Source organism: the organism of the source record quoted next, unplaced genomic scaffold, assembly GCF_019419815.1.
Source record: "Pyrus x bretschneideri cultivar Hongxiangsu unplaced genomic scaffold, Pyrus_bretschneideri_v1 Contig1, whole genome shotgun sequence".
In the NCBI taxonomy this organism is placed as follows: Eukaryota; Viridiplantae; Streptophyta; class Magnoliopsida; order Rosales; family Rosaceae; genus Pyrus; species Pyrus x bretschneideri.
The window spans coordinates 1,144,270-1,419,282 of record NW_025999390.1 but is presented as its reverse complement, the minus strand read 5'-3'; the positions used below and the strand labels follow the sequence as shown (position 1 = coordinate 1,419,282).

Here is a 275,013-nt window from a genome sequence, read left to right as displayed (position 1 = left end):
ATATCTTTTTTATTACTCTGGAGAACTTGATTATTTATGACATTGTTGGTTTGGACCCTTTACTTATCTGTTGGATGCAACTTGCAAATAAGATGGGATTGTCTTTTGTGTGATTTGTGCATAATTTTAGTACCATTGCCCCCACGAAAATAACCTTACAAAAAATACTCTACACTGGAATTGGGCTAGCACTTGTGAATTTTATATATTGAATAACGGTCATCTTATAACCGTTACGGGATGATCCATTGAAAACGAATTTTAAGCTCATATTTTATTCACAGTACGTTTTGGATTATATTTTTAAAGCATGTAAATCTCATAATACTGGTTAAGGAGAGACTGAAATGCATCTGTAATCTTTTGTTCCCCAAAAAGGTAAATTGTTGTGGCTAAACCACCAAGTGATTTTTTTTTGGTTATCACACATTGATGGCATACTAATTATTAATCCCTTTTGTGATGATTAAGTTTTAGCCTAAGCTTGCTTATATTTGAGTTCTCTATCAATTATTTTTTTGTCCTTTTTCAATCCAAATTTTCTCTCAAAATCTTCCGTCTGTGGTTGTTTTGGGTAGTGTGGGTTTGGCAAGAGATGAAGTTGAGTTTTAATGATGTGGGTTTTCTAGATTATAGTGCTGCTTTCGTCCATGTTAGATCTGCTTGTTTGAGCTTGAGTCGTTCTTTCATGTCTCATGATGGCGTTGGTACGATTTATCGTAATGTAATCAATGATTTCATTTGTGGTTTTGAATGTAGAGTCATTCTTGTAAACATCACTAATTGTTTCTTTTGCAGTTTCTTTTTGAGTTGGCGTTGCTTGTATGTAGATAGTGTTCCTTTAATAGTTTTGCTAGTAATTTTGCACGCAGAGTCTCTTATGAGGCAGGTTATGATATGATTGAATTTCTAATTGCGAGATTGAAGTACTTTTGGCTTTGGAATGCTGGATGTGTTATCAATTCACACCCAAAGATCTGCCGATATGGTGAGATTGGCCAAGTTGGCCTTGTTTTTTTGTTTTGAAATCCATTTTGTTTGAGGATCATTCGGATTTAACTCAAGATACTCAATTTGAAGTTTATACCTTTTCTATAAGGAAAACTAATGAAAATAGCTTGAAAACTTTAAGTTTTAATAATAAGAACAAAATAAAGGATAAAGTGAATAGTACTAGGATTTACTTTTTAATGTAAAAATATGGTTTTTCGTTAAAGTGAACAGTACTATGAGTTTTTCGTTAAAACTCCCTTTCTTATAATGCTAATAAAACTGTTACTGTGTTGCCTGAAAAAGATCATTTTCTCCGTAGTCTTGATACCACATGAGGCGTTGTTAATCTCACTCACACACACCGTCATTAGCTAGAGACTCCAACTTAATCAACACCTTTGTTTCAATTTCCATTGGATCACCCTGAAAGAGCCCCTCAAATAATTAACAAATAAACCTGCATATTCCACGTTGTCTGACAATATAATTTGGTATTTTTATTATTATAAACTCATTTGTATAAAACAATAACAAAAAAAGTCATTAGTCAAATGTTGAATTAAGGTGCATCAAGCTGATTAGTGAAATGTGTGATTTTCCTTCCAGGACTTGCTACGTGGCTTTAACTTTATTATTTAAACTTATCCAATAGTACTTTATTGTTTGTGTACGAGAAATGTTAAGGATATTTTCGTAAAAGTGTGATTCTATGTGAACTTTCTAATCTCTTATTTTTACACAATGTTCTATAATATTTGGTTAGAAATTAACGTTAAATTATAAGACAACAGATATATCAAATATCATGTTAAAAGAATCTCCTTAACATTTATTATATAATATGGAGCATAATTCTCTCCCTTCCTTAACATTTCTCATATATCATGTCTCTTGATGTGTGATGAATTTTTAAAATTAACACGTAGACAAGATAAATCGTGTGATGTAAATCACATGTGGCCGTAAAACTTCACATACTAAACAATCTGTTTTAATATTATAAAAAAAATTAAGATGCAACCTTAAAATCCAACTTAAAAGTTCAAAAACAAAATCATAAAAGTCTTCGACCGATCTTATCACCTGCACCTATCAGCTTTTCCATATTTCAAATGTTACATCGTCACGTCAGTCATCAAATTCCACAGATCTTACCTCTAAATAGTATTAGTCGCAAATCAAGCGTCATCAAATTCCACAGATCTTACCTCTAAATAGTATTAGTCGCAAATCAAGCGTCATCAAATTCCACAAATCTTACCTCTAAAGAGTATTAGTCACGAATCCTTGATTTGGTAACTATTTTCTTTGTTTGAATCAAATGTGATTCACATATTATGGTCATAAACAACTAAGGTTCCCATCAACAATATCCATATAAATTTTTGTCAATCGTTAGGAAAATACAACTAGTGATCTGATCAGAAGCCACGGGTTTTCAAACGTAAAATCCACCCCACTTTAAGTCCTTGTCAAAACTCGCTTTCCTTCAAGGACCTAGTTTCTCTGTCCATCCAATTCTCATACACTTCTATTCACTTTTATTTGTGCGATCACGGTTAAATTACATTAATATTTTATATCACTATTACTTTTTATCTTATTATCTCTATAAAAAAAATCAATATAAAATATTAACGTAACTTAATCGTGACCGTACAAAATAGCAAGAGATAAGAGTACATGAAAACTAGGAGGGCAGAGAAGTCGGATCCTTGTCAAAACACAATTTCTTCACTTTAATTGCTGCCAGCGACACACCACCACAAAAATTAATGAATAGATTCCCTACACGGCAAACAGCCCCCAATTTTGAATTATTTTTAAGTCGTTGCACTTCTTTGAATTTGCAACAAAACCCTCTATATAGTCATTAAGTTAAAATTTCGTTTTTCAACCGTTGCACTCCATTGAATTTACAATAAAATCTTAATAAAGTCATAAAGTTTGAATCAAACTAATTTCATAACTTGTAGTAAAAAAAATTTTATTTATGACTTGTTTCCCGTTAAATAATGTTTATTTCCTAAATATGATTCCTTGAACGTTGAATGTTCTATTTCTTGTACATTTATACTTTCTTTACTTGTACTCTAATGCGTTCATTACAAAAAAAGGATCTTTACAGGCGAAATGTTTTCTTCAAGCTAAATAGGATTTCATTGTCACATCCCGGCTCGGGCGGGACCACTTCCCGAGCCCGCTCCACCACCGTAGCACGATATTGTCCGTTTTGGGCCCCGACCACGCCCTCACAGTTTTGTTTCTGGGAACTCACACGAGAACTTCTCAATGGGTCACCCATCCTGGGAGTGCTCTCGTGCGCTATTCGCTTAACTTCGAAATTCCCATGGAACCCGAAGTTAATGAGCTCCCAAAAGGCCTCGTGCTAGGTAGGGATGAGAATATACATTTAAGGATCACTCCCCTGGGCGATGTGAGATGTCACAATCCACCCCCCCTTAGGGGCCTGACGTCCTCGTCGGCATACACGTGGCTAGGGTTAGGCTCTGATACCAAATTGTCACATCCCGGCCCAGGGGGACCACTTCCAGGGCCCGCTCCACCACCGTAGCACAATATTGTCCGCTTTGGGCTTACCATTCCCTCATGATTTTGTTTTTGGGAACTCACGAGCAACTTCCTAGTGGGTCACCCATCATGGGATTGCTCTAGCCCAGTGAGCTCCCAAAAAGCCTCGTTCTAGGTAGAGATGAGAATATACATATAAGGATCACACCCTTGGGCGATGTGGGATGTCACAATCCACCCCCCTTAGGGGCCTGATGTCCTTGTCAGCACACACGCGGCCAAGGTTAGGCTCTGATACCAAATTGTCACATCTCAGCCCAGGCGGGACCACTTCCCGGGCCCGCTCCACCACCGTAGCACGATATTGTCCGCTTTGGGCCCCGACCACACCGATCACGCCTAGGACCACTTCACGGGCCCGTTCCACCACCGTAACACGATATTGTCCGCTTTGAGCCCCGACCATGCCCTCACATTTTTGTTTCTGGGAACTCATACGAGAACTTCCCAATGGGTCACCCATCCTAGGAGTGCTCTCGTGCACTACTCGCTTAACTTCGGAGTTCCCATGAAACCCAAAGCCAGTGAGCTCCCAAAAGGTCTCATGCTAGATAGGGATGAGAATATACATTTAAGGACCACTCCCTGGGCGATGTGGGATGTCACAGTCATCACTTAAGATTTTGCCAACGAAAAGTTGTCAAGGAAATTTGGTCCCACAAAGGGTGTCGCTGCAAATTTTGTTCGACGACTTTTTAATATTTGTTGTGCAAATAGTGCTCGCTCGATGATAATATTTTGTTGAATAAAGTGCGTTGACCAAGTTGGCCCGACGGACCAAACTCATGACGCCATTATTTCGTTGGGTTTTCATAAATAAAATATTTATATTATTTTGCTCGACAAAAATATTTCAACAATCAGTTTATTTTATTTTATTTTTTAAAATGTATTAATCTAAAAAAAATCACTACTAAAAAATTTATTTAATTCGATTAAAAAAATATTTGTACAAATGTATACAAGAAATCCTAAACTAACTACGAATATTGCAGTGGTTCGATGGATGGCAACTGAAAGTCACTCGGAAGATCGGGGAAGCGAATGACAAAGGTTGTCATTGCCTGGGCTATACAAGAAATGTATTGCTGAAACTGGTACTATTGCTGGTACGCAGGACTTTCTTGCTGGCTCGCTAACTCCATCTCCAGATGCGCTCCTTTATAAAAAATTACAAAGAAATAAGATTTTATTTAATAAAATAGAAGAAAAATGGATGAGAACCTAATTTTATTAAAAACAAAAAATTGGAATTAAAATAAAAAAAGACTTACTAGAAATGTCGAACTTTGAATATAAATGGAAATATTTTTGCTCATCATACTAAAGTGGTGCTAATACTCACCACCATATTTATCACAACTGAATGAGTTTAAATAGACGATCACCCAAAATAAATGGCAAATTGCCCTTTTATTGCAATGCTTCCAAAATAGGCAAGCCCAAAGTTCAGGCTAGTTTGTAGGCTGACCCAAAATGGGTTGAGGTAGGAATCGGCCTATCTGGCGTCATGCTAACGCCAGCATGACGTCAGCGGGCAACACAATTTTTTTTTTTTTGTTTTTGCGTCAGGCGTGTGGGAAACACGTGCGCATGGCTACGCGTCCCCGACAAGGTGACATGTGCTGGGCCCACTCTGCAGGCGCACTAAAAGGGCACGAGACGTGGGCCACGTGGCTAAACCTCTGTTGTTGGATTTCTGACGGCTAGTTTTCTGGGCCGTTGGATTTCCAATAGTAAAAAAAAATTTGAAATTCAAACCCAACGTCTAGTGACGTGACACAATCTGGACCGTTAGATTTTCAGATCAACGGTCCAAATTTTTTGACGAAAAAAATAAAAAAATAAAAAGTCAGAAATTAATAATATTTTTTAATAAATAAAATAAATGTCAGAAATTTAAAATATTTTTTTATTTTATTATAAAAAAATAATAATATTTTAATAAAATGGACAAGGCTATTTTGTTTTAGGATAGAGATGCATTTATCCAATTACTATTCATTGCAATCAATTATTATTTATTTGAATGAATTAAATGAACTTTAGGCTAGCTTATTTTTTAGGGATGGATTAAATGAAGTCTGCGATTTCCAATGATATGAATCCATAAGCTCATTGGTTGGGGCGCCCAAACTAATTAAAGAACTTTGGGAGGTTGGTGGTTCGAATTCGACTAGATCCGATTTGTTTTGAGCCCGTACTTGAATTATTTCGTAAATTGATAAGTTAACTTTAATTATTTTGTAAATTGATAAGTTTTTTTTTTTTTTTTTTTTTTTTTAACGATGAGATAATTTACACTAAAATTTATAGATTATGGATGATTAAAGTCATTTTCCTGTAATAGATGATGTTTTACCCTAGCGACGGGAATTATGCTTTTGAACTCTGGTGGAGATTCGATCCTCATCAATCTCTCTCTCTTCTTGCATTTAACATGTTAACCCACTGATGCTATTGCTTGTGAAAATTTTCCAATAGTTGTGTTGTGTTGTTGGTTTGCGTAAAGACACCCACCACTTATCGAATACGTCCACCACAAAGTGATGCCAACTCCCTGGGTTTACATTTCCTCCTCTATATTATTCACACTATTTGGTTCTATATCCAGATGGAACATTAATCTACCGAGAAAACTTCAGTGAAGTTGTATGACTAGGTGAAATTTGTGCAAGATTGGGTGACGTGGTTTGGGCACATTGTCATTCTTCTTATCTTTTCAATATTTTATTTCATTACTTTTGAAATTTTCATTCAGCTTGAGTTTGCAATAAAAGAACCGAAATACCTATTCAATTTGTCTATGTAACTTATCTGGAGGGAAGCTCAATTTACATAATTTGTGGTTTAGGTGGCATGTCTCAAATCTAGTACAAAAAAATTACCATACAAAGGTTGACGTAAACGTCATATTTCTCTTCCTATCTCTCTTCCCTGGTTCATATTCCCTTGCCGGGATATCTAGAGACTTGGAACCGCCAAGTTTTCGTAACAATGTAAATCTGGCGGTTCATTTCTCATCAATCCGTCAAGGTATGTGATCAATCCGCTTAAATTTATCCCTACGCTGCTTGTTCTTACCTGGCTACGTTTGTTGACTGATTTTCTCATATCGTTTTATCGGTAACTGTTGCTTTCAGTCGATTACCCGGTATTGTCCACTGGATCGGATTTGGTAGTTGACCCGGTTGTGATGATTACGATGGACGGTGAAGATGAATTTCCATATAATACAAGTATATAAGTCTGATGAAATTATGGATCTAGGCTGACCGAGGGATACAAGGAAAGAATCTGTGAAAAAAAAATGTGTGCGCTCTCGTTCTTTCTGTTTTATTTTTCTTGCATTTTGGTCTATGCTTGCATATCGTGCCAATTTCAATTAGCTTACATGGAGAAGGCGGATTCCGATTTGGCTTCACGGAGAGGTACTAACTTCAATTCGTTACTTAATAATTAAAATTGCAGCTCTCAATTAACTTATACTCAATGATTACCTGCAATGCAGTTATATAATTGATTATAAGGAATTTTAACGAAAAATTCTTGGTACTATTCATTTTAACGAAAAACCACATTTTTACACTAAAAAGTCAATCTTGATACTATTCACTTTACCCTTTATTTTGTTCTTATTGTTAAAACTTAAAGTTTTCAAGCTTTTTTCATTAGTTTTTATTTGATTCTATCACTTTAAAAACTACGTGAAGAAAAATCTACAAGGGTTCGGTTCAGCTAGTGATGTATAGAAACAAATTAGGATTCAGTTGGTTGCAATTGGTTGCGCACGCTAAATCATGTTACATTTTAGTATAACGATAAACGTTGCTACATTATGTTGTAACTCTTGAAGATCTTTCATATTCCGTAAAATGTTGTTGCTCAGTATTCATTTATGCTTTAGTTCGTATACATCTATTTTCAGTATTCAAGTTTGGTGAATGATATATAGATACATACGAAGAAAACTGCTGATAGTCTCTTAAGCTCCTTTTTGTTGGATGATTCCCAGTGACATCAGAAATAAAGCATTTAGGCTTGTATTATTTGGCGCCTACTTCCGTTTGCCTTGTTTCGTACTATGACACATGCATTTTCTATACCATTACTTCACACCGCAGTAATGACTTGTAGAGACTAGTTTAATAGATCCCTTTGTAATAGTTTAGGGAATTGGATCCCATCCTGATCCACATTGTGAGAATTCTAGGAATTCTCATATCATAGTTATTCATCGTGTATCGTACGTTCAGAATGTGGGGATTCATAGGATCCTCACAAAATGGATCCGGAGAGAATCTTCTTCCATAGTTTAATAGAGAGGAAATCAGCAGTTGAGGTACAAGTTCGGGTCGGTTGGCAGAATGCTCCAGTAGTATCAAATGGGGAAAAATGGTGTAGGTGGGCATGTCTTCGATTTCCTTTGACATTGGCTAGGCACTTACTTGCAAATTGGACGATGCAGCAACCACCGCTTATCGAATACGTTCACCACTTGGACATAGTGGTGCCGACTCACTGGTTTTACTTTTCCTCCTCTATGTAAGTCACACTATTTGGCTCTATATTTGGATGGAAGATTACTGTGTCAATAAAACTTCGGTAAATTTGTTTGATTAGAAAAACTTACATCAGGTGAAATTAGTGTAATGTTGGGTGGAATTAGAATACATGGAAAGTTCATGTGCCGATGAGGTTCGGCTACCTTTTCCTTGAAGTTTATTTGTTTTGAATATGATATGTGTGTTTGGTTTGTGTGCAAGGAAATGACTTCTTAAGTGTAAAAAACCGAGTTTTGTCAAATTAATCCTCGGAAGATGATTTGTTTAATCTCCTTTTCCTCTCATGTAAGCTATGATTATTTGTTTATGTTTCTTCATTTTTGCGATTTGTTCATGCACTTCATCAACAAGGAAAATGTAGCAAACCCAATGGGCTGGTGAAAGTAACAAACCCTACGGTTTAAATGTGTTGTGACTGTAAACCCAAAAACCCATGTCATAAAGTCATTTCTTACTTTCCCTAATACTAGATAAAGCTTGCACATCTCTATATACTAAAACTTAGTGAAGTGGGCACTGTGGATGACCAGTGGGCCGACAATTTTGCCCCTCGATTTTTCCTCTGTTTTGCCTGCTATTGCCTTCTTTGTACAGTCGACTAACTCTTCTATTTACAGAAATGCCCCTGCTTTTCTCTTTTCTTACCGTTTGTCTCACCCGTTGGCCATTTTTCTGGTTGACGGATTTGCCCCATGGGTTTTTTTTATGATTTATGATTGGTTTTGGTGGTTCCTGCAGGAAGAAGGTGGGAATTGACTGTGCCACGTGTTGTGTTCTTTTTGGGGTTTATCTTGCTTCGTTTCCGTGTTCTTTCCTTGCCTCGTTCCCTCTTCTCTGTCGCTCTCGGTTTGTTTTTCCTTTTGTTCTCCATTGTTTGCTTCCCTTTCGCACGCTTTTGTGTTTTGGTCTTCTCAACCCCGCTTTTCTCGCTTCACAGCTGCTTCATTCTCTGGACAACTCTGTGGTACGTGATTTTCTTTCCATTTTTATCTTCCTTTGTAGATTTTGTGTTAGTCTGTGAAATGGGTTTTCTTCTGTTGTGTTTTGAGAGATTGATTGATGGGTTCTTATGGATTTTAGTGTTTCGAACTCTGAGAGTGTTAGACAAATAAGGAATATGGTTGGAGTCCTTGTGTAATTGTATATAATATTATTCACTAACCGTCCTACAGCCGTCCTACCTTGTCCTACCTACACACTAGCCGTCCTACAGCCGTCAAGTCGTCCTACAGCCGTCCTACCTTGTTCTACCTACACACTAGGACGGCTACCTTGTCCTACCTACACACTTGTATCGTGTATATATATCCTTGTAATCTTGTAGAGAAAGATAATGAGAAAAAAAGCATTCTCTTCCATTTTTTCACATTCACGTATCAATAACAAATATATTTTTTAGCCTACGTACCTTTTTCTACAAAGAGGAGTTGCTCCCTGTGGAGAAGTCCGGGTTTCAGTGGGTTTTCTTCTGTTGTGTTTAGAGAGATTGGGTGATGGGTTCTTATGGATTTTAGTGTTTTAAACTCTGAGAGCAGTCGGTGCCTGTTGGGAGAGAGGTATGGGTTTCAGTTTTCAAACTAGAGGAAAAAATGGAAAATTTTGACATGGGTTTGTCAAAAATTTTGAAATAAAAAAGGCTTTCATGGGTTTTAGGTTGTGCTTCTTAATCACGGTTTATGGGTGCTGTGATACATAGTTAGGGTAATCAGTAGGTTTTATGAATTGACCTAAGAAGTAAAGCTAAATAGTTAAGTTGTCCTGCAATTTTTGTTTCTGGGTTCCTTCAAATTTATTAGTATTTTTGTATGAAATCTGCTCTTTTCGACCGGAGGCCATTGTTGTTCCATGTTAAGCACCAAAGGAACGCAACTGAATTAAAGTTATCGTTTAATTCTTATAACTATGAGAGGAGAGACATTTGCTCTAATGGAATTGATCATAAAACGTTATGGGTAAAAGTGGATGTGGTGAAAACATCTGATTTTAAATAAAATTTCCCAACTATGTTCTGTGTTAGTCTTTTTTTCTGTCTTTCTCTCTCTTTATATATAAATATATATTTAAGTATTGATGAATACGTGTGCACACACACATTCTAAGGTTAAAATTTGACTTCTTATAAAAGATATGGTTTCCTCCTGAAAGTTATGACTAAGAGAAAGCAGAGTAAAAGAAATAATTATAATCTACAGTCTTGGTTATCAATTGGGTAAATGTAGGCTTCTCTGTCTCTGTAAATTTGTATTGGTTTTCTGTTTTAGGTTGATTTAATTAATGGGGTCTGTTTTTGTTTCGGATTAATTTGGTTGCTGTTAAAGTAATCAAACATTGAAAGCTTGGAACCAGTGATCTTTCAAAGAGGTTGGTTGTTTTCATTTTTGTCTTTTTAGTTGTATAAATGTGGTAATATGGTTGGTTGTCTACATTTATAATTGCAATGTTTTGTTCTGTTTCTTTTAGTTTAACTGTTTTGTTGACTGTTTTTTTTTTTTTTTCAAATATGTTTTGCAATCCGGTGGTTCATAATCAGTTGTGATTATTAATTTTTCACTATGGCTGAAAAAATTATAAATGATGGGAGAACAGATGGTATAAAACGAAAGTAAAATATTGATGACACGGATTGTAATGCGGTTTTAGATTTTGACAATCGGTCCAAAAAAATGTGTAGAATGAATTGTGTACAAGACTTTGAAAATGTTGTTCCGTATGCGGTTAATGCAACTCTTTCGCAAAATTTGTTGGTTGAGAATCGTTGTTCATCTAGCAAGGCACCTGTTAACAGTGATGAAATGTTGAATCCTCTCTTGCTTAAAAAACAAGTGTACACACGTGATCAAAAAGGCAAAAACATTGTTAATTTGTCAGATAACATTGAAAACAGAGCATCGTGTGCTCAAGGTCGTGTTCTCATAAGTAAGGGTGAAGCATTTTTCCAAAAAAATAGGACTGGTACGTTTCAAATTCGGTTATTTCATGTTTATGTTTAGGATTTGTTTGATCACGTGTTGTTGCTAATCTTTTCCTTTTGTTTTTATTTCTTTTTCTTCTTCTTCTTCTCTTTTTTTTTTTTTTTTTTTTTTTTTTCTTTGTGTGTGTGTAGGTGTTGTGAAAGATTATGTGGACTTGGGTGATCAAAATTATAGGTGTGTACATTGTGGTGCATATTTTTGGTTGAAAGAATCTCTCAAACAAAGTTGGAAAAAAATTGAACCTGTTTTCACTCTTTGTTGTCAAGAAGGAAAAATTAAATTTTGAACCTCCAAAACCAACGCTAACTTTTTTAGATTGCTTGCTTTATCCAAATGGAGGTAAAACAAGTTTATCTTTTCGAGAAAATATTAGAGCTTACAACTCTATGTTTTCATTTACTTCTATGAGAGCAAAAGTTGATAACTCAATTAATGATATGGATCAAGTCCTTACATTTTTAAAATTAATTGTCAAGTTTGTCATTTAATGGGATCTCTTTTACCTATTGGCAATGAGTCTCCAAAATTTGCTCAATTATATGTTTATGATACATATAATGAAGTTCAAAATCGTCTCAAAGCTTTTAATTTTGATGGAAAAAATGGAAGGCTTGATGAAAGAATTGTTCAAGAGTTGATTAAAATGTTTGATGAATTGAATGAGTTAGTCAAACTTTTTCGAACAGCAAGAGATAAATTTGAAACTAATGGTCTTATGAATTTAAGAATGACTTTATTAGGTAGGCAACCAAATGATGGGAAACAATATGATGAACCAACGAGTGATGAGATAGGTGGTTTAATAGTTGGTGATATAGGTTTGTCTGACTCTAATAGAGACATCATTATAGAATGTAAAAGCGAGGGATTAAAGCGTGTTACAAAATTGAATCCAAAATTTATGGCCCTTCAATATCCTATTCTTTTTTCGTATGGTGAAGACGGGTATAGGCCGGATTTAAAGTGGAATCAAAATTATAAAGGGCCGAAAACAAAAAGACAAAGGGTGCCTATGAGAGCTTATATAGCTTATCAAATTCAGGAAAGAGAACCACGTTTAACTATGCTGTTAAAAGGAGGTAGACTTTTTCAACAATATTTGGTTAATTCGTATGCAACAGTTGAGGAAGACAGGTTAGATTACATTAGACAAAATCAAAAAAATTTGAGGAGTGAAATTTACAAGGGGATTTATGATGCAATATCAAGAGGTGATAATGATGCAAACAATTTAGGACAAAAAATTGTGTTATCTGCTTCGTATACAAGAAGTCCTAGATATATGATCAATAATTATCAAGATGCTATGGCTATTTGTAGAGAGTATGGTCATCTTGATTTGTTTATAACATTTACCTGTAATGTAAAGTGGCCAGAAATTATAAGAGAGTTCGAAAAAAAATCGGGTTACAAACCTGAGGATAGACCTGATATAATTTCTAGAATATTTAAAATGAAGTTTGATGATATGCTTGATTTCATCAAATCTGGACAACCTTTTGGAGAGGTTGATGCAAGTAAGTTCCACAAGCGCTTTTTTTTTATTATCCGTCTTTTTTCCAATTTTTGGTTTTTTTTTTAATTTTTTTCTATTTGTTGTTTTTACAAATAGATGTTTGTACAATTGAATTTCAAAAAAGAGGTTTGCCTCATTCTCATATGTTAATATGGTTGAGACCAAAATTTAAATGCTACACTGCATCAGATATAGATTCTATCATTTCAGCTGAGTTACTAGACAAATTTATGAACCCTCGGCTTTATGAAATTGTTAATCAATTTATGATTCATGGTCTATGTGGTTATATCAATCGGAATTCTTCTTGCACCAAAAATTTTCCCAAGGCGTATAAAAATGAGACGGTTTTTGACCCGAGTGGCTTTCCTATTTATAGGCATCATGACAATGAGACAAAATTTGTGGTAAAAAATGGAATTAAAGTTGATAATGGTTTTGTTGTTCCTTATAATTCTGAATTACTTTTAAGATATAATGCTCATATAAATGTTGAATTTTGTTGTCAATGAACACTTATAAAATATTTGTTCAAATATGTAAATAAAGGTTCAAATAGAGCACGGTTGGTTCTTCAGCAAAATCCAAATGATGAAATATTAACATATCTAAATTGTAGATATATATCACCTTATGAAGCTGTTTGGAGATTGTTTCAATATTCTATACATCACAGGGAACCTTCTGTGGAACGATTATCAGTGCATTTACCATTAGAACAAAATATTGTTTTTAGTGGTGACCAATCACTGCAATCAATTATTAATCAAAATGCTTCTGACCATACAATGTTGACAAGTTGGTTTGAAACTAACAAAATTTATGCTGAAGCACGTTCATTAACTTATGCACAAATTCCATCAAAGTTTGTATATGATCCGCTGAAAAAAATTTGGAAGCCCAGGAAACATAAAGGTTCTATAGGCAGAATAGCGTATGTACATCTTGCATCATGTGAGTTATATTATTTAAGAATGCTTTTAAATTTGAAAAAAGGTGCATTCAGCTTTGATGATATAAAAACTGTTAATAATGTTGTGCATATTTCATATCAAGCTGCATGCCAATCATTGGGATTGTTAGGAGATGATAAATAATGGATTGAAGCTTTGTCAAATACAGTGAATACAGCATCATCTGCTCAATTAAGACAATTGTTTGTCATAATTATTTTATTTTGTGATGTAGCAAATCCTCAAATTCTTTTTGAAAATTATTGGCAAAATATGTTTGATGACATTTTATACAATTTGCGAAAAGCTTTTGCAATTCCAAATATGGTTGTACCACAAGTTGAATTAAAAAATTGTGTGCTATTTGAATTAGAATTGCTTTTCAATAATGCATCAACTTCTTTAGAAAAATATTATTTACCAATGCCTGATGCAAATAAAATGTTAGAAATAAAAAATAAACTTTTAAGAGAAGAGTTAAATTATGATTGTGAAGAATTGTTAAAAAAACATAATATTTTGAAATTACAACTCAATCAAGATCAAAAATGTATCTATGATTGTGTTATAGAAACTGTGAATAAAAAAGAAAAAGGTCTATTTTTTGTCTATGGTCATGGAGGCACTGGAAAAACTTTTTTATGGGACACTATCATATGTAGACTCAGATCTGAAGGAAAAATTGTTTTAGCAGTTGCATCATCAGGAATAGCATCGTTATTATTACCAGGTAGTCGAACAGCTCATTCTAGATTTAAAATACCTTTAGTTATTACTGATTCTTCAATTTGTGCAATAAAAAAGAAAACACATCTTGCTACATTAATTGAGAATACATATTTAATTATATGGGATGAAGCGCCTATGAATCATAAACATTGCTTTGAAGCATTGGATAAATCACTTTCTGATATTTTATCACATTTACATGGTTCAGAGAATAAGATTCCCCTTGGTGGTAAACCTCTTTTATTAGGTGGTGATTTTCGACAAATATTACCTGTTATACCTGGAGGAACCAAAGAAGATATAATAAATGCTTCTTTAAATACTTCTTATTTATGGTCCCATTTTAAAAATTTTAAGTTGAAAGAAAACATGAGATTATCAAGAAGTGGAATTAGGGCTGAAGAAAAACAGAACATTAGTGATTTTGCAGATTGGATTTTACAAATAGGTGATGGAAAAATTAGTGATATAACAGATGAAAATAATTTGAATGATAAAGACACATCTTTGATTAAAATACCAACAAATTTAATAGTTCATTCTTCTGGAAATCCAATTTCTTCCATTTTTTTGGTGACTTATCCCAATTTTGAAACTTCTTTTACCAATTTTGATTATTTAAGAGAACGTGCTATTATAACACCTCGAAACACAACTGTTACAGATTTAAACAATTATATAATTGAATTGTTACCTGGAGAACAACATGTGTTTCTAAGCTATGATTCATTGTGTTCTTCCAATGGGAATGTTGAAAATTTAGAAGCATAATATCCTATTGAATTTTTGAATAAATTAGACTTCAATGGTCTACCTGCACATAACTTGACTTTGAAAATAGGAATGCCAATTATGCTATTACGAAATCTGAATCAAACTTTGGGTTTATGTAATGGAACTAGATTAGTTATTACTCAATTATTTAATAAAATTATTGAGGCTAAAATACTTACTGGAAACAATGTTGGTTACAAAGTTTTCATACCAAAGATCACTCTTGCAACAATTGAGAATAAGTGGCCTTTTGTTTTTAAAATACGTCAATTCCCAATTAGACCATGTTTTGCAATGACTATCAACAAAAGTCAAGGACAATATTTGAGACAAGTAGGATTATATCTTCTTGAGTCAGTTTTTACCCATGGTCAGCTATACGTTGCATTATCTAGTGTAACATCAAAAGATGGTCTCAAAATTTTGATATCTCACGGAGAAAAGGATGTTAAAAATTATACTGCAAATATAGTCTTTAAAGATGTCCTTCAAAATTTACAGTCAAATTGTTAATTGTTATGCTTACCTACGCTTTGTCTATACACAATGAATTATGTGAGCAGGCCAAAGATAATGTACAAAACAAACATTAAACTTAGGTATGTTTTAATACATCTTTTATTTTTTTTTAACTTTGCCCACATTATAGATTCTAATTATTTCAGCTTTATAATGTGTTAGAGTGTTTCATATCTGCATAGAAACACTGTTTAAATTTTCTTCCATTTTGTCTCCACATTGATTTACTCTCTTTGGATTTTTCCCGTTTTCTTAAAGCATTTTTGTATTTCTTATTCAATTATTCAATAAATTTCTTTATTAATGATATTATGCAACGAAAATGTTATGTTTTTAAATTATTCAATTCTTGCTTGAACAATACATCTACATTGTCGACATTTGGTATACTTTCTCTCTGATTATGTAACCGTCTGGATTTAAATTTATAAAATATGTGTATAAAAATACTACATTTACTTAAAAACATGTGAATGCTAATCTCTTTTTTTCTCCTTACTAGGTAGTCAGCCTGTTGAATCTCGCTTACTTGCACAGTTGATCACCTACTTTGTTTCATATGGAGGTACATTCCCATAACAATCAATAGTTTATTTAAAAAATTATAATTTATTGCTTTTTTCATATATGTTTGCTGCTTAAATTAAGTTTTTGCTAACCCTTCTCTTCCGAGGAACTGGTTATTACTGATATATATCTGCAATGTCCGCTTTTCACCTGGTCTCAATACACGATTAACTACTTCCTTACTCATAAATGGATTTAGTTGGACATCCAAAGGTGTTATCAAAGATGTTGTAACCAAAATTGTTAAATCTATATATCCAACATTCTTATTATTGGTTAGATAGGTTAAACAATTGTACAATTCATATTATCTTCTTCTCCTCAATCAAGGGATATCGCGAAATATATCTATGGTTAAAACATCTAGATTCATACTTTTGGATGTCCATCTTAAATCCTTAAAATGAATAACTAGGTAGTTTATCATCTATTTACAATAGGTGAAAAGAAGAAATTGTTTGTTTATATATTGATAATAGTCAGTTCATCTGAAGAGAAAACATGGACATGATGGTGATGCCGCAAAAAATCAAAGCACAAACAACTCACTGATTCATATCTCTGTATACCACAGAGACACTAAATAAGGCATATCTGATCCATCTCTGAACATCATTTGTTACTATTTTTACAATTAAAAAAAAAACATGATTCACTTGCATCGCTTTCTACAACATGTTTCACATTTTCAGTTCATTATAAATAATGCTACTTACTTTGGTTACTTTTCTGTTACATTTATATCCCTCTACATTTTTTTCTGCGTTGAAACACCTTTAAACCAATGTTGAACAACGATGGCTCCTCTAAAACCCAACTCCTTACGTTGCCTGATCAAGATTTTGCCCTAATTTCCCATTGATAATTTTCTTTTTTTGGTTATTTCCCATTTTTAACCGATAGGTCTTTCTACGAACTTGCTGTGTACAAATTTTTTTTTCCTTCTCTCTACACACTATGGATTTCTCTCATTTAATTACAGTATCATGTGATTACAACTTTTCCTGTAGTTTTTAAAATCTCTGACAATAAATTTATGTCACTATTGACATTCTACATCTCTCTCACTTCCAAAAATTACAAGGTATGTTATCATTCCTTATTATATGCATATTTTTGATGTCGATAATTTTAACAAACATCCATTATGTCACCTGTATCCAGCTAAAAAACCTGGAGTTATATAAAAACACAAAACTACACTATAACAAATGAACATACTTTAACCAGCTCATTTCCACGTTCATTCGTGTAATTAAAATGTTGTTTCATAACAGGTTTGACCCTAATTTTTTCGTTGCGTTATAACAATGTAATTCTTGGTTGCACAAACTACGAGGTATGCTCCGACCTATTCTTTAACCAACATTATAGAATCCATGTTCTGTTGAAAAATTTCAATATTCTGTGATGGAAAAGGTTATGATAAATTGCAAGGTAGAAATTCTTTTATGAGTTCTTCAGCTGATTTGGGGCATGTTTCTTTACGAGCTTAATTTCATCTAGAAACAAATAGTGTTTAGAATCACCAAGTCGTACAAAAAGTATTTTAAATTGTTTTTTAACCAATCTATTGCCAACTTTTCCAATGGGTTTCTTATTTTATTTTCCATAATTTTGCATGAAACCAAAGCCTTTCCATGCTCAAGAGTTAATGTGTGCTTAAGAATTAATCTGTTTTGTTTGATCATTATGTTATAATACCATATGTGGTTGCAAGTTTGAAAAATGTAGGGAAACAGATCAGTTATGAACAAATTAGCATGGTTCATCCTAATGCTATATAAGTTAGGTTCCTGATTTCTTTCCTCATTTCTTCATTGGTGATTTGTGTTTTCAGTGACTTTCCATTCTTGGGTAATAAGTTTTTGTCAAGAAAATGTGTTCAGTTCTTTTTTTTCTTTTTTTTTTAAAAAAAATTTATGTTCTATCTGGTTCTGTGTCATGTGATTCCAGTGTCATATGATTAGAGGTTCCAAAAGAGAAACATTACTTCTTTTATTTGGTCAGAGGAGGGGTCATGAAGTTCTGTTCAATTTTGGTTTTTCCGATGACTTAGGAAGAAATTATGTCACTATTAATATTGCAGGTGTCCAGCTTGCAGAAATTACAAGTTATGCTACAATCTATACTTCTTAGGTTGATTTGATTCAAAATCAAAATTGGTTTTTCCAATGGCTTAGGAAGAAATTATGTCACTATTAATATTGCAGGTGTCCAGCTTGCAGAAATTACAAGTTATGCTACAATCTATACTTAGGTAGATTTGATTCAAATTGATATATTTCGGTGAGAAAAAAAAATTATCTTTTTTTTTAGTTAAGAACTCTTAGAACTTCAAATTTGTAAAAGATGTGAATATTAGAACAATGACAATAGAACCACTTTTATCTTTTCTTTCAGTTAAGAACACTTAGGATTTCAAATTTGTAAAAGATGTGAATATTAAAACAATGGCAATAAAACCGCCAATCCATATGATTGTAAACAGATTTCAACATATATCTAAATAGTATTACATATCGTATGTATTTAGAACTTTTCGCATGTTCTATACAGTTTTAAAACCCGCAGCAACACGCGGGCACCGTTGCTAGTTATATATACTAAAACCCAGTTGGGTTCCGGCACTGTTCAGAAATAATGTCCGACGGATCTGCCTCTTGCTTCTCTGCTTTCTTCTGTTTCTCTCGCTTGCTTCGTGCGTTGGAGAGACCCTTATTGTTATCCTTCTTTTCTTCGGGATTCTTTCACTCTTTTGCCACGTGTTGATCATCCTGGGTATCTTTTTTTTCCATTCTGACTTCCTCTTTTATTTTATTTTTTGTGTCGCCATCCGACTCTCTCTTCAATTCCAACGTTTTATCCTTACCTAATCCACACTAACAGTAATGGTACATGCCTTCCCACCAAAAAATAATTAAAAAACCTTACCTCATCACACTTGGCAGCAATGATGCATGCCTTGCCACCAAAATATAATTAAAAAAACAAAAATCTGGAACATGTTTGCCCCTGTTTGATGCCAACTTGCCCGTTGCTTTTCTTCCTTGGCACAGCCTTCCCATGCGTTCTCCACTGATTTGCCACGCGTCGATCATCGTGGATAAGTTCTCTTCAATTGCATCTCTCCAAATCTCCTTCAGTTTCCAGTTGCTTTCCTTTTCTCAACCTTTGGTTTCCGATCTTCTCATCTTTCTCATTTTTCTCAGCCAGATCATCTGTGCAAATTTCTTGCGTTTAAAACCCTTGGAAAAATAATAGTTGTTGCATCCTCCGTTTAAAATCCCTGGGTCAGTACTAATTTTGTTGGTTTTTGGATTTTATCAGGGTGGAATAACCTCCAAGGTCCACCTCTGTTTGGTGGTGAGTTTTTTTAACCTTTAAAGTATTGCTATTTTAATTTTAATTTTTGTAGTTTTCCATGTTCAAGTGGGATTTTTGTATGAATTTTTTTCCTTCTAATTCTGGGTGTTTTTTTTATATCGTTAGATCCGATGTCTGGGTGTATGATTTGTTTGTGTTTTTCGTTTCAGAACACGATGCTCTATGTTTTTTGGAATTTAGTTTTTTTAATTTTTGGTGTTTTGTTTATATCCTTGGAACTGTTGTTTGGTTGTATGATTTGCATCTCTTTTTTTGTTTCAGGACACTTTGCTCTTCGTTTTTCGGGGCTTCTATGTGCAACTTCGAAGCCGTTTATGCTCAAGGTAAATAATTTCAGTTTTTTCCTTTTAGCATTTTCTGCGACAAATTTTTTTTTTTTATTTTAAATATTGTGAATTTGTGTTTTCTATAGTGTGACAGTCGAATATGTGGGAATTATATATATATATATATATATATTTTTTTTTTTTTATATTTTGGTGTCTTGTAGGGTTTTATTCTGGAGCTTGCAAGCCATTTTTGGGTCAGGTATATACTTTGTCTCTTTGCTGTTAAATTTATTTTTTATTTGGGTTTTTTGATTGTTTGTGGTTCAATTTTCCCTGAAAATTTAAAAAGAGAGGAATGGTCATGATTAATTTTTCCGTATTGAATGTCAAATTATCAGTGTATAGATACAAAAAATGATTTCAGTGTATGTAGGCAAGATAAAATTTCTATGTCAAATGGTGAAGTATCACGACTTGGTTTCCAGTTTTAATGTTCTTGATACCTTATTGTTGATAAAACTAATTTGGTTTTGCAGACCATAATTTTTAAGCAACAAAATTAAGCTGGAAATTAAATTGAGGTATGAATGCTTCCACTTATTCAGGTTATTCAATTTATATTTTCCTTTATTGGATTTTATTTTTTAATGTTGTTTGATAAAACTAATTTGGTTTTGTAGATTAAGATTTTTAAGCAAGAAATTCAATTGAAATTGTAATGAATTTGCAAATTTGTCCAGTATATCTGACATTCGTGGTTCCATATTCACTTTACCTATAACTATTGAATTTTCTCTCTTGACTGGATGGATTTTTATAGTTTTCAAGATCTACAGTTGCAATGCCTTTGATGGATAAAACACAGCGGACCCAGCTACTCTTATAGAGCTTCTTTAGCATCGTAAGTTAAAATTGCATATCATTTTTTTTTGTTTCATGGAATTCATTATGTTTAATAGCATACCAATTATGTGATACCAATTATTATCTTAGCAGTTTCTAACAATTTGTAAAGTACGGATAAATGTGTAGAAGTTTGAATTATACATATGAAAGTTTCATCTATTATACTCTTTTACTAATTTTTGTTATACAATCAATCATTCACAAGTAATGCTATTCAGAGTGGTTCAAAGAATTTCAAGAGCTTCATTCATTCAATTTATGCTTTTCATGTAAAAATTCTTTCAATAAGTTCAAACATCTTTCGGTGTAGATAACATTAACATTCTGTAACAATATATTATAGCTTTGAAACATTTTTTTCATACGATTTTTAATCCCGCAGCAATGCGCGGGCAATATTTCTAGTGCATATATAAAAAGTAAAACAGAAAGTATTGTATAGAAATGTAATTTTTATTTTATTTTATATTTTTTAATTAAAGATATTACCATGGCAATGTGGGTGATGTTTGAAAAATAAAGAGAAAAAATTGATTATCTATATTAAAGGGACGAGGAAGTGAGTTAAGCCTCACAATAGATTAACATTAATGCAATTGAAATTCGTCTTTGATAAAAATCGAATTTAAAACTTCTTTTTGAAAATAAAAACTATCAGATCGTAGTACTAAAGGGTTTCATTTTATTGACAAAAGAGAATCTTGTTAATAGGAGTTCGGATTACCTTCTAGAATCCATATATTCATCTTTTTCGTTTTTCCTCTGCATCTCTTTCCGTTTTCCTATTGAATTTTCCCCGGTTGCAACTTGCAATGTTCCAAGAATATCGTCACTCAATAATCCGCCACGTTGACCGGCATCGACCCAAGGCAGTGATTCTCTCTTCAAAGGCCACACGTGCAAATATTAAGTGCGTGAAAAAAAAAACACACGTGGAAGTGGGTTTGGCCGCCCGTCATCGCTCGAAGTATCAGCAGGCAGTGGCTCTGCCGCCAGGAAAAATACAGAAAAAGGAAAGCGCAGAGCCGAGAGATTGCACTTCACACACACACACACACACACAAACTCTCTGGAGGGGAGAGGAGGGGAGACCAAAATATCTGGACGACCTGCCAAATCAGGACACGGAGGAACTCCAAAAAGCTTGTCTTTCCCCTTTTATCTTCTTTCTTCACTTGTATCTCGTGTTAGTGTTACAAAAGGTCGTCACATCTCTCTCTCTCTCTCTCTCTCTCTGGGGCAAGCAGTTGGCAAGGTTGAGGCTTTGGATTTCCTGGTAGCAATGAACACTCTCTGCTCATGCTATGCGCTTGGTTTTTATGTTTTTAATTTGTTTTTGTTTCATTTTTCCTATGAAAATTAAATTGCTAGAAAATTTCTGAGTTCTTGTAGTTCTTCTGTTTGTGGGGCCCAAGATCTGGATAGTTAACAATGTTCAATTCTTCTGGAGCATGGACTGTTTGATTGTGACTTTTAAGATTGGGTTTGGTTGGTGTAGGAGTTTTGAGACTCCTCTTGTCCTACATGGGACAACAGTGTTTTTTCATTAGCCTTTATATAGGCTTATTCCTTCTTCTTAGTAATTAGAACTTGAACCATTTGGAATGAGGATTGAGGTTTGGGTCACTAATTGTGTGGATTAGGCTTGATGATTATACGATAATATTAACTAATCAATTAGTTGTGTGGATAGTTTTAATTTCGAATTAAGTTTTTAATTAAATTAATTAAAAACGTTTGTATTAATAGACACTATTTTTTGGAAAGAGTTGTATAGCTTCAGATACATCCAAAAGGTATTTGAAGAGGTATGAAATAACCTATATAACTAGAGTCCTCAGTTCCATCAAAAATCATCTTTTCTTCCTCCTTGTCTTCCGTACAAAATTTCCAGAGAGTAAACACACAAAACAATTCGCTAGAGTTCTATAATCTAGTGCGGGTTGTATAATCTAGTGTGGGTTGTAGAATTAGGTAGTTGTATCCTGGTCGAGCAGACATTGTAGAACTACAAGCACACGAGTGGGACGGAAATATTGTTCGAAGGACATAACGTTTGCGCTAGCCTCTACCTTCAATTCATTCAAGTTAGTATCATCTTAATTTTTTGTTACTATAATATAATTGCATTCTGTATTGCAAGTATTTTTGAATAATAAAGCATAAGTATTTCGGTTCTGTATTTCTGTTATTTTATTGTTTCTAAATTGTTCTCCATCAGTTGGTTGATCTAACACCGCAGTTTGCGTGATTTTTCCTCATTTATTTATCATTTTCTACGCCTTGTGACGTTTGGCGTCGCTGTTTCATGCAAGTCCAGTAAACGAGCAGCTATTAAGTTCCAGGGTGAATGCTTGATGTTGTAGGTGAAGCTGCACTCAGTTGCGAAAGATTTTGATATCGAAAACTCTGTGGACATGTTTCGCCTCTGGAGCACTTCTCATCAGCAAGAGAACGATCCCTTGAACCATGACGCTAAGGTATTGAAAAAGTTTGAAGTTTACAAGTCTTCAAGGAAATGTGAAAAAATCTTTCTTAGTTGAGTTCATGAATTGCAATATATATGCAGATCAATGAGCTGAAGGCTGCGATTGGACCGCTATCTGGATGCAGTTTGCAGTTCTGCACTGATGCATGCTTCAGGCGGTACTTGGAGGCGCGAAATTGGAACCTTGACAAGGCGAAGAAAATGTCGGAGGAAACACTCAAATGGAGGTCAACCTATAAGCCTGAGGAAATCCGCTGGGTAAAATTGCTTTACTTTTTACAATGTATTTTCTTGGACAAGAAGACATTCCACAAGGTTAAGTTCGTTTACCCGAAGAACAAAGATAGCGTGGAGCTTATGAAACAATATTTCGACGAGGAAAATCTCCCTATTGAATTTGGAGGACCAGCCATACTAAACCATGATCACGAGGAATTCTCGAAACTAATGAATCAAGATGATGTGAAATCAGCTGCATTTTGGTGCCCCGATGACAAACTACCACATTGGGCTAATGAGCGTTCTGGAGCCGAGGTGGCTCCAGAGCCAGTGAGCCTTACACCGGCAGCCAGCTGAGTCTCCCTCCCCTACTCTCAGCGCATGATCGTGATTAAGCACCAGAATCCTCCATAGCAGGAGCTGATAACCCTAAAGTATATGAGAATAAGTGAGACGGACTAACTGGTTGAGATGGTGCTGTAAGCCTGCAAGCTACAATCCAGTGAGAGATTACCTTGCAGGCATCTGAGAGTGCCCTAGTCAGAGATTACCTTAATACTAAACATGTTTAGTGACTACATTATCATTAAGAAAACAAATTAGCATTCTGATATCTTTCAAAAAGAATTAGCAATCTGGCATTGGTTTTTTTATAAATATCTCATCAGCTGTGATGTGAGTGAGACCAATCAGACAAGGCGTAATTAAAATTCTGAAGCACTTGTTTGCAAAACCTTCATTTTTCCCCGTCTTCTTGAGCATGAGCTTGAATACGTGCACTGTTTTTCTCTCCTGATATCCGCATTTAGTCTGATAGCCCGAAATAAACTTTATTAAATCGAATTTTATTAGCTTTGGGGAAAGAGATGTTATCTACTACAACGAAATACAATATTTTACCATTTATATACTGTTGTCCAAATCAAAGACTGTTTCTCTTTCTATTACACCCTTCTTCTAAACAAACCTCTCACCAAGAGTTTATGGAGGAAACAACAGAGAATACGAAACACATAAACTGTCAGCTACACAAACAGTGCTAAGTCAAAATCTGTCGTTCGAGATGCACGTTAAATGTGGACGAGGTTAGCTGCCTTTCGAAATTGAGCACACACATTGACATCCGGATATTTAATCACACCAGGCGCCTCTTGAAAGTTCGCGTGGTCGTTTGGTAAGTACGGACCAGCAAACCGACCCCTATGCCAACTCCAAGACAAACGCCAAGTCCGATACCCACGCCAACTCTCACACCAGCATTGAACCATGAGAGTTCTCCTTCTTCACCGTCCATATATTCCGTCCTCCTCCAGTACATATTGTTGTACTCGTCCTCGTTCTCCGGCTTGTAGTTTCTGTACTCTGCTACCTGCAATTCAAGAAAGGTTAGGGGATCTCAAAACGTACAATCCCAACCGAAGAATAAATAACAGAGATATGAACTATAACAAATGAAAGATGCTATGATGACTAATTATACCCCTTGGTAAGTTAACCTTTCCTTCTTTCCGCAAGAGATAAAACCAACAGAACAAATTCATGAATGCCATCTTAACCAGGGTAAATTAAGACAACCATCGTATCAAGATCCCAAAGATAATAAAACGGTGCCAATATAACCTTCAGAATATTGTCTACAACAACCCAGCAGAAGGTGGGGCCTGCAACGACGGACCATCCCCACGTCTCGTTGGATGAGTCCAATGTAAGTTTGACTCCAACAAGGATATGAAAAAGAAGACAGAACGGGCTAATTGAATACAACCCCATCACTTGAAAACTGTGCCCTACCCATAATACCCATGTGCCATAAGATAAGATTCTGTTTGCAAGTCCTTGTTTAACAAGAAGTACGTTTCAGGGCAGGAAGCACAGGCAGGCAGCTGCAAGGCTCGTACGAAAGAGTTAACAAAGGCAACAATTTCACCATACCGCTATATAGTTTTAGATCACTGGGGACCTGCCTCCCGAAAACGACGAAATTGTTCAACACCTCATCTATCAAATGAGTCCTACAGTACACTGGTGTGCGGGAAGCACCGGTTTTATGGACCACTAGATTCGAATGTTTGGATTAAAGCACGTAAATCTAGTCATCCACGGAAGGAGACACCGATGCATTGTCCAACTTTTGATATCAAATACTGCAATGACTACAAATAAAGCTTCAAATAATTTTTCGCCTTATAACAAACGAAAACTGACCCTAGAGTGAGGCATTAGATGAACACAGGCGCCTTACAACATGCATATACCGACACAACCCTAAGATACCAGATAAATGCAACTATGGCAAAGCACTGAAGTGAACATAACAAAATTTGAGTTTCAATCTTTCAATACAAAAAAAAAGTTTCAATATGTACCTCCATATCAACTCCAGGAGAGACATCTTTCTGGCATTCGGTTGTCTCGTACTCTGGTATTGCACCCAACGTGCTCTTCCTATTGTGTTTCTTTCTAAAATGAAGCTGCAGGGTCTTGGTTAAGATGATCGGTGTGCCAGAGAAGCACCCTGTGATGTAAACTTCAATGGTTGGTGCAGTTAATTCAGCACCACCAAGATGTTTCCCCTTCAAAAATCCAGTGCAAGCACTGATATCTGATTCACAATTCATGCTCCATCGCTTGACATTGTTTTTTGATTCCCCAACGAAACCGTTGCTATTAGACATCTCTAACACCCCAGAGAGGATGAGATCATCTTTGTCATACACCTCAAATCTCGCACTCCCCGTCAACCTTATACTGTCTGTATTCACAAATGTGGCCTCTTCAGATTTCTTATCTACCCGATCCCTTCTAAGATGTGAAGAAACACCTTCAGAGTGAATGCTAGTTTTAGCACCATTGACTTCCAAAAGGGTATCCGGGCTTACAGGAATATGATGGAGAGTCAGAAACTTTGGGGTCGAATCATCAACCTTAAAGTTACTGATCCTCACATAGAAGACTCTCAAATCAAACCAAGATGAAGGTAATTTACTGCAGGGCTGGTAAGGAGAGTATCTTATAATCTGGAGGGCATGATTCTCAACTTCACCATTGCTTGAAACTTCATTTGAACCATCCATGATTTAGGAGGGCAATCCTCACTGAAATCCCTCGATATTGATCAAAACGGCAATGTCATTGCAGTAGGAACCACACAAGTTGAACTCGGACTGGCATAAGAAACCTGTGAAGAAATAACCAGAATATTTTCGGTTCAGATAATCACAAACAAAGGAGGAAAAAACCCAGAAACCCGGAAGGTCAAACTCAAATCCATTAAACCAGCACATAATCAAGAAAAGTTTGCCTTTGCCCGGCAAAACGGTATTTTTGTAAGGGGAAAAAAAGCACCCCATTGTTAAGAAACAGAAAGTTAGAAACCCATAGATTGAGGAAAAAAGAACTCAATCTCACAACTGAAAGAGCAAAAATCCAGCTCTACATGCTAATAAATAGGATTGGAAAACAAAAGGTATATGCTCACTCTTATCTTGAACAAACACAAATCTAACTTCATAGAAAGATGAAACATTTATATGGAAAGTAATTTCCGCACACACGCCTTTTCTCCGTCTGCACACCCTTGTATATTTATAGCCTTCGAATATAAATCAAAGAACATAAATAAACACAAGTGTGCAAAACGAGAATAAAACTGTGCAATCATTTCCCATTTGTATTAGCCTAAAAGTATAGCAATTCAATCAATTTGCCATCCAAATTTACAGATTAATTTTAGAGCTTTTCACTGCATGAACGTAGTCTTCAAACAAATAAAATAAAATTACACACAATTTATTTGACCAGAGGATGAAAACAGGAAGACCCACCAGCAGATCCTGGAATTAAACAAGAATTGAACAATTCAAATCTTCAATCTTCAAATCCAATTCGTAATTTCGTAAAACTTTAAAGGAAAGCAAACGAACTGAAACCAAATTGAATTCTGAAATATTTGCAAGAGAATATTGCAAAATTACGAAGAAAAACAAAATAAATATGCTGCAAAAGCTGGCCACAATCAGTCAATTCACAGAAGCAGCCAAATCGATCTCTCTCTTCCTCTCAAACGAATCAACAGCCACAACCAAATAAAGAGAAAAAAAAAATTAAAATAAAAAACTAACCAAGTAATTGATTCAATTCCATCCACAATCTTCAACTGCAGAAAGTGACTTCCCGAATCGCTTTCGAAACTCCTTCAAGGTCGAGGCTTTTGATTCTCCTCCCAGCCCAGAATTCGTGGCTGCCAATCAATCTTACGATTGACTCGAGTCCTCCAAAATAAAATAAAAATAATTGTTGGTTGCTTTTGTTGTTGTTTCCTTTTTTTGGGATGGAAAAATAAAAAGCTTGAGGCTTTTGAGTTTGTGGTGCGTGGAATCTGAGAGTTTCCGAAGAAGGGAATGAAATGGAGAGATGGGTTTTATAGGGGAGCAGGAATCTGAATGGGAAATGGGCGTTTACTTAAATTTTGTTGTTCATCTTATCCGATTGGGGAGGAGGCAGAAGAATTTGGACTTGCTTCCTGTCCCTGAAAGCCTGAAAGGGATGGGCAACGCCTAATTGCTTGGTTAGAAATTAATAATTAGTTCATTTTTAGTGGTGCAGTGTTCGCCCTGTACTCTTGGAGGCAGATTGTCTGTCCTCCTGTGTCATTGCTATTATTTCTTATTTTATACAATTACGATTAAATTATGTCAATATTTTATATTATATTTTTTTAAAGATAATAAGATAAAAAGTAATAGAAATATAAATTGTTGACGTGATTTAATCGTGACCGTATAAATAGGAAGGAATGAAAAGGGCATCCAAACAAGAAGGTAGATAATCTGCCTCCCTCTACTCTCTTTTCTTACCCATTTTTTCATTCACCGTTATAAATAGTTAGAAAATAGATATACTCTCTTCATAAAAATAAAAACAAATCAATAGTTATTTTTTCAGAGTAATGCTACACTTACAATCTATTGTATCATTACTTATATCATCTTTTTAATAAAAGTGAAGCCGCCGGCTCTCCAATACATGTGAATCTCATTTCAATAAGAATGATCGTACAAATAGATGATAAAAATAATATTTTTGTATTTCCTCTTGAGTATAACTTTGACACATTGAAAACTAAAAACATTTGAAAATTGGGGTCCATTTTTATAAATATTTAATTATTAGTTTAGATTTTTTTGGAATTAAAATTTTATTTAATAACTATTTTCAGTTATTATTTTTTTGTTTAAAAATTAACATCTTAAAACAAAATATTTAGCAAACAGTCTCTTAATCTTAATCATTTAATCATACAAAAGATGATGGTAATGATTTTTTTTTTTTAAACAAAAGATATTATCTATACCAAAACGAGAGAGGGTGGGTTTAGTCTTACAATGGGTTAGCAATAATATGGTTCAAACTCACATTTGGCGAGAATCGAACGGTTAAGACCTCTCACTTACAAGTAAAGAGGAATACTATAACATCCCACATCGTCCAGGGGAGTGGATCCTGTAAGCCTTATATGTATATTCTCATCTCTACCTATCACAAGGCCTTTTGGGAGTTCACTGGCTTTGGGTTCCATGAGAACTCTGAAGTTAAGCGAGTAGCACGCGAAAGCACTCCCATGATGGGTGACCCACTGGGAAAGTTCTTGTGTGAGTTCTCATAAACAAAACCGTGAGGCCGTGGTGGGGAAGTTATTGTGTGAGTTCCCAAAAACAAAACCGTAAGGCCGTGGTCGGGACCCAAAGCGGACAATATCGTACTACGATGGTGGAGCAGGACCGTGAGGCCGTGGTCGGGACCCAAAGCGGACAATATCGTGCTACGGTGGTAGAGCGGGGCCGGGAAGTGATCCCCCCGGGCTGGGTTGTGACAAATACCACTAGATTATAATACTAAGTTGCGATGGTAATGATTTCTTAAGAAAAGTTGATTTTCACATATTTTTTTCTGTTTCTCACATATCTATTATTTTTCATCATTAGGTTAAATAAATCAAACAAGAACAACGGAAATGATTAAATATAAATGCGTAAAAAAAAATTATCCTAATACAGCTAATTTGTTTTCAACCATAATGTCTTTAAGCAAAATAAGCCTCTTCTTATGGGCTGAAAGAACAGTTTATGAAGCCCAAACCGTTGATACAAAGTTGAACCCAAATTTTATGGGAGCAAACCTATAATGCGATCCAAAACAAAGGGCCAAGAATCTCCCAAATCCATTTCATCCAATCAGCCCAATCTGATTTCCGTCCAATCTAATCTCCGAAGGAGAAAAACTCGACTCCTTGACATTTTACATATGTACGTGTCAAACTGTCATTTGCAAACTTCTTCGATGTCCAATCAGCCAAGTAGTTTCCTTTCTAAAATTTGGTATATGCACTCAGATGGCTTTGGCAGCATATGAATTTGGTATTTTCGTTCATATTCGTTTGGTTTTATGGCATTCTTATTAGGTGGCCAACTTTATACACTGCTTAGTTTTAAGGGTAGTGCTATCACACACTTATTTTTTATTTTTCATGCACTATTCTTAATTTTCGATTGTTGAATGAAATAAATTGAAAAAGATTAATGACCAAAGCTTAATAAAAATATGTGAGAGGTAAAAATAAATATGTGGATAGTACTATCCTAATTTATTTACTCTCATCAAGTCACCAACCATCGCTCTACCCAACACTCGAACAAAAGGTTGGGTAGAGTGATACCTTTGGTTTTGAACAACAAAAGATTTAACTAGTTTAATAGGGCATGAAATGAAACCGTAATTGTATAAACTTTTGAGTTTACAACACTTATAACGTAACCTGATAAACACATTTTATTCTCTACTTTGTTTTCCTCTGTCGTTACATAACCTACTTCCTAGATTAAGTAAAGCTCTCCAATTAACGAACTCTTAGCGGGTTAAGTACGTAAGTAGAGTGTCAATAATTAACAAACTTGCATTAAGCAACCTTGAATTGAATAACGACAACGAGATCGACATCCGCACATGTGGATGCGGCAGCGTTGGAACCTCTCGTTGACCAATTCACGTTGACCACATGTGGCAGCCTCGCAATGCCGCATCACCATAATAAACAAATTATCCGAATTAGTAAAGGTTCCATTCGCAACTTCAAGTGAGAGGATCCTCGCTGGATCCTTCAATTACATATATGGTTAATTTTTATCAGATACTATGTATATTTAATTTTAAATAAAAAATTTATAATAATTTTTAATCGATATAATATACAATAAACAGATGTAACTAAAAAATTTATACAATCCTCGTAAAAAGATCCGGCAAGGTTCCTCCTGGAACCAAAACCAGCTAAGTTTGGTGTTCGGATGGAATAGCTTGAAACGACGACGTAGCCCTGTGAATGGTGGGGCATATGACGGGACCCATGGCCTTTTACGTCGGCAGATTTTCAAATGTGAGGGTGATTACGCGTCTATGCAAACTTTGTCGCGAGTCGCGGGTCGCGTAGAAGGTACGAAGGATGGAGGATTATAACAAGGTTTGACCATGTTGGTCGGTCAAACAAACCTTAAATTACTTTCGGCACCACAGTAAAATGCTTTACATTATATTTGCTAATTTGCCACTTAAATACGAAATATATTGTCACCTTGAAAGAAGCATTATGGTGATTTTTTACGCAAAAATAGTATTGAGAAGTATGAAAACTTATTTCTTAAACCGTACACTTTAAAGGGATTTTTTGATATGGGTCCAAAGTAATTGAAAATTAGACCTATTTCAAAAATAAAAAATCATTAAAAATTGAACATATTTCACAAGATAATATAAAAAATTAGACTTATTTCAAAATTTCCCAACTTTTTAAATTAACGAATCGAAAATCGTACCAAATCATTTAAAATGAATACAAATCAAGGAATAAAAGAGTAATAAATATATTACAAAAAATGAGTTCCGCACACTTTGTATATTTTTGTTAGGAAACATTTTGGTAGGGTTAGAAAATAGAAATGGTTGGAGGCTTCTTATGCTCAAATCACAAACAGGCCGTAAAACCCTGCTGATTTCCATGCCCACTGTTTAATTTCTTCTTCTTTTTTGTTCTGCACTCTCAAGCCATTTTTGTTTTTCTGTTCTCTCCTTTACCAAATCGACTATATTAATTACGGTATTTCAAAATAATCATGCAAAAGAATGATTAAATCACACATCGTGTGTGTTTTACTTAAAATATCACCGCCTTTTAACATCTCGTAAATGCCTCCAAGTAAAACAGCCAACAGGATATGTGCCTCAACGACTCCAAGATCAAACCGTAGGCGCAGCGAATGTCATGATGGTCATCTATGTATGTATGATCTGTCAAGGGCAAGAAGGGTACGCAGCGGTGGTCAATGTCTAGGAGGGAGAGTAGAGTAGGATACAGCTCAGAAGCAGCCTATCACAGCTCAAAGGGCGCGAAACCCGACACTGGTGGTCAGACTGAAACACTGAGTCCTGAACCATACAGTACAACGCATCCGTCTTATTACCCACGTCGAAATAAACCCACATGCTTACCTTTTTCGTTTTTCACATTAGTAAAAAGGTTGAGAGAGAGAAAGATAACCAATTTGGCATTGGCTACTGATTTGGTATTGAGATATTTTTATAAAAAAGGAGTTTAAATTTAAAAATATATTTGGTAAATAAAAAATAACTTATTTTCATAATTTTAGATTAAAAAAAAAATTAAAAACGTGAAACAATAAAAATGAGTTTATTCTTACAGCACAGCAGAAACAATTTTTTTTTTTCAAAACACATCAATACCAAATTAGCCTTCGTCCAACCCCGAAGCCTTCTTTTTGCAGATGTGGTCGTTGTCGAGTTGGCAAGTTGATGTCCTCGTCTCTTCACTCAATATGTGTTCCAAATCTCTTTCGAATAGTTTAAGATTTGTTGATGCACAAAATCAATTAGTTAAGTTCAAGAGCATTTATCTTTAAACCTAGTTGAAGTTTTAACGTTTGATTAATAGTCAATACTACAGTCTGGTAGTATTTATCTTCACTTGTAAGTAAGAAGTAATAAATTCAGATTTCGTAGATAAAGAATTTGATATTAAATTGTATTGCCTATTATTCGACTTAGCCGAATTCCTACTCTTCTTAGTATAAAATGTATCTTTGTGCTAAAAAACATATAGCTCCACCGTTCAATTTCTGTTCTTTTCCAATATCGCTTAAACCAAAACACTGTCACTTGAATACAAATAAAAACTATTATTAACATTGTTTTAGAGTGCCAACACGCTTGAATAAAGACCTAAATCCGTACTTATTATTAGTTTAAAAACACCCTAAAACCCTAACAAGACCCCTAACCATGGTAGCATCTAAAATATATATGGTAGGGTTATCCATCCTCAGCCACTCCATAGTTTTCCCTCACTGGCTTTCGACCTCATTTCCTCCTCCCTTGTCTTTTCTATATTCTTTTACTCAGACATGAAGGGGATAGAAAAATAGGTACTACCGAAGAAAAGGGAAATACGATTATTAGTGGCTTTTGAGCTTTTTTTTTTTTTTTTTTTTTTTTAAAATATTTTTGCTTATTTTTATCCAACAGTAATAGGAGAGTAGGAGGAGGGGGCCGGGTCGAATTTTATTGGGTCTCGTATATGACTGGAAAGAGATTATTTTAATGGTATTTTCCGAATCTAGGTGCAGGTCAAAGATTTAAGCCTTCTCTCTCTGCCGGTTCTCATCTTTAGAGAGAGAGAGTGAAAAATATTAGAGAATGTTCTTGAAGTTTTTTTGGCTTTCGGGGTTTTATTTCTACTCATCAGATTAATATAAAAGTTAATATAAAAGTTGTTGTCTTGGTGAAAATTATCATCAAAATATTTATTATTTGATAGAGAAATTTTTCTATGGGAAAGAAGCCTCAGAAAACGAAGGAGCTATCAGTGGCAATAGCGGAAGCTTCGTCAACAGGAGACGAATCTCAGCAGCAACCCCAGGCTCATACCCCAAGAAAGAGAGGAAGGCCTCGCAAGATTGTTATTGAAGAGCAATCCACAGCAGGAGTAGAAGAATCTGCTTCTGCTTCTGCAGCTGAAGATGTTAAAGAAAGTGATTCCAAAAAAGCAAAAGTAGATGAGGATGAGGATGATGAAGATCAAAAGCAGAAGCAACAGGAAGAGTTACAGCAGCCAAAGGTAAAAGAAGAAGAAGAAGGTAGTGGTAAAAAAGAAGAAGGTTTTTTACCTAGGGAGCCTTCAAGAAGTAGAGCAAGGAGGAAAAGCAAACCCAGAAAGAGTAGCCATAGCTAGTTACTCTCATGGTAATTTCTTTATTGTTCTTAGTTTCCTCTTCTGTGTTAAAAACATCTGGAAAATTAATTAAATCAATCAAAAAAAATCTGTAAAGGCAACATATTATCTCTCCTTAATTTCCTGCATATAAATTATATGCAGAAGATAGAGAGTTGGACTTCGATTTTTGCATTTGATTTCTTCCAGCCTCTGCCTTTGTATACTATAATCAGCTTTTCTGTTCGCAATCAAAATACTTTCCGATTAGTTTTTTCTATTGATTAGTAGTTGGATGAATTAGACTGAACAACTAGGGTTTTTCATTTCTCAGTTCATTGATGAAAATATATCTTTCATTAGTTTCATTTTTTGTTATTTTCACCTGTAGGAAATTAGTTTTGGTGTTTATGTTATAATACAAGAGATGTTTTAAACTAATCCATCCGGAAAAGAATTCGAACTTAGGCACAAAGTGAAGCATTATTAGCATAGCTAACTTGGATGAGACTGAAGTCTGCAACTAAAATGCAACCAAAATATTTGAAGGAAGTGAACGTCAAGGAGATTAAATTTATAGATAAAGTTTGTTTTGAAAATTAAAAATATGAAAGTTGATAATTGATTTATTAATTATACGTTAATAAATGTATTATTCTTATTGATGACACATCATTTTAAGGAAACGGAGAACACTGACATCACCAACTTAGTTACGCTCAATTATTTATGTGGAAAGGGGTAAGAAAAAAAAAAATGAAAATAGAGGGGCCACTAAAAGAAGTGGGGTTTTCTGCAAAATTTAGAAAAAAGGAAGATTGCAAAATCTGGAAAATGGAAACAGAAATCGCATGTTAGCCGAGTTAGCAGCTCTGCTACTGTCAATTGCCAAGCCGCTGCATCTGTCACGTGACACTCACGTTCTAAATTAATACACGAATAAAAGCACTCCCTTGAAGGAGCACAAGCAAGCGTGCAAAGCTAGTAGAAAGAAAGCTGCTTTCGCAGGTTAAGCTCGCCGCCTCGGTAAGCCAATAAGTGCTTTTCTAATAAGTAGGACGTGGCAGCTAGGGGTTCCACTCCACGGGCGCGTAAGGCACCTAGCTTAATTAGTACCGTCTCGTGTCTCATCCATTAAGCATTAATCATGGATAAGGTCAAAGTAACCTAGCTACGAGTTTTATGCTTACGCAACAGTATTTCAAGTCAATTATGTATACTTACATTGAATTATATAAGTTGTATGAAATTTTTATGGTGCTCTACAATGTCCTATACCTCGGGACTTTTGACAATTTAATTTAGTAATTGTATCTTGGACCAAAGCGGTTTTTAATTTTTATTTACTTTTTTGGTAGTATGCACCATCCATGCAAAGACTTGAAAGTAGGGTTCTATATTTTGTTTTTGGTAATAAAATGATCAGTTTTATTAATTAGAGAGTTATAATATAGATTTGTAAAAGTTTTGAGAAATGTTCAAGGTGCATATTAAATCAAATGCTAAGTGAACAAATAATGCGTGTGAAATAAAATTTACTGATTGGACGTTTCATTTTGTTTTATTTTTAAAAAAGATTAGTTAGTCATCATTTCGAGAGTTGGAAAAACTCACAGAGGCATTTAGTCTCTCCCTGATCACCATCGTACAATTCATCAATTCCAAAAATCGAACCAATAACGTATCGTATGACATATAACATGAAATTCCATCTCCAACCATTAGGGGATACCTTGTTTGGATAAATGACGTAATTTGCTCTGCCTAACAGTAAAAACTAAGACAAAAATAATGCACAAAGAGGTTGGCTGATGTGGAAAGCTGTGTACGACATTTATAGGTAACGACAATTTCCCCTTATGGAAGATCAAGCACCATTACAAGGGGCCATTGAAACAGATATTTCGCCAACTATTGTTACAATACAAGGTGAGAAGACTTGACCACAAAAAAAAAAAAAAACAACGTGAGAAGGATTATAGACAAATGGATATTGACCGAAAACTAAAGCGCTCGTCCCAAACCAATCATGTGACGCAATGCAAGAAGGTAAACATAGGTTTTGGGCGCCACTATCTTAGTGTCAGCTAAGAACATCTAAAGGACACAAAAGACATCAAGTAGCCACAACCTTTAGAATCTATTTGAATGAATTGGAACATAAACAGTAATTACCTCCCTGATTAAACAGTAGTTTCATCTTTATGACATTGTCCGAACATAAACATTGCAGAGTAAAACTTACCCAGAAACTCTCTTAATCTATAGACTGTTGTTATGTCGTGCAAAAACTTGCTCACATAGGTAAAACTACAATACAATACAATCAAAACTGTTCCTAGAACTCCATACTAATCAAACCCCTAACCTGGTTGTCACTGGTTTGTTCTGTGATGGCGCTCCTTCTTGTATCGAGACTGATACGGATCAAAACCGCCTTCCTCTGCCCCATAAACGGCCCATGAAGGTGTTGGAGCCATGTAATCCTTACTGTCAAAATGTTTTCCAGAAGCCACCTGCATTTTCCATAAGAATGGATGAGTGAATAAATATGATCGCCCAAATGGCACTCTAGGAGTATATAATTGTTGGAGCCAAATATACCAGATCGTGAAACTTTTCATAGTCAATCCACGTGAACCACTGGCCATCAATCTTGAACTTGCTAGTTTTTGCCAGGAGGACACAGCACGAGTGGACATGCTCACATGCGACTTCATACTCCCCGTTACTTTTCAAAGCTAAGGCCTCTGAAAATGCTTTAACATCAGCATGCCAGGGCACATTCTCCATTGTCAACTTCGATGTAGCAGACCTGTGAATTGATCACTCTGAATATAGAACTAAAGCATTTAAATGACCTGACTACATAGGAACGAAAGAAACGAAAACTTACGTTCCACAATATGTAACTCCCTTGATTTCAACAAAATCAGGACTGCCAAGGCTGAAAATGTTATAATAAGCATCGATATCTTCTGTATTCCAGCCCTTCACCAGAGTTAGGCGATAAACAGTTCGTTGCTGTTTGTCCTTGAGAGAAGTCAAGGAATCCTGGCGATAAAAATTCAAGCAAACACATGAGTAACACCAGAAGTACTGAATCATTTTCTTTTTATCAGTGGATTGAAGACAAGAAATTGGGACCTCAAAGTATCAAGTAGATCAGATGCTTACAATGAATCGCTCCCAAAAATCCCCAAAAAGTGGCCTATCAATCGCCTTCAAACTCTCTTTAGTTGCAGCATCTACACTTACATATAACTGTGTACAAAGAAGTCCAAAATCATTGCCAAAACTAAAGAATAGCATGATGTAAGATCAGACAGCAATATAACAGTAGCAAGCAAACCTGCGTGATAGGGTTCAGCATTCTGATCTTTTCAGGAAACTGAGCATTTGTTACTAGAAAAGTAGAAATCCGTCTTTGATGCAGCTCATCTATGAGTGCATTAATCTCAGGATACATGATGGGTTCACCAACAAGTGATAAGGCACAATGCCTGGGAGAGAGACCCTCTGTTAATCGCTCCAATGTAACACCTGCAGGAGAAGTTATCTCATGACATAGAATTAAGCAGATCTATACACCATTAAGTTTCCTAGGATTTAGTTGATGATAGTACAACCAACTAGTTGGGGAACGCAATATAACCATGCCTTCCTAAACAGTGTTTCAATTAATTCATCACTGGTTCGAGCAGTCTTGTACAACTAAAAATACTTAATGCATTATCCAAGGATGTATTTCTCACCAAAAGAAAAAAATCACAGGATTTACCAGGAACTCCTTTCATTTGCTTGATCATTTTCGTGTGCTGGTCTATGGCAGAATTAACAATCTCTAACGGATCATCCATCTTCCACTGCCAACTCTTTCCGACAGGATTTGTGTGATGTCTCCAACAAAAAACACATTTGTTGGCACATGCCAGACTAGGGGTTGTCTCCATGCACCTGTTTCATTCAAACGTCTCAAATTTAAACCGCTAGTTGAGGCAACGTGAAATACATAAACAACTATAAAAGTAAATGCAACTATGTAAAATATACAAATTCAAAATGTATATGTTATAAGACTGCCAATTCACCACTAATTACATAGCACTGAGGTATTACACACAGACGTGTACATGGGAAAGGACGGTGCGAAATCTGCTCCAAATTGATAATAATTTCGGTTACCTGTGACTTTCTATGCCATAAAACGAGTGTTTGTAGCAACCTCCACGGCCTCGAAGCTGCGACTTTGTCCATCTACAAATTTTGACACCGCTATGAGAACCAATAATTTTATAGCCCTGCATTTTCACTCGAGGAAAATCAAAGCCAAAGATCAGAACAAAAATCCTAAAGGCAAACACAACACTTCAAATCTTCCAGAAAGAAGACTGCTCAGAAAAGCTTACCTGCTTCGTTAAGCTAGCTCGAATCACCGGAGTGACCATCTCTTTTTTACCATTTACTGTCCCGTTCGTCTTCGTCGCCGCCACTGGGTTCCTTCTTGAAGGCCCTTTACCTGCAATATCCTCAAGATCAACAACACCTGACTCCCCACCGTCCTCCTCCTCCTCATCTTCCTCGTCTGAAACATCAAAGCTCTCAGCTTCACATTCATCACTAACCCCATTACCCAAAACCCCGCCATTTTCCGCCGCACCACCCTTCAGAAACCTCACCACCTTCCCACTCCAAGCATCAAACACCTCGTCTAAATCACCACCGTCCACGTCACCTTCCCAAATCGGAAACATCTCAGAAGCGCCCAACGCCCTCATCCTCCTCGCCAAGGCCTTCCCCACCGCATTGAACGTAGCGCCGTAGGCTCGGCTCCCAACGCCGAAGACGGCGAATTTGCAATTGGAGAGCAGCAGCGATCCCACCCTGAAGTCCTCCGCGCTCTCGGCGAGCCAATTGGAGAAGAACTTGGCGTTCGGAGGCGGCTTCCCGTCATCCCAAGTCGAAGCGACGATCAGAACTAGGGTTTCCTTCGGGAGGTCTTCCGGCTCGTAGTTGTTGGGGTCGACGAGGTCGAAAGCGACGCCTTTTAATTTCAGAAAATCGAGCAGGCGACGAGCTAGGGCTTCGGAGGTTCCGGTTTGGGAGACGAAGAAGAGCTTGCCTCTGCGAGGCGAAGAGCCAGGGTTAGGGTTTAGGGAGAGCTTGAGGCGTCGGAGGCGGCGGGATTTGTAGAAACAGTAGACAGTGGTGGCGGAGAGGAGGGCGAGGAGAGTGAGCCGCGCAGGAGCGGAGGAGAGGAACATGGCGGGAATTAAATTTGTGGGATTGCCTTTGGCGGACAATCACATGAGTGTTATGGAGGCGCGAAGAAGAATGGGGTTCGTTGCAGAACCGCGAGAGAGTGAAAGAGGAGGCGGAAGACGGCGATTGGAATTTTGGGTACGCAATGTTGGTGGGCTGAATTCAAATTGGTCTTAATCGGCCCAAAATATATGAGTGCTGGGCCTTCTCTAGTGCATATGCTCATATGCACTAATATCCCTCATCAAGTTTCGGTACTACACGAGGCAGTAACGTACTTTCGTATAATTTCAATGAGTAACATTGTGTCAAATTGAATTGACTCGTGTTATAACACGTATTAGAACCAGGGTAACAATCAAATAAACCTTACTCGAATACAAGGATACAACATTTCGCTCCTGAAAGAAAATTATTCATTTGCAAATGTAGACAGTCACATGAGCTAGAGCGAATGTTCTTCACATTATGCACCTGGGTTCAGATCCCTTTCTCTGCAATTTAGATAAATTTAAAATAAAATTCGCTCGTATAAAAAAGAATCTTAATTCTTTAATATAACATCATCATATAATACACAAACCTATACACAGAAAAATCCATCACTTGAAATGGTTAGGAAAAAAACATAATAATGTGCACTCTTAGTGAACTGAACTCATTCACCCTCACTTCCTCAGCTCATCCTCTACATCAACTGCAACTGCATCACCAATAAAATTCAAGTGGTATATCAAAAACATCGGTTATAACAACGCTCAAAATTGGATGGAGCACCCGAAGGAAGCATGGCTTCGCCGCAGGTCTTCGTGCTGTTATGGACTTGTATGAAGCTGCATTATCGTTTTAAGGCCGCCACAACATTTTCTGGGCGCATAAGATACCCTCCTTTCCCTGAGCATAAGTCATCCGGATCTCCCAATGCATACTCTTCAATATACCCTCCAGGGGTTCCAGTACCTCAACTTTCTCGCGTATAATTGCCCAACCTCCAGGCCGTAACAAGCGATCCATCTCAACAACGATTGATACAGGCTGCTTACACCTGCAAAGTAGTATTCCAGATGTAAAGGATTGGGACACTTGAAAAACCGGAGACTTCAATAACAAAATGCCACTGCAAACAGTAATGAAGCGCTAACTGGAGGAGTTGGCTCTCACCTATTCTTAAGCCGTGAAAACAGATGATCCACATGCAAAAGGTCATATGATCTGGGATAAGTACCAAAAGACTCGCACCAGTCGTGGTAGGTTCCAACAAGCCCGCGTTCAAATATGAAAGGAAGTGTATCAGGAGCATGGACAGGTACCACATTCATCACCCAAACCTTCTGTTGTGCGAGGGCTGCAGCAAATCTGCGTCAAGTACATTACAATTCAATTCACCAATCAACTTCGACGTGTTTCTATTGAAAAGAAAAGAAAACACAAGGTTCTGTTGAATTTATTTACATACCCTCCATAGATGGCTTTCATGTCCATTACATTTCGAATTTTTGACCAGTCGATACCCAGTCCAGTGAGATAAGATTTATCAACAATAGCTTTCCAGTGCTTAGTGTCTGCATCCAATTTATCTTTATCACTTAACCAGTCAGGATACCTTTCGAGCCTTTTGGGCCATTCCTCTGGCCACTCTGTGCCACGCTGTTCAATGGCAGATGGAATGGGGTGCAAGCAAGTCTTCACGGGAACATACCTGTTAAGGGACACGTAAGGCTAACTGTTCCTAAATCATCCAAAAGTGGTCTTCCGTGCGCAGATAATGAACATACTGATTCCGTTCAACAAATTAACAAGCCAGAAATGGAACATGTATGGATTCATAATGCTAAAAACCTAGAAGAGACGAATATTGTCAAGCAAGTTCATTTAAGCTTACCAGGCTGCATCTGGGTTTTCATTTTCCTTGCACAAAGGTGGATATTTCTTCCTCCTCAGATCATATATATCATTTGAGTCTGGCTTCTGGTATATTTTGACACCCACGTCACTGACTTCATCAGTTTTATGAGCCAGAATATTCCAACAGATAGATGCGGTCAATTTAGCCATGGCTGGAAGATAAGAAAAAAAATGCCACATGTTATCAAATTATTCAGCACAAGCAACTCAGGATAAAATTATATAATATCATAAAGCAAACAAATATTAGATATCCTAAGGAAGTTAGTCCTCACAAAAATAGTATTAACTGTAAGATATTCGGACCACAAGGCCTACTGTTCCAGCTTTCAAGCATCTAAAATAATTATTATTATCATAATAGTTAGCAGCATAGGGCAAACCTTCTTCTTCTTCAAAGCTGTCATGTTTAGTTGACAAGACAAAGTATCCGCCTGGCCTTAAAATCCTATTCATCTCCAGAAGATGCTTACCCCCTGCAAAAGAAAGAAATCCATGAAAGTGTGACTTAAAGTTGGATTTGAAACTTCAAGAAGAAGAAATGAAGAATGAAAGGCAGAAAGAAATCGATTCAAACCATTTGAATGCCAAGGTATGGTGCAACCGCCACAGTGAACAGCATCAAAAACACCACTGGGGAAAGGCAGCCTTCTATTTTGAAAAGGGCTAACTAAAGCAGGAAAACCACGTTCGAGGGCAACTTGAGCTAGGTCAACTAGGTCATCTTTCAAGCCCAATGCCAATGTTAATACATCCTTATCAACAAGAGAAGCCCCAAAGGCGGAATCTGTACATCCAATATCAAGCACTACACGGATATTCTTTCCCCATTCGATGTCTGGTACCATCTATCAAACAAAACAAAAATTCAAACTTCTTTTTATGGTAAGACTTACAGCAATTACTATTAGGAGATAACTAGCACATACATACACATCAGAGTACGTATATGGTGAAGTTTAATTGCCATCTGTAAATAGAGGCTGGTTTCAAACTCCACATCTCTCACAATATTAGGATGCAAAAATATAGTAGAGATAAAACAGTTAAGACTCTTTATCCTAGAAATATGAGATTTTCCAAGGTTTACCACTCATTTCATATATAAAAACACACGTTCGAAAGAGAAATCGTCTATCTACCCAAATAATCATTTACAAGCGTTATCAATTCATTTCAGGTTGTAATAAAAGAGGCATCATACAGATTCTCAAATTCAATGGACAATGAGTAAAAGTCACACCTCTTCAATGGACTCAAGATAGTGAAGAATCCCACCCTTCAATTCAGACTGGTTCTGAGGGAAAGTCAGATATTCTCCAGACTTCATCACCCAACTATGTTCCTTGATGAATACAGCCAGTTTCGGATGCTCCACATTCTTGTACAATATCTACAAAACACGAAATGTTACGAAAACAAAACATCAGTAAAATTCGTTTTCCTCACATTGTACTACACTTGAATACAAGAAAAACATATGAAACGCTAAGCATATATACCTTCTCTTTGCTCTCAGGCCAGGGGACCGGGGGGCCATATCCATCGCGGGGAAGAGGTACAAGACACATAGGTTCCACTTTCGGGCAACTCCTCTCAGTATGCCTATACTGCAGCCTTCCAGATCCAACTTCCATATCAATACAAGGAATGTAATTATGCTTGCTCCTTGTGCTACATTGTTTCCAACTATAATGTGCTTTTGGATCAAACAATGGACCCTTCATCTTATACCTCTTCTTCCCTCTTTTTTCGGATTCACCACCGTCATCTTCCAGCTTCACCTCCTCCGATTCCTTATCCATCGTCTCCATCAAATTATCCCCCTCTCCCCCTGCTTCCCCATTTCCTTCACTGTCATCACCCAAAGCTTCTTCCTTTCCATCCACCACCTCCTTTTCTTCATCCCCATCTTCCTTTTCACTCTCCGAATCTTCATTCTCGGATTCCAAGGTCACATTTTTACCCTTCACCACACTCTCTGGTAACTTTTTCTTACCCTTCCCCTTCTTCCCATTTACCTCTTCTTTCTTCTCCTTCTCGTATTTATGCTCATGGGCAGGTGAACTCACAGCAGAGCCATTAGCCCTTTTCTCCTCCCCACCATTACTAGCAACTTGGTGGGTCCCACTGGGAGTGCTCCCCCTGGTGCTCTTTGATCCAGGCGATGCCCCAATGTTGTCGAAGCTTTCGATTCGGGTGGTGACGGAGGAGGAAGGAGAAGAAAACATCGACCAGACGAATATAAAACAGAGGCCCAAGATTGCCACCGCCGTCATTTTTATGCAGAACCCACCTGGCCGTTTTGCTTGGCGGCCCAACCGAGCTAACCGAGCCACTGCCATCTCTCTTTGAAGAATGTACACTAAGGAGCCTATAAATCTGGAAACCCCCCAATGAAAAACCCCGCCAAAATTGGATAAAATATCGAAATTCAAATCCAGAAGTGAGATTTAACTAGAAAAGGAAATCTTTAACGAATCTGGAGCAGGGGACGAGACAGATCTGTGGAAATGTTTCTAAAAATGGAAATAGAAGATGAAACTGCGAGTACCCAAATGGGAAAATCACCGTCTGGATCGAAGTACAACAAAAAGAAATCGCCTTTCAAAGAATTTACAACCTTCAAGATCATGAAAAATCTAAAGAAGAGTAAAATTTTTTTCCAATGAACTGAGAAATTAAAGAAGGATTTTGAATTGGGTAAGTACCAAGTAGCACCTACCCAATATAAATTAGCTTTTAGCAGCAGAATTTTCAAATAAGTGGGAGAAACTTCTCTGTCACTCGGAAAAATTAAAACTATTATTATTATTATTATTTTTTTTTTTTTTTTTTTTTAAAGTGATTAGTTGGGGAAATGACTGACGAGCAAAGGTAGTAATCGAGTATAAAGTAATAAACTTTTGAAATTTGTGTATAAAAATTATGTTGTCTGCGAAGTGGGCAGTGCTGATAAGGTTGTCGTGTCATCTCAGAGGCTGGAACTCATGTGGAAGAACGTAGATTTTACTTGCATTTTGCGGCGAGCGCCATGGATGGAAATTGACCGCCACCAGAAAGTTTCGGGTTTATGTCCAGGTTACGGTGCGTACTGCGCACAGCGGCTAACTAGCACGTGCATAAAAATTTAGCGTATAGATAATTGAATATGGTCACTTAATATGGTATTAATCGCGTATAATATTTGAATACGGTCACTTAGTATGGTATAAATCATTTTCATGAGTGAAAGATAAGTTGATAATTTCCAAATTTTACATAAGAAATTGTTATTAGCATTTCAAAAATCTCATTCTATACTCCTCACAAGTGTATTTATCTTTTTAATTATAGAAAGTTTGGAATGCCAAATATGATTTTTGAAATGCTAATAACAATTCTTTTTACAAATTATTCATTTGTATTATGCTCGTGAAGTGAATATCTGATTATAGTGCGAGAACGTATTAATCAAGTTGGTTATAGTTTAGAAATAAAAAGATTGAAACGGAAAAATATCTTCATAGACTCATCCCCTCATATTTTTTACACAATTTTTTATAATGTTAGAACAAGAATCGACATTAAACTATGAGGTAGAAGAGAGTCCATAAAGAATTCTACTTTAAGAAAGTCGCTTTAGCGTTTCTCTTGCAATTAAACTTTAGGTTTGAATTACTGAAGAATACAAGATTATTAACACGTGATGTAGTGATAGAATTTACGTTCGAGAGAGAGATCGAGAGAGATCGAGAGAGTTGTCTTAGCAGTGGGTTCTCATCAAACATGTAGAGGATCATATCTTTCTACATAACTAGATAGTATTCGGTTAATTTTACATAATTTTAAACTCAAATATCGATTTTGTGCATCTAAATTTCATTCATGCGAAGAACATACGATCAATCTCACTGATCTCTTGACGTGTCGCCTTCAGAACCTTGATGAGTTGTGGTATGTGAGTCCGTTGGCAATGGACCTACAGCAGTCACCTTATCAGAGTCTTGATGTTGAGAAGAACCTGAATACGGTGGCACTGATGATGATGTTAGCAGTGGGGCGTGGTTGACAGGTGACCATTGTCCGGAAGGATTGGATGAGTTCGTGTAAGAAGGCTTTTCCTGAGATACATGCATATTGACCTTAATCCTGCACTATCCAAGAAATATTATCATCTTTCGGTCCAAAATACAAGTTTCAGCAATTCTGGTTGTCCTGCTCCCAAAGCAAAATGATTGACGAACCCGTACTATGGAACCGAAGATTTAAGAAGAATGTGTTGTGCTATTATGTGCAGGTGAAAATCACTTAAAATCTTACCTGTTGTGGATATCGACGTACTCATCTGTTTCATCCCATATCTCTTCCTGGTATAAGCAGAGATTTACAATTCGGATCAATACATGCAACAATTAAAATTTACAAAAATCCAGTATCCAGATAATACTCACACAAGTGTCGTAAGAAAATGCAGGAGCAGATTCAGTTACTTATTCCTACAATGCATGACCATTACCTGAAGAAGTTCTTCAATGACATCCTCCATGGTAATTACTCCTACAAACTCTTCATTGTTTGGGAAAACTGGAATGGGACCGTTCTCAACGTCCAGAATGCAATGTGAACAGCCTCTGTGTCGTTTCTTAAAAGCGGGAGTAGCTGATGGGCTTTTCTTAGATTGTTGACCTCCATCACCAATGCCATTGTCCAAAGCACTCCGAGCATTGCTTGAACCCACTTTTTCATCTGGAATTCAACAAGAACACAAACTATGTACTTCAAGGGACACACATACAAAAAAGTGGCAGTGATTGAAAAACTCAGGAAAAGCACATACACTGAGAAATCAGATAGCCAGAAACTCAGTTAATCATATCAATCATACAGGACACACAGAACAAGTTACATCCATTAACATACTCAAACGGAACTTTACATTATGAGTACAGAATGAAATATCATGAAACAATTAAATATGAAAACTGAGATTTGAATCTTGAACCTCAAAATGAAAATAAACCTAAACAGCAGCATTCTATTGTTGCTGCTACGAATATACACACCTTTCTTGAATAATGCCGCAGGTTGGCCCACTTGCTTCTTACAATCATCCTTAAACACGGGTGGTTCGCCATCTTTGCCATTCTTTAGTGCATCCTTTTTCCCGTTTGGATACTTAAAGACAACTGCAATGTGACTGTGACCTTTCTGAAATTCATTTAGAATATCATACAGAGGCATGTCTTCTGAAACCCTGTGGAGCAAATGAAAAGGCCAGCCAAGAATTATCATGCTCCAGCCCAATAAAAAATAAAACAGAGACAGTGAAACAAACTATTTTAGGATGGGGTGTGATATCCACACCCCCTTTTTACTTCTTACACACCCCTTATTAATTTATGTCCTTTGATCTTCTTCATTTTATTCGATCCGACGGTCAGAAATTAAGGTGTGTGAGAAGTAAAAAAGGGTGTGTAGAAAGCACACCCCCTTCAGGAATTCTCAAAACTACATTAGCTCATGTCTTGTATCAAATAATAAAAACCAAAATATAATGAGGTACTATCATACCGAGGAATTTTTCTGATCATCAGTTTTCTCAAAGTAACTCCACCTTCTGGATCAACCATCAAGAGATTCTTAACCTGCACTTATATGAAATCAACTGATACATTTGAAGCTAGCATCACTCTTGTCTTTTGGTCGGACATGCAGCACCACTTCAACTTTGATAAAAGTATATAATCAAAGCAAAAATGGAATTACCAGAACAAGACCAATTATATTTCCGGGCTTCCCACAATAAACTGGAACTCTACTATGACCCATTGCCATTATTGCATTCAATGTGTCCCTGGAGAGAAAATAGAGTGACGGATTTAAAAAAATGGAAGAACACATAAAATATGATGGAGAGAACAAACCGAAATCCACAAACCCACAAAGTAAGAGGTGCATCCAGATCAAGGGCAAATGCATTTGTTATGGGAGTCATAGCATCTTTTGCTGTCTTTTCAGTCAATTCAAGTGCCCCAGCAATGATGGTAGTCTCATCATGTGTTAAATCCCCGCCTTTCCCAGCCTAAATAACAAATCATATGCATATGCCATATTTAAACACAGAACATGGGAAACCGGAGGACTTTCGGAAAGTTGAAAGTTCCTAACATATGCCACTAGACTACTAGTATAGTGCCTGATGTGAACTTTCAATATGCGAGAGCTTAGTCAGGTTATATACCTCATTTCCATGAAAATTCACAAAAGTCTTTAGCTCTGCTCTTCGTAAAAGGGCAGATTGTCCCTTACCCAGCATATAATCCAGAACCTGCGGAGAGAACATATATAGAACAAATAAAATGACAGAATAGGAAAAAAAATGCAATTAATAACAGAATATATGCAGCTACGTCAAACAGTCAAGACACATCACACAATTTACAAACATCTAAAGTCGTTGTAATCATTATGTAAGTTCATGCATTAACATCACCTTACTAATGGGATACGAAATGGGGAGGAAAAGAACAAGAAGAAAGCGCACAAATGGGGCCATTGTCGCCCCAACAGTCAATCCATAGCGAGTGCAGACTGCTTGCGGCAATATCTGGAGTAGCAACGAATACAAAGAACCAAAAGTAAACATCTTTTGTACGTATGTAGATACCTTCTTAAACTAATCACTCGGCGTGAAATGCTCTTCCGAAGACAACTTACCTCCCCAAACACCAGGATGAGAGTGACTGATATCACAATGGCCGCCCAAGGAGGCACAAGACTATCCAAAAACACCGGAAGAGCCTAATAACACAGGAAACATCATCAACTACTACGAATTAATTGCCCTAGATAAAGTCACAACATCACACGATTACCTCCATTGCTAACGCGTTTCCGATTAAAAGCGTGCAAAGTAACAGGTGCTGATTCTTCACCACCGGATAAATTTTAGCTGCAAAAAACGGAGCAGTTTAATGCAATTAAACACACGCAAATCCAGTTCTTCTGTAAAGTTCAACTATTCTTTGACTTGGACTGCAATAAACTGAGTCATCTAGTAATTTAGCTTACTGTCCAGCATCTCACAAAACAATATCATAATTTCCAGTCCAGAAAACCGTTTCCAAAAACGAAATTTGAATAAGTTTCAAACCAAAAAAGTTCTTATAGCTCAGAATCCAGAGGATCGCCCAAAGAAATTCGAAATTGCTGAGCAGCTCCAAATTTCATAAACTAAAAACAAATAACAAATAAAAAAAATTAAAGAAAATGAAATTATGAGGGAAGAAAGCTCACCGGCGTGTTTGCGATCCTGAGGGCGGCCGGACTTCATGAGGACCTCGAGGTCGACGAGGCCGAGGGACATGAGGCCGAGAGTGAGTCCGGCCATCATTCCGGCGAAGCATACCAGGCCTACGATTATCAGCACGTACAAAAAGAACTTCGTCCCGCAGCAGGCCACCACCGCAGCCATCTCCGTCGCTCGGTTGCTGGAGAGTGGAGACCAAAATTTGAAGCCGTGCACGTTTCTCGGACCTTTTGGGTTGGGTGTACTGGATTTCTTTTTGGCCGGTTCGGTTCCCTCGATTTTTTTATTTGCTTCCACAAAAACACTTGCTTTTAGCGGCGCCAGTGGAGCAAGTGCCCGCGTTAACAAGAATAACTTGCGTTTAATTGAGACGATAAGATCGCGGTATTTTTTTTTAAATAAAAGATATTATTTACATTAAAGAAGAAAGATGAGAACTTTCTTTATAATAAATTAGCAATAATGTGATTCAAATTCATCTTTCTCTTCCTTAAGATAAATAATACCATTTGTTTAGAACAAAAATTAAAGTGCGACGATAATGGGTGACATGTTTATTGAGAAATAATTTTACACTCTTCACTTCATATATCTTTTTCTAGTTTTATAGTTGTAAGATTAAATAATTAAAGTAAAGTTAATAGTCATCTACTAACAATTTTCTATTTCAACCTTCCTTTCCATCTTCTTACATCTAAGTTTAAATCCGATACTCATAACCATCTGACATGACCCCTAAATTTGAATTCGCTTCTCTTCTCGTAATCCAGGTAGTTTAAAACATCATATCGTGCACACAAAATTAATCAAAACAAAATCTAACTAATACGATTTTTGTCTCAAAATTCCTATGGAAAAGACAGTTTATCTTGAGAAACGGGGTATTAACTTCTCCTAGGAAAATATTGGTCAAATATGGGCTCTGTCTGCTGATGCCAGTTGTGTGTGCGTCTGGGCCCGTCACTGCTCTCATGCAGCCTTAGTTGATTTCGGGCTTTAGGGCCCATCTCTTTCAAGTTCCAACCAACAAAAGAGAAGTTTCGCTTTTCCAGTTGGAATTACCCGGCCACCAAAGGAAACTACCCCCACAGCTAGTAAGTCTTTTGGCGCGTGGGCTAGTGTCACCATGAGACGAGACTTTCCTCCACCCCTTGGATGCTTGACGCTTCCGATCAATAATACAATGTCACGTCCAAAAATTATATGGCATGCTACTTCTCCGAGACCCCACAGTGGCATCACGGATGCAAGTATAGAGGGTGAATCACTTGAACACGACTACATACTGATAGCCAATCAATTCGGGGCCTTTTGGGAAACCGCAAACAGCTTAACGCCAATTGCCTTCCTTTGCCACAGTGCAACGCAAGCAAACATGTACCATCAAAATGGATGCCTTTGTCGTATGCACAGCCAAAACCAAACAAATGAGTACTTGTTATGAAACCATGAACTGGATTGGACTGGACTTCCCTTTATTAGGAGCCACTCGCACCAGATAATAGCACAACGGCTATAAGGCCGAAAACAGAAACGCACTAATTGGGGCAGTCGTGGACTGCATTGCAACCTTCCCTTTTTATCCATGCAAAAATTAAAAGCCGGGACGCGACTTGTAAGCCATTTTCTCCAACCCTTTTGGTTTTGTGTTGTGTGGCTCTCTTTTCTTATCCCTCTTATCACCTGCCTCAACCTAACATTTTGATCCCACCTCTATCTTCTGCTTACACATAGCATGCCATATGTTCTCCATTCCTTTCTATTAGTTTCCAAAATTACGTGCAGTTTGAAGGCGTTTCCGTGCAATTCAAAGACCATGTCGAGTCAAGACAATGGCTCGCCTGAGTTCCCAACGTGGCCGGAGTTCAAGCTTCCGGACTTGTTGTCCACAGACACCATTCGACAGGTTCATGCAACGATTGAGAATGAATGGGATCCTCTTCAGCGGTCAGCTTGCCAGACGGCAGCTGGGAGAGCCTTGTGGAATCATGTCATTCATGACCCCCTGGCAGACATACTTGCGGGAGAGTCCTACCTTAAAAGTCTCCATGAGAAGATAAAGAAAGACTGCGTCAACAAGGCGCGAGAAATCTCTGGTGTCATTCTTGCAGTTCGAACGCTCTGGTTTGATTCGAAGCTTGAAGCAGCACTTCATTCCTTCAACGACGGGGAAGCACAAGTAGTTCTTCTTGGGGCAGGTTGGTAAAATCACAATATTTGGTTAATGGTACTCTTTGAAACAATGTGGCGTGCATCAAGGTGCACTTCGTGCCTGTGATGTACGATGTTGGGACATTTTTGTGTATAACGGATTTTTAATCATAGGAGTTCTGAGTAACAGATAATCCTGACATCGTGACACTAGATGAGTTGTTCATTTACATTGCTTTATCAGAATCTACCATATGAATCCCTGTGAAGTGAAAAAAAAATCCCGTCAAAACGAACACTTTCTAGGAAAACTGATCCTCAACATGCAGTTCTGGCTTCTGATTATGCACCAAAGTAAAATACAGATCACGAATTATTGGGCATGTATATGCATATGTAAACTGTAGGAAACAATGACAAACTTTTAGACCATGCCCCACCCAAATACTAGTTGTAGTTTATACTAAATTATCAATAGCATGTATATGGACACTGAAATCTCTCAAGCTTTCACGTGTACGGAAGTAAATATACAGCCTATAATAAAAATTGCACTTCTTTTTGTAGGAATGGATGCAAGGGCTTACCGATTGAGTTGCCTGAAGGAAAGCAATGTGTTTGAAGTTGATTTTCCTGATCTCCTGCAAATAAAGGCCACTCTCCTGCAAGCAGCGATGGATTCTACAAACGGTCACCCGTGTCTAATGATGACAGCAAAATCCATTACAAGAGTGGCGGCTGATATCAGAAGCAATGACTGGCTCGAAAAACTTCAAACATCAGGGTTTGTGCCAGAGAAGAACACAGTGTGGGTGCTAGAAGGCCTCCTCTACTACCTAACCCATTCCGAGGCCACGCAGGTACTTGAAACCATAGCAGGCAAGTGCTTGCTTACTCAGACGGTACTCTTGGCAGATTTTATGAACAAACCATCAATCAGTCTTTCCAATTCCATCTTCCATTTCTACAGCGATTGGCCTGATCATCTCCTGCCATCTCTTGGCTTTTCTCATGTTAAACTATCACAAATTGGTGATCCAGATGCTCATTTTGGACTCATGCACGATCCCTCAAATCTGTTCAACAAGCTCCGCAGCTTGCCTAGGTCAGTATATACCCACCCAGATGATGGAACGCCATGCTGTCGCTTGTATTTGGTTGAGGCTTCTGGTTCACCGAATCAAACTATTCCATAGATAGCCAGCAGATATTTACTAAATATCTCCAACTAGCTGCTCAGCTTGTCTAGGTCAGTACATCACGGCCAGGTGATGGAAAACTTCGCTACCGCTTGGTTTAGCCATCTGATTCAACCTATTATACCATTCCACATGGACCAACAGGTGATAATGATCTGATCAAAAGTGTCAGCTCAAAACTAAAGCAGCATAGGAGGAGTAGGCAGCATCAATATTTGTAGTTCTGCGAAGAAAAATATATTCCATTGGAATGAGAAACTCAAACGAATTTGAGATGTCTGAAAGTTTCCAAGAAGCCAATACTTATATTCAATTGTTCAATTATGTTAGGCAAATTATCAACAACACCAACCAACAACAGGTATGCAAAGTAAGGAAAAAGAAAATAAAAAAATTAAATATTATAGCTAGTAGAGTCGGGGAATGCAAAGTGTGGATTTTGCTTCATTTCAAGTCATCAACCTAGTTAGTATCATTAAATGACTAGGATGACTTGAAATGTGACGACCTATACATTTCTAATTACAAAAAAAAATGTACATATATAAATCAAGAAAGTTGTTGTTCATTAAAGTTAGTAAGTCTTTATAGAACGACCTCCGATTCATGTCTTTCCAAAACCAAGAGCAGAGCACCTTTCTGTTAACAAAGACCAGAATAATATCGCCACAATGAGAAACTAAGACTGCAATAACTTTGCTAGATTATAAATATCTAACTTATTGAAGTAAATGGCACAAAACATGGTAAAAGCACATGAAAAGGGCAAAAATCAAGAAACAGAATAGACAAGCAACGAGAGATGATCAAATCCACAACATACATGCATCTACAGAATTTCAAGCACGATATCCACTAGATAGTTTTTTTCCTACAAATTGGTCAAGCGTCAAGGCAGTCCTTGATTCCTTGCTCAAATTTGTCTAGGGATGATAAGGTATCCATGAGAGAATCTGCAACCTTCTTTCTGCAGCCAATAGAAAATAGTGAGATGGGAAAATGTATCATTACTAACTTACAACTTGGTACCCTATTATGCGAAACAGAGTACTCAATAAATCTTTCTCAGGGATCAAGAGTGCGACAAAACTGAACGCAAATAAATTTCTACAGAAATTCTCTCTTGCCATGTTTATCTTGATAGAAGAGACATACCTTTCAGTGGCAAATTGAAAGTCAGTCTCATTTACCAGACCATTAAGAGAAGTGAATGATCTGCAACATAACAACCATAAAAAATGGAAATGAAAAAGACGATGTTGTAAATATTACAGCAATTGTATAGAGAAACATACTCCTCAACGATGTAAATATGTCAGACGTAAAATGTACCTTACAAGATCATTTAGAATAGACTCAGCTTCCAATTTTACAGGATCCTTATCACCAAGCAAGGATGATGCGTTCTTTACAACCAAACGGAATGTGCAAACCTGTGAAGTAATAAGTTTGATAATATGAGGTCAATTAGCAAAAGTTCAACAGTTTCATCAATCTACAAGATTCTTTCAATGCCATGCATGAGAGCCTTAAAAATTCCGATAAATTCACACAAGATGCTGCTTTTAGTAACTATCCAAACAGTTGATTCTATGCACTAAATAGAAATTAAGAGCTGCCGAATCACCCTGATTAAATAAAACAAGGATAAATGAGCGAAAATGTTGAACCTCAACGCCTGTATTGGCTTGAAATGCAACAAACGAGTTCCTGTCCTCTATAACACAATCCCTCGCGGCAGATCTAAACAATCTCCGAACCTCCTCCATCTCCTTGTTCGTATAATCCGAATCCGTAGCCGCTGTAAAAATAAATCACATTAATCCAGATGAAATTTTACACACACACACACACAAATATATATATATATATAGAGAGAGAGAGAGAGAGAGAGAGAGAGAGAGAGAGAGAGACTGAGTAGTCGATGAGCCGCGACGAGGCTCTCTCGGGAGGCATCAATCGGGGCCAGGAGGAACCTGGAGGCCTTCTTCTTCTGCTCGCGGAGCCAATCCTTTGGTCCTGCTGCGGAAATATGGAAAAAATGAGGGTTTCGAGATCAAATAACTAGAAACTGAAGGACTAAATCAAAATGGTGCGAGCTAGCTCACAAATGCCGAAGGAGAATCCGGATGCCGCGTCGGGTCGGAAGAGCGAAGGGATGAGAGCGACGAGGGAGAGCAAAGCGACGTCTCTACGACTGCGTTTTGGGAGTTGAAGATTGGGGGAAGCGTTCGGATTTGAAATTAGGGTTTTTGATTTTGGAGGGAAGGATGAGATGGCGGTTACTGTGGGTGAGTAGGAGCTGGAGATGAGGCGGTGCGAAGCAATTGCCATGGTTGTGTGCCTGCTTCTCTTTTGCAACGACGTGTTGTGGAGCGAGTGAGTCAGCGATATACGACTTGGCGTTTTGCTTTCCTCGTCACGTGGGACGCGATTTTGCATTTCCGACTTGGCGAGACACTATTGGTGGGATTTTATTTTGTGCTCTTAATGGACTTCAATAGGAGTTGTCGAGTTTAATGGGCCTTAGCTAATGAACATTTGGGTTTAGGTGGGCTTGGGATGGCAAAATATTCAACGATTGTTCTGGTGCATAAGAATTTTTTTTTTAATTCATTACGTTTTGAATTTAACTTTCTCTCATCGTCTCAGTAATTCTTAAAGTAGTAATATTACTTTCAATAAAAATATATGTGTACTATGATCTTTCTAATTGTTGACTTGCATTGTGTTTTATTAATGAGTATTGTTATCTACGCATCTTTTTATACTTACAACACACTTTTATCTATTAATTTTTTTTCTAATTCATTTGATTAGACGATTAGAAATTGTGAGATTTGATTTAATTTTAAACAAAGAAAATAATAATCAAAATAATTAATAAAACCTTGTCAAGTGAAGTGAGCCACAATTAATAAATGAAAATAATCACAAAACAATCGAATTATAAATATATTTTATTTTATTTTATAAACAAACGTGAAACATCTTTGATGCAACTACGTGTGCAGTATGCTTGAATTTTTGTTAGTTTCGTCGCCATTAGTGGACTGTGACTCCCTTTGCATGTTAAATACTTATCCCATCTGCCTTCTTCCTTCTCCGAGTCAGATGGCGCCAACGCCTGACGCCTTCAGTTTTTCAGTTACGGACGCATTCGGAGTGCGTTTTTAATGCGATCAAAGCCAGCCAGCCACCCGGCACTCATGCCCAGATTTCTCCCCCGAAGCCACCCGGCCTTCCTGCATGAATTTCTGATAACGCCTCTCCGCAGGTGGCAAACAGCAGTGTTGTAACGTATCAAACTTCTTTTGCCTCAAGTAACGTTCTTTTTTAAGTAAAAAAAAAAATTCCAAGTTACTTTTTATTTTCATGTCAGCAAAAGAGATTTTTGTTTTTTATTCAACAATTATAGTCCATTAGCACTATTAGTACTTAAAGCTCTCTACATTAAAGCAAATTGTATATAGAAAGTTGTTAATGACACTTCAAAAAAAAAAAAAAAATTATTATGCTCTCCAAAAACGTGGAAATAGATGACTAATACTTTCATTCCTTGTAGAGGATAAACTTTATTGTCTCACTTGCAAATAACGTATTTTCACCATTAAAAATTCATAGTTGGAACTATTCAATTTCTTAATCTTCAAGTACAGATCAAGCCTACGAAAAATCATTCAAATTGGATGTCATTTAGTCATCTAATTGTATCAAATAAATCAATGATGTAACTACCAAATAACATACTAGTGATGACCTGTCCACTTATTTGATGCATTTATATGACTAATTGATGATCTTTAAATGATAATTAAGAAACTGAATGGTTCTGGTTGCAACATTTCTACAATAAAGATACGTTATTTGCAAATAAAGAAATGAGCATAACTCCGAAGGAGGAATGCAAGTACTATCCAAAACATAATAGAGGAAATAGTACTTTGAGGAATGCATAATGACTTTTCAAATGCAAATAACATCTCACTACACATGTTATTACATTTATTTATTAATATATATCATACATTTATTATTTCCGAACTTGACGGTCATTCACCCTATAAAGCTTAAAAACACAAAATAAACTTATTTGATAGATCGACCCTTAACCCTGAACCCTTGTTGATGTCGCATGTGTTCTTTTGTGTTATCATCTTCTTCACGCAATAACCATATCAATATCGCTGGTCTATCACAATACATCTAAACGTTTCCAGTTATTATTGCCTTAATCTCTCATATTCCGACCTCTTTCTCGCCTTTTTCCGACCTTCGGTCCTCATACCTTCTATAACCTCTCATCTCATCTAGCATTTTAGTAAACAAATTGTTCAATTTTTCATATGGCTTCATTAAGATCACTTCATCTACGACCAAGATGTGTTATGTGCTTTACATTTCGGACTATATTGTACTTACTAAGTCTTTGGTCTTATCGGAAGTTGATTATTAAAGTTGTTGTGTGCTTGGTTAATTGTGGATCGTCAATTCTAATAGGTAAACTTCTACCTTATGAATAATAGATGAAATATCTCGGTGAGTTTTTCCAGCACCAACTGGTCCTTTTTTTTCCATAAAAAAAATAGTAGATGATTGTGTCTTATGTTGAAGTTTATTCTGGTGGAAAACAGGTTGGATCCCAAATTTCCATGATGTGTATATACAAGCTAAGCTGAAGATGAACTCGACTATGCTGGATCATCAAAACTGAAAGATTATAGGACACAAAGATGTCATCTTCGGCAAAAAAGGTAATGTATAATTTTTGTTTTGGAATGTTGAACGTTTGGTTACAATTTATAAATATTTGAATGGGCTAAAGTTAACTTTGTAAGGAATGAGTCACAAAATGTTAAATATGAGAGACTCAAAATGTACTATACGAGCATTACAAAACATAAAGATCTAACTTGTAAAATATCTTTTACAAATCAAATCTCTCTTATCTAATATCTTATAGTTACTATATTGTGAGTCATTCTTTACTATTATGACATCAATCCAATGAGACTTGAAAGTTCTCTACTCAATGACTCGTTTGAACATCGTTTAAGAAGGTTTAAAATTGCATTCAGGTTTAAAAGCAATTTTGACAATTTTGTGGGGAGCATTTCGTAATATGCTTTAACAATCTAAACCGTTTATCTTTTAAAACATAATTCATAAATTATCCTTACAAAAATTTAGACAAATCAAAACTATTAAGACATTATTTATAGTAAAAAAAATAAACGAATACGTTTAGTAGATCATCCTTACAAAGAAACCCCAAAACTCATAACATGACGGTCATATGATTTTTTATTTTGGTAATTTTTAGTAGACATGATATTTGAGGAAGATCTAAAGATAGCTGGTTCAAATTGTTGAAATGTATTACGGGATAGACTGTATAAAAATTAGATTAAAAAATTGTGTAAAAAAAGTGGTGTCACGAATCTGCCACAGTTTTAATAGAGTTCATATAATATATGTTGAGCTCCCCTTAATAACAACAAATTTAAAAAAAAAAAATTTGCTTAGTTTCACATGTTGAAATATGTTTCAAAGTTCAATCTTCTATTTTATAATTTTATTAGTTTAATTTATAATCATCATCAACCGACCTCATCAAATTTTAATAAGAATTAAAACATAAAAAAAATCTGAAAAATAGTATGAAATTGGAACATATGCTGAATTAAAAATTAGATTAAAAACTCAATTAAAGTTACAAATGGAAAAGTTAATATTATCTTAGTCTCTAGACTACGTGGCACAGCATCTCTCCATCTGCCATGAACAATTTCCCACCACTTTTCCACCACCACCACCACCACCACCATTCGCGTTTCCAGAAACGGAAACAACAACAAATCCGTAGTCCTCCTCTCGTCAGCTCCGTCCCCAGCGAATTTAATTCCCTCTCCCTTCCCACTGCGAGGAATAATACTCCCAACTCCCAACCAAATTAGATGTTCCCTGCCACATAATCCCATTGGCATCGGAATCCCCCGAATCCCATTCCTTCTTATCACCCCTTCCATTCCCTCCTCCTCCTCCTCCCAAATGCCTATTTAACACCACCATGCGAATTCCCAAGAAACCCGTTTCCTTCTGCCTCTTTCTGTTTTATCCCGAACTTTCCGCTTCCTCTCTCTTTCCCCGCTTCCGCTCTCCCGGTAAAAGAAAAGGCTTTCACACAATAGGTTCGTTTTTGCTTTCGTCCTCATTGTTTTTCCTTTCAAAGTTTTCAATTTTTAAACCATTTTTTGAGCTTGTGAAGCGTGAATTTTGTGAGGGTAGAGTCTGCATTTACGTTTCGCTGGTGGGTTTTTGTTGTTTTGTGATTTTACCTTGTTGTCTGGCGTGAAGCATTTTAGAAGTTAGTAGGAGGAGAAGGCTATAACTATTGGGGGGTTTGTACTGAGAGAGAGCAAAAAGCACAGAGCTTTTCTTTTAACTTTGAGAAAATTGGTAATTTTTAGGTGTCTCTTGGAGCATAGCTTGGAGGATTCTTATAGTTCGAACTTAACCTGGTGCACTGTGCGCTCACTTTTGTTTGGCACTTGAGGTAAGATTCCCCATCCAGGTTCTCTGTTTGTAGAAATGGGGTTTTCTTCTTCTTCTTCTTCATTTTCTAAGAAAATGAAGACTTGTAGTTTGGGAAGTTTTTCGAGAAGGGTCTGGTGAAGAATGAGGGGAAATGAGGATTTTCGAGCTGTTTTTCGAAAAGATTGTAACTTTAGTAATTATTTTCTGTTTGTGAAAATGGGGTTTTCTTCTTCTTCTTCACTCCATCTTTCATTTTTTACTTGTAGACTTGTCGTTTGGGTAGTTGTTTGAAAAGGGTCAGCCGAAGAATGAGTGGAAATGAGGATTTTTGAGCTGTTTTTCGGAAAGCTTTTTGATAGATTGTCACACTCCCTTTTAATTCACATTGTTTGCATGTCTATGATGTTTAATGTGATATTTCTAGATAAGTACCGTATACAGTCATCATCTGAATCTGTTAATGTATGTATAGTGCATCCTGCCTTAGTTAAGTGAAAATATCATCCTTTTCGTTCACTATTAGAAGCTCTAATTTTTGCTCCGTTGCTATAATCTAACAGGAGGTTATCAATTGCATGCCAGTTATTCGATGGAAAAGGGCCACGAAACTGCTGTAGGAGGTGACCAGTCAGCGCATTTTGCACCTATGGGCTTGACTGATGGTGTTCAAAAACCATGTGTATGGTCATCTCCCCAAGGAGGACTGTAAAATTGACATAAGAAAGCAGATCTTCTGCAACAGATCGTTGAATATGAAGAATATTGTTGCGGTAGGATTTGATATGGATTACACATTGGCACAGTACAAGCCAGAAACCTTCGAGTCTCTTGCATACGATGGAACTATCCGGAAGTTGGTGTACGATCTAGGATACCCTCGTGAGGTTTGTCTGTTCGATCATTTGTTCCTACATTTCAGGAAGAAATTGATGTTGTTAACATATCAGATATTCAATTAATTTGGTTTAATATTGCAATTAATCCAGTAGTTAGTGCATTTTAATTTCAACACTAAGCAGGCATCATTTACTACCATTTTAAATTAGGAGCAAATCATAGTAAGTTGATTAACACTCATTACCTGATGTAGTTGCTGAATTGGTCCTTCGATTGGACATATATGGTCAGAGGGTTGGTTCTGGATAAGAAGAGAGGCAACATCTTGAAGGTGATCCGTTGATTATGGTGTTTTTATGTTTTTGTGGTCATTCCAAGTTAGGTTGGATTTCTATTCTTTCTTGCGAATCTCTGTGTGATATTGCATTGGTGTGCAGATGGATCGACATAAGTATGTGAAAGTTGCTTACCATGGATTCAAAGAGTTATCTAAGGAAGATAAGGTTAACACCTATGGAAATACATTAGTGCGGGATTCCTTTGACGAGCCAGATTATATTATCATTGATACCCTCTTTGCCCTTGCTGAAGCTTACATGTTTGCCCAACTGGTTGACTTTAAAGACAAAAATTCGGGAAAATTTCCAGATAGTGTTGAGTAAGAATATGACTTGCTATGTGGTCCGTGGATGGTAAAATTCTTCTATATCAAAATTTATTTTGTATTTTCCTTTTCAGTTACGCTGTTATGTACAAGGATGTTCGAGCTGCTGTCGATTTGTGCCACCGTGATGGAACTTTAAAGCAAATGGTGGCAAATGACCCTCAGCGGTAAGGATAAGCATTGTGTATTAGTTTCACATTATTCTAATCAATCGATGATTGAATGGTAAAACAATGTTACTTGGTCTTCATGCTTATTGCTACAAGGTACATTAATGAAGATACCTCCATAGTTCCTATGCTCAAAATGCTGAGAGATTCCGGCCGTGCTACATTCCTGGTGACAAACAGGTATTTGTGCTTCTTTTATTTCTGTCTAATTTAATTTGAAAATATACATATGTTTTGCTGATAATCAATAACACATCTTACTTACAGTTTATGGGACTATACAAACATTGTAATGAATTTCCTTTGTGAGTCGCGCACAGTGGATGGTAGTAGAAAATGCAATTTCGACTGGCTTAAATACTTCGATGTTGTCATCACTGGCAGGTCTTGATTTTTCCTTTCCTCTAAGCATGCTTTATTGTTCTTCACCATATATTGCCACTCAGTTTATTAATTCATTAACTGGAGAATGCTAATCTGGATTTCACTTGCCCTACCCTTTGCCATCTTGTAGGCTTGTATGAGTTACGTTGTTTATCCTTTATGTTCATCATCTCTGAATTTACTAAGAATTTGCCATCTACCATCCATGTCATAGCTACTGTCATTATACTAACCATTAGAAGCGGTTACCTATGCAGTGCAAAGCCAAGCTTCTTTCATGATGGTAACCGTGCTAATCTGTTTGAGGTAGATCTCGAGTCGGGGATGCTACATAATACTGATAATGGTTCTCCTATGGCTCAGGTCGGTATGCTAGTGTTGATAATTCATTGTATGTTGCATTGTACACGTGTATCCCCTCATTTTATGTAGTTTTATTCATTTATGTCACAATATACACACGTATCCCCTTTATTTTATCTAGTTTTATTTATCAATTTTATATTTTAAAAGGTTGGAAGTTCTTCACCTGCACCTACATTATCATTGAACGGACTGAAGAAGGGTTGTAGAGTTTTCCAGGTACTCTTTCAAATATTTAGTGCATTATAGAATCCTATTAATAGCTTTATCCGAATACAATTACATTATTTCACAACCATCTTTATTTCTATAACCAACATTCTGTTTGCTAATTACTGTGTTAATTATTTTGACTTGAGTAATGATGCCTTTGACCTTGTTTCAGGGAGGCAGCGTTGGGCATCTTCATAAACTGCTTTCAATTGAGTCAAGTTCACAGGTGAACTATTCTATCCTCAAAGTACGTCAGTTGAAAGAAAAATTTGATGTTATTAACAAATTTGGGTCTAATATTTTGCACATTTTTCATAGGTTCTTTATGTTGGTGACCATATATACGGAGATATTTTGCGCAGCAAAAAAGTTCTTGGTACTGATCATTTTCTTTCTGATATTCGGTTATCTTATCAGTGTCACTTCTTTAAACGATGTGCATGTTTTCTTTCTTCAACATTGTTTCCTCAAATGTGATCATACTTTCCCTAATTTCTTGTCTTTATGAACAGGGTGGAGAACAATGCTTGTTGTTCCAGAGCTAGAAAGGGAGGTTGAACTCCTATGGGAATTGAGAGATACCCGCAAGGTCCTTCTAAAATTCAACAGCTGTAGTCTAGTATCATGATCAACAAGCTTATTTAGAATGTAACTCGTACACTGGTTTCATACAGCAACTTCAATTGTTGAGGAATGAGCGCGATCTGATTGAAGACAAAATACATCATCTAAAGTGGTCTCTCAAGTCGGTGTTCATCTAGGTTTCTATTTTGCTTTTATTATTTATTTTGTGAGGATAATTTACATAGAAGTGAGGTTGCTCTTCTCAGATATGACAATATCAGTGCTGAGGAGAAGCAAAAATTATCTTCTGAATACAATGCGTTGGAGGTAAGCCTGTTAAACATGCAAAGCAAAGTTTATTTCGGCTGCTTAAATATGTTGCTTAACAGTTTTGAAATTTGTATTTATCACTTCTTAATGGCTTAACTTTATAGTTCCAAAGAGACCAAGTGCGGTTCATCCATCAACAGTCTCAACGTGAATGTCACCAAATGGTAGTGATTCTCTTGTACAACATCAACTATTCTTTCTGGTTCTGAGGCTTTAGTCCAGTGGTATATGAATTTTCTTGAATTTGGTTTCAAGAATGTTGACTTGTTGGTTTGCTTACGATTTCAGTTTCACAAGATTTGGGGACAACTCATGAAGACTGGCTATCAGAACTCTCGCTTTGCCCATCAGGTGAGGTGTAAACCTCCTTTCTAGGTTCCTAGTTCGTTGTTTAGTAATCCTATGCCAAAACTGCTTGCCGTAAGGCGGTGGCTCATTGGGTATTTGGGTGAAACTTATGGTCATCTGTGATTTGCAGGTTGAAAGATTTGCCTGCCTTTATGCTAGCCAAGTTTCCAACTTGAGCCTCTATTCTCCTGACAAATACTACAGGCCGAGTGAAGACTACATGCCCCATGAATTCGATATTCTTCCCCTGTGAAGCATCTCCGCGTCGTGATAAGAAGAGGCAGCATTTCAGGAGGAGCGTAGTGAGTTCAGCTTTGAGAACCATTAAACAAAGAGCTAATGCCAAAAGCTTAGTACCCCCTTATAAATGTTTGCTCCAATAGATTACTGTAAATTAAGTGCTTATAATCCCTTTACTTTTCTTTGCCCCTGTATGTAGTACAAACTTTTCCGCATTATGAATGAAGAAATGTTTCGTTGCGTGTCATGACTATCCGATTCACTTAGATTTTTTCTCTCCAGATGATATAGCGTTGTTAAGGGCTTGTTTGGAATTGCATTCTGGAAAAGCATTTGGAAGTGCTTTTCTAGAAAGTAGTTCTATGACCTAGAAGCGCTTTCAAGTTTTTCTGCCAAAATATTTTTAAGTGCTTTTGGTTGTCAAAAAGTGACTCCAGAAACAGGATGCAAATGCTTTTGGTTCTGATGAAGTTTGAATTTTGACAACCATGACAATTCTTCATGTATAACAAAATTCATTAACAATTTCTGCTCGTGGGATCTTTCATAAAGCACGAGTTGCAGAGCTTTGCAGCTTGTTTTCTTCAATTAACAAGCTTATCATATCAATAAGAATCTCGCTCAACTTAAATACCAACTTCACTCTGCATTTCCAATCTGTCAGATAGCCCGTAATCTCTATCCGAGCATCCTCGTCGAGCCGCTTAACCCAGACGCAGAGCAATGATGCTGGTGGTCAATGTGAAGACTACGCCATCGTTCATATCTAATGTTCGTCTTGCCTCTCGAGATCTTGTATTTCATTTGGCTCAGGGAAAATTTCATTTGATAACCTTTTGTGTGATGCAGAGTACCTCCCCTCCACCTACTTGCCCCGACTGTTTTAAGCCACTGATGCTCTCTTTGCTTGTCTGGCCAGGAACAGTGGCGCTCTCTGATGATGAACTATGCTGCCAGCTAGCAAAGAAAGTAGCGCTCCAGGATTTTCTCGATGAAGATGTTTGCAGCTTTCCAGAGCTGGAACTCTCTTCTCTCACCACCTTTAGAGGGTTTTCCAATGCTTTAAGGATGTATCTCATCGGGGGGCGCTTAGACGGCTTGGGGTTGAGGCAGGACCTGGCCACGATTGCCACGGACCAAACTTCTTCCAATAGATCTTCGTCTACTATCAGAGACGGGTCAACAATCTTATTCAACAGTTCCTTGTCGTATATGCTGATGTAGCGCACTATGTGCTCCAACAACTCTCTTGTAGAGGAATCATTGGATTTGCTGATGCCAAGCTTACCCGTCACAAGCTCAAGCAATACCTTCCCGAAACAGTATACATCATATGCACAAACTGCTGACGCCGAGGCTATCCACAGAAAGAAACGAAAATTAAATAATCTATTGAACGAGAAATATAAGAGCCAATACTTGAGAGTTTTAACTGGGAAGGGAGATACGAGGAATAAAATTTCAGACAAAAGGTTTCAAGTCGATATACGTACCATAAGGGCTTTGTTCCGATGTTCTGCATAAGACAGAAAGGAACTGTTACTTTGTTTCTCATATATATATAATAACAAAACAGATCCTATTATCCACGATTGAAGTATAATTTGATGAAAAATGCTAAAGATCACATATATGCAGGGCTACTGAGAATCAACACTTACTGTTGTTTCCGCAACAATCTCGTGATGACATTTTGGTTACCATCCCCTTCTTGCACATGGACCTCACTCAAGCTTCCAAGCCGGACCTCAAATTTATCATCGAGAAGTATACTGCTTGCTTGAACATCTCTTCAACCACCAAAAATAAACTTTCAATTGCTTATACAACTTAATCAACTAATCAACTAACTGAAACTAGTAAAATACAGCACAATTAAGCATGAAGTAAAAACTATAGCGAGTCTGGGAACTACAGTCACCATATAGGCATACTTTACCTTAGGTTTAAGCAGTAGTTGTAGTTGTAACTATTAACTATCATCATAAAATCTTTATTTTTACAGACTAAACAGGTTTTATAAGACATAAATGACTTGAGCCAAAAAAATGCATTTTATCAGGACAGAGCAGAAGTTATGAGGACTCGGAATCACAATGAATATTGACGGTGGCTATAAGATGCTGCTCAGATCAATAGCTGAAAGAAAGTTCAGGAATACCTGTGAACGAGTGGTGGGCTGCACTCATGGTGTAGGTAAGCTAGGATTTCAGCCGCTCCAATTGCAATTTTTAATCTTGTAATCCAATCCAGGGACTGTAAATTACCATGTAAGTTGGTAACCCTGTGCAAGGAACTAGCCACGTCTCCATTTGGCATGTATTTGTAAACCAGAAGCTTCTCGCTCTCATGCTCCAAGCAGTGACCCAAAATTGGCACCAATCTTGTATGTGAAACCTTGCCTAATAAATCCATTTCTATCGTGTATGATTCTTTCGTTAAGGAATGCAAATTTACCCTTTTGATAACTACAGGGGTGCCGCTCGCCAAGGATCCCCGGTATATGTCTCCAGAGTGTCCATGTTTTATAAGATTTGCTTCACTGAAAGCACCAGTGAACTGGAGAATCTGCTCATACGTAAATGAATCTCCTCGACTTGATGCACAGATGAGATCTTTGGGGAGTGAAGGGTCATCTCCTGGAACAGGCCCAACATTTGCACTTCCTCGTTGATTTGTGCCTTTATTGCACATTTTCAGGAGCACTACCAGAACCAGTACCAAAATCACAACAAAGCCAAGTCCCCCAAATATCCCAGCCAATATAAATGTTAATCGGTTCTTACTCTTTGATTTGGGTTCTAGGAAAGATGGCTGAGCTGGTTGTAGGACCCCAAAATCATCGAAAGTTAAACTCCTCTCTCCATAAAACTGTCTACAATCCTGCAAACTCCTTTGATTTGGTACCATCTGTAGGCAATTTCCAGTAAGAGTACTATTGCTTTGACTATCTTCGAATACCTTGCCTTGGAAAAAATTATCAGACAAATCGACTGAGACAGATTTCCCAACAGGGAAGGTCAGATTTCCGTATAACAGATTACTAGAAAGGTTGAACACAGCACCACGAACACTAGCATTTGAACCGAGGCCCAGCAGAGTTCCTGTAAAATTGTTGCGGGATACATCAAGAAAGCGCAAACTGGGAAGTGACCACAATGCACCAGGAATAGCACCATTAAATTTATTCCGACTCAGAACCAGAACCTCCAGCCGAACAAGACTCGAAAACAAACCCTGCGGTACTGGACCTTCAAGGTTATTATCTCCAATCTCCATCCTCCTCAAACTCCTCAATCCTCTCAACTCGGCAGGCAACGACCCGGACAACGAATTCGTGGTAAGATTAAGCTCAACTAGCCGGGAAAGGTTACTAAACTGAACCGGAATCAAATCGGTGAGACTATTATCAGACAAGTCCAAGAATTTAAGCCATGAAAGGGTTCCCAAACCTGGTGGAACTGGCCCAGATAAAAAATTTGAAGAAAGGTCAAGACTTTTAAGCTTTCCAAGATTGGCAAAGCCAGAAGGTATTGACCCAGTAATCGCATTCCTCGAAAGATCAAGAATTTCCAACTGTGTTATATTTATCAATGCAGAAGGCAAAATCCCAGTAATGCCATTGCCAGATAAATACAAAGCGGTAAGATTTTTCAAATTACCGAGCGACTGAGGAATAGGACCAGTGACTGATGCAGAGCTAAGGTCGAGCACCTGGAGTGCGCCAAGTCTTTGGCCGAACCAGTCGGGTATGGACCCGGGAAGCGCAAACCCGGAGGCGTTGAAAATAGACAAGAGGGTGAAATTAGCCAGTGAATCGACGGCGAACCGGGGGTTTCTCCGGCCCAGTCGGGTTCGCCTCAAACCGGACACGGTGATCACAGTGACTCGGCCGTTCTTGCTGCATGTGACTCCGTTCCAGAACGAACAAGGGTCGGCCTTTATGGGCCAGTCTTTGCATCTGAGACCCAACGACGAGCGGAGCTCCAGTAACGCCGACCGTTCCACGGCGGAGCTCAAAGAAACCTGCTGCGCAAAACCGCTCTGAATCACGAACAAGATTAGCGCTACTGCAAAGGCGCCGACTTGGGCTCTCGCCCCCATTGCCGTTTCAGTTACAGAAAACAGCTTCATGGTCGTCAATGGAGATTCTTCTTGGTCTTCGCCATTTCTCTGAAAATTCTTCTTTTCTTCACCAAGATTGAAAATTTGAGCAACTCAAGAAAAAACCCACCAAACAAAATTGCAAACTTCAAAAACCCAACAAACAAAACTGAAAATATCTTTCTCTTTTCTGCTCAGTGGAATCGAACAGAAGAGAAGAAACTTAAGAATGCTCTGCGAAAAGAGAGCGGGCTTGAAGAAGAAGAAGGTGGAACGTTTAATGAGAGAGAGAGAGAGAGAAAGAGAGGCAGTGAGGAGTATGCCCCACCAACCGCCAAGGAAGAGTGTGTCTATGTCTAGTATTGTATTACGGAGTCGCTCTCAGAGTGACCGGAAGCCATTGATGAAGCCATGACGCGGTTCTAGCTATTTGCAATGGCAACAGTTCTGGGCCTGGCTTTGGTGGTGTGGTTGAAAATATTTGAAATAAATTATGAGATTATTCGCGGGGAGGGGTGGAGGTGGGGGGTGTTATGTTAAGTTTTTTGGGTGTGTGATTAACTGATTGCTGCTGGTTGACTTAAATATAATTACTATTTTGGTCTTGGTGCTTTTGGGATTGTGTTTGGATTGGGAAAGGGACCACATCACATTATTATTAGAGAAATATTATTAGCATTTTAAAATTTTTATTCTGTACTATTTACAAGTGTATTTTTTTATCTAATTATAGAAAGTTTAGAGTGCCAAATGAGATTTTTGAAGTGCTAATAACAATTCCTTATTATTAAACAAATCATCATACTTTTCTTGTGAGTGGTTATCAATATGCCTGAAACACGGGTGTTACATCATTATATGTCATTAGCAAGTGGAGCGACACTTGAAAAATAAATTTGTTCTCTATTTATATAACGACATATGATGTATCATCTCATATTTTAAGTACATTGAAAATGTTCTCGTACTTAAGTCTTTGGACACTTAATTTTCACTATCAAGTGAAGTTTAGATGAACTAGTTAAAGTGAAACTCAACAATCGAGAAAGTTACCAGGATGATTTTACTTAAAAAATCACTAAATTATTTGTTGCAATTTTATATACGAGTTTAACCGTATAAGAGTATGTTTCTCTTAAATAATTGTATTTTGTTTTTTGATGTCTTTGGCTTTGAATTTTCTTCTCCCCTTTTCATATGGAATTATTGACACCTTGGGGCCTTATGTCACATACTTCCATAAAATATTTGGCCAGAATGATACTGATATTATTGTTTTTTGTTATGGATAGTGATATTATTGAACGTTCTGATTAGCTTCTTTGTTCCAAATTCCAATTCTTACTAGGTCAAACAAGTGACTTTATTTTGGAAAAGTTTTAAATACTGTCATTCTCCTATGAATTTGGACTAAGAATTCGAGTACGAAACTTCTTCCAACGATATAAATAAAAGTGTCGGTATTACTAGTATGAATCTAATACATGATATTACTTATTTCATCGGAAAAAAAAAAAAACAAATACTATACAACATTGATTGTATATTTTTTTATCTTTATATTTTTAAGGATGATATTTGTGTTTTCTTATGTTTTCTTGTGCATTGTTTAAGACACAACCAACAAACAAAAAATGGTTAATAATGTAAGGCCATCTAATTAACAACTAGATAATCGACTCACGTAATTAGATAAGAATTTCAATAAATACCCCAATATTGTCCTTAAATTTATAATTAGTACTTAATTATTAGTTAATTGGTGAGAGACCAAGACTTCTCAACACCGACACTTTCAATAAATCAAAGTAGATTTAATGATTATTCTATGATTTATTTATATTCCTTTGATGATTATTCATGTATAATATCATAATAGAATTAATGAAAATAAACAAAAATAAATAATGAAAAACTGTAAATTTTCTTGGGGTCAAAGAGGGAATTAGAAAAGTTTGATGGGGCAGCCAACAATTATTTTCTTGGTCAAATATGGCTCCAAAATACAAAAGAATGAATTGTCCGCTCAAAATATGAAATGGGCAAATAATAAAGCGACGGGAGCGATGGAAATTAGAAATGGCTCAAAACCAAGTCTCCCACAAACCAAGAAAACGACAACGACTTTGTGGGCAAATAATTGCGACCGACGTGGCATTTCTATTCACGTGATCCGACGTTGACTCGACAGCCTCCGCGTCAAAGCCATCACAAAAAGAAACTTCATATTGTTTTTTTAACCACTTCCACGTATAAGATTGTGACACTACGCGCTATTAAGAATAAATAAAGTTTCCATGCATATTGTTTTCCTTCTTCTTTTATATATAGAGGGGACCACTTTTTTGGTGAGTCGGAAAGACTTTTAGCAGCATTTTAGTATTTTTCTGATCATTATAGTGTGATTTATCAGTGTTAGAAATTAACTCAGGATGTGCCGTGTGAAATATGAGCTTGAAATGATTTAACTAAAAGCGCTTTAATTATCAAAAACACTTTTAATAGTATTTGACAAAAAAATATATTTATAAACTGATAAAAAAGCTTAAAATACTTTATAAAAAAAAGTATCAGTTATGTACTTTCCGAACTTGAAATGAGTTTTTTAATTAAGGCAACCAAGAAAAAGAAAAATAGGCAGGCCAACCAAGAAAGGATAGCCCTCAATTAGGGCCCAATAAATTTTGAATCTATTCCGTCTACAAGAGTGGCCCAGGAGGGCTTTTTAGCTGGGCATTTTCAGTTGGCCCAATTCGTCAGTAATATGAAAACATACATTTGCCTCACTAAATGCATGTTTGAAACTGCATTTTTTTTTTTTTTTTTTGTCAAACAGTTAGATTAAAATCACCATGTTAGATTAGGAAGTCAACGAGATTCGAACTCACATAGTGGTGTAAAGGTAACATTCATCTTCACTACTGTGGTAGAGCGCCACTTGCATGTTTGAAACTGTTTTTAAAAAGACTAAAAGAGGGATCCAAAATAGGTGCTTATTGCAGGAAGTGTTTCTTCGAATTCACCTGCCTTTTTACTAAGTATTGAGACCAAAAATATTTTTACGAAAAACATCTTTAACAATTTTAGAAGTAGCTTACAAATAAGCTTTAAATAATTCATGCGAACATGACATTTTTATACACCCGAGCCACAAAAATTGCATGTCCCAGAGTGCTGTAGAATATTCTATACACGACAATATTTTAATGTAGAATAAGATTTCTTGGTCTATGACGTTCATGATAACATCATATACGAAAACAGGGTGCAAGAATTCATATCCTGCTGCAAATCTTAATCAAATTGCAGCTTAGATGCTGCCACAGGCATATTATGCATGTATACTAGATATTTAGTTGCAACTAATTAAAAAGAAGAATCCAGTCTACTTTTCCTAGACAATTGTTATTACCTTAATTTTTTACGATACTCTAAAGCATGAGATATTCTTAGTGTTCTAATCGTTAGATTTTTATTTTAAAATACCACAATTAAAATTTTGTGGTTGAACTTGGAACCGGATCCCCTCCGGATTCATATATAGTGAGCCTGCTAAGCAGACGATCTGGTCATTGAAATTTGATTCAACGGCTACAATTATTATAACTTTTAGAAGACCCTCGTATTTGTAGTCATTTGATCAAATTTCAACGACCTGGATCGCCTGCTCAGTAGGCTTAGTTTTATTGGATCTAAAGGGGATCCGGTTCCATTGTACTTTACTCCGGGGCACGGTAGGATTTTTCATATGCTTAATTAATATTTGAATAATTAAATGATAGGAAAGTTATGTGCATGGTTTTCCAACTTTCTATCAAATCAGTCAAATGGAGAAGAATAGTATATGTCCCTCTTCTTATACGTCAAGATATGCATATCGTATCACCTGGTTGATTCTGATGTTTTCTTTCTATATATCTCAAAATTTCAGCAACAAGATCAACCAGCTGGCTTCTCCTTTTTATCAAAAAATCTACAAAACTTCTGGTATGCAAAGCTGAATCCTTTAGGCCAGTTCCAGCTTGTGAGGAGGGGCAGATAGATGCACATGCAGGAAAGAATAAATTTAAAGGGTTTTGTAATGCAAGGCCATTGACGGACATGCAGAATCATATAAAAGGCAACTTTATATTGGAATAATGCATAAATGATCACCACCAATGATAAGGATTCTATATTTCCATTCATCGGTCCCGTTTTGGTATATTATGTCACCGTCTATATACCAAAATAGTAGGAGCCTTCGTCACAACAAAGTGAGCGTTACTATGTATGGATGGGTTTGGTACAGTTATTAAATGAAATACATTAAAAATAATTAAAAGTTAGTAATTAGTAATTAGCATTATATATGATATATTTATATAAATAATTTAAAATGATACGGTAATATTGTCGGTATTAATTTGAGATACTAATAACATACCAAATATGTTTGTTTGGTACAATTATCATACCATTACAGTTTCGCAAAAAAATCAATATGGTACGGTATGGTAGAATGGCAAAAAATTCCACCCTACTACGTATTGAAAAATTCTACCATACAACAATGTGTATCATACATCAACTTTTTAACCATTGAATTTGACAGGTTCACCTTTCTATATTAATTAGTATAGAATGATAATCACTGTTGGATAAGAAATGTATGTCGTACATTGTAATATATACCGAATTTGTATAAATCCTAATACTTATATGGATGGTTTTGCTTGTTGAGAGGTCCATAAAGATCAAGACTTTCTCTCCTCAAATAAAATGGGTGGAAGATGGATTCCCCATTGCCCTCAGCAATGTCTAATCGGACAACCTATTCGGTATCCAGTCCTTGGTCTTCGAAGAATCCATCGATCGAAACTCATCTGCCTAGCATGTGATAACCATGGAAATGTGGGGGCCAAAGGTGACGAGGATCCAACTTGGAATCAGGGCCACCAGAAAAAAGGAAAACTAGTACTGTTAAGTGTCAAAGCTTTTGAAATTGAAGGAAAGGCAGGCAGCAGGCATCCATGGATAGATAAATTAAATTCCTTCATCGATCGGATGTGGATTATGATAAGGATATATGATATATGTCCTACAAAAAATGTTGCATGAGTCTTATTCAGTGCGTGAATATGATATATGTCAAAACAGTATGTCCTGAGTTCGATTATGATGGTCGATTATGATGGTCAAAGGAAGGTTAGTAGGCTAAAAATCCCCCTCATTTGGAACAAAAGAAAATGTAAATACAATTGTATATTGGTATATCCATCACATTTTTTTTAATCATACGAATGAGATCTCTTGAACTTAATGATAGAAAGAAGACATGTTTGCTTTCTAGACAGCTGCAGTGCTGTGACAACCAGCTATCAAGAAATTGGAGGAATAGTGATTTAGGCATCGGTACTTGATCCAATTGTGCTACTAAACTGGGAATTAGAATCACAATTCACTAAGAACTATATATATATGTTCTGCACTGGACTTATAGGTTCTTCAAAAATCAAGTCATACAGAAAGCAATTGCCAACCGTCTTAATTGCTGGTTTAGTAAGAGGAGAGTACAATACATACAGCTATGCTTTTGCTCTAAAAATAGTTGAAACACACACCAAGTTCTGCAGAGTTTTATGCATTACTGTCTATAATTTTGGCGAAATTAAAAAGTTTGATGAAGTTAAATGTTGCCTTTAAAATACTAGCGTTATATCGCGATAACCGAAACTAGCTATATACGCTTAAATTACAAGGATTAAAATAGTAGTCTGTGTTCTATTTATGGGGTATATATTGACTTAATTTGGGTGTACAATAGTAGTAGGGAATGAGAGATATATATTTTTTGGCAGGTTATTTGAAAAGAGAGTAACGACCAAGCAAAGGAGTACTGGTAAATCAGATGATATTAAAATATATAAGTTTTATACTTTTGTAAAAAATGTCTTACAAATGATGCGATCAAGAATATTCTGCTTGAGTTTTTCTTCATGGGTTTAGACATGAGATTGACAATAAAATGCATGTATAAAACGCTTGGAAAAAGATAGACTTTTAAAGTGATTTTTGTGTGTTACCTCATACAGCTCGATAACGTTCTTTTCGTGAATAAGATCGATTATTTAGGTCTCATGGTGTTATCTGTTTTAGTGCACCCGTGAAAGTTAAACCAAGTATAGATTATTAACCTGGTCCCCCATGATAATTTTTGTTTAATATATTAATATATACTAGTTAAAGCAATTCAATTTGCAGGGGGTTCAATTCCATGCGCACAACTACTACTTTTGATAAATTAACTTAAGGTATAATTAAGTATTAATTATATACTTTTAAATATGGAGATTTGAAGTCACAATCTAGGTCATCTATAGATATTGAAATGCTTTTTCTTGCTAGACACTGAAGTCCTACCAATCATAAAAACTAACAAGAGGGATGTAGATCTACAAGAATGTTGATTTGATTATACTACATGGCCTATTTGAAACTGACTCCGGAAAGGCATATCCCAAAATAACTGAATATTTTACCCCAAATGGGTAAGAGGAATTTCGTCTTGCACGTAAATCATGCCTATTCACATCGGGATTAGGTACCCTCCACACACGATAGGTTTCTCAGTGCGATTGGAACATGAAACACCAATATTATTATACAGTTGGAGGTAGTTGTTCTTTTCAAGAGTTCCTCCAATTGTATAATGACATGTAATATTATACAGCCTCGTGTTCCGGACACACTAAAAATTCTCTCTCCATCACAGTCTGTTGTCAGTTAGATTGATAGACGTGAAAGTTTCATAGCACTAATTAGAAGGAATATTTTTGCTCACCACCTTCAATTGATAATGATACTCACCACTCCATTCATCACTATTACATTTATTTAAATTTCGAGATCTGTATAATGAATAAACACAAATCTCAAAATTTAAACTCATCAAATCTTACCACCGCTTGAGGGTGATAAGTCAAAATGCTCCCATAGTTAAACATTAAACTAGTTAGGCGACGGTTATTCATGCTTTCAATTTGTCATTGTATAGATAGAAATTAATATTTTACTACCTTAAAATAACCCTCAGGAAAAAAATGCAAAATAACGAACAAATTAAAAGTGTGAATAGCATTTCTCTAAATCCTAATTAATATTATTCATTTGAAGCATTACAACTAGAATGTAGTAACGGACAGTGTATATACGAAGCTTACGAGAAGAAAAGTGCAAGAACGTGAAGGAGAGTGAACTGGAATGAGGGCGATCATGTCACTTTTTTTATTGGGTAAAACAAAGTCCGCCTGTATAATTTCTTGGGGGGTTTAAAGCCCTAAAATCCGCAAACCCATGAAATATTACCTGGAAAGTAAAAAGAAAACCACGTAGGTTATTACAAAGTTCAAATTCCTCCCCATTGTTTTGCAAGTAAAGAAACAGCTGTGCAACAAAATACAACTCGACCCCACCTTACCTATCTCTCTCTCTCTACACACACACCCATCTCTCTCTCTCCTCCCTCCAGTATATAAGGAGCTAACACTGCCGTTCTCTTTGCTCAACATAATTATAAACCCTACTTCCATTTGGCATTTTCAGCCCCCTCCCAACAAGCATTCTATCAGTTGTAGCTAGCGAAGCTCGGTTTCCATCGATCAATGGAGTCGTCAGGATCGTGGACGGCAAGGCAAAACAAGCTGTTTGAGAATGCTCTGGCGGTTTACGACAAGGACACGCCTGACAGGTGGCACAATCTGGCGAGGGCTGTTGGTGGGAAATCAGTGGAGGAAGTGAAGAGGCACTATCAGATGCTTGTGGAAGATGTAAGCAAGATTGAGGCTGGTGAGGTGCCTTTGCCTAATTATAGAAAATCTGGTGGAGGAAGCACTAAGTCCTATTCCAGGGATATTGAAGAAGAAAGGTGATTCAATATAATGTTTTTAATTTCTTGAACTGCATTCATTTATACGAAGGAAAATGCTTTTAAAAATTTTCAAGATTATTTACCAGTATAACATGATTGTTTTAGCCTTTCACATATATGTGGTACATAACTGATTGCGTTGAATGGTTTATTCATATATCGTTGCATTAAGAAATGATAAAATAATTTACTCATTCTATTCTACATTCATTATTTTCAGTTTCTAAGCAAATGTATAGACATAATCACCAAATGTGACGTAACAAACTCACCTGTTATAACACAGACGAGGATTTTTAGAATAAAAGTTAATGAATAAAACATGTGATATAACATAACCCCAAGCTGGACAAGCCTTTTTATATATTCAATGGGATGAATTTTTCATGCTTTAATTCCCCCTTACCGCAAATGATGTTAATTGTTGTTCTCATGCAGGATGAAGAGTCTAAGAATTTAATGAAGGAGAGCAAGCCAGATCGATCAGTTCATAGATGGGAATAAAGATTCTTAAGTTTCAACATAAAAGAAAATTCAGAACCGTCCAAGTAGCAATATACATATATATATATATATATATATAGGACAACAAGAGTCAAATGTGATTAGCTAATATGTTGCGTTTTTCCTTTAGTTTTCCAAAAGTCATTGTATTTTCCTTTCAGCTCCTTTAAATGTACTGAGAAAAAGAAAAAAAGGCCACTTCGTTTGTCTCAATGAACGAAGGATTATGAGTCTCTACATTATTTATAGCTTTTCTGCTTTTTTTATTTATATAGTCCATTATAATAATCTAACAACTTAAAACATGCCACGTCATTTAATTAACCTTTAAAGACAGATTAGATTAAGCGAAACACATAAAAATTCAGAAAAGCTAAAATGCATAGGCTCGGATAAATGAAGAGAGTCAAGGATAAATGAAAAGAATCAAGAGACTATTTATCATTATCATAATGATTTTATAAACCTTTATTTAATAACACGGATTTGAATTAGCCAACTTTGCTAAAATAATGGACTCTTTTATCTACACCGAAACTCGAATCCCTCTTTCCGTTATATATAATTCTTTCTGAGCGAAGTTGAGATTAAATTTAGAGTGGAGTATTGTTTATATTAAAAAAAAAATTAACACAAACAATACATGTGCTAAATTGGATCGAATATGTAGAATCCTTAAGTTAATGACATGCGTAATGACATGAGTATAGAATCGTTGCTTTTCATTGAGTAGGTTCATTCAGAACCGTCCAAGGTGGAAGTATCGAATTAAACCAGTACTTTTCAAATGTCGGAAAGAAGTGACATGATCATATCGGCATCAAGTTTGAAAGGTTGGTCGTCATCACCCCCAACAAAATTATTGTTAATAATTGACTTGTATATCACACTTACGAGACTCCATGCGATCTCCTTCATTTTGTTAACCAAATAATAAAACTCGCATGGAAGTTTCTGAACTGCAAGAGTTCAAGGCCAGCAGATAATGATTGTCGTCTCTACAATTCAAGTGACGTTCTTCTCTAGGAGTCTACATAGAATCAATTTTTGCAATTTTGGGCACGTGGTTTACTAATTATTGCAATGCATATCTAAGATGTTCGCTTCTTGTAAAAAGTCGAATTCCCTCGCACATTTGTTATTCATACTGTAGATTTTATCGAAAAAAAAGTCATTATATTATTATTAATTTTTTAAATCAGCAAGATATTCTAATTTGAACTAATTGTTATGTATAATTATAATTTAGGGATGCAATTCAAACGTTACCAGTATTCCGTCATAAACATGTTAAGTTAATTACCTTTCCCAAACCAATAACTTAGCCGTCGATTTCCCCAAACATAAACCCTACTTTTTACCTTCATCAAACATAAACCCTAATCTCTACCTTCACCTTCTCTCTCCAAGACCTTGCCACTCCGTCTAGAACCTGTCTCTCCTCATCCATCCACAGTCCAAAGTTGAAACACAACCAAAGCCACAATGAGAAAACTCAAATCAAAGAAATATCGTATCAAAAAGAAACTCTCGGAGGAGCTCCAAGAAATCGAGCTTCTGAAATCGTGGATCGAATCCCAGCAACCCGAACGCGGCTCCAACCCCATGTCTCTTCCCGATTTGCCCTCAGACGCCCCTCTCGGTCGCGTCGGCAACCCCAACCGCTTTTCGCGGTACGCCGGCGCCACTAGGTTCGAGCAGCTGCCCATCTCCAAGAAGACTAAGGACGCCTTACGCCAATCCAAGTACGTTGTAATGACCGATATTCAGAGGGCCGCTTTGCCCCATGCCCTATGTGGCAGAGATGTTCGCGGTGCCTCCAAGACTGGATCCGGGAAGACCCTAGCTTTCGTTATACCGGTAAGTTTTTTTAGGGTTTAGGTTTTTTTTTTTGTGTGTTTATGCAAGTGAATTATATATAAAGTTTGATATTATAATATAAAGTTTAAACTAATCTAGCTAAATAGCTAAATATGGAGTTTGAATTCGACTGCATGTGGAAGGCTGGAAGCACATCTTCTAGTTGAAAATTGAGCACCTTAGAAACTGTGAAAAAGAAAAAAAAATATTCAAGTTGTGAGTTTGCCTTTCCCTTTTCAGCTTTTGGAAAAATTGTATAGAGAGAGATGGTGTCGTGACGATGGTGTGGGTGTTATCGTACTATCTCCAACAAGGGAATTAGCCATTCAAACTTTTCTTGTGTTGAATTCGGTTGGGAGGCACCATGATTTTAGTGCTGGTCTTCTAATCGGGGGTCGAAAAGGAGTCAAAGAAGAGAAGGAGCGTGCAAATAAGCTCAACATATTGGTTTGCACGCCTGGCCGGCTTCTTCAGCACATGAATGAGACTGAACATTTTTTCTGTTCACAGCTTCAGGTTTATTTTATCTTCTATTAGTATTATGATTTTGATTTCGGTCTCACTTAACATCTGAAATTCAATGTGTCTTACTCAACATCATCAACTTAAAATCGGTCTCACTTTGCATTAGATTGTCCACAGTCACCTTGACATTGTATCATTGGTGCGGGATGCTAGAGTAACGATGTATCCATGTCACATAAGTTGCGTTTCTATTTTTTCTGCTGATTTGGGTGGACTTTTACGGCCAGGGAACAGGTTTTGGTCCTTGATGAGGCAGATCGTATGCTCAGTGATGCAAGTTTTAAGCCGGCAGTGGAGTTAATCATTAAAGATCTACCTAAGGATAGGCAAATTTTTCTCTTTTCAGCAACTCATCCAAAAGATGTTAAGGATCTTGCAACTCTCTGTTTGAAAGATCCAGAGTTCGTCAGTGTGCATGAGAAGTCTGTGACAGCCACTCCTACTAATTTGCAGCAAACATATATCATCGTTCCTCTTCACCGAAAGCTAGACATGTTGTGGGGCTTCATAAGAAGTAACTTAAAATCTAGGATTCTAGTGTTTCTATCAACCAGAAAACAGGTGCGCCGACTTTGTTTTGACTTATTTCAATGTATCTCAGATTCCAATGTCATGCCTGATCATCGGGGTGAATATTTCACCTCCATTTTTTCACGTAATACACCTGTTGCTTGATCCATATTTTTACTAAATTTGATTGTCGAATTTTTGTTTTAATAGGTAGAATTTGTATACAAAGCATTTGCAAAACTCCAACCCGGAATACCTCTGAAGCGTATTCATGGTAAGAGGAAGCAAGAGGAAAGAATGGAAACAGTCTCACAGTTTAGTAAGAACCCTATAGTTCTTTTTTCGACTGATGTGGCTTCAAGAGGCCTTGACTTCGACCAGGCAGTTGACTGGGTTGTTCAGGTGTGGCTTAGTTGAACTCTCCCTCTCTTTGATGAAAAAACATATCGATGTATTAAAAAAAAAAAAAAAGGATTGTTGTTATTAATCATATATCCCCTGAGCTTTTCATTTTCTCTCGACCCGAATCAACCAGTTACTCATTTCGTCACAGCGTCGTTAAGTGCTGATACTTTTTCTCGTGTGTAGGTGGATTGTCCAGAAGATGTTGCATCTTACATACACCGAGTTGGTCGAACTGCTCGCTTTGATTCTGTAGGGAGATCGCTTTTATTTCTGATGCCGTCTGAAGAAAAAATGCTTGATAAACTACAAGCAGCAAAAATACCCATTCGGGAAAAAAAGGTGGTTATATTTTCTATCATTTGACATCTTTTTAATTATCGTTCCCGCCATCTCCGATTGCTTGTGAGCTACGCTAAACTAATTAGCTGTTTTACTGATTTCTCAGCCTAACAAGGACCTTGTGCAATCACTGTCTAAATTGTTGGCATCTAAGATAGTCCAGGACCCTGATCTACTACGTGGTGTGGCTAATAGGGCCGTTATCACATATGTAAAGTCTGTTAAAAAACAGAAGGACAAAGAGATTTTCGATGTTAAAGAATTACCAATTGATGAGTTTTCCAAATCGATAGGTCTACCGTTCCCACCCAGAATGCGTTTTCTATACAACGAAATCAATAATTCCTCTAAGAAAGTGTCCGAACTATCTCCCATTGTTGAACCAGAAAATTTGGACAAGGACAATGAATTGGAGCTGCTTCCTAGAGGAGCTTGATATCAGTGATTCTGGTGAAGAAGATGGGGAGAAAGATCCTTTTCATACAAATGATACAGCAAATGCCGCAGACTGGGAAGGAAGAAAAATCGAACATACTATGTGAGTTTCTTGCATTTTATGTTTTTATACTTGTTTTAACTCGGATTATAAGCTTAAAGGGGCTACCACTGTCACGAAATGGTTATTAAACGATCCCTTTAAAAATTTCATCAACCTTAGTATTTGTGGATGCATTACCATTGTCACCCAAACTTTGAGCTCATATATGATAATCCCGTTCCTCATAGGTCGCCTTCTACATTGTCAACTTGGGTTTCGAAGAAGAAGAAGAAGTTAAAAATCAATATCCACAGACCAGTGGGAACTAGAGTTGTCTTTGATGACGAAGGCAACTCACTACCGCCACTAGCAAGGCTGGCTGATATCAACAATGCCAGAGCTCCGCTTGACCAAATTCAAGGTATGCAGTAGAGATTGTGTCGATAAGTGCATCAGTTTCGTGTGCCCAAGTAACATCATCTATTGGAAAAACACGGTGTTTTACCTTGCTTCTTCTGAAAAAACTGTTGCCTGGAAATGTGTCTCCTTCTTTATGCAGGCAAGAAGACCGAATATTATAAGAAGCTCAGGGAAGGTCTGAAGAAGGAGGACAAGGATGACAAGGCTCAATACCGCAATCGCCGTCGTGAAAAACGCTTGAAGAATAAGATGAAGTGGAAGAGCGGAAACGCAGACGAGAAGGACGAGGATGTTTCTGATTCAGAAGGAGAGGCATACTTAAATCGACCCCACAAAAGGTCAAAGATATATTTTGGCAGTGATCATGATGATGGTGAGATAAAAGAAAGTAAGGATAAATTAGGGTTCATTGCTGACTCAATATCTTTGGCGGAACAAGAGGCTGTTGCTCTCAAAGTGTTGAGTGCCATGCACTCGTAGTGGTAGAAAATAGGAATTTGTTAGCTTGCTCCGAGGTATCCTACATTTTAAAGTTTTTGATCGGTAGGTCTTGGAACCTCCTTAGTCGACCCCACATTGAATTTATTTTCTATTTAAATAGTTTAAGTGGAAGAAAAACCTTTGCAAGTTAATAATTTGGGAGGTGCTAGTCACTTTCTGCTCTGCTACTAATTATGCAACGTACATGATAATTAGAATCGTTTATATTTTATTTGAACATTAAGAATTTATCCAAGATTAAAAATAAAGAGTTTGAATGATTGTGCTACATTTTAACCAAGACTAAAAAAAAAAAAAAAAAAAAGGAAAAGATAGAACAAAAAGGTTCTGCCCCCTAAATAGAACCCAACAGGATTCTTTCCGGATTCTTTTGGTGAGGATGAATCCGTAATCCGTAAATTATGTATGTTCATCGTATATCATGTAAACATAATTTCTAAATAAAAATATTTAGAATATTTAAAATGATTTCTAATTATACGATATATGATGAACGAACATGATTCACGAATCTTCAAGATGCTCACAATGAGGATCCGACGAGATTCCGAATTCAAATAGAATGACCTCATATTTCCGGAGTTACTAAAACTCCGACCGTTTGTGTAAGCCCCTTGGGTTGATATCTTTCTTTGTTTAGCGATTCTGCTTGGGCTTTGGGGTTTTGGGCCCCTTTGTATAAAAAAACGACCTGAAAAGGCTGAAATGGTAACTCCATTCGCCAAAACGACCAATACAGAATCGTCGTACTTTGGAAAGACGGAATAGTAAAAACGCGCCTAAACGAGTAAACGGCGTGAATAAAAAAGAGCCAAACGCCGCCACAACAACTGCTTCTTCCAATCTTCAAGGTCTCAGACTGACTCGCCGGCTGACTCAGCCATGGAAGCCGATTCATCTTCTTTCAAGGTACGTGACTCACTCTTCGTCTTCAACTGAGATTCTTATTTTTCCATTGCTTAGCTCGAAGTTTTGAACTAAAAGCTAGGGTTTCGATTCGATGCGTTTCTGTTGAGACGAATTCAAATACGAAACGTCGTCGTTCCCCTTGTGGTTAGTTGCAGTACAAATTGAAGCTTTAAAAATGGTTGAAAATGTTAGGAGGAGGTTGTAGTTCTGGATATTAGGGCTCTGTTTGGTTGCAGCTGGTTCTGCCAAACAGAGAATTTGTGTTGTTTTTAGCCTAATGTGAAACATTGTACTCGTTTTCCTCTGAAACTAAGCTGCTCCAGAAAGATGATGTTAATGGTTGATTTTGCAGATAATCTTGGGATCGGCTTCGATAGCACGTCGAAAAATATTGGCTGAAATGGGATATGAATTCACAGTCATGGTACTACCAATTGTTTCTCTGAAATATATAAAACCTAATTTCCCTGATGGTTTTTAGAAATTAAACTCTTGTTTTACTTTAGACTGCAGACATTGACGAAAAATCCATCCGAACGGAAAAACCAGAGGAGTTGGTTTTGGTTCTTGCCAAGGCAAAGGTTTGGTGTTCTTCTCCTTTTTGTTGTTTTCCTATTGGGAATGTAACACTAAATGCTAATCAGCTAAATTTTGGAACTTGCGTCTTTTAGTTTATGGTTGTTTTGGTTTTAAGCTCTCACATTTGCCAAATGTGAATTGTGTGTCAGGCCGATGCTATCGTATCAAAGTTGCAAAGTATCAATAATCACGAAAAGGATGCTGAGCCCACGATTGTGATTGCGGCAGACACAGTATGTCATTTCTTTATATATATTGTATGTGTTTGGTATCATCACTCTGTTTAACTACTGAAGGCATCAAAGTCTGGTATCACCTAGTGCCGTTTATGGAGGAGACATCCCCGTTTTTTTTTTATTGAGGAAAATCGTGTTTTACAGTTTTAGACTTCTAAGGCTCAATTTGGAATTTTGACTACGAAATTGTACAATAGTAGTTGCGAAGAAAAGCATTTAAAGCAAGATACTAATTAGTTTTGATGCTCAACTAAATTCATCCTCGTAACTGTAGGTGTTTCTTTCTGCATATGAGTGTCTGAAATTGTGCGTGTTAATGCTCCCTTTTGTTGCAATTGTTTGTTTACTGCATAATGTAATGACATTGTCTCAACTAGTTTCCGGTTGAAATAGAATTGCTTACCTATCTGAGCTGATGGAAACTTCTCAGGCAGAAGCCATTTCACAAAGGCTCCCAGTTGGTGACTACATAAAGGATGCCGAACCAACGCTATTAATTACTTCTGATCAAGTATATATCACATCTTATACCATATTTATAGTCTCTATACTCTTGTCATATGTGTGTTGTGTGTTGTGGATAAAACACCAAAATGTATATGGAATTTTTACCATACTCCTATCACTTCCTCAATATTCTGGACAGGGTAAGGAAGAAAGTAATAAGTATAGGTTTAAGTAATGTTTTGATGTCAGTTATATGAGATTCTATTGACTGAGAAACTTGTTCAGGAAGATAATATAGGTTGCGTCATATTACGACATTGTTAATCACAGAACTTCATTTTGGGCCCATGTTTACATATTACATGTTTTGATTTCTTATGCATGAATTGTGTGCTTTAGCTCTTTCTCCTCCTCATTCTTTATGGAGTATCTGTTATACCTTATGTCGTAGATGCTCCAGACATCAGCTTTTTCCGTACAATAACTTTTTTTACCCTCAAGGCCTTGTGTACACTTGTTTGTCCTTCAACATAAATGGCCTATGGTGATATGACTTGTTTGCAAAACTAGGAATTTAGAATTTTCCTTTCATGAGTCAGGGAACATTAAATCTGTTATTTCTAACTCTTATTGTAAAATGATCTGGAGGTGGTGGTCTATGAAGGTGTGATTCGGGAAAAACCATCCAGCAAGGAAGAAGCACGGCAATTTTTGAAAGGTTGGTTTAATGGTTATTTATTCCATGTCCCTGATGTTTTACTTTTTGACTCTGATAATTTTCCTAACGTGAATTGCAGACTATTCTGGAGGGCATGCAGCAACAGTGGGATCTGTACATGTTACAAACCTTAAAACGGGATTCAGTAAAGGAGAATGGGATCGAGCGGAGGTACCTTTTGCTTTTTCTTGTTGTAGCTTCTGAAAGATGAAATTGAATAACTTCCCAGCTCTTTAGGTGAATGCTACGAATTGACTGGTCATATCTGTGGATAATATCTATTTGGGGTTCCTTGCAGGTTTATTTCCATAAAATACCAGATGAAGTCATTGAGAAGCTGGTAAGAGTTGTTTTGTATCAAATTGGTTGTTTCACTTATTTCCTTGATTGGATGATGACAATTTAACCCCTTCCGCTGTGTCCATGTCAGATTGAGGAGGGGATAGTGCTCGAAGTAGCAGGGGGACTCATAACAGAACATCCTCTATTACTTCCTTTTGTTAAAGAAGTGGTTGGTTTTCTACTCTCTGTTCTAAAGTTGTAACATTTGGTAAATGTGGGGCAAGGGAAGCATACTGGAGTATATTTACGTTACCATGTGTCTGTTTCAACTGTTTAATTGATTGCCTTTTCATCGACGATCTTTTATTGAATGGATCCTGAAAGCTCATCGATTCTGATCCACTTATTAGGTCTTTACTCAATGACTAGTCATGTTGATACGAACATACTGTTTTGTTGAGCGGTGTCTTGATAGTCATCCTCATATTTGAAATGCTGGTGCTTCTTGCAGGTAGGGACAACCGATAGTGTGATGGGACTTCCCATAGATCTCACAAGGAGACTCCTGAAAGAGGCCGTCTAGCTGCAGTTGGAGATTTCCGCATTTTTATGTACCGGTACTTTATCTAATTGACGCCTATTGTTTCTTCTGTCGTTAAGCTTCTGATCTGGTATTGCTGAACTTTAAAACTACCTGCTATTCACATCTGTATGTGTTGTGAACTATATTGAATCAATTTGTTTTTGAAATGTTGTAGAGTAATGCCTTCATCGTTACACACACCCCATCTCTTCTTGTATTGTTGGTCTCTAACATTTTATTGATATAGAAGCAAACGCTGGCCCCGTAATATCTAAGGCCATGACTTCTCTCAGATGGTTTTGTTTATATTTCGACATAGTAGAAGCGAAGGCCTGCGCTTCTAGGCTTGCGTACGCTTCTGCCTCGGTAGTACGACCGATGCGAGGGAGAGAGAGAGAGGTGCCCAGACCTTCTCCACACGGGGACTGTGGTATACTAAGCCTGTCATCCAATGCCACGTGAAATTCGTATGCAGTGATACTGTTACAGTGACATCCAAGATAAATGTTTCTCTTTGTAAGGACCATTTACAAAGTCTCGCTTTTCAATGCCCTATCCAATTTGCGGGCAGCACACATCACGACCGGCATCGAAAGTTAAGAGGTCGGTGGATTCTTAAGTTTTGGCCGCACAAGTAGGGATGGGCAAATATCTATTGGTTATGGGTAATCGTGGTTATCCGTCCATTTAAATTTGATGATTATGGTTATGGGTAATCGTTTACCTGTGAAATTTAAATGGAAGGTTATGGGAATTACCCGCGATTATAAATGGGTACTCATTTAACCGTTTATTTTAATATAAGTAAAACTAAATAAAAAATAAAAAAAAGTTTCTAACTAGGTTTAGTATCCCAAGATATATTTGGTTATAAAGGGCCATATTATATATATATATATATATATATATATGTGTGTGTGTGTGTATGTGTGTATGTATGCCTCATTTGAGAGAAAAATATAATTAATACTAATAGAACGGGCTAATGTTTAATATATGTGATTGAATGTGCTAAAACATTAGAGTGTTCAATAGTTTTGTTTTGGAGTCTTTTAGAGTTTTGACCAATTCAAGATAATGATTACTTTGAGCATTTAGAAACATATTATTATCAGATGATGCGTATCTATATATATTATCAGAGTTGTTAGATATTGAAGTGAAACGGGAGCCATGTATTATTCTGTTTATTTTCTTCACTAGTATCAGATAAGAGAAATGAACGTAGAGAGGGACAAATGAGGAAAACATGATTATTATTTTCTGCTTTTCATCTTTTTGTATTACCCATACGATACAAGGATACGTCTCTTTTAATGCATGTAAAATGCTTACACACCAAAACAATAAAAACCAAACTTCTACTATTTAAGGAATATAATTTTGACTTCAATTCTTCCATTTTCCACCTTTAGCCATATGTGGTTGTTTTCTTTATGTGGGCATTCACACAAATTTCACAACAGAAATCATTACTTGAGTATTTATAGTCTCAACAACTACTAATGTTTCAAGAATTAATTACAAAAAACAAAAAGGCACAACTTTGTATTACTTGTAGGGCAAGTAACCCCATTATTTTTCTTAAAAAGGCACAAGGTACGGAGAAATATCATCACAGTAATTCCCAAGCCTATCTTTTCTCTTATGCAACTGCACCCCTCTCTCTCCTTCAGTTAAATTTAGGCCACAACGCATTGTTAAACACGCTCCTAACACTGAGTTAAGGAACTGAATGCTTGTTTACTACAAAGTCGTTCACAATATTCATCAAGCAATCCAAGTAATCTACAAAACATGGTTTCAATTTCGATATTTTTTTAGCAATGATTGCATGAAACATTCACCATGAAGCATGGACTCTAATTTTATGTTTTTTTTTTTTTTTCTTTCAAATTATAGATTCAGCTTAAATTTATTGTTCTTTTACTTGTGGTGAATTGAATATGCGTGAATAAGAGAAGAAAAAAATGGGATTTTTCAAACCCTACACGCATGGGAGCCGCAGCTTGAAGCCGCGCTGCCCGAGCCACCAAGTCGTTCCTGCTCCAAAACTCTAAGGTCCAAAACAAAGCCGTTTTGGATCACCTTTCTTACAAACTTGGGCTCCTACAGTCGAACCACAACCCAATTGGGCATATGCACCAAATCATCCCACTTGTTTTTTTTTTTTTTTCTTATGGCCTTGTTTTATTTTTGGCTCGCAGGAAATAACAAGCCTATGGATTAGGCTTTATTTTTCACTTTTCCTTCTTAACCCAATAATTGGGTATATAATATGTTAACCCATTTACTTCTCCTTTATTGCCCAGCAACCCAACAACCACTCTTTTGGGCCTGCAAGCCATGATAGTCTCATATTTTGGGTCGTCACTCATTCTTTTCACACATAGGTTCCGAAGCTATTCACGTTCACTACATATGTATATTGTGTTTGTTTGCAAGTATCATGAACCTAGAGTTTGTACTTAAACTCGAACTTGAAGTTTTGAAAATAAGTGTCATAGGAAATTCGAAGTTTCATAAAACAATACACCCGTAAAAATTCGGAGTTCTTGTAGGTGATTTGTTAAGATTACATGTAGATAATGCTTTTAAAAACAACTGTAAAATTTAGTTTGTACAAATTACTTTATTGTTCATAGTTTTATTTTGTGATAGAAGACAAAAATATTTTTCGACCTCTTATAGTTGACAAAAAGAGTATCATTAATATGTGATTTAAATTAACTTCTTCCTTACAAATCTGTTATGTGTAAATAAACTAACTTGAAATAGGTCCAATTTTATGAAACGAGATCCTCTCCGGATCCATTCCACCAAATCCACCCAATCAATCAATTCAAGCCCTTGAAATATAATCCAACGGCTATAAACAGGGAACCCCTTTAAAAGTTAAATAACTTTAGCCGTTAGACTAAATTTCAAGAGTCCAAATTAGGTGATTGGGTGGATTTGGTGGAAGAGATCCGGAAAGGATCATTTTCCCAATTTTATGGCCTAACAATTAGATTAGTCCAATTTTTAGTTATTTTTTTATTTAGGTCCATGAATAGGACTCCATGTGTCAGTACTTTTTGTCGTTAGGTTGATACTTTACATTGTGATTACGATTTTACTCTACTATAGTTATTCAATGAAAAAAAAAAAAATGATACGATCGGTACTTTGCTAGCTATTCTCCTTGAGGATAATCGCTAAAAATATAACGACTGGTACAGAAAAAAGTCGCTATCTTCATACCGATCCCTCCCTTTTCAATTTTTTTTTCAGTTTTTTATTTTTATTTTTATTTTGTTAATGTTTCCTTTATTTCTCTTACCATAACAACAAACTATCATATTCATGTTTTTCAAAATATATTTTCCAGTGCAAAATATATTATAATTCATTTTTAAACACTTGTAATCAATGATTTAAAACCTAAATTTAAAGATATTTTTCTATTTTCTCACTTTAAGAATCAATAAAAAATAATTTCAGGACCTAATAATCGGTAGGATCACATCCGAAGGTTTTGCAATAATTTCCTTAACTCAAACGCAAAATATTTCTTAAAGCTAAAAATTTCAATATTTTTTTTTTCACAAAAAACTGTGTGCTATAAGCCAAAGTTAGAGTCATTCTATTCGCACCACATATTTCCTAAAATTAATTTAAGACATTTCCAAAATTTCGAACACCGATAAATCTCTTGAGGGGGCATCACTATTAGTTATATTATTATTATTTTTTTTAACTAAGGTACCCTATTAGTCGGCATAAACCCAAATTTCGGCTGATCTTTTACAATCTAAACTACCTATCATATAAGTACTTTTACAGTCTAAACTACATGTCATATAAGTACTTGTACAAGCTAAACTACTTATCATATTATAATATTAGTCGACATAAGCTTAGATTTCAACTGATCTTTTATAATCTAAACTACCTATTATATAAGTGCTTTTACAGTCTAAACTACCTGCCATATAAGTACTTGTACAAGCTAAACTACCTTTCGTATTGTAACTCCCTATCATGGTGGAATAAGTAATTTTACATGATTCTAGCAGTAAGATGTAGTCCTCCATCTTGGTAATGTTAAAATCCCCCGAAGCTAACACAATCAATGTCATAAGCCTCTTGAGCAAGTACTTGCATAAGACAATTAATGTATAATGCTCGCGAATCATGTAACAAATACCAGCAAAAATGAAGCTACACTGTTGTAAACGACTCAACGAAAACATGTAAAATTACTTGTAGTTCTCATAGCTTCATGCAAATTCAAATTCAAATTTGGATACTAATCTGTAGGAATTGCGAGGAAAATTCAAAATAGAGTCGGATAGAGTTTTTGATGAAACGATGAGATTTGATGAGTAACTTTTTTTTTTCTTAATACAACGGTATATTTTATACTAAAAAAGATGAGATTTGATGTGTAACTTAAAGTTCCATATTAATTCTAGAAGAGTCATGATAAAACATTCAACGACAGTCGGTGCAATTTTGTTTTCAAATTATGGACACTTTAATTGTTCTACTTATTAGACCCTACTTATGACTGTGCAATACATTAGACCCATATCAAAACATGTAGATCAAGATCTTCTACTGAGCAAAGGGTGAGGATTCTCCTAACCAAACCCATCGTGCCGTTGAAATTTTATCTAGTGGCTACAAACATGGGGCCCCTCTAAAAGTTATAATAATTGTAGCCGTTAGATAAAATTTAAACGGTCCGATGGGCTTGATTAGGAGGATCCTCACTAGGGATGGGCAAATACCCATTAGTTATGGGTAGTCGCAGTTATCCGCCTATTTAAATTTGACGATTAAGGTTATGGGTAACCGTTTAGATAAATAAACGGTTATGGGTATAACCATGAAATTTAAATGGGCGGTTATGGGTATTACTGGCAATTATAAACGGGTACCCATTTAACCGTTTATTTTAATAGATGTAAAACTAAAAAAAAAAAAAAATTAGTTTCTAACTAGGTTTAGTATCCCGAGATATATTTGGTTATAAAGGGCCATAATATATATATATATATATTATATATTTATGCCTCACTTGAGAGAAAAATAAAGTTAATAGAACGGGCTAATGTTTAATATATGTGATTGAATGTGCTAAAGCATCAAAGTGTTCAACAATTTTGTTTTAGAGTCTTTTGGAGCTTTGACCAATTCAAAATAATGATTACCTTGAGCATTTAGAAGTATGTTATTATCAGATGATGCGTACATATACATATACATACATACATACATACATACATATTTAATTGGCCTCGAGTTTTCAATAAATATTTGACCCCAAAATTAGAAATTGATTAAATGGCTTGGATCGATGAACATATGTGTTGACCCTAAAAATAAAAAAGCCTACGTGGCGCACAGGCCGAGTAACTAATAAGTTAACTACATTATTCGGTTGAATGCAGGGCGTGCCAACTCGTCAGCCGAACTGGGCCGAGGAGTAAAATTTGTTGATGTTGCGTTGAATGTGTTGCTGACTTCTTTATCTTGCAACTGCGGCCGAGGAAGGAACAAATCTCGGCCTTTGGATTCTCTAGCCTGAAGACAAGGCTGCTAGTTCTGCGAAGTTCAATATCAAATTCGGCTCTCAGGGTGCCAAATGTAGTAACCTGGTAACACCTCACTTCGCCGAGAAGGCTAATGAGATGACCTCTTCCAATAAGGATTCGAAAATCCTTATCGACTGAGACTTGGATAGATAACCAGTTGGCCTCAACGCAATGCTGTTTATCCAAACTAAAGGTGATTCGGGAACGGCTGATTCTACGGTAACAGTGTTGTTTATCCAAACTGAAGATATTCGCTGGTTGCCTTCACAGTGCTGTTTATCCAAACTAAAGATGTGTCGGCGGAAAAAGAAAATAAAAAATCTCAAAGTGTTTGAGAGGTTTACGCATGGTAGTTGTGTGTTGAATTGGAGGTCTCAAACTAAAGATGCAGCTCTGTATTTATAGTGTTGATATTTGCTTGACACGACTAGATAATTGTGGAGTCCGACTACAACTCTAACTTGCAGAAGGAAATATGATCTGCGTAGCTGACTTTTCAAATGAAAACCCATCTAGGTTTATCCCATCATGACCAAAGAACTAGCCTACCTAGGCTTCCTATCATAACTCTATCACCATTAAATCCTAGGCTTATCACATCACCACATCATCACCAAAAACCTAGCTTTCCTTATCATCTTTTACCAAAACTGTCGCATGCATCCTGACCCCATGAATATGAAATTTATTTTTAATTATCACTATATTTAAATGGATAATAATTTGTTCAGAATCCAATCCCATTAGTAGTTCCAAGTGACCTCATAATATCATCCTGTTATGCATGCTTCATTATCTGATGTTGTGCATATCTGTTAACCAAAAATTGATCCAACCACACACCCATATGCCAAACATCCACATCAACTTGAATTATCTTGAATTGTGCCACCTATTTCCTAACTTGGAGATATATTATTTTCACATGAAGATGTCAAGATAAATCATTATTAAAAGATAATTATGATAAAAATCATAATGTTATCTTTTAATATTAATAAAATTATCTTCGCAAATTCATCGATAGTGTGGAAGTACGCTTACTCAACGGCCTCGATTACTTGGGCCGATGGTGCAATTTTGGGTCCAAACAATATGTTTCTAAATAAAAATCCAAATATTTATCAAATTAGCTTATTAGCATACTAATGCGTAAATACATACATACATACATACATATATATGTATACAAGAATATTAATTAACCTACAACCATGCATGATTCTTGTAATAGATTGACCGTCAAATAATTGGGAGACATCGCATGTATTCATAAATAATATTGTTGTTAATATAAAAATACATGTTAAATGTACTTATAACGGTATTTAATAGTTAGAAAAAAGAAAATTATGACAAATTTCTTTTTAATTTTCAAGTTGTTAAAAAAATAGGTAGACGGGGAAAAAAAAAAAGTAAATGGGTACGCGGTTATGGGTATGGTTAACCGTTTATAAACGGTTATGGGTATGGGTATACCAGTTTATGTAAATACCCAACGGATAAACGGTTATGGGTAAATAACCGCGGTTATCCGCCCGCCATAACCGTTACCCATCCCTATGCACAAGTCATGTTCGACCCCTACATTCGTTGGAAGATCGAGAGGTCCATGTGAAGCTCCTCCTATTCATACCTCACTTAGGGGGTGGGCATTAAAACCGTGAAATTGAAAAATCAAACTGCATTGTAAGAAGAAGAAAAAAAAAACGTAAAATTAAAAAACCAAACTGGAATCGACGTGAACATAATTATACAATTTGTGTAATAAATTAAGGCGGGCCAAATATAATCGAACAATTGATATATTCCGGTTCCAATACTAGTTCGAGGGTGGATCCGGATCAAAACTGGAAGAGCCCAGCACTACATACTAACCCAAATAAACAACTGTATGTAATGAATATTTCTTTTTTGTTCATGCAAAATGCGGTCTAACACAGATGTCAAAAGCATGTCGTGTTCGGTTTTGTCTATAAGTACGAATGACTCATCACAGGTAAACGTCACAGTAAAAACACGTGATCGTGTAATTCGACTTCTATAACTCTAAATCAACCAGTATAAAGAAACCAGCAATACTATCTGCTTTGTTAAGAGATTAGTTTTATTGTGTCGACCCGTTGGCCGGCTTTAGGAAACAAGGAACTTTGTTGGCACTAGGATCATTAGCTTCGCCTAATAACGCAATTAATTTTAAACACAAATTTTGGCAACGAATAGATGATGCTCACGTTTATCTAAAATAGTTCTAAAAAACGCAAAAAAAAATTCTACCATATAATTTAATTAAATTCAAATAAAAATGTTTACACGGGTCAAAGTACAAAAAAATTAACGTGCCTAATCCTTTGATTTAAAAGAAAAGAAAAAAAAACCTCGCATACTCCCTCTCATCTGACAAATATCGCAATTTTATTCAATTTAACTTTTATACATGACACTGTGTTATTTATTCAGATGACACAATGACATACTCGTGTGTACGGAAGTATCAATGATGTCTAAAAGCATCTTCAAATGAGTTGTCAAAATCCTAATTGGAATGACACTTTGTATATTTAACATCAAAAGTCTATCCAACCCAAATTTGACATCAATATCAATTTTATTTTTAATTCATGTTAACGGTGAGTCCCTTATTCAATTAACATTTCTACCAAATAAACTTTTGTTTTAACATTTTTTTAATAATTACAATTATTAAAAGCTCTATTTAAATAAGAAAATAAACAATTCGGTTGGAAAAATATAAAAATTGACACATCAACCAACCATTAATTGTAATTTAACTCTTATAACTTAACATTTCAATTAAAGATGGTCTATTAAGGCAAGGCTCATCTAAAATTGTATTAAACAAGTTTATCCAAAGAAAACGGTTTTGAAAAAAAATAAAATAAAAATTATTGATTAGTCAAGGCCCGCCGTCCTTCGAGAACCAGCTATTCGTATATTCCCAGTTTTCCCACGTAACGGTTATTTAACCGTCAAAATCATTCACTCCCCCATTTCTCAACTCCCTCTTCATGATCTCATCTCCCACACCACCACACAAGACAAAACCCTCCCCACTCCCTATCGGAGCTCGGAAACCTCCTACTACTCCGTTCTCCGCCGCACCCCACCCTCACGGCCACCATTATTGTATTAATTTCTCAAAACGCTCTCGCTCGGTCGTCTCCAAGAAAACAGAGAGCAACGACCTTTCTCACACATACCCCGGAAGCGGAGACACCGGCCATGGACCCAGGCTGCGCAACCGATGTCGCCACCGCGCCGGGAGGGGACGGTCAGGTCGGGGTCCAGATCCACCAAAACCGACGGCTTCCCGATTTCCTCCAGAGCGTTAATCTCAAGTACGTGAAATTAGGGTACCATTACTTGATCTCTAATCTCTTAACCCTCTGCTTCATCCCGTTGATTATCGTAACCCTAATCGAAGCCTCCCAAATGGACATTTACGACATTCAACAACTCTGGCTCCACCTCCAGTACAATCTTGTCTCCGTCATCATCTGCTCCGCCGTCCTCGTCTTCGGGTTGACCGTCTACATCATGACCCGACCCAGACCCGTTTACTTGGTCGATTACGCCTGCTACCGGCCGCCCGATCACCTCAAGGCCCCTTACCAGCGCTTCATGGAGCACTCCCGCCTCACCCAGGACTTCGACGACTCGTCGCTAGAGTTCCAGCGCAAGATTCTCGAGCGGTCCGGCCTCGGCGAGGAGACTTATGTCCCGGAGGCGATGCATTACATCCCTCCCCGGCCTTCGATGGCCGCCGCCAGGGATGAGGCGGAGCAGGTGATGTATGGTGCTTTGGACAATCTGTTCGCCAATACCCATGTGAAGCCGAAGGACATTGGGATTCTCGTTGTGAATTGCAGCTTGTTTAATCCGACGCCGTCGCTTTCCGCCATGATTGTTAATAAGTACAAATTGAGGGGTAATATTAGGAGTTTCAATTTGGGGGGAATGGGTTGCAGTGCTGGGGTCATAGCTGTTGATCTTGCTAAGGACTTGTTGCAAATCCATAGGAACACTTATGCGGTTGTTGTTAGCACTGAGAACATTACTCAGAATTGGTATTTTGGGAATAAGAAGTCTATGTTGATACCCAATTGCTTGTTTCGGGTTGGAGGTTCCGCAGTTTTGCTTTCCAACAAGTCCGTGGATAGGAGACGGGCTAAGTACAAGCTTGTTCATGTCGTGAGGACACATCGTGGCGCGGATGATAAAGCTTTTCGTTGTGTTTACCAGGAGCAGGATGATAAGGGGAAGACTGGTGTGTCCTTGTCCAAAGATTTGATGGCAATTGCCGGTGGGGCGCTTAAGACCAACATTACCACTTTGGGACCTATTGTGCTTCCGATAAGCGAGCAGCTTCTTTTCTTTTCTTCAATTGTGGTTAACAAGCTGTTCAAGTCGAATGTCAAGCCTTATATCCCGGATTTCAAGCTGGCGTTTGATCATTTTTGCATACATGCCGGGGGAAGGGCTGTGATTGATGAGCTGGAGAAGAACCTGCAGTTGCTGCCTATACATGTGGAGGCTTCTCGGATGACTCTACACCGGTTTGGGAATACTTCGTCGAGCTCCATTTGGTATGAACTGGCGTATATGGAGGCCAAGGGGAGGATGCGCAAGGGCAACCGTGTCTGGCAGATTGCCTTTGGAAGTGGTTTTAAATGTAACAGTGCGGTCTGGGAGGCGCTTCGGAATGTGAAGCCATCTCGTAATGGTCCTTGGGAAGACTGCATTGACAAGTATCCTGTGAAAGTAGTTTCCTAGCTCAGGAACATTTTTTGGTTAGACTCTCTCCGTTCACGTTTATCTGCCATTACTAGCCTAACCAGTCTATCTTGCATTTTTCACTTCTTGATGTTGTACTTTATTTGGTTTTTGTTGTATTAGATCCTTGATGTTAAACTGTGGTCTTTGGTGCTCGATTATCGCATACGTTTCAGTCATTTGTCCAGGGAAGTTACAATTTGTAGCATTGCGGATTTTTTGTATTGTGAATGCTTCCCATTTGCCATGTTGGATGTATCTCTAATTGTATGTCAACATATAGAGTTTAGTTTTTCGATTTTAGTTATTTCAACTTGTATCAGAATCTCCGTTTTCAATAGTCAATAAAATAAACTCATTCTGATGAACGTTTTGTGCACGGTCGAGTTCTGATTGTGTTGCCGCGTTACACAAAACTCTGCTGATCTTGATCTCTTCGCTTTCGGGCTCACGATGTGGATTGAAGAAACCTCAGCGATAACACACACACAACACATGAACATAACCACTGCTGAATTCGGCCTGCTTTGTATTGAATTACTAGAAGAAAGTAGCACTGCCTTCTGCTTATGAGTGAGGAAATTAATGATCTTCGAAATGCATGTTTCGTACATTTTAGCATTTTACGCACTTCGGACGAGCTTCATACTCACTCTCTGTGCTTATGTGACCTAATTAGGTATTATATTGATATGGTTCACAAAGTTTACTTCCAACTACTAGTGGAAGAGAGTTCATGACAAGAAATTGAGTAGGTTTATTTCAAGTGTTTGTATTATTAGCTTTAAGTATTTTAAGTTATGTCACACAGAGATCCGAAGTTGCACCCTCTCGGCATCTTGTCGATTGGAGGTTTTAAATCTCAGTAGCTAGACCGAATTTTGAAACTACTAAATTTTCATCTACAAAAATTCTAGAATGGAACAAGATTCATGACCGTCGATTCCTCAACCAAGGATTTAATATCTAAGAATCCAAAGACCATAAATTCGATTTCTATTATGAGTCGGTCCATACTAGATAGAAGAGAGTTTCGTAGAGTTAGCTTTTAACTGTTGTTTTACATGTTATGCGTGGTGCAAATCTAGGTTGGTGGCAATTATTGACTAATAGAGCTTTTTATGTCCTTTTTTATCCTGAAAAGTGGGCAATTGCCGCGCATGCTTTTACCTTTTTTTGGTTTTTTGGTCAGGCACGTGCTTTTGTCTAATTCCATCTCTTCAAATACCCTTATTAAATGAATTTCAAACCTTTTTTTTTTAGCTTTTCCAAAATTGAGATAAGGAGACACGGATGCACAGGCTGGAAGGTGTGTGCAGAGGTGGCACGTGCCCTGTCTGTAGATTCATCTCGCTATGGATACAAACATACAGATTTTAGAGTGGTACTTCAATTATTTTTCGTTAATTTTATTTGAATTATTTTGGGCCCCATTATCAATGGCATCCGCTTGTTTTTGCTAGAACTTGCCCATGTTAAGCTCAATCATGTTCGAAAGGAGGCCAATTCCCATCGACTTGCTCGATCTGGGATTACCAAGATTGATGAATTTCAATGGAGGGGGACTGCTCCTAAGCTATTGGCAGAAATTCTTACGGAAGACAATTCTTTATAATTTTGCTTGTTTTCTTCCTTGGTGTGAGGATGGGTAAAGTTAGTTGTTCGTGCGGGATGCTCTTTTTTGATTCAACCGGGTTGAAAGCTCCGGCAAAGTTTTTATCGAGGCATATTTAAGCACACTATCCCCCTCTTTGTACGTTTTATCTTATATCAATAAATATCGTACTTCTCTCAAAAAAGAAAAAAATTAATTCAATAGCTAGAAATAAAGAGGGACATGTGAGAGGTGAAGAATAGCGTGTGAGATTCACCTCCCTTATTTTATCAAGGTCTGTCATCCTCCCAAACATGCCACTGCGACGGTATTTCAAACTACTATGATATTTTCATATATGAAAGCTGAAACACATGACAATAACGTTATTGGTGTGCACTACCATCACCGTGGCATATTCGGTGCAGGTAAGCCCTTGTCATTTCTGCTTATACGTCGTTTATAGTTTAATCAACATTAATACACCTTTATGTCGTTTAACTGTCGTCTTCATATAGTAATCAAATGGAGTTCTCTTTGGACAAAGAGAAGGGATATTTAAATCGTTCTTCACTCCCAATTTCGATTCAAATAGGGAAATTTACGCAAGCTTAACAGATAAAAACCGACAGAAGGACTACATGAACTAGAAACAAGTTGAGGGGCTAAAATATAACTCGTAGATAAGTACAGGGACTTGCTCCAAATTACTCACTAGTTATTCCAAACACAAACTAACAGTAACAGTGGACCCTTGGGCCTAGGCCCATTTACGACGTTAAATGGTCCACGCCTGTTTATGGATTCTCATTCCTAGAGTAAAGCCGGAGTGGCGGTAGCCCTGGCCAATAATCGAGGTGGCGGTATTCCAGACCAATAAATTGCGCCCGCCAAAACCTACTAATGTTCAGTTTAAGACGTGAAATTGAACGATAAATAAACCCTTTACCCGTGCTAGTGAATTCAAAATCTTTACATGGTATGAATATAAAACTGGAAAGGTTTTATGACCGAAGAAAGCTGCTGGCATGGAAGTCATGGAAACCGATCGAGTTCTTACATACACAAAGGACTATACGAGGGCGATGGAAAGTCAATAAAACAGTAAGACAGTTGTGAGTTTATAACTACCTATCGAAAGATACAAACAAGCAATGAATGTGGCAAGAGAACACCAAGTGCTGGCTGAAGAAATTCACGAAAAATGCACGTTTGCACAGTTCCTGTAGGATAATCTCAAAATGGGACTGCAGCTCTGTATCTTCCAGCAGGAGAGAACAAGTAGTATGAAAGAACGGTAAAGAAAACCTTATCTGAAGGACCATTGAATCTCTTCCAGAGTTCTTCCCTTTGTCTCCGGAACCCAAATGGAAACAAATACAACGGCGAAAGCACTCACCAGCATGTAAATGGTGAAGGTTCCTGTTGAAAGTGGAACCAAAGCCATTAGCCCGAAAAATGTAACAGATCAACAAAACTACTCAACAGTACAACGAACGGTAAGAAGGCAAGTGCACAGGTCTCCACATTTCTTTGGGATGTAACCACAGCTTTTTTTAGACATGTTACCAGCTGTAGTGAGGGAGACGGAGAATAAGAGAGAGAGATAAGAGGAGGCATACCTCCACTGCTCCATTCCAGTAGCAAGTTTGCCGTCATCGTGACCACCCAGGACATGAACCAATTGGCAAGTGTTGCTATGCTTCCAGCAAGGCCTTTTATATTAATTGGCAGAATCTGCATTGCCAATTCACAATTTGTTAGATGTTCCAAAAACAATATTCAGCAACAAGTTATAAGAGCAAAACTTCGTGCTCGATGCAAGTCATGAAACACTACACCTGACGTGACTCTATTATTGGCATACCTCAGACATTATAAGCCATGGAATAGCTCCCATACCCAGAGAGAATGAAATTACCATGGCCTGCATGAATAGCGCGCGACAATGGAAATTATGTATAGGAAAAAACGAAGAAGCACTATCCTTTGACTCGTGATATTAAAAAATTTACATACCACAACTCCAACCACTGATATGATGCCCAATATGCTATGAACATTTGAATCAATGTCCACAAGATCCTGCGATCAGGTGGAATTCCTTTTTGAGAATATACACAAAAGAATAACATAGCCATAAGATATTTGTACAAACATGCAAGGTATTACCTTTATGTAGAATGCTATCGCAACAATGAGGAGGAAAATCGTCATTCCAGCAGAAGAGATCTACAATGAAAAGTATAAATTTTCTCCATCTACTCCAAACAGATAATATACAAACGGCTCAATATTGACAAAAGAAAAGAAGAAGTCAAACTCACAAGAAGCAAAAGACGACGGCCTGCTTTGTCTGCCAACCATGTAGTCACCCCAGTCGCTATGACCTAAATGCATCAAGATTCTTGTTATGTTTGCAAATTGAGAATATTGAGTGCGAGAAGAAACAAATTCTGAAGTCATCTTCATGCTTTTACCTGAACAGCACCGAGACCAACTGTGGCTACATTACCTGACGAAATCCCTGTTCAAACACTAAAACTGATAAGAGCCATTGCACATTAAATAAATCTGACTTCCAGTCAGTTTTCCACTACGACATACATGTAATACAGGTATCTATGAGTGTACTATGTACACAATAATAAGGTGGTAGATGCACACACTTCATGTTGGGTCAAAGGAAACAAGTAGCAAATGATATCAAAGTATTCATATGGTTCCGTAGAGCATCCCAACTATATTCTTTCATATAAGTGGGGAAACTTACCCGCAGATTCAAAAATGGTAGTGGAATAGAATAGAACACCATTAATTCCACTTAGTTGTTGAAGAACAAGTAAACCAATTCCAATCTGCAAGGGAACAGTGTGAAAACAGTTAGTTTTTGACATATAGATCACATTTTGGATTAGAGGATACCAAATCAGAGAATCAACTCTTTTGGACTATTACTAATACCATTAGAGGAAGCCAATATCTTCTTTGTTTAAGCTGTGCAAACCGAATTGTTGTTCTTCTGGATGTTGATGCTACAGACCTCTGCCCATTACATATCAGAGAAATTATTTACATAGGTGAATTTCCAAGAGTGATGTGGTCATAGCATAGTTCAAATGACATTATCAGGAAATTATGGCTTTGTACCTTGATTTCACTGACTTCAACCGAAATATCTGTATCAAATCCTCGGAGAACTTGCAGAGAAGCTTCAAAATCCTCTGTCATGCCCATTTTTGCCTGTTAAGGTCAAAACCAAAAAAGACGACCGTGATATCATATTTAGCATTGTAACTGTGATCAAGAGGTTTCTGTGAACTTACCAGCCATCGAGGAGATTCTGGAATGAAAAAGAGCCCAGGTATCAATATCGTACAAGGCAATATTCCTGAAATTTTACCCGGGTATAAATCTTCTGTTAGTAGTGTACTCTTGAATAATTAATTTCCTTCATTAAAGGAAGATAAGAAGTTAAAATTTCACTGAATGTAATTAAAGTTAATAGCATGACTTGTCTTTGCTTATGGCTATAGAGAAGTTGTTATAGAAAACCAAATACCACTCCATGGATGTCAAAGGTTTAACCATGACAGTGCCGAAAAAGTTAATTGGCTTGGGAATGTAAGCGAGGCAATGGAGCCAGGTTTAAAGTGTTCTCTGAAATATCAAATAAGATGTCCTTTATGCAAACGAGTTCCTAATTCTTTCAAGTAAATCGAGTTTAAGAAAATCCTACATCCATGACAGGTAAGAACAAGTGATGTGAACACCACAGTGACTTTTTAAGAAGATTACCCAGAACTGCAAGTATCCTCCATTGAACAAAAAGTCCAAGCACATAAGCCAGCATTATTCCAATCGTTACAGAGAGCTACAGAAGAAGGATTTTAAATAATCTGATTAGAGACAGATGTTAGCAACCACTAACAGCAACTCATGGTAAAAATACGCTACTAAACAAGGCCAACCTGATTGACTGAACCCAAAGCGCCTCTTAAGTTTTGAGGTGCTATCTCAGCTATATATACAGGCACCTAGCAATGATCAAACCAAATCAGTACTCTCACAGTTCCAGACTACACATTTTCGACAACAGAAACACTTGAAACAACTTGAATTTACCGTGTAGGAGATTATTCCCACGCCAAATCCTTCCAACAACCTTCCCATGTAGAGAAAAGAAGAATCCTGCAAAAAGAATGATATCAGACAGCATTTTCCCGGCTGCATTTTTCAGAAGTTATGAAAACTCACTTTGGCAAATGATATGGCAAGCCAACCGATAACATTAGGAATAGCCGCGATCATTAAAGACTGTATTTAACAAAACCCCGGATTAGAATTAATCAAAGCTGCTTAATAAGGAAAAGAACAAGTGACTGAATCCTACCCCTTTGCGTCCAATATACTCAGAAATCTGACCGCTGGCTATAGCTCCAACCATAGCTCCCACATTCGACAAAGAACCGAAAAGCGAATACTGACCCAGATGATAATAAATAGTTAGAACTCAAATTAAATAAGAAAAAAAAAAAAAACCCAATTCGCCAAAACACTGAGATTCAAACCTCTGATACTGTAAGTTTTAGATCCTTGATGATTGCTGATTGGGTCGGAGAAGAATAGCCAGTCTGCAAAACCCAAAACAATGATTCCTAATTCAGCACAAATGAGTACAAAAAAAAAAAAGTACAATTGAGCTCTCTGCAATCAGCTTGCCTAAAACCCAATAGCTCAAGGTTCTCTAATGGCGGAAAACGATTGAAGAAGAAGAGCTGTGCTTACGGTGAAGCCGAATTGGATAGGACCCAGAGCGACAATCATGACACAAGCGACCACAGAAATGGAGCTATCTCGAATCACCTGCGACGAGCCCATCATACTGGATTGCCTGGAACCCATGCGGTACCAACTTCCAGTGTGGAGGAAGGGCTTCCGCATATCGCCCCTCCCCTCTTCACTGTCTTCCCGGAAACTCATTTTTTTTCGCCTTCTCCGATCCGAGAAACAGAAAGTGACAGAGCTTTCTCGCCGCGCGCAGAAAGTGGTCGACGAAATCCCCCCAACGAAAAAAAAACCGGAAAAATAAAATAAAATAAAAAGATGGATATTCCATCATTATTGTGTCCAATCGTCTGTTTATCGCGTTGTGCGACTGCTGTGCTCTACTGTACGACTGCGGTCCTTGCCGTTACCTCCAGTCTCGTGGTATGACTGTACAACCGTGTTCTCCTTCTGCCACGTCTCCGTGTGTGAAACTCTCCCTGCATTGTAGTCTCTGCACGCTTATAACAAAACTTGCAACTTTTCCCTCTATCGCATGTGTGTCAATTTGTTCTTTATTTTATTTTATTTTTATTGAATAAATTTAAATTTGAAACATGTAATTCAAAATTTTCAAAAAAAAATTAAAAAATTAAATAAAAATTAAATAAAGTTAAAAAAAAAATCGAAAATTATTTTTGTTGAATAAATTTAAATTTGGAAGATGTAATTCAAAATTCGCATGTGTGTGAACTTGATATTTGTAGTCGTGGGCCAGTGGTACTATCATTAGACAATATCACTTATTATTGTCCGTCCTTTCAGTATCTCATCAAGTTGCTCATATTTCGCTCACCTTCTGGATTCTTCTACTTCATCAATTATCATTTAACTATTTATTGTGTACCCACCAATTCAAAAACAAACAAAAAACACGTGCTTTTCCACGCTTCTAAATTTATTTACTAATTTCGCCCTAATTCTTTTTGTTTAATCTTAAACTCACAACTTTTAACTTGTTAAAACACGTGGTTATGGACCTTTTGGCCATATATTAACTGACATACGGAGGCTTTTACAATCTGCTCAGCAGTGGAAGGCCAATTTGTGCGACGTGATGCCAATGCAGTGGCTCACAGGTTAGGTCGGCGTGGTCTCACTTTGGCACAGCTAGTTTCTTAGTTTGAAAAACCACCTGATTACAATATTGGGTTACTTACTGAGTTGGATTTGTCAGTTCTAATCATATACCTAAGAGTCCTTAGTTTTAGAGGCACCCTTCATAAGAGTCACAATCAATGTCTTGATCAAAACTTGGAGCTTACAAGTGCCAACTTTCGTATGTTGTTCGAGTAATGTGTTGTACATTTAAAATCGATGAGTCCTATGTAAAATAGATATTTTTTGTTGTTGTTATTTTCACGCCTTCAATGTCTCTTCTAAAGTTCACTATCTTTATCTATTAATTATTTTTTATTTATATAATATTAAGATCGAAAAAAATGAAGAGTATGAAAATCAGTTGTTAATAAATTTACTTGCATGCATGGTGCACGTGGATACCAAACAAAACCGTTCGTGTTGGTCCAATTATACGCAAACGGAGTCATCATGTTTTGGTTAGTGAGATTTTTTCAAATTTCATCTTATTCTTTTTTAGTACCAATATACATAGAGATCAACTTTATAATACGAAGGATCGTTACTGTGACATTTTATGTCAATAATATGATTTTATATAATTAAAAATTATATATACATAACACGACACTATCATTGTGCCAATCAAATATAATGAGTTTTTAACCCCCTTTTCTTTAGTTTTATACCAAGGAGATGATATTTGAGATTAAAACCACCCTCTTTAATTGCACCAGGTTACATGAGAATTACATGTGTAAAACTTTATCCTTTGTGTGGAAATTTTCGTATGACACTCACATCGTTACATAATATTATTAATCTTCACATGTTACGAATTGTATATTTATTTGTTAATATTTACTTATGTCTATAATGTATCAACTCTGTTATTCATTTATATTTTAAATACATCAATTAATAATAAGAAGTTTTGAATGGAAATTGTTTTTGACGTCCGCATTGTTTTTCACGAATAAGATTTGATTTAAATCTCAACCATTTTTTTTTGCCTTTTGCGTTGATATGCAGGAGAGGGGCCGGAAATTTAGTTCTGTTTATGACAAGATCTTTGGGTTTAAGCCTGTTAAATTGTGTTGTTTAAGGCCCAATACACAGTACATTTCCAAAGTTTTGTTTTGATAATGGGCCCTAATTGTCCAAAAGGCAGTCGAGTTCACTCTATAGTATTGTTGTACAACCGATCCATTAATATTTAATAGGCTTAACCGGATTAACAGTTCACTTGGTAATAACGTAGTCGGAAGGTAGTACTTGTCGTAAAAAAGACTTTATATACGAGTCGTATGTGTAAAGAATTAACAAAAATTTGACAGAACATTCACGCTGGGCCTAAACATGACAAACTTAAACTCTTTGACGAAACATTCATGCTAAGCCTAAAACATAACGAACTTCACCATAAAAATTTAAGATCTAAACTTTTATCACATGAGGTATCTCAATCCTTATAGAGCGAAAGAGTTGCCTGGTGATCCCTAAGTTGCAGCACGTCCGGTCGTTAACTCCTCGCGCCGCTGCCGCCGTTTCTAGGACCGACCGACGCCTCACCTGCACAGGTACCTACGTAGTGTAGTGTCGATCGCACATTCAACATAGCGTTCGGACTCATGTGCCTTCCAGAACCAGGGGTCTTCAAGCCTGCTGCGTACGATTAGCCAGCCTTGCGGCGGCAAAAGGATTAGACGTCCTCCCCATGCTACGGTTCCTTACAGTTCAAAAACCGGTGCCGCATTAGGTTAGGGGGCTGGGCGATAATAGCTCCTCCGCATCCCAAAGCGCGCTGCCCTCCTAGGCGCGCAACACTAAGTAATCCAAGCCAACCCACATTACTGACTAACGGTGGATAATCATATTTCTTAGAGGGAAAAAAGATGTTCTTCGGATCCCTTCCTCCTAATCCACAAAATCAGGGAATCCGTGCAATTGAACCAACAGCTGAAGTTATTATAATTTTTAATATGAATCCCTATTTGTAGTCATTAAATCAAATTTCAATGATACAAATTTATTGATTTAATGATTAAAAGGAAGGGATTCGAAGATGATCATTTCCTCTTAGAGATACTAAATACAACTCCATGAACGAGCAAGGTCACTATTAATCGAATTAGGCATGTTTAATAAAATATAATAAAAAGAACAATCAATTTGTACTGCAATTTTGCAAGAGCACAATGATTACTTACGTGCAACACGCGCTCAGAGGAGCGTCGCACACCAAAGCCCTAATTGGATTTCTTTATTTATTAACTTTTTCATTTGGTTAAATTGCAGAAATCCACCTTGTAGCATAGTTATATTTCACTTTTATCCCTGTAGGTTATTTTATTTCATATTTGTCCTCATAGTTTGGTTTCATTTCGACTATTGGTCTAATCCGTTAACTCCAGCGTCTATTTTTATTCACGTATACTTTATGTAGATCAGATTTTGGACCAAGATATCCACCAACCTCTATACGTGGTTGAATATGACTTGGATTTTAATTTGCACAAAACATAGGAAAAGACTTCGTAAATCTAATAAACATATACTATTGATTATTACATTCTATAACTGAAAAACTTATGTTCATGATGCGACCATGCCTTTTGGTTTAGAGAGGGCCTAGATCTTCAAAACACATGTCATCCCCTGAACATTCGAAATTGGGAGATTGTCTTACGCATGATCATTATAACTACGTCGGACGGGGAACACACCACTCATGATCCACCATAACCAATATGTATAAATAAGAAGACAAGATGAAGTTAATGTGTTGGGCTAATGGTGAAAACGGAACTAATCTACAAGGACAAAAGTAAAACAACATAATTATAAGGACGAAAGCAAAAGCTGAGTAAACTACAAGGTTCATTGCTGCAATTTATCCTTATTATTATAGAGATGAACTTTTTGCTTGTCGGAGGAGAAAACGGACGCCACCTGTTGCTTTCTTAAAGGACTCTCGGATTCGCGGTGACAGAGAGAGAGAGAGAGAGAGAGAGGAGAAATAAAAACATAAGAATACAAATCCGACTGAGTTAAGACTTCTGAGTTTCTCGCTTAAACTCGTTCGGAAACTCGTTACAGTCAATTCTTAAACTACATTCCCTTCTCTCTCTACACACAAACACTCCCAATTTTCGACGTCTCCAATTCAATCCTCCGACTGAACCACCGCGCACTCCGCCACCTCCGCTGACACCGACACCGACACCGACGCCGACGCAGCCACCACCCTACGTATTATCAATCAACCCATCCATTGATTTTGAAACACACTGACCACATATGGGCGAGCAAACCCAGGTCCAAACCCAAGCCCAAGACCAGCCCCAGACTCCGACTCCGGCTCAGCCGCCGCCGCAGCATGACTCCATCGACGACACCACAATCGCTCAAGTCGGCCCCACACCCACCGAACTGAGCAATGCTCCGTCCAAGACCTCTTCCCCCCCTTCCAAAATCCCGTTCCGCCCCCGAAAGATCCGGAAGCTCTCGCCCGACACCGCCAACCCCAATTCCTCCCATCAAATCGTAGCCGTATCCGAAACCCCCAAACCCGTCGCCGCCACCAAGGCCTCCAAGATCAAAACCGTCCCGCAGCGCGCCGTTGCGGCGCCCAAAATCGTAGCGCGGCCGCTCTCCTGCGAGGGAGAGATCGAGACGGCGATTCGCTATCTCCGAAACGCCGATCCGCTCCTAGCTCCGTTGATCGACCGCCACCCGCGGCCGACCTTCGACAACTTCCACACACCCTTCCTCGCCCTAACCCGCAGCATTCTCTACCAGCAACTCGCATACAAGGCGGGCACGTCGATCTACACGCGCTTCATCGCGCTGTGCGGCGGCGAGGCCTGCGTGGTACCCGAAATCGTGCTCGCCCAGACGCCACAGCAGCTCCGGCAAATCGGAATTTCGGGCCGGAAAGCGAGTTACCTCCACGACTTGGCGCGGAAGTACCAGAACGGCATTCTGTCGGACTCGGCGATTGTAAATATGGACGACAAGTCGTTGTTCACAATGCTGACGATGGTCAACGGGATCGGGTCTTGGTCTGTGCACATGTTCATGATTAACTCGCTGCACAGGCCCGACGTGCTTCCGATCAACGACCTCGGAATCCGAAAAGGCGTTCAGCTTCTGTACAATCTCGAGGAGTTGCCTCGGCCGTCGCAGATGGAGCAGCTGTGCGAAAAGTGGCGGCCTTACCGGTCGGTAGCGACGATGTATATGTGGAGATTTTCCGAGTCAAATGGGGCTCCTTCCAGTGCAGCCGCTGTGGCAGCCGGTGTTTGTCTGCGATCACAGCAGCAGCAGCCGCAACAGCAGCAGCAGCAGCACTCGCAGCATCCCCAGCAACAGCAGCTTATGGATTCCCTCAGCAGTCTTATTAACATTGGGTATAAATTTTAATCCCTTTCACTTTAATTAATCCCCAAATAAATCCATTTGCTTGATACTTGTGCATAGTGAGTGTATTTTAGGAGTGTTCACTCGAAATGCCGGGTTTTGTACCTATCGGAAGATTACCGAGTTTGCTTGAGAATATTACAATTTACAATTGTTGAAGTTGTGCTTCACTTTCTCTGAACTATGTCGTACTCTGTTGGAGCGTAACACTGCATGTTCGTTGCTGAAGCATGTTTTTTTACATCAACTTTTTATTCCTTGTAATTTTGTGTTCACTCGTAGAGTTTAGCTATTGTTGAAGTTGTGCTTCCCTACTACTTTGTTATACGTTGCCTCTTTTGTTATGTGCTTATAACATTGTCATAACGCAAAGTAAGTGGAACTTCTAAGATTCTATATACTTTCGACACTCATCTCTCATGTTCCCTCCATGGTTTTTGGACTGACAAACTACCTAGAGCTAAGGGCAATTAGTTAACGTTACAACGTGTGTCTGTTTGTTGGCGTAATGGACAAGAGAAAGGAGATTTGGCCACTTCTACCTTTGTTAAAAGAACTGTGTCAACATGTTAATGTGAAATTTACCTTTAGGTCAAATTTACCTTCTTCCACTGAAACACAAGGAGACATGTCCTAGTACATCATGCTAAATGTAAGAAGATAATAAGCACTCTTTCTTTTGGATTTAAATGGCAGACATAGGTTTTATAACATGTAGTGGTGTAAACTGACTACATTGCTTTCTTCTTCTGTTACTGAACTCCCTATGCACCCTCTCTCCTCCATGGGTTCTTGCATCATGTTAAACTAAAGAAATAAATTGGTACTCTTTCATTTGGACCACAACCAGCAACTTTTTCTTTCTACCTCTTCCATGGCAACGCTTGAATTTCACAACTTTAAGTATTTCCATTTCAACCTTTGGCATTTATCCAAACTGCGAAAGTTATTTGGAATTTTTTTGCCATAGAAATCTGTCAGTGTGTGTTCTTCAGTTTTCGTTTCTTTACACCTTAAACCTTTCTTGGTGAGACCCCAAGCATTTCATCTTCTTAGTGTATTAGATCTTTTTCTTCATTAGAACCCTCAAAGAGCATACATAGGTTGTTTCCCAATATATTCACGTCAGCTTAGTTGCTTGGTATTCTTCCCGAGCTAAGAATTATGAAACATGCTTGTACTTTTCTCAGATGTAAATGTGTATAGTAGAACAAGGTAAAGCCATCACTTTTGTCAGCAGGTCTTTTTAATTCTTCTCTGTTGTTGATGTTTTTATGATTTTGACCAAGAAATGGTATTAGTTTTGTGATTCTTCAGTTTTTGTTACTGTTGGTTTGTTGTGAAGAAATTTCTTAGAGACTGAGAACCCTTAAGAGTTTTTTGGGTCGATATAATCTTTGAGGACCATGCACGATAGTAAGAAGTATTGGTCTACCATTGCTTGTGGGTCTTGTTTTATTTATATTCTAGTCTTCCGCGAAAATCTCTTCTTGTTGGCCCTGTATCTGGTTCAGCGGGTGGTAGTGGTAGATTTTCGTGAATCAATATTACATGATGCACCATACATTTGCAGTTTTTCTTGGTTGCTTGTTATTTGATTGCGGTGACCACTGATTTCTGTAATTGTTATTTTGAGTATGAACTCTGGATTGGTTTAGATAGTTCAGTTTTCATTGTATTTAGCTATTTGATGAAAGAAGTGTATATATGTAAGAGTTTTAATTGTTCTCACTTTCTATGGAAGGAATGGTGCATGCATTCATGGTGAACTATCCTTTTCCATGCCATGTGATGCAAGGCCTGTTCCTGGGCACCTTGATCGGGAATGGAATTGAGACGTTTGTCGGTCCATCCGCCATCTTTTCTCAACTCAGCTTGGGCAGTGCAAGAATAGTTCGCATGCGGAAATTTGCTGCTAAAAGCTATGTGACATTCAAGCCCTTCCAAGGATCAGAGTGTGTTGAACCCTATTCTGTAATTATGTTTTGGGATTGAATAAAAACTCTGTGCTCAAGTTTTATTGTCTTCAATTTAGAAAACATCGACTTTAAGTGGGCGACGAGACCTCTTGTAGGACTTGATAGAATGCTATGCTTCACCGACTTTACCCCCGAAGGTTCAGTAGACATAGAAAGCACCCACCACCTGTGGATGTGGTCCGGCGCTCGGTGTGGGCGTGGTTTCAAGATCTGATACCATAATTTGGCCGATTTGGATTTTGCCCTGGTACTTAAAACAGCCCTGTGCATTTTTGTTCACAAGTAAATTTCCAAGGACAAGACTTTAGCTTCCGTAAGGTGTATTTTCTGGATTCGGCTTCTCACTTACCGGTTGATCGCCAACGCCAAGGTACCGGTGCATTCACTATGTTTCAGTTTAATTCCTGCATTCAAAACTTTGAGGATGATGCTAACGATTTTCGGTGACTAGGAGGGATTGCTTTTCTTGCCCGTTTTGACTCTCTTCATGTTTTCCGCCCAAATGAGCCGGAAATTCAAGTAGTGATGATGCCCAAAAGGCCCCAATCCCATGGTTCATTTGGGCTAATATCCCATTAGTTAAAAATTGGGCAGGGTCGCAAGGCTTTTACAAACAAGGTTCTCATCTCTCACGCTCCCTGAAAATACCTATGTTGCTCCCATGTAACCAGAAAATTACCGAATTTCGCGACCCCGACGCCGCCTTGTCATTTTTTTTCCTTTCACCGAGCGTGATGCTCCTTGTGGTGTTTCTATCTGCACTGCAGTTAATGTGTTGGAGAGAGAGAGAGAGAGAGAGAGAGAGAGAGAGAGATGAGCTTCAAAACAATGATGGGAGCTTCAAAACAAAAAGTCAGAAATGGTTGAGCTGTAAGTTAGAAGAATTTAGGAACAAGGAACAAAAGCATGTTGGAAGGTTTGGTTTCGTACCAAGTAAAGCTGTGGCTGACGTGGAAAAAAGTCTCTTGGTCGTTAACTTTGTACCCAACAAGCATCTCGCTTCGTCGACCGGTAGAGGCAAATTTTTTGTATAAATCATAGTTTGAACTCGGTTGTAAGAGGCCGATCGTGCCACTTATAACATCGTTAAAAATATAAGTGGCTCGTGGATCAAATTAAAAGTTAAGAGGGCAAAGTAGATCACGGTCCGTAATGGTCGGGCGGGCCTTGAGCCCGCTGGCAGTGGCGACAGAGTCACCCCCATGTGCGCAGCCCAGAGCCTGATGGCTCGTTTTTCCACGTGTCTCGGCCAACGGTAAAAAAATGAAAAATTTTCTGCTATGCCACGTGGCACAATCTGACTCATCTGATTTAAAAAAATTTAGAAATCAACGGTCAGGACTAATTTAGTGATAAAATTTCGAAAACATTTAAAAAAAAATTCTATAATTACCCAACCAACTTTTTCATTCCACGGAAGATCCATACACTCCAAGGGAAAATAGACTGAGCCACACTGATTTTATCCCCTAAGTTTAATTAATAATGCTTGTTGTAATGGTATGTTTTTACCTTGTATTTAAAATCATTTATTGGAATCAGACAATCATTTTATTTATAAAATAAATAAAAAATGTGAATAGTAATCGTTCTTACCATATTCACACAGATAGAAATGCATAAAAATAATTACTGCTCAAAGTGGATAATAAGGATAATTCAAATATTTTACCCTTACCTCGCCCTCCCAAAATGGATGAACTTGCTCTAAGTGGACACATCATTCCTTCCACGTACAAAGTAACATAGGATCAAAATAAAACAAACCTCCTCATTGTATTAATCGGCAAACCTTAAATAAACAAACATTATGTTTCACCATCGTCCATGCTTTTTTAATTATGTCTCCCATACTCCAAATCTAATCCTCTGGGGATTTACCTGTCACGCAAGAAATCAAAAGGGTACGTTCATACAAATATACGTATATTCTCTCCTCGTACAATCAAAAAATTTAGGACGGCAAAATATACCGCGCACACACTTCACAGACAGCAACTAGAAAACATGAAACTTCGACATCAACACAACAATGGTGATCTGCGACGCTTTCTTTTTCTAGTTGTTAGATTAGAGAGTGGGATATTCTCCTCGAATATCTCTTATTCTCTTCTTTCTTTTTCTGGTTTCATACACTATGGACAACGCCATGTCTTTTTCTCTACATCTCTATGCCAATTTTGGAGGGAGAGTTGTATTTAATCCGAAATTTCGCTTTTGTTTATGTGGTTTTTTTCTTACGTTTTCGTCGTGTTAGTTTTATTCTACTTTCACTTTGGGCCCGTGTTCTTTATGTTTGTGTTTTGCGTACATCATCTTACTCAAATGTAGGACACATCTCACACTATATCATGAAACTTCAGAATTGAAAATACAAAAAAAATATTAATGCTTAAAAGTGAAAATCCATTTAAATTGTGAGGACTATTAATGCAATTTAGCCTATTTTGAAACTATAAAATGCACTCAAGTGATTGTATAAGCCACTTGAAAACAAAAAAAACAAAAAAACACAAAACACACACACCCCACCATGATGGACTATGAGAATTATGACCCTTCCTATCCTGACCAGCCTGTGGTGGATCTCTACCTTCCGGTATGGGCTAGCCTCCCTGCCTTCCGGTCCAAGCCGGCCTTCGTTTGGGTCGATGATGGCTCAGCCAATGAGGCCACTTCAACCCTAACATTTGGCCAGCTGAATGACTCAGTGCAGTCCATTGCTTCTCAACTGCTCACCCCACTCCAAAGAGGTGACGCCGTTGTCATCCTATGCTCGCCAGGCCTTGAGCTCGTTGAGACCATTTTCGGGTGCCAACGAGCCGGCCTTTTGAGCGTGCCCGTTTCCCCGCCCGACCCTTCTTTCACTAACCAAAACTTCCATCACCTTATAAGAGCCCTCTCCCAAACAAAGCCTAAAGCTGCCCTAGCTCATTCTACTTACATCACAAGAATTCAGCATTACATATCTTTGCCATCTTCCGATAAAGATCTCGTCCAGAGATTGCAAAATCTTCGATGGATCGCCATAGACGACATCAAAACTAAAGATACAACGTTACAACATTCACCATACAAAGGCTGCAGAGCAGAGGACTTGTATTTGGTTCAATACACTTCAGGTGCAACTGGGATCCCAAAGCCGGTGCTTGTCACGGCAGGATCAGCTGCACATAACGTTAGGACAGCGAGAAAGGCCTATGATCTTCACCCAAACAGCGTGATCGTGTCCTGGCTGCCGCAGTACCACGATTGCGGCCTCATGTTTCTGTTGCTAACAATTGTGTCCGGTGCCACATGTGTCTTGACATCGCCCGGCGCATTTGTTAACAGGCCACGGCTTTGGCTTGAGCTTATTTCGAACTTCAACGCCACTTGCACTCCAGTTCCGTCGTTCACATTGCCGCTCGTTGTCAAACGCGGAGGGGTTGACAAAGGAACTTCACCTATAAATCTATGGAGTATGAAAAATCTTATCATTATCAACGAGCCTATTTACCGCGACGCCGTCGAGCAATTTGTCGATGTGTTTAAGCCTTATGGATTAAACCCGTCATCAATTTCTCCATCATATGGCTTGGCAGAGAATTGCACGTTTGTTTCGACTGCGTGGCGATCAGACACGCCATTGCCATCCCAAAACAAGCTCCTGCCGAGCGCAAGGCTCAACGAAAATGACGACCAGTTGGAGGACATGAACATTGTGGTAGTAAACGAAGAGACACACGAAGCAGTCGAGGATGGGATCGAAGGAGAGATTTGGGTTTCGTCTCCGAGCAATGCGTCTGGTTACTTAGCCCACCCAAATTTAACTCGTGAAGTTTATTACGGAAGACTTAAGAACAAGTTGAGTCGGCCATTTCTTCGAACTGGCGATAGGGGTGTCGTGAAAGGAGAAGATCGGTATCTTTTCGTGACGGGCCGATGCGCAGACGTGATCAGACTCCGAAACGACGACTTGGGGATGGAAATCCACCCTCATTACGTAGAGACGGCGGCGTATAACAGCAACCCGGGATTTCTGAGAGGTGGGTGTTTGGCGGCGTTTGAGGTTTCGAACACCGTTGTGGTGGTTGCGGAGACGCAGAGAATGGAGAAAGACATTGGAGTTTTGAGGAAAATATGTGACGGAGTGAGACACGGTGTGGTTATGGAAGAGGGAGTGGAAGTTGGAACGGTGGTTCTGGTGAGAAGTGGGTGTGTGCCTAAAACGACGTCGGGTAAAATACAGAGGTGGGCAGCTAAAGATAAGCTGGTTGGCGGGAAAATGGGAGTTTTGATGGAGGTGAGATTTGGGGATTACTGTGGCTCTGTTCCAAGTTTGGGGGCTGGAGTTGGTGAGAGTGAGGGGAGAGGTGGCGGCAGAGGAGGAGGAGGAGGAGGAGAGGAAGGGTGGGGAAAAGTGGCGGTGGGTGAAGAGAGAGAAGAGATCTTTCTTTCGTTCTCACCAAATGCTTCAATTCGTCCCCCGTTGCAATCTTTTCTGTGAGAGCATATCCTATAAATTAAACCAATAATTATATGTGATTAGAATAAGGATAATGAGTTTTCTAATAATAATTACTTCATAGTTTTAATGAAATAGTCACACATTATATTTTGATCTCGACGAATTAGAATACGATAAATTTACTATGCGGCATTGTTTAATAAAACGCAGCACATACCTTTTTATTATAAAATTATAACTAATCAAGATACAAGTATTACCGTATTTACGAAGAAATGATTCTATCATTTCTATATCATCAATTCAATATAGATCGCGTAACATATATATTATAGTATAATATATATTTATCATACTTATATATACCCCTATTTCTACCGTTTGACAAATACATTTTGGGAATCCTACCATAGCCATGTAAATATATGACATTGAGTGTAATAAAGAAAACTCAAAAAACAAATTTAGTGTTATGTGATGAAAGAAGTCCTAATATATTTATTTTTAGGATACCACTATATTTATTTTTTTGTTCAACCGTAGAGAACTTCATTAAACAAAGTTCAAATAGACAAAGTACATTTTACATATTCCTAGAAAAGTACGACATATAGAAAGAAAAAAAACTTCACATATACAAACAAAACATGAGTAATGGTTCTTCTTTGCAGCACTTACAAAAATAATAAATAAAGAAAACACAAGGGCTTCAACCCAAAAAGAAAAATCCTCAACAGTGGCCCACCCAATAGTGGCTACTAGAGAAAACCGCAGAAGTGTAGGTGATGGTGACAAGTCGCAACTGCCTATAAACCACAGGCGACCAACATCCCACACATCTAATTTCGCACCATAAAATAACAATTGTTTACCCCTAGATCTTACCATATACCAACTTTAGAAGCCGCAAATAATAAAAAAAGTTAAACCACAAACATACAACATTGTGAAAAACTACCATTCAATTGGAGCAGCCAACCCTCACAATTATATTTATCATCCAGGGACCATCAAGAACACATTTCTAACGCTGACAAATAAGACATGAATTCAAAACCAGAAAAAGAGACGGGACAACGCTCTGTGAAGAAACCAAGGTCTTGGTTTCGCACACCTTCATATTAATAAGCGATGATCTGCTCTCGAGGTGGGTAGCAAACATAAGAGCTCGGTTTGGCTGTTTGGGCATTTTGATTGCAAAAAGAAAGTCTTGAGGACTAGATTTGTAGTATGGGTTAGGGATTTGTGGTTCAATTGGAGCCTAATGGAAATTTGGTGCACATAATAACAATAAATAGGGGGAATTTGGAGAATAACCAAAAGAGGAGAAATTACTCATACTTACATCTACCGATAATCAGGGGTTGTGGCAAACCACTATCTTTGGAGAAATGGGGCATGCCATCATTTTTGGAGAGTTGGGGCAAGCTACCATCGTGGGAGAGATGGCGCAAAACAACGCTTAAGGGGATGTGGGGAAGAGACAGACGAGGAGAAAGGTAGAGGAGGAAACGGGAAGGGCCGCCACCTATCAACCAGGCTTAAAGGGAAGAGGTGGCGGCCGGAGGTTTTCTTATTAGAGGGTGAAGAGTCGATGAGGATTGAGCTCACTAGAATACATAGGCAGCATAGTGACGAAAAACAGCATTTACTAGGATACAATTGAATTTAAAACCTTCTACCTACAAATGAAAGATAAATTATTAAAACTGTAGTGCTGAGTGATTAACAAAATAGATAAGTTATCACCACAAATAAAATAAGCTTAATCAAGGGTTAATACTTTAGGACCCAAATGTCCTTTTGGAAAAATACATCTCAGTATCAATTGCATGGACCCCAAGAGGGACAATATCTGTAATTGGGCCTATCTATCACCCAGGTAGATAGTGATCGGTGGTTATATCAACAATACAGTATTATTAGAAATAGTGGGGCGTAGACCCAATAGAACCGTTGAAACTAGATCTTACAGCTTTCGTTTGAGTAGACGAGTTGGGCTTTTACGCTTTGTATGTCTTTTTGAGTCTTTCGGGCCCACATTTGTAGGACCTGTTGCCATTTTTTTTGTAGGCACAGGACCCCTCTTACCTATCGATCAGTGATTCAGTGGAGAAACATGAAACGACGTCTCATGCACTTCCCTGTTTGATCAGTGATTCAGTGGAGAAACACGAAACGGCGTCGTTGATCTCTTATGCACTTCCCCGAGCTTGGAGATTATCATCACTTACCCTCACTGTCAAGTGGTATTTCTACCGATTTGTATGTAGGTCTTAGATTCGACTTCGATACCAAATAATTATGGCTAACTCTTTCTGTAATTTAACCTAAATCTCACTTCTTGAGCGCAAGGGCAGAAGAGAAATTGACTGCAAAAATCATCGGTCAATTAATGAAGCTGACCTCTACGAGAAGGTTTGGCACCTTGGTGTTGCCTCTTTGCCACCTGAGGTTGTAGTAACTTCCAAGTATTATGTTCGCTGATTAGAACATTATGTGACTTAGATTAAAAATGTCATGAGATAGTTTGGTCCATATTTGGTGTGGGCCGTCGCTCAACTTCTTTAAACTTTAAGCGAATGAAGAACTAAGTTTTAAAATGTCATATCTGGTTTTTCACGTTCTGTTATTTATAACCTAAAATTCTGTATAATACCTTGCAGATAAATTGATATGGAGCTATAGTATATGGAGTCATGCTTGCTTGCAGTATGCTTTCATTGGATCTTCTTTTGTCAGTGTGTATTTAAATAATCACACTCCTGACATGCCTAACATAATTGAGTAACGTCCCATTAAATTTGTGAGCCATGGAGGTTAGGTATCCTCAGGTAGTGAAGTAGATGTGTCATCCAAAATGCAGAATCCCAAAAAACTCTTTGTACAATTGTCACATTCAGACGCGGTATTATATACATTTATATTATAATACGTGAATTTTGAATTTATTACATATTAATTATGTCCAACACATGTATTAATATTTGAGTCAGTAATTTATTAAAAAAAATTATCCCAAACCCGAAGGGTATTTTTGTCAAAAAGAAAAATACATTACATTAAGACATGTAAGATTTCAATTAGACCGCACAATGAGTTAGTTATTATCTTGCTCAAGACTTTATACTTATAAAAACATAAGATTTGTGGAGGTACATTCATAGTGACTTAATTTACTGTATAATAGTAAAGTTACTGTTTTTACTGCTTAGTTTGATTAAGAAGGGAACATACCACTGAGCAGAAAAAAGTAGAAGGAACAGATTCTGTGTACATTTTCTCCATTATTTCTGTTCCTTAAAACATATAAGTGCATTAAATTCAAGGTTGAAATTAATTTTTGAAATGAAAAAAAACTTGAATATAATTAGTGGGAAGCTGGATTTAAAAAAAGAAAAAAAGAAAAAACAGATGAACAGTAAAAGCAAATGGCTATTAAATGTCGATTAACGTACTTATTTTTTTTATCAGAAATATATTATTTGATTTTAAACATTTGATCCCCGATATGCTTGTTTCTAATCGGTGGATTGCATCCGAAAAAGGAAAGGCAATGCTATTTGGTTTGGTTGGGGCAAGCGTGGTTGTATCAGATCAGAGCGTTGCAGAAGCCCGCACGTTAGCTCCTTTAATTCCTCAGCTCCTTGATGCTTATGAATATGAATCAGACTCACAGAGCTAGTGAGAGACAGTCTGAAATTAAGAGAGACAGGAGAGAGAGAGGGGAAAACGACAAGACCACTACTGTGGACCATTTTAACAGTACTTTTCACTTTCACCCACTCTCTGTTTGGTTATTCTTGCATGGAATCCTATTAATTGTAACACAATTAGTTAGACATGGAGTATGGTTGCAATTTAAATTTAACTTATGTAGTAATGATCTAATTTACTATTGAATGTAAAAATTTATTCGCGTTTGAGCTGTCTTTTCGATCATTGTAATTATTTTAGGTAAGTTAATTGTCTGCTTTATAAATGAGCGTATGAAGATTTATTCACATCTAAGTTGCCTTTTTCAATTACCATGTTTGCTTGAGGTAACTAGTCAGTTATACTTGTTTGTATTGTAACGAGAGTATGAAGTACTTATTCGCATTTGAGCTACCTTCTCTCGATCACTGTGATTGCTTTAGGTAAGTTATTTGTTTGTGCAACATGCAAATAAAGATTTATATGTGTGTTAGCTGTCTTTTTCGATCACCATGATTGCTTTAAGTAAGTCAGTTGTTTGTATTATAACAGGTGAATGAAGATTTATTCACATCTAAGCAATCTTTTCAATTACCGTGTTTGCTTTAATTAAGTCAGATGTCTGTATTGAAACGAACGTAGAGGATTTATTGGCGTTTGCTTTGCCTTTTTTGATCACTATGATTTGTTGAGGTAAGTTAAATGTTCGTATTATAACATTTGTATGGAACTTAACTCACATTCGATAATTGCAATTGTTTCATGTAAGTTAATTGTATGCACCATAGTATATGTAACTAATGTCTAATTTATCCTCACATTGTTACCTGCACGTTAATTATGTCTTGGAAAAAATGGTCAAGACTAAGTCTTTATCCTTAAATTCCAACGATTAGTAAACTACAAGCTTTAGTTGTTTCAATTTAAGAAATAATGATTTAATTTCTTTACAATTTCAACAAATGTAGCACGTGAAGTGCACATCCCTGGTGTTTTTATCGTTTGAGTTATTTGTATGTTTTCAAACCTATTTTTTGTCTCATTGCTAAAACGTGAAGATCTATTCGCGTTTGAGCTACTTTATCGATCACCATAATTGTTTCAGATAAGTAAGTTGTTTGTATTATAATCTATACAATTGAAAAGGGCTAACATTTAAACATCCCAAAATTCCAATTTACCCTCGCACTACATAGACTACAAAGTATAACTTTGCTCAAGCCATGCATTCAACAACTCAAAAGTCTCAAATCATGATTTGACTAATGAATTAGTAGTATCCTAATCCTTGTGACCTACCAATGGTGTTGAACCTAATTAAGTAAAAGTTAATTAGTCTTCTTAGTATGTGTTTAATTAAGGAAACAATAAGCAAAAAGTGACGAATATCAAGCCAAGCTTACGTCCCTTCAAGGGGTTGCTGGAAATGGGCAATTTTGGGTCATTTGAGAGGTGAAGTGCGTTGAGATAAGAAATGGAAAAAAAGGGGCAATAATGGAAGAGAGGGGAAGGGGTTGAGGTGTAAGGATTAGGCCCCACTGTGGCAGGGCGTGGGGAGGTCTGAACATGACGTTGTCGGTTGTTTTGTAATCTGCAAACTTGCAAAGAGAGAGAGAGCCAGTGTGAGCAGTGTAGTACACTACGCACCCCTCCTCCCTCTCACTCCTCTCTCTCTCTCTCTCTCTCTCTCTCTCTATTTTTACTTGCTATACTAGTTGCTTTAGTTGGATTGTTATCCTTCCCGCTGGCCTCACCACAAGCAACCAACCTGTCTCTTGTTGGAAGCACAGAAGCACAAAAGCACCAACATCTCAACGGACCCAGCTCAAACCCAGCACATTCCCAGCTCCCTCTCTCTCTCTCTAAAACCATAGAGATGTTCAAGCAGTCATGCTAAAGATGCTGTTGCCGCTGTTGGTTTCTATCTCTCTTTTTCTTACAAGCTGTGAGTGTTTCATCTCTCTCTCTCTCTCTCTCTCTCTCCCATAAAGCTGTGTTTTTGACAAGAACTGTTGAAAATTACGACATGGCCAGGTTTTGGTGGGATTAGCACCCTAATATTTAGTACTAAGTTGGAGACGATAAATATACATACTAGGAACAGGATGAATATACATTTAGAGTTTTAGCTACATAGCTATATATATAGCTTCTAATTTTGTCATATATTTGAAACATTTTTCTTCCCTTTTGTGTTTTTGTTTTTGTTTATTTTAGAACAGCAGAGATTAATTAACAGAAGGACTTGGAACCCCAAGAAAGCACACAAATACTGGTTTGAGATCAATGAGACGATGATGCTTTTGTGACAGCTTTTGGTATTAAATAATTGAAGATTGTATGCTTTTGTGACAGAATATCAAAAAATCCATGGATTTTAGAGCTCAAGATAACGAAATGAGGACGTCAGGCTCGCTAAGCTATGCTCATTTAAGTACCAAAGAGTCGTCGCCGTCGTCAGCGGCAGCAGCACCAGCAGCAGATCACCAGCAAAAGAGAAGACTTGGGATTCACAATGGCACTGGAAGTTACGGTTCTGCCACTGCTCCTCATCACCAGCACCAAACCCTAGACAACCACAACCCAGCTGCTCTCCCGTTGCAGCAGTTGATCCGCGAGCCAGATCCGGATCGTGCCCTATCCGGGACCCCGGTGGCCCCACATGGAGCCGGACTCAGTGGCAGTGGTGGTGGTGGTGGTGGTGGACCCAAGTCTTTGGGAAAAGTTGTTAGGTATAGAGAGTGCCTCAAGAACCACGCGGCGAACATTGGTGGTAACGTGTTCGACGGCTGCGGAGAGTTCATGCCGAGCGGCGAAGAGGGGACGCTGGAGGCTTTGAAATGCGCGGCGTGCGACTGCCACCGCAACTTCCACCGCAAGGAGGTGGACGGGGAGACGGCTGCTTTCAGTCCCGCGTCGAGAAGGTCGAGCATAATGCTGACTCCACTTCAACTTCCGCCGCCACTGCCTTCTTCCTCGGCTCTGCACCATCATCATCACCACCACCAGAAGTACTCGATGCCCCCGATTGTCCAGCCGGTGAACGTGGCGTTCGGGAGCGGCGGAGGAGGGACGGAGAGTTCGAGCGAGGATCTGAATGCTTTTGAGGGTGGAGCGGTGCCGCCGTTTGCTTTGTCGAAGAAGCGGTTTCGAACAAAGTTTACGGTGGAGCAGAAGGAGAGGATGATGGAGTTTGCGGAGAGGGTTGAGTGGAGAATTCAGAAGCAGGATGAGGAGGAGGTGGAGAGGTTTTGTGCGGAGGTGGGAGTGAAGAGGCAGGTGCTTAGGGTTTGGATGCACAACAACAAAAACACCATTAAGAAGCAGGGTGACGTCACTGCTACTACTAATGCCATTGCTACAGGTCTGTCTTTTGACAATGTGGAGGGAGAAGGTGGGGAGGGAGCGGCAGCAGCTGAAGATTAAGTGGGGAATAAGAGTAGTGATTAAGATTATAAGAGTTAATTAAGTGAGATTTGTATAAACATGAGAGAGGCTTAGGCTCCTAGCTTTAGCTAGATCAGATATTTGCATGATTATGATTATTTGTCAGTAGTGAAGGGAGGACTTTGTTATTGCTTTTATTATTCAGCTTTAATTTCTTCTTTATGAAGGTCTTGTATTGGTTTTGCCATGCCAAGGAATTGTGATGGACCTTGATGAAAAAGTTGGATAAAGGGTGCCAGGAACTCCTCTTAAAAAATGTGATACATCTCCGTATTTTGATTCTACTCGACCTCACGTTGATTTCATTTCATGTGATTTGATCTCACTTTGGTTTTGTATAATGTGAAAGCTGCACTAGTCGGTCAACTTTACCAAAAGTTTCTCTCCTTTAGATGAAGAAATTTTGTAATATTATTCTAGAATATCTTATACTTCGGAGTTTTCAACTGTAAAGATCGTATCTAAGAGTCAAAAGCCTTAGAGCATAAGATACTCCATGACATAATAAAATTTGAGACTTTGAAGGAAGGAAAATGAAGTGCGTAAAACAGTAAAACTTGACGTGAGTATGCTACGAGTTTGTATACTTTGATTGGCCTCACACTAATTTTACATCTAATCTGATTTATCTCACGATAGTTTCATCTCATATGAAAATTGGCTTAACCCTCCATTTTTACCAAAAGATTTTCTCCATGTGATGAGGCTTTGAAGGGAAGGATATGAAGTGTGTAACTCGACATGAGTATTCTGACAAAAATTGAAGAAATAAAAACACGACATGAGTATGTTCATGTCATGTTTTTGTTTTGTGGTCGTAGTCTCGAAGACATGAGTACGCTATGAGTCTACATTTTCTTGAAACTTTAGCATGTTGACCTTGACTTGGCTTAATTGGACCTTTCCAGTCGATTTCTATAAGTCCAAGTCCAATATGAGTTTAGAGATTGATGCCCAAAATGTGTAATCCTTCAAAATATTGACATTAAAATACATTCAAAAGAGTTACATGTGAGAGATATTTTAGTGTGTGAGAAATATAGTTTAGTATACCAAGTATAATTGATTGGAAGTAAAAAAATTTCCGCACGTTCTTAGTCTTAGAGCGAATACTATTACCTCAACTGATTGTCAATGTCTTTGAAATTCCAAATCAAATTTTTAATGGAATGAGCCCCGTAGCGAAAGAATTTGTAACTAAAATGGTTAAGAGTGGTACCAATCTTATATTTGATTATGGCATGTATTATTATCGTTTACATTAAAAACAAAGCTGGGTGCAAAAATTGTATACATATGATTTAATTACAACATATTCTTGAATCTCTTATTTTACAAAGAATATACAGAAATCTAACATCTGTAGCCTCAACCCATTTCACGGCATTAGAACAAGTCTACCACACTGGCAAAAGACATCAGATATCCATTGGCCACATTTCTTATTCCAACGTCTACAAACCATCGGATATTCCACCTCGTCGATAAGATTAAACGAGGTAAATCTTGGTCCACCAAAAAAAAAAAAAAAAAAATGTAATGACAACGGTAAAATTATGACACCAGATTATCCTGATTCCGGTGTCTTTGAGCTGTGATCATGGTCGTCCGATCCCAAACCCACATCACTAGAAACTAAACATGAGTTAATACATAATCAATCTATTAAATTTGATAATGAAAATATAAACAGTAAACAAACAAAAATAATGCGATAACTTACTGGAATTTGTCCTTAAACCAATCACCCCATGTTGATGTTGTCTCCTTTGCTTCCTTAAAGGCATCCGAAGCAGATTCAGACATGCTCTCGGCCGCACCCTTGGCAGTTTCCATGAAATTGTCATCACCCAACACCGCATGGATTGAAATAAGCAACACCAATGAGAAAATCAACACGAAAGCGATCTTTGCCATTTTTTGTTTTGTTGTATTTTTTTTTTGATTTTTTTGTAGTTTCTCTAAGCAAATACGTAAGAAAACACAATTATTTATTTAGAACTTAAACTCAGGATTGAAACGGTGTTTTATTTATAGGCTAAGGGTGACGGATCATGGGGCCTATATTTGGTAAATGTTTAGGGTGAAAATCATCAGGAATGCTATATATAGAGTCTAAAATTGAATTGCCGTTACTATAGATAACAGAAAAGGTCCTTTATTAGGAGTAGCACGTAAGAAAACCGATATGTTCGAGTGTGGTATGGTTAGTTTGACGTGTGAACGAATTAAACGATTGAAAGCGAACCGTATATTCATTGCAAGTAATTTATACGTGGTGTTATTAATTTATTAAATTACAAATGTGCATTTACATTTAAATTATACCATAAACTCATAAAATATCAACAAAGTTGTTCAATCATATTAAAACGGCTTAGCTAGGGAGACCGTGTGCGGGAGAGATTTTTCACTGTGGTTGGAACATGATTCACTGCATCAAATGTCATAACACAAGTCGTTGGATACTTGAAACAAAATTTCAACCCCTTGTATTATGACACTTGTGCATTAGACCATGTTCTCGACACACTAAATCTTTGCGTGGTGATGATAGCCAGGTAAGATGATAGTGGGCCATACACAAAACATATATATTTGGGCCTAGCCCTCTCGGTCCAAACTAATGTGCTCAAATAAGTCCAACTACTTTTCACTTAGCTACCAAAAACATTTGATTCATCGCTATTCATCAACTGGGGATGTAGCTCAGATGGTAGAGCGCTCGCTTAGCATGCGAGAGGTACGGGGATCGATACCCCGCATCTCCATTTCCAATTTTTCCGCTTTTTAAACAAAGTATACGACAAAAACACCGTTGTCGTTTCTTCGATATCCTTTCTTTAAAATTTTCAAAGCCAAGACACACGGCCTCGATCGCTTTATCTATTAACTAACAATCAAATCGACGGTGCATATTTTCAGACTGGTCGTAAGGACAGCGCCAATTGTTCTTATTTCCAAAACCAAAACGATAAATTTTCCCGCCTTCTTTGAACCGATCTGATCGTCTCTCTTAAAACGAAATAAGATCGATTCGGCGATTCGGATCAAACTGCACTGTATATTGCATTTTGTCTTCGAAATTTCAAGATCGAGTCGGCGAGATGGATCAAATAGCTCCGTGATCATGATCGCCGGTTATCTGAGTTGTTTCTTACATCGTGTCAGAACAAATTTGATTTAATTTCTCGATCGCATGCGTTTCCGTCTCCAAAGTAGCAGAGGTCAGTGGACAACACTTTGATATTGTTGCCGATCATGCATTTCATTAGTGATATAATTTACGTAATCTGTCTAATTATTTAATCCATTTGTTAATTTGAGATTTGAATCACCTACAATATGATCGATGAATTGCTTCACTGGTTACATTGTTTGTGGATCTGTTAATTTTTGTTGTTTTGGTTGCCGATTATGCATTTCGTCATTGATATATTTCACTTTAATTTATTAATTTCTTAATCCACTTGTAATTTGCCTATAGTCTGATGGATGAATTGCTTGATCGATGCACTTTCTGTTGAATTGATTTGCTAATTTTTCTTAGTCGTTTTGGTTTTTTTATCTTTTTTTATTTTATTTTTATAATTGTATTTCATATGCAAGCAATGTTAGGGAGATAGATTCGAGACAAGATCTTGTGTGCTAAAATATGATTCTAATCACTTGTGCCACAAGCTTGTTGATGTTAGATTGCGGTTTTAGTTCATGAAAACAAAAATACATAACATATATTTTCAAGCAGAAAATCATTACAAAAGATAGGAGAGGAACCACATAGGGTTATTTGTCACTTGTAAAAGTAATACATTCACACTTAAGTCTTCTGGCCCCTCCCATCAGATCTTCAGATTTTTCATAAGCCTGAATAGATTAGAAGTAATTAGCATTAGCATATAAAAATTCCATCTTCCAATTATGCATAAAAAATCTTTGTAGATAATCTCAAACCTCCAAGTTGCATAATCAATTAATTAAGCATCTTTTGAGCCAAAAAATGTGATTATCCCAACACCCCAGCTGGCATTATATCTTACCAATCACACACCCACCCCCATACTTAATTAGCTTAACACTCATAATTAGCATCTTTTTTCTGGGAGCTTCGTTTTGAAGTAAGATGTATCCTATTTTTAATGCATATTCGCTGACGTAATGCATCGATTACTGCGGTGTGTATTTGTGTAGGTGTATCGATATACTTATAAACATTGCATGAACTCGAAAAGCTGCCAAGAGGTTTAGCTAGATGCAACAGTGACTGTCACTAGCAAATCCTTGGGATTAATGAGAGAATGTGATAAGTAATTAAAAAGGAAAAGAGATCATCTCCGGATCTCTTCTATTAAGATCATCAGATTATTTATCAAGATCACCGGATCAAGTGATCTTGATTTAATTTTCCAAATTTCTTTTAACGGTCTATCTGTTTTGACCCTTTAAAAGCTGTGATAATTTTTTATTGTTGGATGAAATTTAAAAGATCCGTATCACTTGATCTGGTAATTTTGATGAAAGAGATCCGGAGAAGATTTCTTTCCATTAAGTGTTTGGAGTCACACAATGTTTCTCAATTACTTTAATCATAGGACCATGTGCGTATGCCATCTAAAACAAGTATGGATTAGATTTCATGTGGGATTTCTTTTCTTTCTTAGGAATTTTAGTTGAAAATAGTATGGGATATGGAGGGATATACAAAAAAAAAAAAAAAAAATGGACAAAACATATAAAATTTCTTTGGGAGGACTCAAGTTAGTGTCGTTGGTTTGAACTGTCCCTTCCAGAAGAGGAAAACATAGCGAATGACATTATGGAAAGGGATACGTGAACAAGTTACACACCCATACTGCTCTTGAATCCCATGTCGAGAATGTGACTCTCACGTCGAAAAGTTAAAACTGTATGTAATAGTTTAGATGATCTTTTGTTTCTTTAGGTATTAACAATTAATTTTACGTTGAATGTTCAAATACTAAGATGGTATCAAAGTTGGGATATTATTGACACTGTAGACACTAGAGAATCGTCTACGGCTCTAACACATTTTCTCCACGAGGATGTCTTAGTTTCCTAAAGGAAAAACTTACTTTCATCCAATTTTACGTTGGTAGTGTGAATTGCACATTGAGGAATCAAAACCTAATCATTATCGATTTGTTTTGAGTTGGATGTTCAAATTATAATATGACATTAGAGACGAATTAGGATGGACATTGTAACAGTACAAAATTTCTAACACCCTTTGTGCACTAGGATGTTTGGCTACTTTCTAGAAGAAGAATATAGACATGGATATTATAGCTTTGAATGCTTAGAAACAATTAAGAGATTATACGAAAAATGAAAACATAGCTACTCTTACCTCTGCTCATCACCAAATCCTCTGTTGCTGCCGTTGCTGCCGCTGCTTCCGGCGGCCTTATAATTCGGTATAGGGACTTGGCCGGATTCTATGTGCATGAGATCATGCACCAGAATCTCATAGTGCCTCTTTACTTCCTCCACAGTTTTTCCGCCCACGGCCTCGGCCACATTGTGCCAGCGGTCCTGCGTGTCCTTGTCGTACACGGCCAGCGCCTTCTCGAACAACTTGTTCTGCTTCGGCGTCCACGAGGAAGAAACCGGTGCCATCAGTAATCTTAGGGGAATATATGAACACGAAAGTTGGAATGAATCGTACGGCGATTGCAGTGAGCTGGTAAGAGGAGTGATAGAGGAGAGTTAGGGTGCTAAAATTAAAAGATCGTTTACAAAAGGGACTCAAAGAGTGAAGAAGTCTAGGGAATGATAGTATGGGCAAGAGGTGGCCATGCTCCTTATAAGCAGGAGGAGGAGAGACTCGTGGGGCTGTGGCAAGTTGGGAGAACCTAAAATTATGGCATCGCTTTGTTGGTTTGAGATACTGTTATAGTGATATATTTTTCGATAAATTGGAGAATATTTAAAATTTTAAGGACAAAGAAGATAGGATTCGCTTTGTTGAACAACGCTAATAAGGACAATGAGCAAAAAGGAGGTTATGTGATTTCTTCAGGTCTATTTCTGTCTTCTCATTATATTATCTCATCAGCAAGTGGGATTTCTTGAGAATTTACAGCCTGGTGGGGATTAGATATTCCCAATTCGTAGTCTACCCTGATTGGACAACTTGTGACTCGTATAATAACGTCTAAGAAGGACTATTTGACTATTTTGTTGAGAGTATTTCTCGTCAAAGAATGAGAGTCTATCATGCTTAAAAAGTTTTCGAATCTTTATTTTTATTGTGAATTGGCTTTCGATAGACACTCATAGTTTAACATTGTATAATAATCAGGTTATTCGTGTCATAGTTTAACAATTTCACATATTCTTGCGTTACTTAATAAGAATTGATCATGTGTTAGGTTAAAAAGATGTTACATGTAGAGGCCTGTTGTAAGCATGCCACATGAGAACGTCTAGTGTTAGTGCTTCAAAAATCTTAAAATTGTCCTCTTATTCTCATTTAATTTCATATATTTTTGATAAATAATTAGTTTTCAGTTAGATGCTCACATTCTAACATATTTTTTTCGTGATATTTATAGGTTAGTAATAATAAAGAGGGTAAGAGAGTATGCAGGCATGAGATCTAGAGAAGTGTGATAGTTAAGCTTCATCACAAAATATAGAGACAACAAAAATGGTGATGATTTGATGGAAACCAAGAAGATTAAAAATGATTAGATCATGCACGTAGGAAATTGACGATAATTTTTTCCTTAATTTGTGTGTGTGTGTGTGTGTGTGTGTGTGTGTGAATTGCTTGTCTCATTCATCCACCCTTCCACATCTTTTTAACATGTCAGAGTCGAAACACAAAGTTTCAAAGGAAAAAAAAAAAGCAGAAGTACCTCAAGACCTTGAGAAATTTTTAATTGTAACGGGACACGAATGGTATACTACGTGTTTTTATGTAAGTCAGGAAATTTTTATTTTTTAAATTATTATCTTTTTAACACACATATCTTATAATTTGTATAATAACACGTAGTATACCATTTTGTGTGAAAAATCTCTTCACGATCTCACGGAGAGTGGGGCCTGCTATTAGATTAGGAGAGTGGGATTTGTACGTAATTGATAGTGGAACTTGGAAATTTGAAAACGGTGGTTCAGAAAGCAGCTTCTAATAAAGCTACATTCCGAAATGGACTTTTGCGGGATGGCCTTGCTGCTAGCTGAATCAGCAGGGGCAGTCAACAAAGTGGTGCTGTTCAGATCATGTGTCAGTTTTGGTATGCAGTTTACATGCTGCAATAGTCGATGATCAGAATCCAATCTTTTGTATTTGCTTGAGAAGATTACTTTGCCCTTAATAAAACACAGGTAATTGTGGATATCTTGGTCACAAGTAACAAACTTTTCCTTGCTAAATGATGCGTATTAGTAATAATGCAGCACATGTTTTCCAGAATTTTAAATTTTTAAAATTTTTTTACATTTTCAGAATGGACGAATAACTCAACAGTTAAGCGGTTCCAAATCGAAAAGGACATGTGTTGTAGTATTATTGTTAGTGATCGAACCATATTGGCTAATTACATTGTCTTACAATTCAAATTTTAATCAGTTACAATTAGTGATTCCTTTGACATAACTTGTTTTCATTTCTTCAACTCTTTTAACGTATCTTCTCCTAACTTCTTAGTCCTTGCATAGTAACCAAATCTAGTATTTCAATTTTTTCTTAAGATTTTAGCATGACCTAAAGATTTTGTTGTTTTTCTACACCTCCTTTTGATTTTAGCATGACCTAAAGATTTTGTTTTGGTAAAAAACACGACCTCAAGATTGTGTTTGTGGGAAAAGGTAGATCCACATACCACCGACATAAATTTGAGTAATCTTTGGTGTTTTTTCTCCGTAGCCGCACCAACACGGTGGATCCTGATGGCACGCGCAGACACACAGTCGTTTGATGCAAAGAGTCAAATCCAAGGACTTACATGCTTTTTCTGCTTACGTTGGTGGTCGCTTCTGTGTTTTGTGTTAGAATAATTTACGTTGTGCAACATGTTTTTAATGAGCAGGAGAATGTCTGATGGGGTTTGTTCCGTTCAGACAAGTTGCTTGCTGGGATTCTTGCCTTTGGAGATGCTGCAGCAATGGAGGAGCAAGGAGATAACATATATATTCAGGTAAATGTGCTTGAAATCTTTGTTTGAAAAATCCACTAAATGTCTTTGATTCTTTGAATTTTTAATATATTAAGTCCAGTTGTGGGAAAGTTGTGATAATGTTATGGATCCCTTTTAATTCTTGTGGAATCTCTGTTCTTAGTTATCCCACTAGAAGGTCTCTCCACCCCTCCAAATTGTTTGACTAGTCCCTTGCTTTTAGGATGAACTTTTCTCCGATAAGAATGATATCTCAAACTAATATGATGGTATTTTAGACCAATTACGTATTGTCATAAGAGATTGGTTTCTCTTCCATTATCAATAGAGATAAATTCTTAAGTTTGGACGATCGGACCACATGACTGTTTGACTTAAGAAACAAAACTCCGCACCTATTAATACTCCTCTTGAATTTCAGCCCCATCCAATGCGTCTGATTAGACAACCACGCGGTCAGTTCGTCTTTACCAATGAATTCCTCCTCATAATGGCCTCAAAGGAAGTATTCACAATTAGATAGCTAAGAAGATGGGGAATAAGAAGTTTCTTTCACAGTCCATGACTTTTGAGGACCCAAAACTTTTGACATCTGATGTCCTTTAGATTAGAAATAGGCTAATTGGTCTGACCAAAAGCCAATGACCAATGACTTTGGAGGAATTGGAGTCCAGCTTCCCCACCACACAAGGTCCAATCATCTGCCACAGAAAAGCTTCGAGCTTTGAAGGAGGACCACTCTAAGGAGAGATTTTGTAGTATGACCGTACACGAAGTAGTATATCACATATTCTTATATAAATAGTAGATTATGTGTGTTAAAAAATTAATAACTTAAAAGTTAAAATTTTTCAGATGTACCATCTGTGTTTATGTTACAACTAAAAATTCCTCTTAAAAGGAGAACTTTTGCATAAAATCTTGTGGGCTTCTGATTTTTGAATCTTACTAGGAGAGAGAACAATCCTGTGTTGATAGAATGTTCGAAAAGATAACAAGTTTCATTTGCCAGCCAATGGGAATTGTGCAATCTTTGTGCCGAGATATATGCCTTGTAGTATGCCGAACGTATCAAATTTAGAGGTCCTAAGAAATTGAAATTGAATCTGCAATTTCTAGATAGAGTATATATGTTGCGTTCGAAATTGGATGCAAATGGGATCGTGAATATTGTTCCTTGGCCCGACTTCTTGTCGAAAGACCATATTATCCCATTTTGTGTTTACAAAAAATGGTTGGTTGGTGTTCAAAAATGGATCAACGAGATCGACACTATGAAATCACTCACACAAGAACATTAGGATTTTGGGTGTTCGGGTGATGTTTCATTATGGTACTGTGATGCTACAGTGTACGTGAAGGGTTCAAAGATTAGAGATAATATGAGAGTGAAAATAAACGGGTCCCTAAATGAAGAGAGTGGATCCTAAAATAACGGTGAGGGAACTTTTTTTTTAAAAGATAACCCTCACTTATGCATAGATGGGGCTAAGTAAGGCTCAAAACAATTACTTGAACTACAAGTCTCTTGCCTTCTATTTCTATCAGAAGTATATGGGGCACTAAAAGCTTATCACTCAAGCACTTAATTTATGAGAACACATGACATTTTTAGTAACCTTCCCCTCTCTCAACTGTCTGAAATACGAGTCTTAGAAAGCTTTCTGTTGGGAGGCATTTCTGAAATTTGCTCTAAAGTAATTTGATTGACATCAAACTGAGACATGTTCTTCTAACAGTATTCTCCTTTAATGTACCCATTGAGTCGCTTCAGTTCCCCACTTTGCTGCTCACCCACTGCCCGGACTACATCTTTGATCGAAATCACGCCAACTAGCTTCCCGTCTATAACTTGAACATGCCTTATACGATACTCTTTTGACATAAAAAAAATCATCACGTAATTGCTTCCACGAGTTTATAAACAACCAAAGATTGTTCACTCCAATGTCTATGCTAGTTAAAGAATAGAAATTGCGGCCACAGCATACCTGTCATAAGTTGCATTGCTTGAAGAATGCTCATGTCGGATGTTACTGTTATTAATTTGTTAAATAGTTAAGTTCATAACAAAAATCGCGTGTTCAAAGTAAATTAGTATCTAAGAATGTGAACTTGAACTGACCTCATTAGTCATAATTTCCAACTCTTGTCTATAGGCGATCTTTCCTGTGCGATTACTTGAGATAGTCTGCTCGGTTTATGCCGCGGTCAATAGAATCAGAATAACTCGTTGAGACATTAATTTTTTCATGCAGTTAGTTCTGTAAATAGTTTACCTCTTTCAGTGATGATTCCTGCAATATGTTGTTGCTCTCCTGGCTTAAGCAACACTAACGACCCGATATTGTTTTTCACCATCTGCATTTTCATGCGCATATGAAACTTAAACATGAGTGTAGTATGAATATCATATTTACATATGCATGGTAAGATCGTACATTTTTTTTACTGCACAAAGTAAACTTTAGGTGGTTATATAATTAAAACACAAACAAGGAGTTGACTGACCTAATCGTGAAGCAATAGCCATTGAATACCAAGCGGAGATGATGTAGGATGCGGCAACACCAAAGTCTTCTACAAAGCACCTAACCGGATACAACTACTTTGTGGGAAGCGTTTGTTGCGTATCTAGGGTTTGCAGGGACCTTAGTAATTATACTGGCTAAGGCATTAAGGTTTCGTCCATAAAGGAATCCCAAATCCCACTTTTTAGCCTATCAGTTAGGTATCATAATCACATAAAATCAATGACTCCATCAATCTTACTTGTATTACAAGACACCTAATATAAGATTGATATCTTTAGGAAATCAAATCACAATATCTACATTATTCTCCAATATTACATTCCTATTATATGTTGTAGACCATTTAAGGTTGATTTACATTGGAATAAATCCAACACACCAATGACAGCGTCGTTCGTGTTGCACCAGAGCCAGGGTCCGTTTTCTTCATTATCCTCTATCGCCAGTACATCTGCCACTGTTGCATTCTCTAGTCCTTTTTCCTGTGCAGGTGGTAGGGCCGACTCAGGCCCAGTGCTGGCAGGGCAAAATTATTAGGGTAGTATATTTATATATGTTTTCATAAGAGTATAAATTTATAAAATTTGGTTCAATGACAAAAATTTAACTAGAACTAATGGTTTCGTTGGTTTTGTTGTTTGAAATTAATGAGGAGGTCTTGGGTTCAAAACACCATGTGTGCTTACATACTTTTCAATTTTTACAAATTTAGCCACTTTCAAGCCATTTTCCGGCCAAACCAAGGCGAGTTAGCCGTCGTGTAAGGTATCATTATCTTTGTCTCATCGTGAAGTATGATTTTTCATTTTTGAATCACTTGATTTTGTTGAGTAAAATTTAGTCACTTTCGAGCCATTTTCCAGCCAAACCAAGGCGAGTTAGCCGTCGTGTAAGGTACCATTATCTTTGTCTCATCGTGAAGTATGATTTTTCATTTTTGAATCACTTGATTTCGTTGAGTATTAAAGAAGTTATGAACGTTTAAAGATTACCCAGTTTCTAGCGAGTTTTCCAGTTTTCTCTCAAACCAATCACCTTTCAGGCTATTTTTCAGCCATCTCCGGCAACCAATAGGGCTTCCAAATAGGTATAATTTTGTTCTACACTTTCCTATCTTCATTTTGATATATTATGGGTTGAATTTGGTTAAGAATCAATTGAGTTACGAAGTTTTGAAAATTGCCCAAAGATTTTTTAACGGAATGACCAAAATCATGGATGGTGGACAATCTCAGGGATTATTTATATTGACTATGCAAATTTCAGGGACCATTTTTGGATATTTAGCCTAAAATTAATGAGAGGTCCTAAGTTCGAAATGCTAAGTGCATGTTTATTCTTTTCAATTTTTACAAATTTTTGTTTGGTTGTTAATTTATTTTTAATTAGTAGCTAGTAGCTATGTGGGTTGTTATTTTTAAACATTTGTTCCAATTCAAGTCTAATCTTCAACAAAGAGTAATGCGTTGACCAAATTTGTAAATCATATGACGTGTCATTAAAAAGTTTAATTTAGTACACATTTATTTCTTATACATATCAATTAAAGACTCAAAAACATCATTATTTTTTTAGTCCCATATTGACAAGGTTAGTAAATAAGAAAAAACACCTCACGATTTATACAAAAACACTTTAAAAGTTCAGATAGAAAACAAAACTCATATCTATCTACTTGTAAACAAAGAGTTTTTTTGTTTCCTTCTCACGATACAAAATAAATTAGTTTTTCCGTGTTTCTAAATTATTATGTTTGAAGTGCTTTTCTAAGTATAATTTTATCGATGTCTTACGTGTGAAAACAAATAATTTTCTTATATAAAACTAGTGTATGGGCACAGGCACACACAAAGTGTGTGAGAATTTTTTTTTATTTTGGTTTTGAAATAGAAGGAGAGAAGAAGAGAGTGATAGAGAATGTGAGAGTGAGAAGTTTTTATTTATTTATTATTATTTATTTTATTATTTTAATTAGAGATATGTTATATTTACATGTAGGTGAGGCTTTGAAAAAAAAACCAGCAAACTTTGGTTGTGTGAAATTACATTTATGCCCCATATTTCTTATTCATGATATGTTTTAATTAGATAGGTTAAACTGATAATTTTATAAAATTTTGGTTGACAATGAGTATTTTATTAATTAGTAGAAATGATAACACATTTTTTGACGTCGCCGAGGGCCTCAAAAATCTTTAGACCGGCCCTGGCAGGTGGAGAGGTAAGGTGACCCATTTTAAACGTGAAACTATCTTTTCTTACCCGGCAATTTCTCCACTGTTCCTGTTTAAGGAAAAATCACGAAAGCTTCCGACGAGTTGTGGGTTGAACCAACTTAGAGAAAAGAAACAGATGAAAACTATTGATACAGACCTTGGTGTGCAGATACGAAACACTACCTCAACTCGATCGGAAGCTCCGTTTGGACGGAGAAGGTGTACGCTCATGTATGGTAATTCGCTGTAGCAGCAGGAGCAAGATTCTGGTGTAAGTAATGTTTTACTTGACAATGTGCTTTCCTCTTATTCTTTTCTTACATGAAGGAAAGTTTACTCTGCTTCTACATTGTTTACTTCTTTGCCAGGTTACTTGCCCAGGTGGAAAATTTATTTGGAAAGCTAGCTCCGTTCGCGTTACCTAAATTCATCTCGAAACTTCAAAGCCACCGTGGAATCCCAGACGTTGGTAAGTTTCTCTCCCGAGAAAGCATGATTGAGCTGAATGAAAAAAATGTGAAGATATTTCAAACAGTAGCAACCCTTCTTAAACATAACGTGAACTGTGCTCTTGAGACGGCATCCCAGCAAAGTATATGTACTCAACATGCCTGTCGGGGTCCTCCGAAAGACGAAATGAGAGATTCCAGAGCTGTTAGGGAAGGTAAACCTGCCTTCGGAAATTGCCGATTTCTCATGAATCGTAAGTTTGTAAGAGAAGTGAGCATCCATACCCAGAAAAGGTATAAAAAAATTCGACAGAAATCCCAGAAAGTTTCCAAGGTATCTGATACAATTTCGATATATACACCAGACCTTTGATTAAGTGGTGTGCATCCTTCATCTTCTTCAACAAAGCCAATCCTTCTAGTTTCCAAACCATACATGGCAAGCAAAAAGCAAACACATTCACTTCGCTTTCGGCTCCCTTGGCGTAGTCGTGGTTCTAAAGTAGAACCCGACCCACGTCCAGTGGCTAAAACCCAAAACCCTGCCCAGACTTCCACCTCAGCCCCTGTTGAGCGACCACCATTTCGGCCTGCGGGGAAGCCCTGTGAAAGCCTCTCCTTCCCAAGCTCAGGCTCCATTGAAGATTGAACCTCCGCCACCATCACCATCTCGTTCTGCCACCGAGTCCCAAAAATCTTCTAGTGCAACAACTCAAACTCGGGTTGAAGTTGATTCCTCTCCATCCTCACCATCTCGTGCTGCCACTGAGTCCCAACAAACTTCTAGTGCAACAGCACAGACTGGGGTTGAATCCTTTCGATCCTCACCATCTCACACAGCCTCTCAACTCCAAGGAGCATCACAAGAATCCCCTCACGCGCAATTGCAGCCCCACACTCAAGAGAACTCTCCGCTTCCTTCCTTGTCTGCTGAATCTCCATCACCTGCCACTCAACCAGAACCAAAGGAACCATATGCAGAAATCAGCACATCCGAAACTATTCCCAAAGCTCAGAATAAGACTCCAACCGCAGAGCAAACTCATGCAGCTTCCACAGAAGCTGTAGAAACAGTTGCTTCACCCGAGAAGGCAGATCCTGATACCGTTGGCGGAGATCAAAAGCACCATGCCGAATCAGAGACGGAGTCGAAAGAGCATGAAGAAAGGGAGAAAGTACTGCGAGCACTGATAAAAGAAGAAAGGAAACGACACAAAAAGCAAGAAACTTTTGACAGAAACGAGACATTAGGCAGCACCACCTCCAGTTCGAAACCAACCCAAACTCCAAAAGACAGAAGCACCTCAAGGGTGTCTAATCAGAAGATGGTTTCATTGACCGCGGAACAAGCTCCCCTGCATAAAGAAATCAAGGAAGCTGCTTTGGAAATGAATAAGTTGGCCACTGAGGACCAAATGCTTGAAAAACCAGTTAGCATCGTAACCCTATCTGGTGAAAACAGAGGAGCAACAATGCACAATAGCTCAGAACCAGAAAACGGAGAAGAATTCATGCCCATACACCGCAGTTATAAGACCAATCCAGATGACAGCCTGGAAGCTACTACTGATGAAGAGGAAAGCAGCGAGGGGGAAAATTTCGACCAGACGAGTCAAGATCATCAGAGGATAGCATATACCAACAGCAATGTACAGAGTATCAATAATTCTATCGTGTTCAATACTTCTGTCGCAGAAAGGAATCCGGGTGTTCAGTCGGTTTTTTCTCAAAAGCCAGCAGAACCATCAAGCCAAACGGTAAATCAAAGCCCCTCGAAACACACAAGGCTGAAATAACACAAACACCTGAGAAGCTTAGTCCACTGTGAGACGGAGGTGCCCTTGAGGGCTCTTCATGGAACCAAGTGACTCGGACTCAGGTAATCCTGATAAGCCTCGGCATCATGGCTGTTGCTACGGTTACGGTATTGGGATTTTCTACTAAGATCTGCCAGCAGATATGTAAGAAAAATATACGGCGTGTATAACTGTAACCATACTTGTATAATACGAGAATCAGAAGTTAATATGAAATATGTACAAAATTGCATTTGAATATCAAGATTCAATACAAGAGACCCTTATGAGAAAAGACGGACTTTCGTACATCCTCCAGTTGCATACAACTGCGTTCACGCAAATAAATAAATTGGCAACTTACAGCATGCTTTATACGGGTTACTGCCATTACACAGACTACGGCAACTTCAGCAAAGGCACTTGCTGATGACCAAAAGCCATAACTTAAAGTGCTCTGTTTCAAAAGTATATTTACAGTTCATTCTAAGGGAAGACGAGCATGATGGTCATGTGATGCGAATAGACAGTAATCATTCGCAGACTGGTTTCGTGTCAAAGCTGCTCAAGCAAATTGCGAAGGCTTGGAAAGCAGAGAGAGGGTAGCGATAGTCCATTGTGAAAATGTCTTTACCAATCTTCCCGAATTGCAGTATTACTTTCTCTTCTTCAGCCAATGGAGCATTATGGCAAGGCTCTGCAGCGGCCACCAGCTGGAAATTCTTCACAGAGGCCACTGTAACGCGTCCCTTAAAATTCAGACACCAACACTGCAGCTGCTCGTGCCATCTAGGAGCTTTGTTTTTCAAAATGACCGGATCTTTTGTGCCTTGTTCCAAATCCGTTGTGGGGTCACTAGAGCAAAAGTTGGCAAGCTGCTTCGATCCCTTTGAAACTTGCAATGCACAGCAATTTGGAGGAAGGCAGGTCGCTAACTCTGTTGGAGTAGGAGCAACGCCCCCTTCCTGAACTGCTGACATGGGTATTGATTGCATGATGCATTGCATTCTCCTTGGTCCCCTTGTTCGGAGGATATTGAGCTCGTACGATACAGTAGCAACACTATAGCTACCAGCAGTCATCCTTGGAGATACCTTCTTTGGATTGATTTTTCGATGTGACTGATAATTTGTTTGGATTGCTGAGTCTTGTGGAGGCTGACTGTCATAAACGGTAAACTTGGATCCCAGAAAATTAGACCTGTTCATTTGCCAATGAATTGCACACAAAAAAGAATGAGTGGTGGTTGCAGTGAGCACAAATTGAAAAAAATCGTGGCAACGATAAAGATACATTGTAAAGCTTGCCTCAATTTTCCAACATAAGTAATGCTTGCTCGAGAGAATTCATCTGCAACCAAGGACACAACAAAATGTGTACTTGTTGCCCGTCTGACCTTCCTTGCTGCCAGCAATAACTTACTCACGTCCCCACACAGAGCTACAGATTTATAAGAAAGAATTAGTCACTGGCTTACAAATCCACTCCAAAAGAATTTGAACACCGATATCTAACACGCACCCAAGTCATGATTCGTGAATAACAACGGGAGAAGCATCCTTACCAGGGCTAAGACCAAGATACAGTAGGTATGTTGAAGTTTCTCTTTCCCTCTTAATAAAGCACTGGATCGGATCATCTCTTGGTCCCGGCTAGTAAATATATGCAAGTAATGAGGAAAGTAAAAATCTTCAGCAGGCAAGTGAAAGTCACATTCAGTAAGAATAACCTAAAGAAACCTCGTTTTATCGAAAAATACCTGCTTGAGTGAGACAGGGAAGGTAAGCCAGCCACATTGCTCTGGAGTCTTGACTATCCCTTTCGTAATCTCCCTCCACGACTTGCAAACCGAAGCGCAAGCAATCACATCCCTCCGAGCAGGCCAGGAAGTCTCACTCGCTTCAACGCGTTGGATTATGTCGAGAAGCAACTCCGGGGGCAAGTTTGCCCACTTGGTTTGCTCAACTGCTGCGGGTGATGACAATGTATGTTCCGGGGCAATGTGAGATTTCGCACGGCGGCGCGTGTGCTTCCTCTCTTCCCCTCCTCTTCTTGATTTCTTCCCCTTGTCACCTCTCATCTCGAATAGCTCGTGAAACACGTTTCCGAATTGCATCGCTCACTGGACTAGTATTTCCACCACAACTATGATCACAGTTCAAATGTTGTAGATGATCTTTTTCGTGATTTCGCAGATCTACTTATACGAAAAGTTTCCATAAGAATCTATACGATCAAGTTCTAAGAACATAAACAATCAAATTAAATACTCAAAATTTACACTAAATATCAAAACTTTCACATTCCGAACCTGAAATCGCAAGAACAATGCCACAAAAAATGCAAAAAGTTGAGATCCTATAAAAACACCGAAAATCTGGATCGCTTGAAGAAGCTCCAAAATGCACTCCACAGAAAGAGAGTGTGCGCGTGCGAGAGAGAGAGAGAGAGAGAGAGAGAGATTGTACCATATGCGTGTGGGGATTTCAGGAGGCTTCTAGGAAATCACCAATGTCGGGACAAATACAAAGGCTTTAGAGAGAGAATGTGAGAGAGGAGAGAGAGAGAGAGAGGGTATATACTTATGCTATTGGCCAGATGGGCGAGGCAAAAAACGAACAACGCCAAAGAAGCTGATATTTCAATTTCTGAATAAAATATCCAAATGAAAATTGAAATTTAATTTAAGTTGAATTGCTGTGGAGATTGCGGTTGTTTACAGTTGGTTGCAGCACTGCGCCGCCACTAACACCTGACCCTCTCTCTCTCTCTCCCCCAACCGAAAAGCTATCTCTTTTGGGAGAGGAGGTTGGAATCCTCCTCCTATTGTTTGCCGGTTAAACTACTGGGGCCCCACTTCCACGTGTGCGACCGCTTGCTTCAGTGCGTTCTCCGTTGCGATGGGCCCCGCTTTGTTGGAAGATATGTTTGTGGCCGCTCTTTTAACCGGGTACCCATCCTACGGTCGCGTCTGTCTGATTTTCTTATGAGAACACGGTGTTGCATATGGGAACCGGATTCCGTCCGGATCTTTCAACATTGAGTCCACTAATTAATGAATTCGGATCATTAAAATTTGATCAAACGGTTATAATTATTATAACTTTTAAAGAAGCTCCCTATTTGCAGTCATTGGATTAAATTTCAATAATCCGGATTCATTGATTAGTGAGCTTAATTTTGAAGGATCCGGAGGGATCCGGTTCCTTCCTTGCATATGCGTACGAGTCGGTTAGTGACCAATAGGATTCTTGAAAAATAGAAAAATACTGCAGTTTACAAATATACATAGTTGGTTAGTAGTTGCAAAAAGCGAAGAACATACAGCCCTGTGACAAGATTTTCCACTATGGAAATCAGTCTTTTTTAGAAGATTAATTAAGGCAATATGTGGTAATTAAGTTTATTCATTGGCATTTCGTAGACCACATGGTGAGCTTGTTGTTGTCAATCAAACTATGTTGTACACATATCAACAGATATCGATATATGCTCAAGCAATCTTATGAGGATACAGAGAGAATTTGTCGACGTAACCTATCGAGATATTCTTAACAAACATTACATCAAACACTTGGTAAGTATAAAAAAGACTCGTATAAAACATTATGCGGGTTCTGAAAAGATCTTCACATATATGTTTTCTCGAACTCCGAGTGGCCCTAATGTCCATCCGTCCCTACAACCACCAAATAGAGACGTGAGCTAGTCGTACTATAGTTGAAACATCTTTCTTTTACGTATTTTCAATCCACGCGAAGTGTGCGACAAGTAGCCGAAAGTACACCAACTCTCAACACGTGCGAGTAGGAATCCTTCACACTTGGTGAGGCAAGGCCCATTGGGACGTCCTCGTTAATTAATAATCAGAATAATAAGATAATTATTATTAACAATCTAAAAATTTTAAAAATTTAAAGCGCACAATTAAATTTCTGCATTGCCAATAACAATTTCTTATAAGAAAAAATAAAGCTATAAATTAGATCTTAAATAATAAATTTTCATTGTACATTAAGTATAGTTTTCTTTTTAAATATAAAATGTTTGAACTTATTATTTAAGTCGTACCCAAAAAGGCCTACTTATTATTTAAAGCCTTTTAGGTTCGACTTATTATATTATTTTGATATATCGTCCCGAAAAAGATCCACAAAGTCCGAGACTCCGAAGCATGCAATGCATGCATGGGAAGTATAATTATATATTGATTCTTCGCTCGAATCCACCAAAAGTTTTGCCTGGTGGCATCGGAGAAATATATAAATATAGGAATATTCTCGAAAATTAGTACGAGTGAGTTTTAGTGTTTGGAGTTGAAGCCCCGGGCGGGATACCCAGAAATTATTTGACGGACGAGTCGGTCTCAGCAAGGTCACCAGCAGCAGCCACACTTGCACGTGCTATTGCCCTTATCTACGTGCTTTTGTTCTTAATTATTCTAGGCTTTCGTTTTCATGCATCAGTTTTCTAAATACAGGGAATGGGCTGAAAGACGAATGCGTACGTGTTTGGCAAACAATTTAATTGATCACTTAACATCAGGGCAATCATTGGATCGGATTGGTTTGGATTGGATTAGCTTTGTTGGGTGTTTTGGAGGAAATGGAAAGTAGAAAGACAGGTCTTGTCTTTCAATCTCAGATGAGATTGTTCACCGGAAATATTAGAGCTACGTTTGGGAGGAAGATTGTTATGAGACGGAATGTTATTGTATTAGTATCTCTAGTTAATCACGAACTGAAAAAAATTAGTTAAAACATATCGAGCACATGGTTAAGATTTTGCCACTTCACCATTCTAGTTGTAAAAAAGTTTCTATCTTATGATACGAGAAAAAACAATTTCACGGACTTAAGTGATTATCAACTAGATTTTTCTTCATTAAGATGCATGTAAAACAGTTAAATCGTATGAAATATGTAAGTGAAAGTCTCTCATTAATGTTAAGGATAATCGTGCATGTGTGCGTCTTTCGTTTGCAAATGAAATAATTATAGACAAATCCACGTGTGAGTGATTCTCAGTACCATTTCACAAATATTATTAAAGTATTGACAAAGATAGTTATCCTCATAGCCATGTATTCATAGAATGTTAATGAGATCTAACCTCTTGTTTTGTTGGTGGAAGACATGATTAGCCATGGTCCACTCAACCACCAATTTAATTATTTTAGTTCAAGTACTCAGATCATAACAAGCATAATTCATATATCATATTAAACACAAACAAATAAGTCCTTCCAACTGGCAAGGTGGGAACAAGTAGGCGTGACCAAAACATTTAGCAAAAATTATTAAGCAGTGGCAGCCATGACTACTGCTGGACCTGGAGGCGTACTGCCAACGAGGATACACCAAAGCTTGTTTCCTCCAAATTTAATTGATTGGTAACTTTCGCAAGAGAACCACTTTATATAATAATATAATGTTATGTGAATAAAAATTTACACATAGCATTATATCTTTGTATAATTAAATCAAAATGCAAGATGATGGTGAATCTATTCATATAAATCGTTATTGAATATGGAAAAGGTTTGGCTAATTAAGAAAGTTGAGGTTCTACCATTAAATCAAATGACAATATAATTAAAGAATAGCTCAATTACTAATAAGCATATACAACGTCCTGCATGAGATTGATACTCTCAACATACCTACTTTTGTGTGGCGAATTTTCAAGCTTAGCACATGGACAACACAAATTGAGTGACGTGGAGCACGCCGGGGCATTCACACGAAGGACATCCTGCTTTGATATAATGAAAAAAATTGAAGTTTCACTATAAAATCAATTGACAATATGATTAGTATCTCAATTATATTGATACTCCCACCAGGTAGCCATGCCCCATCCTCCTTGTTTTTATAAAATACACTGCCACAGTTGAAATATCAGGAGAAATGCCAGCTATTTTTGTGTAACATACTATGTGGATTTTTCTGCTAATTGTATTATTTTTGGGATAAATCTTAGTTTACTATCCTCAAATTTTGTGGTTTTTAATATTTAGTAAATGAAGTTTTTTTTCATTCCAGAGTCATACCTAAAATGTTAATTTTAGGACAATCTCATACATCTGTTAGTCTGACTGTTAAGTTTCATATTAATTGATGACATGGTACCTATGTGGACAATGACTGAACGCCATGTGTAATTAAAAATATTAAAATAATTAATTAAATAAAAATATTAAGAAAATTAAATAAAAAATTTAAAAAAATCCATAACCCCCTTCGTCTACCCCACCCTCCACCCCCTTCGTCTTCTCCACCCGAGCACCTCCTTCTCTCATCCCCCATCACCCATCCCTTGCCCACCCGAGCCACCATTCTCCCATCCCCTTACTCCTACACTCTCACGGGGCCTCCATAACCTCCTTATCCTTCTCATCCACTCTACAAACCGTCAAGATCGCAACTTTAGTCGACTCTGCCACCTCCCCAAACTTCAACCTCACAACCGGAACCTGAACCCCCACTGCAACATTGTCCTCCCCCCTCCTTCTCCTCACTTTCTCCCTCCAACTCTTTCAAAATTACCTTTCTAGCCTTATCAGTCTGTGCAACCTTCAATGCCTGCTCTAAAGCAGCAATTCTAGGTTCAGATGGATTCTTGTGCTCCATCGCCTGCCTAAAATACATAAACCTTAAACAATCACCAACGCTGACATAGTCAAAGCTCGCCCAACCTTTTTCGGTTCGCCGACGAGGGAAGTCCTTTATCGAACGGGCCAAATCCTAAGTTCCTTTGGCATCAAGCTTGTTCTCAATTATGAAATAGGCAGCAGCAGCTCGCTGCTGGACACTCAGGAGCCGAATTTCGTACAGCAATTCAAAACCCCCCAAGTCAAATTCAGAAACGATTTCTAGGTCGGTGTTGGATTGGACTAAAGAGTCATTCACCTTCGCCGCCACCACCAGGCGGTTTTGCTCGACGCTGGAAATGCTGGTGATTTCTTCGATGGTAGGGGGAGTGAAGCCTTCTTGGGTTAGGGAAGGGATTAGGGGGGCGTATTCGAACCAGAGGCCGAGGCTGTTGGCGAGGATCTCAAGGCGGCCATTGGCGTCTAGGGAGCGGAATTTGGAGGGGATTGGAGATGGGAGCGGCCGGAATGGCTGGTAGACTTGTTGTTGCTGCTGTTGAGAGCTGGATGAGGGAGTGATAGTGGCGGAGATGGTTTCATGGGAGCTGGAGGAGGGAGTAGAAGTGTAGGAGTGGATCGGAGAAAGGGTGGCTCGGGTGGGCAAGGAGTGGATGATGAGGGATGGGAGAAGGGGGTGGAGGGGATGGTGGGGTGTAGGGAAGACGAAGGAGATTCTGGGTTTTTTTTATTATTTTTTAAATACTTTTATTTAATTCATTATTTTAATATATATATATATTTTTTTAATGACACGTGTGCCTTGTTATTGTACATATGATGTCACGTTATCAGTTAACGAGAGACTTAACAGTCAGACTAACGGATGTATGAGACTGTTCTAAAATTAACACTTTATGTATGATTCTGGAACGAAAAAAATTTCATGTACTAAATTTTGAAAATCACGAAACTTGAAAGTAGTAAATTGAGATTTATCCTATTTATTTATTAAGCTAGTGATTTCATGCAAGATCGGGGTTTTATGGACTAGGCCGGTTTTTCAAAGGAGTTGCCTCTTCTTTTTAGGTCTCGTATCGACATGTTTATTTTCGTGCATGACATACTGGACGAGAGGAATAGACAACAATGTGAGCCACAAGATGGAATTAGAGCCCGCACGATATAAAGAACTACACGAAATCTTTGCCATTCAAAAAAGAAAAATGTTTTGTACTACAGTCTAATAGTATTATTCTTCACTCGTAAATGAGAAGTTTTAGGTTCGATTCTCATCAAAGGTGAATTTGAACTAAATTGTTGCTAGCCAAGACTGTAGATGGTATTGTTTGTTAAAAAAAAAGAAAAAAAGAAATGATTTTGTTCAAAAAAAAAAGGAAGTGATTTCCTGTTTCGATTTACTAGTTTATTAGTGTATGTACATGAGATTAATTTGCATTAGAGATTTGTGACCAAAATATCATTTTTGTGTCTAAATAACATTACTAATTACAATAATATGTCACAACGTGATGGTTACACACACTACTGTATAGTTTTAAATTCACTTAAATAAAAAATAATAACACTAGTAATTATTAATAATCAAGAACTCAAATGTCTATGACATATCAACCTTATCGTTCATTTATTATTTAAAACAAAATCAATACCGCTAGAAGACATATCAAAACTAAACACATATCAACTTTATCGTTCATCTGCTTGTCCGCTACAATAATACATACCACTTAATTAGTGATACAGGTTTTGTATAAAATTTAACTGTTGCAAAAATCTATTAAATTTTTATATACAAAATCTAACTGTTGATTTTACAGACTGCTTAGTGGTACGTAAAATAGAAGAAAACTTATCTTGTTGACATGTTTATTTTCGTGAATGAAATGTGGACTGGACTGGAGGTATAGACTATTATGAGCCATGCATAAGATAGAAGTACAGTCCACATGACAGAAAGAACTAGAAGAACTATTTGGCATTCAGAAAGGGAATGTAATTTCAGCACTCAAAAATCTTTCCCCAAAAATAAAGGAGTCCAAAGGCAAGGGCGGAATCCCAATTAAATTGGTAAAAACGTTTATTGTTATATATTAAAATCAAATTCAAATCGAGAAGAACAGAGTTGAAACGGGTAACTTCCAGAGCTTTTGCTGCCGATCGACTGCTTGAACTCCTACCTGAACATGGAGATATTACCATATACCAGTATTCCTACATGTACATAGCATGTATATGGGAGCAAACCACTATATATTTACAAACATCTACATATCTCACAGAACATCTCTCTTTGTTTCTCTCTACGGATCCCAAGCCCCTGCATTTACGAGTATAATGGCTAAATTTGTGAGCCGTATGATCAGGTGCTTCTTCTCCATGGCCTTATTACTTCCAACTTTTAGGCATGCGCTATCCCAAGCAGCTCAAGTGAACATAGCCCTGGCGCCCCCAACGGTTTTTATAACCGTCGACCAGTCAGGCAGCAACGATTACACTAAAATACAAGACGCCATCGATGCTGTGCCGTCCAACAATGCCCTGCCCGTGTATATTTGGGTTAAACCTGGCATCTACTACGAAAAGATTAATGTACCTTCAGACAAACCGTTTATAACAATAAGTGGATCGACAAGTTATGCAAGCGACACTGTGATAACGTGGAAGGAATCCGGCGAGATAAATGAAACCGCGGTCTTCACTTTATGGGCATCTGATTTCGTAGGGCGCAACTTCAAAGTTCAGAATACGTATGGGACGGGTGGCAAAGCAGTTGCACTGAGAGTTTCGGGAGATAGAGTAGCATTCTATGGTTGCAGCATTATGTCTCATCAAGATGCCTTATTTGCCGATATAGGCAAGCAATACTACAAAGACTGCTACATTGAAGGAGACACTGATTTTATATTTGGAAGAGCTTCTTCTTTATTTGAGGTACGTATGTGACAGCTATATATATTTACGATAAAATTATTTGGACATGCCAAACTAATACACTCACACTAGCAGAATTGTCACATGCATTCGCTTTCGGAACAAAACGGAGCTATAACAGCCCAAAAAAGGGATTCACCATCACAAGATGCAGGGTTTGTGTTCTTGGGAGGCGAAATCACTGGCGTCGGAAGGGCAGTACTAGGAAGGCCATGGGGTCCCTATTCGACAGTCATCTTTGCCTATACTAAGATGTCGGATGCGATTCTCCCACAAGGTTGGGACAGTTGGGGCCGATCAACTGACTACTTAAGGTTTACATTTTCTCACGTTAATTTTTAGTAATTAGGTTAATTATTTTATTTAATTACTCTATTTATTTATTTGTTTTAAGGTCTTTCTAATTTGGTTTCAACTTGATGGGTATGTAGTAAGGTTTACTATGGTGAGTACAAATGTACTGGAGCTGGAGCCGTGACAGCAGAAAGAGTTGCGTGGGAACACAAAGTTACGCCAAAAGAATTTACATCCTTCATGAACAAGGTTAGGGGCTTTGGAATTGGAAGCTGGCAAGGTTCCGATGGAGGAGGATGGAAATATGGAGCTCCCCCTCGTGTCAGAAGAGATGGAGAAGGAAACAATGGAGGACGGCAACAAGGACCTCCTACATCTATTGGAGATGGAGGGAAACAAGGATCTCCTACTCCCATTGGAGGTGGAGGGCAACATGGACCTCCTCCTCCCGCAACTAGAGAAGGAGGACAATATGGAGCTCCCGCTTCCTTTGCAGGAGGATGGCAACATGGACCTCCTCCTTCCATTTCAGGAGGAGGACAATATGGAGCTCCCCCTCCCTTTGCAGGAGGATGGCAAAAAGGACCTCCTACTCCGGTTGGGGGAGGAGGGCAACATAGAGCACCTCCTCCTGCTGCCGGAGGAGAACGAGAAAGAAACAATGGAGGAGGATGGAAACATGCAGCACCCATTCCCATTGGAGGAGGAGGAGGAAGAAACAATGCAGGATTAGGGCAACATGGAGTTCCAACTGTAGGAGGAGCCTCCATCGAGGGGTGGGGTGATGTGCAATGGAGTGGTTGTGAAAAAGGTGCTGCCCGTCCAGGACTTTTGGGATTGTTTCTTGTTTTGCTTCCTTTAATCCACTTGTCATAATTTTATGAGGGGTAAAATTTTAGGGCAAAACTTGGATGGGGGCGAGTATAGGAGAGATTTTTCAATGTGACCGTTACACGAGGTAGTACATCACTTGTCTTTATATAAATGGTTGGTTATGTGTGTTAAAAGGTTAATAACTTAAAAATTAAAATTTTCCACCACTTGCATAAAAACATGTGTTCCCATCACAACTAAAATTTTTTTTGAGTATAGTAGAAAACTTTGTAAATCTATTAGTTTACTTTCCTTCAGTAATCAAGTTGTAGACTCTTATAGTTGAGACTTAAATTTAGTGACAAATGTAACTTTTTAGATGCATGCATAGGACATGTATGAATCCAAACAATTACTCCTTACAGTGTTTATGTTTCCACAAGTGCCACGAGAAAAGCTGACAATAATCAATATTAGTTGCACGCAATGCACAAAATAAAGAGCGTAAAGGCCTTTTAGTAGCTAATAACTTCATTAGTTATTGATACGCCTCCCAAATTTTTGCTCATTTTATTTTATGTGATTAATATCAATGATTTTTGTCGGTTTTTCTTTTAGTAGTGCAATGGCCTTAGACCTATGGCGATCGCCTTTTTTAATTCATTGTGAGAATATATAATTTGGACCAGTTCCAGGCTTCCAGCTTTATTTTACACCGGTGGCAGCCAATGTCAAAACTCCAAATCCAAGCAACCGAGCTGCCTGCTCAAATAACGTAATGGGTGATAAACCCTAATATCACACAAACGACAAACTAATTCTACTTCTTAAGCAACCTCAAGACTTGTGTAACATCAACAATCCAATTAGGCCGCCATTACAACATTTCATATCAATATAATCTGATCTTAACCACCTCATATCACTCATTTTAATTTCAAACATTTGTTTCTTCAGTCTCAAGGTACAAATATCCTGCCGCCGGCTACCCTGGAAATTCCTTACAATTATCCTCCACACGTTTACGTGAAAAGTGATTAATTCTAATAATTCTTCAAACACTTTATTGTCAAGAAAACGGCCCCACCTCCCTCGGCATCCACCTGTAACTACTATATAACAATCAACATCCATCCATCTTCTTCAACATTCAAATTCCAATCCACGTTCTTCAATATTCATTTCAACGTACGCATATATTCATTGATTTTTTAAGAGTATTTGAGCCAAAAACCTCTAATTTCGACCATGGTGGCTGTTTGTGGTACTTCTATGACGACCAAGTGCTTCTTTGTCATGGCTTCATTGTATGTTCTTCTGGCGCTTTCTCAAGCAGAAGCAGAAACAACTCAGGGGTCCACGGCAATTCTAATAACCGTGGATCAGTCCGGGAAAGGTGATTACGAGAAAATACAAGATGCCATCGACGCGGTGCCATCGAATAACGTCGATCTTGTGTTCATTAGGGTTAAGCCTGGAGTGTACAAAGAAAAAATTACTGTCCCCGCGGACAAACCCTTTGTTACAATAAGTGGCACAAAGGCAGTTAACACTATAATTACGTGGAACGACAGCGGAGATATATTTGAATCTGCAACTTTCTCTGTGTTGGCGTCGGATTTTATAGGGCGCTACCTCACAATTCAGGTACATATATTTATATGTGTGTGTGTGTGTGTGTGTACGTATAGTACGTTTCACATGCATGTCCATGCATATATACGCTTGAATCTAATAATTTTAATTGCTGAATTCATTGCAGAACACTTATGGAAGCGGTGGTAAAGCAGTGGCGCTAAGGGTCTCAGGAGATAGAGCAGCATTTTATGTGTGCAGAATTTTGTCTTACCAAGATACCCTACTTGACGATACCGGCAGGCACTACTACAACAACTGCTATATTGAAGGAGCCACTGATTTTATATGTGGAAATGGTGCTTCTTTTTTTGAGGTAACTTATATAAGAAAACAATATTGTTAGCGTTTTGTTTTTTGAAAATTATTGATTTTATTGTTTCGGTCTAAACCGTCACACTATCACGTGTTGTTATCAATATGTTCATGATACACTTCATCTATCTATATATTATAATATGCAGATTAGTAGCTAGTAACATGCATGTGATGTTAGGACCATCAGCTCAATGATTTCTCAAGGATTAATTAGTATGGTGCTAATTCATATGTTTGGCCTTCAATTGATGAATAAATTAATTAAATTTTGCAGAAGTGCCATTTGCATTCGATTTCGAATGGAGGAGGAGCCATAACAGCCCAACGGAGGATGTCACCTTCAGAGGACACTGGGTTCTTTTTCTTTGGGTGCAAGATCACTGGCGTCAAAACGGCAGTGTTAGGAAGACCATGGGGTGTCTATTCCAGAGTCATTTTTGCCTTCACTTACATGCCTAATATCATACTCCCTCAGGGTTGGAACGACTGGGGTGACTCAGCCGACCAATTAAGGTAACTCTGACGAGAATTTTTATTAGTATTCCAAATTATGACCAGGTGCTCCTTTGTTTTTTATATGATGACTATTTTCGATTGCTAATAACGGCTTTTTTTATCCTTAATTTTGTAATCTTTTTTTTAATTTTTTTTAATTTACATTGGCTCAATTTCTAATTTTGTTTAAATTGATGTATATGCAGTTCTGTTTACTATGGACAATACAAATGTTCTGGACCTGGAGCAGTGACAGCAAAAAGAGTTGACTGGTCACGAGTCCTAACGAGTGAAGAAGCTGCACCTTTCATAACTAAGGACTCCATTGACGGCAAAGCTTGGATTAGGGCAGCGCCAACCAGTTTCAAGAAGAAGGCGTTTTCCCCCTAGAATTGATTAGTTAATCTTCTTGTGTGGAAATATATGTATAAATTTATAAATATTTGATTGCAAAGTTGTTGATCTCATGTATTAATTTAAACATTCTTTCATTGAGTGTACAAATATATATACATCAATTCAATTTCTTTCTCTTGATCTGGCCATGTTTCAAAGCAATCGATCACCACCTTTTATATAAATGTTTGTACAATATATTACAAATTGTCCGAGTTCGTTGCCCCAAATTAATCTCCAAAAACGTCTAGACTAATCAAGGAATGACAATCATGCCGTAAATTTCAAGAGTATCATGAACGGGTCCCTTTAAGATTTAAGATGGAAATAAATAAACTAAATGTTTTCAAATAATTTTTTGAGATAAAACAAAAGGGATTTTATTCAAATAAATGCAATTTCTAGGGAGAGCTCCCTAGATTATATATAAAGGCTCCTCAAACTAACCATAAAAGAAATTAAAAAATAAAACCAACTTGGCCAATTTATGAGCCACAACATTGAACAATCGACGAAGATGACAAACTCGAGATGCGGAGAATCTTTGGAGCCCTAGTTTGATATCATCAGAAATCAGACCCAATGCATAAGAAAAGAAATAGCAATTAATGTAAAATCCTGTAAAGAAAAAAAAAAATTAAAATGAACTACAGCATGCATGATGCATGCACGTACTACGTTGAGACCTTCCAAAAGAAATAAAAGAAAGAAAAACTAATAAAAATGATTTAAAAATTTTGAGTTTTAACGATAAAGACAAAATAAAATGTAAAGTGAATAGTACTATGATTGACTTTTTAGTGTAAAAATGTGGTTTTTTCGTTAAAATAAACAGTACCGGGAGCTTTTCGTTAAAATTCCTAACAAATAAAGCCCATTAATCTAGTTATGGCTTGCATCTTCCAGCTGATCAGCAGCTAGCTAATGAAGCTGATAACTTGACAGCTAATTGGCTTTCTTGGACTATAATTCTCTCCCCTCCTATTTTCCTCTCCTTCTCTTTTCTTCTCTTTCTCTTTTTATAAAAAAATGAGATAGAATCCTCTTTGTGAGGATCCAGGGAAGAGGGAAGGAAAAAAAAAAAAAAGATGAGAGAATCTTATTCCGCTGACTTTCTTGGGTACGTGGTATGGGTGATTGGACTTGTGTCACTTTCAAAAGAGAGATTATATTCACACATCTCAAATTACTTCTCTCACTCCCTTTTAATTTTTTAACATTTTCTACACACCATTAACACTTGATAGAAAAATATTAAAAAATGAAAAGGGTGTGGAAGAAGTAATTTGGGATGTGTAAATATAATCTCTCCCTTCAAAAATATAACTTGGACCAACGTCATTTAATTTTTTAATATCGTTTTATGAAAAAAAAAATATATATATATCTATAAATCCATTACCCATCTCACTTTAATCTAGTATGCAAATCCATGTCCAAAATTATAGAGTATTGTATTGCCAGCTTATATAGCTAGAACCTGTGGGCTGCCGCCAGAATTACGTACAACATTCATCCACAAAACGTTAACTTAGTGGATGATCAGTCTTATTAACGTAGCGTCTAGCTAGCTTGCAAGATATTACTTTTGCAATTGGGGGGATAAGAACGAAGGAAAATATATGTAAGGCACCCAAGTCATATATATATATATATATATATATATATATATAAGATTAACTTGTAAATAAATTTACAGAAAGTGAGGAACTGAACTGAAGATCGTATTTTTAGAGATATATGATCATCTAGTCATTTGTGTTTAGTTAAAGCAATTTGAAGAGAAGTGGGTTCACTCATGGCAGTATGGGACTCACCTGTCCTAATAAAGTTCAAGCCACGTATTTAATCCTAATCCTAATCCTGTTACTTGTATTAATTTGTAGCTTATTCTGGAATTAATCCATGTGTTTGATATTTATTTCACTTAATTGCAAATTAAGTTAACTAATTGTGGGTCGCAATAATCTTTAATTCTTCAGGAGATTACGTTTGCGCAAGAGGAAGAGGAATCAATCACTCTTCAAGGAGGAGGTTGAAGCTTACTGGAAAGCACACAAGAAGTCAAATTGCATTAGCCTGATATATATATATATATATATATATATGTATGTATGTATGCATGTATATATGTAATACTCTTTTTATGATAATATTGATGCGCATAGGTAACTGTTTCTAGCACAACTCATATGGAGAAGAAAATTACAGAAATCCTACTGAAGTCTGAAACAAGCCCTAGGGCTCAGAATATCATAAACAGAAATGGCTGGTAACTTGTTTATTAGCATAATAATTTTCTTCTCATTTTTTATTTGTAAAACATAAATAAATAATTAATAATATTATGGATGCATACATGCAGGTGGACGGTGCGCAATTGGGCATTTCTGAATTAACCTTGAATATTAGAAGCCGATTCCAACACTAGTCATGCATCACAGTTTCATGTATCCAATAGCTCGGCCCCTAAATCAAATGACCATGATCAAATCAGTCCCTGAGCTGTCCTTAAGGCCCAAGAATCCGGCCCATAAAAGTGGGTCCATATGCTTGACCCGTCAATCATGGGCTTCTGTGCAAACTAATTTGATCCGTCACCTTTTCTTTTTCTTTTTTATTTAATTTTTAAATTGTAAGGACCTTATGACTTGGGAGATCGAGTTTCTTGGTAGTCATAGTTGTGTTTCTAGATCTTAAGTACTGGTTTGGTATTGAAGTGATTTTATAAAAAGTAGGTATAAAAAGAAGTTGAGCTCAAAAAGATATTTGGTAAACACTTAAAAACAGCTTATTTTCACAGTTTTGGATGAAAAAAAGCTGAAAAAGTGAAGCAGAAAAAATGAGCTTATTCTCACAGCATAGCAGAAGCAATTTTTTTTTAAAGCACAGCAATACCAAACCGACTTATGTACATAAGTCTTATTTAAGGAAGTTTCATTTTATTTCTAATGTCTTCCACTCTGATAGTTAAGATGTTACATCACAATTTTAAATTAGAAGAGGGATTTTAAAAATAACAGATCTATTCACTGACTTTTAATAATCTTTCAAGCTGTTGCATAATTTGGTCGGCTAACCTTTCAACATTACTTTTAAGCAATCCACGTTCTTAGGATATTCTTTCACAATCGTAAGCCTTACAAACATTCATTTGAGAAGCTTCAATAAAAAAACGTAAAGAAAATATAAACACATTATTTTTATATTTTAGATTACTCGTGGAACTTGAGGATGGGTTGGGTTGGGGTAGCTTGTCCTTGCATCTTCGTGTTTTTTTTTTTTTTTTTTTTTCCATCAAATGATTCCTTTTGTAAGTAGTTGAATGCAAACAAACATGGCGTGACCACGCTTTCTTAGCCTTCACTCAAAAATCATTGTGCTTTTCTAAATTCTTGTAATTATTTTTGCTATTAATTATAATATTTAATGAGTAAAATAGTTCTCTTCAAATGGAATTAGGTCATGGGTTTTATTTATATAAATGATATATTTATATTCGAATCTAAGACCTCTCACTTATAAATGAAAAAAAAATATTATTCGATGTATTAAGTAACAGATCATGGTCTAATTTATATTGTCCTTTTTGAACTTATTTGTTGTATTTTCTTTTCAACTATACTTGTATTTATATTTTCCTTGAGCTTTTTATATTTTTTTACTAGTTTTTTACTTAGTGGTTACACAACAACAATAATGTCTTGATCACGTTAGGAGTAAAGTCTATGAATCTGGAATAACGAAAGTGTAATAATCCGGTTTCGCCCTTTACGAACCCTTTTCTTGAACAGCTTTACGAGGGTAGTTATAACTTTTCACCTAGTATTTTTTGCTTCTAAATTAAGAAAAATTATAAAGAAAATTTGATCCAACACCCTTGTAGCTGTTCCTATCCTACGGTAGGTAAGCTCTGAACAACAATCTCATAAAGTCAAACAAACAAAGAAAAATAAGGTGAACAGTCAATCCCACCATTTCAATTTGTCACCATTTTCTTTCCCATCTAAAAGCATATGATATAATATTATATAATTTCGTCCATAAATTGTTAATTGTGCTCTTGCTACTTCTATTCACTTCGCAACTTCAAAAGTACTCGCACAAAAGAAAAACTAGGAAAAAGAAGAAGAATTTAAGATTCTTTTTTTCGAAATTCCAATGGCAGAAAAGAGTAAGATTTTGATCATCGGAGGCACTGGCTACATCGGAAAGTTTGTCGTTGAAGCGAGCGCAAAAGCTGGCCATCCAACCTTTGCTCTAGTTAGAGAGAGCACGGTCAAAGACCCTGCCAAGGCTAACCTCATTGAGAAGTTTAAGAACTTGGGTGTCACTTTGCTCTACGTACGCATGTTCATATTAATCTCTCTATAATCTCGCTTCATGTTTAAGTTAATTATGTTATGGTAGTTAATTATGGTGATTAATATGCAGGGAGATCTTTATGACCATGAGAGTTTGGTGAAGGCGATCAAACAGGTGGATGTTGTGATATCGACGGTGGGTTTCATGCAAACTGCAGACCAAACCAAGATCATTGCTGCCATTAAAGAAGCTGGCAATATCAAGGTTAGTGTCTCTAATTAACCAGAGGATCTATCGGTCAGGTTGTTTGATCAAGTGACATATTTGACTATCTAATATTAATATGTTATAGTGTCGATATGCTTGTTAGTGATAATCCATGTGAAAATCATTTGACGACTTAAAATTATCAGACAGTCCGACTCAAATTTTGTTTCCTTCTAATTTAGGGGTTTTTAGGTGAAAGATCTGCAAAACTATGGGGATTAATATAAATATAACTTGTCCTGTATTTTATGCAGAGATTCTTCCCGTCGGAGTTTGGAAACGATGTGGATCGAGTGCATGCAGTTGAACCAGCCAAGTCTACGTTCGACCTCAAGGTCCAAATCCGGCGTGCTATTGAGGCCGAGGGCATCCCCTACACTTACGTCTCCAGCAACTGCTTTGCTGGCTACTTTCTGCCCTCATTGGCACAGCCAGGTGCCACTTCTCCACCCAGAGACAAAGTCACCATCTTAGGGGACGGAAATCCGAAAGGTAACAATGTCAACGAACGAACTTCTGTTCGTAAGCGATATATTCATAAGCAATTATGTTATAAGTACTTTTACTAGAAGGCACTTGGGAGGTTGTTCATGAAGAAGTACTTGCTAGGTGCCTCTCTACAAAGTACAAAAAAATGGTTTTACGACTCAGAAGCACTCTAATTTTTCTACCGAATGGTTCATAATCGCTTTTATTTGTATGCAATTGATTTGATCCATTCAGAAGCAATCTTAAATATGCTCTGTATTGTTTGTTAATGTTGCAGCTGTGTTCAACAAGGAAGATGACATTGGAACCTATACAATCTGCGCCGTTGATGACCCAAGAACATTGAACAAGATCCTCTACCTGAAGCCTCCACAGAACATCTACTCCTTCAATGAGCTTGTTGCCCTGTGGGAGAAGAAGATTGGCAAAGTTCTTGAAAAAGTCTACGTCCCAGAGGACAAACTTCTCAAGGATATTGCAGGTAAGTAATTAATCATCCATTTTTTTATACAAATGATAGTGGAAGGGAAGGAATTCACACTCAGATCTTGAGTGCATGAGCGATTGCTCTTAATCAACCGTGCTATAAGCCTACTGCAGTAATTAATCATGCATTACCTTAACCATGGTTTAATTAATTAATGTTGTTGGTTTTGCAGAGGCCCCAATTCCAATCAATGTGATATTAGCAATCAACCATTCAGTGTTTGTGAAGGGAGATCATACCAACTTCGAAATCGAGCCGTCATTCGGAGTTGAGGCTTATGAGCTCTACCCTGATGTGAAGTACACCACCGTGGATGAGTACCTTGATCAATTTGTTTGAAGAGATTAAGATCACAGGACTTCTGCTAATATGTGAGCTAAATATCTCCGAAAAAATAACTTTAAATGTCGTTAATGTTGTTTGAGCGGAAGAGTGTGTGCGACGAGAACAAAATTTACGGAGTTTTAATGTAATTTCTATGTTTCTCCTGCACATTTGTGGTTGGTTTTGATTTTTAGAGATGTCAAAACGCTTTGAGAATTGCCTAGTGTATATCACGTCATGGTGATACGAAATATAAAAATAAGATGATATATTCTTGGCTGTATGGCTGTATTTACAATTTCAAGCTAGGTTAATCGTCATGGACTCATGAGTAACATAGTATTTTGAATATAGAACATACAACTCCCACATGTGCATTGTGTGTCTCATGAGTTACAAAATCTCCTCATGTGACCCCCACATTGATCTCACTCAATAACCTAATCAAACGGACCTAGGCGAAGTTTCTCACATTTTTAATTTGCAACTATTATGAAATGCTTTGGTGCTAAACACACATCACTAAGTTACAAAATATATTGAACATAGAATCCATGCATTAACACCGTTCATGGAGCATCTCTCACAAGAATACAAGATCCTAAATATTTTATCTCACATGATCCCACACTAATCTCATTTGGTGTGAGAACTATCCTAATCAAGCAGTGTAGCGAATATCTCTCCTCCCCTTATACCTTTATAATCGTTACGAAAATGATGCTTGGTGGCCAAATGCACAACATAAGTAGAAGACGAATAGAACACGCATGACTTTGACACACAAAAGGAAGCACTTGCACAGAGCAAGCAACCACCATCACAACGGAAGAGGATTCTCTCCCCTCCTAATCTCTCTCCCTTCCCTCCCCTCCTATTTGAACGGTTACAGTTTAGCCACGTCAACATCTTATACTGATTTTTTTATAAAGACAATAAGACAAAAAGCAATATGTGAGAGGAGGGAAGAAGAAAATGAGAATATGAAGGGAGAGAATCCTACTCCCATCACAAGATCAGAACTAGTGGTGGTCACATTTCTATTATTGCACTATCGAGACTTACATTACAAGCCAATTTTACATTTGGTCCTTCAAATTGCAGCAAATTATGAAACCAACACAATTAGTTGAACTTTGTCTTGCTTGCTTAGGAGACAACCCCCGTGTCACAAAGTCTCTTAACTTTGTATGATGACAAGAAAACATCCATTATTCAATGTCCTTGCTGACACGTAATGTCTCCTCAGCTTATGCGTTTCCTTTCTTTTTGGTACAACTAACATCAGTGAAAACGACCCACTAGCTCTTAATCTAGCGTTTCATTCCCCCTCGACGTCCGGAAAACAAAATAAACATACATTTTACAGGAAACCAGTGCAGTTCTCTTCCTTTACATGCCCCACTTAAATTTTTCTTCCAAAGATAATCGGAGAGGCTCATACCGAAGAGTGCGAGCTTTGTCCCCAAAGTAGCTTTCATGCATGAAGAGCAACTAACCTAAATTGCTATAAGAATCCGACTCTGACTCCGACTTAATTTAACTTGAACTTAGTATTGTTGATCACAAATCTCAATGACTCTAAAAAGACCTTTCCAAGACTGGTTTCTCCACGCTCCAAACCTGGTTTTAGTTCCGAAACTGGAGCTTGTGCCGGTGACGGTGATGGTGATGCTGCAGGGGCTTCTGTAGTCGGCAGAACTCTTGGTCGACGCTGTGCTTCATATCCTATGATTCCAATCAGTCTTCTACCTTTGGTTCCTTCAACTTGCTCACCTGCCAAACACGAAGCAAAATAGATTACAACAATTTCAAAACACGAAGAAATCTGAGAGTACAATAACATGTTCACCATCTCAGTTCTCTTACCATTCGAGTCCGAGTAGGGTTTGGAAGTCTCCGAAAGAAAAACGAGTGTCGGGGTGATGACAGTAAGAGCAGCCCAGAAGAAGAATATCACAACATAGGTTCTCCCACTCATTTGTTGCCCGTTGGGGGTGGAACAGAGAGAAAAGCCGGTCTAATTAGCCAGACAGAATATTATGCTTCGACTCCAGGGTTTTAAGAGAAGAAACGGAATACAAAAAGAGAGACAAGAGAGAGGATGGAGAAGAGACCTTGAACACTATTAGCTGGCCGTTGCGTAAAAAATTATGTGATTATAAAAAACCAACTTAATTAGACATGAATTGTTTGTCAAATTATTAACAACTACACTTGGTGATTTCCTTGTTCAGTTGGTGGAGGGTTGTTATACCAATTAGGTGCATGATTTGGACATCTACCTGGCATCCCCAAGTACACCTGCTAATCATAACCCCGCTTGCTTAATAACTCGATTTAATTAATACCACAAAAATAATATACTCAAAACTTGGCATTCAGTAATTCAGCAGCAAGTACAGCGGAAGAAGAACGAAAGTACAGGTAGATATCGAACAGGTTAGTGACAAGTGAGAATTATCAATTTATGCAAGTTTTCACGGCTCATTAAGTACTAATAGTAAGCAAATTATCCTAATAGTGAGCAAAATTCAAACATATCTATGAACTTTGCGAGTATTAACATGAAAAAGTGTGCAGAAAAACTAAAAACATTCGAACACTGCACTTCTTTCGTTCACTGATTCGACCAAAGCTTCAGTCTGAGTTCGCTGCAGCAGGTCTCTGCCCTGTATACCTCTGTAATAATCAAGGGGAACAAGTAAAAATGTTGAGCTTAAGGAAACTCCCAACATGAACAATTGATCCTGCTTTAGGGACAAAAGGTAAATGGTGGCTGACCAACAATCTAGACCTCTCACCTGTTTTCCGATGCTGAACGGTACATATTTATACTTAATCATGTGCATTATCTGGCGCTTCATTGTAAGAGCAAAAAGAACGATCCAATAACAGAGGAGAATGGGCCAGAAAACAGGGACGTCAAACGCAGAGAAGAAGGTCATCAGAAAGGCGATACAGAAAGCCTTTGTAATGGAATACCTAAAACCACGCAAGCAAGAGCATATATTACTGAGTCTCAGTTAGCAGTCATAAAAACCTACTGAACACATACAAGCACGCATTAATTGCAATTACGTACATGTTACAGTAAACAACGTGTTGTGCAATGACTATTTCAAATCGAGAAAGAACAATCCCGACTGCTGAAGTCATTCACACAATCCTAACTTCCATTCAGTGCTATCAAGAGCTGCTTCATAAGAACCCCATTATCCTCCATATATTTTTGTACACATTTTAAAGCATACATACAATTAGCCAGAACCCCGCCTTCCTAAGCCCAGGGTTTTTTGGTATGATCTAATGTAGCATTCATATAAGTGCTACTCAAACATTTAAATCAGCCACAACACCTACTTTAGATCACACCCAAAAACCCATAGCAAGTACATATACGATGCAACTCTCACAATTCCATTAAGGAAGTTGTTCAATTACCAGAATTTGAACTCGGGGAGGCGGCGAATGAACGGCTTAAACTCATCGGAACCTCGGGTTGGCAGGGAAGCCCCGTCCGCTTCGAGCTCTGGATCAACCTTTGGTGACAGAAACCCAATCAACAGATTCAAGATATAGATTCCCAGGCCGTATGACACAATGTAGAACCCTTGAATATAGTAAACTCGGAGCACGTAAACCACTGCCACGGCAAGAGTCCCCAGCCACCTGTGAACCGGGTTCGGGGTCGACCGGTCCAAGTAGTATTGAAATGTCCTTGAAAATTCGTCTCTCCACTTCGCCAACGGCGCCACCGCCGACCCAGCATCGCCGCCCTCAACTCCTTCCATCAATATTTTCCTGAATATCCATCACAAGCAATAGCCCAAATCAAAAGATTAGATTCTGTTTGGTTCCTGAGAAAATTAATCACCCGATTCACCTCTAGAGAAGTACTAATTCTGACCTAACAATTCACATTTCTGGGTAATCAAAACCTAATAGTTTCACAAACCCAGTGTGGAATCAAACATCTTTCTAAGGAAAATAAATTTAAAAAAAAACGGAAATCTATTAATATTATAAAAAAAAAAATTAAATAAATAAAACCAATAATTTAGTTCAGGAAAAATAGAAAAATAGGAAAAAATCTTTACCTTGAAGAAAATTGAAGTGTGTTTTGGATCCGCTGAGAGAATCTAACTGTAATCCAAATTTCTAAGTGGATCTGTGTGAATTTTGTAAGCTTATTTACCAGTTAATGTCGGTGCGATTGTTCGTTTCTTATCTGTTTCCTTTTTCCAGGAAAATCGAAATTGGGAAGAACATCGCACGCTAGCCTTCAATTGCGTGCGCGCGATTAAAGGCATCGAAACGCACAGCTTCGTGTTTGACAAATTAACGGCGTCCTTTAAATGGCCGTTCGGCTTAGCGGTTAATTAAAGCCTTTCGACATGATATTATCTTATGTTCAAAAGCATCCCACCACATTTCAAAGGGACTATTTCTTAGTGGGCCTAAAAAGACTAGAGAGATTTTAACCCATCATTAATTACAGTCAAATAACACAAATCATTATAAACATTTGAATTATGGTTAATCAATTTTGTCGGTCACTTCGGAAATCACTACTTTGGCTCCAATTAAATAGAAACCGGGGATGTTTTGGTAACTTCAGTAGCCGGGAAGGGAAAATTCTGTTATACCCTCCCATGGCTTTGGGATATGAGATATAATATTCAGATGTCCAGATGTCCGGATCCTCTATGTGGAGATTTTAGGATTCTTAAATCATAACATTTTATCCGAGCATTATGCGATCAGTTTTTGTTATATACTATTTGTGTTTAATTTTAAATAAATAAATTCAAAATAATTTCTGACGGCAAGATGCACAATAAATAATAAAATGTAAGATCTCCACAACTTGCATCCGGATGGGATCCATGTACCCTACCCGGTCATTTGGGCCATTACCTTCGGTTTTCTCCGGCTGCTTCAATTCACACAACAGTGAGTCAGAGAGAGTGGCAGTGAGCGGAGGAGCTGGTGGTAGCTGGCGGAGAAAGTGAGAAAAAGATGGGGACTTTAGGACGAGCAATATACACTGTCGGATTCTGGATTCGAGAGACGGGCCAGGCCATTGATCGCCTCGGCAGCAGCCTCCAGGGCGGCTACTACTTCAAAGAGCAGCGTAAGCCTAAGCCCTTTCTGTTAGATCCCATATTTTTAGCTCAATCTCTTGATTTCGAATTTGATTTATTTTTTATGATTTTGGTAATTTAGGGGCTGTTTGGTTCGCATTTCGTATTGATTTCGACATCGCAGCTGTAGAATTAGCATGAAGTCTAGGGCTTTGCTTTTCATTTGATTTGATAGGTAATTGTGGAATTAGATGGTGTGTTCTACTAGTAGATTATTACCAACCCAACATTAATTTGATAAATTTGTTATATGGGCGTTCCTGGAAATCGTTAATATTTATCATTTATGTGAAATGAAGATTTTTGGAGCATTTCTGAGTATTGGAAGCAATTGGGTATTCGTAAAGGTGGTAAATTGGTGGCCTGTCGGCGTGCTTGTAGTCGGTCAGCCATAAGCTCAAAATTTTACGATTGAGGAGGGGGAGGAAATGAAGAAAACAAGAATGGACAAATAAATATATGTCCACCCATTGGTAGTTTGGTTCACCTAATTTTGAAAAGCTAATACATTACTCAGCAATCAGCATAGCACATTCTTAGTTTGCGTACATGCGCGATTCAGGATTTTTGGGTTTTGCTTTCTTTTTTCTGTGCACGAGGATGGTGATTATGTTCTTTTCTGTAGTGTCTCGGCATAGAACTCTAATGAACGTATTCGATAAAGCTCCTGTGGTTGACAAGGATGTATTTGTGGCGCCAAGTGCCTCCATCATTGGCGATGTTCAAGTGGGAAGAGGGTCTTCCATATGGTATGGATGTGTTTTGAGAGGTAAGAACTTCTTTTGAGACACAATAATATGCGGATGTATGAATGATTTTCTCAGTACAATGGGACCTTTTGGAAGAACGGACGCTCATTTTATGATGCTTTATTTTATTGTATTTTTTGTTGGTTAATGAGCTGATGATTTGTACTTGATGTTTTCCATATCTAGAACCTCTTTATTCTTCATCCGTTGTTAGATTTAGGGAGAACTAATAAAGAGTCCCTCAAAAAAAATTTTATCGAAAAACACTTGGACAACTTTTCTTATTATTAAGGACATTTCTTATATTACAAGGACCTTACAAAAAAAAAAAAAAAAAAAAAAGAGTCAGCCTTTTGAATTAAAAAAAAAATGTCTTTAATAAAAAAAAAAAAAAAAAAAGGTGCCCTTAATGATAAAAAAAAAAGTTGGTTAAGAGTTTTTGAATAAAAAAATGTTTTGCAAGGGGCATTTAAAAATCTATGATATTAAATGCATGCGTTTCTCATAGCATCAATCCATATTCGTTTTTATTGTTACTGATGCACTTTGCAAAACCATGGATTTCTTTTAATATCAAATGATCTTAACGCAAGTTGCGAGATAAAACTAGGAATAGTTATCACTTATCATATTTTCTTTTCCATTGTGTCCTGTTTCTCACTGTATATGGAGCTTAGGTTGATAAGAGTAGTGCCTGAGTACTTTTAGAAGATTAGTTATCTGTTGAAAATCTGGTTTATTGTCAATATAGGTGAATATGAGCTGTATTTGTTTATGGAATGGTGGATTTTGGTGATAATTTGTAAAACTGTATTTGTGCTAGGTGATGTGAACAACATCGTTGTTGGATCTGGAACTAACATACAGGACAACTCCCTTGTTCATGTGGCGAAGTCAAATTTAACTGGGAAGGTGTTACCAACCATTATTGGAGATAATGTTACTGTAGGTGAGTAAATGTGATGTCAAAGATGTGTTTAATTGGAATTTGGAGTTGGTCTGATAGTAGTTCTAATTAATTCCCCACAAATTACGCAACAAAAATTTGCTTTGAGCAGGTCACAGTGCTGTTATACATGGCTGTACTGTTGAGGATGAGGCCTTTGTTGGCATGGGAGCCACACTTCTTGATGGCGTCGTCATTGAGAAACATGCCATGGTAGCTGCTGGATCCCTGGTGAGACAGAATACAAAAATCCCCAGTGGAGAGGTATGTCTAAAAGCCCATGCGCTGACCCTCTTTATCCTTCTATTAATCTTTCTGGAAGTCAACTTTATTAATGAATTCTATGAATTATGATTGTGCTTGGAATTGCATGTTATGGTTTCGGATTCAGCTTTATCTAGGCCAGCTGAATGAATCTTTCATTTCTGTGGTCCGCGACCGTCAACTGTGGTTGAAAACTTTGTTTCATTTTAGAGTAAGCAGTAAAATACATTTGTGTTACAGGTATGGGCAGGAAACCCAGCAAAATTTCTGAGAAAGCTCACAGATGAAGAAATAGCCTTCATCTCCCAGTCAGCCACCAATTACACCAACCTTGCACAAGTCCATGCAGCTGAGAATGTGAAGTCGTTTGATGAGATTGAGTTTGAGAAGGCCCTCCGCAAGAAGTTTGCCCACAAGGATGAGGAGTATGACTCAATGCTAGGTGTCGTTCGTGAGATTCCCCCAGAACTTATTCTTCCCGATAATGTATTACCAGATAAAGCAGCAAAGGACCAAAAATGATTCCGTTAGTTGTTTTTGTTTTTCCGCGCCTTTGTAACTCAAATCTGGAGAGATTTGGGGCACCAAGAAATATTTTTTGTTAAGTACAAATACATGGAAAAGGTATCATTTCCTTTCCCAATAATAGCCGGCTTGTTTGAAGGCAGAAGTATGAATCTTCTCCGGCCATTGGATCTCCTCTTTCTCGGCTTTTCAGAAACTACATTTTCTGCTCCGGCGGTTTGTATGTTCATCTGCCTATTCATACCAAGGTATAGCATGACACATCTCTCTTCTCTATTTTGTTTTGTCATTGCACTCAATTACAAGACAGGAAACATCGTATGCATCACGCTCTGTGGTCGATGGGATGGTGATCGTTGATGTTTCCATGTGCTGGGCAGTTGAAGCTCTAATCCCAGCCTACGGGTCTATGCATTAAATCAGGCATGGTGAAATAAAGCTTTACGACAAAATACATGACATTGTTTTTTGCATGAATGGTGCACGGGCGAGATTTGAGCCGTCATATTTGCATAAACTTTGGTATCAACATGAAACGGTGACAATGTAGAGAAATTTAAGGAAGTGATTTTCGTACTTCTATCCCAATGTATTTTAATCTTTTTTTAAACAAACGATATTATCCACATTAAGAAAGTGATTTACGCAAAGGGTCGTTTCTATTTCCTTTTTAGAAACTTGGAAACGTGAAATCCAACCGTTACAGTGCAGAAGGAGAAAATGAAATATAAAACCTAGCATCGTAAAAATTTAAGTATTTTATGAACACGATAGGATCTTTTCCAAAACAATTATTGGCCAATCGGAATCTTAGAAAGCTGAAATCTCCGTGATTTCAGCAGGAAAACGTAGAAAAAGTAGTCCCACCAATCATTCAAAGAATCAAACCCTACCCTATAAATCTATCCTCTACATGCCCTACTATTTATTTTCCTCCAATTAATTTTCCCCTTTAATCATCGAAAGTGCTGTTTGTTTCTTCATATTTTTTGTTTGAAAATTTAACAAAAAAACAAAAAAAAAAAAAAAAAACAAACAAACAAACAAAGGCAATGGATGGATATAAAAAATAAAAGAAAGTTGTTTCTTTCGTTGTTGGTGCCGGCGTTGTTTGTGATAAAGTTAATCATAACATAATTATTTGATGAAGATGATGCACTCTAGAGTTCTGTTTAAGAGACATTTTGAATTGCTTAGTTCACAAGTCTGATGAGTTTTTTTCTTTCTTCTCTAACTACTAACTATTTATTTCACGTCTTCACCTAGCTTGAAGCCTAAAACTTAATTTTGGATTGATGTAACTTTTTTTTAGCTATTTATATTTTTGTCGCTATTTAATGAAGTACATTCTAATTACCAAAAAACACTCATAATGTTTAACCGACGTATAAATACATATTGTTATTGATCATTTAAAAAATTATTTTACACTTCAAATTTTAATATTTAGAAACAAAAAGACACTTATAAGTCATTTTTGTCAATAACATTGGACAAATTTTTGCAAATATCATAACATAATAAACATACAACACACAACCACGAGGCTTCCTTAAAACCAGAGATCTTAGGTTTGAAATCCATTGGTGTGGAAGTTAAACTTGTGGCACCTAACCCCGAAAAAGGTATAGTTTCCCATCAGTTGTCCCCTTAAAACTGGATCTCCAACTTGCAAGTTGGAACTGCGCCTCCTGCTCTCTTTGCAGTGTCTATAAATACACGACACAACACAAGCCGAAGCGTGCAGACAGTGAGAGATAGCAGCGTCCCAATTCCCAAATAGCCAGAGGGGCCAGGAAAATGGGTGCAGAAGCCTTAACCGCCACCGGCAACTCCACCGCGCGAGAGGTTCCTCTGGTACTGGGACTACAGGCTTCCGCCCTCGTCGACCATGTTGCCCGCGTCGACTGGTCCCTGCTTGATCAACTCCCCGGCGAGCGTGGTGGCTCCATTCCTGTAAACCTCTTTTGACTTCATAGCTTCTCCTTGCTTATTCCTGTTTTATGCTACTTGGGTTCGTAAATTTTGGTGCTTTTGATTGATTTATGCAATTTGGAATGATGGGTTTTGTTATTGTTGCTCAATTCACTCAGAATGTTGAAGACTTTAGCTTTTGGGACGTATTTTCTGGTGTAGGTTGCAATTGAAGAGCTTGAGCATATATTGAGTGAGGTGAAAACCCATGTAATTTCATATCCTGATGATTCCTTGCCAATGAAAACCATAGCCGGCGGCAGTGTGGCCAATACAATCAGAGGGCTGAGTGCCGGTTTCGGAGTCTCCTGTGGGATAATTGGTGCCTGTGGAGATGACGAGCAAGGCCAGTTATTTATCAGTAACATGAGCTCTCATGCTGTGAACCTCTCCAGATTAAGGATGAAAAAGGGACCCACAGCTCAGGTAAACTTAGCTTCATTTCCTCTTTTTTTTTTTTTTTTTTTTGGGGGTTTTCAGATTGAGTTTGTGGATGCTGAGTGCTGAAGCTTTGTTGGTAATTTGGTGTGGTGCAGTGTGTTTGCTTGGTGGATGCGTTGGGGAACCGGACAATGCGTCCTTGTCTCTTTAGTGCTGTGAAACTTGAGTCTCAGGTGCATGCCTCTGCTTAGATGCCCAATGCATACGTATCTGCGTGTCTGTGTGCATGTGTGTGTGTTGTGTGCTTGAGCTGTCAGTGTTTTGCCAACTTCTTCGAATGAGCTTACAAAGAATAGAATTATGTTATCCAGGCCGATGACTTGACGAGAGCGGACTTTAAGGGCTCTAAGGTGAGTGTCTTCTATACTTTCTCCAACAAAGTGTAGTGTCATAATGCGCTTTAGGCGGTACCATGTGTGAAACATAGACGCAGACGGTATGATTTAAATAGTTGAAAGGGTTTTGTAGATGTAAATGCTGATATCTCTTTTCTTTCAGTGGTTGTTGTTGAGGTATGGTATCATCAATTTGGAAGTGATTCAAGCAGCTATATCAATTGCGAAACAAGAGGGTCTTTTTGTGTCCTTAGACTTGGCCAGTTTTGAGGTACAAGTATTTTTCTTCAGAATCTTTCATTTGGAGGATGGGATTTGTCTTAATTTGCTGTCAAAGCAAGTTGATATCCTACCCATGACTCATTTATGGGGCGTTACGACACAAGATAATGCCGTCTCCAGAATGAGTGACAAAAATTTCATTACAGTGTAGCAACCCTATACAATTTTCAACTGAAAGCCTAATCCCTTTCCAACTCCCACTGCATTTCTCTGCATGTAACTAAAGAAAACTACTAAGTCTGCAAGTGCTTTGGTGTGGAATCTTGAGTTTTGATTTGCAAGCAAAGTGAAAATACATAGTTCTGTTTCTTATCTTTGTTTTCTTATTTCGGCTTTTAATATCGAGTTTCAGGTCTCTATATATTATCTTATATAGTCTTTAACATTACTCAGATGGTTCGCAACTTTAGATCGCCTCTTCTACAGCTGCTGGAGTCAGGGGACATAGACCTCTGCTTCGCCAATGAGGATGAAGCAACAGAGTTGCTAAGGTGACTTTCATTTGGTTGGAATTGTAACATGTTAAAACTGCTAACCCCAATTTTGATGAAATAATGTTGACTCTTCTTTTCTACCATTTCGGTAGATTTTTCTTTCTTTTTCTACCAGACTGGTAATGTGGTGTTAAATTCTCTTGTAGAGGTTCCGAGGGTGAACAGAAGGCTGATCCCGAGGTTGCACTTGAGTTTCTGGCAAAACACTGCCGCTGGGCTGTGGTGACGTTAGGCTCCAACGGATGTATAGCAAAGCATGGAAAAGAGGTCGGAACCTTAGTAAGATTCAACCCTGTGTTACTTGATCTTGATCATCGATGTATCTTCTGAATTTTTTCTTTTGATATGTCAGATTGTGCGAGTTCCAGCCATAGGGAAATCCAATGCAGTAGATGCCACAGGAGCAGGAGACTTGTTTGCAAGTGGGTTTTTGTATGGACTGGTGAAGGGATTATCTCTGGAGGAGTGCTGCAAAGTAGGATCTTGCAGTGGCGGATCTGTTATTCGATCTCTCGGGGGTGAAGTCACCCCCGAGAACTGGCAATGGATGTATAAGCAGATGCAGACTAAAGGCCTCGCTCTTCCTCATATCACCAAATGATTTTTTGTTCTACTATGTTATCAGAACAGCGATTGTTTCGAAGTCCATGGCTACTAGCCTACTATATATCTTTTCGAAAGCGAAGGGTAAGGGTATCTATGGTTGCACTTGAAGCTGACTTAACGACTGCATACGATTACGATGGAAGAACATCAGGAAGAGGAACCTGAACAGTTTTTTAGGCTTTTCTTGTAACTCTTGTTTTTGCTTTTGGTTTAAACCTGCAATCCTGAATAATTATGTGTTGATTTACTACATGTTTTTGCAAGTTTTTACTTGTTATTATGGAAGTTGTAGTGTCGTTCCCATTCTTTCAATTCGATCAATGTTGTCCTCATTCTATTACGCTGCACGTCAATGTTGTTTCCGATGAGTCTCATTTTCCATTAAAATTGAACCAACTGTTTAAGTAGAGATGGTAATTCTAACCGTTAAACAGTTTAAACAACCACATAACGACGAAACTCCCTCTACGATGTGAAGCAAGTGGTAATAAAAAACAGAGTAAATTATAACAATGGTTCCTAAACTAAAAATTCATTACCATTGTTCCCTCAACTTTAATCTAACTAGAGAAATGGTCCATCAAGTCTAACTCAATTGGAGTAATAGTCTCTTAACTGTAATCCAATGGTAGCAATAATCCTTTCAATATAACTCATTTTGACAAAATTCTGACGAATTTGACGAAAAAGGCCTTAGCTATACGTTTTGATGAGTTGAGGGATCCCAATTGTAGCAATGGTCCTTCCAACATAACTTATTTTGACAAAATTCTAACAAAGTTGATGAAAATGACCATAGCGACACATTTTGATGAGTCAAGAGATCAATAATAATAAATTTTTAGTTGATGGATTATTGCTCCAATTTGATTAAAATTAAGGGACCATTGCTACAATTTCCTCTAAAAAAAACAGAACTTCGCTCGAAAAGCTTGTGGATGCACAAAATATATAAAGTCCATCGTTTTCCACTTAAGTTGCAGAGCTTGCAAGATTTTATCCATTTTCTAACGTTAAAATATCAAACGCACAACACAGAAAGTAAACGATTCAATAAAAATGGAGTTTTCCGACAGCAATTAGGTTCAATAACTGTATCGTAACGGTAAACATTGAATGTAAAGTCGATCTAACCAGAAGCCACTTTCAAAATGTTTATAAGAGAAGAAAAAGAAACGGCAAATGTTCACCAGAAGATTGTAATCTTCTCCAATACCATCCATACTCTTAAGAACCACGTACTGCAAGAAAACCTCATTGAAGGAATGGAAAGACAACTGCTTGTATCTATCATCCTCAGATATCCATGGGAGCTACATCCGGTTCGGGAACTGCTCCCTGGTCTGCGCCAGCGCCAGAGCCCTCACCCTCTTCTGCAGCTGCAGCAGGCTCAGCACCAGCATCGGGTTCAGCAGCAGGAGCCTCATCCTGCACGATCTCAAATGCATCGATCAACTTCTGGACGGTGTCCTGATCCAATATATGGAATGGCTCCCCAACTCCAACCACAGCAATTGTGCATATGGAACTTCTCAGTTTTTCTCCCTGCAAGGTTTCCCTTGTTGCAATGAGGGCATCCTTGATCAGATCCTCCCTTGTAGAGCCTGTGAAATTCTCAAACCTGCGTTCCAAGTATGTCTTTGCAGCTTGTGAGCGAGACCCTATTGCAAAAGCCTGGTATTCGAAGTAGTTTCCACTTGGGCAGTTGTAATACAAATGAGCTCCAGACTCATCCAACCCACCTACTAATAGTCCAACTCCATACGGTCGCTTCCATGAGCGTTGGGTACAGACCTGTCATCCACAGGGTATACAATTAAAATAACAAAAAGGACTCTCCAAATGGATGTTCAAATAGACACTGGTAGTTGTATACACGGAGGAGGATAACTGATAAGAGAGACCAAATATAAATACTGAAGAGGCATCATAAGTTTGTTTGCTTTTTTGTGGCAGTTTTGCAAAGTTTAGCTTCTACTAAACGGTAGAATTCAGGAGACAGACAGATTCAGCATCTAATAATACCAAAAGCCCATCCTTAATCTAGAGTCCAACACTCCAACTCACTTCTACGGTCACTGAAATCATATTGTGATGAAACTACACATGATATGATTGGTAAGAATGAACTCCTTAATCACAATCAGAAACATCACCATTCTACTGAATCGATACACTAGTATTTGTATTTCCACAAAATTGTGAAATGAATGAATAAGAATATGCAGATATTCTCATCTTTTAGGGAAAGAGAAACCTCTGTATATCAAGTTGAAAAAAAATTAACTACGAGATTGAAAGATAAATGAATATGCACATGTGAGTGTATGCACAAAGAGAGGGGGGAGGAGGAGAAAGTTCTTATCTCAGAATTCAGTCTGCAATGCAAATAAAATACATTTGTTATAAGTTGTATTATACATAAATTCGTTCACGATACACAGAAGAATAAAACTCTGAATGTGTATGCAACTACCTACAAACAGTAGATATTTGCGTAAAACAACAAGCCAACTACTAATTACACAAGGAATGGGTTCCAGAAACAAATAAGAAAATATGAGGCCCTGTTCAATCCAATCACTTTCATACTTTCCTTTCCTACACAAGTCCTTTCTACATTATGCCAACATTTTATTGAAGCGCATAATGTAACATGTGTACCACATATATCTGAGGTCTCAATTGCAAATCCTGAATTTCTTTTTCTGTTCTCACTCATTAGTTTAGCCAGCTTGGTTATTTAGAGACAAAAACAAAAAAAGTGCATGTCAATTGTTTCAAGATGATTCTGAAATACCATGATTCATCATGACATACATTCAAGGAATAGTTTCATTCTTCACAAGTCACATTTTGCATTAAGTTCCCAAACCAAACAACACACTTTGTAATAAAAGGTCAAAGATCTTCATGGTCAAAAGAATTCCTACACTACCGGTTAGACAAAAGTCCAACCCAATCCAAACCCAAATAGCTTATCTTCTCACCCTCGAAAAATTAACCATATGCTACTCAGATAAACTTAAAAAGCAAACGAAATAATAAAATATGATCCTTGAGTTGTTTGATACGCATTGAGACCTTCGACACAAATGAACCCTAAGCAGCTAACTCTGGTTAAAACCCTAGTTGTTGAGTCTTAACAACCCAATTTCTTTCTCAGGGGATCTAATTTTGGTTTCCAGTAAGATAACAACAATCCTACCACTTAATTGAGTTGCAGGAAGTATACAACTCTACTAGAACAAGTAAAACACCGAAATCGAACACCAATTTTACATCTTTAACCCTCAATTTTCTCAGAAACCTCCAGAAAATTAAGAATTTCCAACTACCACCTCCAGCAAAACCCTAAATCCCCAATTCCCCGATCCAATAAGCACAAGTCACAAAACCCACTCACAAAAAAATAAAAATTGGCATCAATGAGCAGCACACAGATTCAAAAATAGGGGTACTGTTACGCGACGCACCTGAGCCTTATCGGCGAGCTGAACGACGAGTCGCCCGACGGGGAGCGGGGACTCATAGGTGTAATTGTAGTTAATGGCCTCCGATCGCATGTACCGGGAGAGGACACGGCCGTCGGCTGTGAGCCCAGCAATGGCGACGCCGATGTGGTCGTCCACCTTGAAGATCTTCTTCTGGTGGGAAGAGAGCTCGGAGTTGGCCTTGTTAACGCAGGCGAGGACAACGTGGGTTTTGGATCGGAGCCCAATGGCGGCGGAGCCTTGCTTGACGGCCTCCATCGCGTACTCCACCTGGAAGAGCCGCCCGGCGGGGCTCCATGTCGTCACGTCGGTGTCGTATTGGTTCCTGAACATCTTTACAGCGTCGTTTTTTCCTTCTCTCTCTAAGAAGAAATCACAGTGCCTCTCTCTCTCGGTGAAGCTGTGAGGATTTTTGTTGGGGTTTTCTTTTTGTTCAAGCAAGTGAGACTGTGACTCTCTCTCTCTGAGACGAACCGGGAGAGGGTTTTTTTTGCGCTTTCCTTTTCTCCTTGCTCGTCCTTGGTTAAAAATAAAAAATAAAAAAGATTTTTTTTAAAGAGTTTTAACAAAATATTTTTTAAAAAGTCATTTTAATACTATTCATTTACAACATATTTTTATTATTTTAATTAAAATTCAAAATTTTTAAATTATTTTCATTAGATTTTTTTTTTATATCGATAATTAAAATGTTTAGGTCTGAGTCCAGATAGCTTATTGGGTCTATAGCCCAATTTTTGGTCTATGGATTGTTGGGTTGACTATAAATCTAAGAAACAGTCTAGTCCATGAAATTGCACATGGGCTACCAGTCCATTATATAGTAACCAATGTTTGGAAAATAGCACATAGGCTCTAGGCGGTGGCTAGCAACCGCGATTTTGTCATAGGCGAGAATCAAAAAAGGACTACACGGGGCTAGTGGGAATAGCCGAGACTAGACTGGAGTAGGCAGAAATGGGCGGGCTTATGTGGAGAACTTAATTGAAAAAAAAATTTGTGGCAGAGCCAACGACATACTAACGAAGAAGAAGCTGATTTGCCTTGATATTATTTAAACTTAGATGGCGTCGTTTCTCTCCCAGACTTATTGTTTTGTATCCCTTTTTCCTCTCTAGATGAACCCCCCACCATCTACCTCTTTGTCGTCCTTTTGTTTTTATACCTTTTTAAAAAAAATATTTAACGTTTTATTATCTTCTTTTAGTTGAAAATCAGAGTACGCAATAAACTAACAGAATATAAAACTTTATACAACAAAAAAACTACAAAATTGTCAAGAATACTACACAAACCGAATAGACTACTTCTTGATTGAATAGTTCTCCACTGATTAACAAGCATCCCATTTATATAAAACCAATCCTAATCTCTAAACGAAAATCTAATTATAGCGGGATGGGTCTAGGCCTCTAGGCACTAGGCTTCTTCCTGCCACTCAACTACCGCCTAATGACTCTTAAAACATTGTGTTAACATTTTATTTCATTTTTTTCGAAAACATGAGAAAAACTTTCATGCAATAAGGGATATTTTTTAGTAAGGCTAAGTGTGCCACCCTCACGTCCGTTCAAGACAGATACACAAGAGACCACCCTTATCCGGATCCACCAATAAATGGACAAGTGTAGAACTCGAATGCATGGGAGTCATCCTTATACAGTCTTGGGCAAACACATGACAGGACACGAGGTGAGCCAGGTGGGGTGGTTAGGTTTCTTGAATATGTATTTTCATTTTATTCTGCCAAGGTATCTTTCCTCACCACACGTTCTAACTCTGTCATATTAAGTTGCATACAAATTCCTCCATCGCAAGAGAATAACTTACATTTAATTGAGTGTATATCCCAATATTTTCACATGATGCATGATAAACGAAGGTCGAAATATAGAGTCGATGATAGCCAAGTTATTATCCCAGTTAGGGTATTTGTGAAATTCCATCGACAAATTAAAGCCTGTTCAACAACGGTGTTTGTAGGCAGGCACTAGGCTATAAAGAAAAGCGAAAGAGGAAAAGGAGGAGAATCTCTCTCTATAAACTAATAAGCCTCGTGATCAGCACATTATATATGATCTTTATGCTTATATCATGTTCATCATTGAGCCTCTCTAAGATATTCCATAGATTCCCCCCAAAAGGCATGTCCCCTCAGTCACTCAGTTCAAGGCTGATTTGCATCGGCAGAAATGTTACTTGTCGTCCTCGCAGAAATGTTACTTGTAACTTTTGTTCATGGAACTGCATGTGTGAGCAATGGGCATAGATAGATGAATGATGTGCCTTTGCTCCTCGGGTAATCCTCTTTCTATTTCGAGAAGCTTGTGGTAATGTTTTTGAATTTTAACTTAATTGGAGCAATGATCATTGGTTCAGTAACCGATCAAAACGTGTAGCTATAGTTATTTTCGTCAACTTTATTAGAACTTCCGTTAAAATGAGTCATGGTGGAAGGATCATTGCTACAATTGAGTTAAAGCCGAGGGATCATAGCTCTAATGGGTTAAAGTTAAGGAGTTGTTGCTCCAATTGGGTTTAAATTGAGGGATTGTTGCTCCAATTGGATTTAAATTGAGGGATCATTGCTATAATTAAGTTAAAGTTAAGGGATCATTGCTCCAATTTGGTTAAAATTTAGGGACCACTACTCCAATTATGTGGCATGTGACTCATTTAGATGAAGTTTTGACGGAGTTGACGAAAAATATCATAGTTGTGCTTTTTTATCAGTTAAGGGACCAATGGTCACAAATTTTTAATTGAGGAATCATTACGCCAATTGGATTAAAGTTGATGGACAACTGCTACAATTTCCTCTTCAATTTCTCCTGCATTTTATTCATTTTGCCTATTTTACACACTATGTTCTTTTTCAATTTGCGCACTTGTCTGTTATAGTGTTTGTTTTGGATATCAAAAGTACGTAGATAGATCAGACTTACAGTAAATAAAAATTAGTTTTTAAAATGAAAAATTAAAAAGGCGTCGAGGGACAACTGGTGGCAAGCCACGATTATTCCTCATTCCGAGGGCCAGGAAGACTCGCAGAGGCATTTCAGCCTCCCTCTGGGCACAAGTTTGGCTTCCACACCAGCAACGGGTTTCGAACCCATGACCTCTAATTTTTAGTTTGAAAAAAGTCTCGCAATTCATTCTTTACCACTGGACCACCAGCTCGTGGTTCGTTAATATGTATTTCATGCAAGGCTTTGGAAAAAAAAAAAATAGAACCGTAAGGTTGCAGTCACATTCAAAAAAATTGCGTGTACTTCTTCAACTACAACAATAACATATGCAAGCAACCGTTGGGTTCTAGTCACATTCAAATGAATACCATCCAAAAGAACTCGTGTTGTCATTCGGCTTATGGACCCATTTTCCCATTCCTCTTGTAGTATAATCACTTTCAGAATAAGTGCTCTTTATGCTTAATTGTGGAGAACTTGTGGACCTAAAACAATATTATTTATTTCATTTAAATATTTGAATTATTGAGAGTTTTTTCTTTTCTTTTTCCACTTATATCATCGGGCGCTGTATCGAATTGTAGATAATCAAATGTGAATGATAGAATAATTATGAATTTGAATAAAAAATGGTAGTACTACTCACATACTTTGTTTTACTTTTTATATATTCTTGTTAATTTTTGTGCATTTATTTTCTTTAGTTTATTCGATTAGGTAACTGAAAATTAAGAAGGCTGTGTGCTAGATGTTAAATGAGTGTGTGGTTTAATTTATAGTTTTTATTTTTATTTTTCAAGTAATTAAATGTAGGGGTAAATACATTATTAATGAGTGGTGTGAAAGCTAATTAGAATTTCGGAGGGTTCTTGTTTTATTTATCAAATTAGAATTTGTTATTTCCTAAATTCGCCTTTATCATTGTTTTCCCATAAATTTAGGAACTAAATAAGTGTCAACGTGTTGAAGATTAACTACGTCCTTTGAAAGCATGCAATATCTAAGATTCCAGTTTAATTTTTCTCCTATATAATCTCAAGTATAATTCTCCCTCCCGTGTCTCGCTTTTGTTAGAAAAACGAATAATAGTTTATATTTATTTTTACTACATACAAGCAAATGTCACAATTTATGTTTCTGTTCTTTTCGCTGAGAACGTTTCTTCGCGTTTAATTGCTCAATTTTATGTGCACATGTTGCCACTTGCCGTTCATCAGAGCTCGTGTCACGCAGTTGTCTATCACCCCTCCAAAATCACCCTGAATTTTATCATATTCCCAATTGAAAATAGATTTTCCCCGGATATTTTTCGTCAAGATTCTATCAGATTAAATGATTTGGATTTTTAAAATTTTATTCAACGGTCTATTTGTTTTGACCTTTTAAAAATTGTGTAATTTTTGGTTGTTGGATAAAATTTAAAAGACTTAAATCACTTAATCCGATAACTTTATAAAGAAGATCCCGACTTGATCTCTTTCCCAATTTACCCCTTCCGTGTGTTGTGTCGACTGGGGCAGAGTTTGCACTGACGCGTCGGATTTGGAAGAGCTTACCACGCGACACGACAGCACAGACAGCCAATCGATAAAAAGGCAGAGTCACGCTCACTGTCCGCACTCACCGGCTACCGCCGGTCACCCTCCCCGATCTTTTGCTCCAAAAATCGGCCATTTATTCACGTTCCGTACTCTGACAGTTAGACCGCATTACAGTGTGCTCCAAACACTGAGAGTAGGTCGAGGAAGAAGAAGCAAAACGTAACGCAGCGCGTACTTCCAGTCCATCAATGGAGTACCAAGCTTCATCCGTGGCGCTTTCTCAGAAGCTCTCCAGCGGTCACTCCATATACGACGGCGTTTTCTCCTCCGCAGCTGCATCCAAGTTCAATGTCTCGACTTTCTCCTCCCGAGTCGACGATTACAGCGAGATTTTCGGCGGTTCCGTAGCTTCCCGCGGCGGCTCTTCGATTCCGGTGCTTGAGGTTCCGGAGCTCCATGAGCGGAAGGCTTCGGTGGATGTTCGGAGCTCGAAGCTGGATTACTCTAACGTCTTCGGTGGATGTGGATTTGGAGATTCGGATTTCGCAGTGCCGTATGAGGAGCTCTTTGCGGAGCGAAAGAAGAAGGAAAGAAGGTGCATTTACACTTCACTCCCTCAGAATGCACAATTTTACTTGTTTTTTGAGTATGCAAGTTCGTATTTTATAATCTGGCATGGGAAATTAGTAATTTTTGATAATTTAGATAGCTCGGTCATTGAAATTTCAGTTAGATTTTTATAATTTTGAGTAGTATCTGTTGCTGGGTAGTAAATTGCAGTTGAAATTCAACCGTTAAAAATTTCATACTTTGTTTTACGAGAAATTGTCTGGATGTTAAAATTCGAGCACGAATCGAGAGCTTTTCTTAATTCGTATTGAAATCTATGATTACATATTTACATCAACTGGAAATAACAGACATTTCACACCAAAAGGTAAAGAATCAAACTTTTACAGCTACAGGGATTGACATTGTGGTGTGTGTATTCCTTTCTTTTGAATAGGACACCGGCTGAAAAGCGGTCGCCTTCGAAAGAGGCAGATCCTTCGAGTACCGTGGAGAATCGTGTTTTGTCACAGGAAGCATCTAATCAATCATTTGATGGTGCCAAGAAGTTCAACATGTCATACCATAAAACCAACCACAGAAGCAAAAGTTTTACAGGAGAAACAATGCTTCATGCTGTTCCAACAGATACGTGTTTGATTGATGAAGTCAGTCCAATACACACAACTGAAGGTGATAAACCGGTATCTTCCAAAGAAAATGGTGCTTCTCCTGACAATAATTTATTTGAAAGAATGACGGAGGGCAACCATCTGAAGTCTGCAGGAGACCTCCCAGCTGGTGATGATAGGAAGCAAACTTCTGCGGGAGGTGCTGAGGTTCAGAATAATTATGATTGGAAAAGATCCAGTTCGCACGATGAGTTATTCAAGGCATGTGAAACTCATCCTTCAAGCAGTCCATCAATTTCAAGCCCACTGTCTGAGGGCAAGGTTGAATTTGAGAAACCAATGGCTTCTGTTTTTGGCGTTTCTAGAAGTGATAATTCAGAAGGTTCTGGCCATGTTTCTTCATCACCGTACTTTGATGAGGAAGTGGACACAAATTCTACTGCGGCTGCCTCCGCGGCTGCTTTGATAAAGGCAATAGAGGAAGCTCAAGCAAGGATAAAAATGGCAAAAGAGTCTAAGGAAAGAAAGAAGACTGGTTCGCAAAATAGTGTCAAACAGAGCTTTAACATTGGCAAGAAGTTTGAGGTGAAGAGGGAAAAATTTGCAGATAAAGTAAGCATACCAAAAGAGAGGAAGACTCGGGAGTTGCATGAAGAAGGGGCTGTTCCGGTTCATGTTTCTACTGGTAAGAAACTTGAGGTGAAGGGGGATAAACATGCAGACAAAGTAAGCATAGAGAGAAAGACTCAGGAGTTGCATGAAGAAGTGGCTGTTCGTGTTCTTGATTCTACTAGTACAAAACTTGAGGTGAAGGGGAATAAATATGCAGACAACATAAGCATACCCAAAGAGAGAAAGACCCGGGAATTACATGAAGAAGTGGCTGTTCTTGTTCATGATTCTACTGGCATGAAACTTGAGACGAAGGGGGATACATATGCAGACAACGTAAGCATACCCAAAGAGAGGAAGACTCGAGAGTTGCATGAAGAAGTGGCTGTTCTTATTCATGATTCTACCAGTACAAAACTTGAGGTGAAGGGGGATAAATATGCAGACAAAGTAAGCATACCCAAGGAGAGAAAGACTCAGGAGTTGCATGAAGAAGTGGGTGTTCCTGTTCGTTTTTCAATTTTTTCTACTGGGCCAGCACAGGTAATGGCAGCATTTGGAGATGCGAATAAACTTTTTGGTGCTAAGGAAGCTGGAGGGAAAACAGAGGAGAATGAATCTATATCAACTCACATGGGTCGTACGCAGGAACAAGCTGATGTTCCAGAAGCGCCAGAACAATTTTATGAAGTTTCTGACACAGATGAACCTGATTTCTCAGAAGCAGCAGACCAGTTCTATGAATTTCCTGACACAGACGAACCTGATCTATCAGAACCAGCAGAATTATTTTATGAGCTTTCGGACTCAAGTGAACACCAGGCTACAACGGTAGAGGATGAAGAAGCCAACCCTGGGATAATAATGGTACAAATTGTTGACAAAGATGAACAGAAAAGGAAGAAGACAGCCATGGAGGCTTTTGAATATCCAGAACTAGGTGGCGAGAGATTACAAGCAGCTAAATACGAAGAATACAGAGAGTCAGAGAAGATAGTCAATGCGGATGGAGGCCTGTCTAAACATGAAGATCATGCAAGTGAATTGGAAACAGTTAAAGATGCTTTTGAACAGGAAGAAAATGAGAATAGACTGGAAGCTTCCAGAGAGCTTGAAGAAACTTGGAAGCTTCAAGCTTCCCATGTAAAGGAAATTCTTGAAGAGAAGCAAGGGGAGCTTGAGAAGCAAAAAGGAGACAACAAAAGGCATGAAACTCAAGAGTTACAGGAAACCAGACATGTGAAAATGAAATTGATGCCTCAGGAGTGTGTTGAATATCAGAAGATAGGCGACGAGGCTTACAAACAGGAAGAACTTGAGAAGGAACAAAAAGATGTCCACAGGGAAGAAGACACTGAAAGGAGGCTCAATAAAGATAGCAGGCAAGACATCACTGAGGACTCACTTAATGACACCAACGGTGAGCAATATTTTGAGAATAGAAATGAGAGCAAGTCTGAAGGACATGAGAAGCTTGGCGACACAACAGCGAATGAGATGATACTTGAAGGGGCAGCTTGTGAGGAGATAGAATGTGAGAAGAGACAAAAAGAGAGTTTTCAGCGTGTAGATGATGGGAGAATGGAAATACTGATTGATCAGGGTACAGAAGATGAAAAAGTGACTGTGGCTCAAGAGGATCTAAAGAAACCAGACTGCAACTTTGAGGCAACTAATAACCTATATGAGGAGGGTGAAAATGAGGACCTATATGAAAAAGAGGGGCCCACTGGACATGCAGAGTATGACAACGATGTAGAAGAAACTCTGGAGGGGGATAAATATGAGGAAATAGAATGTGACAAGAGGGAAAAAGAGAGTTTTCAGTGTGTAGAAGATGGGAGAATGGAAATACGGATTGATCAGAGTACAGAAGATGAGAGGGTGACAGTGGATTGTGAGGATCAAAAGAAACCAGACTGCAACTTTGAGGCAACTAATAACCTATGTGAGGAGGGTGAAAATGAGGACCTATATGAAAAGGAGGGGCCCACTGGACATGCAGAGTATAACAAGGATGTAGAAGAAACTCTGGAGGGGGATAAATATGAGGAGATAGCATGTGAGAAGAGACAAAAAGAGAGTTTTCAGTGTGTAGAAGATGGGATAATGGAAATACAGATTGATCAGAGTACAGAAGATGAGAAGGTGACACGGGATTGTGAGGATCTAAAGAAACCAGACTGCAATGTTAAGGCAACTAATAACCTATGTGAAGAGGGTGAAATTGAGGACCCAAATGAAAAAGAGGGGCCCACTGGACATGCAGAATATGACAAGGATGTAGAAGAAACTTTGGAGGTACCTGCACATGAAGAGGATGGGGATAGAATTGAAGTTACTGAAACTTTGGATGAACTCAAAGAGAGTGTGAACCAGTCAGAATCAGTTGAAGAGGATAATGTCACAGTGGAGAAAGATATGCTCAAAACAGATGGCTTAGCTCCAGATATCAAACTTGTTGAGATACCAATAATAGATGCAACAGAGATGCATTATTCTGACACAAATGGAACAACTCTAAGGAGAAATGATATGAGATGTGGGCAAAAGCAAGAAGACCAGCTTGCCAGAGAGCCCGAAGTAGTCTGCAATTTTGGAAAACAGGTTGAAGAATTGGGAGCTATGAATAAGGACATGATGGAAGGTGAAGTTGCTGTCAAGCAGGAAGAAAACAGGAATAATTCCAGGTCTTCGCATAGGAAAAGATGGTTTGATAGACTCAACTTTTCTGAAACTCTTAATAAGCTCAAGGAGAATTGGAACCAATCAGAGTCAGTTGAAGAGGAGAATGGCAAGGAGGAGAAAGAAATATGTGAAGCCGATGGCTTGGCTTCGGGTGTCAAACTTGCTGAGATATTGAAGCAAATCGAAGATCCTATCGAGAGCCATCCTTCTGAAGAAAATGGGTTAAATGTGGATATAAATGCCTTGAACTGTGGGCAAAACCAAGATGTCACTTTAGAAACGCATGTTGAAGAAGTGGAAGAAATCAATGAGGATGTGAAAGTTGAAGTTGCCGTGAATCAGGAAGAGAATAAGAATAATTCCAAATCTTCTCATAGGAAAAGGTGGTTTGATGATGGGACCAGTGCAGAAGTAGCTCAACTTTCTCATATGTTAAGAAGAAAGGGGGGAAATGTGCTACTGGATCATGAGATGGAGACAAGTCCATGTACAGAGGAAAGTATGGAGAATGATCGAGCAACCACGTCAAAAGAGAGTGTAACCACTCATAGTTCGCTGCAAGAATTGGAACAAGAAAAAGGTGAGAATCGTCAAACAACCTTGACTGCAGAGGAGAGTGAAAAACATTGTACTTCAAATACAGTAGTGGAACAAGAAAAAATGGAAAATCAACAAGAAACCTCGACTGCAGAAGAGAGTGAAATTAGTGAGAGATTGCAAAAGGAAGTGGAGATAGAAAAGGAACTCCTGAAACAAAAACAGCATGCAAAAGGGAAGGAAAGGGAAAGAGTAAAGGAGAAAAAAGCTGTTGAAAGAGTAATTCGTGAAGCTCGTGAAAGGGCATTTGCTGAAGCTCGAGAAAGAGCTGCTGAAACTCGTCAAAAGGCAATGGCTGAGGCCCAAGAAAGGTCGGGAAAGACTTCTGTAAAGGCTAATGATATTTCCTTAGCTGAGAAGGCTTCAAGGGAAGCTAAACTAAAATCGGAACGTGCTGCTGTGGAAAGAGCAACTGAAGAGGCTTGGGAGCGTGCCTTAGAAAAATCATTATCCGGGAAGGCTTACGAGGCAGGAAAGCAGGCTAAGAGGTCTGTTTCTGAGAAATCTTCTAGTGCTTCTAGAGATGATGGAATGAAGCCGGGTGTTTCGCCCGCTGTGAGTATTTGTTTTAATGCTTTTACTCTTACCAAGTATCAAGATGCTTATCCTCTGGCAACATAAATTAATGGACATAACAACAATTCTTACAGGACCCAGAGTCTAAATCAAGATACCCAAATTCTTCAAATCACAGTGGTATGTGATATCTAACAGTACCATTATAGCATTCCATTGTATGCCTTGATTTCGTATTTTTATGGTGTCGTCATAGCATTTAATTATAGGATATTTTACTATCTTATGCTCTGCTACTTCTGAAATTTTTTTTACCCTTAATGAAGATCCTTACCCTGCTGAGAGGAGCGGTGGAAGTAATGGTGAATCAGCTCAAAGGTGCAAAGCTAAGTTGGAGAGGAATCAACAGACAGCAGAACGTGCAGTATGTTTCCTGATCTTGCTTGGTTTTTAGATCTTCTTGATCTTTGCTTGGTTCTGGATACACAGTGGTGACCTATAACAAGCTTGCTTCATGTTTTTTTTCCCCTTCCAATCTCTTTCAGTCTAAAGCTCTTGCGGAGAAGAATATGCGGGATCTTCTTGTACAGAAGGAGCAAGCCGAGCGAAACGTAATTTCTCACTCTTGTGAATAAACTTTTGCAAACACACCAAACGTTTTCTCACTCTTGTGAATATAATTTTGTGCAGAGATTAGCAGAAGGTCTTGATGCCGAGGTCAAAAGGTGGTCAAGTGGGAAAGAGAGAAATTTGCGGGCATTGCTTTCAACGCTACAATATGTATGTGCTAGCCTGATTCATGTTTCTTTTGTGATTTAGTATGATACCTCCTGCTTTGTGTCTGTTTCATCTTCAGTGTTCAATGATTGTACGCAAAGCAGATTAAATTTTCAATCAGGATTTACTTAAAGATCTATCATTAGCTGGTTTTAACTTGATGTTTGCAACTCGCAGATCCTCGGGCCAGATAGTGGTTGGCAGCCAATTCCTCTAACAGAAATAGTTACAACTGCGGCTGTAAAGAAGGCTTACCGTAAAGCTGCTCTCTTTGTTCATCCTGACAAGTTACAGCAACGGGGTGCAAGCATACAGCAGAAGTACACTTGCGAGAAGGTGTTTGATCTTCTAAAGGTGCGTTGCTGATCTTCTGTCCTCGATATATATCAAGTTTAAGAAACATGTTTACGTTGGTAAAAATGTTGAAGCCGAGAGATGCTTGTCTTCGGGTTGGAGAATATTTAGCTCACGTGTGTTGTTTCTGGTTTGTGTTCAACTATCCAGGAGGCTTGGAATAGATTCAATGTGGAAGAGCGATAGACGATTTTCTTTCGTACGTCCAGAGGGAACAGATAAAGCATATTTCATCACACTGTGTTAGTTTCCTCATGGAATATATTATATACCAGTATTAGGTAGATTGTACGCATTCTTTGTTAGAAACTGGCAGTGTAATCTTGTCATCCTCTTCTACCCAGAAATAAGAAAAATAGAAAAGGAAAAATCCGTCCTCGTTTTGGTTCGTCCTTTTATCGTTTTTCGTTGTGTAATTGGCTTTTTGTGATCCGACCTAAGGAGTTGTGATGAGAGCAGTGTCTAAAATCACCGTATTGGTAGAAATATCTATATGCAAATTTGTAAAAATATCTGATGATGTATCAAATATCAATATCAGTTGTTTTCGATCGAAATAATGGAAATTTAGAATGAATCTTAGGAATTGCCAAACATTAGTTTAGACGAAATATTAGAGTTTCTTCGATATTTAATAGATGTGTCTGAAATATCGACTATACCTGTCAATTTTAGCTTAAACTTGAGAGTTTCTTCCATATGAGATGAAATTTAGACTCCACTCTTAATTTTCATATCTTTCTCTAATTTTGTGGATGTTTCATAAAAATATCAACCATATCGAAAAATTTTAAATGCTGGATGAGAGAGTTACAAGAATATCATGACGCTTACACCTAAAATTTGGCCGAACCAAATGGTTGGGCAAATAATTCTTGGGTGTTGCTAAGGTATATACTAACCACCCTAATTAGAAAATCGCATCCCTGGTTTCCCCCATTACCCTTTTTTTTTCTTTTTTTTTTCTTTTTTTTTTTTGTAACAAACAATATGATCTATAGGGAGAGAGGGGAGGCATTAGCCTCACACTGGATTAACAATAATATGATTCAAATTCACCTTTAACGAGGATTGAACCTAAGACCTCTCACTTACAGGTAAAGAAGAGTACCACATACCGTAGTACTAAGAGGCAGTTTCTCCAAATACTTTAACTAGTTTTGACTCGAAAACTTCATGCATTAAGTTTGCATTTGAAACGGCTCCATAGATGACAACAGGCAAACAACATTACGAGTACAAATCTGAAAGCACAAAATTCTTCACCTATTTTAGGCTAAAAAGTGTCTCTAAACTTGAAACGTAAGTGACTAAACTCCGAGCAGATGAAGCATGACAGCATTCTGTGCATGCATCCGATTCTCAGCTTGTGGAAAGACGATAGAATTTGGAGCCTCAACCACCCCGTCAGTCACTTCCACCCCTCTTTCCGCTGGCAAACAATGCATGAAATAGGCTTTCGGGCCGGCTATCTTCATGAGATTTTCATCAACCTGTAGTAACAGCGCAAACTACAAGTCAAATAGATAATCAACATCGGCCACCCGATTGGACAAAGATAATAAACACCACCTATTCCATATTTTCCGCCAAATAAGGAGTAAAATGACGTCACCTAAAAAACAATGAAGAATCGAGATCTCATGACAGGTGCCAAACTCAGGCCAAAGCACTGCATGCTCTTTACATAGCGAGCTCATTAGCACAGAACTCGTAACGAAGTTTTTGTATACATCAACTAAAAGTTTCATCTAAACACATTAGAATTATCCAACTTCATTCTAACCACATTAGAATCTCTGTTATTCAATCTTGTTTTGCCACTTCAAATGTATTGACTCCCTTATGCAGATTCATGCATGTACTTGAAATAATGCCAAATTCATACAAGGGTTTACCGTGTTGAAATCGCATGCTTTTAATACAATGTCATTGAAAAGTTTTAGATAAATATAGCATATACCTGAAATCCTCGGAAAATTTTACGGCGAGAATCAGCCTCCTCCTTTTGCCCCATGCTAGCCCACACATCTGAGTACACAACATCTGCTCCCTTGACTGCTTCCTTTGGATCATTTGTAATCTCAATCTTGCTGATACCTGCTTGCTGTGCCTTCTCAACTGTTTTCTTATCTGGTTCAAAACCTTTTGGACAGGCACAAACGAAGTGGAAAGGAATAACAGCAGCCATCAGCAACCAAGAGTGGACAATGTTGTTTCCATCTCCAACATAGACAACCTGAAATTTGCGGAGAATTTAGTCAAAAACTACGTTCTGAATCTAGCAGAATAAAAACTGTATTTAGCAAGCAAAACAATGGACCAACCTTAGTTCCTTCTATCCGACCAATGTGTTCGATGATAGTGAGGACATCAGCCATAATTTGACAGGGATGGTTGTAGTCTGTCAAGCCATTGACAACAGGTACGGTTGCATATTTAGCCAAATCAAGGATATCCTGCAATAAAACAGGCGGAAAAAAATAGGCTTTTCTAAGTACATTGCTCAAGGGGGGAAAATGCACAAGTTTCCATGATAAACTCTTAACATATGGACATAACTCCTGCCATAACAATACTCTAACCAGCCCAAAACTGAATTTAATTACGCAAGCTTATCACCTTTAGTAAATTACAAACTAAGAACTCACCAGCATACCTGATGAGCAAAGACACGCGCCATAATAATGTCATTATAGCGAGACAGAACACGTGCGACATCCCGAGTTTCCTCCCGCTTACCCATTTGGATGTCATTAGGACCCAAGTATATGGCATGACCACCTAGCAAGAAAAACCCAGTCTCAAATGAAACACGTGTTCTCATGGAAGGCTTTGCAAAGATCATAGCCATTGTCTTCCCCTTAAATGGTTGAAATGACCTGTCTCCTGATTTGAGAAGTGCCTTGACCTCTGCAGCTCGATCTAACATCTTCAGAATGGTGGCTTTGTCAAAATCACTTATGTGCAAGAAATCCTTCAGTTCTGATTTTGCTGGAAAAAGAAGAAACATTACAAGGGACAAGTCAGAAGATAAATGATTTCACCGAGCCATAAGATATTGTGGCAACATTTCACCAAAATCATAAACTCTTCTCAAAATTCACCACCGTCGTCTAAGACGAAAGAATTATCCAGTTATAGTTAGGTTCTTTTTAAAGCTCCGAGATTTCAAAAATAAGTTTTCGAGAAAACCATATACAGCGAATACACTGAGACGTTTGCCTCTTTGATTAATACAATTCAACATTAGCAAAGCTCTACTCATCAACACAGTTCTAGTTGCCCTATATCTAATTTTCAATCAAAAACCCTAATTTCCGCAACAGCCAAATCTTCCAACCCGAAATGATATTCACTCACCGACACGCTCACATGCCTGCATTATTCAAGAACATCGCCATTTCATTACCTCCAAGAATTTCAGAAACCCTAGAATCTACTCAAGCACTTCACCATTGCAATTTGGAATAACACAAAAACAAATTCAACACACTCCCTAAACCCTGAATCCAAACGTATTAAGCGAAATAACAGAAATTAACTTCTAGCTAAGCTAGTAAACAATCAGATTAAGAATCAGAGGCGAGCAGTGACCTGTTACGTTGGCGACGGACGAAGGCGAAGAAGTAACGGAGGAGGTCTGGCACGAGATTCGTCGGAGTCTCGCCGGAGAAGGCAGGGAAATGCTGCTGACCACGGCGGCGGAGCATCGAGGCGATCGCGGAGACTCTGGCCGGAGAAAGAGGAAAGTGAAGAGGAGAGAGAGGGTTTGTCTGATAGGAACGCGAAGTGAGAAGAAATCGCCGCCGCCATTAATTTTGGTGGGAACAGTCGAGCTCAGCGAAGCGTATGTGTGGGTTTTCAGTGCTCAGGGGTTTTTCGTACAATCCAAACGGCGGAGGCCCGAAACAATCACGGGTTTTTATAGCAGGGGATTGTTATCCTACGTGTCAATTAGTGGAAGGTTTATATCAAATTACACTTTGCCCCATAATTTGGTCTCGTATTTTAAAAATTGACCTCAACCAAACTAAGTGGAAAAAAAATGATCAATTTAATGCTTTGGTAATAAAAATAAAGGAAAACTAATGAAAATGATTTGAAAACTTTGAGTTTTAATAATAAGAAAAAAATAAAGGGTAAAGTGAATAGTACCAGATTTGACTTTTTAGTGTAAAAATGTGATTTTTCGTTAAAATGAAGAGTACCGTGGGTTTTTCGTTAAAACTCCCTAAAAATAAAAGAAAATTAATAAAAATTACTTTAAAACTTTGAGTTTTAACGTTAAGGACAAAATAAAGGGTAAAGTGATCAACATAACTTTTTAGTGTAAAAATGTGGTTTTTCGATAAAGTGAACAGTACCAAGAGCTTTTCGTTAAAGTTCCCTGAAAATAAAGGTTGAACAATGGTCTAGAATTTGAGTCTTTACATTGGAGACGCTCTTAGATGAATTCCCAATTTTTTTTTTCCTGATGATAATTTGTTTGTCAATAGTTACGTGAGATTCTGAAGGAGAGGGAAAAAAGGGGTGGGGGAGTCTCAAACTTGGGCGAGGAGGGCCACAACGATGCTTGATTTCCGCTATGAATCCCCAATTTTTTTCCTCACTTATGGTCTTTAAGATCAATAGAAGTGGTATGTGAGTTTATCCATTATCAACTATTTTGGTTATTTCGTAAAAATCTTCATTAAATAAGGATGAATAACAAAAATACCTTCAATTTTTGTCAAAACATTTTGGATCATTATTTATTAAATTGAGAGTATTGTTGTCATTTGGTCCTTATTTGATAGAAATTTTCACGGAATAACTGAAATAATTGATGATAGACAAACTTAGGGATCACTTTTATCGAATTCAAATCTCAGGAATCGAAGTGATGAATTATGACAATCTCAGGGACCGTGTGCCTAAAAAGCCTTTTTTTAATAATAATTTGAGTCACACACTTTCTTATATTAATAGTTAATTGGAGAAACTTATTTTTGCTTGCACATAGCCACATTAACATTAACTCTCATACATAATTCGAAACAGCATTTTATTTGAAGCTTTTTAACAAAATAGATCAAATCCAAGCTGGTAAATGTAAAACAATAGAGAGGTAAGCTTCGACATAAAATGCAAACATTAATCACTCATCAATATTTTAACTGCCAACTTTGACATCAACGAGGTTGCTCTCCTCAGCAGCCTCAGTTTTCTGTGCCGGAATCGGAATCAAGCCCTTTGCCCGGCACGCATCGACAGCCCCCACAAACATGTCCTCCAAGCTGTACTTGAACTCAAACCCTATCTCCCTCAACTTCTTTGAAGAAAAATGAACAGGTTCTAAGTTGTCGTCAATGCCCTTGAACCTGCGTTGCATTAGAGTTTAGTTAGCTAACAATTATGATATGTGCAACAGTTAATTGATTAGTTAATCAATTTATCTGAAGGGTTAGGAGGCTTAATTAATAATTACTTTGTGGGTATATTGTACTCGGGGTACTTTTCTCTGAGCATTTTTACAAGTTCGTGAATTGTAGCATCGTGTGACGAACAAATGTAGCGGCCCTCGGCCTTCGGATGCTCGTACAGATAAATGTGAGAAAGGCAGAGGTCGTCCAAGTGAACATACTGACCCTGCTTGATGATGCCATAATGTGATTCATTTCCTGCAACAATTAAGCAATTTGATGTCAATTACCCGATATTAATATATAATTAACAATAAAACTGCACAATAATTATTTATTTTATTCGAGCGATATTCTAATTTACTTAAGATCGGCGAAAGTCCAGTGATGAGGCTTGGTGGCATGGATGGCATGAGAAATGGCCCAATCACAAGAGTTGGGATAATGGTGATGAAATCAATGTTGTTTTCTTTGGCATACTTCCATGCAGCTTGCTCAGCTAGAGTCTTGGAGACGAAGTACATCTGAACAATTAGTAGATTAAATGTAAAATCAGTATTGTGCGTGACCATTTTTTTAAAGCACTGATAACAATTTTTTAATAATTTGATTATGTCGACTTACCCAACCAGTCATCTTGACAGAGCGGCAAAATTCAACGTCACTCCAGTTGGACTCGTCGTAGACCGGCTTTTGGTGCTCCTCCACGTTCACAGTTCCTGCTGAGGATGTGAACACAAGCTTTCGAACTGTTTTTGCTTTCTGGCATGCCTTCAGGATGTCCAACAGTCCATTGATTGTTGGCTTGATCACTTCATTCTGTCAAACCATACACAATTTAGTTTTTTTTTTTTTTCCTTTTTTTTAAATTTTTTATTCTTGTTTTGGTGATAACTTCTCTCTTAATTTATCTTTTAATACAAGTGACATTGTGCGACGTAGAATTAAAAATTTGTAGAATAAACATTCTACATAAGTTGCACAATTTGTAAAGAGAATTGTTATTGGCACTCCAAAATTCTCATTTTACACTCCAAACTTTCTATTTTTAGAAAGAAAAATACACTTACGAGGAGTGTAGAATGAGAATTTTGAAGTGTCAATAACCTTTCTCTTTGTAAAATATACATATTAAAACAAAAGGTCTAGTGCTTCTAATATTTAATTCTCAATTATTTGCTCTAAAATGATCTCATACTTATTTAAAACAATTTTTTATTTTTTAAAATGACCTATCACATTTTATAATTTGTACGATGTGCTATTGCAAGGAAAACCACCAAGCATCTGGGTCCCATTACTATGTCGTTTTGTGTTAATAAGCACGAAATAACAAACTATGTCCATTAACTTAGACGCGAACATAACCACACTAATTATAGCGGATTTGCTCCTCTTATATATCCTCATTTAAATCTTCCTTATTGCATTTGTTCAAAATCTTCCTTACTGCAATTTTAAATTAATTTAAAATAAATTTATCACTTCTTTACAAAATTTTAAAAGTGTTTGACCACTAACTTGTTTTGTCTAAGCCAAAATAAAATTTCCAAAAGGGACTTGGTCTGCTGCCTGATTGAATTTATTTTCTAAAGCTACCAGCTACCATGGGCAATCTAACACCGCCATTGGCACCACCACCAGTATCACCGATTTATAATTGCAACTGTGACGAGGACAACGAGTTTGTCTAAGTTTAAATTTCCCTTATTCGTATACCACAATAGTTTAGAACATGTATCGTTTTTTTACCTCGGGATCCTTGGATTCAAAGTCCATAGGTGTAGCAACATGGAACACTCCGCTGCAGCCTTGTATGGCTTCATCAAAGCTTCCCTCATCCGCCAAGTCCGCCTTCCACAGCGTCAGGTGCGTCTCCGCCTTCGGCAAGTCCAACAGATGCTTCACCTTCTTCTGATTCGCTGTAATCCATTCATAATTAACCACAAATCATTAACTCCAAATTATATAATTCGAATACTTATGAAAACCGAAAAGTTAAAAGAAAAAAAAACATGGGAGGGAGGGACGTACTGGGGTCACGCACGGTGGCGCGGACGGTGTACCCGTGCTCTAGGAGTCTCATGACGAGCCAAGAGCCAATGAAACCGGACGCGCCGGTGACACAAACGGATTCGGACTCGGATCCCATATCTTGTGTGTACGTGCTTACTGAAGTATATCTCTTGAAAAATCAATGGAAAATAGGTACTTGGAATAGTTGCTGGGTGAGGGACTGGAGAAGCTTATAAAATATTTATAGTGGGGGGCTGGTGGAGTGTTGCGAACCCCAGCTAACATTGGCGGCCTAACCCGCTCACGCCCGCTTTCTCTGTTTTATCTCAGCTTCCGGGGCATCACGTGCTTTCCTAACGGTTGACGCACGAGCGTGGTGGTTGATTTCCTAGTTCTTTACTGCCTTTGTTAGCTGCTCAACTTTCTAGTTCGTGTGAAACAAATTCACGGATTTGGATTCTCCCTGATCTAATGGAGAGGATCCTCCTGATCCATCATCGTTAATCGTTGAATTTTTATTCAATGACTACAATTATTATAATTTTAAAATGATCTCCTTGTTTGTAACCGTTAGATAAAAATCCAACAGCCCACGATGATGGGTTAGGAGGATCCTCTCCAGTAGCTCAGGAGAGGATCCAAATCCCAAATTCACCCCCAAAAAAAAAGTTGTCGAACAAAAAATAACACCCAAATTCCCCCGGCACTTTAAAAATAACGCCCAAAGTCCCCGGCACATTGAGGTTCCGGAAAGGATTCTCAAATCGTGTTCGTTTATTGTATCGTGTGGTCATTTTTCGTCATATACTATTCATATTTAATTTAAAATAATTTATAATCGTACAATGTACGATGAACGAACATAATTTGAGGATTCTCAGGATCCACACAAAAATGATCCAGAAAAGATCATCATTCCTTTTCAAGTCATGTAATCAAGAATAATACTTTTGTCTAACTGCAATGAGCTTGAAAACCTAATCGTTCAAGTTCAACACTAACTTAACTAAGTTAAAATAGAAGAATTCTTGAGTGTTTTTGTCAGCAATTATCCAATTGGGTGGTACCTAACCAATTCAACACAGGTACAGTCGATGCTCCCCTACCACTTCAATTATAGTCAAGGGCCGTCCTTTTCCCTCAACAACCAGTTTGGGCATGCCGAGCAGATAAATAGTAATAGTTATAGATAATAATAATTGTGCATAATAGCAATAAATATATAATAGCAATTTATCCAGAAATGCTGTGGAGACTCTAAAAAGTGTAACTATCTATCATTTCACAGTTTAATGTTAATTTATGTGACAGCATTATAAAACATTGTGTCAAAAATATGATGTTGGGGAGAGTCAATGGGGAGTCCCAATTTTGAAAGAGTCCTTTAGCATTTCTCTAATTTAAAACACATATTTACAACCATTTAGTACTATGGTCTAGTGATATTCCTCTTCACTTGTAAGTAAGAGGTCTTAGGTTCGATTTTCGTCAAAGGCAACTTCAAATCACATTATTGCTAACACATTGTAAGGCTAAGCCCATCCCCTCCCTCTTAGTATAGAAAATATCGTTTGTTAAAAAAAAAAAAAACATACTTACAAACTGGAGGCATACTAATTATTTTTTTATTTTAGTACATTGATATTTTTACACTAAGGGGAGAGGGAGTTCGGCTAAACCACACAATAAACAATCTAATTTGGTATCGTATTCGCCATCCACGAGATTCGAACTAAAATCTCTTACTTCAAGTTCCAAGTAAAAAGAATACTACAAGACCGTAATACTGAGTGGTTCGAGTCATACTGAGTTGAACTCTAAAGATTAAGGCCTATCCACCAGTACAACTGGTTTATTTAGGGAGTTTTAGTGAAAATTTTGTTGCCCATCGGCCCATGGCCATGGACTTGGTTATTGGGCTGGACTATGTTCTCAATGAAAACATGAAAAAAAATTCATACAAATTCAACCGAAGTATTATGGGCTGGGCAATCCACATAAGCAAACAGAACAGAACCTTGTCCATGGGCCCAAAACTTGTATCCAGAGGTATGCCCACGTCTTTGTCCTTGCTCTTCAGTGCTCACGCACAAGATAGGCTTCTCAAATTCCAAAAATTATAGAGCGCATATTGCTGAACTAAACGGTTGGGTGTTTCGTTTAATAATTCAAAGAAATTTAATGACCAAATGTGAACTCGAGAATCAACACGAGTATATTTTTTAGGAAATTTTAACGAAATATTCTTGGTACTGTTCATTTTTAATGAAAAATCACATTTTTATCTTTTCCTAGTACTATTCACTACATCTTTATTTATTATTTTTCATTAAAACTAAATTTTTTTTGAACTTTTCGTTAGTTTTCCTTATTTGTTTAATATCACTGTCACAGTGATGCCATAATAAACGAACAACTGAATTTGAGTTTCAGGATCAACATACATAATCCAACAATCACAAATGGGTCCTACAAAATCTTCAGAAATAATTCATCCCACAAAAACCTACTAAAATGACCTGAGCAGGCTGAGCTCCATCGATTATCCTCTTCTTAACAATTTATCTATTAAACACAAAATTCCAGATACAAAAATAAACATTTTAAACTTTTTCCGCTGTATTTAAAATAAATAAATAAATTGTATATTTTTTTTGTGTGGCTACAGAAAAAAGAAAAAAAATGCAAAAAGAAAGAGTATTTCTTAGGTTCACATGCACTGCTAACAAAATATATGGCAGAAAAGTATAAGAAAAGGGCAGGTTTTCACATGTATATACACACTTTCTAAGCTCTAAGTTCTAACCGTGTTGTGACTTTTGTGAGTACCTATGCAATTTACTAATAAAACAAAAGAATATATATATATATATATATATATATATATTCTTTTTTCAAGATCGTTTGGTTTACTGCATGCATTACTTGTAGCATATATGTAACGTAAATTATAACCACGTAATTTGTCGGTTGAGAGGGACTTGATTTCTACAGTTTTGTATTTTTTTTTTCTCTCTATAACTCTCACCTTGTCCTATAAAGAAAGGAATATGAACTCGATGCATGTATGTTTTACGTCTTGTGACTAAGCGAAATCCGTTTTGTGACATCATTGCATAAAAAAAAACTAGAGAATGGAGAAAGAACGAAGTGGCAAACACGAAAGATCGAGTAAGATCCCGTCGAAAGGAAAAGCAACGGACCAAATTTTCAATTTTTCTTCTCCCTTTTTCCTTTATTCTTTGCTTTGCATTTGCTCATACCTGCATTCTCAATAAAAGTATGCGTTTTGAATCTACTGTTTTGTCTCTATTTACAATGCAGATATAAAGTTTAGTTAAATCCTAACACAATGCACCGTCATTTATACTCAAATTCAATTTTTTTTTTTTAGCTACAAAAATATCTAAAATTTTATGTGATTTGATCTGAATAAGAAACTTCCTCGTATCGTGTTGGACCCTCATCTTTTGAGCGGCAGTTGAATTTCCGACTTAAAAATAATTTTTGTTGCCAATGAGGAAACACACGCGTCAGAACCTCATACAATTGACGGAACAGGAAGGCACTAGCAGGTCATAGTCCTTCGTCAATAACGGTTGTAATGACGAAACGCCGCCGTGATGTCCGCTCAGTGATTTTCGCGCTTTACTGTTTTTTGGTACTGATGTTTTAGCTTTTGCTTTTGGTGGGGCACCTTTTTTTTTTTTTTTCTTCATCATCACCTTGTACGCATGAAAGGCCAAAAAGTAAGTTCACTGAAAAAATGTAACCAAATACTAATTATAAACAAGAATTATCGGGTGTTTTAACAATTTAAAGTATTGAAGAGATTTCCGATAATCATTACTTGAAACTTTAACCTATCATTTTTGAGATTGTCGATTTCTTTTTGTACAACGATATTTAGAAAATCAAACTTCTAATTTTAAATGTAAAACTGAATGTTCTTAACTAATTGAACTATAAATATTTTGCCAGACTATTGATTCAAAACAAAAATGATTTTTTGCCAGACGACTACCAAGAAGATTTTCCGCGACAAATTAATTTGAGCAGTCAATCCAAACCGATGAGTAAAAATTCGCACCAGAATGTATAGACATCACATAATTACTTTCCGACATTGCAATACAAACTCTATTCGTGAAAAAGTGGTTCAATGTACACCCACATGTATGGTTATGTTTCTTTCAGGCAAAGGGACAAGTGAAAGTGAATGCCTCTCAATTTTTTCAAGGGTTACATTGTCACTTTGCATTCATTACACATTCACACCCCATGGTAATATTTCAGCTAAATAATCATCAACCGTGGACATACGGCTTTATTTCATCTTGGAAAAACATTTAATACATTTTTTTGTACTAACTCGGCCCCTTGTAAACTTTTTTTTTATTGAGTTAATCTAATATGAACTACATAACTTGAAGCGTAAATTTCGATTTAAGGACACACCTAAATAACACGTCTTTCATTCTCATCTTATATGAATGAACATGAAAGTTTCATTTTCAATGAGTTACTTCGAAAACTAAATGACCATTTGTAACATCTTTACTTTTCAAAAACGAGACAAGCAAACTTAAAAACCAAAAGAATCAAGGAACTTAAAAATAGGAGAATAAGAAATAGGAATCGGATCAACTAGTAGTTGATAGAACCCTTGGTTCTAAGTCATTTAGTATTACGGTCTAGTGATATTCTTTTTTATTTGTAAGTGAGAGGTGGTTCGATTCTCACGGAAAAATTGAACTACAATCATTTTGAGGCTAAATCCACTCTATATCCTTAGTGTAGATAATTTCAAAAAAAAAAAAAAAAAGAAAAAAAAAAACTCTTGGTTATGAATATTAAGACGAGATACACATTACCTGTAAATAAATAATAAAGGGCATAATTGGGTTTTCACTCTTTTTCTTCCACCATTTTTTTAGGACATAGATATTTTACATTAAGGTGAGGGGGAGTTCGGTTAAACCACACAATGAGCAGCCTAATTTGGTATCGAATTTATCATCCACGAGATTTGAGCCTAAGATCTCTCACTCTCAAATGAAAATACCACACAGTACTGCGTGGCTCTTCCTCCACTTAATTTCAGGCCAAAAATACAGGTAGTGCTAAATTACCAATAAACCCAAACGGGAAACTGCACTGCCACCACACTTTACTATAAACCGCCAACAAAATTATCATAAGTTCCAAAATAGTTCCTTCCACACTGTATTTATTACAGAGAGCGAAACAGAGGAGGAGGAAAAATAAAGAAGAAAGATGAAGCATTTGGGTGTGATTTTCTTTGGGGCTCTGTTGCTCATCTTCCTGAACCATGGAGTTATAGCGGAAGATGGGTTTGTGAAGACCAGAGGAGTGCAGCTTGTTTTGAACGGAGTTCCGTACTACGGAAACGGATTCAATGCGTACTGGTTGATGTACATGGCGACTGACCCTTCTGAGAGGGAGAAAGTTTCGTCTGCCTTTCGAGAGGCTACGAAAAATGGGCTCACGATTGCAAGGACTTGGGCTTTCGCCGATGGCGGATACAGAGCTCTGCAGACCTCTCCGGGCTCCTACGACTGAGAAAACATTTCAGGTAAGCGCTTTTGATACAAGTGCTTTCATTAAAAAGCACGTCACTCCAAAGTGCTATCGGAAGCACTCCGAAGATAATCCATAAACAGTTTAATTTTTCTTCAGCCAAACATTTTCAGAAGCGTTTTTAGTTTTTAATTATCTGAAAGCGATTTTAATCAGTCTAAGAGATTTGTCTGGGACTACTTTCTCTGGGAAACACTTGTGCTCATACGTGTCACTCTGAATGTTTTAATAAACATTGAAGCGCTACTTGAAACTACACTAGAAAGTCGAAAAGAAATAGTAGACAAGTGCTTCTCCAAATAGCGCTTCTAATGATTCATAAGCATTTTTTACCGTTTTCTACAAACACACTTAGAAGCGTTTTTTATTGTCAGAGACGATTTTAGTTCTTTTCAAACTGTAATTTATGGTTATAGTTTTGGTCTGAATTTCTTTTGCTGTGTTGTTTCGGGGTTGGAAGGGGTTGGATTTTGTGATAGCTGAGGCAAAGAAGAATGGGATCAAAGTAATGCTGAGTCTGGTTAACAACTATGACAACTTTGGAGGCAAGAAACAGTATGTCGAATGGGCAAGAAGCCAAGGCCAGTCTCTATCTTCTGAAGATGATTTCTTTACCAACTCTCTTGTTAAGGGATTTTACAAAAATCATATCAAGGTGAATCAATTTGCTTAATTTGCTTTTATTTTTGGATATTTTATATGTAAGTGCTTTTAGGAAAAGTAGTAGTTGGGTTGACTATAAATAGAAGTTAAAGATAAGATCATCAATTTATTGGTATTAGTTGGTTTGTTTTCATCTTGTCTAGTGTCATTACTTTGATAGTGAGTAACATTTTATATTAACTTTTTCCATTTTGGCTAAGAGTAGAAAATAGTTTTCCGCAGACATGAGTTCGGCCAAGTTGGTCAATACAGTGCGTCCGCTCTCTCCCTTTTGTCTCTAAGGAGAGGGAGAGAGTTTAAACTTGAGACACAATGAGTAGAAAAAAATAATTAGTTCATCAGGGCAATCCACCACTTGTGTGGCGGCCCTCCCTGTAGATTATACTAGTTTAGAATAGGTCGTCTTTGTCACAAAGATGAAAATTTTCAAAAAGTGTGTAGTTGGTTGAAATTAGGTCATATGTCGCAGTTTGTTGAAATAATAACATCTTGATATAGAGGTTTTGGGATTTTGTGTAAATATAGACTGTTCTTACGAGGATTAACACTTTGACTGGAGTTGCTTACAAAGATGAACCAACCATAATGGCTTGGGAGCTGATGAATGAGCCAAGATGCACTTCAGATCCATCTGGAAAAACCATTCAGGTATACCAAACCATCTCTTCTTTCAATTTGTTTCTCTCTTTCTTAAGATTATGTTCCGAAGCAACGGGTTTTGTAGACCCCGATGTTCTGTATTCGACTCCCCCTCTTTCAAGTATCGGAAAAGATTCTCTCATCAAATCTTATATAGCTCAGTTTGTAAAGAACATGTCTCACACGTTATTTTTCAATATTGTTGTCTAAGAACTAATATCATGGTGGACCCCACTTTTATCTCTTGAGCTGGTCTCTAGAGTAAAGTGGGGCCAGCCATTGATGAGGCCAAGCTTTTGGCTAAATTGACGGCGAGCGGAGGATTGCATAAGGAGAAATGAGAGTGAAAAGCACTAGTGTAACTTGGGGGAAATGCTTGACCTTTGCGTTTGTTTGACAGGCTTGGATAACGGAGATGGCGTCTTACTTGAAATCCATAGATGGAAATCACTTGCTAGAAGTTGGCCTTGAAGGGTTTTATGGATCGTCAAATCCGAAAACGAATCCGAATTACTATCAAATCGGAACTGATTTCTTGGCGAATAATCAGATCCCGGGCATTGATTTTGCCACTGTTCACTCATATCCTGATCAATGGTAAGGATCATAACACAAGTGTCTCCGAAAACTGAACATTTGAATCCCGCAATTAGTATAGTTTAAAGTAGAATATCGCTTGACAAGTTGAGTTATATTGAATGATGTGCAGGTTAACTGGGTCAAGTTATGAAGATCAAGTCTCTTTCTTGAACAGTTGGGTCAATGATCACATCCATGATGCACAAAACATCCTTAAGAAGCCAGTCCTCTTTGCTGAGTTTGGAAGGTCTTTGAAAGAGTCAGGTTATACCATTAACCAGCGTGACCGGATTTTCACTACAGTTTACTCGGGCATCTACTCTTCGGCTAGGGGTGGAGGTCCTGCTGTTGGTGGCTTGTTCTGGCAACTTCTGGCCCAAGGAATGGACTCTTTCCAAGACGGGTACGGGGTAGTGTTGAGTGAAGGCTCCTCGACAGTTGGTTTGATCGCTGAGGAATCTCGGAAGCTTATTAAGATTCGGAAGATGTATGCCAGGCTTAGAAACATCGAGAAGTGGAAGCGAGCTAGGGAAATTCGAAGGGATCAGTTCTGGTCCGGGAATAAGATGAATGGTACAGGAAACTAAGAAAAGGGTTTATGTTTTAAATCTCTGTGAGTTTCCCTCTTAGGGATGAGGTTTGTTCATCCAAGAGAGCAGGATGATTGTAAGAGTTTATTTCTTAATCTGTTTCGATATATCCCAAATGTAGTTCTCTAAGTTTGATTTATTAATATGTATCGATAACCAACGACCGCAATGTAGTTCGTTAGAGATAAATGAAAGAGCTTTATTGATCTTATTGAGTAACTAGAATGTTTAGTTACATACATCAAAGAAACTCGTTAATTTACAGAAGCAAGCATTTCCAACTGCTACATCAAGTTAAAGCCACATACAAAGTTCATCAAGGTACCATTCACTGTGGCTCGATCTGAACAAGTACCTTGCAGTCCAATCAATAGATTTATATGACAGTTCCATCTTTAATCGTTGCGTTCTTCAATACGACAGTGATTCCCGACCTTATGTAAAATCCTTCGTCTGCCCTCTCTGCTTCTTCAACTCCCTAAGAAGTCAAACCAATTTGTTCATCAACGTTGAAATAAAAAAGAATGCAATGATGATCAGTTCTTTTCGATTCCTTACAAGTTTCAAAAGGAGTACTTACATCGCCATTTGTGATCACCACATTTCTTCCTATCTTGGCGTTCTTGTCAATTATGCAATTCCTTCAAGAGATATGGCATGAAAGATCAGCATAAAGAGCAAGAATTCTATTCAGAACTAAACAGAAATCCGTAACTAATAGTATTTCACCAGATTTTGGTATTCTCTCCCACACCAACAGGAACCTTTCCTTGAGCTAGCAGAGATGCAATCTCGGATTCCGTTTGGTAGTAGTCTGCACCCATCATCATAGTATCCTGAAAATTGATTTAAAATAACCAAATGTGATCAGCTCGTAACACCATCATGCTTATGTTTTCAAGCGCATTCTAACTGCCGCTTGCAATATTTCATGATTGACATGTTGGAATCTGGTAGCCTGTTGTTACCAATGAGTAGAGAGGGTAGCTCACCTTAAGTTCGACTCCAGACTCTAGACGTGAGCGCACACCCACAATGGAGTGTTGAACGCTACATTCTCGCAAGAAGCAACCATGAGAAATAATTGCATCCATAATCTGCAAAATTCATTTGGCCATGAGATCAGAAAATTACAGCCAATGTCACAAGAAATTTAAGCTTGCAATCATACCCTGCATTTTTCAACTTTTGTAGGTGGCAAGAATCTAGGAGAGGTGTAGAAAGGTGTCTTTGGATCGTTGAATTCAAACTTCGGAGGCTGCACGAAAGAAAGTATGTAATCAGTAACCGTTACCACATATGCACGTAGGGAAATAAAATCTAATCGAAGAGTAGGAACGATTCAGTGCAAGTATTACCAACCTGTTCTGTGAGGGCCAAGTTTGCATCGAAGAATGACTTTACAGTTCCAATATCCTCCCAGTAGTCATTGAATAGATATGCCTGATCATGTAAGGGCATTCCGTAACTCAGTGACTCAATTACCAAATCCAAACCAAACTTTGGGGAATTGCTTATATATTTATATTTGAAGATGAACTATAATAAAAAAATAACTATTATCGAAAGAGCTATCTCACCTGGACGTTGTGCTCCTTCACAGCTGATGGAATAATCTCGGAGCCAAAATCATTGCAAGAAGGATAGCTCCACCTTAATAGCTTCAGTAGGACATCAGTTCTGAACACATAAACACCCATCGATGCAATATAAGGAGATTTCATAGCCTCCAGATCAGAAAGCCCCAGAACAGTGGTGTCAACTTGCTGCAGTGTGTAAATAAGACATAGACAAAAAATAAAAACAGGGGAAGGAACAAAAATACAGTAAAAAAGGGAAGAAAGCACAAAAATACAATCAAAATAAGCAGTTTTAACTACCATTGCTTCTAGGTCAGGGCCTTTTGGTTTTTCAGCAAATTGGATTATACGCCCTAACTGGTCTATTTTCATAAGTCCGTAATCTGATGCCCGGCTGCAAGACAAATAAGATCCACAACAAAGACAAGCACCTGTCAGTCATATTTCCAAGGTGGAACAAAAGAAGCAGAGTTTATTTTGAACATATGTCAATCTACAAGGGACGCTTGAAACAGTAGTATTAGGAAACGAAAATGTACCTTTCATCCATGGGTATACATGAAACTGTAATGTCGGCATTTGTATCAATATGTTTCTGTAAGAATTACGGCCATTGATGAGATGGATTTGTGGATTTTAAAAGGTTAAAAAATTAAAATTTCCACCAGCATCAAATAAGCACCTGTATAAAGTCCAGATAGTCCATCCTATATAGATGATCGCCTGATAATATCAGTATATGCTCCACATTTTTGTTCTTTGCATCCTGCATAGATCATCCAAAAGCAACTTCAGTCTATTTCCACCTAATATTCGGGAAATACTTGTAAAATCAAAAGCACCCACCTCAAAGACCCATATAAATTGCCTGACAGCATCAGCAGTTCCTTGGAACCATCTCTTTCCAGCTTCTCCCGGCGTTTGCGTGGCAGCCAAAACCTATTGCGATTCATTGAGTATTATCATCATTAATTGCAACAATCAAACAACGTAAGTCAACATACAAATTGTAAACTGCGGAATAACAGAATCAAATATATCTATGCTGCTTTCGGGTATTGCAAAATTATCTTACCTCCACAAATCCATCTCCGAAATTCATACCATCCCCAAAATTGTAAGTACGAGCAAGGTGACGATTGAGGGAAAACGAGTTATATTGCGTTAATATGAATATCTTTTTAATGCCACTGTTAATGCAATTGCTCATTGGGATATCAATCAGCCTGTAACACCCTCCAATCGGAACCTGCAATCCACATAACATTGCAAAATTCAACTCCAAATTCTATGTCAGTACCATTCAATAACAACAATTCCTACTCGATGCACAAAATTTCCATCGTTTTGTTTCTTTTCTAAGAAACCACTTTTCGATATGATGAACTGAAACGAATGACAAACAAATACTGATCTCTTACCGCCGGCTTGGCTCTCTTGCTGGTGAGAGGAAAAAGGCGAGTTCCGGCACCTCCACCCAAAATTATAGAAGCCACATTTTTGGGGTCAGCTTTTGGAGTCTCAAACAGTGGTGCCTGAAACGTCTGAAATCAAAAGTACAAATGCCAAAAGTGATTACTCAAAAAACCCAAAACATCAAAATCCCAAAGATTTCGGTTTCGAAAACAAGAACAACAATTGCACACACGGATCAGAGACTCACCACATTCTCATTGTCGACATCTGTAAGAATGGAGTAAGCCACACCAGGCGGCTTAAGCTTCCTACCTCTGGTTTCAAATTTAGAGCTTTTCAGAAACTGGGCACTCAAATCTCTGCTCTTTGAACCCAACCTCACACCCTCCCCCAAGAACCCATTGGTCCTCAATGTCGCACAGCAGGAATCCATAGCACAGAAACGAAAAAGCACACGACTTTCCAGAGATTCTAGTATTGTATGACCCCAAGGGTTTTTAACGCAACAGGAAAGAAAAGCACTTTTCAGAGAAGCCCCACAAACATGCACAGGATCAAAAAGGAAAAGCACCCAGAAGATCAGAGGCAAAATTAGGAATTCCCGGATCGGGAAACTCGTAAATTAGAAAGAATGAGAAAACCCCAGATGCCAAAAAGATGAAAACTTGAATGTAACCCTCGTCTAACGAAGGCGTGACCAAATGAGAGGTGATCAAAAATGGCAAGTGGAAGAGAGTGAATGCCGGTGGCTGATGACGGTACGTGATTTTGGTGAGTGAATGCGTGAGGGGCGTCACGGAAAAATTAAATTAAATCAAGGGATTAAATTAATGGATTTTTTCAAGTGTGGACTAGTTGGCAACTGGAAATGGTGAGTGACAGATGCCAGTCTGATCGAGTGCGTAGGATTCGCAACTCTGTCGGCTTTTTGAAACAGTCGTCGTATCATTTGTTTATTTATATTATATTTTGGATTTTTTTTTTCCCAACGAAGAAAATAAGAAGTTTTAATGAAAAACTCACGGTATTATTTATTTTAACGAAAAATCATACTTTTACATTAAAAAGTCAATCCTGATACTATTCATTTTACCCTTTATTTTGTCTTTATCGTTAAAACTCAAAATTTTCAAATCATTTTCATTAGTTTTCTTAAGAAAATATCTCCTTAATTATACAAGTCATACAAAGCCCGACAACTCGGTAAAACAAGTATCATAATATAATTAGTTTGATTTTTTTTTTTTGAGTTTTTAACTAATTGTATTATAACATTTGATATATCAAATCGTGTTCTTAACGCATTAAAATTTCTCCTTTTCATAAATGATGAAGTGGCCTTTGTTAATTGGTTTGATTTATTTTGTTTCTTTTTACAATACTTTCCCAAAAAATTGTTTAAAGGTTAAAAAAAAAAATTGTTTAAAATCAAAATTCAAACTTAAATACCGAAGACAGACACACTTCACACGCAACTGAGTTTGATTATTCAATGTATTAACGTGGTCACGTATGACTGATGCTAACAGGAAGCTACCATGTATGGCATTGTCATCGTCTTCTACAACTACTCAACGGTGAGTCTTGCATTTGTATGTTGGCAGTTAATGGAAACTCTCCCGTTACGTTTTTTTTCCAAGAGTATACTAATGTTTAAGGAATATTATTATATTTGTTAGTCGAGCGATATGGACCGTCCATTGTAGGCGTGTACGTAAAACGTGGGAGAAATAGAAGAGATTTTTCAATGTGATCGGAATATGAGATTGTATATTACGTGTCATAATAAAAAGGTAAGATATGTGTGTTAAAAAGTTAATAAATTAAAAAATATAATTTTCTATCACTTATATAAAAGTACTTGATGTACCATCTGTGTTCCGATCATAATAAAAAATTTCTCAAGAAATGAACGGCTGATATTTGTGAGATAGGGAACCAACTGAGCAGTGGCACCCACCACCATGTGCTTTTCATTTACAACAGTATCTCCATTTTTGTCTCCCACATCCTCCTCACCCGATCTGATAAAGTGAAAGGGAACGTAAGGATTTGGATACGAGTTTAAAACAAGAAGAAAAAAGCACATGGGGTTTCTAATTGGTTGCAGAAATTTCGAGTTCTAGGAACTTATCTGCCCAATTGCCTGGGTTGTTTTCAATCAAAATTTAATTGCAAAGACGGAAACGCATGTCATTTAACTTAGTTACGTTAAGATTTGCATTAATCTTTAAACTTTCAGAGAATTCAAGTGTTTACCTATTATTTTAACAAATGATAACGTAACATATTTACAAGAGTTTTACAATGCCGTGCTGTGCGCAATGCCCCCAACAAAAATATTCCAAAGCTAATTACAAAATACACATTCTCGTCATTCATATGATTCATCGACTAAAATCCATCGTCACACAACAATAATTGAGGAGGCACTTGGAACTTGTACATTTTACATACAAGGTGGATACATATAGAACAATACAGAATTTGCATGGGAAATGAAGGGGAACACCCGGCACAACCTCATTGCCCGATCAAATCACTCTTTCAAGCTTATCTTAGTTTTTGTGAATTGTGCTTCAATCACATGGTGGCACATGGTGTCCCTCCTATTTTCAGTTTGTTGAGAAGACTAAGAAGAGGTAGGCCATGGCTAATAGATACGAATCCGGATCTTCGTCGGATTCTTTTTGTAAAGATATAGGAAATTTGTAAATTATGTTCGTTTATCGTACATTGTATGATCAAAAATTAAAATTTATTTAAAATTAAACACAAATAGTATTTGACAAAAATTAATCGTACAATGTACAATGAACGGACACGATTGACAGATCTTTAGAATCCTCATCAAAAGATTCGGAGACGAACCCGTTGGAATGGATACTAGTACATTATTATATGTAGCCTTGTGAACCATACACGTAGCAGCTGAGCTTAGTCGTATGTTGTTGTTGTCGGGGTACCATCGCTTTTGAAGTTGGCGGGATTGCGATCGTTTGAGGGGAATTTTGGGGGCCACGGGTCACCGCAGGCTCTGCATCATGTCGATTTGTTCCATCTACTCCACCACACTGTAGACGTATATTCGGTACGTGCGTAGGCCGTAAAAGGTCGAATTAAGGCGTCGTTTTAAGATACGTATCAGATTATGATTTTCTAATAAGATATAATTGTTATTTTACTTTCAAAACCAAACAGTGTCCTTCAGGCTTTAGTAGTGAAAAATTAACTAGCAACCAAATTTACTCAACACAGACGAGTCACGAATGAAAATTAACGAATTTATATGTGAAGGTAAATTATTCAGGACCACGTGGCTGTCCGGCCAAGACTCGTGCACTCATTTGTCGTGACCTACTGGGCTTCAAGGGTTTACACTTGGTGGGCTTCTGAACAAATTTGTCAACTTGGTCTCGGATAAATGATAGCTCAATCCAGTTGGCTTTATAGCCCAAAACAAAGCCCATAGGTCCTTACTGTTATTCACCAGAAAGTAGGGGCAGTTCAGTAAATTCGCTTCGTATAACCACATAAACCTCATCTTCTTCATCATCCGCTCCGTCGTTTCCCAAACACACAGAAATGGCGCTCAATCTAACCACCTCATTCCTCCGAGGAACACCCTGCCCCTCTCTCCTCCCGCGCAAGAAGGTAAATTACCCAAATACCCTCGCATACATGTCTTCCTCTGTCACCGATTGAATTTGTTAATTGATTATTTCGGTCTTTTCCAGGTCTGCGGCGGCGGCGGGTCGTCGGCGGGGAATTGCCGCTCTGTGGTGACGTGCAGGAAGAAGGACATACACCCGCAGTTTTATGAGGACGCGAAGGTGTACTGCAAGGGGGAGCTGGTGATGACGACGGGTGGGACCCAGAAGGAGTACGTGGTGGACGTGTGGTCGGGCAACCACCCCTTCTACCTCGGAAACCGGTCGGGCATGCTTGTCGACGATGACCAGGTCGAGAAGTTCAGGAAGAAGTACGGCGAGCTGAGTCAGATCATGGAGATCCCTGTCCTCAAGGGAGAGATTATTCTGCCCTCCCGCCGCAAAGCCGCCGCCGGCAAAGGCGGCAAGAAGAAGTAGAACAATGGTTTTCTTATTCCATGTAAGATTTTAGGTAAAGCAAAAAAATTGAAGCTTGGAAGCATGTGATTTATGAAAAATGAGTAGAATTCAATGCATATTATGTGTTTATTATGTTAATATCTGTCTTTTTTTGCTAATTTAATTTACAGTTTTACATTGTGGAGCTGTGTAATGTTGAGAAAATTAGTCATCAAATTGTGCGTTAAGCCAGTTGGTCGGGGCAGTGTGCCCGCAGCCTTGCACATCGAGTTCGAATTGCACTTCGTAGTTTAAAGTATCACGTTGTTAGGGAAAAAATTGAAGCCAAAACGAATGCCAGTTCCCCTGTGTGGTGACTTTAGTTGATAAAAGGAAACGAGCAAGTGATGTGCTCCGGTGCGGTTAACTGCACAGTTTTTGTGATGCAAATATGTTGTCGATGTTCTTCATACTGCTGATACTTCGAACTTGCATTTGTTGACATGCGATCCATATGTATACGTTTCTTGATTTTTTGTCTGATAAACTTGACTGCAGTTTTTGAGAAGTGAAGTTAGAAGTTAGGACCCTTGATTAGTTTTCTCGTCTGATTGCACAGTTGTTTTAATGACCCTCTGTTTATCGTATTCATTCGAAGATTGTGAACCCAATTCGTTGGATTGGGAACGCGTGTTATAGTTATGCTGTGGATCTTACATGTCATAGTAAGTAGCAGAAGTAGTTCTGCAGCAGTATTATTATGCTTATTTTTTGCAAAGTGCAGCAAAAGAAACATTGATGATGATGTGCAGCTGAATTATTTGGTGAGTAGTACTAGGCTAGCTTTGTAGCTTTTGTTTACATTTATATAACTGGATGTATGTCGAAGCTCCAGGTTGAAGATACTGCTGCCTGCTGCTGTTCGTTGATCATGAATCAACATCTGAAGTAGCAGAAGCAAGCAACTCCGGGGAATTGAGCGTGACAAGCTCCGTGCAAAGCACCTTCCCAGTTTGTGCATTGACGGTTGCAGTTTCCGGTGTTTGCGCAAAACCCTGACCATGTTTTGCTACGCCTTTGGCAGATTCTTGCTTCCACCATTGCCACCTCTACATCTCACAAGTCACAAACAAAATTTTATCATACATAGAATTTGAACATGAATCGTATAACACACGCACTCACACAAACAAGCACGAGCTTTACGAAAGAAATGAATAACTATATGCATGTGAATTTGGAATTGAATGAATACGGCATACCGGTGGATGCGAGAAGGATAAGAAGGAAGACGAAGACAATGAGAGGAATCGATAAACGACTGAGTAGCTTAGCCATTTTTGACTATCTTGTTCTGGAAGTGAAAGATGTGGTTTGAATTGCAGGTACTCTGATTTGGTGTTATTTATGGGCTGAATAATGTAGATTAGATCAGCTTGAACATGTCTTTGAAGTCCATCTTCGATGTGATAAACATGGACAGAGCATTGCGTAGCGATTCGGCTGCATCTGGTTGAATTCAAATCTTGTTTCATTGTTTTGGCAATGTTCATTTGTTTCTACTGGTTGATGTTATTTAGAGGTTGAATAATGTAGATTATGTCAGCTTGAGCAAGTCTTTGAATTCCATCTTCGATATGATAAACATCGACAGAGGATTGCGTTACGAATTCGGCTGCATCTGGTCGGGCTAAAATCTTGTTTGTCATTGTCTTGGATTCTTTGCGGGGTCTATTGGCATTGCTATTGCCTTGGAGGCAGAACTTAAAGCTATTATTTAGGCTGTTTATATGGCTTTGGAGAGGGGTTGACATTCTCTTTGGATTGAGTGTGATTATTGTTTGGGCATTGTATTTTCTGTCTAATAGACATTCTTAGGCGCCTTGGCATTTATCCGTTGATTGGGTAAATTGTTGTACCATTTTCCCTTCCATGCATGTTCGGTTTTCTCACATTTATCGCAAAAGGAATCAGGTTGTGGATTGTTTGCAAACTATGGTGTTGATCACGTTAGGGCTCATTGGTGGGATTCTTGTCCTTTATGTGCAATTGTTGCTTTTGCTCATAATATTTTGGGGCTTCCAAATTTTCGTTTCTCTTAGGAGGTGTCCGAACTGATTTTTGTTTCTATAGTTTTTTTTACTTCTGGTTAGGGTTTGACTTTGTGTCCTCTCTAACTGTGAGGGTTTGACTTGTAGTTTGAGTTTATTTCTATTGTTTTTTTGTTTCTATGAGTGTTTTAACCATGAAGTTTAATTTTCAGAACAATTTAGATCCTTTATTTTCAATCTCAGTCATCCATTTTCAGTATCATTCAATGTTAATTGACCTTCTACCTTTTTGTGAAAGATCAAGTGTCAGTATTTGATCACAGAAAATTTCATGAAAAAAAAGGGACTAAAAATGTGAGTGTGAACCCACGTTTTCTGTTAAAAATGTAATATTTTTATTTTCGCAAAACATTTTCCATGAGTATAACGAAAAACTTTGTAAGCCATGTGGAAGTTGTTACATCTCGGCCCGGGACGGATCATTTCCCGGGCTCGCTCCACTACTGTAGCACGATATTGTCCGCTTTAGGCCCCCACCACGCCCTCACGGCTTTGTTTCTGGGAACTCACACGAGAACTTCCCGATGGGTCACCCATCCTGGGAATGCTCTTGTGCGCTACTCGCTTAACTTCGGAGTTCCTATGGAACCCGAAGCCAGTGAGCTCCCAAAAACCTCGTGCTAGGTAGGGATGAGAATATACATTTAAGAATCACTCCCCTAGGCGATGTGGGATGTCACAATCCACCCACCTTAGGGGCTCGACGTCCTCGTTGGCATACACGCGACTAGGGTTAGGCTCTGATACCAAATTGTCACATCCCAGCCCGGGGCAGATCAATTCCCAGGCCCGCTCCACCACCATAGCAAGATATTGTCCGCTTTGGGCCTCCACCATGCCTTCACGGTTTTGTTTCTGGGAACTCACACGAGAACTTCCCGATGGGTCACCCATCCTGGGAATGTTCTCGCACGTTACTCGCTTAACTTCGGAGGTTCCATGGAACCCGAAGCCAATGAGCTCCCAAAAGGCTTTGTGCTAGGTAGGGATGGGAATATACATTTAAGGATCACTCCCCTGGGCGATGTGGGATGTCACAATAACCCGCAGGTCCTAGGGTCGAAACTTGGCTCTGATACCAAATTGTCACATCCCGGCCCGGGGCGGATCACTTCCCGGCTCCGCTCCACCATTGTAGCACGATATTGTCTGCTTTAGGCCCTCACCACGCCCTCACGGTTTTGTTTCTGGGAACTCACACAAGAACTTCCCGATGGGTCACCCATACTGGGAATGCTCTCGCGCGCTACTCGCTTAACTTCGGAGTTCCCATGAAACCCGAAGCTAGTGAGCTCCCAAAATGCCTCATGCTAGGTAGGGATAAGAATATACATTTAAGATCACTCCGCTGAGCAATATGGGATGTCACAGAAGTGGATTTACGATATATTGAGCCACAAATGTATATCTAATAGAATATTTAAGCTCAAAACTAAAAAAATGAGTGAAAAATATAGTAGTGAGACCCAAAAATGGGTTCTTCCCTCAAGAAGCTTAAGTCTTACCTTAATTTTCAAAACAGTGAGGCAAAGATGAAAATAAATAGATTGAATGATGATTTAAATACGACTGGGCAAAGATCTAACGTGGTACTGATCTTTGCCAATTCCATTTTTCTTATTTATTTTCTGCTTTTTTGTTTATTCCTTTGAGTTTTTTCTTCGTACATTACTTTATATGAGTAATCACTATTAAATTCAAATATCTTTAAATTTAGGTTTTAAATCATTGATTACAATTGTTTAAATATGTACGATAATAGATTTTGCATGAAAAAATATATTTTGAAGAATATGAGTTTGATAGTTTGCTGTTATGGTGAGAGAACTAAAACAAACATAAGCGAAAAAACAAAAACCCAAAAACTAAAAAGAAAAATTGAAAAGAGGGGTTCGGTATGAAGAGAGCGATTCATTGATGGAACTGTTGCTAATACGATAGCGACAGTTAGGGTCAACAATCGGTAGCTAAGTACTGATCGTATCCTTTTCTATTTCATTTATTTATTTGGAAGCAAGTTTACGATTTATTGAGCAACAAATGTATATTTAGTAGACTATTTAAGTCGAAAACTAAAAAAACAAATGAAAAATATAGTAGGGAGGCCCAAAACATTGTTAAACTGGCGTTCTACCCTCAAGAATAGAACAAAAAGTATTACTATAATCTTCAAACTTTGTGGTGAGGTGAAGGTGAAAAATTAACAACGATATATGGACGAAGTTGTAGAAACTGACTAAAAACAGTTTTTTTGTCAAAATTGCAATATTTTTATTTTCGCGAAATATTTTCAATGACCATTAAGGAAAATTTTATAAGGCATTTGGAAGCGGATTTACGATTTATTGATCAACAAATGTATATTTAGTAGAGTATTTATGTCGAAAACTAAAAAAATAAGTGAAAATTAAAGTAGTGAGGCCGAAAACATTGTTAAAATACGGTTCCACCCTCAAGAATATTAATGAAAAGTATTAATTTAATTTTCAAATTTAACGTTGAGGTGAAAGTGAAAATAAATAGTTCGAACGACGATTTATATACGAATTTGTAAAAACCCACTAAAAACTATCAGTGTTAACCCACGTTTTTTGTCAAAAATGTAAAAAGAAAAATTTCGCGAAATATTTTTTGCGAGCATTAAGCAAAATTTATAAGGCATTTGGAAGCGGATTTACAATTTATTGAGCAACAAATGTATATTTAGTAGACTATTTAAATCAAAAACAAAAAATAAAGGAAAAATATAGTAGTGAGGCCCAAAACATTATTAAAATTGCGTTCCACCCACAAGAATATAACGTAAAGTATTACTATAATTTTTAAACTTCACGGTGAGGTGAAGGTAAAAATAAATAGTTTGTATGACGATTTATGTACAAATTTGTAAAAACTGACTAAAACCAATCAGTGTTTACCCATGTTTTTTGTTAAAAATGCAAATTTTTTATTTTCGCTAAATATTTTCTGTGAACATTAAAGAAAATTTTATAAGGCATTTGTAAGCGGATTTACGATTTATTGAGCAACAAATATATATTTTGTAGAGTATTTGAGTCAAAAACTTAAAAAAATAAGTGAAAAATATAGTTCTGAGGCCCAAAACATTGTTAAAATAAGGTTCCACCCTCAAGAATGTTAACAGAAAGTATTACTTTAATTTTCAAACTTAACGGTGAGGCAAAGGTGAAAATAAATAGTTTGAACAACGATTTATGTACGAATTTGTAAAAACTGACAAAAAACCGTGAGTGTAAGTCAAAAAGGAAAATTTTTTATTTTCACGAAACATTTTCCATGAGCATTAAGGAGAATTTATAAGGCATTTGGAAGTAGATTTACGATTTATTGAGCAACAAATGTATATTTAGTAGATTATTTGTGTCGAAAACTAAAAAAATAAGTGACAAATATAGTTGTGAGGCCCACAACATTGTTAGAATTGGGTTCCACCCTCAAGAATACAACAAAAAGAATTACTATAATTTTTAAACATCACAGTGAGGTGAATGTAAAAATAAATAGTTTGAATGACGATTTATGTAGGAATTTGTAAAAATTGACAAAAAACAATGAATGTTAACGCACGTTTTTTTTGGTCAAAAATGCAAATTTTTTATTTTCTCGAAAATTTTTCTGGGAGCATTAAGGAAAATTTTGTAAGGCATTTCAAAGCATATTTACAATTTATTGAGCAACAAATGGATATTTAGTAGTGTGACAGCCCGTCCCGAAAATATCAAAACGTACGTGTGAAAAGACTATTTTGCCCCTAGTTCGATTTCATTACGTTTATTGGTTGTTTTTGTGTTGTGTTGGCATGTTTTGGGCCACACACACACTCCCACACCTGCACACCCTTCTGTCCCTTTCCCTGTCTCTGTCCCGAGCCCCTTTCCCTTCCCATTCACCATATACGTACGGACACATACCCAAAACCATCAAAACACCCACAGATCGAAGGAACCAAGCACATATTCGAGCTCGTGAGGCTCGTACGAGTCCAACCATACCATTTCCAGGTAAGAACTCCATCGTTTTCACGTCGATTCAACAATGTCCGATTTGAGGTACTATTCATGCACACGTGATTTCTCACGTTTTAGGAAATTTCAAGCTTGTAGGAAGCTTGGCGAGGTCCCAAGGAGGCTCGGAGTAGTTCGTTTGAAGGAATTGGACGTCGGGATCGTTGGTTTCGAAGTTGGTCGGAGTTGGATCGATTTTGCATGTGAGATTTCGTGGTTTTTAACCCTTGAAAGTTGTATGATTGTGTTCCTCTAGTCCTAGGCTTCATTTTGGTACCAAAATTATGAAAATTGGATGAAAAACGAAGAAGATATCGAAGTTTAAAGTTTTCACGATTTTCCGGCACCGGCGACGGCGCCGGAGGCTCGCCGGGGAAGAAGACGGAATATTCCTGACGCCGTTGACGGAATCCGTTAGGGATAACGGAATATTCCCTACGGCGTCAGTTGACGCCGTCAGCGTGCCAGGCACGTGCCTGCGCGGGTGGCCGTGCCTTGGCCGGCGCGTGGGGGCGCGTGCGGCGGTGGAAAATTTTTCTAAAAATTTTGGGATGTTCGTGAGGTTGAGTAGATCACGTTGGTGTATTCATACACCCCATTTGAGCAATGTATGAGAAGTTATTTCGAAAGTTTGGTTATGTGCTTTAAAATTAACGTTTTTATAGTTATTTCGCATATAGGTGAGACATATCCCGAGGACGAGCGTGGTCACTCGAGGCAGGGGGGCTACGACCCTTCCACTTATCAGTGAGTGGGCTTTTGGTTTTCCGTATATACCTATATACTTATATTTACCCAGAAATTGATTTAAATGTTTATTAGTTATATGCCATGCATTATATTATCGTCATTATGCATTATTAGTTGCATTATTGGGTGTATATATTTATATACATATGCATATTTGGTGCTGTGGACGCACAGGTAAGTGTCAGGTAAATGTTATTCATGTTTACTTTTAAATGGTGATTCGAGATACTTAGAGAGCTCATAACCTGCACCCCCGGTGTTAGTGCTCCCGCCCAGAGTAGGGCACAGTCCTTCACGTGTTGTTCACCTCTCGCACCACACGCTCAGCTTGTATCCAAGTTAGGTGCACAGTCCTGTCGTACAGACCACTCTAGGTGGTTCCGACTCGTAGGTGACCCACGATTATTCGCACAGCCTTCACGTGATCGTAGCACTAGAGCGTTTATATGTATTACACCCAGGGTTGTCGTACAGACCACTTTAGGTAGTTCCGACTCGTGGGCAGGTTTAGTTATTGTGATTGAGATTTGAGCTCTAGATGCAGCCGTACAGGTCAAGTTAGGTGACTCCGGCTGCCAGATTATATGTTATTGATGTGATTTATACCTTAGCACTTGCATTTCATTCTGAGGTTCCGACATGGCATATTCTTGAGCATGATTGGCTTATCTATATATACGTACATATGTTTACTTTCTGGGAAGTATACAGGTTTTACGGCGAGGGGTTAGAACTTGTTTATTAAATGGTTTTCGAAAAGCTTTGTTTTTGCCCACTCACGCTTTTGTTTTGCGCCCCTCCAGGTTCTAGTTACCTAGCAGGTTCGGTGGTTTCCCAGAGGGCTTTCTTGGCATTTCTGACAGACGATCACCAGCGTAGGTCCACCTTCGGGTGTACTGTAGTAGCGTCATTTTAGTTTGGACTGCTTTAGGCTTTCTGCTCTGAACTTGTGTCTCACTTACGCTAGCACTTATTACTTTTATCTTATGTATGCTAGTTTTTATTTATTCGTACTTTTACGTTACTACTTTATTAGCTTCCGCACTGTGCACATGGCTACGTCACTTCCACGTGATGGCCAGCACGCCCTGATCTCGTTCGGGGTGTGTCAAGTAGACTATTTAAGTCGAAAACTAAAAAAATAAGTGAAAAATATAGTAGCGAGTCCTAAAACTTTGTTAAAATGAAAATGGGGTTCCACCCTCAAGAGTACAACAAGAAGCACTACTATAATTTTCAAACTTCACGATTAGGCAAAGGTGAAAATAAATAGTTTGAATGACGATTTATGTACGAATTTGTAAAAATCGACTAAAAACTGTGAGTGTTAACCCACGTTTTTTGTAAAAAAATTCAAATATTTTATTTTTGTGAAATATTTTCCGTGAGCATTAAGGAAAATTTTATAAGGTAGTTGGTAGCGGATTTAAGATTTATTGAGCAACAAATGGATATGTAGTAGACTATTTAAGGCGAAAACTAAAAAAATAAGTGAAAAATGTAGTAGTGAGGCCTAAAACATTGTTAAAATCAGGTTCCTCCTTTCAGAATATTAACGGAAAGTATTACTTTATTTTCAAACTTCATAGTGGGATGAAGGTGAAATAAATAGTTTGAACGACGATTTATGTACTAATTTGTAAAAATCGACTAAAAATTATGAGTGTTAACCCACGTTTTTTTGTCAAAAATGCAAATTTTTTATTTTCGCAAAATCTTTTCTGTGAGCATTAAGCAAAATTTATAAGGCATTTGAAAGTGGTTTTACGACTTATTGAGCAATAACTGTATATTTCGTAGACTATTTAAATCGAAAACAAAAAAAAAATGAGTGAAAAATATAGTAGTAAGGCCCAAATCACTGTGAAATTGGGGTTCCACCATCAAGAATATAACAAAAAGTATTACTATAATTTTCAAATTTCATGGTAAGGTGAAGGTGAAAATAAATAGTTTTAAGAACAATTTATGCACGAATTTGTAGAAACTAACTAAAAACTAATGCCCACGTTTTTTTTTGTCAAAAGGGCAAATTTTTTATTTTCGCGAAATATTTTCCGTGAACATTAAGGAAAATTTTATAAGGCATTTGGAAGCGGATTTACGATTTATTGAGCAACAAATGTATATTTAGTTGACTATTTACGTCGAAAACTAAAAAAATAAGGGAAAAATATAGTAGTGAGCCCAAAATATTGTTAAAATGGGGTTTTGTCCCTCAACAATGTTAATAGAAACTGTTACTTTAATTTTCAAACTTCATAGTGAGGCGAAGGTGAAAATAAAGAGTTTGAACGATGATTTATGTACAAAATTGTAAAAACTGACAAAAAAGCGTGAGTGTTAAGCCACTTTTTTGTCAGAAATGTAAATTTTTTATTTTCGTGAAATATTTTCCATAAGCATTAAGAAAAATTATCATCAGGCATTTAGAAGTGGATTTACGATTTATTGTGCATATTTAGTAGACTATTTAAGTCGAAAACTAAAAAAATGAGTGAGAAGTGAAGTAGGGAAGCCCAAAACATTGTTAAAATGGTATTCCACCCTCAAGAATATAATAAAAAGTATTACTATAATTTTCAAACTTCACGCTAAGGTGAAGGTGAATAGTTTGAACGACGATTTATGTACGAATTTGTAAAAACTGACAAAAAACAGAGTGTTAACCCTTTTTTTATGCAAATATTTTATGTTCGTGAAACATTTTCCGTGAACATTAAGGAATATTTATAAGGCAGCCGGAAGCGGACTTAAGATTTTTTGAGCAACAAATGTATATTTAGTAGACTATTTAAGTCGAAAGCCCAATATATTGTTAAAATTGGGTTGCACCAATATAACGGAAAGTATTACTATAATTTTCAAACATCATGGTGAGGCAAAGTTGAAAAGAAATAGTTTGAACGACGATTTATGTACGAATTTGTAAAAATTGACTAAAAACTGTGAGTGCTAATCCACATTTTTTTGGTCAAAAATGAAATTTTTTATTTTTGTGAAATATTTTCCACGAGTTTTAAGGAAAACTATATAAGGTGTTTAGAAGCGGGTTTATGATTTATCGAGTAACAAATGTATACTTAGTGGAATATTTAAGCCAGAAACTGAAAGAAGTAAGTGAAAAATACTATAGTGAGAACCAAAACATTGGAAAATGAGGTTCCACGCTCAAGAATCTCTTCTCGTTTTGACATACATACGTACTAGCTTCCCTTTCGATATTGAAAAAGGCAGAAATTAACAAAGATTTGACGATTTTTCAAATAGGAAACATGAATAAATATGCTAAACTTTATAAAAGTTGGCAACTCTTTTATGCGTTACAATACCCTACTTATTACCGTTAGATGAGTTTAAATTTTGAATTTTATGCAACAATGATAAATAGAGCGATGAGTATTAACATCACTTGAGCGGTGGTGAGAAAAAGAAAACCATTGCTCTGTAGAAGTACCGCGCTCTCCTCTGCGTTGGCTCCGGTGGCCACCAAAATGTTACAGGGAGATATTTCACGCGAACTCCAAGCCGTCTTCCGCAACCGCTTGTACGTTTCCTCGATTGTCATGTTGCTCCTTGTCGCCATGCACCTCCGTGATTGTTTGCCCAAAGGAACGACAACTCCGTCGGAATCACCCGATGGCTGGATATCTCTCTGGTGTTCGCCATCAACAGCTTATATTGCTATTACCCGAGTCCGAGTGTCGTATACCCGAGTGCCTTACAGAACAGAGCTGTGCATCAGGAAACCGAGGCAATGGCGGAGGAGAAGAAGGAGTCCGATTATGAGTATCCGGAAAGAGAGGCAACGACGGAGGAGAAGCCATCCAAGGATGAGTATCCAGTACGAGAGATGATCCGATGGAGGAAGACTTGTTTGAAGATGAGTATCCGGAAGCCGAGACAACGGCGGAGGAAAAGTCTGAAGATGAGCATCTGAAAACAGAGAAGGCGGAGGCGTCGAAGTTTTGGGATTTCAAACACGAGAAGGATTTGTTTCCGGACAGTATTGCGGAGGAGGAGGAGATGGTGGAGTACGAGGAGGAAAAATTGCAGGGTCGACTGCTCAGAATATTGCAGTAGCAACAGCTGAATTATTTCCTATGGTTAATGACGACGAATCTGAAACAGATATTGAAGGTTGGCTGCCGGTCCCGCCACTAAAACCATCGGACATAGATAAAGTGGTAGTCAGCGACGACAAGTTTGAGAGATTCATATGGCTGCGAAAAATCCGTTTGCTTGTGCTGCTGCATGCTAGTTAGTACGTACATGTACTGTACTAGGGTTAGCATTATATGCATGGCAGCAAATATCCGTTAGTACTACAGCCAATATGAATTTACCACAGAATAATACTGCTAATTGGTATAGTCCCAGTGTTTTAATGTTTCTGTTCCGTTAATTACGATCGAGATCCAGTGTAATCTTTATTAACAAGGGAAATAATACACGGATTTTGCAAGGATATACCTATAAATTGCATAATTTTAGGATGTAAATCTTCAAAGTTTGATGATCAAGTCCTTTGGTCCTCCCTAATAATTCTCACCTCTGCAAGCTGAAATGGTTGCAGCTCGTAGGGCCATTCTCTTTGTGCTCGAAGTCTGTCCAAGCTACAGTGGCATTGTGTTTGAAGGGGATTCTATTCTCACCTTGGCTGCAATGAGGAATAGTGGAGAGGACACATCAGTGTCGGCCTGTTGGGCCCATCATCAATGACCTTTGTACTTATTTGTTGGAGCTTGACCAAGTCAAATTCAATCATGTTCGAAAGGAAGCAATTTCAACAGCACACAGGTTGGCTCGATTGGGAATTGGACGTGGAGATGCAATGGAGAGGGGATCCGCCAGTGTTATTGTCTGATACTCTTATAGTTGATAATTCTTATTGACTTCTTTTGTTTATTGATGTATTGTAGTGAGGACAGTTAACCTTTAGGTTGCTCGTGTGGGACCCTCTTTTTTATTTAACTGGGTTAAAAACACTGATAAAGTTTTTATTGAGGCTCAATTATGCACAATATCCTTAACCCTCTTGTATGCATTATTATCGTTCAATGGATATCGGACTTTTTCTCAAAAAAAGAATTATAGACAAAATTTTATAAACTAAATTATAGAGTTGCCTATAAATTTATAAAGTTGCCTAGAAATTTAAGTAATAAATACAACGTAATAGTATCACTTTTAATAACACGTGTGACGTGTCAATATGATTAATAGTTAATTACTGAGTCGTTTCTCTGATATCTTGAACATTTAGTTTATTAATTGGGGATATTATGTAAACTTATTCAATGTAACTTTTTAGTGTTCATGGCCTGCTGTGCGTACTGTAAATTTTGTAGAAACCTCTGTCACCATGTTCATGTAATACATTTACGTCGTGCATATAATTCATTCACGACATACATATTTAGGAGCCGTAAATGTCTTGTACTTTTTACGACATGAGTATTTACAGCATTTTTCTTGTGCCGTAAATTCTGTTTATGACACACAAAGTGAGCCATAAAAGAGCAATTTTGGTGTAGTGATATAGATGGCCTAAATGTTAAAATGCACAATAATTTACTGCCGAACATCAAGCAACTCGACACCGTTCAATTTGTTCTTAGAAGTAACGCGAGTGTATAAAGATAGGAGCATCTTTCCGAACCTGGTTATTTGTTGGGCCGTTAAAGCCATCGAGTCTTATAGAATTGATCAAACCAGTGCAAAAGGATTCATCAAAGCCTTCAGATCTCTTTACCGTGATTCACTTGGGGTCAATTACAACTTTACATCCGAAGCCATTGCGAGGAAATTAACTGGGTGGGTGAGTGCCTTTTTAATTCATTTAGGTCTTTTTGGAGAAAGTTCATGGGGCAAAATATGTAATCACGAAAAGTTTCATAAAAAGAGAGAAAACCATCTTGTTAGGCATGCATGTTGATGTTGTGTCCCGTGGCATTTGATGAAAAGCGCACAACTTCAACCAAGTTCTCATGAACCAGTTCAGCTGCCACATTATTATTATGGTTAGAAAGAATAGAATAATGGTTGGATGCTGAAAGTAGATTAGCAAGTCCAGTTAAAAATACTCGTTGAAAATGAACACATAGGTGTCCATTTGTTTAGAGTAGTGTTGGTTCAAGTTTTAAATTATTTAATTGTTTACCTGCGTGTTGATTTGTGGTTAGGAACTAGTTTATTTTAGCAGAAATTGCTGCTATTCTTTCAGTAGGGAAAAATGTGGTTGAAACTTACCAAATTAAGAAAGCACATATAATTAATAAGAATATGAACCAGTTTTATATGTTTTCTTCATTAGGATCATCACTACTACAAATTTTAGGTATTGAACATAAAAAATAAAAAGTCTATATATATATATATATATATTTACTAAAAAGTGCCACGCATGAGACAGAGACAACCGACTTGGTTTGGTTCTTTGAGATTACTGTTCTTGTGGTCAAATTCATCAACTTCATGGTCGACGTGGCCGGTTTTGGATTGCAAAACGTTAATCCTTGCCTACTGCTTCACATTTTGGATACTTACCTTCCTCCTCATCCACCAAGTTCGAAGATCCGGGCCGTTGAAATTTAATTCAACGGCTACAAACATGGATTCACTTTAAAAGTTATAATAATTTTAATCGTTAGATCAAATTTCAATGGTATTGATCCCCGAATTTGGTGGATTAGGAGGAAACGATTCGGAGAGAATCCCTTTCCCTTACCTTAAACTCCACTATTGTTTTCACATATTGTTGAACAGTTTGAGTAGTTGTGTGTCCTTTCATTTGATCTTTTTTTTCTTTTCTTTTTTTGTGAGTAGTTTGTAAGTTTGTAGGTATTCAACGAAGAAAAATTTACAATTTGTGGAATGTAGAATGATTTCAAAGAAGATAAATCAAAGTAGAATGATTTCAAAGAAAAATTTACAAGTTGTATGTCCTTTCATTTTGAGCTCCACTCCGGCTGTCTTAACAAGTCCATGATCAATCAAAGTAGAACAGAAAATCACCCCAAAAACATGAGATATTACGTAAAAATATAAATTAAGAAACCTACTTTTCACCAAATCGTATTACGCAAGTAGTTATCTTTGAGATTCCTCCACACACTTCAAACATCGACAACGTTGTCTTCACTGAGAACCCAGAACCTCTCAAACATCTAGTTTTGTAATTATTTTTGTTAAGAAAGGATATTGTAGTATTTTCATGTTAATTTTTTGTTAAATAAGAAATTATAATGGTTGGTTAAAATTCTATACATGATCTAAAATTACGCTATTTTTCCAAATTTCCCCAAAAATGATGTCTTGGAATTTCTAATGTAAAGCAACACATATGAAATTGAAAGATGTAGAAAGGAAAATGTTAGGGAGACCATATTTTATAAACCACATTTAAATCATTTTTTAATAGAGGTGGAGAACCTACTTGTATTTTAAATTTTACATCTATTAGAGAAATGATTTAAATATAATTTATAAAATATGGTCTACCTAGCATTCTCTAATCAAGCAAATTAATTATTTCCGAGCTAATTAACATATTAGCATTTTAAAGATTTTCTCAATAATAACTTCAATTAAACTTCAAGTATTAAAAAAGGACAAATAAATTTAACTATTCAAAAAGGATCTAAACCTACCACTTAGTATTACATTCCAGTGATATTCCTCTTCACTTATAAGTGAGATGTTTTAGGTTCGATTCTCGCCAAAGACAAATTTGAATCGCATTATTACTAACCTATTAAGAGACTAAGTCCACATTCTCTTTCTTAATGTAGATAGTATTATTTGTTTTTAAAAAAAGACCTTAACTTTTTTTTAAAATAAAGGGTAAAATGCATATGGATTTAGCTAATTAAGTTTTTTAAACCAGTGTGTTTAATCGTCAGCACCTAGGTTCAAATTTCTTTTGAACGAATTTAATGAAATTATTTTTTATTGTGTATAAATAAATAAATAAAAACAAACAAAAGGAAAACAACAAGAGGAGGATTGATTCCAGTCGGTCCAAGAGTCCATTCAATGTCCCATCCTAAAATTTTACATCTTAAGCTTAAGCTTGATCATCACAATTATTTCTAAGCATGCGTCTCATCATTGGACGGAAATTAATACCAATTATTAGGCTACAATGTTACATTATATTATCGGAACTCGGAAGGGAAGAATCCATGAATGTCACATAATTATTTGCTTAACAAACAAAAATCCGACTGAAATTATTTAAACAAAGAAACGCCACGTCGGCAGCTGTTGGTATCACCAACTGGACCATGGCCCATGTGTCGTCTGCGGGGTCCAGTAGTCATTGGCTCACAGCTCTACTGCAGTGGAGTCTACTTACCCACCCATAGAAAATAGGCAAAAATACCATGTGAAAAACAAAAACACATATAAAAAGAAGAATTAAAAAAATTAAAGAAATTGTGATTTAATACTTCGGTTTATGGGTATTTCTTTCTCACATGTAAGTAAGTGATTTATGTTTGATTTTTACCAAAAATGAATTTGAACTACATTATTGCTAGCAACCTACTCTCTCACCTTCCTTAACGTTGATAATATCGTTTGTTCAAAAAACAATAATAATAACTAAGGAAATTATAAGCTGAGAATATGGATATTCCGAGCTCTATAAAACGGGCAACAGATAAGTCCCTCCTAGTCTAACTTTAAAGTTTCCCTTTCAAACATTTCTACAAAGTCCAATTGAAGAAGAAAAACGGAGTCACAAGATTCTCTCATGCTTTCTCTGTCTCGCTAATATTTCCCGGATAATCTTGCATTTTCTCAGTCCGTAATTCCATGGCTAAGTTATCTTTTCAGCCACCCAAACCCCCTATAAAAGCACCCTCTTTATGCTCTTAACTCTCATCGCCTCCGCGGTCTCCTCCGCCGAGATTTCACACAAAGCGCACAACGCACAATTCCCTAGATCATTTCATTTTTTTTTTATCGATCTCCAAAATATGGATACTTACAAACCGGCGTTCGATTACGTGGCGGCGGAGAAAGCCATTGCCATGCGTAAGTACCGCTGCCACCAGAACTTCAAGTCCGTTCTGACGGTGTGCGCCGCCGTCTCTCCTCTCATCTTCGCTCTCTGCCGCTCTCTTCCGTCCGCATCCAAATTCTCCAGCGTCATTTCCAGCCAAGTCCACGCAGTCTTTGACAACCAGTTGTACGTTTTCACGCTCGTCATGGCGCTCCTCGCCGCCATCTACGCTCTGGCCCGCCAACATGACGAAGAATCCGCCCGATCACCGGATATCTACGAGGAGTTTGCCGTCAACAGAGTGTATTGCCGGAGCGTCGTGGTTAACGACGAAGATAACGGTGGTGTGTGTTCAGAAACAGAGAAGAAGCCTTCTTTTCCAGAAACAGAGTCGAAGGCAAATGAGGAGTCTAAGAATGCAGTGGTGCCATTTCCGCCGGTTAACGGCCGCGAAACGGTTACAGAAACGGAAACTCATTACGTCCCTCCGGTTATTACAATTACTACGGAGAGTGCTGACGTGGCATTGGTGGAGAAGGAGAAGCGGTACATGACAACACAATCGGAGGGTTTTGGGAAGAAGAAGACAAGTAGTACTACAAGAATTATGCGACGATCGGAGACGGAGATTTACCGGAAAAATAAGAGTTGCGGCGAGGAAGAGGTGGCGAGGCGGTCGGGGTCCGTGGAGGTGCTGGACAACGAGGAGTTCAACCGGAAAATACAGAAATTCATTGAAGATATGAAGCAGACTCAGAAGGAAGAGAAAAGGCAAGAGGAAGAAGATGAAAGGAGAAGGAGAAGAGCAGAGGGAAATTACGTTCGCATGGCTTCTTTTACCTCTGCAGTAATTCACTGAGGCTACTTTTACCTTAGCAGTACTTAGTATTTCAATGTTTAACAAGGTTTAGCTTTCAAGAGTTTTTAGTACAGGGATGCACATTATTTATTATCCTATTAAATAAAATTGAAATCGAGTTTGGGCGTTTTGAGATATGCTTGATATTTAATTTTGTTATGTTTGATTGTTTCAGTTTATCTTTCATATTCGTGCTCTTTTTTAAGAAAAACTTTACCAAATGTCTGACTAAATTCAACTAGACCAAATTATTATGTGCGTCTTCATACGATGTGAATTAAGAAATGAAATGAATGGAAAGGTGAAATAGTGGTTGAGTTGGATAGGGGTGTTTGTAATTTTTTTGTTAACTAGCCCAAGGTATATGCTATATAATCGTCGCATGGATCAAGTTTCGTGATTTATTCAAAAATTACACCGAGATAAGTTTAAGGAGAATATGTTGAATTGTTGATTGTCTGTAACGATCAAGATTATGGCACTTGATAGTATTATATATTTTTTTTTGTTTCTGTTAATATTTTTTTACGAAAGAATTAAGGCAACTTGAGCAAAATTTGGCTCAGTTTGTGGTGAATAATGTATTTTGCGGGTTTTATAGAAAAAGAAAGAAACAAAGTGGGCACTTGGAAATCCCTATGGATTGATGACAGGTTGCGTCTGTTGTGTTATATTGTGTTGGTATTTGCTTGATGAGTTGATGAGGTGATGAGGAGGGAGATTTTGTCATTTTTCAGCGTGCTTGGAATGTAAGATTGATGTTTTGCTTCACCTAAACTAAAGGATCAGTGGTCAACTCTTGTGCATGCTTTGTGACTTCTTGTCCACCATTTTTTGTCTTACTGCTATAAGCTATTTTCTATGGCAACGATAGTATTTCATTCATGAGAAAAGATCTTGAGACAATACAACAAGGAAACTGGGGAAAAAGTCCAGTTCAAGCATTACATTTTCTAACTAAAGGTTAAAGATTCGGAGGTTCCTCAAACCACAAATGAACACCTTCATTGTGAAGGAAAATATTTGCTTACCATTAACGGCAATGTTTAATGGGATTTACTAACATGATTCATTTTGCGCAATTTATGATTTAAGTTTCCCTTGAAACCCTATTATTCCATGGCTTTTTTCCAGCTTATAAATGCATGGCATTAATCAATAATCACCCAATAATATAGAAATTGATGTATCATTCCATTTTTTAGGAGATCAAATTTACAAATTATATAATGTCCCACTTACTAAAAATAAACACGTTATCAAGTATGCTAGATAAATAATTTAGTATTACCCAATGTTCTTATGAAAAAAGCCACTTTTTCTCATCGACCTTTAGCCTTTTTGGTATTCTATAAATTAAACTATGGATTGCCTCATGTCTTCCATTTAGGTCTCTCATGATTACGTTTTCACTAATTGTTTGTCTATCTTTTGCAAAGTTACACACAGTTTTGCGATTATAATTTCTAAAGCACGCCTTATACATGTAGGCAAGGTTGCCACTATCAAAATATCTGAATTGTCTTTCCATTTTACAAGCGTTTTTATTCTATAAATACAACTTCTAATTTCCATTATCCAAATTCCTTTTTCTCACGTCATTGCTTTTTTTTTTTTTTTTTTTCCTCTCATTTATTTTGAGTGGTTTAGGAGAACCATTGTAGAAGAAATAAACAAAAGGGAGGTGGAGGAGGAAAATTATGTCACTGTGTAAAAAACACGATCTAGTACACAGTGTTATAATATTACAGCTCAGTTCTCGAGAAAGAAGACTTTGTTATTTAGTGATGGTTGCACAAAATAAATTAATGCTTTTGTGTGGAGTTGTGGAAGGATAAGTACAAATCGTATTTGTGAGGAAATTAGTACAATTCGTATTTGCCTTCTGGGACAACTAAAGCCAAAAAGCCAAAAGCATCAAGCAGCTTTTCTCGTTCATTATTAGCATCGTAACACCACTTTTCCTTTCTCTTTTAAGACTTTTTAAAGTTGTTTTTATTTATTCGTTAGGCGCTAGCAAGTCTACCCGCTAGCACCACCTACACTCGTGGTGCTACACATTTATATTTTTAGTAAAAACATCTCCAATTATTTTGTTTGGCCGACCCACTTCATCCGTAGAAATGGCACTAACCCGATGAATTTAAACTCGACAAGAGAAAATATCCATGAAATTAAAGTATTTTTTATATATACTATGTGATTGGAATACAGGACACAGTGTGTAACATATTAAACAATCCAGTTTTCATCTTCCAAACACGATTTATATGTCTCTTTATTATTTGAAGACAACCACAAAAACAACATTATTGATCTGAAACCGATAATGTTTGGCTATATAAACTCGTATAAAATATTTGATTTGTATAATGTAGTTGTATCTGTATTTTGTTGGAGTAATACTACCCCTTGTCCTGGGGTTTTGTTACTGCTTCTCTTCATCCCCATCTTCTTATGAAAGTAAAATGAGGCCATGTTTACTCGAGAAATATACGAGAGAAGGAAATAATGACACAACATAGAAATATGGGAAGTAATAAAATGAAACTAGATCAACAAGTCGTCTCTTGTTGATTTGATTCTTGATTTTTAAGCATTTGATTACGAATTTTACTAGGAAACTCACTGTTCCAATTCATACATGTTAGTACATACATAAAAAAGTTAAGATGTGAAATATTCGGTTTAGTAAACGCAATGAACTTGAAATCAAAATGATTTAAATTCCTATTGTATGTAAGTAAACATGCCCTACATTTTTTCTTTCAAAATTTTATTACTTAATCCTCTCAAGTTCTTGGTGAAGTAGCCGGTTTATACCTATTTATTCTGTCTCATATTTTCATACAGAACAGGGATAAAAGTTGGTGATAAAAGAAAACTTAGGGTTTTAATTAGAAGGCCACACCACACACTAGATGGCATTAAGTTGGTGGCAAGTCACAATTAAACGGTGCTTTTCTTTAAACAAACGGAGAGGCGGCATATGCAGTGATTGGCTAAGTCAACATCATGAACAGCAGAAAGCGTCCTAAAGAGAAGATATATAATCCATGTTGCAACCCTAAAATGAAACATCTCACACACTTAAAACAAAATTCTGGCCCCAGCTAATTAAAATTTGGGATTAAGAAATATAACCCAAATGCCGAGTTTTTATACTAAGCTTTTTCAAGTGTCTATGTTACAGATCATGTACATGAATTGTTTTATTAGGTTGTGCTTGTTGAATGAGAAATTAGTTTGATGACTTTCAATGTCATTGTCTGAATTTTAAATAACAATTGGCTTCTTTAATTTATTAGAGCTGAAAAATGAAAAGAAAAAAAGATTGAAACTAAAACCCTATGTGCAACAATACATAGTGAAGTAGATGTTGAATTGATGGAAGAGCTTTTCAGAGTATTTGCTTAACATTTCTTTAAATGATAATTAGGTAGAACTAAAGATTGAAATTAATAATTCGAGAAATTTTGGCTTGTTTGGAATTTGCTTTTAGTGCAAATATTTTTGGGTGTCAAAACCACTTGCATTTTTACTAACGATTGATTCTAAAAATAATTTCACAAAAAACACATTCGGTCATTTTAAAAGCACTTATAACGAGCCCTTAGTGGGACCCTTCCGAATCGGGAACCCTGTGTGATGACACCTTTTGCACATCCTCAAGGTCGGATCTGGTTACTTGTGAGGGAAAAAAGCAGTATCCATGCATAATTGAAAAATGGAAAACTGAGATTAATCAATTAAATACAAAGTGGTATGTATTATTTCGTTTTGCCTTTCTTATTGTCAAACCAATGCACATAAAATTTTAAAAATTAATTACTTGTAAAGGGTAGAGTATGTATATTAAAACAGAGAGGGGAAGAAGTGATTGGGAGAATAAAAAGGAGATGAAAGAAGTGATGTAGAAAGTTGATTTATTAGTGGAACGTGGATTGTCTCTATCCATAGATTTCAAAACAAAAAAAGTGAAGTAATAATTAAACTAGTCTTTGTAACCTTTTTTGGATAGTATCTGAAAATGACGTACAACAGTACAATTCATGTTATTTTATTTCATAATATCGTCTTTAAAAAAAATCTCATGAAGAAAAGAACAGGAAGAAATTCTTAAAAAAAAGTGAGTGAAATAGAAAGGAAAATGATCCAGCAAAAGGTATATGGTATTACCCACTTATCATTCCCTTTACAGGCGACAAAATGGTTTTCTTATAACATGGTTGTAAGTTGGGGGTGTCATGGTGCGGTTTAATTAAGGCACATTGGCCTTTTCAATTGCAAAAAAATGTATATTGCTTCTAATTAACAAAATCAAAAGTAGGTTTGAGTTTATTTAAAAGAAAACTAAAGAAAATGGTTTGAAAACTTTGAGTTTTAATGATAAGGACAAAATAAAGGGTAAAATGAATAGTACCAAGATTGATTTTTTTGTGTAAAAATATAATTTTTTGTTAAAATGAATCGTACCGCAAACTTTTCATTAAAACTTCCTTATTTAAATTGGCTAAAACAGTATGTTATTTTTTTTGCACTCGAATTTAGATGTTCTTTCTATAGTTTAAATTAATTTTGTATATATTATTGTTTGTATAGAAAAAAATGGATAGAGTTTGGCGCCATTTCCCGGGAAGCTTGGCTGGTATTTTTGGCACCTTAATTAATTTGGAATTGCTCAGGCTACCTTCTATTATATTTAAGTTGAATGATCCCGAAATGGAAGACAGATAAGAGATTCTAACTATGTAGTCAATATTTCTCTGGCATGAATTCTAGGGTCAAATTTGGTGTACTTGTCGTTTTCGCCATACAGGGTTTTATATTGTGTCCAATTCCAAAGCGCGTGAGCAGTTCTAAAGATATTTTCATCAAAATTGGTTTGGGTTATTTTAAAAGTATTTTTAAATAATTTCCTAATTGAATGAAAAGATAGACAAATGAAACGATGCCTTCGTCTTATGAATATTCCTATCCATAACAAAGCTGATTTAATATGTTCCTAATTGTGATTTTAAATAGTGTTAAGCTAACTACCCAATATACAACAAGTAGGGGTGTGGACCTTGTCCGTAATGATGAGACGGTGGAGAAAGACCAATATCATGGCCTTTGGCCATGAGCATCCCCAGGCACCTCCCTCCCATCCCAAAACCTGAGAAGCTGTACGGTACTTTTGACTCGTATATATCCTGCATGCATGCAGTTTATTAAAAAGTCGAATTCAGTGAGTTGTAAGCTGTAACTTTTAATCGCGTACAGTACATGTTTTAACTTAATTTTAACAAGAAATTAATTGAATGAGGTGAATTTCATCCATTCATACGTACGTCAAACCTTGACGGATTGAGTTTCTGAGGACCGAGAATCACTGAAAGAGAGATTGATGAGAAAGAGAGAGAGAGAGTAAATGAAACAAACATATTTAATTTGTTCAGAGCTCAAACCTTCCATCTCGCAGCAAGTATTGGAAACCATGGCATCGATGGAAGCCAACCTTAGGGATTCTTACCACCTAATTGACACACACCACTCATTTTGTTCAATCAATTATACGAAGTATGTCAAGAAACAATCGTTTTTAATACTTGCAACTTGCAAGTCTTCACGAACGATCGAGCATATATGACCATCTGATCAATTGCCATCAGTCTCCACACTACTGAGAGAAGTCCGCATGTGTAATCTCGACCTTGTAGACGATAGTAAGTTGATAAAAGAACAAAAAAAATCTTCAAGAAAGTTGTTTCTAGGTTTGTCAAATAGCACAAATGTCAAAAGTAAAGCGATATTGTAGGTTATAGGACATAAGAAGCATACGGCACGTCGGTAATGCTCTCCACTGTAAGAAATGACTTCGAAGAAGTTTTTCTCGCCAAGCTGTTCTTTCCTTTTCAATCAAACAAAACAAGTAGCATATTATTCACTAATACAGCTATAAAAAATTAAGGGTAAATATCAATTTACTACCTTTAAGTTTCGTGGTTTTCAACATTAGTACATGAAGTTTTTTTCGTCTCAGAGTCATACGTGTTAATTTTGGAACAGTTTTATACATCCATTAGTCTAGCTATTAAGTCACCCGTTAACTGATGACGTGGCACATATGTGGACAATCACTGGGATGCCACGTGTCATTAAAGGGTCCAAATGGAAATTAAAAATTAAAAAATAAAAAATAAAAATTAAAAAACCGAAAACCTAAAACCTACCCGTTTTCTACCTCCCCTCATCCTTCTTTTCTCTGCAACCCCTACCCCCCCCCCCCACCCGCACCCTCTCCTTCCCTTGTCTCTTCTGCAACCCGCACCTGCACCCCTTCCATCCCTTCTCTCTTCTACAACCTGCACCACCCTCCTTTCTCTCCTCCATCCTCTTTTGCAATCTGTCCATCAAGGCAACACTGACAAGTCTCCCTCCCGCCGCCGTGACCTTGGTTCCCCCTTCTTCTCAAGTAGTTGTTATCTGGGTTCTCTTTTTCTTTCCCCAATTCTAGAAGTGGTTCTATTTGTTCCTAATCAAATATTTGAAATTCTCAACTGGGTTTGGTTTTCGATCTCCTATCTCAGTGTAGAGGGGGAAGGCAGATGAGGAGGGTGTGGTGGAGAAATTGAGAGAGTTTGAGGAAGGTCAAGGAGGAGCAAGCGGCGGCGAAGTTAGGGACATTGGAAAGAGGGCTGGAGCTAAGGAGGTGAGGAGAGGGCGGCACTTGGATCCAGGGGAGGTCTATGGAGGAAACCCTTGTACCATTGCAGAAAATACCAAAAAAGGAACATGGGTTTTGGTTGGGGAAGAGAGAAGGGAGGGAGAGGGTGTGGGGGGATGAGGAAGGGAAAGGGTGCGCCGGGGTGGGGGTGGGGGTGGGGTAAGTGTTGCAGGGTAAAGAAGGGATGCGGGAGGTAGAAGACGGGTAGGTTTTAGGGGTTATTTTTTAATTTTATTTTAAAAATTTTTAATTTCCACGTGGACTCCTTAATGACACTTAACACCCATTCATTGTTCACATTGGTGCCACGTTATCAGTTAACGGAAGACTTAACATCCAGACTAACGGATGTATGAGACTGTCTAAAATTAACATTTTAGGTATGACTCTGGAACGAAAAAAACTTCATGTACCAAATGTTGAAAACCACGAAACTTAAGAGTAGTAAACTGATATTTACCTAAAAATTATTAAGACAAAGTGAAGCTTGAACTCTGACTTAGCACAAGAGTGTGAAGTACTTCCGGGTTCTCGTCTAAGAATTTGACCATCGATCCATGTCATTGTGCTGGCTGTTCCATCTGACCTGCAATGATCATGGTTAATATATTATCTTTGATCTCTTCATCTGCTAACCCCGCGCAGTAGTGTGCACCTGCTAACCTTTTTATCCTTTCACTCATTGCATCCTCAATTATTCTCATGATTTTCTTTCTCGCCTGAACCATACAGTTTGAGCCTGTGAGGTTTTGAAAATTTAGGCCTGCAAGCCCATAAAGATGAATAAAATGTTGAAATATCTAAGATCGATCATATTTCTAAAATAAAAAGAATAAATAAATAAAAAAAAGTTGAAATATCATAATCTCACTTTAACTAATATCAAGATCTGTTGTGAGAAAACCCCATACCTAATGGATTATGCAAGTGGGACAATACCAGTTTTGTTGGAAGTGCGCCATTGGCCCGTCTTTCTGATAATTTCGACATGGTATCAGAGCTTGGGAGTGGGCCCATACTGCCATGTGATGGGTGGGTCCCCTTAGCCCCGGGCTATGATGGTGGGTCTCTTGGCCTCACGTGTAGGGTTCCACATCGATCGTATATCTGGGAAAATAAGAGTTTAAATATTCTAACCTCACACTTAACGGATTGTGCAGGTAGTAATTACCAAATTGAGAACAATATCAATGTTCTTAGAAATAGGCATTTGGTCTGTTTCTTTGATAATTTTGACATACAAAGCCCATTTATGAGACATGTTGGGCCTTTTTATATAGGATCCGAAGGCGGAATAGTGTTTTACCTGAAGTATCTTTGTAAAATCTAGTTCGTATCCGCTTTCCGCGCTTATAAACATCTTGCACATAGCTTTGCAAGTTATCTGCTCCAAAAATGAAATATACAAAACACCATACAAAGTTTTATATTTTTATGACGAGCAGTTGCTTAGCTCAGCAATAGATTTCATGCATCTCTTGCTGAATCTCCCCAAGTCATTGTTTAAGACTGCCTTTGCTGAAGTCTGGCTACGTGCTCGAAACGAAAACCCTCGTCTCTCCAAATATGTTGGTCCTAAAGCAATTTCCTGCCTGCACTCACAGAAGTTACGGTGCTGCAGAAGAATATAAGAATCTGATGCTGACAATTTAACAAAATTGAATATAATATATATTAAGTGGTTTCACTTATATTTATATTTACACTGAAATATTTTGTGATAAAATCCCACGCCTACCATACAAGTGACAAGTTACAAATTGGAGAACACTATTAGGGCAGTTGGTGGTGGACTGTTGGCCTGTCTGTTTGACAGAAAAAATTATAAAGGTAGATCATGAAACCAAAGAGAGGTACTACCGGAAACGGCGAAGACGAACAAACTCGTAAACCCCCTTTCCACGGTTAATGGCAGCCATGAAGTTCAGGGTTTCTCCAATGAATGGTCAATAGTATAAAAACATGTTTGCACGACGGCAATTTGCGCGACGGATCAAATTTCGTTGCGTAAAATATGTTTGCGCAACGCAAAACACAAAACGTCGCACAAACTACCTTTGCGCGACGAAGGCTCGCGTTGCGCAAAACAGCTTTGCGCGATGTAGGTACAACTGTCGCGCAAAGTTGTTTTGAGTAGTTCACTGACTTGATATATCTTGGTTTGAGTAGTTCACTGACTTGATTATTTGATAAATCAGATATGAAAAGGCACCTAATACTACTACCATTGAGTAACAATCAAAAGAGGAGTAATGTTATTCATACCATGTTTTTATACCACATTTATATATCAAGTGACATTTAATGTGAACATCCAAATCATTTGAAAAGTTTGCAAAACTTAAGGAAAGGAAGGAGAAAGATTCATCGTATATCACAATCATTATTTAATTAATTAGTTTTTCTTAATTATTAGTTTATTAAATAATGAACTAAATTTAAAAATCTGATTAATTCAAATGATATGGCTGTCCAAATCAAATGCCACTTAAGATGGTATGAAAATGTGGTACAAAAATAGAGTATGAATAACAACATCCCCAAAAGAATAATAAGCTTCGTGTGGCAAACGGAAGGCATGTAATTCTTCTGCTACCGAGTTGTTCTCTGCAGATTTTGAGTAACTTGGTGGGTGGAATGATCAGAAAAATTTATAAAGAATTGAAATCTTGAATTTATATTAGTTAGACATCAACGGATGAGGAAAATTGATTTCTAATGAATACTTGCATGCACTGAGTGTTATTGGAAGTCTACCCTCTCAGCGCATCAACAATGGGGCAAAATGGCGAAATGTGGGATTGGAAATTTGAACTTGGGACTTATTTAATAGCATTTTCAACTATTTGGTGGATTTGGGTCTTAGACGGTCTTGAAGGAGTTACTATATCACTTGATTTCTTGAACAGTGAACTTCTTTAACAAAAATCAATGCCTCCAACCATTATGAACAGTAATAGACGTGGCAGTTACTAAATTGAAAGGGACATGCGTTGCTGTATTATTGCTAGGGATCGGACCATATTGGTCAATTATATTGTCTAATAATTCAAATTTTAATCTGTTACAATTAGTGATTCCTTTAGACATTACTTGTTTTCATTTCTTTAACTCTTTTCACCTACCTTCTCCTAACTCCTTAGACCTTCCATAGAAACCAAATCTAGTATAAATTTTCTTTTTAGCTAAAATGGTCTCTGAGATTTGCATAACACATCACTTTGGTCCCTGAGATTTCAAATCAATAGAAGTGGTCCTGAGAGTGTCTACCATCTATCATTTTGGTTATTTTGTTAAAATTCCATTAAGTGTCCAGAGCTCTTAGCTGGAAGTTTGGGCAATCTTCAAAGCTTCGTAACTCAATTGTTTCTTAACCAAATTCGACCCATAATATATCAAAATGAAGATAGGAAAGTGTAGAATAAGATTAAGCTCAATGGTTGCCGGAGATGATCGGAAAATAGCCTCAAAGTTGACTGGTTCGAGGGAAAATTGGAAAACTTGTTGGAAACTGGGTAAACTTTAAACGTTCATAACTTCTTCAATACTCAACGAAATCAGTGATTCAAAACGAAAATCATACTTCTCGATGAGACGAAGAGAAGGGTATCTTTTTCAACGTCTAACTCGCCATGGTTTTGCCGAAAAACGGCTCGAAAATGGTTGTCTTGGTCTCAAGTTAGCCACTTTCGTGCCATTTTTTGGCCAAATCACAGCGAGTTAGCCATAAAAAAAAAAGGTACCATTCTCTTCTTCTCATCGAGAAGTATGATTTTCGTTTTTGAATCACTTGATTTCGTTGAGTATTGAAGAAGTTATGAACGCTTAAAGTTTACTCAGTTTCCGGCCAGTTTTTCAGTTTTCCCTCGGACCAGTCAACTTTGAGGCTATTTTATGACCATCTCCGGCAACTATTAGGCTTCTAAATGGTATAATCTTATTCTATAGTTTCCTATCTTCATTTTGATATATTATGGGCTAAATTTGGTTAAGAAACGATTGAATTACAAAGCTTTGAAAATTGCCCAAATTTCCGGCCAAGAGCTCCAGGACACTTAACAGAAATTTTAATAGAATGACCAAAATGATGGATGTTGGATAATCTCAGGGACCACTTCTATTGATTTGAAATCTCAGAGACCAAAGTGATGTGTTATGAAAATCTCAGATACCATTTTGGCTAAAACGCCTTTTTCTTAAGATTATGTTGTTTTTCTACACCTCCTTTTGAATTTAGCATGACCTAAAGATTTTGTTTTGGAAAAAAACATGACCTAAAGATTGTGTTTGTGGGACGAGGTAGATCCACATACCACCGACGTAAAGACTTTGTCTCCTTAGCCGGACCAACACGGTGGACCCTAATGGCGGGCCACAGACACAGAGTCATTTGATGCAAATAGTCAATCCTAGGACACATGTTTTTTCTGCTAACGTTGATGGTCGCTTCTGTGTTTTGTGTTTGAATAATTTACATTGTGCAACATGTTTTTAATGAGCAGGAGAATGTCCGATGGGGTTTGTTCCGTTCAGACAAGTTGCTTGCTGGGATTCTTGCCTTTGGAGATGCTGCAGCAATGGAGGAGCAAGGAGATAACATATATATTCAGGTAAATGTGCTTGAAATCTTTGTTTGAAAAATCCACTTAATGTCTTTGATTCTTTGAATTTTTAATATATTAAGTCCAGTTGTGGGAAAGTTGTGATAATGTTATGGATCCCTTTTAATTCTTGTGGAATCTCTGTTCTTAGTTATCCCATTTATAAGGTCTCCCCACCCCTCCAAATTGTTTGACTAGTCCCTTGCTTTTAGGATGAACTTTTCTGCGATAAGAGTGATATTGCGACGATATCTCAAATTAATATGGTGGTATTTTAACCAATTACGTATTATCATAAGAGATCAGTTTCTCTTCCACTATCAGTAGAGAGAAATTCTTCGGTTTGGATGATCGGACCACGTGGTTGTTTGACCTAAAAGACAAAACTCTGCACTTATTAAGGCCATCTCTAATTGAAGGGTCCAGAGGGTCGAAAATAGCCCAAACACCATCTCCAACCGAAAGCTAGGCCAAAGGCTTATGGGCTCCGTGGGACAAAAATGACTAGAGGGCCAACCGGCTGGCCCAACTCAGCCAAGCAGTCAGCCTCAAGCCAGACCAGAAAATTTGAATGCAACAACTAGCTGACGTTAGCTAACCGTTATATTTGACCTTTTTTTTTTTTTACAAAATTAAAAAAAAATTCTATTTTTTTCCTATAACTTCCTAAGCCATTAAATAACATTAAACAACATAAAAATTATACAATATAAAAAAAACATTTACTTAAACAACATTTTAAAAAACATTTAACAACATAAAACTTAAACGTCTACTCCATATTTTTTTTGGCCCAAAGGTGTTGTAGTAGTGTTTAAATATAAGTTGTAGTTTTTAAATTTAAATAATAAATTATGTTGAGTCCTATGACTCTTTGACCCTCGATTGGAGATGATTTTTTGTCACAAGACTATATTTGGTCCTATGGTCATTTGGCCCTCAGTTGGAAATAGTAAGAAATGTGACCTTGCACTGTTCATTAAAATATTAATTTCTTAAAGGACCAAAGAATTAAAACGAGCCTTTTAATTCTCTTTCGATTGAAGATAGCCTAATACTCCTCTTAAATTTCAGTCCCATCCAATGCGTCTGATTAGACAAACACGTGGTCTGTTCGTTTTTACAAATGAATTCCTCCTCATAATGGCCTCAAAGGAAGTATTCACAATTAGATGGCCAAGAAGATGACGAATAAGATGTTTCTTTCACAGTCCATGACTTTTGAGGACCCAAAACTTTTGAGCTTTGGAGGAGGACCAATCATCTGCCACAGAAAAGGTCCAATCATCTTATTTAAATAGCTTTGGAGTCCAGCTTCCCAACCGCACAAGGTACAATCATCTGCCACAGAATAGCTTCGAGCTTTAGAGGAGGACCACTCTAAGAGGACTTTTGCACTAAAACGCCATCTTGATGCTGGCACTAAAACGCGAACATTGTCCTGCCATCAAAAGCTCCAAGTGGATGCTTATGTAAAGGAACTGTTATTAGCATTCTAAAATTTTCATTCTACACTTCTAACTCTCTATATTTGGAAAGAAAAATATACTTGTAAAAAGTGTAGAATAAAACTTTTGAAGTGCCAATAACACTTCCTATTTAAATAGCGACAAAATATCTATTCATAACCCCACCATACCTTGTACGGAAAGGCACAAACTTGATGTATCTAGAGTCTTTGCCAAGAACTCGAACTTTGCTAGAACGTAAGAGCATTTTTAGTGAGGGGTTTTATATGAGGTTGGAAAAATGGTGGATATAGCCTATTTTAGAGCTCCAAAGAATCTTTGGAGCTTTATAAAAGAATCTTTCCTATTGAAGAGTTATATCTTTCGGGCTCTTTATAGGGCTATATATATTTATTTATGTAGTAATTTGATAAAACGATGATTTTTTTTTATTTTTTTGTGTTAGCTTTTCTTAAGTTAATTTTTAGACATGCTATCTTAATTTTTTTTTATGAACCCTTCAACCTAAAATGTTCAAATTGTGACAAAATTAGATTTCATCACTAATGAATCGTTCCTTGAATTATATTCTCTTATCTCAATCTCATCTGTTGAAAGAAACAAATCCCCGCATCGTCCTTTGAAATAATTTGATTTTCATGTATAACACAATAATTTACCTAACACCAATTGGTAAATTTACTTCAGAGAATTTTGAAAAAATAAATTATTTGAAAATTTCACACATCAATACCCATGAACGTTAAATCAATTTGAAATTTTAATTCTTATGAAATTTAGAACAATCATTGATTAGCCAAATTGCAAGAAAAAAGAACTAAAAATTATAATAAAATGAGAGTATAAGTATATTCGCAAGCGGAGAGAGAGTGATAGAATTTTGCTCATATGGGTTGCTACTTTTTTTGTGGGGCTCACTCCTTTTTAGGGCTAGATTTAGCCCGATTTTATGCTACCCAAGAAAGGAAGATGCTAGCCCCAGTGGTGGATGTAGCCTCATTTTTCGGCTCACTGGGAATAAAATTTCCCGCTAAGGTTGGAAATATGGTAGCCTTATGGAGGATAAAGTTTCATTAAATTTAGAAGGATCAAAATATAAGGTTATGTTGACAACCATACAAGGGCCACATGAGTATGTTACACTTAGTTGTGTGATTAATTAGTTGATTAAATAACTAACTACTTATGTATTATTTAACTTATCATAATAAACAGACTCATGTTTCCTTCATACAGTTATCAAATGTATATTGTCACTAAAACCCTCTTTAATAATTGACCACATTCATACAACTAATTAGAAGCAATGACAGATGGCCAAATATATTTTAGATTGCTCACATAAATGATAATCCGAAGCTAACAATCATACTATTTTTTTTCCTTTTTGGTGAAAAGGCAAACCAATAACCTAAGAAAATGACAATGAGACCTGATTTTTAATTTGTGATCGGAAAAAGAAAAGAAAACTCAGTCCTTTCTAATGACCGACAAAACCAAATTGATGTACTTGGTTCTAGATTTTGATAAGTGATCTACGACCAGCTCGGCGTACCGACGAAATAGATCATCCATGATATCTTTTCCGAAATGAGATTCGATCATCGACTCAACCACAGCTCTTATGGTCTTGGCCACTCGCTGCCCACTGGCTACAACAGATATCTCTGCACCACCATCCCAATCAATTTCAAAGGCTTCAAGGCGGTCCACCGTAAATGATCCTTCATTTTCTAACTCCAATTTCAGTTCCTCTTCACTTGGGGCATAGTATGGAGCGTTGAAGGAATCAACCGTTTCCTCTTCAATGAGGCCCTATACCATTGCATATACAAAATGTTACTAGGCAATAAATTAAGCTCGTGTTTGCATCCACTAAAAACTCATATGCTTATGAAAAATAAGAAAACCATTTGGATACATAGAACTGATGACAGTTTATTTATATACTATTTAATATGTGTTGGCTTATTATGTATGAGTCTGACCTATATTAAAAAGTGTGACTAATTGTTATGTCCAAATAGCATTACTTACGGAAAAATAAAGAAAAAAAGGGGTTCTTCACAAATTAGTCTATAAAACTCCATTCATAATAAAATCAAACACTTGAATCTCATTTTAAAGAAGAAGAAAAAGGGTAAACTCAATTGTACATTACACACTCAACTAGTATTGTGCCCAACGTTAACAGTTGATAGGTCAGAAGTTTTTCTACTATGGGATCTTGAAGTATTGTTTCTCAACAACGGTAAAAGTTGTTAGGAAAAACAGTTGAATTACTAAGAAAATTATTCTTACGAGAGATGAAGAGAACTACCAGAAACTTAAAACTAAATATTGCATATTTATCTATGTTGGTACCTCTAAAACCATGCTCATTAATGCATGAGCTAGGAGTTCCCACTGGTAGCAGCTCTCTTGAGTTGATGGGTCAGAGGACGACCTGCCCATGAGTGACAATACCATTCGTCCTCCACCAACTATTTCTTCAGCTCGGGACTTGAGAAATAACGAAAAGTCCTTGTGAAATTGAAGTGAATATGCATCCAAAACGCATTGGGGGCTGGTCTTAGAAATGTAAATCTTTCCTTTGTTCAACGCTCTGCCACCTGCCTGGCAATCCAGGCCAGGAGGGACCTGAGAGAGCCAATGAAGACTAGAAGAGGAGTGCACGAAATGCAGACTCTTGGCCGGAAACAATCTACCGTAAAACGAGCCCGGCACAGCGGAGATAAAGAAAGACTCGAATCTGTCACCTTTTTCTTTCTTCAGTTGGTTGTAGAATGCCGGGAGTGACATAAAAATGGTGTTGAAGTCGTTGCTAAAGAGGTCGTTTAGAAACACTCTAAACTCTGTGGATGACGATGAGCTGCTATGTGTGGCATATATGGCATCAATTATCTCAGATATAACTAGGAAGGCGTTTGGTCCAGATGAGCAACCCAAATCGGCTATTCCCATGCTCCCAATTGGTGCTATATTTGAGCACAACAATTTTTGTACAGCTTCATCAATGATTGGCTTTGCTATAGATAATATTTTTCCCTACAAAACATAAATAATTAGATTAACTAAAGGAGATCTATGCAATAATAATAAAATAATAAAAGATATATAGTTAACTAAAACAATATTAATGAGTTAATTTTGGCCCTGATTTGTAGTTGGACTCGATTAATATTCTCCGTACATATTATCCTCGTGCATTCTTGTTGTTAAAATAAACAAATTAATTTGTACCTGAACTTTAGAGTTTTGAGCATAACTAGTCTCGCCATTCCCTTGGTTCATGTGAAGTATTTGCAGCACCTCCATCTCAGTCTCCCCTTACCCAAGTCAGCCCCGTCTTCTTCACAGATGGTGTCACGCAAAGCCTACGAAACCTTGAAATGATGCTGGTGTGGTGTGGATATATAGACCCCATGTCGGACCATGCGGGAGCACTGCAACCACACATATCGTAATTGATTACTGCGTACCATGTTGTGTGCCATGTATCACGTGCAGGACCACATACATACATTATAAGTTTATAATGTAACCCTTACTGCGTACCATGTGGTGTACAATGTGTCACGTGCAGGACCACATACATGCATTATAAGTTGGCCAATTTTTTTTTTTCGTGATCCTTGTGATGATACGACATTTTCAATGTGATCCTTGTGGTGAAAAAGATTTTTAATTAAACTCTTGTGATGAGCCTTATTTGCAATTGAGGTCTAAATCCAAACTTTTGTTAGTCTTCCGTTAAATAAACTCACATGACTATCACAACTGAGGGTCAAATTCGTCATTTCAATTCAAATTACATCCTATTTCATGGACATCTAGTATGAGTTAGGGTTTAACGGAATTAGATTTCATAGAAGAAAGCTTGAATGTAAAGAGTGAAACTAAACTTGTAAAATCACATCAATGGCTAGGAGAAGAGGTGAAGTGAAGCAACGTATAATTTCTTAGATATGATTTAATTTCGTTTGGAAATCATAATACTTCTAATAAACTATTGTTTTTTTCAATGCCAACACATCTTTGATCATGAGTTAGAGTCTTAGTCTTAGTTGAATTTTCATTCTTGTATCAATTTGTACCAGTCTGAATGCATATATGCCTTTCAATTTTGTCTTTAATTGGTAGTGTGGTTTGATGGACGCCGTAGTTGGCCAGTACACAACCTTTCATTTTTTTCTTAATCTTCTTTGAATTTAAATTATTTAAGTTTCTTACTCTCTTGAAGTTCCTATGAAGAGGGCAAACGTGAAAATTGAATTTTTTGCACTGCCTTTCACCCATTGTCTTCAATTTTGCAATGCCTTTCACTCGTCGAAATGCATAAACTGCAATGTTGTTCACCTGTTGTCTTTAATTCTTTAAGTTATTCTTGTAAATTATCTCTCATTTCCACTTGTTTCAATTTGCTTTGTGCACTGGAATCAGATGCCAACTTTTTAACTCACAAGAAAAAAAAGTGTTTGCCATAACTAACCCATAAAGAACAAGTGTATACCTAAGTCATATTAGATGTCCATGGAATAGGATGTAATTTGGATTGAAATGACGTATTTGACCATTATGTGATAGTCACGTGAGTTTATTTAACAAAAGACTAATGGAAGTTTGGATCTCAATTGCTAACAGGGCTCACCACGGGAGTTTAAATAACAATTTTTTAATCACAAGAGTGACATTGAAAGTGGTGTGTCACCACAGGAACAACAAAAAAAAATTTGGCCTTATAAGTTTATAACATAACCCTGAAATGACCTAAGGCCAAAATACAACAGCCAGACAAAATCCTACTTTTCTACATGGCTAATGCTTGAGGGACCAAACTTCTAAATTAAATTTTGTAAATCAAATTATGTGGATATTGATGATTAGATTATTAAGTGTGTTGATTAACGTTTTTATTTTTTATTGGTAACACATTATTTGATGGGCTTTTTTTATCAACACCCCATTTTTTTGAATTCTTGTTAAACTACCTCTTTTACCGTTATTTAAATTTGAAAGGAAAAAAAAAAAAAAAAAAAAACCCAGCACCCACAAATGCCTATAATTCTTTCTATTACTATGGTACGTATAAGAGAGTAAAGCTATGCATTTAGTTTGACAATTAACCATTATTTGTAATCAGGAAATTTTATTTACACCCAATAATTCTCTTTTCACACCTAACGTGAAAATTTTGTCCAGCAACCTTACCTTTTTACCCTCAAATACAAAATTGTACAAACTTAAAAAATAAAAAATAAAAAAATAAAAAAAAAGAAGAACACAAACGCATAAACCAACCCAACCACCTACAATGGCAGTAATCGGACTTGATTCCGATTGTCGTTACAAAAATTGTCGTCGCCGACCTCCTCTTTATCTCATCAATGTTCAATTCTTCATCTCTATGGGGCTAGATTTTGGTCCGACTACAATTTCCTTAAAACTTTTTTTTTTTTTTTTTAATTTTAAAGAGGGAGACAACGAGTGGCAAGGCACTGTTATTCACCCTTTTCAAGGCTTGAGAAGACTCACAGAGGCATTTCAGCCCCCTCTGACCATAAGTCTGGCTTCCACACCAGTATCGGATTTCAAACCCAAGATCTCCACACATTTTTTGTAGTTTCCTTAAAACTTAATGGACCAATTAAAAAGTAAATAAAAAAACTAGCAAATTGCAGCTCAAAAGACCGGTGTGATCTGCAATTCGTGGAATAAGGATGCAGTCCCAAACGTGGACAAGTTAAAAAGCTATATATGCTTTCAAGGATGAAAAAGCTGGAAGTCATTTGAAATTGGGTGAAGAAGGAATTGATGAGAGACCAAAATTTGAGAGAGAGAGAGAGAGAGAGAGAGATAGAGAGAGAGAGAGAGATATATATATATATATATATATATATATATATATATATCAACATTAGAAGCCCTATATTTCTTTGACAAACCCAACTTAGCTCGGGCAACATGATCTCCCGATTTCGTCGAAGGCCACAACCCTCCTCCATTATCATTTTACCGTTCTTCTCCACCCTCCGTTAATCCCTCTTTTTTATTTCCGGCAACCCACCCCAGGGCATAATTAGAATATAAAATTTAAAAAAAAAATTAATGGGTGTAGAAATAAGTTAACTGGGTCTAAATAAAATTTCCCTTTGTAATCTGACTTGCCTAATTCTTTTTTTCCCGAAATGTATGTTAGCTCCGGTTTTTTCTCCATCCTTATGAATTGGATGAGTTTTTCAATAATATATACTATTTTCTTCAATAATAAAAACAAACTCATCAATCAACATAGAGAAGCAGCAATTTAACTAATTAAACAAAGAACAATGAAGCTTGGGTTTTTGAATTTTATTTTTCTTCAACGTTAGACTTCCAATCCCTAATTGTAAACACGAGAATCTCTGTCAAGGGTCAATCAATACAATGTATAAATCAAACAAAAAACTCAGTTATTGCTCCACATAATATTCAACATGCTTAATTAAAAGTTACAAGAAAAATGTCAATGCTGATTTTTAAATGAGTGGAAACAGGAATCCAAAAAAATCAACGATTTCGGTGCCCATAATTTTTTATTCATGCACGCATGTATTCTCCCAGCATCAGGGAGCATATACACATTCGAAAAACGTGCTTAAATTCTTTGCAAGTTGCATGTTAATCACCTAATTTAAACGTGTTGGTCTTCCACATATATCTGATAAATGCCAAATATTCGAAACACTTGCTTAAATCCTTTGCAATTTAAACGTGTTGGTCTATATCCACATTTATCTGACAATTGTCAAATGTTCCCACCAAATATAACGTTGGAGAGTTGGAAACGCGACTCCACCAATTGATTACATAGACTTATAATGCAACAATAATTTGAGATATCATATTTGTTAGACGATATTTATACTACTTTTTTAATGGAAGTATACCTACCAATCGATACCTTCAAGTAAGTTTTACATCTATTAGAGCAGCGATACAAATATAGTTTACTAAATGTAATCTCATCTTCACATTTTGTAAAGCAAAATTCAACAATAAAACTATTTGGACACAAAAAATTACCAATAAAACTATTCAGTCTTTTAACACTATTATTTGAAATCTTGTTTTCAGATAGACAAACTTTCTTGCGGATGCTATATTGCTATTACAAGTTTTGTTGATGTTTTTAAAATTGTCATATTTAGGATCATTCCTTACCATCAAAAATTTAGAATGCTTTCCTCTTTGATTGTATTGAACTCGGTTGTACTGGAGTTTTCTCTTCATGTATATATTTTCTTGAGAGAAAAATAGTCGTGATCTGCAAGCTGTCACCAAGAGAACTTAACAATCGCAATAGGTGGCCAAACGGAAACCCAGAGCCTAGCTAATGTTCATATTAGTTGGTATCTGTGTAATCCACGATTCCAAGCAGGGGACCAGGTCCATGCAGGTTGTTGGGAGTACGAACAATATTCTAAATATCATGTTTTAAAATTTTCACCACCGTGCAATTGCCATCTAATGACGCATGCAAAAGTTTCGACCTTGAATTATTTGATGAGAAAAGGATGACAGATTCAGAGAGTTGGAAAAGATAGGCAAGTGCAAACCGTATATAATTTAATAATCTCAGCAAATACAACGCTTCAAAGAATGTCCCTAATGCGTCAACTTCAAGTCTTCAAATTTGAGAATCGGGAATCCATTACTGTACATATAAATGGAGAATATGGGTTCTTTATTAGTCTTCAAATTTGAGAATCGGGAATCCTTTACTGTATATATAAATGGAGAATATGGGTTCCTTGTTAGTCTTTGTATGGGTCTAATCTTAGAAAGAAAAAGGAACCAAATAAAATCTGTTGGTGGTGGATTGATTAGGATTCTTTTCCATCTAAATTTCGCTCGCTTCTCTCTCATTTTTTTCTTTGTCTTTCTCTCCTTATAAAGAAATCAAAATAAAATATTGATGTAACTCAATTGTAAACGTTCAAATAAGAGGAGACTGAAAGGGAGAGAAAATGGAAGATGAAGAATCAAGGTCCCTAATTTCCATGTGTTGTGTGCACATGAAACGAAATACAATTGTTGATAGGCTAGCTAACAAAATTAGGACAATCTATTCTCAGACTGTTACGAAATAATGATATTGTATTTATGGGGTGTAATATTTTCGAATGATTGTGATGTATATATAACTTTTTTTATACAAAATTAGTTTATGGAATATATACCAAAATACAACAACCTAGTATAACTAGCAATGCGGGTGAAAGCCAATTTTGATATTTTCTCTCATTCAATGTGTTGTTCTCCGCTAAAGAGAAAACAACTTAACTAGTAGTCCTAAACACTACTAGAAATTTGGCTAAAAGCCACCCTTTTCATTTGGTGGCTATTGTCAAGTGTTGCCACTCAAATTGGTGGCAAACCTCTATGGCCACCAAGCACCCACTAAACTAGAGAGTGTGGCCTACTAAACTAGAGAGTGTGGCCTATGTAGAGGACTCTATTGTAACAATGGCTACCAATATTGCATTGGCGGGTATGTGAATAGTACAACTGTTTTATATTTTTTTATTATTTCTAAAATTCTCATTGTCCCTCTTATTAGTGGCTAGATTTGAGACTAACAATGCCACCCTAAGACCATCTCCAATGGTAGCCTAAAACCTAAAAATATTTAGCCCAGAAAATTTAGGTTTTAGCCCAGAAACAGCTTTTCTACTCCAACCCTTCTGGCCTAAAATTTTAGCCCCAGATTATCAAAGAATGAATTAAGGCTTTTTATTTTTTTTTAAATTAACTTTAAAAAAAAAATTATGTAGACTATCCTAAATTAATTTTAGGGGAAACTTGAAATAGGTCCAATTTTATAGCCCAATATTAGGATTAGTCCAATTTTTAGTTATTTTTGACTTAGCTCCAATGATTAGGATTCCATGTCAGCAATTTTTCTGATTAGGTTGATTTGTTTGCATTGTTATTACTATTTTACCCTCTTATAGATTTGACACGTTCTTCATATATTACCCACGTTTTAAATTTTTATCAGAATTCAAATTCATTGTTTAGTGGTCTTTCATCTTTCTTCCAGATTTCTTGATAACAATTTTTGAATTTGAATTTCTTATCAATCTATTTTTAAGGAAGGCTTAAACTTATCTAGTAGACAATGAATTCGGATGGACAATTTCGCCTATTCTGTGCAGTTGTGCAGTAGGTGTGGTGATGCTACACGCCACAACCGGGAAATGAATGCAGAATTCGATTCATCCCGCACCTTTTTCAATAGAAGTTCAAGATAAATATATATTCTCACTGCAGCTCCACAGTCAGAATCCCCCTAATACCTTTCTATCATCTCTCATTGATATGCTTCTCATTTATTTAAAAAAAAAAAAAAAAACCAATGCACAGAAGGTGTTTGATGTTATGCCTCTTTTGAATAAACAGAATAGGCAAATCTGCAAGATACCTGATAAAGTGCTCTAATGGCACTTGTTGTAATTTTGTTGGTAAATTATGTGCATTTTAATTGCTGACATGGATGATTGTTGTACTTACTAGCCCCCACTTATGCTTATGTAATATAAGTGGATTCCATTCAAAAAAGGCTTATAAAATTGGACCCATATCAAAAGACCCCTTAATTTTATGAACATTTTAACCTAAAAATATTTAAATTCCGATAAATTTTGAAAAATCACTAAATCAATACATGAAAATCAAGATAAACCACATAAACTTAATACTAACAACATTTAATAAACCACATAAACTTAAAAAATAAAAAAGACAATTAATAAACCACATAAACTTAAAAAATAAAAAAGACAATTAATAAACTACATAAACTTAATACAATCGAAAACTCATAGACTACATAAACTTAATAATGATATTCACCATCTTGACTTGGTGATGGACTTGGGTGATAGTCTTAAGATGAATCATCATCTTGAAATATACTCCTTGTGGCATTCCTTCGTAAAATTTCCTTTTGCTTACCACGTAAGTATCTCTTCCTCTCTAGAGTGTATTTGTCGAGGTCCTCCATTATCAAATTAGTTTCGTACCTTTCTTGCTCCCTATCCCCTTCTTCCTTCATGGCCAAAAGTATTTGGGCCGATTCTTCTTGCCGACGGCACTGGTTTTCGTTCATTATTGCCATTTCGCTAGCAAATTGAGCACGTGTCGGATCTTGGGACTTCCCTTTTCTCTTTGCTTCATTTTGCTTATCTCTACCCGGGGGCCTTGCAAAAGAAGAAGTTGGGATCATTTGTTCGACACCTTCATTGTCGGCAAAATTCACACCTTCATTAACGTCATTTGTGGGTGGGGCTTCACTATGAAATAATCTTCCACATTGTTGGTTCGCATCGGTTCCCCACCTCGGACAATCCTTGAGAATGTTCTAAGCATGATGCAACTTAAAAGCTTGATTTTTTGGTGTAGTTCTTGTCTTGTAAATTGCCATTACTTTGTCACCCTATGCAACAAATACATAAAAATAATTAGTTGCAAAATACTATTATGTACATGACAACTACAATATCAACAAATAAACTCACAATTTCTGAGGCGTCCCTTCCACTAAGCATGTCAACCATGGCTTTCTCCAAGCTTCCCTTCCACAAAGTGCACGCTTTGTTGATAATCTTCCACCGATCATAAACACCACCAACTCCCCTTCGACCGGCGTTGGAGTTTTCATGGAACTTATCAACGATTTTACCCCACAAAACCTTTCTATTTTGGTTCGTGCCAATGGCACCATCTTCAATAACAGAAATCCATGCCAAACATAAAGCAATATCTTCGTCAAATGTCCAATTACGACCTCTAATATGCTCTTTTGCCATCTTGAAAAATTTGGAAATGAGAAGAAATGGTAGAAAGAAAAATTGGAAGAATTGTAGGAGAAAAGTGAGTTTTGTGTGGATGTTTGAACACATAGATAGGTATTTATAGAGTTTTTGGTTGAATTTTAAGTTAAATAATTGTTTTAAATTATTTTAGCCATTTGATTTAAATTTGGACCGTTAGATTTTTTTTATTTTTACCGTTAGATTTGATTATATTCGATCTAAGCCGTTGGATTCAATAAATATATAAATATAAAACTAAAAAAATAATAATTTGAACCTGGACCGTTGGATTAACCAACGACCCATTTAAATTCAGCCGTTGGATGAAAAGTACCTACATATCGGGACACCACAACCCCACGGGTTGGGCCGGCGTGTATCTTCCTGGATGTGCAAATGATTTCTCATCTCGATTGGAAACTGGCTGGGCTCACAGCCCTTGTTTCAATCTTGGTGGGACCATTTGTTTGGCTAAATAGCTAGTTTGGCTATAAAGTTTTAGTTTTAGTTATTTAGGTCATGGTTGAATGCCTTTTGGGAGGAAAAAAGAGAATTTAGGTTTAGGTCATGTTAAGTGCTATTCACATTGTGGCAAGTTCAAACATTAATATTATAAAAAAAAAGGATGCCTCTGGGGGCACCCAGATTTGAATATAATATTTTTCTTTCTTTTTGGTGAGGAAACAAATTGTAATATCTTTGATATAAGAATATACTACAATTTGCATAACTGATCTTTTATACAATTTTGAACAAATGTTGGGACTCAAACTTTGAAAAGTGTTTGAACACTCTGTTTCCAAAGAGTTTAAACATGTCATGCCAATCTTACATGTGAACTTCGCTATTGTTGAGAGAACTGACCCATTTAACTGCTGCATCAACGTTATTTTTCTGAGCACAACCTACGGTAAAGGTTACAAGATACTTTGGCTTGACAAGTAAGTCCTACAAGTTCCACCTCAAAAAGAATAGGCTAAGATTAGAGAACAGGTTTGAAAAAATAATCCTATTCTTAAACAAAACAGGACGTGTTATTCATACTAAAGTTAAGAGTAGTAGATGCACACCTCACTGGGCAGACCCCATAGTCGGCGAAGATAGAAATCCGACTCAGATGCAATGATACCAAGCGCCAGGCTTTCAGTCCCTCGAGGATTAGTTGGAACCCAAATCTGCTTTCCTCTCAAAATGGATAGAAATCAGTGCCAGCGCAAATGAACAAATTATCCTATCCTACTCTCAATCTCCCAAACATCACCAACTAATGATCAAGGCAGCTACAAAACAGAAAATTAAAAAGTGAGTTCTAATTGAATTCATTTACATATACCCTACACCATTAAGACTTAGTAATAAACAAGAATGGAGTCGCGGCCTAAAATCAGCCAGTGCAGATGAACAAATTTCACCAGAGTAAATCCAACAAAATCACAAGTCAATACAAGCATCTCTAAAGAATTCAAATAACCAAGAGATGGGTGAAGTGAGCTGATAAGAAACCAATCAGCAAAATTCAAATTCAACCTCAGCACAACACACACACGTACCAAATTCAGATTTGGAAAAACCCCGAATCTCTTAAAAGCCCACTACATTTTAAGATCGACTCCCAAAATTCAAAAACAAAATCAACAAACAATCAGTGAAACAATTAATCTGGTTCAAAAGAACTGCTTCCCACAACCACTTCGAAAATCAGCAAAATGAAAACAAAAATTTAAAGCTATTTCTCAAAATGTTAACTCCAAAAGTTATACAACTCCATTCTTCATACGTAATGCTCGAGTCAAGAATTGATGATTACAAATGCCAAAGTAAGTTGCCGACCCTTAATTAACAAAAATTGTAGTAGCTCTCGGCAGCTATTCTTACCCTTTTGCAGCAGCCTTCTGTAGTACTCTCATTTTTCCTCAAGCATTTAGAGCGTCTAGCAAACATTTATCAAAACTGATTCAGAGATAAGTTTAATTGTATCAACCAACTCAAAGAATACATAAACACAACGAAGAATTGATGACTACAAAGTGTTAACATTTGCACATACATCAGAAAGGGCATTATCGCTTGGATTTATCCTTTAAGAAAACCGACGACAACTGTAACGTAAACTACCAAACACCAAATTAAATACACGAACATGACAACCCCAAACATAAACAAAATTCTATATGAATTCAAAATTGTGTTAGGGCAAAAGAACCCCAAACGTAAACAAAATCTCAAACCAATTAAAAAAAACACAGGCCAACCCGTGCACTCATCTTTCCCTTTCCTTCCCCTCTTTTGTTACCCCCATTCCATTAACTCTCTTCCCTCATGAATTATATAAACAACAGCAGGAAAGATTAATTCGATAATGAAAAAAAAACATAACTATAGAAAAAAAAAACCCAATTACGCATCAACTTCATTTTTATATAAAAGAGATGAAATTATTGGAGATACAGAAGCTTGGTTAGAGTGCAGGAGCAAGACTGAATGAAATGATGAAACTTAAAAGAGAGATATTACATGGATCAATCGTCATCATACGAAACATGGAAACTGGTCGTGCAGCCCCACAACAGTTGTAGAACTTGGCAGCGTATGGTGGATTGTCGGGTCCCAATTCACAGTACCTTAAATTGAATACAGAAAAATAAAACATCAATCAAGTAAAGCTATCATTTCTAATTATCAAATATACCAACCCGTAGGAAATATAGAAGCGTAGTTATAACAGAGCAATTTCTCTCTCCCTCCCCTCAATATTTCCAGTCGACTGTGAAATCGAAAAATAGAACCCAAAAAGCAGAAGCTCAAAGAAAAAAAAAAGAAAATAGAAAATAAAAAGGCATTAGAAAAGGTAAAGTCATTGAATTTTACACAAAATTACAGAGATCAGAACTCACACACAAATTAATTTCAGGATCATACACTAAAGTGCGAAACTTTACCTTTTCCCTTCTCAAACCTGACATCTTCGAGAGTTACCTTTTCCAAGTTGTCATACATCCTCGAGCCTTTGCGTTCATATGTGTTTTCTCAATTTTAGTGTAAACCTACTCCAAATCGGCCAAAAAACCAAGATTGACTTGAATCTACTGCCGAGGGGTCTTCATTGCTGCGACCCTATCCATGAACTTGTTGCAGTTGATTTTCGTCTTCTCCTCCCTCCCTCCGCCCTCTCTACAAACCGCACGCCTTCCCTTCATCGAATGCCTATCTTTCTCTCTCCCTCGCCCACTATCTCTCTTACTCTCTATCAGCCGCATGCCTTCCCCTCACCAAATCCCACACTGAGCCGTCGATCCCATCGAAAGGGTTAGGGAGCTAGGGTTAGGGAGGAGGCGAGGAGTTGAGCTCAGGGAGGAGAGAGAGAGAGAGAGAGAGAGAGAGAGAGAGAACGGCTGGGTCGAAAATAGGGTTGTCCCACTTTGTATTTATTTGGGGGTGAAAGTAATGTAGAATAAGATTATTAAATGAGAAAAATAATATTTTTGACAGAAAAAAAAGGAGAAGAAGACTGAAAAAGAAATAAGAAAACAGGCCCCAAAGTTAAAAAAAACATGTAAAAAGTCTTTGGTGTCAAAAAATTTATAGTTTGACAGGTGTTACAAAGGATGTTAGAAAGGTTAAGGCCACCAAAATTTGACAATGGTGACAATTTAATTCACAAATGCACAAAAAAGTATTTTTAAGAAATAAAGCTATTTAACAGACACCAATCATTCGCGGAACCGCTCGACTTCATCACTGATCGAAGCAATAATGGCCAAGAGATGCGATTAGGGTCCAAGGCTCTGTCCTTCTATGGGTTTTGGCCTCTCTGTCTCCCTTTTGTATTTGACTTGCATTCGTAGATCCTGAGAAGCAATATATGTCCCAACTTTGAAAACAAAAATATTAACCAGCACCACTTAGGCGCCAACAAAATAAATAATGAAATAAAAAAGTAGAAGAAAAGTAATTTTAAGAAATAAAGTTAGTTAACAGACACCAATCATTGGTGGTTGATTTTTTACGGCCACTGATATCAGTGGCATCCCATTGTAAAGCCACCAAAAAATAGTAAAAGTAGCAACTTTATATCTGTGGCCACCAATTGCAAAGGGTGGGTAAAAAATGGTGTGTAATGAGCATAATTCTAGTAGTGAAAACCAGAAGTCGAATGCACTAGCCACAAGTCAACTCCTTATTATCCCACATTTATGGTTTCGGTCCTTGTTTGCATGACCCGAACTATTATGCAATTAGCCTTAGCAAAAATTCTGTGGTGCTTCAAAGCATAGAATAATTAATAACCAATAGATTTTAGTTTTTGTGTGATTTGATTAGAGATTTAACGGTTAAAAAATGTAAAATATAAAATGCTTTAGAATACCATACAAAATTGGATAGTGTTATCTACACATCTCTTTTTATTTTCTATACTCTTTTAAATTTTTAACCTTCGAATCGAATACATTGAATAAAATCAAAAGACAAAAATTAATAGAAACTATGCGAATCCGCTTTTTGCTTATGTAGTTTTTTTTTTCGAAAAAAGTACGATTGTGCAACAACTGAACTGAACAATTTGAAAAGGTGATGTTGTTGCAAGAGGTCCACACAGCAAACAAGTTGATTGGGCTTCTTTCATCAAAAAGGAAAAACAATCCATTCAGCTTCTGAGTGCTCAACGTGATATGGATGAGTAATGGGGCTAAGCCCGTAATTATATTACATCCTAAAACGAATCAAGTAGGGTCGTCAAGTAGATTTCACGTATATTTTTTAAATAGAAGTAGAACCCCCGATACAAATAAGATTTTTCAAGTAAGTTTTACATTTATTAGAGAAATGGTACAAACATAATTTATTAAATATGATCTCCCCTTAACATTTTCTAAAACAAAATCCAACAACATAACTAAGGAAATGGCAATGAGACCAGATCTTTAATCTGTTGATGAAAATTTTTATTGGGAAGTTTAAGAAAACTCAGTCCTTTCTAATGACTGAAATAAACAAATTGAGCAACTTGGTTCTAGATTTTGATAAGTGGTCGGCGATGAGCTCGGCGTATCGACGAAACAGATCATCCATGATATTTTTTTCAAAATGAGATTCGATCATGGACTCAACCACAGCTCTTATGGTCTTGGCCACTCGCTGACCACTGGCTACGACGGTTGTTTCCGCACCACCATCCCAATCAATTTCAAAGGCTTCAAAGCGGTCTATTATAAATGATCCTTCTTTTTCTAACTCCAGCTTCACTTCCTCTTCACTTGGGACATAGTACGGAAGGTTGAAGGAATCAACCTTTTCCTCTTCAATAAGACCCTATACCATTCATATACTAAAGGTTACTAGTCAATAAATTAAGCTTGTATTTGTACACGCTAAAATATATATGCTTATGAAATGGTATGTGAGTCACGCACGTATTAAAGAATGTGTCTTGTGTATGTCCAAATAACATTACTCGTGAAAAATAGAGCAAAAGGGTTCTTCATAAAGCAGTCTATAAAACTCCATTCTTAGTAAAAAAAAAAAAAAAAAAATTGAATATCATTTTAAAAAAGAAGAAAAAAAAAGGTAAACTCAAATGTTATTACCCACTCAACTATTATTTTGCTCAACTTTGACAGTTGATAGGTCAGAAGTTTTCTTCTATGGTTTGATTCTTGAAGTATTGTTCCTAAATAACAAAAAAATAATAATTGTTCATAAAAAAAAGTTAAATTATTAAGAAAATTCTTGTTAGGAGATGAAGAGAATTACTAGGAACTTAAAACTAAATATTGGATATTTTTCTATGTAGGTACCTCTGAAACCATGGTCATTAATGCATGAGCTAGGAGATCCCACTGGTAGCAGCTCTCTGGAGTTGATGGGTCAGAGGATGACCTGCCTGGGATTGACAACACCATCCGTCCTCCACCAATTATTTCTTCAGCCCGGGACTTGAGAAATAACGAAAAATCCTTGTGAAATTGAAATGAATATGCATCCAAAACGCATTGGGGGCTGGTCTTAGAAATCCAAATCTTTCCTTTGTTCAACGCTTTGCCAGCTGCCTGGAGATCCAGGCCATGAGGGACCTGAGAGCGCCAATGAAGACTAGAAGAAGAGTGCACGAAGTGCAAACTCTTGGCTGGAAACAACCTGCCGTAAAACGAGCCCGGCGTGGCGGAGACAAAGAAAGACCCGAGTCCAGCACCATTTTCTTCCTTTAGTTGGTTGTAGAATGCCGGGAGTGACATAAAAATGGTGTTGAAGTCGTTGCTAAAGAGGTCGTTTAGAAACACTCTAAATTCTGTGAATGATGATGAGCTGCTACGTGTGGCACGGATGGCATCAATTATTTCGGAGATGAGAAGGAAGGTGTTTGGTCCAGATGAGCAACCCAAATCGGCTATTCCCATGCTCCCAATTGGTGCCATATTTGAGCACAACAATTTTTGTACAGCTTCATCAACGATTGGCTTTGCGATGGATAATATATTTTCCTACAAAAAATAATTAGATTAATCAAACGAGATCCATGCAATAATAATTAAGAACTACTCGACTAATTTCCTTTGTTATCCTCGCGCGCTGTTGTTAAAATTAGAAATTAATTTGTACCTGAACTTTAGAGTTTTGAGCATAACTAGTCTCGCCGTTCCCTTTGTTCATGTGAAGTATTTGCAGCACCTCCATCTCTGTCTCTCTTCCCTAGTCAGGCCCTTGTCTTCCGCACAGATCGACTCACATAAAACTTATGAAACTTTGAAGTGATGCTGGTGTGATATATAGACCCCGGGAGAGGTTTTTTATTATGTCCGGAATATAAAACGATACGTCATATATTATTATACAAATATAAAGATTTTTATTTTTAATTTTACTTTACTTATTGTATAATGACATATAATATTTTTCTTGTATTCCGGACATATTGAAATTTTTTTCCTATGTCGAACCATGCAGAAACTGCAACCACACACGTCATGATTATGAGAAGTTTATAACCTAACGTTCAAAAAAAAATAAAAATAAAAATAAAAACCCTGAACTAGTACGTACTATATTTTGTGCCATGTGTCACGTGCAAGACCACATATATCCATGCACGCACTATAAGCTTATAACCTAACGTTGGAAAAACCTAAGGCCAAAATACAACAACCAGACAAAACCCTAACTTCGTACATATATACACTTTCAAGCCCCAAATCTTTAACTCTATCTGATTCTGTATGCCTGATTTACCCCTATATTTATCAACATGACGCCGTAGTTCAATAAGTTAATAGCATAAACAACACAAAAAAGCTAATGAGAACCAACTGATCATAATTAGAATTTAGGATATGTTATTGAAGTATAGGGATTTTTTTTTTTAACAAAAAGTTTAGGGAGAGATTGGTTACTCTCACCATCAGTGCCAGGGCATATCCACAACCTCGAGTTGGAATGTCTTATGCATGATACTTAAATGTCTGCTGCCAGCAAATTTACGTATGAATTTACAGATCGCCCACCAACGAGAACTGCAGGCAGCAAGGCTCGAACTTTGATAGGGCGACACATAAGACCAGGACCTTATCAATTGAGCCAACCCTTGTTAGTTATAGGGGATTTCAGGCTCTGGCAAATAGTTAAACTATTCTTCATTTTAGACATATTATTTCTCTCAAGTCTCAACGTATTAAAAAGTATATCAATCAATATTTTAATTTGTGTGCCGAAAAAATGGAACTATAAGCAAAATCCAACCTAACTGGTTGGGACCATCGAATAGTCATGATCTGCGAGCTGTCAGCAAGAGAACTTGACAATCGCAATCGGTGGCCCAACCGAACCCCAGAGCCTAACTATGATTTCATGCAATTGCCATCTTGCGATGCGTGCAGAGTTAGGTTCGACCTGGAATTATTTGATGAGAAAAGGATGACAGATTTCAGAGATTTGGAAAAATTAGGCCGGTGCAAAGCCAAATGGAGCATGTGACCTCAGACTTGAGAGAGTTGGAAATGATAGGCAACTTCAAGTCTTCAAATTTGAGAATCGGGAAACCTTTGCTCAAAATCTATTGGTGGATGATTCTGGCTTACCAAATTAGGAATATCTCTTCTCAATTTGTTACGAGATGATGATGTTGTATGGGATGTTATGTTTCGAGTGAATGTGATGTATATTAATATTTTTTTATACAAAATTATTATGTGAAATTTATACCAGAATACGATCACCTGTATAACTAGCAGTGTGGGTGAAAGCCAATTTTGATACTTCTCTCACTCAACGTGTTGTTCTCCCCTAAATAGAAAACAATTTAACTAGTAGTCCTAAAAGCAGAAGTCTAATGCCCTAGCTACAAGTCACCCCGTATTAGGCCATATTTTATGGTTTTGAAAAAAGTAGGGTTGTGTAACTGAACCATTTGAAGAGGAGACGTAGTTGCAAGAGGTCCGGACAGCACACAAGTCGATTGGGCTTCGTTCACCAAACGAAAAAGAAAAGTCTATTGGGCTCTGAGTGCTCAATGTGATCTGAATGAGTAATGGGCCAAGCCCGTAATTAAATCACACTCCAAATGAATCCAAATTGAGATATCTTGTAGCTGCCAAATGATGCCACCGCTTCCAAAATGATACTTTTGACTCATTTTTTGTCGCCATAAGCTTCTTGCCACACATTTGGATAGTTTTTCAAGGTCCACTGCATACAGTTGATGCTTCCAATCATGACAGATCCATTGTCCTGGGTTTCCGGAGGTACTCATTGGTGTAGAAGGCAAGTCCATTGTCCTGGATTTTCGGAGGTACTCATCGGTGTAAAGAGCTTCGACTGCGAAGCAAAACCTCATCAGGAACTCTAAAACAGTTGATTTCCCCATCCTCGCTATCTCATCCACTTGATCAAGATATTCCATATGCATGCATCGGCAAGGCACCAGTAATTTTTTGCTCAAGAAGAATACCTAAAACATGAAAAGCATTTTTTTTTGCACAAAGTATGGATCATGGTCGAAAATACCAATCATGATTTTGTTGAACAAACTTCGTTGCATTCTAAAACGTCGTCTAAAAAAATGATTAGGGAATATGCTGTCGGGGATAAAATAATCTTACAAAAGATCATTACCTCGCCTTTCCATTTTTCTATCCAAGTTTGCAACACGTTTGGGTTTGGAGATCCGACCCGCAGCTTGCATGAGACGATGAGAATGTGAAGCTCTCTGCCTTCTATGTTAATCATCATCTTCCTCTTCCATTACGAACACCTCATCTCTACCATCCTCGAGATTGAACAATTCTTCCTGTTCTGCAAACAAATTTTTCTCTTGCTTATCGATTTCATATAATCTCTTTAAAGAAAACATTGTAAGAACTCAAGATTTAAAAATGATGAAGAATGATTTTGAGTTAGTTTGAGTTTGGTGTATGAATTAGGATGGATGTAGGGTTGACAAAAAAGAAAGGATAAGGTTGTAGATAATGTCACGTGACACTACGTGATTGGTTGAAAATCTTATTGAAATATATTATAAAGGATTTAAAACAAATAGTGACACATGGCGCGACGAGATTGGTGCAAAATCTTATCGGAAATCTATCTACAAAAATAGTACTTTATACATTAAAAATCATTTCCGAAATTAAAAATAAATTATTTTATAAAAAAAATTAATAATATTTTAATACGAATTGACTAACCATCTCATTTTATAGGGATGAAAATGTACTTAGCCAATTACTGTTTATTGCTATTTATTTGGATGAATTAAATAGATTTTGGAGCAGGGGTTGATTTTACGAGAGGGGTTGATTTTACGAAATCTTTATCTTTTTTTTTTTTTTATATTTAATTTAGTGGGTTTTGGGTTTACGTTGCTTCCTAAGCTTTCAGTAAAGGTGGAAGGAAGCGAGTGACCAAGTGATCAGAGATTCCCCCACTGCGACTTCGTCGTCGCCTTATCTCTATAAAATCGTCTTTTTGCAAGCGGGGAGGGTGTAGTTCGTGTTAGCTGATTCCTGCAAGGTGGGAGACAACCCAGAAACGCAAAAACCCAAATCTTATCTCATCGATCAGGTACATGCAAATTTTCGATTTTTTTTTCTTCAGAATTTTGGTTTTTGTTATTTGAAGAAATGGGAAAGATGGGATTTTGGAATGTGTAGTGATGGAGAGAAGCTGAAACGCAGCCAACAGCGAGATATGGAGGTCGTTTTGGAGAAGAAAGACGCTGCTGAATGGGCTTACAGAGGCGAAGGGGCTGCTAATCTTGTTCTCGCTTACACCGGATCCTCCCCCACTTTTGTATGTTTTACTCTACCCTGAGCTTCAATCCTGCATTTTAATATTTTATTTTATTTTTTAAGGAAAAAAGTTGAAAATTTGTAGTAGTTTGTGAAGGGAGTTGGAATTGGGTAATGATTGTTCTTATTGTCATGCTTGGGAAATTTTGTGTGTTTCTGTATGTAGATAGGATTCTTTTCCATCCAAATCTCGCTCGCTTCTCTCATTTTTCTTTTTGTCTTTCTCTCCTTATAAAGAAATCAAAATAAAATATTGATATGACTCAATTGTGAACGTTCAAATAAGAGGAGACTAAAAAGGAAAGAAAATGGGAGATGAAGAATCAAGGTCCCTAATTTCCATGTGTTGTGTGCACATGAAACGAAATACAATTGTTGATAGGCTCGCTAACAAAATTAGGACAATCTATTCTCAGATTGTTACGCAATAACGATATTATATTTGTGGGGTGTAATATTTTCGAATGATTGTGATGTATATATAACTTTTTTATACAAAATTAGTGTGTTGAATATATACCAAAATACAACTACCTAGTATAACTAGCAACGCGGATGAAAGCCAATTTTGATATTTCTCTCATTCAATGTGTTGTTCTCCGCTAAATAGAAAACAACTTAACTAATGGTCCTAACACCAGAAGTCGAATGCACTAGCCACAAGTCAACTCCTTATTATCCCACATTTATGGTTTCGGTCCTTGTTTTCATGACCCGAACTATTATGCTATTAGCCTTAGCAAAAATTCTGTGGTGCTTCAAAGCATAGAATAATTAATAACCAATAGATTTTAGTTTTTGTGTGATTTGATTAGAGATTTAACGGTTAAAAAATATAAAATATAAAATGCTTTAGAATACCATACAGAATTGGATAGTGCTATCTGCACACCTCTTTTTACTTTCGATACTCTTTTTAATTTTTAACCTTCGAATCAAATACATTGAATAAAATCAAAAGACAAAAATTAGTACAAACTATGCAAATCCGCTTTTTGCTTATGTAGTTTTTTTTTCTAAAGAAGTACGGTTGTGTAACAACTGAACTGAACCATTTGAAGAGGCGACGTCGTTGCAAGAGGTCCGCACAACAAACAAGTCCATTGTGCTTCTTTCACCAAAAAGGAAAAACAATCCATTCAGCTTCTGAGTGCTCAACGTGATCTGGATGAGTAATGGGGCCAAGCCCGTAATTATATTACATCCTAAAACGAGTCAAGTAGGGTCTTCAAGTAGATTTAACGTCTATTTTTTAAATAGAAGTAGAACCGCCGGTACAAATAAGGTTTTTCAAGTAAGTTTTACATTTATTAGAGAAGTGGTACAAACATAATTTATTAAATATGATCTCCCCTTAACATTTTCTAAAACAAAATCCAACAACATAACTAAGGAAATGGCAATGAGACCAGATCTTTAATCTGTTGATGAAAATTTTTATTGGGAAGTTTAAGAAAACTCAGTCCTTTCTAATGACTGAAATAAACAAATTGAGCAACTTGGTTCTAGATTTTGATAAGTGGTCGGCGATGAGCTCGGCGTACCGACGAAACAGATCATCCATGATATTTTTTTCAAAATGAGATTCGATCATGGACTCAACCACAGCTCTTATGGTCTTGGCCACTCGCTGACCACTGGCTACGACGGTTGTTTCCGCACCACCATCCCAATCAATTTCAAAGGCTTCAAAGCGGTCTATTATAAATGATCCTTCTTTTTCTAACTCCAGCTTCACTTCCTCTTCACTTGGGACATAGTACGGAAGGTTGAAGGAATCAACCTTTTCCTCTTCAATAAGACCCTATACCATTCATATACTAAAGGTTACTAGTCAATAAATTAAGCTTGTATTTGTACACGCTAAAATATATATGCTTATGAAATGGTATGTGAGTCACGCACGTATTAAAGAATGTGTCTTGTGTATGTCCAAATAACATTACTCGTGAAAAATAGAGAAAAAGGGTTCTTCATAAAGCAGTCTATAAAACTCCATTCTTAGTAAAAAAAAAAAAAATTGAATATCATTTTAAAAAAGAAGAAAAAAAAAGGTAAACTCAAATGTTATTACCCACTCAACTATTATTTTGCTCAACTTTAACAGTTGATAGGTCAGAAGTTTTCTTCTATGGTTTGATTCTTGAAGTATTGTTCCTAAATAACAAAAAAATAATAATTGTTCATAAAAAAAAGTTAAATTATTAAGAAAATTCTTGTTAGGAGATGAAGAGAATTACTAGGAACTTAAAACTAAATATTGGATATTTTTCTATGTAGGTACCTCTGAAACCATGGTCATTAATGCATGAGCTAGGAGATCCCACTGGTAGCAGCTCTCTGGAGTTGATGGGTCAGAGGATGACCTGCCTGGGATTGACAACACCATCCGTCCTCCACCAATTATTTCTTCAGCCCGGGACTTGAGAATAACGAAAAATCCTTGTGAAATTGAAATGAATATGCATCCAAAACGCATTGGGGGCTGGTCTTAGAAATCCAAATCTTTCCTTTGTTCAACGCTTTGCCAGCTGCCTGGAGATCCAGGCCATGAGGGACCTGAGAGCGCCAATGAAGACTAGAAGAAGAGTGCACGAAGTGCAAACTCTTGGCTGGAAACAACCTGCCGTAAAACGAGCCCGGCGTGGCGGAGACAAAGAAAGACCCGAGTCCAGCACCATTTTCTTCCTTTAGTTGGTTGTAGAATGCCGGGAGTGACATAAAAATGGTGTTGAAGTCGTTGCTAAAGAGGTCGTTTAGAAACACTCTAAATTCTGTGAATGATGATGAGCTGCTACGTGTGGCACGGATGGCATCAATTATTTCGGAGATGAGAAGGAAGGTGTTTGGTCCAGATGAGCAACCCAAATCGGCTATTCCCATGCTCCCAATTGGTGCCATATTTGAGCACAACAATTTTTGTACAGCTTCATCAACGATTGGCTTTGCGATGGATAATATATTTTCCTACAAAAAATAATTAGATTAATCAAACGAGATCCATGCAATAATAATTAAGAACTACTCGACTAATTTCCTTTGTTATCCTCGCGCGCTGTTGTTAAAATTAGAAATTAATTTGTACCTGAACTTTAGAGTTTTGAGCATAACTAGTCTCGCCGTTCCCTTTGTTCATGTGAAGTATTTGCAGCACCTCCATCTCTGTCTCTCTTCCCTAGTCAGGCCCTTGTCTTCCGCACAGATCGACTCACATAAAACTTATGAAACTTTGAAGTGATGCTGGTGTGATATATAGACCCCGGGAGAGGTTTTTTATTATGTCCGGAATATAAAACGATACGTCATATATTATTATACAAATATAAAGATTTTTATTTTTAATTTTACTTTACTTATTGTATAATGACATATAATATTTTTCTTGTATTCCGGACATATTGAAATTTTTTTCCTATGTCGAACCATGCAGAAACTGCAACCACACACGTCGTGATTATGAGAAGTGTATAACCTAACGTTCAAAAAAAAAAAACCCTGAACTAGTACGTACTATATTGTGTGCCATTGTCACGTGCAAGACCACATATATCCATGCATGCACTATAAGTTTATAACCTAACGTTGGAAAAACCTAAGGCCAAAATACAAAAGCCAGACAAAACCCTAACTTCGTACATATATGTACATATATACAATTTCAATCCCCAAATCTTTAACTCTATCTGATTCTGTATGCCTGATTTACCCCTATATTTATCAGCATGACGCCGTAGTTCAATAAGTTAATAGCATAAACCAACACAAAAATCTAATGAGAACCACTGATCATAATTAGAATTTAGGATATGTTATTGAAGTATAGGGATTTTTTTTTTAACAAAAGTTTAGGGGGAGATTGGTTACTCTCACCATCAGTGCCAGGGCATACCCACAACCTCGAGTTGGAATGGCTTATGCATGATACTTAAATTCCTGCTGCCGGCAATTTACGTATGAATTTACAGATCGCCCACCAACGAGAACTGCAGGCAGCAAGGCTCGAACTTTGATGGGGCGACACATAAGACCAGGACCTTATCAATTGAGCCAACCCTTGTTAGTTATAGGGGATTTCAGGCTCTGGCAAATAGTTAAACTATTCTTCATTTTAGACATATTATTTCTCTCAAGTCTTAACGTATTAAAGTATAATGATTCTCAAGTCTCACGTATAAGTATCAATAATATTTAATTTGTGTGCCGAAAAAATGGAACTATAAGCAAAATCCAACCTAACTGGTTGGGACCATCGAATAGTCATGATCTGCGAGCTGTCAGCAAGAGAACTTGACAATCGCAATCGGTGACCCAACCGAACCCCAGAGCCTAACTATGATTTCATGCAATTGCCATCTTGCGATGCGTGCAGAGTTAGTTTCGACCTTGAATTATTTGATGAGTAAAGGATGACAGATTTCAGAGATTTGGAAAAATTAGGCCGGTGCAAAGCCAAATGGAGCATGTGACCTCAGACTTGAGAGAGTTGGAAATGATAGGCAACTTCAAGTCTTCAAATTTGAGAATCGGGAAACCTTTGCTCAAAATCTATTGGTGGATGATTCTGGCTTACCAAATTAGGAATATCTCTTCTCAATTTGTTACGAGATGATGATGTTGTATGGGATGTTATGTTTCGAGTGAATGTGATGTATATTAATATTTTTTTATACAAAATTATTATGTGAAATTTATACCAGAATACGATCACCTGTATAACTAGCAGTGTGGGTGAAAGCCAATTTTGATACTTCTCTCACTCAACGTGTTGTTCTCCCCTAAATAGAAAACAATTAACTAGTAGTCCCAAAAGCAGAAGTCTAATGCCCTAGCTACAAGTCACCCCGTATTAGGCCATATTTTATGGTTTTGAAAAAGTAGGGTTGTGTAACTGAACCATTTGAAGACGAGACGTAGTTGCAAGAGGTCCGGACAGCACACAAGTCGATTGGGCTTCGTTCACCAAACGAAAAGAAAAGTCTATTGGGCTCTGAGTGCTCAATGTGATCTGAATGAGTAATGGGCCAAGCCCGTAATTAAATCACACTCCAAATGAATCCAAATTCAGATATCTTGTAGCTGCCAAACTGATGCCACCGCTTCCAAAATGATACTTTTGACTCATTTTTTGTCGCCATAAGCTTCTTGCCACACATTTGATAGTTTTTCAAGGTCCACTGGATACAGTCGATGCTTCCAATCATGACAGATCCATTGTCCTGGATTTCCGAGGTACTCATTGGTGTAGAGGGCAAGTCCATTGTCCTAGGATTTTCAGGAGGTACTCATTAGGTGTAGAGAGCTTTGACTGCGAAGCAAAACCTCATCAGGAACTCTAAAACAGTTGATTTCCCCATCCTCGCTATCTCATCCACTTGATCAAGATATTCCATATGCATGCATCGGCAAGGCACCAGTAATTTTTTGCTTAAGAAGAATACCTAAAACATGAAAAGCATTTTTTTTGCACAAAGTATGGATCATGGTCGAAAATACCAATCATGATTTTGTTGAACAAACTTCGTTGCATTCTAAAACGTCGTCTAAAAAAATGATTAGGGAATATGCTGTTGGGGATAAAATAATCTTACAAAAGATCATTACCTCGCCTTTCCATTTTTCTATCCAAGTTTGCAACACGTTTGGGTTTGGAGATCCGACCCGCAGCTTGCATGACACGATGAGAATGTGAAGCTCTCTGCCTTCTATGTTAATCATCATCTTCCTCTTCCATTATGAATCACTTCATCTCTACCATCCTTGAGATTGAACAATTCTTCCTGTTCTGCAAACAAATTTTTCTCTTGCTTATTGATTTCATATAATCTACTTTAAGAAAACATTGTAAGAACTCAAGATTTAAAAATGACGAAGAATGATTTTGAGTTAGTTTGAGTTTGGTGTATGAATTAGGATGGATGTAGGGTTGACAAAAAAGAAAGGATAAGGTTGTAGATAATGTCACGTGACACTATGTAATTGGTTGAAAATCTTATCGAAATCTATTCTAAAGGATTATAAAACAAATAGTGACACGTGTGGCAATGAGATTTGTTTAAAATCTTATCGAAAATCTATCCACAAAATAGTACTTTCAGATGATAGCATGTTAAAAATCATATCTGAAATTAAAAATAATTATTTTATAAAAAAATTAATAATATTTAATACGAATTGACTAGCCAGCTCAGTTTATAGGATTAAAATGTACTTAGCCAATTATTGTTTATTGAATTAAACACTATTTATTTAGGAGAATTAAATAGATTTTGGAGCACTTATTTTTTTTAAAAAGTGGGGTTGATTTTTCGAGTTCTTTATCTTTTTTTTTATATTTATTAGTGGGTTTTGGGTTTAGGTTGCTTCCTAGCTTCAGTAAAGTGGAAGGAAGCGAGTGACCAAGTGATCAGAGATACCCCCACTGCGACTTCGCGTCGCCTTATCTCTATAAAATCGTCTTTTGCGAGCGGGGAGGGTGTAGTTCGTGTTAGCTGATTCCTGCAAGGTGGGAGAAAACCCAGAAACGCAAAAACCCAAATCTTATCTCATCGATCAGGTACATGCAAATTTTCGATTTTTTTTTCTTCAGAATTTTGGTTTTTGGTATTTGAAGAAATGGGAAAGATGGGATTTTTGGAATGTGTAGTGACGGAGAGAAGCTGAAACGCGGCCAACAGCGAGATATGGAGGTCGTTTTGGAGAAGAAAGACGCTGCTGAATGGGCTTACAGAGGCGAAGGGGCTGCTAATCTTGTTCTCGCTTACACCGGATCCTCCCCCACTTTTGTATGTTTTACTCTACCCTGAGCTTCAATCCTGCATTTTAATATTTAATTTTATTTTTTAAGGAAAAAAGTTGAAAATTTGTAGTAGTTTGTGAAGGGAGTTGGAATTGGGTAATGATTGTTCTTATTGTCATGCTTGGGAAATTTTGTGTGTTTCTGTATGTAGATAGGATTCTTTTCCATCCAAATCTCGCTCGCTTCTCTCATTTTTCTTTTTGTCTTTCTCTCCTTATAAAGAAATCAAATAAAATATTGATATGACTCAATTGTGAACGTTCAAATAAGAGGAGACTAAAAAGGAAAGAAAATGGGAGATGAAGAATCAAGGTCCCTAATTTCCATGTGTTGTGTGCACATGAAACGAAATACAATTGTTGATAGGCTCGCTAACAAAATTAGGACAATCTATTCTCAGATTGTTACGCAATAACGATATTATATTTGTGGGGTGTAATATTTTCGAATGATTGTGATGTATATATAACTTTTTTATACAAAATTAGTGTGTTGAATATATACCAAAATACAACTACCTAGTATAACTAGCAACGCGGATGAAAGCCAATTTTGATACTTCTCTCATTCAATGTGTTGTTCTCCGCTAAATAGAAAACAACTTAACTAATGGTCCTAACACCAGAAGTCGAATGCACTAGCCACAAGTCAACTCCGTATTATCCCACATTTATGGTTTCGGTCCTTGTTTTCATGACCCGAACTATTATGCTATTAGCCTTAGCAAAAATTCTGTGGTGCTTCAAAGCATAGAATAATTAATAACCAATAGATTTTAGTTTTTGTGTGATTTGATCAGAGATTTAACGGTTAAAAAATATAAAATATAAAATGCTTTAGAATACCATACAGAATTGGATAGTGCTATCTGCACACCTCTTTTTACTTTCGATACTCTTTTTAATTTTTAACCTTCGAATCAAATACATTGAATAAAATCAAAAGACAAAAATTAGTACAAACTATGCAAATCCGCTTTTTGCTTATGTAGTTTTTTTTTTCTAAAGAAGTACGGTTGTGTAACAACTGAACTGAACCATTTGAAGAGGCGACGTCGTTGCAAGAGGTCCGCACAACAAACAAGTCCATTGTGCTTCTTTCACCAAAAAGGAAAAACAATCCATTCAGCTTCTGAGTGCTCAACGTGATCTGGATGAGTAATGGGGCCAAGCCCGTAATTATATTACATCCTAAAACGAGTCAAGTAGGGTCTTCAAGTAGATTTAACGTCTATTTTTTAAATAGAAGTAGAACCGCCGGTACAAATAAGGTTTTTCAAGTAAGTTTTACATTTATTAGAGAAGTGGTACAAACATAATTTATTAAATATGATCTCCCCTTAACATTTTCTAAAACAAAATCCAACAACATAACTAAGGAAATGGCAATGAGACCAGATCTTTAATCTGTTGATGAAAATTTTTATTGGGAAGTTTAAGAAAACTCAGTCCTTTCTAATGACTGAAATAAACAAATTGAGCAACTTGGTTCTAGATTTTGATAAGTGGTCGGCGATGAGCTCGGCGTACCGACGAAACAGATCATCCATGATATTTTTTTCAAAATGAGATTCGATCATGGACTCAACCACAGCTCTTATGGTCTTGGCCACTCGCTGACCACTGGCTACGACGGTTGTTTCCGCACCACCATCCCAATCAATTTCAAAGGCTTCAAAGCGGTCTATTATAAATGATCCTTCTTTTTCTAACTCCAGCTTCACTTCCTCTTCACTTGGGACATAGTACGGAAGGTTGAAGGAATCAACCTTTTCCTCTTCAATAAGACCCTATACCATTCATATACTAAATGTTACTAGTCAATAAATTAAGCTTGTATTTGTACACGCTAAAATATATATGCTTATGAAATGGTATGTGAGTCACGCACGTATTAAAGAATGTGTCTTGTGTATGTCCAAATAACATTACTCGTGAAAAATAGAGAAAAAGGGTTCTTCATAAAGCAGTCTATAAAACTCCATTCTTAGTAAAAAAAAAAAAAAAAAAAAATGAATATCATTTTAAAAAAGAAGAAAAAAAAAGGTAAACTCAAATGTTATTACCCACTCAACTATTATTTTGCTCAACTTTAACAGTTGATAGGTCAGAAGTTTTCTTCTATGGTTTGATTCTTGAAGTATTGTTCCTAAATAACAAAAAAATAATAATTGTTCATAAAAAAAAGTTAAATTATTAAGAAAATTCTTGTTAGGAGATGAAGAGAATTACTAGGAACTTAAAACTAAATATTGGATATTTTTCTATGTAGGTACCTCTGAAACCATGGTCATTAATGCATGAGCTAGGAGATCCCACTGGTAGCAGCTCTCTGGAGTTGATGGGTCAGAGGATGACCTGCCTGGGATTGACAACACCATCCGTCCTCCACCAATTATTTCTTCAGCCCGGGACTTGAGAAATAACGAAAAATCCTTGTGAAATTGAAATGAATATGCATCCAAAACGCATTGGGGGCTGGTCTTAGAAATCCAAATCTTTCCTTTGTTCAACGCTTTGCCAGCTGCCTGGAGATCCAGGCCATGAGGGACCTGAGAGCGCCAATGAAGACTAGAAGAAGAGTGCACGAAGTGCAAACTCTTGGCTGGAAACAACCTGCCGTAAAACGAGCCCGGCGTGGCGGAGACAAAGAAAGACCCGAGTCCAGCACCATTTTCTTCCTTTAGTTGGTTGTAGAATGCCGGGAGTGACATAAAAATGGTGTTGAAGTCGTTGCTAAAGAGGTCGTTTAGAAACACTCTAAATTCTGTGAATGATGATGAGCTGCTACGTGTGGCACGGATGGCATCAATTATTTCGGAGATGAGAAGGAAGGTGTTTGGTCCAGATGAGCAACCCAAATCGGCTATTCCCATGCTCCCAATTGGTGCCATATTTGAGCACAACAATTTTTGTACAGCTTCATCAACGATTGGCTTTGCGATGGATAATATATTTTCCTACAAAAAATAATTAGATTAATCAAACGAGATCCATGCAATAATAATTAAGAACTACTCGACTAATTTCCTTTGTTATCCTCGCGCGCTGTTGTTAAAATTAGAAATTAATTTGTACCTGAACTTTAGAGTTTTGAGCATAACTAGTCTCGCCGTTCCCTTTGTTCATGTGAAGTATTTGCAGCACCTCCATCTCTGTCTCTCTTCCCTAGTCAGGCCCTTGTCTTCCGCACAGATCGACTCACATAAAACTTATGAAACTTTGAAGTGATGCTGGTGTGATATATAGACCCCGGGAGAGGTTTTTTATTATGTCCGGAATATAAAACGATACGTCATATATTATTATACAAATATAAAGATTTTTATTTTTAATTTTACTTTACTTATTGTATAATGACATATAATATTTTTCTTGTATTCCGGACATATTGAAATTTTTTTCCTATGTCGAACCATGCAGAAACTGCAACCACACACGTCGTGATTATGAGAAGTTTATAACCTAACGTTCAAAAAAAAAAAAAAAAAAAAAAAAAACCCTGAACTAGTACGTACTATATTTTGTGCCATGTGTCACGTGCAAGACCACATATATCCATGCACGCACTATAAGCTTATAACCTAACGTTGGAAAAACCTAAGGCCAAAATACAACAACCAGACAAAACCCTAACTTCGTACATATATACACTTTCAAGCCCCAAATCTTTAACTCTATCTGATTCTGTATGCCTGATTTACCCCTATATTTATCAACATGACGCCGTAGTTCAATAAGTTAATAGCATAAACAACACAAAAAAGCTAATGAGAACCAACTGATCATAATTAGAATTTAGGATATGTTATTGAAGTATAGGGATTTTTTTTTTTAACAAAAAGTTTAGGGAGAGATTGGTTACTCTCACCATCAGTGCCAGGGCATATCCACAACCTCGAGTTGGAATGTCTTATGCATGATACTTAAATGTCTGCTGCCAGCAAATTTACGTATGAATTTACAGATCGCCCACCAACGAGAACTGCAGGCAGCAAGGCTCGAACTTTGATAGGGCGACACATAAGACCAGGACCTTATCAATTGAGCCAACCCTTGTTAGTTATAGGGGATTTCAGGCTCTGGCAAATAGTTAAACTATTCTTCATTTTAGACATATTATTTCTCTCAAGTCTCAACGTATTAAAAAGTATATCAATCAATATTTTAATTTGTGTGCCGAAAAAATGGAACTATAAGCAAAATCCAACCTAACTGGTTGGGACCATCGAATAGTCATGATCTGCGAGCTGTCAGCAAGAGAACTTGACAATCGCAATCGGTGGCCCAACCGAACCCCAGAGCCTAACTATGATTTCATGCAATTGCCATCTTGCGATGCGTGCAGAGTTAGGTTCGACCTGGAATTATTTGATGAGAAAAGGATGACAGATTTCAGAGATTTGGAAAAATTAGGCCGGTGCAAAGCCAAATGGAGCATGTGACCTCAGACTTGAGAGAGTTGGAAATGATAGGCAACTTCAAGTCTTCAAATTTGAGAATCGGGAAACCTTTGCTCAAAATCTATTGGTGGATGATTCTGGCTTACCAAATTAGGAATATCTCTTCTCAATTTGTTACGAGATGATGATGTTGTATGGGATGTTATGTTTCGAGTGAATGTGATGTATATTAATATTTTTTTATACAAAATTATTATGTGAAATTTATACCAGAATACGATCACCTGTATAACTAGCAGTGTGGGTGAAAGCCAATTTTGATACTTCTCTCACTCAACGTGTTGTTCTCCCCTAAATAGAAAACAATTTAACTAGTAGTCCCAAAAGCAGAAGTCTAATGCCCTAGCTACAAGTCACCCCGTATTAGGCCATATTTTATGGTTTTGAAAAAAGTAGGGTTGTGTAACTGAACCATTTGAAGACGAGACGTAGTTGCAAGAGGTCCGGACAGCACACAAGTCGATTGGGCTTCGTTCACCAAACGAAAAAGAAAAGTCTATTGGGCTCTGAGTGCTCAATGTGATCTGAATGAGTAATGGGCCAAGCCCGTAATTAAATCACACTCCAAATGAATCCAAATTCAGATATCTTGTAGCTGCCAAATGATGCCACCGCTTCCAAAATGATACTTTTGACTCATTTTTGTCGCCATAAGCTTCTTGCCACACATTTGGATAGTTTTTCAAGGTCCACTGCATACAGTCGATGCTTCCAATCATGACAGATCCATTGTCCTGGATTTCCGGAGGTACTCATTGGTGTAGAAGGCAAGTCCATTGTCCTGGATTTTCGGAGGTACTCATCGGTGTAGAGAGCTTCGACTGCGAAGCAAAACCTCATCAGGAACTCTAAAACAGTTGATTTCCCCATCCTCGCTATCTCATCCACTTGATCAAGATATTCCATATGCATGCATCGGCAAGGCACCAGTAATTTTTTGCTTAAGAAGAATACCTAAAACATGAAAAGCATTTTTTTTTGCACAAAGTATGGATCATGGTCGAAAATACCAATCATGATTTTGTTGAACAAACTTCGTTGCATTCTAAAACGTCGTCTAAAAAAATGATTAGGGAATATGCTGTCGGGGATAAAATAATCTTACAAAAGATCATTACCTCGCCTTTCCATTTTTCTATCCAAGTTTGCAACACGTTTGGGTTTGGAGATCCGACCCGCAGCTTGCATGAGACGATGAGAATGTGAAGCTCTCTGCCTTCTATGTTAATCATCATCTTCCTCTTCCATTACGAACACTTCATCTCTACCATCCTCGAGATTGAACAATTCTTCCTGTTCTGCAAACAAATTTTTCTCTTGCTTATCGATTTCATATAATCTCTTTAAAGAAAACATTGTAAGAACTCAAGATTTAAAAATGATGAAGAATGATTTTGAGTTAGTTTGAGTTTGGTGTATGAATTAGGATGGATGTAGGGTTGACAAAAAAGAAAGGATAAGGTTGTAGATAATGTCACGTGACACTACGTGATTGGTTGAAAATCTTATTGAAATATATTATAAATGATTTAAAACAAATAGTGACACATGGCGCGACGAGATTGGTGCAAAATCTTATCGGAAATCTATCTACAAAAATAGTACTTTCAGATAATGATACATTAAAAATCATTTCCGAAATTAAAAATAAATTATTTTATAAAAAAAATTAATAATATTTTAATACGAATTGACTAACCATCTCATTTTATAGGGATGAAAATGTACTTAGCCAATTACTGTTTATTGCTATTTATTTGGATGAATTAAATAGATTTTGGAGCAGGGGTTGATTTTACGAGAGGGGTTGATTTTACGAAATCTTTATCTTTTTTTTTTTTATATTTAATTTAGTGGGTTTTGGGTTTACGTTGCTTCCTAAGCTTTCAGTAAAGGTGGAAGGAAGCGAGTGACCAAGTGATCAGAGATTCCCCCACTGCGACTTCGTCGTCGCCTTATCTCTATAAAATCGTCTTTTTGCAAGCGGGGAGGGTGTAGTTCGTGTTAGCTGATTCCTGCAAGGTGGGAGAAAACCCAGAAACGCAAAAACCCAAATCTTATCTCATCGATCAGGTACATGCAAATTTTCGATTTTTTTTTCTTCAGAATTTTGGTTTTTGGTATTTGAAGAAATGGGAAAGATGGGATTTTTGGAATGTGTAGTGACGGAGAGAAGCTGAAACGCGGCCAACAGCGAGATATGGAGGTCGTTTTGGAGAAGAAAGACGCTGCTGAATGGGCTTACAGAGGCGAAGGGGCTGCTAATCTTGTTCTCGCTTACACCGGATCCTCCCCCACTTTTGTATGTTTTACTCTACCCTGAGCTTCAATCCTGCATTTTAATATTTAATTTTATTTTTTAAGGAAAAAAGTTGAAAATTTGTAGTAGTTTGTGAAGGGAGTTGGAATTGGGTAATGATTGTTCTTATTGTCATGCTTGGGAAATTTTGTGTGTTTCTGTATGTAGATAGGATTCTTTTCCATCCAAATCTCGCTCGCTTCTCTCATTTTTCTTTTTGTCTTTCTCTCCTTATAAAGAAATCAAAATAAAATATTGATATGACTCAATTGTGAACGTTCAAATAAGAGGAGACTAAAAAGGAAAGAAAATGGGAGATGAAGAATCAAGGTCCCTAATTTCCATGTGTTGTGTGCACATGAAACGAAATACAATTGTTGATAGGCTCGCTAACAAAATTAGGACAATCTATTCTCAGATTGTTACGAAATAACGATATTATATTTGTGGGGTGTAATATTTTCGAATGATTGTGATGTATATATAACTTTTTTATACAAAATTAGTGTGTTGAATATATACCAAAATACAACTACCTAGTATAACTAGCAACGCGGATGAAAGCCAATTTTGATACTTCTCTCATTCAATGTGTTGTTCTCCGCTAAATAGAAAACAACTTAACTAATGGTCCTAACACCAGAAGTCGAATGCACTAGCCACAAGTCAACTCCGTATTATCCCACATTTATGGTTTCGGTCCTTGTTTTCATGACCCGAACTATTATGCTATTAGCCTTAGCAAAAATTCTGTGGTGCTTCAAAGCATAGAATAATTAATAACCAATAGATTTTAGTTTTTGTGTGATTTGATCAGAGATTTAACGGTTAAAAAATATAAAATATAAAATGCTTTAGAATACCATACAGAATTGGATAGTGCTATCTGCACACCTCTTTTTACTTTCGATACTCTTTTTAATTTTTAACCTTCGAATCAAATACATTGAATAAAATCAAAAGACAAAAATTAGTACAAACTATGCAAATCCGCTTTTTGCTTATGTAGTTTTTTTTTCTAAAGAAGTACGGTTGTGTAACAACTGAACTGAACCATTTGAAGAGGCGACGTCGTTGCAAGAGGTCCGCACAACAAACAAGTCCATTGTGCTTCTTTCACCAAAAAGGAAAAACAATCCATTCAGCTTCTGAGTGCTCAACGTGATCTGGATGAGTAATGGGGCCAAGCCCGTAATTATATTACATCCTAAAACGAGTCAAGTAGGGTCTTCAAGTAGATTTAACGTCTATTTTTTAAATAGAAGTAGAACCGCCGGTACAAATAAGGTTTTTCAAGTAAGTTTTACATTTATTAGAGAAGTGGTACAAACATAATTTATTAAATATGATCTCCCCTTAACATTTTCTAAAACAAAATCCAACAACATAACTAAGGAAATGGCAATGAGACCAGATCTTTAATCTGTTGATGAAAATTTTTATTGGGAAGTTTAAGAAAACTCAGTCCTTTCTAATGACTGAAATAAACAAATTGAGCAACTTGGTTCTAGATTTTGATAAGTGGTCGGCGATGAGCTCGGCGTACCGACGAAACAGATCATCCATGATATTTTTTTCAAAATGAGATTCGATCATGGACTCAACCACAGCTCTTATGGTCTTGGCCACTCGCTGACCACTGGCTACGACGGTTGTTTCCGCACCACCATCCCAATCAATTTCAAAGGCTTCAAAGCGGTCTATTATAAATGATCCTTCTTTTTCTAACTCCAGCTTCACTTCCTCTTCACTTGGGACATAGTACGGAAGGTTGAAGGAATCAACCTTTTCCTCTTCAATAAGACCCTATACCATTCATATACTAAATGTTACTAGTCAATAAATTAAGCTTGTATTTGTACACGCTAAAATATATATGCTTATGAAATGGTATGTGAGTCACGCACGTATTAAAGAATGTGTCTTGTGTATGTCCAAATAACATTACTCGTAAAAAATAGAGAAAAAGGGTTCTTCATAAAGCAGTCTATAAAACTCCATTCTTAGTAAAAAAAAAAAAAAAAAAAATGAATATCATTTTAAAAAAGAAGAAAAAAAAAGGTAAACTCAAATGTTATTACCCACTCAACTATTATTTTGCTCAACTTTAACAGTTGATAGGTCAGAAGTTTTCTTCTATGGTTTGATTCTTGAAGTATTGTTCCTAAATAACAAAAAAATAATAATTGTTCATAAAAAAAAGTTAAATTATTAAGAAAATTCTTGTTAGGAGATGAAGAGAATTACTAGGAACTTAAAACTAAATATTGGATATTTTTCTATGTAGGTACCTCTGAAACCATGGTCATTAATGCATGAGCTAGGAGATCCCACTGGTAGCAGCTCTCTGGAGTTGATGGGTCAGAGGATGACCTGCCTGGGATTGACAACACCATCCGTCCTCCACCAATTATTTCTTCAGCCCGGGACTTGAGAAATAACGAAAAATCCTTGTGAAATTGAAATGAATATGCATCCAAAACGCATTGGGGGCTGGTCTTAGAAATCCAAATCTTTCCTTTGTTCAACGCTTTGCCAGCTGCCTGGAGATCCAGGCCATGAGGGACCTGAGAGCGCCAATGAAGACTAGAAGAAGAGTGCACGAAGTGCAAACTCTTGGCTGGAAACAACCTGCCGTAAAACGAGCCCGGCGTGGCGGAGACAAAGAAAGACCCGAGTCCAGCACCATTTTCTTCCTTTAGTTGGTTGTAGAATGCCGGGAGTGACATAAAAATGGTGTTGAAGTCGTTGCTAAAGAGGTCGTTTAGAAACACTCTAAATTCTGTGAATGATGATGAGCTGCTACGTGTGGCACGGATGGCATCAATTATTTCGGAGATGAGAAGGAAGGTGTTTGGTCCAGATGAGCAACCCAAATCGGCTATTCCCATGCTCCCAATTGGTGCCATATTTGAGCACAACAATTTTTGTACAGCTTCATCAACGATTGGCTTTGCGATGGATAATATATTTTCCTACAAAAAATAATTAGATTAATCAAACGAGATCCATGCAATAATAATTAAGAACTACTCGACTAATATCCTTTGTTATCCTCGCGCGCTGTTGTTAAAATTAGAAATTAATTTGTACCTGAACTTTAGAGTTTTGAGCATAACTAGTCTCGCCGTTCCCTTTGTTCATGTGAAGTATTTGCAGCACCTCCATCTCTGTCTCTCTTCCCTATTCAGGCCCTTGTCTTCCGCACAGATCGACTCACATAAAACTTATGAAACTTTGAAGTGATGCTGGTGTGATATATAGACCCCGGGAGAGGTTTTTTATTATGTCCGGAATATAAAACGATACGTCATATATTATTATACAAATATAAAGATTTTTATTTTTAATTTTACTTTACTTATTGTATAATGACATATAATATTTTTCTTGTATTCCGGACATATTGAAATTTTTTTCCTATGTCGAACCATGCAGAAACTGCAACCACACACGTCGTGATTATGAGAAGTTTATAACCTAACGTTCAAAAAAAAAAAAAAAAAAAAAAAAACCCTGAACTAGTACGTACTATATTTTGTGCCATTTGTCACGTGCAAGACCACATATATCCATGCACGCACTATAAGCTTATAACCTAACGTTGGAAAAACCTAAGGCCAAAATACAACAACCAGACAAAACCCTAACTTCGTACATATATACACTTTCAAGCCCCAAATCTTTAACTCTATCTGATTCTGTATGCCTGATTTACCCCTATATTTATCAACATGACGCCGTAGTTCAATAAGTTAATAGCATAAACAACACAAAAAAGCTAATGAGAACCAACTGATCATAATTAGAATTTAGGATATGTTATTGAAGTATAGGGATTTTTTTTTTTAACAAAAAGTTTAGGGAGAGATTGGTTACTCTCACCATCAGTGCCAGGGCATATCCACAACCTCGAGTTGGAATGTCTTATGCATGATACTTAAATGTCTGCTGCCAGCAAATTTACGTATGAATTTACAGATCGCCCACCAACGAGAACTGCAGGCAGCAAGGCTCGAACTTTGATAGGGCGACACATAAGACCAGGACCTTATCAATTGAGCCAACCCTTGTTAGTTATAGGGGATTTCAGGCTCTGGCAAATAGTTAAACTATTCTTCATTTTAGACATATTATTTCTCTCAAGTCTCAACGTATTAAAAAGTATATCAATCAATATTTTAATTTGTGTGCCGAAAAAATGGAACTATAAGCAAAATCCAACCTAACTGGTTGGGACCATCGAATAGTCATGATCTGCGAGCTGTCAGCAAGAGAACTTGACAATCGCAATCGGTGGCCCAACCGAACCCCAGAGCCTAACTATGATTTCATGCAATTGCCATCTTGCGATGCGTGCAGAGTTAGGTTCGACCTGGAATTATTTGATGAGAAAAGGATGACAGATTTCAGAGATTTGGAAAAATTAGGCCGGTGCAAAGCCAAATGGAGCATGTGACCTCAGACTTGAGAGAGTTGGAAATGATAGGCAACTTCAAGTCTTCAAATTTGAGAATCGGGAAACCTTTGCTCAAAATCTATTGGTGGATGATTCTGGCTTACCAAATTAGGAATATCTCTTCTCAATTTGTTACGAGATGATGATGTTGTATGGGATGTTATGTTTCGAGTGAATGTGATGTATATTAATATTTTTTTATACAAAATTATTATGTGAAATTTATACCAGAATACGATCACCTGTATAACTAGCAGTGTGGGTGAAAGCCAATTTTGATACTTCTCTCACTCAACGTGTTGTTCTCCCCTAAATAGAAAACAATTTAACTAGTAGTCCCAAAAGCAGAAGTCTAATGCCCTAGCTACAAGTCACCCCGTATTAGGCCATATTTTATGGTTTTGAAAAAAGTAGGGTTGTGTAACTGAACCATTTGAAGACGAGACGTAGTTGCAAGAGGTCCGGACAGCACACAAGTCGATTGGGCTTCGTTCACCAAACGAAAAAGAAAAGTCTATTGGGCTCTGAGTGCTCAATGTGATCTGAATGAGTAATGGGCCAAGCCCGTAATTAAATCACACTCCAAATGAATCCAAATTCAGATATCTTGTAGCTGCCAAATGATGCCACCGCTTCCAAAATGATACTTTTGACTCATTTTTTGTCGCCATAAGCTTCTTGCCACACATTTGGATAGTTTTTCAAGGTCCACTGCATACAGTCGATGCTTCCAATCATGACAGATCCATTGTCCTGGATTTCCGGAGGTACTCATTGGTGTAGAAGGCAAGTCCATTGTCCTGGATTTTCGGAGGTACTCATCGGTGTAGAGAGCTTCGACTGCGAAGCAAAACCTCATCAGGAACTCTAAAACAGTTGATTTCCCCATCCTCGCTATCTCATCCACTTGATCAAGATATTCCATATGCATGCATCGGCAAGGCACCAGTAATTTTTTGCTTAAGAAGAATACCTAAAACATGAAAAGCATTTTTTTTTGCACAAAGTATGGATCATGGTCGAAAATACCAATCATGATTTTGTTGAACAAACTTCGTTGCATTCTAAAACGTCGTCTAAAAAAATGATTAGGGAATATGCTGTCGGGGATAAAATAATCTTACAAAAGATCATTACCTCGCCTTTCCATTTTTCTATCCAAGTTTGCAACACGTTTGGGTTTGGAGATCCGACCCGCAGCTTGCATGAGACGATGAGAATGTGAAGCTCTCTGCCTTCTATGTTAATCATCATCTTCCTCTTCCATTACGAACACTTCATCTCTACCATCCTCGAGATTGAACAATTCTTCCTGTTCTGCAAACAAATTTTTCTCTTGCTTATCGATTTCATATAATCTCTTTAAAGAAAACATTGTAAGAACTCAAGATTTAAAAATGATGAAGAATGATTTTGAGTTAGTTTGAGTTTGGTGTATGAATTAGGATGGATGTAGGGTTGACAAAAAAGAAAGGATAAGGTTGTAGATAATGTCACGTGACACTACGTGATTGGTTGAAAATCTTATTGAAATATATTATAAATGATTTAAAACAAATAGTGACACATGGCGCGACGAGATTGGTGCAAAATCTTATCGGAAATCTATCTACAAAAATAGTACTTTCAGATAATGATACATTAAAAATCATTTCCGAAATTAAAAATAAATTATTTTATAAAAAAAATTAATAATATTTTAATACGAATTGACTAACCATCTCATTTTATAGGGATGAAAATGTACTTAGCCAATTACTGTTTATTGCTATTTATTTGGATGAATTAAATAGATTTTGGAGCAGGGGTTGATTTTACGAGAGGGGTTGATTTTACGAAATCTTTATCTTTTTTTTTTTTATATTTAATTTAGTGGGTTTTGGGTTTACGTTGCTTCCTAAGCTTTCAGTAAAGGTGGAAGGAAGCGAGTGACCAAGTGATCAGAGATTCCCCCACTGCGACTTCGTCGTCGCCTTATCTCTATAAAATCGTCTTTTTGCAAGCGGGGAGGGTGTAGTTCGTGTTAGCTGATTCCTGCAAGGTGGGAGAAAACCCAGAAACGCAAAAACCCAAATCTTATCTCATCGATCAGGTACATGCAAATTTTCGATTTTTTTTTCTTCAGAATTTTGGTTTTTGGTATTTGAAGAAATGGGAAAGATGGGATTTTTGGAATGTGTAGTGACGGAGAGAAGCTGAAACGCGGCCAACAGCGAGATATGGAGGTCGTTTTGGAGAAGAAAGACGCTGCTGAATGGGCTTACAGAGGCGAAGGGGCTGCTAATCTTGTTCTCGCTTACACCGGATCCTCCCCCACTTTTGTATGTTTTACTCTACCCTGAGCTTCAATCCTGCATTTTAATATTTAATTTTATTTTTTAAGGAAAAAAGTTGAAAATTTGTAGTAGTTTGTGAAGGGAGTTGGAATTGGGTAATGATTGTTCTTATTGTCATGCTTGGGAAATTTTGTGTGTTTCTGTATGTAGATAGGATTCTTTTCCATCCAAATCTCGCTCGCTTCTCTCATTTTTCTTTTTGTCTTTCTCTCCTTATAAAGAAATCAAAATAAAATATTGATATGACTCAATTGTGAACGTTCAAATAAGAGGAGACTAAAAAGGAAAGAAAATGGGAGATGAAGAATCAAGGTCCCTAATTTCCATGTGTTGTGTGCACATGAAACGAAATACAATTGTTGATAGGCTCGCTAACAAAATTAGGACAATCTATTCTCAGATTGTTACGAAATAACGATATTATATTTGTGGGGTGTAATATTTTCGAATGATTGTGATGTATATATAACTTTTTTATACAAAATTAGTGTGTTGAATATATACCAAAATACAACTACCTAGTATAACTAGCAACGCGGATGAAAGCCAATTTTGATACTTCTCTCATTCAATGTGTTGTTCTCCGCTAAATAGAAAACAACTTAACTAATGGTCCTAACACCAGAAGTCGAATGCACTAGCCACAAGTCAACTCCGTATTATCCCACATTTATGGTTTCGGTCCTTGTTTTCATGACCCGAACTATTATGCTATTAGCCTTAGCAAAAATTCTGTGGTGCTTCAAAGCATAGAATAATTAATAACCAATAGATTTTAGTTTTTGTGTGATTTGATCAGAGATTTAACGGTTAAAAAATATAAAATATAAAATGCTTTAGAATACCATACAGAATTGGATAGTGCTATCTGCACACCTCTTTTTACTTTCGATACTTTTTTTAATTTTTAACCTTCGAATCAAATACATTGAATAAAATCAAAAGACAAAAATTAGTACAAACTATGCAAATCCGCTTTTTGCTTATGTAGTTTTTTTTTCTAAAGAAGTACGGTTGTGTAACAACTGAACTGAACCATTTGAAGAGGCGACGTCGTTGCAAGAGGTCCGCACAACAAACAAGTCCATT

At 37.2% G+C, this 275,013-nt stretch overlaps 42 protein-coding genes, 3 long non-coding RNA genes, 1 other non-coding gene and 3 pseudogenes across 66 annotated transcripts; 22 read left to right on the top strand and 27 right to left on the bottom strand.

The window, feature by feature from the left end:
* Window positions 1-8,907: 8,907 nt before the first annotated feature.
* On the top strand, window positions 8,908-24,062 carry LOC103954607 (ATP-dependent DNA helicase pif1). Of its 7 annotated transcripts, XM_048578101.1 has the most exons (9): window positions 8,908-9,114; window positions 16,116-16,178; window positions 17,458-17,519; window positions 19,829-19,890; window positions 20,058-20,095; window positions 20,373-20,417; window positions 20,657-20,737; window positions 23,109-23,222; window positions 23,312-24,062. In XM_048578101.1, the coding sequence occupies exons 8-9, from the start codon at window positions 23,160-23,162 to the stop codon at window positions 23,804-23,806; spliced, it is 558 nt and encodes a 185-aa protein (XP_048434058.1). In that variant the 5' UTR covers window positions 8,908-9,114; window positions 16,116-16,178; window positions 17,458-17,519; window positions 19,829-19,890; window positions 20,058-20,095; window positions 20,373-20,417; window positions 20,657-20,737; window positions 23,109-23,159; the 3' UTR covers window positions 23,807-24,062. The 7 variants fall into 7 exon arrangements, 6 of the variants coding, with proteins under 6 accessions (XP_048434058.1, XP_048434039.1, XP_048434051.1 ...); XM_048578094.1 differs by lacking the exons at window positions 8,908-9,114; window positions 16,116-16,178; window positions 17,458-17,519 and adding an exon at window positions 18,624-19,473; XM_048578102.1 differs by lacking the exons at window positions 8,908-9,114; window positions 16,116-16,178; window positions 17,458-17,519; window positions 20,058-20,095 and adding exons at window positions 18,624-19,546; window positions 20,517-20,551.
* On the top strand, window positions 9,573-12,832 carry LOC125474414. Its single transcript, XM_048578115.1, has 2 exons — window positions 9,573-10,511; window positions 11,254-12,832. Exon 2 carries the CDS (start codon window positions 11,610-11,612, stop codon window positions 12,702-12,704), a length of 1,095 nt encoding a protein of 364 aa, XP_048434072.1. The 5' UTR covers window positions 9,573-10,511; window positions 11,254-11,609; the 3' UTR covers window positions 12,705-12,832.
* Window positions 24,063-24,326: 264 nt separating the features above from the next.
* LOC103928952 (uncharacterized protein At1g01500-like) lies at window positions 24,327-28,019 on the bottom strand. 2 transcript variants are annotated; one of them, XM_009338082.3, is made up of 3 exons: window positions 27,571-28,019; window positions 25,816-26,627; window positions 24,327-24,818 (listed from the first exon to the last, which is right to left on the bottom strand). In XM_009338082.3, exons 2-3 carry the CDS (start codon window positions 26,521-26,523, stop codon window positions 24,585-24,587), a joined length of 942 nt encoding a protein of 313 aa, XP_009336357.2. In that variant the 5' UTR covers window positions 26,524-26,627; window positions 27,571-28,019; the 3' UTR covers window positions 24,327-24,584. The 2 variants fall into 2 exon arrangements, with proteins under 2 accessions (XP_009336357.2, XP_009336365.2); XM_009338090.3 differs by lacking the exon at window positions 27,571-28,019 and adding an exon at window positions 27,274-27,455.
* Window positions 28,020-33,344: 5,325 nt separating this feature from the next.
* On the top strand, window positions 33,345-34,124 carry LOC103929450 (nucleolin-like). Its single transcript, XM_048587529.1, has 2 exons — window positions 33,345-33,651; window positions 34,117-34,124. Exons 1-2 carry the CDS (start codon window positions 33,345-33,347, stop codon window positions 34,122-34,124), a joined length of 315 nt encoding a protein of 104 aa, XP_048443486.1.
* Window positions 34,125-35,846: 1,722 nt separating this feature from the next.
* On the bottom strand, window positions 35,847-39,145 carry LOC103928945 (S-adenosyl-L-methionine-dependent tRNA 4-demethylwyosine synthase). The gene is made up of 8 exons (XM_009338073.3): window positions 38,135-39,145; window positions 37,911-38,026; window positions 37,507-37,682; window positions 37,078-37,268; window positions 36,903-36,989; window positions 36,622-36,779; window positions 36,330-36,540; window positions 35,847-36,241 (listed from the first exon to the last, which is right to left on the bottom strand). Exons 1-8 carry the CDS (start codon window positions 38,987-38,989, stop codon window positions 36,101-36,103), a joined length of 1,935 nt encoding a protein of 644 aa, XP_009336348.2. The 5' UTR covers window positions 38,990-39,145; the 3' UTR covers window positions 35,847-36,100.
* A 374-nt stretch (window positions 39,146-39,519) lies between these two features.
* On the bottom strand, window positions 39,520-43,933 carry LOC108867740 (probable methyltransferase PMT28). Its single transcript, XM_018649223.2, has 8 exons — window positions 42,395-43,933; window positions 42,136-42,285; window positions 41,470-41,740; window positions 41,276-41,368; window positions 40,870-41,044; window positions 40,444-40,686; window positions 40,149-40,343; window positions 39,520-40,032 (listed from the first exon to the last, which is right to left on the bottom strand). Exons 1-8 carry the CDS (start codon window positions 43,235-43,237, stop codon window positions 39,834-39,836), a joined length of 2,169 nt encoding a protein of 722 aa, XP_018504739.2. The 5' UTR covers window positions 43,238-43,933; the 3' UTR covers window positions 39,520-39,833.
* A 699-nt stretch (window positions 43,934-44,632) lies between these two features.
* LOC103955773 (DUF21 domain-containing protein At1g47330-like) lies at window positions 44,633-48,490 on the bottom strand. Its single transcript, XM_018649228.2, has 12 exons — window positions 48,171-48,490; window positions 47,750-47,826; window positions 47,592-47,675; window positions 47,368-47,481; window positions 47,116-47,202; window positions 46,817-46,956; window positions 46,641-46,728; window positions 46,446-46,519; window positions 45,938-46,128; window positions 45,391-45,620; window positions 45,195-45,241; window positions 44,633-45,023 (listed from the first exon to the last, which is right to left on the bottom strand). The coding sequence occupies exons 1-12, from the start codon at window positions 48,346-48,348 to the stop codon at window positions 44,783-44,785; spliced, it is 1,551 nt and encodes a 516-aa protein (XP_018504744.2). The 5' UTR covers window positions 48,349-48,490; the 3' UTR covers window positions 44,633-44,782.
* Window positions 48,491-48,926: 436 nt separating this feature from the next.
* Window positions 48,927-51,854, top strand: LOC103954775 (putative S-adenosyl-L-methionine-dependent methyltransferase SCO7813). The gene is made up of 2 exons (XM_009366606.3): window positions 48,927-50,381; window positions 50,902-51,854. The coding sequence occupies exons 1-2, from the start codon at window positions 49,919-49,921 to the stop codon at window positions 51,528-51,530; spliced, it is 1,092 nt and encodes a 363-aa protein (XP_009364881.1). The 5' UTR covers window positions 48,927-49,918; the 3' UTR covers window positions 51,531-51,854.
* Window positions 50,462-51,064, bottom strand: LOC125474410. Its single transcript, XR_007255965.1, has 2 exons — window positions 50,922-51,064; window positions 50,462-50,596 (listed from the first exon to the last, which is right to left on the bottom strand). It is a non-coding gene; the product is annotated as an uncharacterized LOC125474410 (long non-coding RNA).
* LOC103928873 lies at window positions 51,619-53,990 on the bottom strand. Of its 5 annotated transcripts, none has more exons than XM_009337988.3 (7): window positions 53,642-53,990; window positions 53,448-53,555; window positions 53,204-53,334; window positions 52,866-52,966; window positions 52,689-52,748; window positions 52,409-52,500; window positions 51,619-51,756 (listed from the first exon to the last, which is right to left on the bottom strand). In XM_009337988.3, the coding sequence occupies exons 1-6, from the start codon at window positions 53,973-53,975 to the stop codon at window positions 52,416-52,418; spliced, it is 819 nt and encodes a 272-aa protein (XP_009336263.2). In that variant the 5' UTR covers window positions 53,976-53,990; the 3' UTR covers window positions 51,619-51,756; window positions 52,409-52,415. The 5 variants fall into 5 exon arrangements, 3 of the variants coding, with proteins under 3 accessions (XP_009336263.2, XP_009336256.2, XP_009336277.2); XR_664428.3 differs by having other exon boundaries at window positions 51,621-51,756; window positions 52,357-52,500; XR_007255964.1 differs by lacking the exon at window positions 51,619-51,756 and adding an exon at window positions 52,064-52,172 and having other exon boundaries at window positions 52,357-52,500.
* Window positions 53,991-57,337: 3,347 nt separating this feature from the next.
* LOC103954709 (5'-nucleotidase domain-containing protein 4) lies at window positions 57,338-62,430 on the top strand. The gene is given in 18 exon segments (XM_009366536.3): window positions 57,338-57,724; window positions 58,631-58,776; window positions 58,778-58,954; window positions 59,161-59,238; window positions 59,345-59,565; window positions 59,646-59,738; window positions 59,838-59,921; window positions 60,009-60,125; window positions 60,383-60,488; window positions 60,639-60,707; window positions 60,874-60,927; window positions 61,020-61,077; window positions 61,214-61,290; window positions 61,376-61,446; window positions 61,532-61,592; window positions 61,700-61,759; window positions 61,884-61,946; window positions 62,074-62,430. Coding segments are annotated over 18 exon segments (1,779 nt in total). The 5' UTR covers window positions 57,338-57,603; the 3' UTR covers window positions 62,197-62,430.
* A 230-nt stretch (window positions 62,431-62,660) lies between these two features.
* On the bottom strand, window positions 62,661-66,841 carry LOC103954699 (probable LRR receptor-like serine/threonine-protein kinase At2g16250). Its single transcript, XM_009366524.3, is given in 5 exon segments — window positions 62,661-63,036; window positions 63,038-63,540; window positions 63,677-63,699; window positions 63,845-63,973; window positions 64,345-66,841. Coding segments are annotated over 5 exon segments (2,715 nt in total). The 5' UTR covers window positions 66,318-66,841; the 3' UTR covers window positions 62,661-62,949.
* A 6,979-nt stretch (window positions 66,842-73,820) lies between these two features.
* Window positions 73,821-74,948, top strand: LOC103954688 (protein RADIALIS-like 3). Its single transcript, XM_009366519.3, has 2 exons — window positions 73,821-74,193; window positions 74,635-74,948. The coding sequence occupies exons 1-2, from the start codon at window positions 73,931-73,933 to the stop codon at window positions 74,654-74,656; spliced, it is 285 nt and encodes a 94-aa protein (XP_009364794.1). The 5' UTR covers window positions 73,821-73,930; the 3' UTR covers window positions 74,657-74,948.
* Window positions 74,949-75,907: 959 nt separating this feature from the next.
* LOC103954785 (DEAD-box ATP-dependent RNA helicase 32-like) lies at window positions 75,908-79,783 on the top strand. Its single transcript, XM_009366613.3, is given in 9 exon segments — window positions 75,908-76,560; window positions 76,801-77,076; window positions 77,320-77,646; window positions 77,806-77,997; window positions 78,184-78,339; window positions 78,446-78,759; window positions 78,761-78,877; window positions 79,066-79,238; window positions 79,377-79,783. Coding segments are annotated over 9 exon segments (2,271 nt in total). The 5' UTR covers window positions 75,908-76,185; the 3' UTR covers window positions 79,718-79,783.
* A 683-nt stretch (window positions 79,784-80,466) lies between these two features.
* LOC103928840 (7-methyl-GTP pyrophosphatase) lies at window positions 80,467-83,659 on the top strand. Of its 2 annotated transcripts, XM_009337943.3 has the most exons (10): window positions 80,470-80,647; window positions 81,000-81,071; window positions 81,154-81,228; window positions 81,376-81,459; window positions 81,893-81,973; window positions 82,558-82,627; window positions 82,707-82,798; window positions 82,926-82,967; window positions 83,058-83,138; window positions 83,421-83,659. In XM_009337943.3, exons 1-10 carry the CDS (start codon window positions 80,621-80,623, stop codon window positions 83,490-83,492), a joined length of 696 nt encoding a protein of 231 aa, XP_009336218.2. In that variant the 5' UTR covers window positions 80,470-80,620; the 3' UTR covers window positions 83,493-83,659. The 2 variants fall into 2 exon arrangements, with proteins under 2 accessions (XP_009336226.2, XP_009336218.2); XM_009337951.3 differs by lacking the exon at window positions 81,893-81,973 and having other exon boundaries at window positions 80,467-80,647.
* Window positions 83,660-92,104: 8,445 nt separating this feature from the next.
* LOC103954810 (3-ketoacyl-CoA synthase 4-like) lies at window positions 92,105-95,659 on the top strand. Of its 3 annotated transcripts, XR_007255959.1 has the most exons (3): window positions 92,105-93,885; window positions 95,132-95,252; window positions 95,332-95,659. XR_007255959.1 is itself a non-coding variant. In XM_048578010.1 (2 exons), exon 1 carries the CDS (start codon window positions 92,318-92,320, stop codon window positions 93,866-93,868), a length of 1,551 nt encoding a protein of 516 aa, XP_048433967.1. In that variant the 5' UTR covers window positions 92,105-92,317; the 3' UTR covers window positions 93,869-93,885; window positions 95,132-95,659. The 3 variants fall into 3 exon arrangements, 2 of the variants coding, with proteins under 2 accessions (XP_048433967.1, XP_009364915.2); XM_048578010.1 differs by having other exon boundaries at window positions 95,132-95,659; XM_009366640.3 differs by lacking the exons at window positions 95,132-95,252; window positions 95,332-95,659 and adding an exon at window positions 93,992-94,236.
* A 728-nt stretch (window positions 95,660-96,387) lies between these two features.
* LOC103954818 (sugar transporter ERD6-like 6) lies at window positions 96,388-100,480 on the bottom strand. The gene is made up of 18 exons (XM_009366650.2): window positions 100,251-100,480; window positions 100,034-100,096; window positions 99,856-99,945; window positions 99,720-99,779; window positions 99,588-99,653; window positions 99,434-99,499; window positions 99,261-99,336; window positions 98,789-98,853; window positions 98,613-98,705; window positions 98,427-98,507; window positions 98,236-98,320; window positions 97,943-97,989; window positions 97,790-97,852; window positions 97,635-97,694; window positions 97,482-97,547; window positions 97,330-97,389; window positions 97,085-97,199; window positions 96,388-96,884 (listed from the first exon to the last, which is right to left on the bottom strand). Exons 1-18 carry the CDS (start codon window positions 100,443-100,445, stop codon window positions 96,772-96,774), a joined length of 1,464 nt encoding a protein of 487 aa, XP_009364925.1. The 5' UTR covers window positions 100,446-100,480; the 3' UTR covers window positions 96,388-96,771.
* A 4,109-nt stretch (window positions 100,481-104,589) lies between these two features.
* On the top strand, window positions 104,590-107,805 carry LOC103929438 (DNA-3-methyladenine glycosylase-like). The gene is made up of 2 exons (XM_048577999.1): window positions 104,590-105,781; window positions 107,536-107,805. Exons 1-2 carry the CDS (start codon window positions 104,670-104,672, stop codon window positions 107,624-107,626), a joined length of 1,203 nt encoding a protein of 400 aa, XP_048433956.1. The 5' UTR covers window positions 104,590-104,669; the 3' UTR covers window positions 107,627-107,805.
* Window positions 107,806-110,306: 2,501 nt separating this feature from the next.
* LOC103955784 (long-chain-fatty-acid--AMP ligase FadD26-like) lies at window positions 110,307-112,259 on the top strand. The gene has a single exon (XM_009367688.2). The coding sequence runs from the start codon at window positions 110,307-110,309 to the stop codon at window positions 112,257-112,259; it is 1,953 nt and encodes a 650-aa protein (XP_009365963.2).
* A 5,318-nt stretch (window positions 112,260-117,577) lies between these two features.
* LOC103954836 (zinc-finger homeodomain protein 2-like) lies at window positions 117,578-119,525 on the top strand. Of its 3 annotated transcripts, XM_048577995.1 has the most exons (3): window positions 117,578-117,861; window positions 118,134-118,191; window positions 118,272-119,525. In XM_048577995.1, the coding sequence occupies exon 3, from the start codon at window positions 118,287-118,289 to the stop codon at window positions 119,340-119,342; it is 1,056 nt and encodes a 351-aa protein (XP_048433952.1). In that variant the 5' UTR covers window positions 117,578-117,861; window positions 118,134-118,191; window positions 118,272-118,286; the 3' UTR covers window positions 119,343-119,525. The 3 variants fall into 3 exon arrangements, with proteins under 3 accessions (XP_048433952.1, XP_048433951.1, XP_009364948.2); XM_048577994.1 differs by having other exon boundaries at window positions 118,134-119,525; XM_009366673.3 differs by lacking the exon at window positions 118,134-118,191 and having other exon boundaries at window positions 117,579-117,861.
* A 2,536-nt stretch (window positions 119,526-122,061) lies between these two features.
* On the top strand, window positions 122,062-122,134 carry TRNAA-AGC. The gene has a single exon. It is a non-coding gene; the product is annotated as a tRNA-Ala (tRNA).
* Window positions 122,135-123,065: 931 nt separating this feature from the next.
* Window positions 123,066-125,386, bottom strand: LOC103954828 (protein RADIALIS-like 3). Its single transcript, XM_009366661.3, has 2 exons — window positions 124,732-125,386; window positions 123,066-123,230 (listed from the first exon to the last, which is right to left on the bottom strand). The coding sequence occupies exons 1-2, from the start codon at window positions 124,998-125,000 to the stop codon at window positions 123,206-123,208; spliced, it is 294 nt and encodes a 97-aa protein (XP_009364936.2). The 5' UTR covers window positions 125,001-125,386; the 3' UTR covers window positions 123,066-123,205.
* Window positions 125,387-132,493: 7,107 nt separating this feature from the next.
* Window positions 132,494-134,770, top strand: LOC103929418 (proteoglycan 4-like). The gene is made up of 3 exons (XM_009338614.2): window positions 132,494-132,531; window positions 132,629-133,043; window positions 133,216-134,770. The coding sequence occupies exons 1-3, from the start codon at window positions 132,494-132,496 to the stop codon at window positions 134,503-134,505; spliced, it is 1,743 nt and encodes a 580-aa protein (XP_009336889.2). The 3' UTR covers window positions 134,506-134,770.
* Window positions 134,732-137,323, bottom strand: LOC103954853 (tubby-like F-box protein 5). 2 transcript variants are annotated; one of them, XM_048577985.1, is made up of 5 exons: window positions 136,974-137,323; window positions 136,265-136,702; window positions 136,070-136,157; window positions 135,813-135,945; window positions 134,732-135,705 (listed from the first exon to the last, which is right to left on the bottom strand). In XM_048577985.1, exons 2-5 carry the CDS (start codon window positions 136,619-136,621, stop codon window positions 135,039-135,041), a joined length of 1,245 nt encoding a protein of 414 aa, XP_048433942.1. In that variant the 5' UTR covers window positions 136,622-136,702; window positions 136,974-137,323; the 3' UTR covers window positions 134,732-135,038. The 2 variants fall into 2 exon arrangements, with proteins under 2 accessions (XP_048433942.1, XP_048433939.1); XM_048577982.1 differs by having other exon boundaries at window positions 136,817-137,322.
* A 3,299-nt stretch (window positions 137,324-140,622) lies between these two features.
* On the bottom strand, window positions 140,623-142,307 carry LOC103955812 (annotated as a pseudogene).
* A 1,145-nt stretch (window positions 142,308-143,452) lies between these two features.
* LOC103955822 (putative pectinesterase 11) lies at window positions 143,453-145,219 on the top strand. Its single transcript, XM_009367724.2, has 3 exons — window positions 143,453-144,049; window positions 144,125-144,363; window positions 144,481-145,219. Exons 1-3 carry the CDS (start codon window positions 143,453-143,455, stop codon window positions 145,217-145,219), a joined length of 1,575 nt encoding a protein of 524 aa, XP_009365999.2.
* A 1,110-nt stretch (window positions 145,220-146,329) lies between these two features.
* Window positions 146,330-148,141, top strand: LOC103955830 (putative pectinesterase 11). Its single transcript, XM_009367735.2, has 4 exons — window positions 146,330-146,803; window positions 146,919-147,107; window positions 147,384-147,622; window positions 147,811-148,141. Exons 1-4 carry the CDS (start codon window positions 146,405-146,407, stop codon window positions 147,992-147,994), a joined length of 1,011 nt encoding a protein of 336 aa, XP_009366010.2. The 5' UTR covers window positions 146,330-146,404; the 3' UTR covers window positions 147,995-148,141.
* A 3,912-nt stretch (window positions 148,142-152,053) lies between these two features.
* Window positions 152,054-154,163, top strand: LOC103954880 (phenylcoumaran benzylic ether reductase Betv6). Its single transcript, XM_009366733.3, has 5 exons — window positions 152,054-152,344; window positions 152,435-152,569; window positions 152,827-153,064; window positions 153,339-153,542; window positions 153,721-154,163. Exons 1-5 carry the CDS (start codon window positions 152,162-152,164, stop codon window positions 153,885-153,887), a joined length of 927 nt encoding a protein of 308 aa, XP_009365008.2. The 5' UTR covers window positions 152,054-152,161; the 3' UTR covers window positions 153,888-154,163.
* A 698-nt stretch (window positions 154,164-154,861) lies between these two features.
* On the bottom strand, window positions 154,862-156,133 carry LOC103928753. The gene is made up of 2 exons (XM_009337834.3): window positions 155,742-156,133; window positions 154,862-155,648 (listed from the first exon to the last, which is right to left on the bottom strand). The coding sequence occupies exons 1-2, from the start codon at window positions 155,851-155,853 to the stop codon at window positions 155,407-155,409; spliced, it is 354 nt and encodes a 117-aa protein (XP_009336109.2). The 5' UTR covers window positions 155,854-156,133; the 3' UTR covers window positions 154,862-155,406.
* Window positions 156,134-156,236: 103 nt separating this feature from the next.
* Window positions 156,237-158,221, bottom strand: LOC103928763 (protein RER1B). Its single transcript, XM_009337846.3, has 4 exons — window positions 157,973-158,221; window positions 157,317-157,676; window positions 156,677-156,857; window positions 156,237-156,554 (listed from the first exon to the last, which is right to left on the bottom strand). Exons 2-4 carry the CDS (start codon window positions 157,664-157,666, stop codon window positions 156,513-156,515), a joined length of 573 nt encoding a protein of 190 aa, XP_009336121.1. The 5' UTR covers window positions 157,667-157,676; window positions 157,973-158,221; the 3' UTR covers window positions 156,237-156,512.
* A 513-nt stretch (window positions 158,222-158,734) lies between these two features.
* Window positions 158,735-161,648, top strand: LOC103928772 (gamma carbonic anhydrase 1, mitochondrial-like). The gene is made up of 5 exons (XM_009337858.3): window positions 158,735-159,009; window positions 159,645-159,788; window positions 160,592-160,717; window positions 160,827-160,978; window positions 161,219-161,648. Exons 1-5 carry the CDS (start codon window positions 158,895-158,897, stop codon window positions 161,498-161,500), a joined length of 819 nt encoding a protein of 272 aa, XP_009336133.1. The 5' UTR covers window positions 158,735-158,894; the 3' UTR covers window positions 161,501-161,648.
* Window positions 161,649-163,086: 1,438 nt separating this feature from the next.
* On the top strand, window positions 163,087-165,947 carry LOC103954918 (uncharacterized sugar kinase slr0537). Of its 3 annotated transcripts, none has more exons than XM_048577947.1 (8): window positions 163,087-163,459; window positions 163,640-163,903; window positions 164,014-164,091; window positions 164,230-164,268; window positions 164,417-164,524; window positions 164,929-165,026; window positions 165,176-165,308; window positions 165,382-165,947. In XM_048577947.1, the coding sequence occupies exons 1-8, from the start codon at window positions 163,304-163,306 to the stop codon at window positions 165,628-165,630; spliced, it is 1,125 nt and encodes a 374-aa protein (XP_048433904.1). In that variant the 5' UTR covers window positions 163,087-163,303; the 3' UTR covers window positions 165,631-165,947. The 3 variants fall into 3 exon arrangements, with proteins under 3 accessions (XP_048433904.1, XP_009365049.1, XP_048433906.1); XM_009366774.3 differs by having other exon boundaries at window positions 163,090-163,459; window positions 165,176-165,296; XM_048577949.1 differs by having other exon boundaries at window positions 163,318-163,459; window positions 163,597-163,903.
* Window positions 165,948-166,672: 725 nt separating this feature from the next.
* LOC103954929 (proteasome subunit alpha type-1-B) lies at window positions 166,673-169,544 on the bottom strand. The gene is made up of 2 exons (XM_048577940.1): window positions 169,112-169,544; window positions 166,673-167,429 (listed from the first exon to the last, which is right to left on the bottom strand). The coding sequence occupies exons 1-2, from the start codon at window positions 169,460-169,462 to the stop codon at window positions 166,932-166,934; spliced, it is 849 nt and encodes a 282-aa protein (XP_048433897.1). The 5' UTR covers window positions 169,463-169,544; the 3' UTR covers window positions 166,673-166,931.
* Window positions 169,545-173,719: 4,175 nt separating this feature from the next.
* Window positions 173,720-180,736, top strand: LOC103928734 (auxilin-like protein 1). The gene is made up of 8 exons (XM_048577928.1): window positions 173,720-174,234; window positions 174,646-179,272; window positions 179,368-179,413; window positions 179,560-179,657; window positions 179,779-179,844; window positions 179,924-180,013; window positions 180,188-180,364; window positions 180,515-180,736. Exons 1-8 carry the CDS (start codon window positions 173,888-173,890, stop codon window positions 180,548-180,550), a joined length of 5,487 nt encoding a protein of 1,828 aa, XP_048433885.1. The 5' UTR covers window positions 173,720-173,887; the 3' UTR covers window positions 180,551-180,736.
* A 657-nt stretch (window positions 180,737-181,393) lies between these two features.
* On the bottom strand, window positions 181,394-184,274 carry LOC103928726 (ornithine transcarbamylase, chloroplastic). Its single transcript, XM_009337807.3, is given in 6 exon segments — window positions 181,394-181,857; window positions 182,328-182,603; window positions 182,692-182,823; window positions 183,024-183,358; window positions 183,962-184,079; window positions 184,082-184,274. Coding segments are annotated over 6 exon segments (1,143 nt in total). The 5' UTR covers window positions 184,181-184,274; the 3' UTR covers window positions 181,394-181,674.
* A 1,120-nt stretch (window positions 184,275-185,394) lies between these two features.
* Window positions 185,395-188,009, bottom strand: LOC103928717 (bifunctional dihydroflavonol 4-reductase/flavanone 4-reductase). Its single transcript, XM_018642874.2, has 6 exons — window positions 187,804-188,009; window positions 187,522-187,691; window positions 186,394-186,588; window positions 186,134-186,293; window positions 185,835-186,027; window positions 185,395-185,727 (listed from the first exon to the last, which is right to left on the bottom strand). The coding sequence occupies exons 1-6, from the start codon at window positions 187,919-187,921 to the stop codon at window positions 185,520-185,522; spliced, it is 1,044 nt and encodes a 347-aa protein (XP_018498390.2). The 5' UTR covers window positions 187,922-188,009; the 3' UTR covers window positions 185,395-185,519.
* Window positions 188,010-192,986: 4,977 nt separating this feature from the next.
* Window positions 192,987-196,063, top strand: LOC103954979 (mannan endo-1,4-beta-mannosidase 7). The gene is given in 6 exon segments (XM_009366839.3): window positions 192,987-193,365; window positions 193,367-193,381; window positions 193,847-194,041; window positions 194,575-194,697; window positions 195,089-195,285; window positions 195,398-196,063. Coding segments are annotated over 6 exon segments (1,290 nt in total). The 5' UTR covers window positions 192,987-193,062; the 3' UTR covers window positions 195,855-196,063.
* On the bottom strand, window positions 196,036-199,479 carry LOC103954970 (glucose-1-phosphate adenylyltransferase large subunit, chloroplastic/amyloplastic). The gene is made up of 14 exons (XM_009366827.3): window positions 199,101-199,479; window positions 198,859-198,981; window positions 198,513-198,686; window positions 198,284-198,376; window positions 198,120-198,203; window positions 197,977-198,032; window positions 197,738-197,831; window positions 197,438-197,623; window positions 197,220-197,300; window positions 197,029-197,115; window positions 196,850-196,954; window positions 196,587-196,693; window positions 196,438-196,498; window positions 196,036-196,335 (listed from the first exon to the last, which is right to left on the bottom strand). The coding sequence occupies exons 1-14, from the start codon at window positions 199,284-199,286 to the stop codon at window positions 196,234-196,236; spliced, it is 1,539 nt and encodes a 512-aa protein (XP_009365102.2). The 5' UTR covers window positions 199,287-199,479; the 3' UTR covers window positions 196,036-196,233.
* Window positions 199,480-202,348: 2,869 nt separating this feature from the next.
* On the top strand, window positions 202,349-203,061 carry LOC103954989 (50S ribosomal protein L31, chloroplastic). The gene is made up of 2 exons (XM_009366848.3): window positions 202,349-202,507; window positions 202,591-203,061. Exons 1-2 carry the CDS (start codon window positions 202,439-202,441, stop codon window positions 202,939-202,941), a joined length of 420 nt encoding a protein of 139 aa, XP_009365123.1. The 5' UTR covers window positions 202,349-202,438; the 3' UTR covers window positions 202,942-203,061.
* A 149-nt stretch (window positions 203,062-203,210) lies between these two features.
* LOC108867759 (defensin-like protein 19) lies at window positions 203,211-205,205 on the bottom strand. The gene is made up of 2 exons (XM_018649308.2): window positions 204,165-205,205; window positions 203,211-204,011 (listed from the first exon to the last, which is right to left on the bottom strand). The coding sequence occupies exons 1-2, from the start codon at window positions 204,238-204,240 to the stop codon at window positions 203,839-203,841; spliced, it is 249 nt and encodes an 82-aa protein (XP_018504824.2). The 5' UTR covers window positions 204,241-205,205; the 3' UTR covers window positions 203,211-203,838.
* An 18,998-nt stretch (window positions 205,206-224,203) lies between these two features.
* LOC125477712 lies at window positions 224,204-225,363 on the bottom strand. The gene is made up of 3 exons (XR_007258703.1): window positions 225,108-225,363; window positions 224,991-225,031; window positions 224,204-224,852 (listed from the first exon to the last, which is right to left on the bottom strand). It is a non-coding gene; the product is annotated as an uncharacterized LOC125477712 (long non-coding RNA).
* A 1,563-nt stretch (window positions 225,364-226,926) lies between these two features.
* On the bottom strand, window positions 226,927-230,756 carry LOC125477846 (annotated as a pseudogene).
* A 2,994-nt stretch (window positions 230,757-233,750) lies between these two features.
* On the bottom strand, window positions 233,751-235,828 carry LOC103928649 (probable jasmonic acid carboxyl methyltransferase 2). Its single transcript, XM_018643031.2, has 3 exons — window positions 235,680-235,828; window positions 234,801-235,484; window positions 233,751-234,251 (listed from the first exon to the last, which is right to left on the bottom strand). Exons 1-3 carry the CDS (start codon window positions 235,752-235,754, stop codon window positions 233,907-233,909), a joined length of 1,104 nt encoding a protein of 367 aa, XP_018498547.2. The 5' UTR covers window positions 235,755-235,828; the 3' UTR covers window positions 233,751-233,906.
* A 6,626-nt stretch (window positions 235,829-242,454) lies between these two features.
* Window positions 242,455-243,304, bottom strand: LOC125477631. The gene is made up of 2 exons (XM_048584997.1): window positions 242,999-243,304; window positions 242,455-242,916 (listed from the first exon to the last, which is right to left on the bottom strand). The coding sequence occupies exons 1-2, from the start codon at window positions 243,287-243,289 to the stop codon at window positions 242,842-242,844; spliced, it is 366 nt and encodes a 121-aa protein (XP_048440954.1). The 5' UTR covers window positions 243,290-243,304; the 3' UTR covers window positions 242,455-242,841.
* A 712-nt stretch (window positions 243,305-244,016) lies between these two features.
* LOC108865646 lies at window positions 244,017-246,490 on the bottom strand. 2 transcript variants are annotated; one of them, XR_007255886.1, is made up of 5 exons: window positions 246,235-246,490; window positions 245,810-245,916; window positions 245,171-245,225; window positions 244,366-244,575; window positions 244,017-244,256 (listed from the first exon to the last, which is right to left on the bottom strand). It is a non-coding gene; the product is annotated as an uncharacterized LOC108865646 (long non-coding RNA). The 2 variants fall into 2 exon arrangements; XR_007255885.1 differs by having other exon boundaries at window positions 244,017-244,243.
* A 1,630-nt stretch (window positions 246,491-248,120) lies between these two features.
* Window positions 248,121-250,054, bottom strand: LOC103928672 (probable jasmonic acid carboxyl methyltransferase 2). Its single transcript, XM_048577886.1, has 3 exons — window positions 249,893-250,054; window positions 249,091-249,774; window positions 248,121-248,605 (listed from the first exon to the last, which is right to left on the bottom strand). Exons 1-3 carry the CDS (start codon window positions 249,965-249,967, stop codon window positions 248,261-248,263), a joined length of 1,104 nt encoding a protein of 367 aa, XP_048433843.1. The 5' UTR covers window positions 249,968-250,054; the 3' UTR covers window positions 248,121-248,260.
* Window positions 250,055-254,858: 4,804 nt separating this feature from the next.
* On the bottom strand, window positions 254,859-256,820 carry LOC125474338 (annotated as a pseudogene).
* Window positions 256,821-261,639: 4,819 nt separating this feature from the next.
* LOC125468265 (probable jasmonic acid carboxyl methyltransferase 2) lies at window positions 261,640-263,607 on the bottom strand. Its single transcript, XM_048577873.1, has 3 exons — window positions 263,446-263,607; window positions 262,644-263,327; window positions 261,640-262,157 (listed from the first exon to the last, which is right to left on the bottom strand). Exons 1-3 carry the CDS (start codon window positions 263,518-263,520, stop codon window positions 261,813-261,815), a joined length of 1,104 nt encoding a protein of 367 aa, XP_048433830.1. The 5' UTR covers window positions 263,521-263,607; the 3' UTR covers window positions 261,640-261,812.
* Window positions 263,608-268,417: 4,810 nt separating this feature from the next.
* On the bottom strand, window positions 268,418-270,384 carry LOC125474327 (probable jasmonic acid carboxyl methyltransferase 2). Its single transcript, XM_048577863.1, has 3 exons — window positions 270,223-270,384; window positions 269,421-270,104; window positions 268,418-268,935 (listed from the first exon to the last, which is right to left on the bottom strand). Exons 1-3 carry the CDS (start codon window positions 270,295-270,297, stop codon window positions 268,591-268,593), a joined length of 1,104 nt encoding a protein of 367 aa, XP_048433820.1. The 5' UTR covers window positions 270,298-270,384; the 3' UTR covers window positions 268,418-268,590.
* Window positions 270,385-275,013: the final 4,629 nt, after the last annotated feature.

Bases quoted from the DNA above. Each gene is read 5' to 3' on its own strand.
- LOC125474414 (XM_048578115.1), top strand. From the start codon at position 11,610: ATGGGATCTCTTTTACCTATTGGCAATGAGTCTCCAAAATTTGCTCAA.
- LOC103954607 (XM_048578082.1), top strand. From the start codon at position 13,865: ATGTTTGATGACATTTTATACAATTTGCGAAAAGCTTTTGCAATTCCA.
- LOC103928952 (XM_009338082.3), bottom strand. From the start codon at position 26,523: ATGGATGGTTCAAATGAAGTTTCAAGCAATGGTGAAGTTGAGAATCAT. The intron at 24,819-25,815 runs GTACATATTGAA...CTTGAATTGCAG, and splicing joins CTCCTGGAGTTGATATGGAG to GTAGCAGAGTACAGAAACTA.
- LOC103929450 (XM_048587529.1), top strand. From the start codon at position 33,345: ATGGGAAAGAAGCCTCAGAAAACGAAGGAGCTATCAGTGGCAATAGCG.
- LOC103928945 (XM_009338073.3), bottom strand. From the start codon at position 38,989: ATGTTCCTCTCCTCCGCTCCTGCGCGGCTCACTCTCCTCGCCCTCCTC. The intron at 36,990-37,077 runs GTTTGCTTGCTA...CTTTGTACACAG, and splicing joins TGCTGAACCCTATCACGCAG to TTATATGTAAGTGTAGATGC. The intron at 36,242-36,329 runs GTATATTTGGCT...TGGAAAATGCAG, and splicing joins ATGAAAAGTTTCACGATCTG to GTGGCTTCTGGAAAACATTT.
- LOC108867740 (XM_018649223.2), bottom strand. From the start codon at position 43,237: ATGGCAGTGGCTCGGTTAGCTCGGTTGGGCCGCCAAGCAAAACGGCCA. The intron at 41,369-41,469 runs GTTTGAATCGAT...TTTCTTTTGCAG, and splicing joins CATACCTTGGCATTCAAATG to GGGGTAAGCATCTTCTGGAG. The intron at 40,687-40,869 runs GTAAGCTTAAAT...GTCCCTTAACAG, and splicing joins GAAAACCCAGATGCAGCCTG to GTATGTTCCCGTGAAGACTT.
- LOC103955773 (XM_018649228.2), bottom strand. From the start codon at position 48,348: ATGGCTGCGGTGGTGGCCTGCTGCGGGACGAAGTTCTTTTTGTACGTG. The intron at 46,957-47,115 runs GTATATAACCTG...TTTGTTATTTAG, and splicing joins TGAATTTTCATGGAAATGAG to GCTGGGAAAGGCGGGGATTT. The intron at 45,024-45,194 runs GTAAGATTTTAA...TGGATAGTGCAG, and splicing joins TACGTCGATATCCACAACAG to GATTAAGGTCAATATGCATG.
- LOC103954775 (XM_009366606.3), top strand. From the start codon at position 49,919: ATGCCATATGTTCTCCATTCCTTTCTATTAGTTTCCAAAATTACGTGC. The intron at 50,382-50,901 runs GTTGGTAAAATC...TTCTTTTTGTAG, and splicing joins AGTAGTTCTTCTTGGGGCAG to GAATGGATGCAAGGGCTTAC.
- LOC103928873 (XM_009337988.3), bottom strand. From the start codon at position 53,975: ATGCAAAATCGCGTCCCACGTGACGAGGAAAGCAAAACGCCAAGTCGT. The intron at 52,967-53,203 runs GTTCAACATTTT...ATTACTTCACAG, and splicing joins AAGCCAATACAGGCGTTGAG to GTTTGCACATTCCGTTTGGT. The intron at 52,749-52,865 runs GTACATTTTACG...GTTATGTTGCAG, and splicing joins ATTCTAAATGATCTTGTAAG to ATCATTCACTTCTCTTAATG.
- LOC103954688 (XM_009366519.3), top strand. From the start codon at position 73,931: ATGGAGTCGTCAGGATCGTGGACGGCAAGGCAAAACAAGCTGTTTGAG. The intron at 74,194-74,634 runs GTGATTCAATAT...GTTCTCATGCAG, and splicing joins AGGGATATTGAAGAAGAAAG to GATGAAGAGTCTAAGAATTT.
- LOC103928840 (XM_009337943.3), top strand. From the start codon at position 80,621: ATGGAAGCCGATTCATCTTCTTTCAAG. The intron at 81,229-81,375 runs GTTTGGTGTTCT...ATTGTGTGTCAG, and splicing joins TGGTTCTTGCCAAGGCAAAG to GCCGATGCTATCGTATCAAA. The intron at 83,139-83,420 runs GTTGGTTTTCTA...TGCTTCTTGCAG, and splicing joins TTCCTTTTGTTAAAGAAGTG to GTAGGGACAACCGATAGTGT.
- LOC103954810 (XM_048578010.1), top strand. From the start codon at position 92,318: ATGGACCCAGGCTGCGCAACCGATGTCGCCACCGCGCCGGGAGGGGAC.
- LOC103954818 (XM_009366650.2), bottom strand. From the start codon at position 100,445: ATGAGTTTCCGGGAAGACAGTGAAGAGGGGAGGGGCGATATGCGGAAG. The intron at 98,321-98,426 runs GTATTAGTAATA...GTTCCCTTGCAG, and splicing joins GATATTGGCTTCCTCTAATG to ATTGGAATTGGTTTACTTGT. The intron at 97,695-97,789 runs GTGAGTTTGACT...TTTTCATTGTAG, and splicing joins GCCGTCGTCTTTTGCTTCTT to ATCTCTTCTGCTGGAATGAC.
- LOC103929438 (XM_048577999.1), top strand. From the start codon at position 104,670: ATGGGCGAGCAAACCCAGGTCCAAACCCAAGCCCAAGACCAGCCCCAG. The intron at 105,782-107,535 runs GTATAAATTTTA...TTTCTATGGAAG, and splicing joins AGCAGTCTTATTAACATTGG to GAATGGTGCATGCATTCATG.
- LOC103955784 (XM_009367688.2), top strand. From the start codon at position 110,307: ATGGACTATGAGAATTATGACCCTTCCTATCCTGACCAGCCTGTGGTG.
- LOC103954836 (XM_048577995.1), top strand. From the start codon at position 118,287: ATGGATTTTAGAGCTCAAGATAACGAAATGAGGACGTCAGGCTCGCTA.
- LOC103954828 (XM_009366661.3), bottom strand. From the start codon at position 125,000: ATGGCACCGGTTTCTTCCTCGTGGACGCCGAAGCAGAACAAGTTGTTC. The intron at 123,231-124,731 runs GTAAGAGTAGCT...TAATCTATTCAG, and splicing joins GGATTTGGTGATGAGCAGAG to GCTTATGAAAAATCTGAAGA.
- LOC103929418 (XM_009338614.2), top strand. From the start codon at position 132,494: ATGGTAATTCGCTGTAGCAGCAGGAGCAAGATTCTGGT. The intron at 132,532-132,628 runs GTAAGTAATGTT...CTTCTTTGCCAG, and splicing joins AGCAGGAGCAAGATTCTGGT to GTTACTTGCCCAGGTGGAAA. The intron at 133,044-133,215 runs GTATCTGATACA...GTTCTAAAGTAG, and splicing joins AATCCCAGAAAGTTTCCAAG to AACCCGACCCACGTCCAGTG.
- LOC103954853 (XM_048577985.1), bottom strand. From the start codon at position 136,621: ATGCAATTCGGAAACGTGTTTCACGAGCTATTCGAGATGAGAGGTGAC. The intron at 136,158-136,264 runs GTATTTTTCGAT...TATATTTACTAG, and splicing joins TCCCTGTCTCACTCAAGCAG to CCGGGACCAAGAGATGATCC. The intron at 135,946-136,069 runs GTAAGGATGCTT...ATAAATCTGTAG, and splicing joins GTATCTTGGTCTTAGCCCTG to CTCTGTGTGGGGACGTGAGT.
- LOC103955822 (XM_009367724.2), top strand. From the start codon at position 143,453: ATGGCTAAATTTGTGAGCCGTATGATCAGGTGCTTCTTCTCCATGGCC. The intron at 144,050-144,124 runs GTACGTATGTGA...TCACACTAGCAG, and splicing joins GAGCTTCTTCTTTATTTGAG to AATTGTCACATGCATTCGCT. The intron at 144,364-144,480 runs GTTTACATTTTC...ATGGGTATGTAG, and splicing joins CGATCAACTGACTACTTAAG to TAAGGTTTACTATGGTGAGT.
- LOC103955830 (XM_009367735.2), top strand. From the start codon at position 146,405: ATGGTGGCTGTTTGTGGTACTTCTATGACGACCAAGTGCTTCTTTGTC. The intron at 147,108-147,383 runs GTAACTTATATA...TAAATTTTGCAG, and splicing joins ATGGTGCTTCTTTTTTTGAG to AAGTGCCATTTGCATTCGAT. The intron at 147,623-147,810 runs GTAACTCTGACG...ATGTATATGCAG, and splicing joins GACTCAGCCGACCAATTAAG to TTCTGTTTACTATGGACAAT.
- LOC103954880 (XM_009366733.3), top strand. From the start codon at position 152,162: ATGGCAGAAAAGAGTAAGATTTTGATCATCGGAGGCACTGGCTACATC. The intron at 152,345-152,434 runs GTACGCATGTTC...ATTAATATGCAG, and splicing joins TGGGTGTCACTTTGCTCTAC to GGAGATCTTTATGACCATGA. The intron at 153,543-153,720 runs GTAAGTAATTAA...TTGGTTTTGCAG, and splicing joins ACTTCTCAAGGATATTGCAG to AGGCCCCAATTCCAATCAAT.
- LOC103928753 (XM_009337834.3), bottom strand. From the start codon at position 155,853: ATGAGTGGGAGAACCTATGTTGTGATATTCTTCTTCTGGGCTGCTCTT. The intron at 155,649-155,741 runs GTAAGAGAACTG...CGTGTTTGGCAG, and splicing joins ACCCTACTCGGACTCGAATG to GTGAGCAAGTTGAAGGAACC.
- LOC103928763 (XM_009337846.3), bottom strand. From the start codon at position 157,666: ATGGAAGGAGTTGAGGGCGGCGATGCTGGGTCGGCGGTGGCGCCGTTG. The intron at 156,858-157,316 runs GTAATTGAACAA...GCGTGGTTTTAG, and splicing joins CTCCCCGAGTTCAAATTCTG to GTATTCCATTACAAAGGCTT. The intron at 156,555-156,676 runs GTGAGAGGTCTA...TGATTATTACAG, and splicing joins CGTTCAGCATCGGAAAACAG to AGGTATACAGGGCAGAGACC.
- LOC103928772 (XM_009337858.3), top strand. From the start codon at position 158,895: ATGGGGACTTTAGGACGAGCAATATACACTGTCGGATTCTGGATTCGA. The intron at 159,010-159,644 runs GTAAGCCTAAGC...TCTTTTCTGTAG, and splicing joins CTACTACTTCAAAGAGCAGC to TGTCTCGGCATAGAACTCTA. The intron at 159,789-160,591 runs GTAAGAACTTCT...TATTTGTGCTAG, and splicing joins GTATGGATGTGTTTTGAGAG to GTGATGTGAACAACATCGTT.
- LOC103954918 (XM_048577947.1), top strand. From the start codon at position 163,304: ATGGGTGCAGAAGCCTTAACCGCCACCGGCAACTCCACCGCGCGAGAG. The intron at 164,092-164,229 runs GTGCATGCCTCT...TATGTTATCCAG, and splicing joins CTGTGAAACTTGAGTCTCAG to GCCGATGACTTGACGAGAGC. The intron at 165,309-165,381 runs GTAAGATTCAAC...TTGATATGTCAG, and splicing joins GAAAAGAGGTCGGAACCTTA to ATTGTGCGAGTTCCAGCCAT.
- LOC103954929 (XM_048577940.1), bottom strand. From the start codon at position 169,462: ATGTTCAGGAACCAATACGACACCGACGTGACGACATGGAGCCCCGCC. The intron at 167,430-169,111 runs GTGCGTCGCGTA...TGTGGATGACAG, and splicing joins AGCTCGCCGATAAGGCTCAG to GTCTGTACCCAACGCTCATG.
- LOC103928734 (XM_048577928.1), top strand. From the start codon at position 173,888: ATGGAGTACCAAGCTTCATCCGTGGCGCTTTCTCAGAAGCTCTCCAGC. The intron at 174,235-174,645 runs GTGCATTTACAC...TCTTTTGAATAG, and splicing joins CGAAAGAAGAAGGAAAGAAG to GACACCGGCTGAAAAGCGGT. The intron at 179,414-179,559 runs GTATGTGATATC...CCCTTAATGAAG, and splicing joins AAATTCTTCAAATCACAGTG to ATCCTTACCCTGCTGAGAGG.
- LOC103928717 (XM_018642874.2), bottom strand. From the start codon at position 187,921: ATGGGATCCGAGTCCGAATCCGTTTGTGTCACCGGCGCGTCCGGTTTC. The intron at 186,589-187,521 runs GTAAAAAAACGA...ATGGTTTGACAG, and splicing joins TTGAATCCAAGGATCCCGAG to AATGAAGTGATCAAGCCAAC. The intron at 185,728-185,834 runs GTAATTATTAAT...AATGCAACGCAG, and splicing joins GAGTACAATATACCCACAAA to GTTCAAGGGCATTGACGACA.
- LOC103954970 (XM_009366827.3), bottom strand. From the start codon at position 199,286: ATGGATTCCTGCTGTGCGACATTGAGGACCAATGGGTTCTTGGGGGAG. The intron at 198,377-198,512 runs GTAAGATAATTT...GAATCGCAATAG, and splicing joins TCGGAGATGGATTTGTGGAG to GTTTTGGCTGCCACGCAAAC. The intron at 196,336-196,437 runs GTAAGTACTCCT...TTGACTTCTTAG, and splicing joins TGGTGATCACAAATGGCGAT to GGAGTTGAAGAAGCAGAGAG.
- LOC103954989 (XM_009366848.3), top strand. From the start codon at position 202,439: ATGGCGCTCAATCTAACCACCTCATTCCTCCGAGGAACACCCTGCCCC. The intron at 202,508-202,590 runs GTAAATTACCCA...GGTCTTTTCCAG, and splicing joins CTCTCCTCCCGCGCAAGAAG to GTCTGCGGCGGCGGCGGGTC.
- LOC108867759 (XM_018649308.2), bottom strand. From the start codon at position 204,240: ATGGCTAAGCTACTCAGTCGTTTATCGATTCCTCTCATTGTCTTCGTC. The intron at 204,012-204,164 runs GTATGCCGTATT...TGTGAGATGTAG, and splicing joins TATCCTTCTCGCATCCACCG to AGGTGGCAATGGTGGAAGCA.
- LOC103928649 (XM_018643031.2), bottom strand. From the start codon at position 235,754: ATGGAGGTGCTGCAAATACTTCACATGAACCAAGGGAATGGCGAGACT. The intron at 235,485-235,679 runs GTACAAATTAAT...TATGTTTTGTAG, and splicing joins CTCAAAACTCTAAAGTTCAG to GGAAAAATATTATCTATAGC. The intron at 234,252-234,800 runs GTACCAACATAG...GCAATGGTATAG, and splicing joins TAATGAGCATGGTTTTAGAG to GGCCTCATTGAAGAGGAAAC.
- LOC125477631 (XM_048584997.1), bottom strand. From the start codon at position 243,289: ATGGCAAAAGAGCATATTAGAGGTCGTAATTGGACATTTGACGAAGAT. The intron at 242,917-242,998 runs GTGAGTTTATTT...TTTGTTGCATAG, and splicing joins GAAGGGACGCCTCAGAAATT to GGTGACAAAGTAATGGCAAT.
- LOC103928672 (XM_048577886.1), bottom strand. From the start codon at position 249,967: ATGGAGGTGCTGCAAATACTTCACATGAACAAAGGGAACGGCGAGACT. The intron at 249,775-249,892 runs GTACAAATTAAT...TATTTTTTGTAG, and splicing joins CTCAAAACTCTAAAGTTCAG to GAAAATATATTATCCATCGC. The intron at 248,606-249,090 runs GTACCTACATAG...TGAATGGTATAG, and splicing joins TAATGACCATGGTTTCAGAG to GGTCTTATTGAAGAGGAAAA.
- LOC125468265 (XM_048577873.1), bottom strand. From the start codon at position 263,520: ATGGAGGTGCTGCAAATACTTCACATGAACAAAGGGAACGGCGAGACT. The intron at 263,328-263,445 runs GTACAAATTAAT...TATTTTTTGTAG, and splicing joins CTCAAAACTCTAAAGTTCAG to GAAAATATATTATCCATCGC. The intron at 262,158-262,643 runs GTACCTACATAG...TGAATGGTATAG, and splicing joins TAATGACCATGGTTTCAGAG to GGTCTTATTGAAGAGGAAAA.
- LOC125474327 (XM_048577863.1), bottom strand. From the start codon at position 270,297: ATGGAGGTGCTGCAAATACTTCACATGAACAAAGGGAACGGCGAGACT. The intron at 270,105-270,222 runs GTACAAATTAAT...TATTTTTTGTAG, and splicing joins CTCAAAACTCTAAAGTTCAG to GAAAATATATTATCCATCGC. The intron at 268,936-269,420 runs GTACCTACATAG...TGAATGGTATAG, and splicing joins TAATGACCATGGTTTCAGAG to GGTCTTATTGAAGAGGAAAA.